This window comes from Xiphophorus maculatus, chromosome 20 (genome assembly GCF_002775205.1).
Source record: "Xiphophorus maculatus strain JP 163 A chromosome 20, X_maculatus-5.0-male, whole genome shotgun sequence".
Taxonomy (NCBI): domain Eukaryota; kingdom Metazoa; phylum Chordata; class Actinopteri; order Cyprinodontiformes; family Poeciliidae; genus Xiphophorus; species Xiphophorus maculatus.
In genome coordinates, this window is record NC_036462.1 from 24,414,031 (window position 1) to 24,702,388 (window position 288,358).

At 39.5% G+C, this 288,358-nt stretch overlaps 1 protein-coding gene across 4 annotated transcripts; it reads left to right on the forward strand.

The window, feature by feature from the left end:
• The first annotated feature begins 22,958 nt into the window (after positions 1 to 22,958).
• Positions 22,959 to 242,640, forward strand: plxna1 (plexin A1). Of its 4 annotated transcripts, none has more exons than XM_014468382.2 (32): positions 22,959 to 23,083; positions 59,824 to 61,259; positions 75,536 to 75,718; positions 114,776 to 114,916; positions 131,214 to 131,314; positions 135,774 to 135,897; positions 137,358 to 137,511; positions 138,696 to 138,795; positions 147,852 to 147,966; positions 165,876 to 166,076; positions 182,759 to 182,855; positions 184,466 to 184,656; positions 194,381 to 194,532; positions 200,280 to 200,409; positions 200,538 to 200,674; positions 204,333 to 204,500; positions 208,744 to 208,837; positions 211,802 to 212,032; positions 214,015 to 214,158; positions 216,027 to 216,261; positions 220,648 to 220,796; positions 222,217 to 222,473; positions 227,671 to 227,737; positions 231,029 to 231,175; positions 231,342 to 231,501; positions 231,854 to 231,957; positions 233,184 to 233,292; positions 234,365 to 234,555; positions 236,085 to 236,254; positions 236,415 to 236,627; positions 236,715 to 236,865; positions 238,194 to 242,640. In XM_014468382.2, the coding sequence occupies exons 2-32, from the start codon at positions 60,078 to 60,080 to the stop codon at positions 238,287 to 238,289; spliced, it is 5,694 nt and encodes a 1,897-aa protein (XP_014323868.1). In that variant the 5' UTR covers positions 22,959 to 23,083; positions 59,824 to 60,077; the 3' UTR covers positions 238,290 to 242,640. The 4 variants fall into 4 exon arrangements, with proteins under 4 accessions (XP_014323868.1, XP_023181543.1, XP_023181541.1 ...); XM_023325775.1 differs by having other exon boundaries at positions 233,184 to 233,280; XM_023325773.1 differs by having other exon boundaries at positions 220,648 to 220,790.
• The last annotated feature ends 45,718 nt before the right edge of the window (positions 242,641 to 288,358 follow it).

The window sequence follows — 288,358 nt, forward strand, 5'->3', positions numbered from 1 at the left end:
ATAAAAAATTTCTTTATCCAAATATCTTGCCTGTGACCCAGAATCTAAAACCTGATGCTGTGCTGGAAAAACTGAGCTGCAAGAGCTGAGGTTACTGTAGCACTCCCGAGTGAAACTGATTACATCAGCTTTAATTAGCACAATTAGAATTTTAAAGATCTGATGAGATTAAAAATGTGTTCCAACTCAGTAGGAATAAACAAAAAAACCGACTTTCATCTGCACAGTACACCTCCTGACACTAAATACTGACAGCTTGCAGCACAAAGCTTCCTCTGGGTCGTGTGAAGCTTGTTTATCATAATCTATTATTAACTTTCTCTCTGTCTGTTTTAGTTTTTTTCTGCTTCAGTTTACATTTAACAATTGGAGATCTCATTTTGCATTTTCTTATCATTCTGTCCGCCAACCGATGCATGACACGTTATGAGATTTTCATTTAAGAGAAATCAGAGTAAAAGAGTTTGCCATTCTGTTGCTCTCAGCTGAACATGTGAAAATAATTCTTAGACACTCAACAGGGAGATGTACTGTATGTCTACTTTAACTAAAATCAAGAAGATTCATTCATAAGATATCAGAAGACATGTAATATCAATGCAGCACTTACAGTATGTAATAGTGTAGAAACAAGAACCCAGTATCTATTCCACCTTCCTTGTCTTTGGAAGAGTGTTGTCACCTTTACTAGCTTGCTGACCGGCAGTGTGTAGCATGGTAATACGTTTCATGGATCTCGTTAAGAAAATATTGAATCATAAGAACGATGTGAGGGAAAAATGACCAATTTTGAAACCATGATTTTTGGTTTGCATTACACCTTGCTTTACTGAGTTTTCTCATCCCTCCCTTCATTTTCTTTCTGTCCTCCAAAGTGACTAATTCTAAATAAGTATTAGGACTCTTCCCACCTCAAATATCTCTAAAGTGAGTGAAAGAGGAGAGAACCCCAGTCAGATCGGCCACGAGGGGGTAGAACGATTGCCAATCTGCGCCGGCTGTGAGTTTAAATATTCTGCTTTGGTTTAGCCTCAGTGACAGCACTGTGAGGCAAGAGGTTGCCCACCACTTCAAAGACAATTTCCACTGGCTTTGAACGAGAGAATAGGAAGGTTGTCAGCTCAACTCCCTGTGGGAAAAGAGAGTATGGAGTGCACTCTCTCCTAACAGAGATATATGAGGTTTGTTCCATTTCTCCACTCTGGCGTAATGTCAGCTGTTTATCCACACAGAGCCACCAGATACCACATCTCTCTATCTTTCGATGTCGTCCATTTTTCCTTCTCGTTTCTTCTTCCTACCCCATTCTCCTTCTCGGATGCTCTCTGCTGTCCTCTGCCCACCATTGTGGTGGGTTCAGTTCCTGACAAGGCCCTACATCCAGCTAGATGCTAAATGAATAATACATGCATGTTCTAGTTCTAGCAAGACAGAGGCAGAGAGAAAAGAGACCAGGAGGGAGAGACAAAGGACACGCACAGAGGATGTTTGTTTTTGTGTGTGCCAGGGACAGCTTGGCGTTGAAGTCCCAGCATGGAAAGGCCAACGCTGTCAGAGAACTTTAGAGCCAGTCTATACACAGCCTGCACGAGTAGACATCTGCAGCGGACACTCAAATGCATTCTTTCTTTTAGTCCTTCTGCAGAATTAGGAGGTTGTCAGTGAGATTCCCACTTGAGTGAAATACGGGCTTTGCAGCCTGAAGCAGAACGATAGAAGACATTGTTTCAGTCAGATCTAGAGAGCTTTGATTTCCAAGACTCTCTTTGTGTGAGTGTGTAAGCATGTGTAGGCGTGGCCTTGTATTTGATAAATTGTAAGGACCATTTTCCTAACACACTACATTGTGGGGACCGACAGATCCTTATGTGGCCCAGAGCCTGGGCCCCAGAAGAGGTTCTGTTTTTGGGTTACGGGTTGGGTTTATAACCAAGGTTAGGGTGTGAGTTACATTTTAGATAGGGTTAGGCTTATGAATAGACTAGTAATGGTTAAGGTAAAGGAAATTGTCTGAGTTAGGCATAAATGTAGTTACTAAAATGAATGGAAGTCAACACAAAGTCCTAATACTAACTTGGGTCTGTGTGTGTAAGTTGCAACTGTGAGGTCCCACAATTTGTTTCAAGGATCACAAGTCTCCCTTTAACCCAGCAGAATGAGGACTGGCCTACATTTTATCAACTGCTTTAATTCAGTTTTGATGGGGATCAAAGCAGCACCACAGCAGCCAGCAGAGAATGCATGCATTATCAATCATGTCTGTGGCTTTTTGTTGTACAGGAAAATATATCGCAGAGATCAAAAGGAGAGGGTCATCAAAGGCGAAATCATCACAGACCCATGGCGCTTATTTATACGTAAGCCGGAAAACAAATAAATCCAAAAGCTGTGTTAATTGTATGCAAATGCTTCCAAGCATGTATGTTTGTAACAAAAAAAAAATTCTGCAATCTATCCTCCGGCTTCAGAATTAGGCATACATGTGCAGCTGTATGCTGTGCACTTCTGAGAGCGTTTTTGTTCGTCTACGCTTGCTCTTCCTTTCGGTTTCTTCCCTTCTAAAGACAAGAAATTCCTGGTATGAACATGGCGCCTTATCTCAAAGGACACATGCAGAGTGAAATGATTTGCCTCTGCCTCTGAACTGGCTTCACTTTTATTAGGAAAAAAAGAAACAAATGAATAGGAGCAGCAGGGGTCTAAGTTTGTAGAAATAAGTGAGTCAGCCTGGTTTTTAGAACATCTGTAGGGTTTTATAGTGGAACAAGTGGGGTCTTGGTTGTTGCTAATGACAGTTCAAAAACAGTTTACTCTGACAGAAGGTAAGGTTTTGCTCCCAGATTCTTTTACTATACTTTAGGCAGGTAAACATTTCCTTAGCCACTGTTTAACCTTGATACACACTAGAGCTGAGGCAGTGTGTCATTGCATTTTTCTCTCAACCATCACCAAAGCAACACAGCATACTTTATCACCTCATGGTGCCACTTTTTACATCCATTTAAATGTTGTTTAGTGTAGTCACGCCAAAAAGAAAGCAAAGATACTCATCCCTAATTGTATGGCTCCTATATATTGCATCACATCTGTAAACCCTCTGCGGTATCAACAATTTAAACTGCAGTTGTTGTTTTATTGCTGGGTTTCCCATCATAACTACTGGAATCAATACCTGTGAGCAATAGTTGGAAATGTAACACAGAGACTGCTTATAGCCTTCATTTATCTGGCCTTGTCCACTTGTTCACTTTTTGTAATGTCATAACTACAACTTCATTGTATTTAAGGAGGATTTATCTGGTTAAGCAACACAAAGTAACACATTATGGTGATGTGGGAGGAAAAGGATTGTGGCTTTCAGCTTTTTCTAAGTAAAAATCTGAAATGTAGTTTTATTTTATGCTCTTGATTCAATACTGTCTACGACTATGAATAGATGTTTTTAAAGTCTTGCAACAAGTTTTCAATGATCTAAATCCTGCATTTAGTTCCACCTCTCTTCACATACTCTGACCAGCTTCATCTGGCTCAGGGCTGAGATTCTCTCCAAGCTGAAGCAACTAAAGGAGCTATTTCTGCCATTAACTTTTTCTTTTCTTCAACAAAGAAAGCATCAGCATCAGTGTACGTATTTTCTTAGAGTATTTTTTTTTGTTTGCTCAACCCCGGGATGGAATAAGTTTCTGCAGGAGGTTTCCTCCAGCTAAAGACAAGTTTTCCTTTTCACTGTCACCACATGCATGCTCAACATGAGTTAACAATCAGCGGAGTTAACTATCTGGATTCTGTACTTCTGAATGTAAATTGGATCTGGTTGATTTGTGAAGTGCCTTTAGACACTTCACATTTACATTTGCCGTGTAATACAACTTGTGGGATTGTGTGTTCAGGGTGATTTTCCATGTTTTTGCAAGTAGGTCAAGAAGTTGAATCTTTCCTTTGGTGTAGAGCATTTCTTGCCTCTCTCTGTGTATAGGTTGGGCTCTGCTTAACACAGTTTCAAAACACATCATTATAAAAGTACCAGGATTTTTTTTTTTCAGCAATCCATGAAATCTAACATTTTTAACAAGTTGTGAAGAACATGATGCAGGAGTCAAGTGTATCCTAGCTAAAAAAAAAAAAAACTGCTGCTGCGCCTTTAGCCTGTTGGAGCTCTTACACACAGCATGGTGAGCAGAGGAAGACACAGCAGCGATGATATGCTGCTGGGCACTTGAAAGCAGCAGCATTCCTGCATATCGAACCCTGCTTAGTGAGAGCTGTGCTCCCAAGCAGTGAGCTGGTGTGAGGAGATGCTGAAATACTGCACCAGCAGGTATCTGGGTAAGTTCAGTCGGATCAGCCTGAAGGTAAACAATGAGCCAGACTGTGATTAGCAGAGAAATCAGCACTCTGAGGGAGTTATAGCGTAGAAGTTCAATGCAGATATGAATTGTCTGACAGGCTAAAGTGTGGCGACAAAGGTTGGTAGACGCTTCACTCAAAGTAATTCAACTTACAAGGGACACAAACAAGCCCAGTCCAAATTCTGTGAAGTGCAATCCACTTTTTTGTTTATCTGAAAAACCAAAGAGCTGTACAGGAATTGATCTGTTAAGTCAAATAAGTTTTAAAGATTTCTGTTGGTAAAATTTTCCTTCAACACAGTTTTACAATTGGATGTTTTCAGTATCAATGTAACAGTGTTGTAACAGTGGCAATGCGTTTTCCTTTCTAGATTATGGGAGATGGAACTATTCGCAGAGACATGCCTTCTATCTTATCTTGCTCATTTTTAAACTGTGAACAACACCCGTTGGACCCAGGCAAGGTAACTTACTATTTTATTCTGTATATATTTCTTAATTATGCTTCAGTATTACTATTAGAGCACACTGCGAGAGACTGGCGACCTGTCCGGGGTGTAACCCGCCTCTCGCCCGAAACGTTAGCTGGAGATAGGCACCAGCGCCCCTCCTGACCCCACTAGGGACAAGGGTGTTAGAAAATGGATGGATGGATGGATGGATAGATGGATATTACTATCAGAGCATGTGTCTATAGCAGAGGATTTCTCAGAGTACTACCTTTCATTGGAGCCCTCACTGATGACAGTATGTTGAAGCATAGAGGAGTTACATTTCAGATGTATAAACTGTGATCCATTTGGATAATGTCTGAACATCAACACAAAAAAAACATGTCCAGTAATGTCATTTTTGAGCAAATTTGAAATTCAGGTAGACGAGATTTCATTCTGCAGTTTTATTCTGTTTTCCAGTCCATACCTTTTATGTAACTACATTAAACAAACAAGTTAATCCAAGTAGTGCAAGCTTTTTGAAATTAGGTTGTGTCATGGACAGAATAACTACATACTCATTACAGGTACAATATATTTGACTGCACATATGAAATAATTAGATTATCTTCATAAAGAAATCATTTTGAATGTGCTCTGGAGGGGTTCAAGAACAACAGCTGACTTAATTTTGGTTGGCTTTTTCAGAGGTTTTTGGTGATTTTGCTGGCCATAATAAATTTCACAGAATTACATGTTATACTGTTTTGCTGAGAAGTTACTTTTAAACTAACCCTTTTCCCGTTCTGCTGCATTACAGCCAGAAAAATTAATGTGCTTTTTTGTGGTATTTTATCTGAGAGACCAACACAGAGCAGTGGATGATTGTGAAGTGGGATAAATATTTAATGGGATTTTTATTGTTTTAAAAATTTAATTCTGAAAAAGGTACTATTTTATTTAGTTCCTTTTAGTCTGATACTTCAAAATAGAATAAATTAACAAATTAAGTCACACACAGGTGAACTTTAACTCATTATCCTTGCTTTTCCGTGACAATGCCAGTGGTATATTGGAGAATATTAATTAGTTCTTTAGCTGAAAGAAAGCTATAAATATTAGATACACAGTTTTTGCTGTTTTACCACATAGGAGACAGAGCAAACATGTCTCTCTTACACATGTAGGACACACATCTATTCTTCTGTCGGTCTAACAAACTAAATAACAGTGCAATTTGTGGCTAATATTTGTCAGCATTTAAAAATATTAATACTTCTGAAGGGCATTATACTGTACCTACCTTTATCCTTCAATTCTCTTAAAAGACGGCGCATTTGGATTTTACTTTTTTAAATTTAGTGTTTGAGCTGTTAGATTCTGTGACTTCTGATCTTTTCAGTTTGAGTTAAAATGAGTTGACTTTATGCCTGTGATTTGGTTAAGCTTTGGTGAAAACTAGTTTCTTCACTGTGGAAGAGATCAGAACCCTTTTCTTGCATGCTGAATTTATTTTCCAACTTACTGCTGTTTCCTTCAGGGATTCTTCCTATTTTGATGAAACGAAGAAAGCGCTTTAATCTTAAGATGAAAGTCCTGTCATGTAAAACCAGACTCCGTACTCTGAAAGTAGCAGTGACACGGCTTTAGGCGCAATTTTCTCTGGTAGTTGTTGTGCCGGAGGTCTTTAAATTTGTGTTGTTTTATTAAAAAGATGTATCCAATAAGTCACACCTCAATTAACTGATGCAACTCCATCATTTTGAAGTGAACCGAGAGTGGGAAGACTGACAAATTCAGCAAGTCTGCCAAGGTTACAAAAGATATGTATGGCTGTATTTGTATAGCTGGACAAACATTGTTTCCATAACAACGTCAGTTGCAGATCAAAAGATTGTACCCGTCTACTGGTTTTGAAACCGTACAAAAATAAAAGTGTACAGAGTCACCATAAAAGGTGAGTACATGCTATTTTCCAGAGAAACTAATGGCCCGTGTCTTTATTTGTCGTGTGCATGCGCCTCCACGCAGCATTTCAACATTTAAAGTGGAGAATATTCTCTGATTACAGCCGGAAGGAGTCGAGCTTAAATCTGACAGCAGATGCCACAACACAACCCTTTATGTTGATGCTTCAGCTGGCACAGCAGTTCAGCATCAGCACAACAGGACAACACAGAAATATGCCTTTCTGTCTTTGCACACGAGGTGTGAAGCGCTGAAACCCTGTATGCACTCTCTCCTGCTTCTAGATCCCTGATTGTATCCACACTCTTGTTTGATTCTTACTCCTTTACACTACCCTTGTAATTTACCTCTTGCCCATCCCAAGTGTATCTTAATCACATCCCTCTTCTCTTTCTCCATCTCGCTGACTTGCTTTGTCTTCCTCTCCTCCTCCTTTCCCCAAAACTCCATTGAGGATTCGCAACAATGGAGTTGTTGACTGGATTAGGCAGTACGATGTCTGATCAAGGCGGCGGACGGGGTAAAATCAATGGACACATGTGATTTACTAAGCTGCTAAATATCCTCTGACATGTCGACCAATTAGCTTTGTAAAGTGGAGATATCTTTACTGCGTTTACAAGGTCATGAGATAAGTGCGTGTGAAGCAGAGGAACTTTCTGTGCTTGTATTTCTCTGCAAAGGCAAGACAAATGAATTATGAGACATTTAAAAGAAGAGACATATCTTGATTTATTGCCTGCTTTGCCTAAATAGGGTTGCATGGTTTGCAACTTGTGGTAGTCACTCCAGTTGAATTTGTTTTAGTTCAGATTAGTAGATGATGAATAAGAATGTACAAGTTGCCCTTCCAGATCTTTATTGGAATTGCTGAGAAGTGTGTGGTTGTTTCTTTGGTTGTTTGGTGTTTATAGCTCTGGAGAAGGTTTTTGATACTGTGCTTTGAGGTTTTTTGCAGGGAGAGTTGATGTAGTCTGAACTCTGGTATTGTGTGTTGTTTTTTTTTAATAGATCACAAATATTAACATTAGCTTGTTATTTAGCGTGTTATTTAGAGATTCTGTTGGTATTCAAGATAGCCAATCAACTATGTTAGAGGAAAACACCAAGTTACTGGTTCTGTGATGGTAAACTAGACACCTTAATACATGCCCTGTGGTCATGACCAAAGTTTTCAGCTATTTGGAAAAGGCTCCATGAAACCAACATCACAAACTGTTACTTTCCTGGATAGAAGCATGTGGGCAAGATTCAAGTTCATGGTTGAGCAGCTGTGAAAAGATGTAGTCTTGGATGATACATCTAGACGTGTTTGTTTCCACATCCTCCCATTGATAGAATTTGATTTATTGATTATAATACCTAAATATTTCCACTTTATCTTGGGGGGTTTTCCCGTTGTGCCTAAAAATGCACATATCAGCTAAATATGAATTATCCCAATTAATCATATTAAGCACTTAAAACAGCAACACCACTGGCAAAGATATCGAACTTGACAGTGTTACTTTAATGTTGCTTTAAATTTAAAAAAAAAATTCACTTCTCCACATCTCAGAGCCTGTGAACAGAACTGTCAGTACAACCTCACTGTTATTACAGTTAACTTTCATAAGTGATACTTGTGCTAGTTTGCTGTACCATTGAATGTTCGGCAAATTATAAAGCAAAAAGTTATAAAAGAAAACTTTCTAAAAGCCAATTTCCGCTTTATTGTTCATGATAAAGAAAATGCACTTTGCTACTTTCTGCTGAATGACTGTTAATCACAGCTTCAGTCTCGTAGGCTTTATGATTTGACACCAAGCCTCAGGACTTTTGTTCATTTCAACTGAAGCTTTATAAAAGTTCACTAAAAAAGGCAAACAAGAATGCTGATTAAAAGTTGCATAATCAGCTACATAACACCAAGTTATGCAGCTGGTTTCTCTTGTTCCCATGAATCAAACCAAATTGCATCAAATCAGTCAATTCTACTGCATTGAGTTAGTGGTATGAATCCGAATTTGCCTTACTGGTTTTTTTCTATTCAGATATCGAATCGATCAAATATTGGCCACTGCGATGCAGATCCCAACTAAACACAAACAATTTGGTCATTTTGGCTTTTTTGATACATGGATAGGATAGCATCATTTTTAAAGCACCAAAGTGCTTTAAAGTGCAAGTTTATAAAAACACCAATATATGATGGCAAATTTCTAGATGTGATTAATCAATGCTTTTTATTTATGATTAACTGACCCAACCTATTTCATCTAAAGACCAAACTAATTCTCCAAGGTTTGGATACTGAACAGCATATTAGCATTTTTAAAAAGTCAAGAGAAAAGCTAATTTTATAGTAGCTGCAACATCTGGAGGCATAAACTCATATTGGATAAATCAGAATATGCATGAGGCTCCTCTGTCACATTACAAGGACTTTTTTATGTGCTTTGATCAGGTACGGCACATACTTTTTGTGAAGTCCACATTTCAGAATTAAAAATGTTTACTTATTGGTCCTGTGTAATGTTCTAACATTAAATGTCCCATTTTCTTTTATTAAATATTATTGAAAATGTACTTTTTAATAATATTCTAACTTACTGAATATGACAATATATACAACTGGAATGAGGTTTTTACCATCCGACTCAAAATGTGGTTTAAAGAAATGTATTTTTGTCCGACAAATAGTTATCCAAACTTGTGATCATTTAAAAAATATGTTACATTTATTTGTGTTGTGGTGAAATATATATATGAAAGAAAGGCTTTAAAATTCCTCTAGTTATCTTTGATTTAGTTAGATGTTTTATTAGGACCTCATTGATTACTGTCTATTTGCTGGGGGAGAAATCTTTCCTTAAATGTATATTTTTTAAATCATTTCAACCTGATACTCAGAAACACTTCTACCTAAGATCTAGTGAGATTTTCATGTAAATTATTCACGTTCCTTAATTTTAGTTGAAGTCCTATTCCTTATGTGAAACTGAAATTCCACCTATGACATATTCAAAATCAAACTCCGGACAAGCCAATGTATTCTGTTTGAAAGCACTGAGGGATTATGGTTTTCAGCTCTCTTGTGTTACTGATCCAGCCAGGTAGTCACCAGGTTGCTGTGTTGTGTCACAGCAACAGGTCGTGTTGTTTTGCATTTAAATAGCCCCTGTAACTTCTGTCTAGTCCTGGAAGAAAATTACATTGTGGGATGCATCTTAGCATCCTAGCACATTGTGTTGTTTTGCAGAACCAGGGTGTGCTTGGCTGACTGAGTCCAGGACAGCTGTGAGTGAGGACCATTCACTGCTCTGTCGGGGTTGGAGATGGAGGCACTGAACTGAGGCCACCTATCCTGTGTTTCTCCTACATGTCACCTCTTCTCTCTCTAATAATTTCCTGAGTGGAAGACAGCTCGGAGTGAAAAGCAGAGAAGGAAAGATTGTTTGTGTGTGTCCGTGTGTGGTTCTGCGTGTAAAAAAAAAAAAAGTCTTCTGCTAAACAAAATACACCAAAACCCTTGAGCACCGTCCTTAACAGATTATGTAAGATCATTTGCTAGATTATGTAAGAAGTACTGAAAAATAAAAGCATGATTTAACATAATACGTGGCCTCAAATTTAGCTTTTGGGAATTTTAATTACATTCTTTTTACTATACCAAATTGGGTTTGGGTCTCATGAATAATTTGTCCATAAATTTCGTTTCTCGAACTATTCCACCCATGTAAAACATGGAACCACTTGTTAATTCAAGAAAGCAGTCACCTTTCAGCCAACATCTTAAAAGGGAGAGCCTTCACTCTGAACCGGCAGAAATCGAATAATAACTTGCATGCAGAGAATAGGAAGGATGAAGGACAGTGGTGTTTGAATTATAACCCCATGATGCCATGGTAACTAAGCAGTCCGGAGGTTGGCTGGGAACAGGAACAAGGTAAAAGGTTTTTCGCTGCAAACCATGAGTAATGAAATGCCTTTCATGAAGTACATTTAATTATTAAACAATTTTCTTTGCAGGAGGGTTTTATTCAGCCCAGAATTATTTTTGTCTTCATTTTTTCCCACAGGTTTGTCATGCAAGCCTCTGCAGGTTACCAAAAGGACAAATCCACTGCTTTCCAAGAGGCCACATTCTGTAGACTCTTAATGACCTTGTGGTTTTTTAATTTTTTTATGGAGAATTCCATAGCAAAAAGGCCCTCGTCTTTGCATTAAAGTTCAGAAATTTAGTTCACAAACTGTATCCATGTAGATTCATTACATACAGTGACATATATCATCCCTGCCAGGTTGTTATTGCAAATAAGAATTTGTTCTTAGTAACTCACCTAGTTAAATAAAGGTAAATTAAATAAATATCAAGTGTTTAGATGTATTAATTTTAAGTTTTCAAAAAATTAAATAAAAAAATGACAGTTTTATACATTACAAAAACATACAGTCTGGCACCCAGTGAAACTGACATAATTGGCCCTTTGCACGTCAGCTTCCGTGTTCGGGGAAAAGCGGCTCGGTCGATTCCGGTCTATTGAAAATGCCATTTTGCACTCAGTGCTTGCAGGACTTGCCCTATGTAACAATTAATGAGGTACCTCGATCCGAAGCACCAGCAAGTAAGCTGGAGAAAAGATGAAGGCCTCGTTATACATTCACAGATAATAAGGTGAGTTTTACTTTCTTTAAACTATGTGGCTAACATTAACTTTACCTTATGCTAGTATGCAATATTCTCTGATATTTTCATTATAAAAATATGCTATTTAAGTATCTAAACATTTTAATCCATTTTAATGGACAATGTTTTTACCTTATTTTGTACTTATTTTCAAGTATATTATGTGTGTTTATTGTCGTTAGTGTCAAACAGAGGAGATTACGGTTCAGGCTTTTTACTTCCGAAGCACAAGCCCCATAGCTTAAATGTAGGGCAGCACTGGTAACTGTCAGAGTTCTAGTTCAGCTGACTGTTCAGGTTCAAAGTTGTTGAATTTAGAAAAATATGGCCGTGTTTCTTAAGGTCTCCGTGTTATTTAGCTTTATTACTTTTGCATGCTTCTTGTGAAGAGTTCAAATAGGACGGTGTTTACAGCAGTGTGTACTGCAGTGTGTACAGGCAGTTCAGTCGCTCGGCTGTCTGGCTCTGGCCTGCTCACTCGTTCCTATAATAAGGAAGGAGTGAGTGAATACTTCTGTATTTGCTCTTTCAAGCTGAATACAGAAGTGATTCCATGGAAATAACTGGAAATAACACATCGTCTCTCCCCGGTAATTTTAGGCTGAATAAGCTGATCCAGAATGAAGTGAAGGCTGCAAACTTTGCTGTTCGGCGTTGGCTTTAACCTGTAGCGACAAATATTTACAAGTCACCGTCTTCTTAATTCAGGACCGCTTGGAAATCCATGAAAACTTAAAAGCCCATTATATTTGAAAAACAACAATGTTCATGGTATTGCTTTATTTGCTTCTGAAACTGGAAGCAAGAAAGCCGCATTTCGCTCACGCGGATATGATGTCAGCACCGTACGTGCAAAATGCCCCTAAAATGATGGCTTGCAGATTGGAAAGCATCACAGCAGGAATGCCCCAACTCTGAGAAAAGATGAACACAAAAAGTAGGAAAAGGAAGCGAAAAAACAAATGACACACACAAACAAACACTTTAGGATTTATGTTGGACCAAGGATATTTATTCCTCCCTATCCACTAAAGTTGCGTCATTCTGTTCGAATAATAGTGAGACTGTATTTCATCTTTTCAACTGTTGCCACCACCTTTCTGGGTTGGCAATGTTGTTCATGATGTTTCTTTAGACAAAATGAAGAAACGTGTCATTTTTAAAGATATGATAATAATAGTGTCTGACGAAGTCTCTTTGGACAAGAGTTTTATCTTACAAGATGGTAAAAACGATTCATGACAAATAAACAACTCAGAAATAAATCTGTGCAATAATAAAATATTAATTCACAACTCAAGCCTTGTCAGGTCACCGAAACTGCCTGCAAGTCAAAGGTTCAACAGTATCACGTGCGTGTCGTTTCTTTCTGCACAAAACAGTGTCCATTTTGGATTTTCACCCTAAGGCCACAGAAATGTGTCTCCCTACATAGGATCTTGTGTCCTCTCCACCTTCTCAATAATTCAATGGAAAGAGGAGATGTCAGCTCTGGTATAATTACTGTGTGAGGGTGACAAGCTCCTCTGTCAAGGGCAAGATGGGGAAACAAGCGTTACAGTGCTGAGAAAGCTAAAAGATCGAGCGGTAGTGTGTGTGCAACTGACACTGTTGATGGGAAATGCCTCGACTTCTACAAGGTGATGAAACTGGAAGTAATTTGGATGGGGAGCGGTGAGACAACAAGAGCTATTTAAAAAAAAGAAAGAAACTCAACTTATCTCCAGCTTTATAGAAGTAGCTCTAAAATAATGACAGTGGTTTCATACTCTGCACAAAAAGAATCATGTCCAGGTGCAACATCTCATTCATGAACTTCAGTATTAGTCATGGGATTCGTGATTGGTTTGCAAGTCTTCAGTGGTTGTGAAGCAATGCAATCCATCAACATTAGGCAGAGAGGTACAGTTCAGTGTGCAAGATCTGATTTCAGCTCTGGGCCCAGCAGAGATGACAGACTGTGTTAATTTAACACCAGGCGAACCCCAAACTTCCTGCTCAGAGAGAGCCTCAGCATGAGCAAAGCTGCCAAGATGTGACTAAAACTGTTAATGTCACAGAGACCTGAAATCCTGGAGCAGGCAAACGGTTTGGCACAAAGCCCCGGGTTTACAATGAGCTATACAGACCAGGTAGTCGTCTTTAGAACTGGGCATTTTTGACAGATGGGTACCCAGGAAACCATCCCCACTGAGATGTATCATCTCTGCTAGAGTAGTGATCTGGACTTGCCCCTCGCTGTCATACTCCACCTCATGTAAAAGGCTGATCTGATCTGAGAACAGCACTGTTCTTATTTCTTTGAAACAATACAGAGTGGCATACAAATTCAACTATTTACATGTATTCTGCTATATGTTTTCATAGTATTTGAGAGTAATTGAGTCTTATAAAATAAGTCTTCATTGAACTTTCACTGTGGCTCTGTCTATAGGTGTTTCAGCTGATTTGTGAAGGATTACTTTGGCATCAGATAACAGCATTTTGAATAGCCTGCCATAATGAAGTTTTCAGCATTCTTCACCAATTCTTCATTCCAACTAAGATATCAAAAAAATACGGCCTTAGGATTGATGGGATTCAGAGTTGCACCTTGCCCTCGACCGTTTCGTAAGGTCATCCAACCTTACGAAAACACAGACCCTAGCTCCCACAGAGTGAACTTTCATAATACGAGTTCATATTCACATTACAAGGCAAGACTGATATAAAGCATGACTCACACTGTCTTCACACTCCTCTCCTCTCCTTCTATTATGTTGACCCCAACATTAATGTGGGATATACATAGGGAAGTTTCATACTGTCATGTGGGGAGCTTGGCAAATAACAAATAAGGCATATGGCAATTCCCAGAGATTTTAACTTTCTGTAAAGGTATTTTTTTAATTCTTGACAGTTAGATGGAGTCTAGTGTAACCATTGCTGCTAAAGATTGTGTGTTTGAGATTTATAAGACGTATCTAAATTAAATCAGCCTATCGCGCTCAGTTAAATTAATGTAAAAATCACTCCTGAAACTCACCCAAAATAACATGTAGATTGTTTTATGAATAAATAATGACTGAAGATATCCTCTACTGACTGGTTTGAAAAAAAAATGTGAAGCTCAATTATGTGGAAGTCTGAAAGACCTGGTAAATAAGTAGAAAGACTAAGAACAAATTAACTTTTATTGCAGTGGCATGAAATCACACTCACAATGTCAAGGAAATCCAACCTATATTTAGTAAGGAAAATAGGAATCATAAATTATTATTATTACAAAGTCATTAGTGCTTTTCTATGTATATCGGATTCCTGATTCTTCTCTTGCTCTTTTCCAGGGGTCTTCAACTCCAGTCCTGCAAATTTTGGATGCGTATTTGATTCGACACACCTGCGTCAAATAATGAGGCAATTAGCAGGACTCTGGAGAACTTGACTGCATACTGAAGATGTAATCCAGCCTTTAGATTTAGGTTTCTTGGACCAGGAACACATCTAAAAGTTGCAGGACACTAGTCGTTGAGGCCTGGATTTGACAACCCTTGCTCTAGTCTCTTTAGCTCACCCCACAGCTCCTCTGTAGGACTGAAGTCTGAGGATTTTTTAAGGTTGATTTTAGAGTCCAGGGAGTCATTTCTGTGTTGTTTTTGACCATATGTTTTGGTTCATTAACCTGCCAGAAGACTTCCTGATGACCCATTTTTTAGTTTTCTGGTACCAAGTTAAAGAATATGTTGAAACTTTGGTATGCAGTTTTTGACTTGCATTTTACATTGCCAAATCAATTCAAATGCACAACATTCACTGTTGTGCTCATTTTTAACAGTAGATGTCCTTGCAAATACAATCTGTCAGTGCTGAAAATTGTGAAAATGTCTAGGAAGAATATTGTTCATATCTAACTCTAACTATACAGTTCGAAGTGATACATCTAGGCAGTTTTGAGTTAGTCTGTGGTTATAATTAAGCCTGTAAAAAGAAACATGCTTTCAGACTCTTACAATCGTGTCATTGTCAATGTTCTTATTCCTTCTAATGAGCCTTCATTTTATCCAGATGTGTTAAACCAGGAAGAGAACTAAAACACGTAGGATGCCGGCCCTTGAGGACCGACTTTGGACACCACTGTTTTAGACTAAAGTCAGGTGTTTGCTGTTTAAAAGCTAGATGTTAGTGTGTCTGATCAAAAGAAGTAGGTTTATTAAAAAGGTTATTGTCACATTTAGTAAACGTAGCATGTTTATTTTTGTGAATTTAGAGCAGGGAAGGCAATTTTTAAACTTTTAGCATGAGAATTTGTCAGTCCTTTAAAGTCTATTTTTTCCCTAAAAGGAGTTAGCGACAAGTATGTAGGGCACTGCAGAAGCAGCATGAAATGAACAAGTAGTTCTGTCTGAGATCAAGCAAAAAAACCAAAAAACAACCCTTCTCTACTTAGTGATTCACCAACGTTGAAAAGGACTTTATTAACTGAGAACGTCCTCTTCCTCTTGTAACTTGACTGTATTCTGACATATATTAGAATATCATAGAAGAAGCCATGAACTCACTTCACTGTTTAGCTTAAATGGTTTACATTGCAGCAAAAGCACAGATTCACACGATGATATCACCAGGGATATGCTCAAATATACAATAACAAGGAGCACAACTGCTGTACAAATATGCCTGACAGATGTTAAGAGCGTGGAAGCTATAAGCAATTATTGCACAAGGCACATTATGACACAAATGATTCCTATAGGCATGTAAAATGATCCTCGGATATCCTTCAGAGTAAAGCAAAACACCCACACATGATATAATGTTTCTTAGACACCGTAACTGTTTAGGTCACTGTTAGTTTTATTTATTTTGTTTGACTAAGTTCAGATTTTTTGTTTGATTTATCTTACAGGTTTCTCATGTGTGTGTGTAGGTGTGTGTGTTTATTGTAATTTTATATCCATAATTGTTTTGGACATTACATTTCTCATTTGTACTCCGTCAAGGATAGAGCCAAAGTGGAGTTATTTTATTTTTTATGTGTTTGTCTGTCTTAGCAAGCTAATCAAAAATTATCACGAAAAATAAAGTGGGCAGAATAAGGCTGAACAAAGGAATACTTCATTCAGTTTGACTGTAAATCAGAATGTATTTTGGTGTAAAGAAAATAGGAACACAACTTTACCCTTGATGTTTTCCCTGAATGCTCTGCTTTATACCTTATCTGTTAGCTTTGTACTCACTGAACGGGTCTCTGAGGTCAGTTTTACATCTAGTTTACGTCATTTCAAGATTCCAGTGTGGCTCGTTTTAGTTATATTGTGTTCTGTCATTTTATTCAATTTTCACAGCAATTTTCCTAATGTAAGTCCGAGAATTTAGCAGGAGAAAGTGACTGCACCTAGCAGAGCCGAACTCCTAGAGGACACATGAAAAGCTTAACAGCCTCAAAGCTTTCTTTTTCATCTGTTTACATTTGTCCTTACATTGTCCTGTATCTCTTGCACTGTAATGCTAAAGAGGAAGAAAAAAAGTCCAATATCAAAAGGGACTGCAGTTTTGATCGTGGGGGGAAGTGGCAGTGTTTAATCAAACGCCGTGTTTGCCATTCTCCCTGTACTGAACATCCCAAGGCGAGCACATCAGAAGCCGGTGGAGAAAGGCCATATTCTGTGTTTGAAGGCAGCTGAGCCATGGCACACAGAGGCTGTTTGTAACTAATTAGGTCTAGTTTGACTCACCTAGATTTTAATTATGATGACCTATCTTTCAAAATTCCTGCCCATTACACAGTGCCTTGAAAGGTAACCCTACACTCAAACTTTTTCTCACTTTACAAGTACAAACTCCTCTGTATTTTGTAGGGATTTTATTTGAGAGACCAACACAAAGTAGAGCATTGCTATGAGCTGGAAGTAAAATGAAACATAGGTTTGAACATTTTTCATCAATTAAAATATCACATAGTGGTATGTATAGACATTTCTCTCCCCCACCCCCCTTTATTTTAATGTTGCTAAATAAAATAATTTGCATCTAGCTTCCCTCAGGGTTACCTATAAGTAGTTATTGCCTTTTTGTAGTAGAAGGCATGATGTTTGTTAGACAACACTGACAAACAGGAAGGACCACAGTAGACAAGTCAGGGATATAGTTGCAGAGAAGATGAAACCTGAAGTAAAGAGCAATGCATTTAAAATGTGTTGCTTAAGATGTGCTTTTCTAATTATATGGCTCTATTATTGTATGATCAAAGCCCTTCTTGTTTTCTATTTCACTTATATTCTTCATAAAACCTTTCCCCCTAATTGACTTGATAGCAAATTGATTGCTATGTCAGATAGCGAATATCTGTTTTCCACAGACGTCCTGAGGTATTTTAAAGGTTACAGCAGACCGTTAGCTTATCAATTTACCACCTAATGAGGTCCATCAAAGGAAGGATCGCAAATCATTATCGTCACTTCAGGTTTCCTATATTTTCATGGTGGTCAAACTCTTCTGCAGCATTCCTAATTAGCGAAATCAGTCTTCAGGCTTAGCTCTCATTCACCATGAACTCAACTGTTAATCAGATTTGTGAAAGCCTAAAATGTTACGCAGCCAGCTGCAAATTATTAACTTACTAGTATTTTTCCTTCAGTGTATGACAGATTGCTGCCCAGAGGAGAACATTCAGCAGAAAAGCAGCACAGACAGGTGATTCATGGATAGATGTTAATGCGGCGGACATACGCGACTGAGGATATTCCCAGTGGTGTGCACTTACAGTTAATTGATAATGGAGGTCTATGAAAAGATGCACACTAAATCACAGCCAATGAGCTTGCCTATAAGGTTGCAGCAATTCAAAGAACAACTCTCCTGAGTCCCATAAGCTTTTCAACAAGTGAAAGCTCTCCTGAATGAATAATAATGGAGGAAATATGTTTAACTCATATTACATTAGAAAAGACATTGCGGTTTGAAATGGGGAACTTATGCATAATGCTGCAAAGAATAAATACACTAACCTCCACCTAATCCAGGTTACGCAATCTTCTAATGACATTATTGATGTCTCTTTTTGTAGCAGTTTGATTAGTGTCTGTACCAATACGCTCAAGCTTCTGAAAATGATTCAACATTTGAAGTAATATTTTGAATACAGAGCAAAAGTAATCATGTCTCTTGGTCTCCTTATAACCACAAACTTCAATGTATTGTATTGGATTTTTTTGCGATGTACTAGTTTTAAGTATACAATTGTGCAGTGAAAGGACAATGATGAAATTAAGTTAAGATGGACTTTATTTACTAATTACCTGCATTACTTTCCCATGTAAAACAGGCTTTTAGTGCTATATTTTACCACCAACATATATTTTTTAAAACCAGAACCTAGTAATTTGGTTCAGATACCATATCAAGAAGTTTTAATGCATTAATGGTGCAAGCAATGAAGCATTGTGAAAAGCAATCAAATAATTGGTCTCACTAAAAGATCTTTAAAAGGACACCACTGGTGTATCAAAACAAGATTTGAAAAATGGCAGCAATTTTGAGATTCAAACAATGATTTGTTTTGGGCACCTTTATCCATTGTAAATGAGTATTTGTTAAAATGAATAACACCCTATCATGGTGAATGGATTACCATGATAGGGTAATCCTATCATGGTAGGATAGGAACTTCCAATTACCTATCATGGTAGAAGTTGGAAGTTTGCTTCCAATTCCCAAATTTTAAGTTGGAAGCAAACTTAACATTTCTGAGCGAAACAATTGCTATATTAAGATGTGTGACCCTCGAAAATAAATGCTTTTGGTAAAATTAATTGGACTAGCCTTTAGGTGCAGCAAAAATGGAATTACTAGTTCAGTTTCTCCTAGTCTGATTTTGGCATATTCAAAAAATAAGGAGACTATGATCAAAAATGGGTTTAAAGCAACTGTATAAACAGATCAGAGAAATTTAGCCACATGATAACTTTACCACCTTCTGGTTGCCATTGTTAGCCTATTAATGGCTCATTACCTGTTTAGCTTGAGCTCTTGGACCTCAGGTTACAAAGCCAGCAAACATGCACTTCACCCGCCGGCTCACATCAGATTAGCTTCCCTTAATTGATGCAGATCAGATGTTTTCATGGCTTTTAAGGAAGAAAAATACAGTTTTGAGAGCAACTTCATTGAGTGCTTTAAAAATAACCCTGTCAAAAGAATAAGATTACAGTATGTTACTTTTTTGTCAGGAAAGACTGAGAACTCAAGGTACTGTCAGTTTATTCAGTTCTATTTCTGTATCTCTGATCACATAGTACTGTAAACACAGCCTATCTTAGCTGCATGTGTGCACAGAATTTTATGCACTCTTTCATACATATGGTGTCTTGCAAGGGCATTCACCAGTTGTCACATTACAACAGATCACTCAGGTCTTGACTAAGCGTTCAGGTGATGCTTAGTCAGTGTTTTGGACCAACAGTGCGTACTTCCTTGCGGCCTTACCCGGTTGCTCCTTAAAACTGTCCATTCTGGTATCTGGCTGAAAAATGTGCTTTTTTTCATTGGAGCTTTTTACTGATAAACATTCCCACAAAACTCTGACCACTCACACTGTGGTTTTGTATGCAGGGGAAATCAAAAAGTTCACCAATGAGGTTGTTAAAAGGAGGGGTAGAACACATGAGCCTGACAACAGAATTATGACATTTTTGCAACTGTGGCATTGGGAACTGATTTTAGCACTTCTGGCCAACCATGTAGGGACCTTTAAAGACTAAGGTTAGAGTTAGTGTTTAATCATACAGCATTTTGTATGTCAAGACATTCAGTTCTTTCCTCCACTTGACAGAGCACCTTCTACTTTCTGTTTGCCATGACGCTTTAATGCAGGGGTAAACTGCATTTAGGACTTATGCCATTCTTTCCACAACATTTTTCTTTTCTCATCTATACATTCCAGACTGTCACTTCAAATAACTGTATTTGAATCTGTGCTACTGCACTTCGGAGCATTGTTTGTGTACTTTCAAGGGCAAGGGCGACTCTCTCTCCCCACTCCATGATCAGTCAGCTCTTGTATCTTCTCCATTCCCTTAAAATGCTTGTTCTTCTTGCCAAACACAGACCCATTAATAGTGCATGGATTTTTTAAAAAAAAAAAAAAGCAAATTGAGAGCAAACAGCAGCAATGCATAAATTTATTTAATATTCTCATTGCTTTCAGCGCAAGCTGCTCAGCTTGTGCACTGCCTAGTGAAATCATGACAGCTAAGATTAATCTGGCTCATTTGGAAAAGCATCACTGAGCACTGTAGACAAAACAACTTTTGGTTTGCATGCTGTAGGTAAGAATACTGAAGCTGTACCTTCATTTGAACTGTTTTATCATTTGAGTTTTACATGTCTGAGCTATGAAAAGGAAGTGACAATTCATATTGCAGGCTGTCTTTTGATCCCAGTTTTCATAAGGGTAGCATTGTAATTCATAATTTATCAATTCTTCCCATGATAATGGTGCAAAGCCTGAAGTGAGCTGAAAGGATGTGAGTCGCAGTAACCCAAAGCTAATCAATGTGTTAGTGTTTAAGAGTTAGATGGAGGACGGTTTTGTCCAGGGGCCTTTCACGTGGTAAGTGAGACTAATCTTTTAGTATTACTATGACCAAACTAATCAATTCTAAAGACAGACAGTAGGCTTTAGGAAAGAGCTCAAAGTTGGGTTGTGGCACTCACCCAGGGGAAATTTTCTCAGAAGTGCTGAAATTCATCTGGTCTTTTATTCACGCAAAACACACAAATGTCCTTATCATTCTCAATCAAAAACTCACATTCCACCTACCTCTTTGAATCCATCTATTCTCTCTCTCTCTCTTTTTCTTTCTCTCTCTTTATTACACACACACTGAGCACATGAGGCCAGGTGGTGTGGTTAGTGCCAGATCTTGCTCTCTGCTCTCTTGAGTGCAATTGGTAACCCGAGCTGCCTGTTTGAATAACTCACTTATCCCAAAAGCTTCCTCACTGCAAAGACATACGTACACTAACATAGCAGTGCTCTATTCACAGAGCATTTAAACAGCTGAAATCTGCTGGTGATCAAAATCCAACGCGACGGAATCTAAATCACCTCTAAATAATGGCTCATCAGTTTATTATTGGTGTCAAGCAGAAAAGTGGTAACATGTTTTTACTTACACCATACACCAGAGATGTAACTATGCTTTTACAAATTGCCAGTTTTTAAAAAAAATGTATTTCATGAATCTTTAAGTCAGCACTATGTTTGCACTGGGAAGGGAGCGAGGAGGTGGTAATCCACTAATGATCTTTCTATGTGAAACAGTTACTGTAAACATATCATAATTGCCTCTGGCTGGAGTGAATATCTGATATGAAAAAGAAATTGCAAAAAAAAGAAAAACACAACATTGCAGTAGTTTATGTGAATGCTAGCTTATGATTCTCATTGTATAATGATCCTCATTAAACAAACCATTTAACATAAAAGCAATTAAAGGTCAAATAATCATCGAATTACTTTTATCTAAAACAGAAAAGCAATTCCCAACGCTGCTAAAAATCTCACATTTATCATTACAGTCCTAATGGTGTTGTCTAAACTGTTAGTTTGTTATTTTAATGCTAAACGATAGACAATATTAGCTACTCAACAGACATGGAGCTCATAGCTTCCCAACTGTGGCTTTGAAACAGTGTCAGCTCAATAATTGTGATGGGTTGCATCCCCTGTATGTACATGCATGTGTGCGTGCATGTGTGTGAGTATATGTGGTATGTCATTATCTCAATAAAAAGTTGAAAATAATTTCTGAAGTTGAAAGGAATAGGATTCCAAGAAGGTGACTATATACCTTTTGATCATGATGTTTGATAATTCACCAGAACTTGAGTGCAGAACGCCTATGAAATTTTCACAAGTCTGCCACTGCAGCACACCAGCTTCATTTCTCTCTGACGTCACACAGGAAAAAGTTCTGCCCCAGTTATGACAACAACAAGCTACAAGAACTCCAGAACCAGGGCTGCAGGAGGAGAATGATGTAATTGTGTTCTTGTAACTCTGGGAGAGAGAACACATTAATCTGGTCTTGTGGGGCATGTGGATAATAGGCCCCAAGTCCAGATTTCTGGAGTGCATGAGAAATAGTTGTAGAGTTAAGATAGATTATTATTTCTTTCAAACTTTCACCCTTTGTCTCTAATAAACCTAACCATGCTACACAGAATCGCTTTATTTATCCTAAGATTGAGATACACCTATTCATATATTGTCATTTTATTTAAGAATACAAGAGTAAAATGTTAATACAATTGCACAGTACGCATTTTAAATATTCACTTGTTATTGGCTACAATGTGTTGGCCTATCGCCCCAAATCCCATTAAAATACACTGTAGTTTGCGATTGTAGCATAAAGATCCTCTAAGTGTTGACAAGTTGTGCTGTGAAGCCCTCTAAAGGTTGTGTAGAGTACTGCAGCGGTAGGCAGTGCGCTTTCTCCTCCCTCCTCCCGGAGCACGGGCTGCATTCCTCTCCTCTCCGCTCCATTCACACGCAGGGGAGCCGTCGGACAGAGAGCACCGCCGCCGCCGCCAGTCCGTGTGACCAGCGTGGAAATGTGCCCAAGTTGTGGAATTTAAAACCATGGCGGGGATATCAGCCCTTAGGATCACTTGAACCCGTAAGTACCCGGCGCGAGGGGACCTATTCTCGCGTGGAACAAGCTCGAGTTCTAGGTGGAAATTTTGAGGTTATGATTTTCTTTCTTTTTCTTTTTTCCTACATTTTGCTGTTGATTCGTGTGGCGAGTTTTTGTCCCCGTGTTTCTCCCCGACTCTCGGGGACTGGCTCCCCGTGCGAGTTGGAGGAGAGCTGTGGGGAAACCGGGACCGGTGGAGGTGAAGAGAGTGTGTTCGGAGGTTTGTGCAGAACGTTTCGGATTGAATCCGCGCAGAAACAAGTTGTTTAGGCGTCTTGGTTGATTTGAACATTTTTAATGACCTCGGGTAAAACACCTGGCGCAGAAACTACTATCTGCTGGGTGTTTTTCTCCTTCGTACGCTCTGCTTTGGCGCAGTGGGCGCTAAGTTTCTGACCGTCTGCAGTTAAAATTAGATTTTTGTTTAAAACCTTTAAGAAATAAAACAAGCCTCGGAGATCGATGTTTTGGTAGCTCGGGGTGCGTCTTGCTGTGGCTTTTCCTCAGAGGAAGGAGGAGGAATGCCACCGCAACCACCCTTATGCATAATTACAGGTATTCATAGCTTGACACTTAAATGTTTCTTGGATACATATTCTCCTTATGCGTTACTATTTATTTCATTTATCCTAAACACTTGCTTTTTAAATAGACCTCTGGGAGGAGTTGGGTTAGATTCCTTAAGGGGAGGGACAGGGGGGGGGGGGGGAATCGATGCTCCTTATTAGCTTTGAAATAATTAGAAATTGTGTTTGTGCGATGTGAAAAGAGCGTTAATCTGCTAACGAATGAGAGGCAATTTGCGGGCTTTGTTATTCGACAGCAATTGAATCCCCCCCCTCTCCCACTCCACCCCCAATTTCTGAGCAGAGCAAGGATGGAGTGAGAGGCGAGGGCTGTCTGTGGGTGTGTTTGAGTGCGCATTGGTTGTCAGCTATTGAAAATGCTCTCATTGCTCTATCGGATTCTCCTCATTTATGCGTGTGTGTGTGTGTGTTTTAAAATCAAATACTTGTTAACCAAATTAGTCGTCACACCTCACCTCGACCCCCTGCACGCTGCTTGAATTAATCTGTTATATTACATTAGCAGATGCTTAAATATAAATGTGTCTCTTTTTGAGAGAGAGCGAGAAGAGAGACGGGAAGAGGTGGATGACTGGGGCCAGAGTGCAGCTTATCTACAGAAATCTCTGCAGCTTGCCTTAAAAATTAATGCACACGTCCTACAGTATATCAGGTCGTGATAAGAGGGTGATTTTCTCAATTGAGACCACAGTGTTTATATATTTTTTTTCCTTCCAGCATCGGTGGACAGGCAAATATAGCCGGCGTAAAGGGTTTATGGTTTCAGAATTTGCTCAGATTTTTTTTTCTTGAACCTGTTATGGTTTGAAATCCTTTTTGATGAGATTTTAAAACTTGTTAGTCACCTGAGCTTTCTCCTGCTGTCTGAGACATAGACTGGCGCAGTGCTGCCCCTCCTCCACCTGTTGCTGTGCACTGGCGATCAGCTGGTTGCAAGACAACTACTGCAATTCCCCCCTTTTTAAAAGACGTGGGAATATTTCCGGTCGCCACAGATATGTCACAATCCGCAAGCCAGCTGTTTTTGTTGCAGCATACCCAGGTGATGCAGCCTCTCTCCCAAAGGTTGCTGTGCATTGCTGGTCAGCTGGTTTAGGAAAATTTCCCACACATTTCAAATGCTACCCAGAAAGACAAGTTCAGGTGTCTGACAAATATTCCCTGCATTCCCCTCATCTTAAGCTACTACTGTTTTTGCAGGGCAGATAGCCAGACTAATAACCAGCTAGCATCAACTTGTCATACTTTCATACAAGCAAATTTAACTGGATTTATTCCATACTAAATCTGTGTATCAAAATCACTAATGACTATCAAATATAATTGATTATTACCGATATAATCTGTACAATCAAAGGTACCGTGATGATCGGAGAGGCCGAGCAATAGCCTCCCTCAGTTAAATTAAAAGGAGATGCATTCAAATGTAAATGTTTCGGGATTTGAACCGTGACTGGAGTGTTTGCTTAAGAGGTGGCGTCCAGCTGCAGGTAAAGAGACATTTCACCAGCCACACAACGGGACTGTGGTGAGCTTGTTTTGTCAAAACAAACAGCATTTCTATTAATGTTGGGCTGGTGGAAAAGAGAGGCAGTTATATAAACTTCAGATGCACCAGTGTTTTTGTTATGAAGCTTCAATTTGTAGATCTTGGTGTTTTGGTGAGTTAATTATTTATAGTGGGGCTGTATGTGATGTCACACTAGTTGTGTGAAGGAGAAGCCAGTTTGCTGTTTTGATAAAGGACAAATTATTTGAAGTTATTTTAATCTGCCTTCAGCGCTTGATGTAGGGAATCAGTGAGGCTGTTGCTAGCAAAACAGCAATCAGTCCATGTGTGTATTCTCAAGAGTATGTAGACATTTATATTAACTGTGAAATATCCAAGATAATTTTTGCAGTACATGAGTTGCACATTTTATGCAATTTCTTTAAGAATAACTTTTTTTCTTTCTTTTTTTTTGTCTAGCCTAAGTCTGCTTGAAATGAAGAATAACCTGTGATCAGTTGTTCTTGGAAAGAATGCCAGAGTAATTGTCAGGCTGTAATAGGATAATAATATGTGAACATGTTCAGGCTTGTCCACACAATCACATTGCTGCAGCCTAAATACCAGCATTCAAACTCTGTCCCAAACGCTCTGGGAGGTTAGTGTTGTTTGCTTAAAGATTGTGCAAAACGTTTCCTGTGCAAGTCAAAAGATGTTCGTAAATCATTTTTGCTTCCCTAAAGTGTCATCTCGCATGGCGTTTCTGCATAAAAGCTGGCAACCCAGCCAGAACATTACAAGCAATTTGCCTCAATCGTCCCTAATTATGATACAGATCTGCGCCACAAAGGGCTGTTGCTGTCAGGAGTTTTAGGAGGTAGCGCTATCCGGTCTGCCCAGCTGCAGTGTTGTTAAGACTGAATCGGTGATGTCCAAACTTTGGAATTTGAGCTGACGTGCACTTTGCACCCCTCTGGCCCTGCCTTTGTGTGGCTTCTCCCTGCGTTGCATTCCTATGGATCTTTCAGTCGGCAGGTCTGATTAGACTGTTGGTGGATGACTAGAGCAGCAAGGGGTTTGCTGAAGTGAAAAACGGAGTTGCACTCGGCACACAATCAAACTGGTCGTTAATATTTTCCCGTAGTGCTGCTAGTGCTTTTATTGATAAAGGATTTTGGCCAATGAGAATTTAAATGAATTTCCTGCAGGCACTAGGCAGATTTTTATAGCTTGATTGGAAAAATGTCCTTACAGACCTCTTTATGGAGTGGTACCACTTGCAGTGTGTAGTGTCTTCCTTGTGTGCTCATTTCTAGTTTGACATTTTGAACCAACCTCATCTTTAGGCATTTCCTCTTCTCGCCTTCTCTCTCATGCCTATGCTCTTCTGCTTCTCTTCCTGCTCACATTCTTTTTCCTTTCGTTTTTGCCTCACCCACTCCCGCTGTCAGTGTGGTCTACCTCTTCCCTCTTCATTTTACTCTCCTCCTGCCATCATGTTTAATTTTTCCAGTCTGTCTCTCTGTTTTTCAAATGCTAACCCACTCGAAAATGCACCCTTTTTCATTCGTCTTCCTTCCAGAGATATATCCACCCAGTACATGCAAGGCTTATACCTTCCTGCCTTTCATTTGCTCTCCAAGCACCTTGGCAGATTAAGGATCCTCCGTTTTTTTGTGTGTGTGTCTGTGTACAACCGGTTTTCCGGGATGTTCTTGCTGGGATAATTGGCCTTCGTAGTTTGCCAGCGTCTGTCCCATCCTTGCTTTTCAGATTGGTGCTCATTGAGGAAGCATTTATCATCCTGAAAGAGGATCTCCTCTCTGACAGACGTAGCGGTTGTGTCAGAGACGGCTTGGTATGCTGTAGACCTAAGACTCTCCGCCATGCGTGAGCACTTTCTTGGCTCACTGCTGCTGTAATGTAATATCTGTTGTCATATAATAGCCGGTGAGGATGGCTTGTTTTTATTACATAAGTTTTCATTTGTGTCAGTCATCCTAAAGAGGTTATAGCTAGAGTGGCATGTTGCTACGAGTTTACTTTTGTTGTGCATCACATTTTTCACGTTCAAATATGAGGACAAATCTTGACCTCTGTAGAAGTATTTGGCATAGATTGCTTTAAAATCACTAAAGTTACGTTGAGAGCTCTGGAAATTTGAGTCAGAGAAAGCATTACAATTATTATGTGGAAATCTGTGCAGAAGCCTGGTGCTTCTGACACCTGAGTCCCACCTCTTCCTCTGCAGTGTGATTTTTCAATCTTCTGTCTGAGCATTTCTCTTAGTCTCTCTGGGTTTTTGCTTGGAGCCCCGAGGCGAGGAGCCACACAACGGCAGGAATATTAAACGCTCTAAAGATGAAGAAGCAGTTAGAGCTCTATCTGAAAACCACGTTCTACACACGCCTCTTACGGTATCAACGCCCATCCAGCCGACGAGCACTAATATATAATAAACTCACTCACCAATACCTGGCGGGTCCGTCTTGACTGACTGCTCAAATTGGAATGACCTCCATTTGGCCCACATAAGAAGCTGGGATTGAGCGCCGGTAGGTGGTGTTGAACTGCAAAGTGCCGCTGCATTACTGATGATATTGAGAGGTGAATTCGCTGGTGAGACGGCAGCACAAACCCTCATCAGCACCAATCAGAGTCGAATTTAAAGGTAGACTCGGGGACTGGCAGCTTTATTTTGGTCCCTGGAAACTGTCTGTATTAAACCACGCACTCCGTGTAAATACAAGTGTGCAGAATTTAAAAACGAAAGCTCAGTGTGCATTGTTCAATGACCTCCTTTAAAAAAAGAGATTCTTGTTGCGTCCCTCCCTTCAGTTGTCGCCAAATTAATTTGACCAGAGCTTTGGCAGAGCTGAGCTGTCTTGCTGCTTTCTGTCTCTAAGGAAGGCAGCCTTAGTTTCTTTTTCTTTTTTTTGGTGCCTCTGTCGTGTGCTCATCCAAGTGAACTGTCTGTTATGTATAATTAATTTTCTCCTCTCTCCCAGTTTATTTTTATCGCCCACTTTTAACAGTTTCTTCAAAGGACCCCTCCCCCGCTTCCGTCCTCCTCGGTGCCTGCTGAAAGTGACAGCTGCTCGGGTATGGGAGACACTTTTTGAAGGAGGCACTAAAAAGGCCTCTCCGACAAGACGAATTGGAGTGAGAAATCTGACATTATCCAATAAATGTGGCTACAAATTGGAAATAAGTTTTTACCGCAGTCCCCATTTGTCTTTTGGAGAACCGAATTGAAGTTGTCCTTTTGTCTTAATTGTTGTTGATTAGCTTGGTGGCCGAGAATAAACCACATTTCATTTGTGGAATGGGCTCTGATCCAAACCAAAGAAACATTTTCGTCCGTTGTATCTGACCCTCAGCTCACCGCAGCTCGTATTGGGTTCTAGTGGCACTCATAAGATCTGGTTCCTCTCCTGACCCACTGGCCTTGTGTGGAAACCCCACAGCCGCTGCAGCTAGCGGGCACAGCCTCAGCATCTGTGGTTTCCTCCCCAGCATGCTAATACTCTTGTCAGCATTCCATCCATCTCCCTTCAGACACTGAGTCAGACAGGCGGCCAGGGTCTCTGATTTATGTGGACGTAAAAAAAAAAAAGTCCTCTCTTGTTGTGTTTCCTCTTTTGAAGAAGAGTCTGAATCTGCTATCGATTGAGAAGCCACAGTTCCTTCCTGTAACATTAGATGACACCTATACACTTATTTTATTCTGGTCTAATTTTACTCCAGAGCTCGGGAGTAAATCTTCACTCCCGAGCTAATCTACACTACATAACTCCCTCGTCCTGTCAATTCTTGTACAGTTTCAACTCCTTTTTCTTTGAGTTTTAAGAATTGGTCTTGAAAATTGAGAGACAAATCACTTTTTGTTCATAAGTCTGTACAAAGTAGCTGCATAGACCAGTATGAGATTCTCATGGTATGAAAATCTTGACTGACAAAACACAATTTAAGATTTTCTGCACAAAACATTTAAAACAAAATGCATAACATGACCTAATTGCTTTTATTTAATAGAGAAAGATACAGTCATACATGCTTCTGTTAAAATAACACAAAATATTGTTTATTAAAGGTAAAATTGTGTTATCGATAACATTTATTTCTCATTTTAATATTTAAAATGTGGGCCAAAGCAAAGTTATCAAGTGTTCATTGCACAGAATGAATACTGTCATCCTTTTCCATTATTTAACAGTAAAACAAGTTTATCAAGCTGCTAACTGATGTAATTAGTGGGGCTATCTGCTCAGAGTGTAAGCCAGCCCTCACTGGACACAGGGAAACACGTGGCTTTGAAAAGGGGTGGGAGTGCAGTGGTGTGTTACTCTATCCATTTTGCTTCAGCCACTTTCTTTGTATTTCATAAAAGTACTTCAAATTTCAGGAACTATTTGACAGAAATTTTTGTCATTAAAATAATAATGTGACACGGGCATGCCCAGTACCAAAGTTTTTACTTTCTACTAGTTGATGGAGTTGCATCAGTCTGCAGAAGACCACTGTCAGGTAGTTGGTATATTTTGTAATTGAATGTAATTCAGATGTAATTTGATGCATAAATGGAGATAATCTTATAATTATCTCTATCTGGTTTCTTTACAGCAAGTATTTTCAATCAATCTGGAAAAGTCAGTTTAGGATTAAGTGTTGGTCAGCTGTTTGAGAACTGGTTAATATAAGTGACATTACATGCAGCAAATGTCTCTCAACTAGTGTGTTTATTGGAAAAACTTAAAGATGCTCTGTCCAGTGATTCTACCTGTCCTGCTGAATACGCCGTTACGCAAGTCGCTCTACGTTATTTTTAAGCCTTTCTCAGCGATTCTCTGTCGGTCTTGCTCGCAGAGATAGTCTAAGTTTAGATGAGGAAGCCCGATGGTTGTTTACCGTGCTCGCTAGAGTCTGTCGGCGTCTTCAGGCATGTTTGGCTTGTTAATGAGAACCACTGTGTGAGAGATGAGGCAGCGTGCTGTGGGTGTCTGTCTTTGCATGTATTTGCATGGTGATAAGCCGAGCATCGTCCGTGCGCTTTCAGATGTGCACGGCCGTATATGGGATGTTGCTGCAGTGGATTTGTGGCAGAGTGGCGAAGTTTGTAACATAGCCCTCCCCAATGTGGAGGATGAAACAAAACTCCACATATGGGCATTTAATAGTTGTGATAAATGTTTATGGTGTTGCACCTCTTAATTGCCCCCTTTCTTTATTCTTCTCAATCTCCCTACCTCCTACATTTTTACTCTTTTCTTTCATCCTGCTCCTCCCTGGTCTTGCGTATGCATACCCTCCAGGTTCCTGTTGTGTTTACCAATGGGAACCTTAAATAATTCAGGCTGTCCGTACTTCCCAGCCCTGTAAATAAGACTAATAGAAGGCAGGCTTCTGAAGAGAGCCACTTGCCCAGGGAAAGCATTGCTGTGGGCTAGCCTATAAATCAGCTAGCTGCCTGTTTGGCCCCTTTACTGTGGCTGCGTTGTGGACTACAAAGCAGGAACATCCATGTTAGCGGAAGGAAGGGTGACTTAATGCAGAGAGGTCAGCAGCAGGGTGGCGTTGGCCCTGAGGCGGTGATTGGTATTGGGTGTTTGTGTGCAAATCCATGCAGGATGCTGTTCTTTTTCCTTTTTTAATTGGATTTTGAGTTGGATCTGTGTAACACATGCATACATGCACCATGGCTCATAAACTGTTCATCCTGATGTCAGCACAGGCATTTAGTGTACCAGATGGCAATAACTGTTCATTAATACCTTCTCAGAGTTAGCATTTCATTGGTTAGTTTTTTGGTAGACATTTTTATAGATGCAGCCTTGAAAAGAAAAAAAAATACATACTTTAGAGTATCTACCAAGTCTTTTTGTATCCATTTCAGAAGGCTGTGGTTTTTAAAATAGATCTTTGCTCTGAATTTCTTTGAAACGCATCCCGGCTTCTCACTTCTTCAGATTATAATTTCAAATTGCCTGTGTGTGTGTGTGTTTTTAAATAATTTTTTTTATGACTGAGTCAGGTAGGACCTGTCTGGGGAACATTTTCAGGGAGCACTTCAGAGTTTGAAATTAAACTGTTTCAGTATAGCTGAATCTTTAGACACTTTTTCACAGTTAGTCTGTCACAAAAGCACTTTTTCTCTTTTAGAACCTCAAAAGATACAGGAATATTTGACGGTTTTCAGTTCTGACCACAGCGCTTTATTCTTGTCAGATTTGTTTCCTCTTCCATCCTTACTTTCTTGGTTTCTTCCTTGTTTACATCTGTAATTTTGTTAAAAGTTGACAGTAAACTATTGCGTTTAGAATTGTACAATAAGCTAAAAATTGAACGAAGGACTTTGGACATCAAAACTGTGTTGTGGATCCCTTGTCATGCGAGTCATAGTTTCAGATTCTACTTTGTCTGTTCCCTCAAGCCAAATTAAAATATTGTCTGAAACTTTTAAATTGATGCTGAAACAGCATGAAATCTCCAACACCTCCTCCCTCTCCTGGCCCTTTCTCTTTCCTCAGCCAGTGTGTCAGCTCTCCTTTGTGCTCCTCTCAAAGGGTTAAAGAGGGAGAAGTGATGAGTGGCTCACCGTCTCTGGCTTTCATTGTGTGCTGGCATTGTGCCACTGCATAGCATGTCGACCACAGACATATGTACAAGGGACTTCGCTTTATTTCGCTGTGCTACACTGACACAGTAGTATCAGTGGCTGCAAACCAATGCAAACATTGTGAAAGCATGATTATTAGCATGACTGTTTTTTAAATTTCTGTAATTTAAATGAAATTAAATAGTTTATTTTGCCTTTTGCTGTTTCACTGTTTGCTTACACCTTCCTTGTGATTTTGTAACAATCCATAACTTTAGAAACAAGTTCAGTGATGCCTCAGAAAGATTCTGGTTTTCTTCTCCTGCCTCAGTGGAAACATGTGCTTGCGGACCATAAAACCCAGTTACCCTCTGTCTCCTCCCTTGCATAGCTTGTTAAGGGAAAAACCACTCGACAGCATGTTGTGCAGAACATTAGCTGCTGCATGGGATAATTCTTTTAGCAGACCTGGGCTACCTCCACTCTGCAACGGAACAAATCCTGGGGGTGCTCTTAAGTCGTCTCGCCCTTCTCGACCCCCTGCAGAGTGAAGGCAAGCAGAGAGAGGCGGCTTTGGGAGTAAGTGCTTTGGGACAGACAATGGTGGACTGGCCTCAGAAGCAGACTGGGGGGTGGGGAGGGGTGCAGCCAGAAATAGAAGAAGAGCACGAGAGGAGGTGGTGGGGGGCCTCAAACTGGAAGGAGGAGGAATGGGTTTAGGGAGGTCAGAGGTTAGACTGATCCCTACTTTAAAGGTGTAGTGGGGCAGCGGAGGTCTTATTGCCAGGGCTCTCTTGTTGCTTTTTACCCTGCCTGGGGTAACGGTCTGCTACTGCATCATGGGGGAGGGGTATTTAGGTGGGTGTGAGTGTGAGCTGCGCATTGCTGTCCCATGATGACTGCAGTTGTGCTCGCTGACCTCTGGCCCTGGCCTCTACTCTCCCTACCAGGAGCTGTCACAGAGGTCAGCAGCATGCCAGCTCCCACGTGAAGACACTGGGTAACTGAAGGGTATCTTTGCTACAGCAAGTCTTTCTGGGAGAAGATAAAGAAGCAGAACATGTGACGAAGCAGCCAGCAAACATGAAGGAATGTGTCTACGATGCCATTCAGCATTTTGAATGAAATGGGGTGTGTAACTTGTGACTGGTGTGTTGATGTGTGCGACCGGGGGGGGGGCGTGTCCTTTCTTATGCAAGTCCTTTTCTTTTAGAGTAGTCCTTCATTCCTCGCAGATATCCACTATTTCCTTGGTTCCCTTTGCATGTGAAGGAATGTGACTGTTCTGCATGATCAGCTCTGTTCTTCACTGTTATAGATTGTGATCTTAGTTGCTTCAGCTTGGCATAGCCTCAGATGCACCAATAGTTCCTCTATCCTCAGAAATGTGATGGATAGTACTGGCATTTGAAGCAATATAAAATGTGTTTAGCTTGTAGTGTTTTGAAGACTTCATTTCATTCATTCATATCTTTACAGTTGAAACTCGAGGAGTACATACAGTGTGGGGAAAACAAGACAAAACACACCTTTGTTTCACTGTCTGACAAAATTATTTTTATTTGCTAAATCACAGAGTGAGAGCACTATTTTTCAGACAATTTTTATTAGTTTCTTCATATTCAGAAGTGTACTACACTAATATTTGCATGGCTTAAAACTAATTGGAAAAGTTAAAGTAACCCTTAAAGGATGTGAGTTTTTTAGGTACAGCTGTGGATATATTTTAAGGCAACCCTCACATACCCTTCTTCCTTGTGCGTCATCCTGATTTAATCAAAAGCAATCAGCCAAGATCTAGGAAAGACCATCGCGAACCTCCACAAGTCTGGTTTATTTTGGCCTGCATACAATACAAACGCCTTTGGAAAGTCCAAGGTTTTTGTGCTAAATAACAATTTCAAGTCCTGAATAAAAGCTAAAGACCTTGTGAAGTTGCTGGTTGGTGCTTGTAAAAGCGTGTCATAATTTGCAGTGGAGTCCTGGACTGATGTGGTCTGAAAGCATAACGATAAACCAGATTAAATGTTGGAGTTGCCATCACAAAGCCCTGATCTCGGTCTCATCTGAGCTGAAAAGGCATGTAAGAGTGATTCGGCCTACAAATGTGACTCAGTTTCACCAGTTCAGTCAGGAGCCAGTGAGCCAAAATTCCAACAAACTATTGTGAGAAGGTTGTGGAAGGAAACCCAAAGTCTGATGTGTTTGACCGAATCCAGACAGTTTAAAAGGCAATTCTAACAAATACTTAAAAAATAAAGCAGATATAAAAATACTGATATTCCTAACTGACCTAAAACAGAAAGTCCCATTTAATGTCTGAAAATAAGGGTTCTTCAATACAGTGTGTGTAAAAACTAGTTTCAGCTGAATTCAGGCATTCTTGTGTAGGGCATTGCCATTTAGCATGGTTATAAAACACAGCTCTCGCTGGTTTTAGCCACACCTCGTCATTCAGACTTGGCCACCACACAGACACTTCCAAAAGCAGCCCATCTCCCTGTCTGCTTGTAGCTACATTAATATAAAAGCCCTTAGTGCTTAGAATTGGTAAAGGCGGGAAAAAGAAGGAATCTGAACAAAACGTTGCCAGAAACAGCGGAGGGAAAAGAATAAGACCGCCAAGAAACGAGGGAGGGAACTTGGCAGCACTTGCTAACTGAGAACAGCAACGAGGCAGCTCACACCAAAGAATAATAAATGCCGTTGCACAGAAAAGCGCTTATATGCAAGACACGGTGAGGTAGAGAGGAGTGGTGAAAGAGGAATGAGGGGAAAACTAAGTCACTCTGATTCAAAGTTTAATTAAGGTCTAAATGCAGCATTGGAACAGCTGCTGTTGCTTGCACCACCCTGCAGTACCCGAGTTACAGCTTTTTCTTATTTACTTGGAAGCTGAACAGATGTTATAAGGGGGTGGCAACTTTATCGGACGAGAGGTTTGGTTTCCGGGAAGAGGAGGAAATTAAACTCCTCACTTACTGTGGTGAGTTCAGTAAATTGCTGTCGCTGTGTGCTCATCCTAGCAACACGGAGTGAGACTCTGACTTCTTGTTAGTTTTCCGAGCTTTATGGATTCTTACTTAATCTCAGCCTGTAATTGTGTTGCTTCCCCGGAGGCAAGATAATAAACACAGGTTATTAAATTTTGAGCCAGACTAACTAAAACGCATTAACTCATAGTAACATTTTTATGCATGCACAGAAATATTTTCAGTCGGAGTGTAGCTACAGTATCCTGGGAGGATGAATGAACAGTTCTCTAACTGTACACTAAGCTGCAACAGTATTCACATACTTGGAACTTTTTCTGTGTTTTGCGTCAATATGTGTAATAAAATGCATTGAAATTGACATTGACTTCATTAGGTTTTGACAATTGCATTTTAATATGCATTTTAAGTTGAAATTCACACCAGGTTTCTCATCTTGCATTTCAGTCTCTTCCATCTTTTTACCCAAAAGTCTCTCATCATGAGGATGAAGGAATCCTGTTCTGTTGAGCTCGGTCACGTTCGTTGTCTGCGACTCTCTCTCTCCTTCTTGCTCTCCCTTGGAGGCCCTGATGAAAATGGCTGTTTAATCATGCAGAGAGGTCAACCAATCAAAGGGCACAGCCCGAGTGATTTAAAGGCCTGTTCGGAGCACAGCTGGAGGGGGAGAGAAAAGGGAGAGTGATTTGGACAGAAAGAGAGAGATGTGTTGGTGTTGATTGTTCTGTGGCACAGGTCACTTCTTGCAGCATACCTCTGGTCTCTTTTCACCCATAATTGATAGATTGATCTACAGGCAGGGAAATGTGCTGAAAATATGCAGAGGATGTTGGGCAAAGAATTGAGCATTTTAGTGAGCCGACATTCTCGGAATGAGGTGTATGCACACATTATTAGCATTAACCCACATTCTCCCCTTCAACTTTTTATTTTCCATGCTACCTTCCCAGTTCACAATGATGCATGAAGTGTATGGTCAAAGTTCTTGCCTGTATCATTATCTTCTTTCTCTGATCTATCTAAGACTTCGTAAAGAAATATATCTAACTTAATCTTGTTTGTAAAATATTATTTGTCTTTTTTAAAGTTCAGGCCATTGATATATCAGTGGATAAAACATCCGAGTGGTTTATGCAAAGGTGAATTTATAGGAGGAAATTTATGCACATTACATTAAACTCTCCAACCCCATGTTAAACATGGTGGTGGCAGCATCATGGTGTGGGAAGCCCTTTCTGCTTCACAAACCGGGAAGCTGGCTTGAAGAAATAGGAAAGCCAATGGATCTAAATTCAAAACAATCCTGGAATCCTGCTACAGACTGCAAACGACCTGATAACTGGGGCAGAGATTCGCCTTCCAGCAACCCCAATTATAAAGCCAGAGCTTGAATCAAAGCATAGCCATTATGCTATGTTGTCCATCTCAAGCTACTGTGGCCCAGTCAAACCCCAAGCCAAACTCAAATTGAAGAACTGGGGCAAGACTTCAACATCGCAAAGTACCTCAACCTCAGAGCTATATTGCATAAAGAGCATTTGTGCAAAGCAAAGAAAAATGGGCAGATTTCACTATCTGGACTCGGAGTAAAAACTCAAATAGACTAGCAGCAGTAATTGCTGCCAAAGAACGCCAACGTTTCAGACTTTTAAGCGTACACAATTCATAGTCAGGTTTTTGGTTGTAGCGTGGCAAAGTGTAATGTGCCCCACAAAAGTAGAGCACTGCACCACTCAATTTTGTTTTAAACTATTTTTGGAAGAACAAATACTACTCACCAATTATCACATTTATTAATTCTAAATCAGCATGTTTACCAAAAGAAGACTATTATGACTATTCATTACAATTGTTGTTAGTTTTTACTGTCAGCTTGCCAATTATATTTGGCTCTCAGCTGTGTCTTAAATATCTGCCTTTGCAGTTGCATCAGAAAAGGTCAATCATAGTTCAAGAATGCACTCCTTGAAAAGTATCTCCGTCTGCATCACATCTTCAGAATTCAGCCATTCAGATTGTTGCTCTAAGCGTACATCATCGCTTCGTGTGTTTCTGATACAGCCAACGAGTTAGTAGTTGTGGAGTACCACTCCAGCAGATAGCTGGCCTCTTCCTCTCTCTCACACTCTCGCTCTCTCTCCCTCCTATTCTCTATGACCTTGTGTCGGCGTGCGCTGATGAGCGCTGAGTGGATACACTCATGAGTGGTGTGTGCACGCATGTGTGTGAGGGCTAGAGAAACCGTGGGAGCTCCATTTGTTGTGTAAATGCGAGCTGCTAATTGACTGCCGGGCACGCATCCTCTCCTTCAGCGGCTGAACCCTGCCCTCCGCCGGGTCCCGGGGATCCTGCCAGGGGAATGTTTGCCCCTTCTCACACACAAACACATCCACGCACGCTCTCGGCAGCCTCCCTTTCTCTGTTTTTCCTCTGCTGGAGCAAGCCTGGCGCAGGGCCAGAGTGAGGATGGGCACAGTGATCGGCTTCTCTGTTCTCTTGCTGTGATGAGGTTTCATTATGAAAAGATACTCGACATTTACCCGGAGCAGCTCAGTGGTTTTGGTTGATCTCGCTAAGTTCTCACTAAGAGTTCTCAAGAACTCTCGTGTTAATGCTGTACATATTAACATGTCTATATTTGTAGATAAGTCCACAACTCTGTGATTTTCAAAACTGACAGAAAAAGAAGAATTTTAGCTCAAACTGCAGCTCGAGAAACAATGGTCACTACATCTGGTCATTTATCAAAACAAATTGCTTTACTGCAACTGTTGCTGTCTCACTGGAAGCTGCAAACTCCATCTCTTCCAGAAACATCACTGAGAATGAGGTTAATAATTTACATCATAATTTCTAAAGCGGTTTTACTCAAAGAAATATTTATGAGTAACACATCGGTTGCTTTGCTTTCAAACAGAAATAATACCACATAGACATAAAGAGATCCCTCAAGGCATTGAACATAGATTCATGTATAGCTGCTTGCTTTCAGAGCTAGATTTACATTTGTGGCTCAGTGATGGACAATACAAATGTTAGCCTCAGTTGGAAAGTCTGCATGAGACATGTAGCCCAACTGTTGGCTGGTGAGAGGCCCAGATCTTGCACCCACACACAGAGAGGCTGACACATGCTGCTCAGCTGGAAGAGTCATATTTTTCTCTTTCAGAAGCTATAGGTAAATACACTGTATAGCCACAAAGATGGTCAAATACACTCTTAGTAGTCAGAATGTAGTGAGAAATCCTATCTCTATATTATAAAGGTTTTCTGCTTGATGTTTTGGTTTCATAAAATATATTTAAGTCCAAATAGTTTATTTGTTTTTGGGCAACTAGATTTAATTGTTCTATTATTGCAAGAAATGAGAGTTAAAGTGCATAAACCACAAGATGTAGTTCATCTGAGCGTGTGGATGGGGTGTATTTTACAGACTACACTGCCTGCTATTTAGGGAACATAAAAATGAAATCATAAATACAATAGATGCAAGAACACGCACACAGCTATGATTTTCCGTGCTCAGGTTTTTCCCAGCCTACTCCATTGTTCTGTAGAGGTAAACATCCAGGAACACAGAGAGAGAGGGGAACAGACAAACAATAAACAGACTTACTCTCCCGTTCCACTCTGTTTAGACTGTAAACACAGAGGAGTAAAAGCGTTTGTGTGTATGTGAGTACATGTCTGTGTACAGGTCAGTAAACTCCAGTCCTGGGAGTTAGCAAAAAGTAAAATAGACAGCTTGAAAATTTTAGGTCCCTGACATTGTTAGATTGCATCCATATGTCATTTAAGCTTCCCTCTCAGTTGGCAAACTTTGAATTGTCGGTCCAAAAAGGAGTCTAATGTTGAGGCATGTTCATCTTGCATGATGTTAAATTTACTATGTACGCTCCAATATTTGTTTCCAACAGACCGGAAAAAGGTTCTCAACTTTCAAAGTTGGCCTACACGTAATTCAAAATATCATTTTTACATTATTTCAGCAAAACTAGGAAGCACACGGAAGAATTTTGCGTTAATCTCACTGCTAAGCATCCGGAGACAATAACAATGGAATCCTAGAAATCTCAGAAATTTCTAGTTTTCCAAAAAGAAGCATACTGTAACATGTAAAACAACACAACAAAGTTTCTGTATGATCATAAAAATAAAATAAGTCAGGAAAAACTTTGTTACCGTAATGCATGTTTAAGGTTGTAGTTTAACAGCATGTGCCATTTTAACACAGATGTTAGTTTTCAAAATGCAAGAAAATCAAAACCTAAACAAAGTTGTGCTTCACTAGCAAAGTGCACAGCTTAGCGGAGACGCATACAGTGTTCACGGTTGGGCTGAAAGGTAGATGGTCAGAGCTCGAGGAATGAGTCCACAGATGGGTGTTTGAAGTACGGGCTGCTGGAAGAGGCTCACCAATGGTGCAGTTACGTCTACACACCCTGGTAGTTGCTAAGGAGATGAATACAAATAACTTGACGTGGTCCTTTTTGGTGTTATTGCTTTGTGCAATGCAACCATCTCTCTAGCAGAGTGTGTTAGAAACTGCCTGCAAACTTTCAAACCCAGATTTTTTTCAGGTTCACTACTGAGAAACCAGATTGGTGAGTAAGAGTTTTTTTTTTAAGAGCTCTGACTCACCTGCTAAAAATAATTACATATGAAGTGCATCAAGGCCAGTTTGAGACCATTTAGCTGTCAGATGTGTTGTCATACAGAATGTGAATGCATGACCCTTGAAATTGATAGTCAACCGAATATTCTGTACTTGCAAGTGTTTAATACCAATATTAAGCTCTACAGACAACATTAGAATCTCTAATCACACTTGTTGCGCAGATTGAGAAACCTCGTCTAGCAAGTTAATATTGCATTCAGTGAGGCTTAGTAGTCTGAATTTGACGTCACACCTGAGGTAAACCTGTTTTAGTTGGATTAAGCAAAATGGCTGATTTGCAATTCGGCTTTTATAAATATAAAAGTCATTTAAAGTTTTGTTTTTACACTTCTTATTTACAATTTGAATGACTTATATTTGATGGGGACGTAGTTATTCAGTGGGGCTGTAGTTATTCCCACATCCAAGCTTCAACTTCAAAGACTAGTTGACATCATCATTAAAGCACACACTTCTCAGTGCTTAGTCATTTTACGACAGAGAGACAGTTCAAAGACAGTTAAATACAGGTTCTCAACTGTTTGAGATAAATGTTTTGATTATATCACAATGCATTGACACCTCTTCAGTCTCACCTTTCCATTGTGGTGAAAGAGGAACTGAACCAGAAGAGCTGTAAATCTGTAACTTGTCCATCAAGTTTAATTTATTAAAATTAGGGAGTTATGAATATCTAGTTTCAACATGTGGGAATCAAAATTGAAAGACTATCTAGGAAACTAATCAGTATTTAAATCAACTGTATTTCCTGCTCCACCCTTTTTTAATGCCCTGCTCTGCAAAAAAACATGACTGTAGATAACGTTTATTAAATCAAATGGTTCTAATGGAAGGGGAAGATGTTGGGAAATATTCTAATGGCTGAGCAGTGTGGCAAATTAGGGTAAAAGTGGAAGCAAAACCAAAAGATGCATACAAACTTTAGGCTTGTATGCAAAAGTTTGACAGTGAACAAGCAGTGAAATTGCTTCTCTTCCTCCCCTTCCGGCTGTGCCAGCAGGACTGCAGTCAGACAGGCACTGTTGAATCTGAGTCAGCAAGAGTTGAACTGGGACTTTACCCCAAAGCCTCGGGGCCGGTAGTAGCTCACATACGCTCCTATATTCACACACACACACACGCGTGCACACCCCGTCTCACACAGGCGCAGTGTCAGACCTGTCGCTGTGCTCCCCTCAGCCCTGCAGCTCCAGCCCTAACTATAGCTGTTCAGCCAGCGACTCTTAATTAGTAGCTGCTGCTGCTGCCGCATGCCCTGCCCCGGCGCCACCGTGGTGAAGCCCCAGCCCCACGTCTGTGCGTGTGTGGTAGGTTTCAGGACGTGTTTACTCAGAGCTTCTGCTGCAGCGACGTCCCTGTGCCCTCTCTGGCTGTGTGTTTGTGCGAGCCTTCTTGGTGATATTACAGGTGGAACAGGAAAAGTGAGGTGTACTTTGCAGATTGTTGTTTGCTCAGCAGACTCTGTGGTTATGTGCATCAGACCCCTCGAACCACAATGTTGTCTCTTAAATCTCTTTTTATGCTTCCCATCTATCTTAGCTGAGTGCTTAAAAAGTTCCTGCCTTAAAGCTACCGTAACGTCTTTTTGAGGAAACTGAAGAAATACAGCATGGTACATTTGCTTTGAGAGGTTAAATATTGTAAAATCACTTATCCGTGATGTTATAGTTGTAAACTTGCACCAACTGTTCACTTGGTAGTTCCAGATAAGGGAAAATAAGCTAAATGGGTGTATAATTATGGGTATATACCATCTGAACCCCAAACAGCAATTCAAGCAGATAGAGGAAAGAAAAATGCAGTGATAATCCATGTGTCCATGTTCAAACCCAATACATCTTCACTCTCTCTGCCTTTCATCGTTTTGTGTCGCGTTCCTGTGGGGGAAGTGGCAGTGAAGGTACTGTCTGTGCTTTGGATCAGGCTGACACATGTTTCCCAGAGGACCCACCCCAGTACAAACACATAACTGGAATAACTTGGTGAGCCAGACACCACCGCCACTGGCCTGTTAATCAGGACCATATTATGAATAAATGGAGGGAGGACTAGCTTAGTTTAGCACAGGAAATGCACACAGCTGAATAACAGACCATTGATGAAGTTTAACCAGTTCCGCATGTGCAATTTCCATGCATGTGCTGTACTTAAACAAAAGAATTTACTTCTTTTTTATATATATTATTATGTTACAACCACAAACCTCAGTGTATTTTATATGATTTAAAAAACACAATTGTGAAGTGGGAGAATGATGCATGGTTTTCATTTTCTTTGTAAATAAATATCTGAAAAGATTCCTGTGCATTTGTATTCACCCCTTTTGCTGTGGGACCCCTCAATAAAATTCACTGCAGCCAGTTGTCTAGAAGTTACTTAATTATTGAAAAGTTTGCCTCTGTATAATTATTTTTCTCAGTACAAATACAGTTCTGTCAAGGTTTTAGAGGTGTGTTGGAGAACATTAGCGAGCAAGCTAAAGGCACACATCTGATGTATACACTTAGTCATTTTGATAATAGGCTAATATAGCTAATGTAAACACTTAAAGCTTGTTTTGCCTTTATTATAAACCTTATATAAGGCTTTTAATTTTTTGCGGCTCCAGACAGATTTGTTTTTTTTTTTTTGGTCCAAAATGGCTCTTTCAAAATGTTGGGTTGCCGACCTCTGGACTATCACAATGTGAAATACATTGATGTTTGTGGATACTACACGACAAATGAGAAAACGTTTAAAATGCATGAACGCTTTTGTATGGTACAGTATGTTTATCCAAGCTTAAAGAAGCACAGAGCCTGGCCAGCCACACAGTGACCCACATTGGGTTTATATTAGCCCATTTCCCTCTCAGGCTGGTGCTGGGCCTCTCGTAGTCATCACGCTTACTTACAGAAGCACCTCAAGCATCGCCTGCCATTGCCATCCATTCACACGCAACCACTGCACTCCACACGTTGATGGATGACTTACAAATGAATGGTGAAGTGAGAGATTTAGTTGTGTGCTTTGCTGGGATCTTGTTAAATAAATGCTTACATCATAATGCCACAGTTGAGACTTTCCAGGAACACTCTTATTTGCTCTAACACCTTTAAGAAGTTCATATCAGAGAATAGCTTGGCTGCAGTAATTTTGAGTTCTAGTCCCTAGTTTTTCCCTGATTCTTCCATCTTCCTGTATGAATCCACAAAGGACTTTGGCTGGTTAGTGAGGGTTCATTTGTTTGGTAATTTTTTTGTCCATAGGAGCAAGTTGTCTATATTGCGGATACAATTTAAATTTTCATTTTAGATGCTAATGTAGCCTTTTAGGTGAGCAGAAATGGCACGAGTATGCCAGCGCTTTGTTTTGTCCCAATTACTCATTAGGCTTCAGTAATTACTGCCTTGCGTTTCATACAGAAACAGCCAAGAGAAATGGATTCACTTTGTCCTTTGCAGAAAGGTCAGTTCGTATTGTAAGACACTTCCTCAACAAACACATTCACAGTTTATTTGTCACCTCAGAGAACTTTCTCTCAGCATTCTTTCAGCCAATTGAACTGTAAAGCCGCCGTGTAAGAGTGTGTCTGTGAGACTTTAAGGCAATTGTTAAAATTCAAATGAGACGAATAGGTAGAGACTTGAGCTATTTCTCGAAAGAGAGAGACTGGGACCTTCTAAGAATGTCTCTGGCTGCATGGTCTTGGCAGGAAGAGGTCGTAGGCATCACCCTGGTGGCAAGTTCTCGTTGTTGAGTGAATGTTAACCTTTTCCACCTTTGAAATCACATGAGTTTTAACAAGATAAAATGGATCATACAAGCCATCCATGACCACATCAAGGGACTGGTCATATTACCCACAGAGGGAAGTAGGTGGTGACCGGCTTTTTCCTGAGTCTCATTATGAAACTGCATTTTTTAAACCATGGTTCAAGACCGGCTCATACCATTAGGCTGTGGGTTAATTCCCAAGTTGTTTGGAATTGATTTCCATCAAGAAAGATTGCCTTAAATTTGTTCAGATATTGATTTATAGGAAATCGTGATCTTATTTGCTTTGCAGAATAACCTTGTTATAACCCTAATAATATCTGAAAAGCCTTGATAAATATAGCTTAACACTGGGACCTCAGTTTTTATTAGTATTGATCATGTCTGGAGTTCTCCGGTGATGTGAAACGCTGAGTTAGTTTTCAACCCTCGGAGGCACTTCAGCATTGCTGTCATGATTCTGTCTTAACACTGTTGTTCACGTAAACGTTTGAGGCCCCCATGTCTGCGCTCCATCCTGTTTTGCACCCACCATGACAAACATCCATACCAGCATTCCTTGCATCATTACCAATGCCAACCACCTACCTTTGAAGCAGAGCAAACGGCCATGCATAAATATCCAAACAATGTCCGATGATGGCGATCAAGTAATGCCTCTGACATATTTTCAATCTGCAGGAAAAGTGGCGGTTGGCAGCAGAAATGAGCGAGGGATTTGGAAGTTATGAGTGGCAGTCGTTCCCCCGGGGGCCTGTGGAACATGGCAGGGCTGTTATGTGAACAATACTGGTGTGATATACTAGAACACTACAGTGGGATGCCTGGTGGAGGACGTCAAAGATGAACTGAAGGGGCGTTTGGGATATAAACAAATTGAAAACATGATCGTACTGCTCCAGATTGAAGCACATTAACCTCTCTCATTAAACCACACGGTACAGAATATTAATGTACTGAAAGATTTTAATTTAAAGGACTTTGGGTAGAGATGCAGAGATTTGTGGTGGATTCTTTTTTTTTAAACAAATGTATCTAAATTGCTACTATGTCTAGCTTCGTTAAACTTCAATCATCTAATCAATTGGTGAATTCCTAATGTGGGACTCACCAATAGTATCAGAATAGGGATTTTAGCATGAGCTCAACCCACATACTGAACTCTACTGCTCAACCCACAAATTGATTTTTCTTAATGATATGGCATCATTTAAAGGGGAATAAATTGGCTTTCCAAAATCACACTAATTATTTCCCAGAAGCATTTTTACAACCAAGATACATCTGACCAAGCAGAAATTGTCACTTTTTGTGCTAAATCTATAATAGGAGCAGTGACAACTTTCCACTGTGTGAATTTGAAAGAGTTGTAAAATGGGGTTTTACTCATTTAAAACACATTTAACATGATCTTTTGCATCTTGTGTTAGCATCATCCTTATATCTCCGTGTGTATTTGGTAGAGTATATGGATTCTAGAAATAATCTAAAATTACCACAATAGTAAAAAATCTTTCATTCCTACACTATGTTCCATAACATACAAAGGTTGAACGCTCAAATGAACCCAGCTACATAGCTGTAATTATTCAGCCTTCCTAGTGTCTGCTGAAGGTGATTCCTGGTCGACCTACTTTGGCGAGACGTCAATTACGCTTTGAGTCCCATGGCAGATGATCCCAGGACAGCAACACAACCACAACAAATAAGTACAAAATGCCAAAGAATGAGACCGGCTGCTGCTTAAAATCTCAGTGCTATTGAAATGATTTAGCTCTATATCATCTACACTCACTAATAATACCCATGTAGAAGAGTGTTGTACTTAAATGCTTATGAAAGTTTCAACAAAAGATGTGACTTTTGTCTTTCTGATTACAGCTTATGGATCTCCTGGGATTTCTTTGTAAGGTTCTTCTTTTTTTTCCCAAGAAAAGTCTGTCGTCTTTGTGAATCCACTTGTCAAGAAAACCCAGCCTAGGAAAAGAAAGTGCACTTGATCATCTAGAGGCCTCGGTCTTTCCAGACGCTGCTGTCGCGCCTCAGACTCTTCGTATCAAGCTCAGTGTCGTGTTGAGCAAGGCACTGATATATTTAGTTCTACCCTGTCTTCTTGCCACTTTGTCTCTGGCATTCCCCTCACTCATCACTCTTCCTCTCATCTTCCCCCGCTCACACCAGTCTCTGCTTATCTCCTTTCCTCTGCGTTCACATTTCTGTCTTTCCAACACATCTCCCACTGTGTTTTCTTTCGCTCTATGTCTGTTCTTATCCTCCTCCACGCTCTTCTCTTCCCCAGAGCTCTACCTTGTCCAGGGCTCTGTTCCTGCAACGATACTGACAAGCTCTTTAGACACAGTTGTGGCTCTTTGTCTCTCCGCCGCCTTGCTGTCTCTCGCTACATTTAGACATGGCGATAACTATAGCAAACTATGAAGGAAACAAAAGACGTTGATGACCCCCAGAATGTGGCCACACTCCCAGTTTATATTTGCTGCGACTTTATTAAATGTGCTCCCTGCCAAGTCTAAGGACAATCCCTTCAATTTGACCTAATGGAAACGATGTTGCCGTGTGTTTAAACTCTCCCTACATCGGCCTCGTGACTCTCACAGATGTTACTTGTCCTTCTGGACCGACCAGTAGGCCCGGCCCTTCCTTTTGGGAAGGCTCCAAGAACAGCTAGGCTCCTCACATGCTGTTCTGATCATGTTGGAGGGAAGAGTGGAATTCCACTTGGACTGTAATGCTGAACGTCTTAGCCTTGAGCTCTGTTCTTTCAGGAGATCTTAAGATGATTACTGCTGGACAAAAGCCATTAAAGAGAAAAGGCTTTGTGAAAATTTACACCTCAGCTTCACTGATAAGATTAAATTATTCGGGGTGCCTGCCTGACTTGGTTTAATTTACTTAGAAATGCAAATGATAATGAGGAAAAGATTAATTTCAAACATTTTTTTTCTTTGATGCTTTCAGAATAAGGAGGTATGCTTAAGTAGAAGCAGAAATAATGGCTGTAAGCCTATAAGTAACAATCTAAAGCACTTGATTAAACTCTTAAAAATCTGATCCTTAAGAAAGTTGCTTATTTTGAAGTACTTCGCTGGATTTGAAGTGGTGCTGCCTGTTATATGTCAGACACTCAGGTGCCCACTTGCTGAAAATAAAATCCCTTTTGGCTAAACATGTAAAGACAGATTGTTCTCCTCTTATCTCTCTCCATTCCTCTTCGTTACACCCCAGTGACTCTCTGTGAAGGTATCACCATCTTCTGTCATCCTGCTCCTCTATCACTCCCTTGTTTTTGTTCTGGTTTCACCACCACATTGTTTTTAACTTCTGCATTTTTCTCCTTCTTTACGGCGTCATTTATACACCTGGTTTCACTCAGGATATTTCTGCTCTCATTTTCTTTATTGTCCGTAGGAAATTTAATCTGTGCCAGGATAAATTAATAAATGCTGTACAATGACTTGCATACCCCTTAAAATATTTCACTTTTTTTTTTATGTTAATGGGATTCTATGTGACAGACCGGCAGAAAAATGACAGCTTTGCTCATCTACAGGCTGACATTTTTGGTTATTTTATGCAAAAAACATCAAGCTGAGCTGAACAGACAAAGTTTGTAAATGGTTCCTTTCAAGTATTAATACAGATTCTCAAATCAGTTTACGTCTGAGCTTTGACTGGACCATGACACATAATGATGCTTTGACCATTCCAGCATAGTTGTGGCTGTATGCTTGGGGTCATTTTCAGGATGGCAGGCAAATCTCCATCAAGTATTTGTTTTCTACCTGGTTTGTCCTGTTTTTAGCCTTATCTACCTGAATCAACTCTAACTACCTTCTGGCCCTGCTGCTGAAAAGTAACCCTGCAAATATGATGTTGCCTTCACTAATTTCACCTTGGAATCGTTGAAGGCTTTCTGCCAATTTCAGAATTGGCATTTTAGCTTTTCGCTAAATTGCCACTTCTGCTTGTAGCCTTTTTGCTTGGAGGCCAAACGGCTCAACTTTTGCAACCCTATTTATACCTCACTTCAACTTTTTTTCTGTCATTTTCCACTTTTATATCTGTTTTAGATTTATTTGTAAACAATCATATTTACTTATTTATGTTTTGTCATTAATTTTTACACTAGTTGTTCAAATTAAATATACATTTTAGTTTATTTAGTAGTTCTCTTATGAATAGTGTTCTATGAAGAAAGACGATTTATTTGATTGTTTAATCTGACCTGAGCCTGTTCTTCTGTTTCTCTGAGTCTCTTACAGAGCTTGAAGTAAACTTGGGGGGCGTCCGATACATTTTTATTTTCCTTTCTGCTCTTCCCAGATTTGTGGAGTGCCTGACTAATATTTTTTCCTGTCAACAGATTTTCTGCAACTCCTCCAGAGTTAACATTGCCTGCTGGCTGCTTCTCTCATTAACTTTACTTATGTGACGTCTGATAAGATTATTGTGCACGTTAATAATTGTGTGTTTGTTTCAAGAATCCTATCCTAGCCATTTGCACCCACACGTACATGTACACATTTGTCTTCCATGCATAGTGAATCGGTGATGCATGCAAAGCTGTGTTATTATGCGCCGACTGAAAACACGGACAGGACAGGAAATCTGCAAAACTCACAGGTTTGCTTTCCAACTTGCACCGTCTGCTGCCTGGAATAAAACGGGACTCCTGAGCTAAAAGCGGCAGGGGTAGATGGGCTTTCTTTGTTTCAGGTTCACAACGGTGCATCAGGAGATAATTGGAGTTGGCCTTGCATGACTCAGATGCGACTGTGCCAAACAAAATGAATGAATAGTCCCGTCCCACTGAGTTCCTGGACATGATTCTGCCTTTGTGTAGTGTTGACACTGTCGTGGATTTTCATGTTTATTGTAATGACTTGTGGTTTAGGCATAGTTTATTGCAATCACATAACAATTAACTTTCATTTTTGGGATATGCTTCCTTTGTTCTCTTTAGCTCTGATTTTCTATCGAGGAACTGTGCTCCCACTGCTTCAGATATCTGCGTTTACCCAGCTGTCTTTCGACCCACCAAGTGGACATAAATCTGCTAAATGCCATTTGACACAAGCCACACGCCCGTCTTAAAGCATTTAGAGCTGGGAGAGGGCCATGCCGTCATAACTATTGATATGGTTACTGATATTACTCAACAGCATGTATCCGGAAACAGTATGGCCTTTAATGGACAGAGATGGATAAGGCTGCTGTCCGAGACAGTTGTGAGCCAGTCCTGTCCCACTCTGTGTCTGTGTGCGATGAGACTTTTTGATTTTAGTGCTTTTATTAGAGCATAATATATTTTTTGGTATAAAAAAAATGCTCTGGATAATGTACATGTTACAGCAAAGAGTAGATCTGATTCCTATTATGTCTGTTTCAGTTTAAACAATTAAGTCTAGACAAAAATTTGCAACAGAAGTGATAACATTTTTAGAATCGCCTAGATTGTGTGCCAGCTTCTTTATCATGTAAGATCAAAGAGTCATCCTCTGTTATGCTCCTCCTGTCATCTTGTAATGCATTGATAGCAAGAATGCGGCAAGGCTGAAGCAATGGAGTGAGTTGTTCAACAGCACACAGTCAAAACATGTTTTGAACTCAACAGGGATGTGAAGATTAACCAATTACTGATGATTCACTGACATGCTCACATCTGATGTGAGTGCCTTTCCAGAGTATTGGTAGATTAATTTTTTGGATAAAATCTGTTAAATGTTTGTATGAATGAAATCAAATCTTTTCAGAGAAGAGATAAAAAGTACTCTTACATCTGTGTCATATTGGCCTCATACCATATACTGTATATTTTCTCCTCGATGCAACTCCTCTCCCTCTCATTACCACTCTGACCAGAACAATCCTCAGATCATTTGGGAGTCGATTTGCAGCGGCATGCATATTTTTACAGCAATCAACACTCGGTGGCAAGTTTTTACAAAGCAGTGCCCCAAGTGTCAGGGGTCAGACAAGCTCCTAGATGAAGGTTGTTCGGCAGGGAAAGTAAACAGGGAGTTTCAGTCCAGGACCGCAGTGTTTAGTAATAAGCTGTTTCGGCCTGAGCGGCCCGCATTCCTCTATAGTGAGCTCAGAGGTCCAATATAAGCAGCGCTACGGAGGAATGCACATGCTTTGTTTTAACAGTAAGAGCTGTTAACACAATTTTGTCTTTGTCCATGCATTATACAGTGGACTTCAGTCTGGGTTATGTTTCACGAACACACTCCATGGTGTTCTGTCATTTCACATTCATCATGTATGTCCTCATTTTTATCACAGCTGTGTCCCACTTCAACCAGTCTGCTGACTGGATCTCTCCTCGGCTGTGGTTTCATGATATCAGCACCTGCACAGCCAGCCTGGACAGCTAAAACCACAACTTTCTACACTCAAGGAGAAAGTTTTCACTAGAGAAACTGTGACCTTTTTGATTAAAGGACAGGAATCATTAGTTGTAATCAATAGTTTTTCTATGTAGGGGCCTGTAGGCCTGGTTCTATGGCTGTTCTGGTTGAGGCTGGATCAAAATATAGCTTAAACATATGTATTAATAATTATTTTGATCCCTAACAAATCTGTAATAATGGTTATATTGGGATGCTCATAAAAACAACTCAGTCTGAATGTTCAGTGACTTTACGTAAAACATTTATAGGTCGCCATTAGCAAGTTGATTCTACTAGTTTTATTTACATTTACCATAGGGATGGGGGATTAGAACTGAAAACATAACATTTTATCTGATATTTATTGAGACACAATAAATATTGTTAGAAAATATTGATAAGCTGTAAACTTCCTAACTTTTTGTCACTTTGAAACTATAAACTTTTAATGTGTTTCATTGTGTTTTCATGTCATAGAGTACAAGAACGTGGGACATGATTAAGAATAGGAAGAAAAATGGTTTAAACGTTTCCAAAATTAAACCCTAAAAACTTGGCATGCTTATGTCATGAAGTCTTTACTGTGATCCTAATCTAAACTTTTCTGGGTTCTCAAGAGATTTATTATCCCGCAACTTTTAGATGCATCCCTTCTACACGCCAGAATCAAATGAAAACCCCTGAGCTAAACTGTTCACACACAGAATGTAAACAATTAGACTAGAATGAAGAGTAATAGAGGCTTTTATATAGAAATAAAAACATATTTCATGCTACTTGAAACATAAGAATCTTTTTAATATCCCAGATAATCAGCATCCTGTTGCTTCCTGTCATCTGTACCGCTGATCATTCATCTGCCCTTGTTCAGTTAAAGCCTTATCAAACACGAAGAGCATTAGTGTAATGCTTCAGGCAGCAGCACACGACTCAGTGCGATCTTGCTTTACTGAGCTGGTGGTTAAATGGTGATTTTTTATTTATTTATTTATTTTTTTAACAAGGCACCTTTGACCTTGACCTACATGTTGCCTACCTCTCCCACCGCATCGCATGTACACACATACACTCCCACAGACACTGGGAGACACAGGATTTATCACAGAAAGAAAGAGCCAGTCGCCTAACACAGTCCAGAGATTAAGAATAAACCACTAATCTCGGTGTGTTTGTGTGTCTGTGTGCTCCTATTTAAAATGTGGGTTGATTTTAGCTGGTTCCTGGTTCATCAGTGCTTCCGTCTGTCATAGCAACTGGAACCATGGTCTTTGTGTTGTGTGGTTTTTCAACCCTGGCTGAAGAAGTCTGGAGGTGGAAATCTGCTTCTATGTTCACGCCTTAAATTTGGTTTGGGAGATGTGGTATTTAAGTTGGCCGTCTGCGTTGCATTAGAGCTAAGAAGACGCAGAACACGTGAAAAAATACTCCAATTTGAGCTTTTCAGCAGAACAGAAGAAAGAAATAAGGTGATTGTGGTGGGATTATTGGGATAGTTGCAAAGGAGGAGACAAATACAGTCTGTCTGCTCTTCATGTGTTATTTTAATGACAAGGGCTGCATGCCTGGGAGACAGCCTGGGGTGCTCAAGTCAGTGTTCGGCAGCCAAATTAGACACAATGCTCATAAACCATTCGGAGCACAAGGATGGTGGCGTTCACCATCCAGCTCAAACTGCTCAGAGAAGATTCCAAACGGCTGCTGAGTCTGAAGGCACAACGATAAGCTCGGGCACAACAGATGATTGCTTGGTTTGTGTGTTTTTGAAGAGGTGTGGAATTCCACACTGATAATTCCCTCTGATCCAGTTCAGAAGTGCCAGCTGTAAAAACTGGAAAGATAGAATTGATTAAAAGGTATATGCACCTATCTACAACTTTTGTTGATTTTACTTAGGGGTGTTGAAGTAAAGAGTGTTGAATACACTTTTATTTTAAAATTCTTGTGTAAACCGTGTGCGTGTTTTTCTCTTCCACTTTTATTTTAAGTCTTTCTAAAGTCTTAAAAGTCAGTAAAGTTGTTCACTGATACAGTGAACAACTTTACTGTATGGTGTAAAGGTGCCCATAACTTCACACTAAAGACTCTCCGCATCTATGCTGCTGACAACTTAGATTGCCAAAGTGTTTTATATATATAAAACACCATTTTGTAGACATAAAGGAGTTTGTCCCATAATTGTTGGGTTGCCAGTTCGAGCCTGCGCTTTGTACAACTGTCATGTCCTTGGGAAAGACAGTTCACCCACATTGCATACTGGTAGTGGTCAGAAAGGCTGGTGGTGCCGGTGTGTGGCAGCCTTGTTTCTGTCAGGCTACTCCAGGGCAGGTTTGGCTACACTCCAGTAGCTCACCACCATCAGCTTGTGGGAGTGTGCGTGGGTGGGAATGACTGATCTTATTGAGTGTCCAGAAAAACAGTATTTAAGTCATTTCATTAAAAAAAACCCACAAGATTTATCTCATTTATGTACACCTTTGTTCTGTGCAATTTCACAAATGAAGGTGTAACTTCAAAATGCATGGAGAGTGTGTGGTGTGTATAGTAACTCGGAAGTTATTACATTTTCAGATAATTTTTTCTTTATTGGTGTTGGTCTTAAAATGTATATCCTAATTATCATAAATGTAATGTAACCTTTCCTTGACTGCTTTGATTAATGCAGTTGGTGGACTGCCATGTCTCGAGAGGTTTACCGGTCAAGACTAAAGAGGGTTGAATCTGAATTCACACCACACGGTTTAGATTTTGATTTGTTAAAAATGTTCAAGTATGCACTTTTTCTGACATAAATTCTGAATAAAATACATTAAAGTTTGGGACATTGTTGTCAAACAAGCAAAAAAACTGTCATGACCTCAAATACTGCTGTTTTCGACACACTGTGGTTTCCAATCTTCATACTGCGCTTTAATCTCTCATAAGTGGTTTTGGATTTATGCAAACATGCCTGTGGTAACGACGGGCAATAAAACAATTAAAATATGTTATCCAAGAACAGAAAATGACAATAGCAATAAAAAAGGTGGTAATGTGTGACCCACATTATGTGCTTTTATAAGGGGCAGAAGAGATTTGCATCATTTTGCGACCTATTTCGTCTCTTAAATAGTACTGCATATTAATTCTGTATATCAACATATTGTGTATTTTTCTTTTACTTATCATCCAGAATGTCCCATAACAATTCAGAAAATTGTGCAGTTCATGGCAACTTTTGAATACACCTCATTCATTAAAAATGTTTTTTTTTCTTTCAGTTTGTTGTGAACCAGAGGCAGTCTTAGAAACTATATTGTTGATTTGAAACAGTCTTTGTTATTCACTGAAAAGTGCAACACAGAAAAAATATTTAGGAATATTTTGTTTATATCACCTAGCTCTACTTAAGTGACACTTGTTGTGCTTGCATCCTCAGACATCCTCATTATGTCTGAGGATCTAAGGATCCTTAGATCCTCAGACTGAATATATGTACAGCACATGATAATATGACTGAATATCATGTGCTCAAGGAAATAAAGTGCTGTTAATGCATGCGGCGGTCCAATCTGATGTGGTCAAGTAAGCCACCAAGCACAGGTGCATTTAAGTGCCACAGACATGCATACAAATGCAGCCATATATTTGTGTAATGCTGTCTGTCTGAATACGTTGGAGGGCAACCACATTTCCTATGGAAATACATGTGTGTGAGTGACTTTATAGTTGCAGTGAAAGAGGAAAGGAATAATTTGTGTGATGTAGTGCCCACAGTCTGTCTCCACTCTTGGAATGGCAGCTGTCACACATCTGTTACCCACACTGCACTCAGGTTTTCAGGGAAGTGGTTGTCCGCGTGATTAATAAGTCTTTAAGCCAACTTGTTAAAAGGCAGTCTTGCAATTTCTATCTTCAGACTAGTTCCGACCTTTTGATACAAGCCCCAACAAAATGAAGATTGGCTGTAAAAATGTGCTATATTTTGCTTTATTGCTCCATGTCTCATGATTCTGTCTTTAGGTGAAAATTAAAAAAAATATATATCTATATACAGTTTTGTGATTCCATTAATCCAGCTTGTAAAATGGTTGCTGTAAAACTTTTACTCTTGTCAAACATACTTGAACAAAATTAATGTAAAGCAAATCAAAGATGATGATTTGGCCTATTTTCCTCCCTTGCATTGATGGAAGAACTTTGACAGTGTTTTACAAGGTTCCATCTGTCCCTCTGGGCTGAAACAGCTGTCCATTATTAGGGAGAAATCATTACAAAAAGTATTCATGCTCTTTGAAGTTTTTCATTAAAGTTGAAGTGGTATTTTTGTATTTTGTATGAGGTATAACATCTCAGAGAAACATTTTCAGCACTTCTAACCCAAGGCGCTAGTTTCGTCTTCACAGATGTAAGCCAGGAAGGATGCATGCACTTGTTTCTAGAGCTGTCATAGGAGCTTTTAGTACTACTTATGATGTACTAGTTGGTCTGTTTCTTTAGCAAAGACAGGAAGGAAACAATAGAAGACACCACATAATGGAGTTCTGCTTTACTGCCGTTCAGTTTCTCCATCTGAAAGCTGTCAAGTCTTAATAGATGAATTGAATGCAACCCACTGGTATTTGTTTTTGGCACCTAAAAAGTGCCTGCTAATTTTCTTTTTCTTTTTTCTTTTCAGCACCAAATGTCTCTTTCGCGAATTTCAAGTGACAAAAAAAATAATTACTGGTATTACAGTACATGGCTATATTGACCTCAGATAACTCTAGAAATCAAGTGTTTAAAATCTTCTGCCAACCAGCTGGAAAAATGGGCCCTGTATGAAAAAATGTCCATGTATGGTGACAGATGGGTTTGGATATTTTTGAGAATATTCCAGTAATTCTCCAGAGAGGAGTGATTAGTTAGTTGCAGTGAGATTTGAGTTTGTGGTTTGGCACAGGCACTTTGTCAACCAGATTGGTTTAGGTGGTTAGGCCTAACTCCTGCTCCTATTGGTCTCAGCCGCATGGACACCCTCTGACTGGGACATATGCCAGACTGGTGGTGTAACCAGCCTGTGCATGACTAACCAACACCTTACCTACCGGCAGAAAGAGTGAAAGAGTACAAACCCAAGTGTATTTAAATTTTTTTTCAAAGCCCAAAAATAAGAAGAAGCCCAATTTCTGTCATCTCAACTAGATGTGTGTGTCTTCATTTTTGTTTTACATTTACAGCATATCCAGGGATCGTTACCCACTCTTTTGCCTATCCTATCTAACTCTCAGTGCATTGGGGGGGATGGTAATCCATTCTTCCCATATGTTCGATAGTGATGGCGGGATTAGGCAGACCCTGCAAGAGGATTAAGGCTTCAGGGTTTGGGTCCCCTTCTATCTGTCCTCTTCTCTAACCGTCCCACCCCCTCCACCTGCTTCTTGCTGTCTCCTCGTGCCGTTCAGCTCCTCTCCCACCCTTCTCGCGTCTCCCTTTCCTCCCCTGGGCAAATATCCAATCTCTGGAGTGTTTTAGCTGTTGAATAAGGAGGGAGAGGGCAGATCATCATGGAGGTCATTTCTTCTTTAATTTAACACGGTAATGGATATTTCTGCTGCCCGTGTGAATTATTGTTTGTCTTTGTGGGATTTAGTGTTGATATTTCAATGAATGTGACCCAGATTTTTCAATGAAAAGCCTCAGTCAGAGAATTTGTCCATGTGTTGTTTTTCTTCCTTACTCATCACCTCTCTCTTTTTCTCTCTTGATATCTTCTTCTTCTCCTCCTTCTTTCCTCCCAGTGTTGAGGGCTGTAATTGATATGCCAACGGCAATAAATCAGCCCGGCTTTACAGTGGGAACGTTATCTGAACGGACAGGTTCAGCCTCTTTGGAGGGGAGGCTGAGAGTGCAAGTTAGCCAGCTCAGCTTCACTAACGGCTTACCTCTTCCTCAGCCTCTGGATTTTTAACAACATGCAACCATCTCGCCTGTCTTTAAAATCAGACGGGGGTGGGAGGAGGAATCCCTTCCCTCCTTTACTTTCAATTTATTTCCCAGTTTCCAATTCCTACTGGAACAGTTTCCTGTCCTGTCAGTTGATAGGATGTGCCAATATTAAATCCAATCATCTCACCCCTTTACAGCCTAGTGTCTCTAATGCTTTCTCCTTAATTGATAAAGGCTTCGGCTCCCCCAATTCGTTGATTCCTCATTCCTGAGGCAGGAGACGGGCTCATGCCCAAATGATTGACATGTTTTCCCCTGATGGAGCCAAATATGATTCGCATCCTTCCTCCAGTGCTCTTCCCAGCATTTCGCTTAAGCTCTGGAGGAAAGTGAAATTGAAGAGGGTTTTCGAGGATAAGTGTGGGGAGAGAAAAGAGGAAAATTTTGAGTGAGAGGAATGTACGCAAGAAGTCGAGTCAAAACCTCCATTTACAATTTAACATTATTCCTGCACAGTATGGAAGGGACAGGAATTTGTTTCACAGATCTTGATTAAAGCATGGCAACCAAAGGTAGAGTGCAGAGTAATAGTTGTATATCCAAACTGTCTCATTAACAAGAGGCTCCATCCATTCATTCCTGTCCTAACCCATCCCTATGGTACCCAATGCTTATAAAAGATGTTCTTTTTCGTTTTGTAAATAAAAGAGGCAGAAAGGACTTGGACCTGGGTAACTGAGTCTGGACTCTTCACAGGCAAAACGTGTAGGAAACTTAAGTGTGTGAAGAAGGGGACTGAGGATTGAGGGTGAATGTTCCTCAGGGTCCATTAGTAAGGACATTATCAGCATGATTCCATTTTCCATCCCGTATCCATCATCCCCTCTAACTCTTAAAAGGTGTTTCATTATGCCTTATTGCCCAATAGATAAAAGCAGCCACAGACTCCAGATGCAATTTGTCGTTAGATTCACACTCTCTTACATCAAGCTATACCTGACCTAAATGAAGAGAAATTACAGGAGGGAAATTTTTTTTCCCAGGTTCTCTCGCGTTCTTTATCAGGCATTAGCTGGCGTTTTCTCTCTGCCTCATTGTGCCTTTGCCTCTCTTGGAAATGACAAAGGAAAATGAGGCAGCCGGCCTCCCCACGCGCTGCCACGCTTTAAATTGACATCTGCTCTCATCGCGCAGCGCGACTGTACTGTTGAACAAGAAATTAGTTTTTTTTTTCTGTTTTTTTTTTTTATAGGCCGGCTCGTCACTTTATTGCATCTGCCTGTGCCAAAGAGGCCACGATCCGCGTCAAGTCATTTTAATCTCACAGAGTGGAGAGTAGCGGTATATCTGATAATTGCAGCTCAGGCCCTTCTGTCTGCAGTTTTCTTGCTGAAGTGCCTCATTCTGCAGGGCTCCCCTGATGTTTATTTCAAGCAAAGGTGTAGTTGATTTAAAATGCTGTTGACATCCATTTTAGCCACTTTTACAGAGCGTGCCTTCAGCTTTCTACTGCTTTTTTCCCTGTCATCTAGTTTTTTCTGTTTCATACAAATGAGTGATTTTCAAGGTGAAGTGTAAGATGACAGAGCCTCTTCCTGAATCTGGCTAGCTTTGTGCCAGCTGAGTGTTGACTTACTGTTGCATGGACCAACCCTTCTGCTCTCTTCCACTCTCACCTGTTATTTACACTGTGCAGCAGAGTGACTAACGATAATGAGCATTTCAAAGATGGCTCTTACAGAGGTGTTTCGTTGCCTTAGTTATTACCGAACTGCTTCCTCAAAGTTGTCACAAAGTTGTTTTTTTTTTTTTTATTCAGCAGATTGAGGCCTCTCACCAGACTTTAACAGATCAGCCTTAGATCTGTGTGCTTAATGACTAATAGACAGTTTTCTTTGCTTCGTAAGTTAAGCTAATCAGTCAGTTACAGAACAGTAGCTTTGCTATGCTTTTCTAAGCATTCCTTTGCCTATCCGTCCACTTACTTTTTTCTGTTGTGCCTACAAATCAATTAATCAGAGATCTGAGATTCAGTTTTGACAATGCAGCTGACAAAGATTTTAGGTGGATCAAACAATTTTAAGACTCCAACAGCCTTCATAATATATGTTTCTATGTCCTGTTATTAATTAGTTATATTAAGGCCAGAGACAATGATGAGCAGTAGATGATGTGTAACAAAGAATAGCACAGTTAGCATGTGTGGCATTATAAATTGGATTGATTAGTCTCCTAGAACTGAGGTCTCCAAATGTTTTTGAGTCATTGACCAGCTTGATTTAGCAGAGAGTACATGGTGCAACATTGTAGGCCTGGAGCAAGAAGGCCATAGGTTCTAATCTCAGCCTGAGGTCTTTCTGCATAGTGTTTACAAGTTCTCCTTGTACATCCTTAGGTTCTCTCTGAGTAACTCAGCTTCCTTGCACAGCCCAGTAACATGATGTATTACTCTAAAGCAGTGGTCCCCAAACTACGGCCCGCGGGCCAGATGCGGCCCGCCTCCACATTTGTTCCGGCCCCCTGAACAATACCAGAGTATTTTCATATATGTGCATTTTTATTTGATAAGTTGGACTTTTGCAATAAAATAAATGTTCCTTAGTAATGAACTTTATTTATTATTAACTACTAGTTAATAACTATTTTATACATGCATATAATTGACCCTAACCCTTTTTTTTATGTGGAGAACCCAGTGTTATTTGGTTATTATTTATTTCATAAATAGTGTTATTTCCTAACTTTTGTTCTCTGAAGAATCCAGAAAAGGTTATTTGATTGTGCTTTCTGAAAAACAATACATTTTTATGTTTAGCACTCTTACAATCGTCACACTTTTTCTGTTACAAACTGACCCCGGCCCCCCATCAGAGAAGGGACAAGTTATGTGGCCCTCACAGGAGAAAGTTTGGGGACCCCTGCTCTAAAGTACCCTGAGTTTTCAATCTGTTTGCACATGGTTGTTTGTTCTGTGTGTGTCTGAATTTCCTTCGTGTGTGTGCTGCATAGAAAGGCCCAACGAGGGACTGGAGATGTGAATTAGCTTTAGCTATATACTCTTTGTGCATTGCATCAGCTATAGACACTGTTCTGTTGCTGTGTTGGACTGCATTGTCCCTGTGAAATAATACAAAGAAAAAATAAAATAAATACATGAACTGGTGACCTGTCCAGGTTGTACTCCAACTTCAAGGATAAGTGGGTTGAGGTGATGGGGTGAATTAACATTTACAAAATTACATAAAACATAATCACATCTGTCAGCGATTCCTATAATTTCTCTCTAACATTTTGATATCCAGGAAAAAATGTTTGTTGTTACCCTTTTGATATAGCACATTTTTTTTATCGGCACTGAGTGCTAACAATATGTTGGAGTGCGCCTTGAGTAAACTTTTAAGCAAAATAAATGTTTGCCAAACCCCCACTCTTCAGTTTTCCATTTGAGCTTTGTTGAGCAGAGAAGGGACTACAGTGGATAAGGGAACGGAGCCAGACGCATTACAGCATGGGCAGTTTTCAGACTGACTTTAAGTGTTTAAAGAAAAAAAGAAGAAGAACATTTGCGGAGTTATTGTAAGCACTTAAGATAATATGTATACATTAACGCCATGTTTAAAAGTTTATCACTTCCATAAGTGTGAGACACTGAAAAACACAATAAAACATTTGTCGCAGCAGTGAATAGTAAAACGATTCTATCATTTTTCAATTTGTATATGTACTTAATGTATTGGACTGGATTCTCTCAACCCAGGCAACACTACCAGATTACCCTGCATTGCTATGAAATTTTGGCTGCTACACAACTCTGATGCCCATTTCTAGCCCATCAGAGCTCCATGGGTAATTACAATATGGAAAAACTTGTTACAGTACAAACCATGACAGGAAAAGCTTTAAGCAGACCAAGCTGTAAATTGCTCGCAGTCAATGCTACAGTCCCCAGTAGCAGTTTTTCCAAGAACAAATCTCTAAAAGCAGCACTGTAACAGTGAAAGTTATGAAATATTAGTAGGTTCAATGTTGTGAGACCATAACTCATGGCTATACTTGAATTCTGTGTATAGAGCTTTTAATAATAGACTCCTGGCTCCCTTGCATTTTTGCCCATAATTCACTGCAGACACATTTGCCTTCCAGACCTGATTTGATATTATTTATATTTTACCAAGGCAGATGTCAACCTTGCTCTTTTCTCATTTATCTGTGTAATCTTTGTGATTTTTAAGCCTCTCTTCCTTCTTGATGCCTAATCAATAAGAAATATTTTTTAGACTCTAACATATTTTCTCTGTTTTGCCTTTCAGGTCTGCAACCTTGTGCCTCTTTGGATGATGTTCCTGATGACTGCTCACAGCGTTGAAAACAGGACAGTGGATCAATAGGAGTTTTGTTTCTCCTTCCCTGGTCCTTCTCCCTCCCTCAAGCTCTCCTTTCTCATTCCTTAGTAGCAGAGGAGGCAAAGAATAAAATCCTGACTTGGATCTAAGCAACAAAGATTGTTCTCCTTCTTCCTTTCTCCTCCCCCGCCCCCCAAGCCTCGCCGCTGGACACTTCAGATATGTGTCCTCTTTCTCGGACATTAGCCTTCCCTGGCCAGGGGAACTTGCTTTTCCTGTTGGGGGTTTTACTCCTTATGGTCCCATCCCTCTCTGGAGGTCAACCCCCACCCTTCAAAAGGTTTGCTCCTGCTGACCATTTTCTTACACATCTAGCCATCCACAACAAGACTGGAGAAGTCTATGTGGGAGCTGTCAATTGGATTTTCAAGCTGTCCAGCAACCTGACTAAACTGCGCAGCCACATGACTGGCCCAGTGGTGGACAATGAGAAATGTTACCCTCCACCCAGTGTCCAGTCCTGCCCTCACGACCTGGCCCAAACCCCCAACGTGAACAAGCTGCTCCTGATAGACTACCCACAGAACCGTCTCATCGCCTGTGGCAGCACCTCACAGGGCATCTGCCAGTTCTTGCGTTTGGATGATCTCTTTAAACTTGGCGAGCCTCACCACCGCAAGGAACACTACCTCTCCAGTGTGGCGGAGTCGGGCACAATGTCAGGGGTCATCATAAGCTCCCCTCAAAGTCCTACCAGCAAGTTATTCATTGGAACACCTATTGATGGAAAATCTGAGTACTTTCCTACCTTGTCCAGTCGCAAACTCATGGAGAATGAAGAAAATGCGGACATGTTTAGCTTCGTCTATCAGGATGAGTTTGTCTCCTCTCAGCTTAAGATCCCCTCAGACACTCTGTCCAAGTTCCCTGCCTTTGACATCTATTATGTGTACAGCTTCAGCAGTGAACAGTTTGTCTATTATCTGACAATGCAGCTAGATACCAAACTGACCTCACCTGATGCTAGTGGGGAGCAGTTCTTCACCTCCAAAATTGTTCGCCTCTGCATGGACGACCCAAAGTTTTACTCCTACGTGGAGTTCCCCATTGGCTGCACCAAAGACGGGATAGAGTACCGCCTGGTGCAGGACGCCTTCCTGGCCCGACCAGGCCGGCAGCTGGCCAACTCTTTGGGGATTTCTGAGAATGAAGACATCCTTTTCACGGTTTTCTCTCAGGGTCAGAAAAATCGGGCAAAGCCACCCAAAGAGTCTGCATTGTGCCTGTTCACCCTGAGGAAGATCAAGGAGAAGATTAAGGAACGAATTCAGTCCTGCTACAGGGGAGAAGGGAAACTCTCTTTACCCTGGCTGCTTAACAAGGAGCTCGACTGCATCAACTCGGTTAGCTCACATATTTGCTTTAACACATTTTGTTGACTACATTTGGCTTGAGATTTTGTTCTGACAATCCAGATAAAATTATTAGCACTGATAAACACAGATGTAGTAATTTAAGCCAATTTAAGCAATGAGAACAAATTGCTATTCTTGACGCTAAATCTGATTTGCAGTTGTGGAATATTAACAGTCTCTGGCTGTCTATCTCCTGCTGTTTCTCTTACTTTTTCTATTCTTTTTTTCTCCCTCTGTCCCCCAACAAACTCTTATAGTGTTGATTCACTCAGACAGGGGACATCATTAGCCCAGTCCCCTGGATTTGTGAACTGTCACTCAGAAGGAGCACCCAGGCACATCCACACTCCTGCACTCAGCATGATTCAGTGCTCTGCAGTGTTAGATCCTGGGATATAGTGCAACTTAGACTTGTTTTTCACCAACTAAGCCTCAAATCATGGCCTTGCATGCATTACAAAAACGCTGCTTAAACAGACACATACTAGCGACTTTACAACACTGCAGGGGAACAGATATACCTTTTAGACCTCACATTTATAAAGAAGTGTTTTAAAGTGTTTCCTATAAGTCAACATATTTCTGATTTCAGACGTTGTTATAACATGAAATGCACACAAAGCATTCAGCTTGTGTTGCATCTAATGGAATAGGATAATTTAGAGGAATGGGAATGTTTGCCTTTGTTAGTCTTCATTAGCATAAGGGTACAGATTTGTGATAAGTAACGAGAATTTCTGGAAGTGCTGCTTTTCATCTCCTTTACCTTTCTCTTGCTACGTTCTGTAGAATTACTGGAGATGGTGGTTTTTTCCTCTCTTTTTGTTGCTTTAATTTTCAGTTCCTAGTTTATAAGACTGTCTATGTTAAGGCTGTAAAACAGAGGATCTCATTTATTTTCATTTGATTAAACTGAACTGTTGGTGCACATTGCTGGATGACCTAGTTCTATGTCACACGGGTCAACTAACCTCACTATTTAGATATTCAAAGATCAGAATCATGTCTACTTTCTGGTTTTTGTAAAACATTTTCTTTTTAATGGTCATTTTACCCATTTCTGATTTCGTAAGAATGATGTAAAGCTATAAGAACAGTATTGAAAGCATTTTCTTCTAATCTTGCTGCCATTAGTGTTAAATATTTTACATATGAAATACTAACAAGTTGACCAATTCTTGCCTTTATTTAACACAAAGGAATACATTTAATATTGAACAATTCTCAGGCCATATGTTCTTACCAAATTTAGATGTGAAAGTCGAGCTTGATTTGGAAATTTCATCAAACCCTAATAAATCCTCGATCACATGCAGATCTATAGATATTTTATTGGATTTTCTTTCACTTCAAGAATTTCCTTGTTCACACATACCATGCCACCAAGATAACATTTAATGCTTTTACTGCTGCAACCTTCATGTTTTCTCCCTGCCACAGAATCATTGATCCATTTACTCATAAATTCACTGATATGCCTCACTCCATCCCTCCTTTATTCCTCCAATCCCGTTCTGTACGGCTTGTTACCATGGTTTCTGTGCTTTTGGTGAGGATTACGTCCACCAATAATTTGTCACTCAGACAACCTCTTAAAACCTGCTGTCCCTTGAAAACCGTCATCAATGACAATGTAATGGCTTCACAAAAGAGCTGACTAGCTGACCCCAAGACCAGCAGCAAGACCTAGGAGGTCAGCGTCAGGTTAATGATGTCTGCTCCAATGCCCCTTAAAACTGACCTAATTTCAGCTGCCCTAAACAGGCCTAGACCCCAGCTCCACAAAAGCTTGATTCCAAGATTTTTTTTCAGTATGGAAACAGGGACTGTGTGAAATAACTTAACCAGCCAACAGTAAAACAGAGACAATGGAACGAAACATCAAGATAACCAATCAGAGGAGATCTAAATATCCCATAATTTATTAAGGCAGAAACAGGCACATACTAGCTAATATAACCTGGTGAAAAAGCAACACTGTACATAATTCAGTAATGCATTAAATCTGGTTGTGTGGTCGAGTTGCTTCGTCTTTTAAAAATAAGTCTGAGTATAACATCTCTTTCTTTTAAACGCAGTGGTAAAATCTGATTATTTTTGCTATAATTATATTTCAGCTATCACTACAGTATATTTATAAAGGTCCTACAAGAATAAATAATTAAAATGGTTAAGAGAGCATAAGTTGAATTTGAATAAATTACTACTTACAGATGTTTGAGTTTCCTCCACAGATTTAATTAATCTTCATTACCTTGGTAATAACACTCTGAAATGCTGTGTGCACTGAGTTCAGCTTAACTCTGAATGCTTTTAGATGTTAGATGGGAAAACAACCTAAGCCAGAAGCACTACAGTGTTAGGAACTTACATGATCTCCAATGAAAGATCACTAATGACAGAGTATGTAGAGTGTACTTTCTGTATACCTTATGAAGTCATTCCTGCTGTCTAGTAATATTATGTTCCTGGCATGACTAAATGAAATGTACAGCTGCAGTTTCTTAAATTTAAGACATGTAGTAAAGTTCAGATTGCTGTTGAATAAATGTAAAATGGTGGTCAAACTACTCCCATTAGTACTTCGTATTGGGGGCAGAGGTGACGTCACACTGTGTGCCAGAAAAAAAGTTGCTGTAAAACATGGTTTTAGTTTTTACTGTTTTTAAACAAAGACAAAATTATTTTTAGGTCAGAATTTTAAGAAATGCTTTTAGTGTAATAAGTTACATGCCTAACACGCTTGGTATTAGCAGCTGCCAACATCAGCTTTATTATATATATGTTAGTGAATGCATACCCTTATCAGAACTCTCAGAGAAACCTGCAAACATTTCTATATCCAGTCCTGTTCCACAACAGACATGTTGAAAACTGAAAGGATAAAACCAGTAAATTTTGCTTCTTCTCTATTTAGTGTTTCCGGTATCTTCTGAAGTCGTCTCTTCCTCGGTTGGCTCCTTTTTTCATTTTGATGAAACAAGATCCCAGGAGAATTCACTGCCTTTGGAAAGCTAAACAGATTATTTGGGAAATAGTTGAAAACTGTTAAGGAATTGGCACCCTCTAGTTTTGTTGTAGAAGCATGACTAAACGGTCAACAAAGTAACGTAGAAAATACAATTTTCTTATGGTTAGCTTTTTGCAGATTTTGCTTTCTCTGGCTTTATTTGTAAAATACCCCACAAGTACTTAAAATAGTTACGTTTTCACTCTTTATGTATCTTTTGGATAGAAGAGTGAAAGTCTGGTAGTTGTTTCCTAATTAAAAAAAACAAAAGAGAACTTTTGAGTTTCCAAGCTGACAATAAGGTTTCCAGCACATGCCTTGATGCATGTCTAATATTTAGTCGAGTCACCATCAACTACACTTTGGTTCTGAAGAGACTTTTAGAGAATCATAGGATGTGTTGATTTGGACCCCCTATCACAACCTCCTCTGTTACTGAACATGTGCACTGCAATGGATTTAGGGGAATTTTTAGATGGAGTTATATTTTTTATATATTTACTTTTGAATACTTTAGTGTTAGTCTTATGCAAAAACTGTTTGAGCATAAATAAAAAGGCAACATCAAAATCTAATATTTACACCACAGTTGTGGTGTAAACTCTTAAAATTTTAAACTATTGCATGAAACGGAGTCCCAAAAGTTCCCGCTGAACAACCTGAGCAATTGAAATGCAGTCTTAGCAGTGTGGGAAACACTCCTTAATGCTGAGGGTGAATGTTCTCAGGTTGACCCTGCCATGGTGCAGAGCTGAGGGCAAGGCAGGGCTGGTTTGTGGGTGGTGGGCTGGACAGGCATGGACAGCTGTTAACCACAGAGCCATGATTGATCACCAAGAGCACCATCAGCCTCCCGTGTGAAGCTTAGATCAGCGTTGGATCATCATTTCTTGCCTGTGGCCATCATCAAGCTGGTGTGTTTTACTGTCGCATTTGCACGTCATCTGTTTTTGGTAAACACAAATCTTCAGGTGCATTAGATGCAGGTCTGGTAAAATATGTTTTCCTTGACAAAGCGTTGACGCTCACTGCATAGCGTTTAGCACCTCAGCTCTGCTACCAGGCTATATTTGTCTCCTGTTTGTGTGCAGTGCAGTGTTGGGGTGTTTGTGTGTGTGTGTAGGTCTTGTTTTGTCCCTGAGCTTTATTAGTGAACCCCTGACCTTCTTCCCAGTTTGAGAGTGGATCAATACAAACCATTTCCACAAAAGGAGAATGAGAGGGTGGAGGCGAGTCGCTAAGTTAGGAGTGAGCGAGGAGGAGAGATGACTGAAAATATGGGAGGGAGTGCTATGGGAAGGGAAGCAGGAGAGAAGAATCTGTGTAGAGGTGAGAGCATGAAAGGATGAACAGGAATGTTGCAGAAACGAAACAAGGGAGGCAGCCTGAACCAAAAGGAGAGAGAGGTGCAAGATGTAGGTGGAGATAAAAATGAAAGAACCAGAGGGAGTCCGAACCAGAGGAAGAGTTGGATGCCAAAGAAACCCGCATAAGAGAGCAGAGAAATTTGAAGTAAGGAGATAAGGATGTGAGGAAAACGAAGTGAAAAATGCAAGTGATCTTTTGGAGGCAACTAAAGAAAAACCCCAAAATCAGTTTGTGTTGAATTAAGTTGGTTATGTACAGTATTTGTCAGCAATGAGGCTCAATGTTTAAGTGTAGAAATCTCTGATTTGTAATTATGAGCAAGGAATTTTAATGTAATTGTACAGGGGCTTTAAGATTGTGGCATGGCAAACAGAGTGATGACCAGAGGTGACGTCACACAGTGTGTATGAGAGAGACAGCTGTGTGTATTACACAGCTGTGCAGTTCATTAGGATTTTAATGTTATTTCAAAACAAAGTGATTCGAAAGTTAATATTCAGTTCTGATCAAAATTGGTGTAATTTTGATCAGTCAAGCTCTGTGTAGAAGTAAGCTACACAGAGCTTATTTCTCTGTGTAGCTCTGTTTTACACAATCAGTCTAAGGCCTCAGAGATTGATATATGGGTATTCACACTGAACTGACTCATTATCAGTTTTGGCCACTGTCCCACACTGTTTTCAGTGAGTAATGAAATGACACATAGTAAATGTAATCAGTTGTCTTTTAAAACAAAAACACAGAATTTAATATTTCATATTTGAAACTTACTGGGAAATAATAAACACAGCACAGCAATCAGAATCATATCATAGTTTGACATTAATGTATTGACCATATATAACCCACACGTTTTGGATTTACCAAATTAGATCTGCTCTTCTGAGCCAACACTCTCAGCCCACTGGATCTTCTGGCTACTCTGTGTTACCACACTGCTGAATCACAGACTCTATGAAACATATACAGTAATTGATTAATTGGGGGGTTTACACTCGGAAAAATGGATAGATAAGACGGGCTTAATGAAAAATGAAGTCACGTTTCTCGTGATTTGGTTTGCTTCAGTCGGAGCAGGTTAACTTTGGATGCAATGTCAGATTTTTCACCATTTTGAGCTAAATTAAATTTAGAAATTAGTGGAAAGACTGATTATCTCTTCTTTGATTCAGATGTTTTTTTCTTTTATTTTGGGTTCTGCACAAATATATAAAAACAAAAAAAAAAGCCAAACCATAGCCAAACAAGGAGGGAAAAACTGGGCAAATAACAGAGATGGACACAAGAAATTAGGAATTAATGAAATGGACTAAGAGAATAAGCTTTGCAGTGGAGGAAAAGAGGAAACGACAAACAGCCAAGGAGGGAGCAGCAAGCCTTTTACAGCCAGTGTGCTCAGGAAGGAGAGAGGCAATGATTCACCGGCTGAGGGGAGAGCAGGGCCAGAGGAAGAGTGATGGCCTCAGAACTTTTTTTCACTGCCGCTGCCAAGAACAGCTTGAGAAAAGGGTGGATGACAGAAAGAGGGAAAGGAGAGAAGGAGAGCGTGATTGAACACTGACTGCCGCACGAATAATATCGGTGTCCCTCACCTGGCCAGCGCTCTGTCCTCTTCAGCCATATGTCTCGCCGTCATGTCAACCCTCAGAGTGTGTGTCGGAGCCCCTGTGACAGGGTGTGTGTGTTTCCAATGTAGGTGCCATACTAATGAGGGCTCTGAAGCACACATCTTTCTGTGTGTCTGTGAAATATTCTGGGTTGAGGCAGTCATAAAGCCTCTTTGCTCTGGGGCTTACTTTGTAGAAAATACATTTTTTACTCTTTAAGTAGTGTTTAATTTGGTAATGAAAAGTAACAAAAGACTTTTTTTATCAAGTTGTAAAAAGTTAAAGAAAAGTGTATCTAAATGAATCATTCTGGTGTTCCTTATTCTTGGTGAATTTACATTTTTCGTCTGAATGACTAAAGACGTCATGCAGACTGTCAAAATCCAGAGCTACCAATCACTTTCAGACCCCAATTGTAATATGTTCTAATGTCATGCTGACAGTAAGGCATTGTGCAGCTGGTCTTTCCCTCCTATGGCAGTTAATATATTCCCCGTTCTCATGGGAAGTGCCACTCTTTGCCATTTTTCTTCTTGTTCCAACGGATTACTCAAACTGTCACAGTGTTTTCTCTTGATTACAAGATGGATGGGAGAGTTCTGAACTTTGGCACAAGTCAGGGCATCAATCAGAGAATCAATCCTAGGAAACCAGTCGGTTTTAAGTAAACGTCTTTTAAGGCCGCGTGGACCAGCTGTTGTCTGGCCAGCGGTGTCAAAGGTGAGATTTTGAAACTAAACCTGAAATCAATGGTTAGGTTGTCTGTTTCTGTTTAAGATTAGATTTACTCATTAGTTTAGTGTCACATGCTATTTAAAATCTTATTTCTGCAATGATATTGTGACACGGCTTGTTAGATAATATGCCAAATACTTTTTAAAGAACTATTATTTTAAGAATACCATAAATTTAAGGCTTTGAAAGTGGAGATGTTTAGCTTATTTCACATGGACGGTGCACTGTTGTTCTTAGAAACAACAGTTCACAAAGAAACAGAAAGTACATTTACAAGAAAAAAAAAAGATTCAACACTAAAAACTAAAAGTGAAACTTTAATTTTCAAACACAATAAATCTTTAAAAGCTGCATCTAAGTTTAATTTTACTTTATTTTGAACCAGTGTCATTCTGGCACTGAAGATGGGCAATTACTAAAGTTTATTGTCCTAGGAGAGTGTTATTGTCATAATTAATGATGTTTGTAAGCCCCAAACATAAAGGATAACCTTGTAAATGCTGCTTTTTTCCACCTTCGGTTATATAGGAACATTAATAAATATCATTATTTTTGAATAAATGATTATGTGGAGTTGTTTTATTCAGTATCCCTTTTGGTAAGGGCCTTGAATTAGGTTAGCTTTACTTTCATGTGTGTTCTTAGGACTTTAATTGTCCAAGAACACACATGAGATATAGTCATAACCATGGAGTCTATTCACAAAAAAGACCACGTTGAATTTCTAAGACATTTTTGATGCTCATTATTTCTATAAATACTACAAAATATTGTGATAAAATTCTAAGTCCATATTGCCCAACACTTAATGGCACCAAATAACATACCAACTGGTCTGTAACTATAGGTAGAGAGATTATTAAAACCTTTTAAGAACCTGGCAATATTGAAAGATTTTCTTAATCTGTTGTCATAAATTTAAGCCATGAATATGTGAAGTTAAATTTCTTCTGTAAAGGCCACAGCTCCAGTTAAACCACAAGTTTTTCTTTTAGTTTGAGTTGCTTAGAAAAGCTGAGTTGAAAGCAAATTATCAGATCTGAATCTGGTCTCTGCTTGCAGCAGAATGGAAGATGCAAACACTGAAAGACATTCAAGGTGTAGCTGTCAAAAGTTTTCTAGAGGGCTTTCTGTACTTTGACATTTTTATTGAGGAACTTGTTTTAAAAAATTGCAAGTTAAAGTAGTATTTATTTTCTTGAAACGCATTGTGTTCTGTATTAAAAAGGGACAAAGAAACAAGTTGAGGTCGCTTTGGACATCTGGATTACCATTTCACAGCTAAGGCAAGTTGGAATTGACTGTGAGACCATCTTCTAACCCGATTAAATCCATCATTAAGGATATCATGTAATGAGTGTTACACTCTTGTGGTCTTTTGTAAGACACCATCTCATTTCTGTGGACCTAATCTAAAAGGATATGGCAGCAAATGTGTTTAAGTAATTAAACCTGATTAATTGAGCCAGAGTTGATGAAGAGATAATTGACAGACTAAATGAGTCTGGCAGGGAGACGTCAGTGGAGCGCCAACCTTTAAAAGTTATTTCAAACTAATGAGCTTGGATCATTTAATATCTGCCGATGTGATAGTTTTAAAGTAAGGAAAGAAATTCTGTGTTTCAGAAAGGAATTTTTTTTTTTCTGCTGATCTTGTCACATTTGAATATCCTTCTCATTCTGTCATTACAAAACAATAGGAAACCTTTGGAAAAGACCCCATAGAGACTGTGAGAGCTGCTTATTTTATTTTGACCTCTCTCGCTCTCTGAAGAGTGTTTAGCTCCACAAATTAGCAGCTATAGCACAACTCTAATGATACTAATCGTCAGTGTAATTATGTATTGATCGGTACTGTGTGTGGGTGGCGTGCTGCATGCATCATTATCAGATGTAATCAGGAAGTGAGGGGAAGTGATGTGCGTGTATTGCACGTGCTGGTGGTTTCTTTTTGAGCTGTTTTTATGTGGCTACAAATGTGCAGTTTGGAGATTTATGCAACGCTTTCTTTCCGTAATAATCTTAAATTCATAATGTTAATCTTAAATTCAGAATGTTCAATCATCTGCTCTGCCATATTTCATCTTGTTTAAACATTTGTTGCTGCTTGGACTCCATTTTTACCCTGCTTGAAACGGAGCTGCTCTGTTAGAGGTTAACTACTTTGCTTGAGGGCACCATTTAGTCCTCCTCTGGTTTCTAATTGATGCTGAGCTGTTGCAAATATTAATTTTACAATAATTGCTAGGATTTGTATGCATTTAGAAGGCATTGTTTCTTTCTTGCACAAACTGCATGCACTAGGCATGACATCTTTCAAAAGCATCCGCACTCCTGAAAACTTTAATAACTTCTTTTCATGCACTACAACAATAAATCTCATTGAATTTGTTGGAGGTTTCATGGGGCAAAGTAGAGCAGTGATGGAAATGGAAAATTATGCAGATATTTTTTTTAACTAGACAGAAATCTTGTGTGCATTTGTACTCGGGGCCCCATTTACTGTGAGGAGGCACTTGGATAACCATCACTAGATGTGTACATCTAGAACCACACCCCTAAAGAATTTGAGCTGCAAGTGTAGCAGAAGGTGATTCTAATCAGGGGGTAACTACAAATGTGAACCACATGTTCGGTTTATCATATGTAAAAACGGTTTAAAACCATGAGTAATTTCCCCTCCACATCTCAATTTACCCACTAACTTCATGTGGGTTAAGCACATAAATTTCCATTAAAAATGCTGAAGGTTGTGAAATAAAGAATGTAAAAGGTTCAAGGGATATTAATCCTTGTGCAATGCACTGCAATATTTCTATATCTCTCCATCAATTGTGACCTAAATACGTGGTGACAGATTTTGCAACCACTGCTCTGAAAACAAGCCAACTTCTCAAGATTTCCAAGGTCTGCATGTAGAGCATTCAGCACTGAACTTACCCCACTGCACCCAGGTTCAAATTTATTTTTTATCACTTTTTGCTAGCCAATCATTAATTAGTTAATCCAACGTATAGTCAACAGATCAGTCCTATTCACATGTTGATGTGAGAAATATTTTTTTCAACTGCAGATGAATTCTTCGCTACAAGCGAACATGGCAAATGCAATGTTGTTGCAGTTTAGACAACAAAATAATCTCTTTTCTTATTTAAAATAGTATTAATTGTGGCCATTTTCTTTATACGATGAATTGTCAGAATAATGGAAAGAATAAAAGTAGCAGTTACTTAATGGGTTAGTGGGTGCAACATGCATATGTATATGCATGTTGTTTGTTCTCTTCACTCATTTTGAACTTTCACTTCCTGATATTTCCCACACACATTCAAATGATGATGCTTGTGAAAGTATGATGGTGCCCGAGTGCTTGCAGAAAGGCACACACAGATGAACTACAATTGTAACCGTAATGTCCTGTCCACTCAATTTATCAGGCAGCTTTTCATGTTAGTATTTATTTCCCTGAGCTGTTATTTAAAGGGACACATGGCACCCGTGAGATGGAACAGGCTGTCCAGTTTATTTGCATGATGCTGAATGAGTGTTTTGTGTATTTTTTCATTTCTTTTCCTCCCACCTTATTAGCTGTAATCAAGAGCAGTGTGTCCCATCAGGATCTTCTATATAGTACTATTGTACTTTGCTGTTTCGGTATGTTTAACTGACACTAGGTGTCACATTGACAAATCCCAGTAGAGTATTGGGTGATGTCTGCCCAGGCATATCTATGTGACTCCTAATGTTAAAGAAGTGGCAATAACAGGGAAATGATTATTCAATCAGTTCCTTCAGCGCACTTCAGCCTCCCCACATGTGCAATCAGTCAGGGTTACTGTGTGCACACACGTGTTTGGTACCGCAGGAATGACGATACATCAGAGCTTTGCAGTACAAAATAGAGTACAAAAGCACCACCCATGCGGAAACAAACACCCCGCTGTCCACTAACACATGACCTGTTTTTCTAAAAGCTTAGCTTGTGTTAGTGTTAATGTGCTTCATATATTGTATTAGCTGTGTTTGAGTCACACATTTCTTTATGACCTTCAACATCAGCAATATCACATGAGCACTCTTTAAAAAATATTTCAATGTTATTTTGACTTTGGATACACAAACAAAAGCAAAACATAAATAAATAGACTTCACAGGAGAACATGAATACCCTACAGTTTGCTATGCATGTTTGCTATTTTTGCTCTTCGAAGACCAACACAGCGACAACACACTGATATGAGCTCACTAATAAGGCTTTCTGCACAGGTTGACAGCTTAATACACATAGTGCTTGTAGCTCTCCAATAGTAGTTTCAAAACACTGTTACTTTTTTATCAGTAGGGAAATACTTCAGTCACTCTAGCACTTTTTTTGCTACTTGATTACTTTTTAACACAAATTTATAATTGTAATAATATTACAAGCAACAAGCATTCTGCAAAGAATTCCCTGGTGTGCAGAAAATGTTACCCGATTAAGTACCATGCATTCAAGTTGTCAATGTAATGTTTGGGGACACTAGCTGTCATTTTAAAATAACTCTTTACTCTGCTGGCAAATTGAAAGCCCACATGAGCATGTTTTTAATGTTAGATGAAATAGACTGATAATAAAACCAAATTTGTAAAACATCATAAAATGTGATGGAAAAACATAGAAACCTCACTTGGAAAAAGTACAGAATCTTGAAATGGAAAATTTGCTGGAAAAGTTTTAGAAATTTAAATGAAAACACAACTTCTCTTTTGATGATACCCATCACTGGTGCGTGCAGCACATTAACTTAAAGAAGATAAAAACAGGAAACCTTCTTTTCCTCATTTCCATCTCTACTGCCAAAGTCAGATGAAGGTTTTACACTTTAAGTCTTTGCTTACTGGCTTTTTAAAAAAAAAAAAAACTGCAGAACTTTAAGTACAGTATCCAGCCAATAACCTTTAGAGACCACTGTGAGAAACACGTCTTCCACCATGGCTATTGGCCCAAAATCTCCTGGGAATTTATTGTTGCGTTAAATTGCATAATACTCAGAAAGTTGCCCTTGTAAAAGGCTGCCTATCCTCAAGGGAATCCGCTTTTATTCCTTGCTGATCTCGGCTGTTTAAAGCTTCCAGATTGTAGGAAAATTGAAGAACTTTTACCTTCATGTGCCCCAGGGAGATGGCTAGATAGGCTGTAGGGTATTCATGTTGATGTATAATGCATTGATGTAGAATGTTTTAACCCTTTTGGGGGTCTTGTGAAATCTGTACATAGTGATGTTAGGAGCTACAATGATGAATTAACCCTCTGTTTGTGTCCCTCAGGCACAATGTCATGTGATTGTGTTTGACTGACACAAACACATTTTCTTTCTTGCATTTATTTCTTACATGACTATAAAATTGTTGTCCCTAGTTGTAGCTCAGATGAGGATGGTAGTTATTTTGCTTGTGGCAAATCTGTTTATAAAGAATACTTTTGATTTAATGTGTTTGTCAGTTTTTTACATGGCAGGATTATTAGACCATATTGGTGTTGTAGTGAGTGCATTGTCGGCTATCTTTGAGAGAAGGAATTTACCCCTCAGGCGTCAGTGGTTACAAAACAATGTAGTTTTCAGTTATAGCTGTGTGTTTCTGTTACTTGAACACACCCTCAGTTATGAGCTGAAAATTATCCTTTTTAATTATTGTTAAAGAACTGCTTCAGAGGATGTAAGACAGCAGAAAGCCTCAACACTTCTCGGGGAACATATTTAGGTGTATGAAGGGTGACTTGAAGCAATTAGAGCAAAACAGTGCCATGCAAAAGAATCCAAACCCTATTTGTGGGATTTTATGTGAAACAGTGGGTTTTACTTTGGGATATGAATGTAAAAGGAGCTGCATATAAATGCTTACCACACTTCATATTTTCATGTGGACAGAACCCTTAAAGCCATGTCACATTTAGCTTCCAAGTCACAATTAAACACTACTTTGACATACAGTGACATTTGTGTTTGCAACATGACAAAATGGAAAAGTTCAGAAATGCAAACGGTTAGATTGTCTAGTCAGAGCTCCAGTGTTCCTATTGGTGCCAGAAACAGGCTTTAAAGGAGAACGAGAATGTCGAAAAACGCAGAAAAAGGCTTTATTGACGTGTTCTGAGCTGCAGGCAATTTAGGTAGATCATTTGGGAGAGAGTGTGTGGAGGAGGGAGGTGTTATCTTTTCTCCTGTGTGGATCAATCAGATGATGTAGTGATAAGTCTGTGGATTACACTGCTATTTACACACTCCCCCAAGTGCAGGCGTGTGTGTGTGTGTACTGGCTCTGAATAACTCACTGACGGCCATTTGGTTTTAGTGTTGTTCTTCTGGTCCAATATGCTGCTTGTCAGTAACACAAAGCAGCATCTGAAATGACTCAAACTGTGTCTGACTTTCACTCTCCGTCATAACCAGGATCCCTTTTCTTAGTCCGATGGAGTTATTTTGTTATAAATATCAATTTGCAGTAGACGAAGCTTAATATTGCTGCCAGTAATTAAATGAAGTCCAATCTGATCGCTAATCCAACAACAATAATAATGACGGCTTGATTCAAGGAAACCGTCTACAAAATTACAAAATGTGTTGGTTTAACATTGTCATTCATCATCAAGCAAAAGGTTTCATTCATTTTGGCACTTGAACCCTTTTTAATGCATTATAGGCTGAATGAGTGTGTGTGGTGACTGGTTAAGGGATCATATGGGTCAGTGATCCGCCTTGGGTGATGTGCCCCTCGTGATATCGGAATGCTCTCGATATTGTCACATGGTCGCGGTGTAACCGCCATGACTGAACGCAGCTGAGGAAAAAGATTTTTGCTGGGTGGGATTGTGCTTTATAGAATGCAGCTTGTCGGTATGAATGGCTCTTTATTTGAATAACCTATTTACTGTGTTAGCAACGGAATCAGAAGCATTAGAGACCAATGGGTTTCACTGCAATCCCCACTGGGCGATGAAAATGAGCTCCATGCGGACTTGAACACAGCTTGGGGGCTTTTAAGATCTGTTTTGAAAAGATTCTGGGGGTGCTTAGGATGGAGTGCTGCAAGTCCTGGGTCTGAGTGGACTTTCTGTTATCTTATCCTCAGCTCTCAATAAGGACTCAAAACATTAAAGGGATATTCTGATTTGTTTGAATTCTGGCAAATCTATGAGACGTACCTGTAACCATGTTTCAACATTTTCTTGAAAAAAGTTTCTTTTTAAATGGCTTTTTGCATCTTTTTTCCCCTTTTGATTATTTTATGGCTAACTTTGAGTTGCCATCACTTAGTAACAGTCCCCACACCAAAGAGTACCGTTGTACTGTTTCAGTTTTTTCTGTTCACTCATTGAAAAAAAGATTAACATATTGAATATCTGGATTGGTGCTAACTGTTTGTGTCAATAATCTCAGATCATTCTGGTCAGGAGATAATTTTTTGGGGAGTGGTGAATGCATCTTTAGACTATTATGCTTTATTGTGTTGGAAAAATGTCAGGTCTTTTGCCTCGTTACTAACTTTTTGTCTTCACTTTGCAGCCCCTGCAGATAGACGACAACTTCTGCGGACAAGACTTCAACCAGCCTCTTGGAGGAACTAGCACCATTGAGGGCACCCCACTCTTCATAGACAAAGATGATGGCATGACTTCGGTGGCTGCCTACGACTACCGTGGCAACACGGTGGCGTTTGTTGGTACACGCAATGGTAAACTGAAGAAGGTAGGATTGTTTGGATGTTTATTCTAATGATCTGATTTGCACAAGCTGAACGGATGTTCTTTGGTTTTGTTGTCTTAATTTACTTTTAGCTCAACTGGTTTTGGCTGCAAGCAACTGTTGTGCGTTTTAAATTCAAGCAGCGATTTACTGATCTTTAAACTGAGAGGGTTCAGTTTCTATTGAAGACATTTGATATAGCTTGTAAACAGTGTCTATTTAATACTCTTTAAATGACTGCCCCTCTGTGTCTGTGCATAAGTAAACCAAAAATGACTAAAAGACAAATATAGCAGCTGTTGGACAACGACCAGCTTTTGAGGACTTGAGCCGACAGCATAAGCGAGCTAAATATGCATGCTCTCTTTATGACTGGACAATTGTACACAGTGAAAGATACTGCACTGAGATGGTGTGTGATGACTCTGTTAGATGACATTTTGGTTGCATGCCAATTATTTATAAACATATCTGAATACACCAATTTTATATGTATTGATTTTTCTGACAACAGAAAAAGGTTGTTCTTTATTCTGTGCAATCATTCAAAGTTTTGAATGTGAATATCCTTTTCCTCGCTTTTCTCTCTTTGGTCATTGGCCTTTTCTTAACTGGACATTTCAGCAGACTCTTTCAAGGTTTAAATGAAGTAGTAGGCTTTGCTTTATTATTCCATCACATAAAAAGACACTGCATTGTCCCGGTGTCATGTGTATTCTCACCTTGGATATTTAAACTATATTTAACTTGGCCAAAAGAGGGCTTCTCTGCTGAGACCTCTAAGTAAAACCAGTTTTCTTTGCAAGAGTTTATTCCCACATTAGATACAATTTTCCCCCAGCGGTGAAACAAGTCCGTTCCTTTATTTTTTTTATATAGAGGAAGGATGATTATGACAACTGAATGTGTTCACTACGAATTTCGTTTTGTGAATGTATGGTAGGTAGACATGAACTAACAGTTTTTATGTTTATATAATTTGAACGTCTGAGACTTTCTCTGTGTATTCAGTTTATAAAGAAAAGGACTCTCATGTAAATGGCAACTCATTAGAATTCAACCCGCTCCCCTCCTCACTGCTCAAGACCTGTCATCCATTCAAAATTATGAATGTATAATCAGACTGTGTGTTTTTGTGCCTTTAATGCCTGTTTGCGTATGCATGTGGCGTTTGTGTGTTTGTCACTCACTGTATGTGCAATAATGCGTTCTCCTGTGATGGCGTGGGTTTGTATGTGCGTGTCTGTGTTTATGTTTATGAGGTAGAAGACAAACAATACAAGTTGACTAAGATTCAGTGCTTTGCATTTGTCAGCGTGACGCCCATTCACTTAGCTTGGCAACAACCGATTTATTTTCTCAGCTGTTCTCGCATGTCTCTCCCTCCGAGCTCCGAGTTATCCACTCCGGTTGAGGTATATTTGTTTGTGGAATCTCACTTGGGAAGTAGGTTGTTGTGTTGCTCTCGTGTGCATTAACAACAAAGACAAGGCGCTTGCAGTTCTTTTGGCTGCCTCTGAAAGTACAGGGAAAAAAAGGATATCGTCTCAGAAAAGACTGGATGTGCTGAGAGGGACCAGAATACAAAACCTTGAGCACACACATACTCGCACTCCGAGACTCCCGATAGCCATGAAGTCATAAAATGCTGGGATGAATTAATGGCTTTTTTAGTTGCACTTTTAGAGGAAAATAGATGGAAGGATTGATTGAAGGGCTGAGGTAAAAACAACCGGTGTGTGAAAAATGGATCTTTCTTCTAAGGATCCTAGAGCATCGTTCTTTTTTTAATAACCTTTCAAGTACACTACTTCATTTTCTCTTAGATTCATCTCCTGATTCATCATTTGGGCAGACGGGAGAGCTTTGATAGCTCGTGCCATCTCCTTTCAGTCTATTTTTAATTAACAATGATGTTCAAGGTTGTCCAGAGCAACAAAGCAGTGGCATAAACAACATGTTTAAAGTGAGCACTAATGAAGTCCCTTTGTGCTCTGCTTGACACACTCACTCTCAGGGACGTTCACATGGGAAGCTTTCACTAATGAGTCAGGGTTTGATGGGACACAGATTGAGGAGATGTAGGAGCAGGAAGGAAGATAGAACGGTAAGACAGATAAAGGAAGCAATAGGAGATGGAGGAAAGAAGGAAGTGATAAAAAGGGGTGATGCCCACTTAATTCTAGTGGTCATCCAGACACTGCTATGGATAAAGACTGTGCACTTCCTTAGTTAATTATTCACTTCCAACTTTGACTGTTATTGAAAAGTGGCAAAGCCATTATTAAAAGGTGCAATTTTTCTATGCAAATCACACTTTTCAGAATTTTATTCATAAAATGAGAAAATTGTCGTCTTCCAATTTTCTAGTTATGCACTTCTTCATGTTGACTTAACTTGCAAAAATCCTAATAAAATGTTCATGTTGCGTGGTCTAAAATGTGTTTTTAATTTTATGAGTTTGTAAATTTAGCAGGGCTCTGCTTTACTCAGCTCCTCAGCCTTTCTCCGGTTTTCCATCTCCCAACACTACATGAGCTCCATAGTCCCTGCTTTTCTGTCTGAATAAGTGATGCACCTGAGTCACTGCTGTACACATCAATTATTATTTAACTAAAGAAAGAGGTGACTGGCCACTTCTGCACCTCGGGGCTTTTTGAGCATTGACAATAAAAGGTCATTGACCATGACAGGGACACACTTCCATACATTTTCAAAGTCCCTATGGGTGGTCTGGGGGGGGGCAGAGACAAAAAGAGAGCCTTCCAGTCAATAATCCAATACCTAATTGTTCTTTTTTTTTTATTCTGTGCACACATTTACACACAGACAGGACTTAGGATTCCTCAGCTGCGCACACCATCGGGGGGCAATGTAAGCCATCTGTTATGTGCATGCAGCCTTTGTGCCAGGTGGTCAGAGCCCTGAGTGCCCGCTGGGTGTCTGTTGTGTCTGTGCCAGGCTCAGGTGGCCCGGTGTGGAGATGCTGCCTGATGCCCATTCAACAGTGGATCAGTGAGGATAACCCCCAGCTTCTGATGGCAGATAGCAGGAGCTCACTGTCGCCATATAAGGCTAGTTTTCCTTACAAGAAACAAAATGGTTCAGTAAGGTTGAAACCTTTTAGCCTACCTCAGATATGGTAAGGAAGACACTCAGTACCTGTACAACAGCACAGCTAACTGATAAGAATAGCATTACTAATATTTGTAAACTCAAATATTTGTCTATCTCCTCTCCTGGCCACATATTGCTTCGTCCATTGAAAAGTTTCCCTGGTTCTGCGTTTTTTGTTTTGTTTTTCAGAGACGAGCTTTAAGAAATGTTTTTTCTTAATCAGCTTATTTTCACAAGTTCTCCGTCATGTGACCACTCCGATGTCAGCATTGTTGGGAAATGTTTGGCATGTCAAGTGGCAAAGGTCCGATTAGTGATCTCATCAGCCCCATTAGTGTGACTGTTGCCTGCAGCTTATGCCTTTTGCATGACATTTTCAGTCATGCAAAAGGCATGACTTATGTTTCTTCTACAAGAAACAAAAGTAGAAGTCAATTTGCTTTCTCTTTAAGCACTTATTTAATCATGTACTAGACAAAGTATTGATAGATTGTTTCTCTGATTAGCTTAAGTATGATGTGCATCCGTGAAGGAAAATAAACACAAAAAATAACATCTAAAACAAAAAGGGGTTAAACTCCATGCACCATAATATGTTACAATGGTTGGGTTCTAATAACAGTGGTGAAGTTAGACAGCATAAGGTTTTGTTTTTGTTCATAGGTTGTTTAGTCAGGCTATGTGCAATTTGGACTTTTATGTGGTTTTCCAAAGCAAAGAGACCCATTTTGTGGGACTACTGCATACCAACTGTTCAAGGATCTCAGTGTAGCACACTATTTATTAACAGACAAATAATGGATTGTTTGCTTTAGCTGTTCCGTAGGTTCTAGTTGTTCCTGCCAGACCAGTGGTGGGACACAACCTGCATGGAGACTACACTGCCAAGAGAATTGTTGTTAGACAATTAATAATTATTAAAATACTTAACATACTACCAGTTCTGTGGCATGACACCAACATGTTCACTCCTTGAACGCCAGTCTATGCTGGTACCATGGATAAGAACCCAGAACCCTGACACGTTGCTGCCACAATAAGTAATCAATTACAATCTCACCACAGAGGTTTTGTGGATACTCAAATAATTTTAAACACTCTCACCCAATCATGTCTAAGAGTTTGATGTTGTTGATGTGCCCCTAAAGAATTCATTCACTGGCTTGCTCAAGTCCTCCAAATTCTGGCTCCAAATTTATGTTGGGTTGGGTTTTGACCCATTGTAAAGGAGACCATAATAGTCTTAGCTATTGCCAAAACTCCAAAATAAAGGAAGAAATGGCAGTTTTTATTTTACACTGTAATAGTATAATTTGGAACATGGTAGAGCAACACATTTTGTCAAATTATAATTTTCATTGTTGTTGCAAAATTGAACAATGAGTTTTTATTTGTGTTTCATGCAGCCCTAGAACTTAGTCAGACCATGATAATATAGTGCTGGTGTGATTTGTATGTCTTTCTATGAATGTAATGACTTGGATTCAGCTGTTTTGCTAAAGGGTTACATAATATTTCTGAGGTTAATAAAATCTGACAGTTTGTCACTTTTATGTGTATTTTTCTGTGTAAAGTCACTGACGTCCCTCTGAGACTGAGACTGGTGTGTCACCATTAAGAGACCATGTCATGGCCTAATTGACGGATGATTATGTTTCTTGCGGATAATGCTGTCTCGTCAAAATCCCCTCGTGTGCTTGCATGTGCAGGCTTGCACTTGTTTTTATGGTTTCCATTTAAATCCATGTTACCACCTCCCCTGTGCCGCATGTTCTCCTCCCAAATGAGAACCGAAACTTTTTGCGGGAACTCCCCAGTTTTCCACTTTTGACAGAGTTCGGAGAAATGATGACTTTGTTTGATCAGTTTGTTTTCTGGTGTAAAATGAGTCTGAAAAAACAATCATAATTAATTTTTCTGTTTAGCCCGAAGTGTAAACTTGACTTTTCTTCATTTTGTGTGAATGCGTTTCGTGCCGTTGTTCAACTGAACCATCCGAGCCACGAGTTGTTTGGCCCGGGCATGAGTACAGAGACTGGCTTTGTGCAGGCGTTTGGTAGCTCTCGGTCATTAGTTCACACAGCCGCACAAGGTCACACAAACACACACAAGCACACAAACGGAGCATGAGATAGAGATGTAGAGCGGGATGAAAGAAAGCAGGCGTGGCAGAAGCCAAGGAGGTTAAGACCAGGCGCTCAAAACAAAACTTATGATTTATTCTTGCATTTAATCCTGACATGTTCTGCTTGTTTGCTTTACAGTCAACCCTATCACGATGTTCCAAAATAAACACACTCAAAAATATATTTACTGTGTTCTCCATTTAACTTTATCCTACACTCTATCCACAATTTGCAAGAGTTTTAAATTTAACACAGTGAAGGGGCAAAAAACAAACAAAAAAAAACATTAAAAGCTTATTTACACAAGAGCCACCATAAAATAACAGATAAAAATCAGTGTTTGTCTAAATATTTACATTTTGTACCATCTGCTAATCTGCATCATAAGTGAGTGTGTGTGAGTGTGAACTGTGTTTGCATTGTCCACACACTGTCCCCTTTACACTACATCGCTGATCAGTCATGGATAAGAAGAGACAGTTGCTGAGGAAACTAAAGGCTTTACTTGTTTTTGATGATGCTTTAGGAGGATGAGACGGAGCAGTAAGAATGTCAAGTTATCTCTCCTACACATTCCAGAATATCTTCAGTACGTCTCAGTTCACAGTGACCCATTTTAAATCCAATAATGCACAAATAAAACATCAAATGCTTCAAAACAATTTATTGTTTGGTAATGCTGCTGTAGACACGTAACGAGAAATAGACTGAGGAGGTAAAGTCCGAGACACATTTCTGTCAGAAATGTCAGTTTAACATGTTGCTTACAACTTAGAGCAAAAAGAAAAAGAGAAAAATAATGGCACTTATTTAACTCAATGATTTTCAAAGCAATTGTAGTGGGATTAAAAGGAAAGAGAAATGACCAAAAATCTATTGATCATTGCCAACAACTTTTCAATTTTGGCAATGTTTTATTGTTTTGCATCTCAAACCATTGTTATGCAACTAAAGAAATGATTCTATGCAAACGAATAATTTCGCCTGTATTTTATTGTTTTACATCTCCAAGATGAAGTCAGCTGACAAAACTCAAACTTGTTGTTTGAGTCGGTGCTTTTGTTTGAGAGAGGGAGTACGCATCCGACTTTAATGACCGAATCTTTTTTTTTTATTTTTTTACATAAATAACAGACAACTTTATTTAATATAAACTGATATATCATCCTTCTCGAGACCAAATTTGCCTCCATATGTGTGTACATATGTGTATCCCACAGAAGCATGTGGATATCAATTATCTCTCATCATTGCCAGCCTGAGTCTTTCTCCCATCTGCTGGCATGTCCTCACATGTGGCTACAGTCAGCTTAGAGATGAGCACAATCTTCCTGTGAATGATGTCTCCAATTCATTCATCCAGAGGCACAGTCGAGGCTTTGGGTTGGCATTGTCAAATCTCACACATGGAACGCTCTGCACCACCTCTGGATGTGGGATCCCTGCATTTGGTCGGTGTTTAGCAGGTTGTTTTTTCAGTCCTGTCAAGCAATCAATATCAAACAAATTTAACCTGAGTAAGTACAAACTGCTATTTTCAAATGATGGTTTCAGTCATTAGGGTCTGAAAGCTCTCCAAACCAATTTTTTGCCGTTGCTGCATTTTGTTAGGCAGATTGTAAGGCCTGACATAAAAGATCAAGAAATCACTTTTTTTTTAAAGAGTTTGAGCCATAGACCACCTCTGAATGACAAAGATTCTAGTTTTCTAGTTAAAGTACAGATTTACATCCAATTGTGATGACTTTACACAGGTTCCCAATGTTGCTAAGTTCAAACAATTATGCACAGAATAGTGGGTCAGAATTTAACCACTGTGATTTTTAAAGACGTTCACTGGCATTTTTGCTTTGTTTCCTTCCCCTGATTTTCTTTTTGTTTTGTTTTTGCACCTTCATAAGCTCAAACAAAGCCCAATACACATCAGTTGCTTCTTTCTTTAACTGAATTGGCCACTATGTGCCACCCGTTTTATGAATTAGTAAAACGATTCTTTGCTTCTCTCTCTTTTTTTCCGTTTTATGTATTCCTGTTTCATGTGCTGCTCACATTTTCTCTTTCTACTCTTTCTCCGTCTCTGATCAAACATTCCACTCGCTGATAATAGTCGATCGAGGAATGCACTGATCCTGTTTTTCCTCTAATCATTTTCTCAAATTAAATAAAAAAAATAGTGCCTGTATAAATATATGTGTACATGTGGCAAGTTTGCATCTGCACAACATCAACACTTTCATTCATACACATACACGGATTGCAGCATTTATGTTGAAAGAGTAGACAGTAATGAGGGTCCTTTTAAAAGACTTTTATGTCATCAGATCTGCTTGAATCCACCCACACAGTCTCATTAAAACGCCGTCTCTATCTCTGCACCTTTGTCCTACAAAGTCGTATCTCCTCTGATAACTCATACTTCCAGACTCCCTAACAAGCATAGGTGACAAAAAAAAGAATGACTTGGCAGTCATTGTGGCTAATCTTCACATATATGTTGTAATCCGAGTGCCAATTATTAGAAGGAATTTAACAAGCACTGCGATGAATGTTCAAAGCTAATCACCTTTAAAAAGCAGGATAAGTTACAGTGAGCCACAATGTCACCTAATGTTACAGACGATAACAGTTTAGTCCTTTATAATCTCGGTGCTAAAGCAGTTTAGCTCGGTCCAACAGTGTGTCGCTGCACTCATTCACTTCTTGTATGTTCCCTACCCTGATTCGCTGCTGCCAGGGGTTAATGAGCCAAAGTGAGGAGCAGATCAGAGCAGGAAGGAAAGGGAGACTGTTGAAATGAGAGCAGAGGAGATGAATAATAAATGTATTACGCTTGAATCCATTTTTAAGCGAAGATTGGAGAAGTCAGGATGCAAGCTGGGATGCTCACGTGTACCAAGTGAGGGAGATTGTAGGTCATCTCCATTAGGTATCTCTGGATAGTGTGACAGACATCATTTTGTATGGGAATAATAGCCGTTTTAGAAAAGGGAAGTTGATCATAAGGAAAAGGAAATTCAATGTCCGGTTAGGTGCTTGTGCCCAATGTTACTGCAATCACACCAGGTGGATGGCAGAAAGCCAGACATCTGCCAAGACTAACAAAGTAGCAAGTCATAAACAAGTTTATTCTAGTTAACACTGTGGATGGGAGCAGGATGAGATTTTAAGCAAATATTACAGAAATATCTTAATTTAAATAATCTGACGGCTCATTTCTCATGATTGGAAAAAGTTTTTTTTCTACATACTTCAACTTCACAATCAAACTCTGAGGGCATTTCTGCCATTTTGTTTAAAATTGCCATCAATTTGGGGGCGTGCTGTGGTGGCGCAGGGGGTTAGCACGCCCCACGTTTGGAGGCCTTAGTCATCCGCGAACGTCGCGGGTTCGACTCCCAGTCCCGACGACCTTTGCCGCATGTCTTCCCCCTCTCCTCACCCTCCTTCCCGTCTGCCTACTGTTGAAAAAATACGAGCCACTAGCGCCGCAAAAACTCTTCGGAGAAAAAAAAAATTTGCCATCAATTTTAAAACTGCTGCATCAGAGGGGGCTCCATTTATTGCACAAATACACCATGAAATCAGCATGCGCAATATTAATAATGCAAAAGATATTTTGGGGATGCAATAGTTGTTTGCCTATTCATTCACCCTTTGCATCCTAATAAGATAGTCAACATATTAGATAGTCTCACTGTAAATGGAACAGGGAGAGCCACAGTTGACACAGGTTACATTACCCAAGATGCTAACGGGTAATGTCAAAGAGGGAGTTTAAGCATCCAAATGATTTTCACCACATTTTCACCAATCATATTCATAATGTCACCACCACTTGACTTTGTAACATTATCGGTCACTTTTAATTTGAAGCATTTCTATAGCGTTGCATTAAAAAGATTTTAAACAGTAGGAACGTGGTAGGATGGAAATATTTTGTAGTTTGGAAACTGTACCTTTAAAAAAAACCTTACACACAAGGTTGGATACGTCCTGATATTCAACTTGCTATTAGAGTGTTAGTTATCTTGAGGGACACAGCAGGCATAGCTTAGCTTTGATTGTTATCTCACATACAGGCCATTTAGCGTCTCTTACACACTCATTTGAACATCCAGGCTCAGCAGCACTCGGCAATATGCTTTAATTTAGAAGAGAGGCTGTGCGGCATTCTAGTAAGAATGCCGCACAGCTCTCCACTAATTTTCAAGAACCTCACATGTGGGCTGCTTAGCCCTTAACCCATAAAGCTTTTTACGAAAGAATAAAAACATCCAGAGGTAGGAAGCGTACTTCAACAAGACACAGCTCTCTGATGCTTCTTTAAATCTGTGCAAAATAGATGAATATGAGAAGCTTCTTCAGCTCCATTACATCAAATGATGAGTGTGAATATGAGTTACTATCAAATTAGCTAATCTACTGTGAAGAATGTAGACAGCGCTGCAGTTCAAACACACTCGCGCACACAGGGCCCTATGGGGAGTAACTGTAGGCGGCTTATCAGATTACTCATTGCAACCCTAATAGATTTTTAATAGATTGTTTTGATTAGTTCCTCTGCTTTAGTGATGCAAGATGCTTGCCACTTGTGCGTACTGAAGCGAAAACACACACCGTTTTATCCTCGCGTGAAGTCTGTTATTAGGTAACACCGAGGGAAATGCGTTTTACTTGAAGGGTTTCTTGCTGTTTCATCATATGCTTTGGGAGCATGAAAAGGTCAAAATAGATATTTTGCTATCAGTCTTTGCTTTCTTTTCCAGACTGAAGTAAATGCTCAAACTCCATTCATACATCCTGATGTCACCACCAGATCTTTTGACAAATTGGAATATGTTTCAACGTATATTGACTTGAAAATATATTCATACCACTTTTGTTACATTACACCAACTGACTTCAATGTAATTTGATATGGAGTGTGTCTAATAAACTTACAAAGTGCATAATTTTGTAGAAGTCAAATAATGCATGATTCCGAAAGGTAAAGCATTTTTACTCTAATAACTCCAAAAGGATTTTAACTTTCTAAAGCTGCTAAAGTTATCCCAAAGTCTTTTTACATCTCTTAAACATTTTATTGGTCCCAGCTAAATAAAATGATCACCACAGCATGATGCAGCCAATAACATGTTTCAAAGGTTGCACACAGTTTGGCCTCATCTGACCAGAGCGCCTTCTTCTACCTGTGCCTGAAGCAAATGTTTCAGGCTTTCAGAGAACAGCTGTATGTAAGCTGTGGTTAAGTTACAAGCAGGTAACTTAACTGTTGAGGGGCATCAGAGTAAAGGGGACTGAACACAAATCTCGCACATTTAAGATTCATTGGAATTTTAATAGTTTTGAAAACAATGTATTAGATTCCATCCACTTCCCAATTAGGCTCTACATTGTGTTGGTCTATTATGTATAATTACCTGAAACTATCTGGAAGAGTTCAAAGGGTATGAATACTTTTGTGAGGCGTTTTTAGTGCTATCTGATATGAACTTATTTCAGTTCACCAATCTCAAGCTCACACATTTTTAGTTCTGTGCAGGGCAACAAGTTCACTCTAATTAGAGGATTTTTATTTTGTTTATCATCGGTGAGGAGTGTAGCTGTTGTTCTAGTACCATAGAAGGCGCTTTGCACAGCACAGGTTGCAGAAAACGCAGTTAAGAGTTTGTACAGCTGACCCTGTGACAGTATAATTTCCATCTGCTACAGCCTTAAAAATGAAGAATTGAGCATTTAAGAGGGGCTCGCTGGGCCCGGTTTTATTCACTGTCTTGCAGAGTGTTATATCTTTTTCACTGCCTCTCTTTGTCCTTGCAGCCCTCTTTTCTTTTCTCTCCATCTGCATTCACTAATCACTGATTGTCTCTTCTTGGTAAAATATTTACCCATGCTTTTCTTTGGTTTAAATGTTTCAAACTGATTAATTAGTCATGTGTGCATCCATCTCTCTGCTCTGCCGTTTGTCTTTTGTCTTCCCCCCTCTCTGCTTTTTCTCTGTTTCACTCAGTTCCTCTGTTTCTTCCCTTCATTTCACTCAAACCATCAGTACTCTTTCTGCTCCTCTCTTTCCTCTCTGGATTTGGTCATTAGCTGACTGAGCGAGCTGATTGCATCTATTCCCAAGGCTAGTATTTGTTTATGCATCTTCTTTCGTTCGCCCTCACCCCCATCATCACTTCACACCCATCATCTCTTATTTGTATTCTTTTAACTTTTTCCCAGCTTTTTCTCAATTCATCTGCCTTCTTTACACCTGCGTTCCCCTCTGTCTTGCTCTCCTCCAATTCTGTGAAAATGTGCTGGCCCTTAAATACTGTTTTGAGCATCTAAATTAGCCCAGACATACACATCGAAGCTCCCAACAGTCTCCTCCACATTTACTCTGAAACAATAATTGCACACTGCCACTCTAAATTGGCTAACACCAATTAAGCCTTCACTATTATTTTTAATTGGTGATTTAGTCTGGCCACAGTTTGGATTCTTTGTCTCCCTGGATAAGGTTTAGTTGGCCACCAACAGCCCATGTGGCCATTTCGGAGACAGTTTCCTCCTCTCTATGGGTTTTACAGTGGCCTGGCCAGCTACTGACACTGCCAAGAGCCAACGTGGAGACCTGTGTGTGTGTGCGCATGTTGGCGTGTGTGTGTTTGCTTGTTGAAGGGAGAGTAACAAATGCTAGACAGAAATATTGTCCTCTATCTACCCTCCTACCTCTCTTTTCTGCCACCTCTCACACTCCAGCCATCCACACAGTCCTCTCCTCTTCTGTCCATGTGTTACTGTTGGATTAGGCTAATTAAAGTGCTACAAACAAGGTCCCCAAGGAGAGGCTGCAGTCAACCACACCATGCACGTTATTAAACGCATGCAGTTGTTAATGAAGGCAAGAGTGCAGGTATATCCAATGAATGGAGAGAGATAGAAAACAAGAATCAAGTGGACATACATCATTCTAAACATAGCTGCCGTTTCTCTGCAGCCACAAATGAGAAATCGTCTTGGTCATTATTTGTTTTTGAAAAAACATGCTTTATTAACATGATTTAATGCTTTATTTTCATTGTCATTTTAGCAAGTCCTAATGTAGTTCTTTGGGGATGTTTTCCCTACATCTATCTCATTTTGTCTAGACTTTATTTTTTTACATCAAACTAATAGTTGAAAGATAATCTAGAGTGATGTAGCTGTAGCATGCATTTGAGATGCTAAATTTTAAATGATAAAATGCAATCCAGACTAATTTGAAGTGTGAAATAGCCCTTTAGTGTAGCAGTTGTAAACAGATGCTAGCAGTTAGCTGCTAAAGTTAACCTGACACTGTATTATTAATGCTTAAGATCTTCTATATTTTGCCTGTCACTGTTTTTAACTTAATTTCTTATTTTAAAATAAGAGTCTTAAGTATATAAAAACAGCGTACCAAGCTTGAACAACTTACCTTTTTGAAATAACAGCTTATACTTACATTCCTATATAAAATAATATGCCAACTAGGCAGAGGTTTCCGAGACAGACTTCAAATTTAGGAGAAAATAATGCTTTCATATGTTTTAAGGGCGTGTCTTTGTGACGGATGGTTTGTCAGTTTTTTTAGCATGGCAGGGAAGGAGGTTTCAGGACACGATTTGCCTCCAGGCGTGGGAACTTTTTCGCTTTCCTGTCTGATTGTGAGGATTAACAGTTTGTTCTTGAAACACTATCCTGTCGTAGAGGAAGAAAGGAAGGGATGTGGAATGCTGTGTCACTCGGTAGAAATTCCTTCCGGATGTTTCCCGTATCAGGATATCGGCTCCGTCTCTAGAAAAGCGCCTGCTTCCAAGGACACCTATTGGATTACTGATAACCTTGGAATGGATATGACCAGCTCAGAGGGTGTGAAGGAGAAAATATGGGTGCACTGGATTTCTCCTGGATGTGTTGGACTCTTTCGTCTTCCTCAGTTTTCAATTCATTTTTAAATATATGTGGGTCTGAGTTGTGCTCACTGCATGCTCCGTCACCATCAACTGCCATGATGGTCTGGTTTGGCTTTTGACTGTTCTGATGTTCCCATGAGAACCGCGTTGTCTTGCTGCGCAGAAGATATAAACGTTTTTTGTTTTTTTTTACGATTTAACAGACGTACCACCCGAGCTCGACCAAGCAGACACACTGTAATAATTCTCCCCTAACATAGAGGTCTCTTCTTCAACTTGTCTCCAAACCCTCCTGTTTTTTGGGCCTGCTCCTCGGTTGCCAGGGCAACAGTAGTCAGGGCAGCCACGGCTGGTGATGTTGAGGAAGAGTAAGGGCTGATGAGGGGAAAAGAGGGGAGTCGCAGAGCATTGATGTTTTGCGATACAGTCATGGGAATTACAGCGCAGTCGCAGCGCCGAAACTGGGTTGCCGCTGCCGAACGTTATGAGCAAAGCAGGGATAGGAATGCAGTCTGTAACAGGGGGTGGAAAATAAATGGGCTTGTAGGTCATGTTTACCCTTGTGCACATCTGTGTGGGTGTGTATGTGTGTATGTTCTGGTTGACTGAGAGAGAAACTGCAGAGGCACCACACGTTTTCATGTGCTCTCCATTCATAGTGCTTTCATGGTTACTCTTTACAGATGAGCCATGTGTCTGCAGTCAGGAATGAGTCTGCTTTCATACATGTTCCCAGTTCAGGTTTGCAGAATATGTACACTAAAGTTTAATATTGAACTAAAGCAGGCTCCTAAACATACAAATGGTAGGTCAGGGTTTGGATCACGCTATCAAACTGAAACCCCATTGTGGAAAAGGTTTGCAAAATGCTCTTGTTAGAGGATATCTCTTCTCCACACGTAGGATACAGGCTGGAGACTGGATGCACGGCAAACAGGCAGTTAGTGTCAGCACCGCGATGGAAAATCCATAGTTTCATTACAGGCCCAGTGGTATGAATGTGGCCGGGAGGCGACCGGAGCTCCATCACGGGCCCTACGGGAGCCAAAATGGCTGCATTTAGTGATGCAGTGGAGTGAAGTGGAGGCAAGAGGGTCAAGGCTGCCGCTGGGAATAAACGCTTAGAGAGACGGAGAAAAGAAAGGCAGCTAAAGTTCATGTGCAGTAACTGGCAGAGCTGCTATTGTGTACTCACCTTTGACAGATCTTGCCGCGGACTGAAATGCTTTTATATGTGTGTGAGATCAGCTACATAAATCACAAAGTGGCTGGTAGATTTCAGACTAAGAATATTAATTTACTGTTGAATGCACAGCCCTTCAAATTAAATTGAGTTATGCTTTTAAGAGCCTCGGTGTGACTGTTTAGCACATTGCTTTACATTAGCTTCTTGGCCTTGGGGCTGGAAAATCAATCAAATTTTAATCTTGGTCATTATTTTGACCGTGCCCCATTAAATGAATGTGATCGATATAGAAAATGCATTCTCCACCAATGGCAAGCAAAGCACAGGCTGCTGTTGTACTGGAGACTTACAACTACCAGCAGCATCAAAGTCCCCAAACCTGAAAGCACTGGGTTTACATATAGAAAAGTGTGCATATGGAAATATAGATGCTGCTATCCTTTGAAATATTGCTATTCCACACACTGTTATTGCAATATGATGTTGTGCAACCCTATTGATATTATTAGTTTTATGTTAAGATCAGATCTAAGCTTTGTGGCCCATAGATTTAGTCTTGATGTCAGGACCGACAAAAATCCAGATTTCTTCAAGCGCCCTAGAAGTATATTAAAGACAAAAAGCCACTTGGTTATTAAGAAGGGCCTGAGGTGAGTTCATCTGGAAGGAGGTTACACCCAGAATCCCCCTCTAGCTATTGTTTGTCCCTCTGGGTAATTAGAGTAAAGAGACATGCTTTAAGGGAAATTAGCTTTCGATTGGCCCTTCTGATAAAGAGCTCGTATTGTAATTGACCTTCAGGACCAAAAAGCAAAGACCAGGTGAAATGTGTTGTCTGTGTTAATGTGGATTGATTTGGAGATGGTGCTGAAAGTTTCCAACCATGGAGCACTCAAGGAGAAGGGAAATGTTTGAATGCATAATGGGGAAATAAAACATGATTTAAAAGTTTTTCTACGGTTTAAGCGAGGCATGTTGTCGTGCATTTTTATGCTTTTAATCATATCTCTGCATAGGACTTTTGTTGACTGCACAGAGACGGTCTTACCCATTTCTCAGCTGAACTTTGTTGCATTGGTGATGTATGGAAACCTGTGTTTATTGTCACCCACTCACCATCAGGTGCACCTAACCAGATGATATAATGTCCAACCTCAGAAAAACAACCTAATTCCTCAGAGGAAGCAGCACATGAGGGATTACAGCAGGGAGCTTCAACAGCAGAGCACACACACTCTCTTAATCAGAGTGATTGCTTGCGGCTCTGACTCGTCTCGTTGCATCATTTCTCTAATGCATTGGTCCTACATCCCCCTCTCCTGCTGGGTTTGTCCATGTGAGGAGCAGTTTTGAGTTTGAGCAGTCCTCTTAAAAAAAAAGAGTCTAAAAACAGCAAAGGGCATGTCCTGATGATGTGAAATGTTGGGTTTTCACCAAAATGCATTTTTGTGTGCTTGTTCACAGCTCCCAAAAGGACTTTAACATTTCATCAGCAAGCCAAATCTGCACTACATGCTTCTCGGAAACACTGGAAAACATCAACTTGACCAGTGGAATCTCTCTCCCAGTAGATTGGAATAGAAGAATAAAAGACTAAACAGGACATTTTGCTGCAGTTATCCTAGTGATAACTACCTTGATTTACATGGTTTCCTCCAGCCCTTTAAGTTACGACACAATTGGAGATAAATACACATGAACGCACGCACGCTGAATTGTTCTTCTGTTCCTTCTTCTCTCCTCGGAGAGAGCGATGGAGCCAAGAGCGATGCAAATTGGGTAAAATGTTCCGGAAAGTGGATTTTCCCACCGGGACTTCTCAACTCCAGCTCTGAGTTAGCACTCTGCATGTTTGCTTGTGGGTGTGTGTGTCACAGTTCTTCTTTTTCATGCATTTGTAGGTGTGGGAATGCAAATTGCTCAGCATGTGTGCATTAAAAATTGCATTCATGAATGTATGTGTGAGCTCAGCCCCTACTTCTTTCGGCCTGCTGTGATTTTCTTTTTTTTTCTTCTTTAATATATATAAAATCACAAGTACAGATAAGAGGGACTCTATCGTTTTATTGCCAAAAAAGGCAAGCATTCATACATTGAGTAATTCTTTTTCCTTTTACCAATCAGACTTTCAGAAGTTTTAATTAAAAGCCAAAATAGTTCTTTAATGTCATGCCAAGTCCCTTCATTGTTGGACTGCAGCACATGTCCTTGTGCAACAATGAATCAAGTTTACCTCCGAATGAACCCTGGGATTTGGTATGTTTTTTTGGCATTAGCTGCTGCTCCCGCTATGTTTTTTTGCGGGGGTGGTGTTTTGCTGCTTCGGATTTATTACCCCCTGTCCATGTGCAACAGAGTTTATGTTTATGCACATGTGCCCCGCCCAAGTAGATAGTGAAACATTGCCCTGCATCTAATGGGCCGTACGAAGCCTACAGGTTGGACCATCTGGAGACTTTTGTCTGTTTTTGCAGGTATTGTCCGTTATTCATTTCTGATTCAGCTTAGGACAGTTTACACAAATATACATTTATAGATAGCAGGTTTACCTTGCTTTGCAAAAGTATTCATCTACTTTGAATACTTTGATGAATTCTTAGGTTTTTACATTTAAAGGCATAAATAAAATGTATTTTATTGGAGTTTTTATTTGACAGGCCAACACAAAATAGTGCTTGCGAAGTGGAAGAAAAGGATCATGGTTTATGATGTGCATCATGCATTTGTGTTCAGACCCTCCAAATCAATACCTTAATCCAAAATTAGGCAGCGGCATGGGCTTTTGGAGTGTCTCTTGTCAGATTTGGTAGTCTTTAGAGTGAAATATTTGGCCATTTTTTTCTGAGATGGATTGGATGGAGGGAGTTATACATTTTCAAGTCATTCTATAGATTCTCATTGGATTAGAGTTTAGACTTTGACTGGTTTGGTCTCCTTAGATCTAAATTATTTTATGGTACCTATATGGTAGCTATATGTTTAGCTGAACCTCTGCTCCAGTCTCATGCATTTTCTTTCAAGGTGTCTCTGTATTTAAATGGTAAATAAATGGTAAATGGCGCTTTTCCAGTTATTTTGACCACTCAAAGTGCTTTACACTAGAGTAACATTCACCCAGTCACACTCACAAACACACACACATTTATACACCGCAGATCGGTAGGCAATTTGGGGTTAAGTGCCTTGACATGTGAGATCGAACCTACAATCTTCCGATCACAAGATGACTACTCTACCAAAGAGCCACAGTCTCCATCCATCTTCCCAACTCTGACCAGCTTTTCCAGCTGAAGTAAAACTGCTGCAAACCATGATGTTGCCACTGCCATGTGTCACTGTGGGGTAGGCCTGTCACGATAAACAATAAATCAATTAATCGTACGATAAATTAAAACTATCTACCTCATTTTAATTATCGGCTTTATCATTTCTTCCGGCCTTTTTCCTCTTTCTGTTAATGACACTGAATGAAAAATGGCTCAACTCCGGTGCTCTCCACTGACCCTCCCTTCCTCATTTCCTTAGTGTAAAGCCCAGCGCACAGGACACTATCTTAGAGTTGTTGGCCGAGCGTCGGCCCATTTTCAAAACCTGAGAAACCACATTAGCTGACAGAAATCCTAGGTAAAACGGTTTGATCGGGTTCGTTCCTGCCGTGTGGTGTCCAACAATGGGCACAAAATAATGGCTACAAGTTCAGTTAACTAATTTTAAAACCAGGCATTAATCAATGCTTTACTACAATCTACCTGCAATGCATGTGACTAGTGTCAGTCCTGACTGAATGAAAATCATTATAACCTATTTATGTCACGTTAACAAAGAACAACTGAAAAGTTACGGGGTTTATCAACTGCGGTAGCAATTTCGCTCCAACTCCTCCCCTTGTCATTTCTATATTCTTTGCACGAAATGTTGAATAAACATTTATGTTGTTTCCACGTATCATCTCCAATGTCCGCTGGACTTCGGGTTGCGCTGTGTCAGCTGCTTGGGATTCCCCTCCGTAATTTCCCCTCAGAAAACACTGAGGAGAATCCGCGCTTTCTGATTGGCTACCTGTCACATTCAACAGACTGCTTAAGCTCCCAGTCGGGGAAAACCCCTGATTTAGATCAGAGCGGCTACGGTGATCTACCGTAACACACCAAACACTACAGGATGATCGGTTACGAATTTCAAGCGACAATCGACCAACTTTCTAAGATTGTCATAAGGGGAAAAATAGGGGCAAAAAAACCCATGTAGTGTGAACTATTGCATCAGGTAGTAGGATGCGCCCATCTTCTCTATTTAAATCTAATTATTACTGAAGGGCAACATAATATACAAACTTCATAATCTGCACTCTTTTGGTTGAATGCAGTATTTACTTCCACTTTGGCTTTGTGTTTAGTTTTTATTCAAGTGCGTTTTTTTGTTAATGGAGCCTGAGAATCCATTTTATTTTGGTTGTTTTGTTTATTTTGTTTATCAGTTCCAGTGTTTAGTGTTCTTTTGAAAATAATGTGTCTCTATCTTTGGCAGGAAATCGCATGGATTAATACGTCATTTCCATTAAATCAGTGTACAAAGGTCTTCAAACAATATTATCGTTTATCGCAATAATTTTTGAGACAATTAATCGCTCAGCAAAATTTGTTATCGTGACAGGCCTACTGTGGGGATGGTATGGTTCAGGGAGATGTGGTATGCAAATTTTCTGTCACAGATTGTGTTTTCATGTTCACTTTTTGTCTCATCTTAGCAGAGAAGCTTCCTTCACATGCTGGCTGTGTCTGCCAGGTTTGTTGGTCTGTTAGATGCTGTTTGTTGTTCTCTAACAAACCTCTGAGGCCTTCATGGAACAGCTGGAAAAGAAGTAACACATAGAGGTGGACTCTATTTACTAATTAGCTCTTCTGTTGACAATTATTTTCACAATTTTCTTATTTTTATTTATTAAAATTTATGCTCTACCTCATGTTGATTCCTTACCAAAAATACTAATTCTGAAGTACGTCGAAGATATGAACAGAATAGAAAGGCGGCGGGAGGGAGTTTTTAGGAAAAACACCCGGGAGAATGGTCAGCTTTGGATGACATATGGAAGTAGCTTTAGAGCATTGGGAGGAAACGATGGAGAAAGGAAATAAAACAAACACATGAATGTATTTGTGGAAAGGCACAAACAGTATCTATCAACAGCTGTAATCACATAGTGAGCAAACCTCACTGAAGGGATTTCGAACCCTCCAAGTGAATTGCCTTTTGAAAAGATGCAGTATTACATTAGTATTGGTGATATGGCTTTCTAAGGATGTGGGACATAACTTTCATCAGCTGCTTTTCTCCAGGCGGCGCCATTAGAGATATTTACATCCAATCCATCTCTCCCTTCCTCTCTTCACGTTTCCCTGCGCGCTCACTCCCAGGAGGAGACCGCCGGAGTGTGTTTTTAGATGCGAGGAGCTTGCCACGCCATCTGTAACACGCTCATTTGTAGAAATAAGAATATAAGTCTAATTGAGCTTTTTAATTGTCCCCTAAATCCTGCTGAGCGCCCATGCTGCTGCTTAATGTCGAATGCATGTGTTTTCTTTAATGCGTATCTGTGTCCAGGTCTGCAGGGATGTGAATGGAAAGAGTGAGTAAGCAAGTACAAAAGCTCCTTCTGTGTTTAATGAGCCGATGGTAATGCACAGCTACCCTTTGAGGAAATCTTCAGTGTGTGTTATGATTTTGGTGTTTATCAGAGGATTCCTATGCAGGGTGGAATTTGATTTTAGTATTGTCCACATCTGGATAAGTATGGAAGAATATTTGTATTTCCAGAAGTTTTTACTTACCCTCTTGCCTCAGTGTTATGTGCTTCCTCCCTCCCGTGTCCTTCATTCTTTCCTTCGGTACTGCTTTTCTTCCTTCCTCATGTCCTTCCTTACTTCTTCCTTTCTTCCTTTGTTCCTTCTTTCCTTGTGTTTTCCTTCCCTCCCAACCATGTCTTTCTTTTTGATTTGTGTATTTCTTTAAAACCTTCTTTTGCCTTCCTTGTCTCTTGTCCATGTCATTGATTTCTTCCTTCTTTCCTAATCTTTCCTAAATTTCCTTCTGTTGTCCAACACTTTTTTCCTGCCATCTGATTTCTCTCTTCTTAACTATTATATTCTTCTTTATTTTTGTTCTTGCTTCCCTCCCTTGTGTTTTTTAAAGTTTCATATATAAATTCTGCTCACTATAGACCATAAACTCATCTTCAACTTGAGTATTTTTTAATTTTTAAACAAAAGTAATATGTTAAAAACTCCGAAAAAGTTGAGTCTGGAAAAGTCAGATGTATTTGCATAAAAAATATGTCGAAACGCTGTTATTTCTGTGTAGGAAGAGAAGTTAACTAAAGGTAATCCATTCAAGCTTTGAGGTTTCATCTTAGCTTTTTCTCAGCCACTTTGTGTCTGCAAAAGTGTGCACAAAGTGTAATTTACTTTGATTCTGAGCTAATCTAATCACACAAGCTGCACATTGTACAGCTTCAACATGTGGAGCAGACGTTTAACTCCTCTGGCTTCCTGTCAAGTCAGCACAGCAGGAGCAGAATCATCGATACTGTGTGTCATTGTGCCATAATTAACACCACCTCCAATCAGCCCTCATCTCTTTCATTGTCTCTGTAATTGTCTCATCTTGTACATTTGCGTGTGTGTGTTTGTGCGCTCGTGGCTTCACATGTGTGAGATAAAGCAATCGAGCACGAAGGATTTCCTCTGTTTTCTATATGGACGGCTTCCTCTGCTCATACAAATTTCCTGTCTCTGTGTGTGGTGCAGTGGTGGGAGCAAGGAGGAGGAAAAAGGCCGAGATAAGGAGGCATATGTTTGTTTAAACGAGAGAGGGAGAGAGTGTGTGTGTGTTTGTGTGTGAGACCAACAGAGACACAATAAAAATCATTTCTATAAAAAGCGGCCTTGTGATGGTCCAGTGCCCTCAGCTGACTGGATGATAACTTTGCATGGCTTTTTTTCTTCTCTCCCACAACTTCATTGCTTCTCTTCAGCATCACGTCCTCTCTGTTTCAAGTTAATTTCTACTTTTTAGGTCCAACATTCTCTTTTTGTTTGAACTTACCAAATATACTTTAGCAGTCATTGTTTTTCCACAATGGACAATTATGGAAAGAGAATCAAGAAAAAAAAAAGAGTTGAAATGTTCAAAGTTTTTAGGAGCAGATCAAATCAAAGAGAACTAAATATACTGCACAAATTTGTTTGGTTTGGTAAAATATGGTGTGTTCAACAAGATTGTTGCAGAAGAATGTATTTTTTATTCTAAAAAATGACCTTATCTTTGGGCATGATTTTTAATATCGTCCTATGCAAACTGCACTGGTGACATGGTTAACATGAGTAAAGGTCAATTGAAAACCTGAAATAATTCGCCCCACCAGTAACCATAACTACATACACCACAGTATGCCAGCATTCACCCCAAAAAATAACAAAAATATACCCAATCTAGTGTCTTTTATTTAAAATGCAGAAACAACAATGCTCTCTTCTTCTGCTTAATACTACGACATGTTGATTATTACATCTATAATGTTATGCATCTTTTGCTATTTTGATTTCAGACTGTAGAAAAGTGTAGGCTCATTATTTCAGGCAGCTGACAAGCAGTGTCAGGCAACAGGTGGGGTAGAGGCAGCACTGCATCACTCCTATCAATCTGACATTTCTTCCTCATCTCAATTAAAAAATAAAGCAGTCAGACTGTTTTGAGATAGCCACGTTTTTTTTGTAAGCCTTTGCTTTCCGTTGATAGCGGCTACAGGCCTGTGCCTGTACGCCACACATGGATGAGGATGGTGGTTCTGAATGTGTGTGTTCACACACGGATTTTGAGCGATCTATTCAAGGAAGTAAAGTCCTTTTTTTTAAAAAAAAAATGATGCCAACACATTATTATGAAGTAATCCGGCTATTTGAAAAAGATTTGCTCTCTGGCAGCATAAACACAGATTTAGGTTATACCTCTACATGCCTTTCTGACATCCTAGCACCACATGAGAACAAGCAGGAGCCTTTAATTAGTCTGGGCATCCTGACAACTCATATCTGGTCAAAGGTGTTTAAGATCACAATGACTCTTTGCTTATTTAGGGAAGATAATGTTCTGAAAATCATTTCAGACATGGTTTGTGAATGTACATTCATACAAAGTTTGAATGTTTTGAAGGAGGAAAAGGGAGACAGCCATTTTTAGGGCTTTGTGATCAGGAAAGTGAATTTGTGATTTCGAACATATGACTTATAGGTTACAATTTTTAATTCTTCTGGTTTTGATGTATCCACCACTCTCAAAGCTTCATCACTAAAATCTACCAAAGTTCATCCAGCTCTGCAATAACATGTTTACCTTAGCCCAGCTAGAAATAAAAGCACAATGAGAGTTTATGATTAATGGAGACAGACGCAGGGACAAACACAAAAACAACCACTGGAGGTATTTCCTTAGATTAGATTATGATTGTGCCATTTCCTATCATGTCATCTCAAGTGTTTTTTCTTCTTTGCTTCTATCAATAGATAGTTTCTGTGCATCAGAAAACAAAGAGTACCTTGATGTAGGAAACCAGATGATGCCTTTCGTAAACATGTAAACCTGTATTGCTTTTATTGTTTCAGCCAGTTTCAGTTTATTCTTTAATCATTGGGTTGATTTTTTTTTTCCTGCTCTGCATGAAAAATAGAGAAAAATAAGGGAAGTGCTTCTGATATTCGTGTGAATGTTTATTCTACTTCTGTTATTTTGTGAATGAGTTGATGTAGCACATTTGAATGTATGGGAAATATACAGCTGACTTGGATTCAATTTATGTTCCTCTTTTTCTGTACTTTAGTACGTATGACTTTATCTTTCTATTTCCCTTCCTTTTCTTCATTCCGCTCCTCCTTGCTAACCACCAGGAATAAGAGTTGAGTCACCACCTCAGAGAAACTTTATTCTTTTTTTCAATTTCGTTCTTATTTCATTCAATCACACATACCGACATATGATCTCTAAGTTACCCGGTGATCTATCACTCATAAATCTATTGTGTTCTATATGTATTTGTGTTCTACTGTATATCCGCCATACTTCCTTGTTGTCTGCCATCTGAGACTGAACCAAAACTCTCTGCACATTACAAAATAATATTTTTACTTGTGGTTTTTGAGTAATATAAGTCACTTAAACACAGTTTGTTCTTGTGGGAAAGAAACGGTTGGAAACAAAAGGCTTTGTAAGACTGATACGTTTTTGTGGTTTGTAATGCCCCTGTGTGTCTTTGGGTGTTGCCAGATTTGCTCTCGCTAATTGTTGGACTAAAATCAGGCGCCAGCAGGAACATCCAACAAGTCACTCACAGCTTCTCATTATCATCATTTGGCAGGAATGTGGTTGAACGTGGGTGGGCTGTATCATCTGGACAGCTTTGGATGTCAAACACAGACTTCACCCCGAGTTGTCCTCCTGGGGCACAGCGGCCATTGGTCAGGCCCTGTTTTGTTACCATGGCTACCGTCCAAACCAGAGGCGGGGTCTCTGTCCTCCACCTGGTCACGCCAGCTGCTGCAGTGCTGCTGCTGTGGCATTCCTGGAGTGTACGTTTCTCTGTGTGTGTTCGTGCACCTGCTTGGGTCTGTTTTTAAATCCACTCAAGTGGAGGCGGAGTGCAGGGTGGAGGGGAATCCCCTTGTTGTCTGTCCATGCTGCAAACTTCTTTGGCTGAGGTCTGTGAACCCCTGTGAACTATACAGAGCTGTGTGAGGTATTAATAGATGTAATTTGAGAGTGACACACCAAGTGTAGAGCACACTTAGACTGTATGTTCATGTGAACAAAATCCCACAGGGAGCCATTCTGCTCTTCCCCTCTCCTGCAGCAGAGACTATTGAGTTTTCAAAGGAAAATGTAACATTGTTTTGTTGCAAAAAAGGACAATTTGAGCAATTTAGATAATTTGTTTTTAATTCAATCTTATAATAATTGAATTATATAATGTAGTTTTGTTGCCCTTTTAGTTTGCCTTTGCTATTTAATTACTAAACTGCTTATTTTGTTTTATTGCGGTGATTAATTATTTTGTGGATTTTAGTTTAACTCTATTTTATTTGTATTCTAATTAACTTTTTCTTTGTATTTCTTAGTTTTGTTTACATTTGTCGAATGTTGACTAAATTATTCAACAAGAAACACAAACGCCTGGACTATTCAATGCCTCCTTTTTCCATTTAATGCAAAGCACTTTGCTTTTCCCTTAATATGCGGATTCCCTTAATATACACTCTAAATATTGACAGATTATTAAAAGCACACAGTGAGTTCACAAAGCAAAGGCTGCAGGCTGCAGAGTTTCACCCACTTCCTGTTTCAGTGTACCAGTCACTGCTTCTTATGCAATGGAATGTTCTGGGAGAATAATTTATTACCTTGGAGCTCTTCTCATTGGCAGAAGCTCAACATCTGCTTTATTGTACATTTACCTTACTGGGAGGCAGAACAAACCTTTGCACTGTTATCAGCCCTCTGCCCTCTTCCACAAGCAATACTCTTTGTATCATAAACACTGTGGTTCAATTTCAGATTGAAACTTGGGAATTAGCAGTAAACTATGATCCCCTATTGGAAGGCTTCTGTCTTCAACTGGCATTTTAATTATTTTTGACAGTAATAACGTATCATAAGCCTGTCTTTGAAGACATGTAGTGAGCATAGCAATAAATATAAAAGACAAAGTAATTATTGTCTTAGGATTATTAGCGTCAGATTTTAAACTTATGAAAAAGGCCTGCTCTGTTGCACAAAGAGGAAGAACCCAGAAAAAAGAAACCAGTCATAGTGTGTTTACAGTTTACAGGTGCAGAACTGAACAGGGCGAACCACATTCCTGACGTTCCTCCTCCCAGTGAGTCCCAGCTGCTGAACTGCTCTGACTCACTCCCATGTTGGCACTAATCTGTGGTTGTCTTTTCATAAAAGGGGAGGAGTGAGATAAAAATCAATATCATGTTCTCAACGGCCCAGATGGAATGAAAGAATACCTGATAAACTCGGGACACAGCAGTCTTGCTTATGAATCACTGCAACACACCTGTCTTTGAACACATTCTAAGGAATTTGTCATCTCTATGTATTTATTTATTTTTTATTTTATTTCCATATATCGTTTCACAAAGACAACCTAAGTTTAAATCTCTTCTACCCTCATAACTCATCCTCCTGACTGACTGTGTTGAGTTTGCTCAAGACTAAGTAAAATTGTGAAATTCAGATGTTGAGCAATAAAACTTAAGCATTTTGCCATCTTTAAATGCACAAGGGTGGGGTGAAAGAAATGTCAAACACATGTCATCATCATTGTTTTTCCACTGGAGTCATTTCATGAGCTATGGAAATTATTAAAGCTTGTTTGTTGTAGAGCTGTAAAGAAATAGTCACCCCATGACACAACCCAATGTACTATACTGGTTTCAGGATGAAGATTTTTGTTTTTTGTGGCTTAATGAGAAATTGTCTTTATTGCATCACCTTTCAAAAAATAGAGACAGCTGTTAAACAGAGAAATCATAATCATTTCAAAGTATTTTGGAACATTTTCTATTGTCCTGTTGGCAACAAAAAATAAATAAATTTATTAAATATTTTTTTAGTAAGTATTAAAGTATTTTGAATTTTCAACAACAGGAGATCAAATACAACACAAATTCTCCAAATTTCTTAAATGGTAAAATTACTCTGTAGATTTGTCCCATTTGAAAGCTAGATAGGTTTAGCATCATTAGCGGCTAACCAGTTAGGAAGTCATGCTATTCTCATACAGCTCGGGTGTCATACTCATTTTAATTTTGGGCAAAATCAAGTTCATGAATGTCCTCAAAGGGACAATTAACAAACTGTTAAAATATAAATAAAAAAACTGAGTTTTACTTGATAGTGGAAAAGTTAAGCAGGTCACAATCCTGGTTTTAAAGAACCTGAAATCTACGTGACATGTTCTGGTCCAAGTTTGACCAGTTCATATTTTGCAGCTTTTATGTTTGTCTAACTGGAGATGTTGTTTTAATGCCGACATGTATTGAACATTTTCCTTTTTTGTGTTTTGTCCTAAATAAAATGAAGGCTGCATAACTTTCATAGTGTGTTAAAGAAATGCTGAAATGGCTTCAATGGGGTGTTGAACTTGGGGGCCCTTACACATCCAGGGCTCTTATGTATTTTCCTCTGTGCAGACATCAGACAACTCTGTACATTGTAATGTTGAAAGGTCTCATTACACTTGTCATTTGTGTGTAGGGGTGTGTGTGTGTGTGTGCATGGAGTATATCTTTTTACTTGCTCATTCTGCATTTTTTTTATCAGAAAACCTTGATGTTTTCACACGTAGGTTCAATTACAGCTGTTCTCTGTTTGTACCCAATATGTTTGTTCTGACATACTCATCTTATTCAGGTTTGAACTCGACTTCATGTAGTCTTTTTCTGTGTTTATCTTTATCTTTCATACACACACGTGATTTTTTTCCCCTCTGTCCGGCCTTTTGGTTCTTAAATCAGTTATTCTCCTTTTATTTGGAGGGCAGCAGCCAAGGCCTTCCCCGTGGACCATTACAGCACACTCAGAGAGCAGAATGACCTGGGAGGGAGCTGGAAGAGATGGAGAGATATAAACATATGAAGAGGAGATGATTGCAGAATGAACAACAAAGAGATAAAAAAAGCAGAGGACAAAGTGCTAAAAGAACACAAGAGTGGCATGAAAGCCAGCCTACTTTAACTTTTATCCAGAATCTACTTGCTCTGACATTTTTTCAGTTCCAGTTACAGATTAAACAAATCTGCTCAAACAGGGGTTAGCAATTTGGCCAGAAAAGTGGGTGGCCTCATTTGAGGAAGAGGCAGGGAAGGGTGTAGGAAAATGGTTAGCTTTTGTTTCGTCAGACCTCTGAGTCAGACATGCTTTTGGTTTCAGAAAGCAGCTGATGCTGTTTTTGCTTGAGTGGCAATGCTGAATAAGTAAAATCAGCTAAGAAGAGATGAAAAAAGAGCAAAATTCCTACATTGAATGTGTGCATGCAAAATTCATATAAAAAACCAGATAGAAAAAGTGGTTTCTTTGCCAGTCAACAAAAGGCGCCGTTGATTACTGTTAATATGCTCAGTTCTGTCATGTTGTTCATGACTGACAAGTAGGTGACTGATGGTATTTTAACCTGAAACACTTTTGACCACACTTTCCTCCACCCAGATGATTTTAACCATGTCCATGAGGACATCTCTCTCTGACTCCCAGCAGAAAGTAATGCATTAACCCCACGCCAAGAAAAACAGAGCTCTGCCTTACAGACAAACACAAATACACTCCAGCCGGGTTAAACTAACAGCAGAATCCCTTCCAGGCCTACAGGTCACATACCACATTTCAAATAAAAGTCAAAAGCAAAATGCATATTTATTGTTTTTGAGTTTTCCCCCATTGCTCCTGTGAAGTGTTGGACAGACAGGCAAACTCTCTGCTTTCACTTCCTCTGTAACTCTGTGCTGTAATTGTTTTGAGGTTACCATGCCAGTGTCTTCCATGTGAAGTGTGGGAATTTACGAAACCTATCTTGGTCCTTTTTCTTTTTTAATAGATTGACTCTGACAAAATGTAAATGAAGAAGCAGACACCCATACTGATGCATGCAATGGAGCAGTAGATGATTTTAATGGCAGGCAAAATTAATGCAGTCATGAAAGGAACACCGTTTCGTTTTCTACAGGGATAAAAAGCGGCACACAAATTTGATATGAAATGCAAATCATACAGCCTTTTCACCTTTGACCCAGTCATCCACTGAGAGGAAGGAAGATGGCACTTTTATCTCTATGAATAACCCTGTATGATAGTGACATGAACAGACAATTATCATTTCAAAAGACTGGTTGAATTGCACATTCAGGAAACCGCTGTCATTTTGTTTTATGTACAGTGTATTCACTCTTTAAACAAGGTTCAATTAGGAAACAGTATAGCAAGAAGAAAATGGGTGATATTTTAATTGGTTTATGATATTTGAAGATGAGTATTTAAATATCCATCACAGCATCTTGTGGTAATAGATTCTATGACTTTGACTCAATATTTCTGCAGACAGAGCCCTACAATCGCAAATATTCTTCTTAAAAGTAAAAAAAAAATGTTGAAATGAAGAACTCAATGATTATCAAGAAGACTACTAGAGGAATTCACTTGCATCAAGTTATCAATTGTCATTGACATAAAACAATATCTGCATTTCATAATTTTTAAAATAGATTTTGATATTCATTGCTGCTCTCCTGGAACCAAAACCAGTTGTTAAATGTAACATCTTAGGAGGATAAATAAAATAATTTCCCAAGACTTCGAACATCTCATTGAATATTGTTCAATCAGTCATTTGAAAATGGAACGAGTTGAAACACCAAAACTAATAAACCCAGCAATGAAAGTAACATCCAAAAGAGGAGCAGCCAAGAACTCCATCGTAACTTTGGAGGAGAATCTGTTAATGGTTAGTTTGCTTTTTTTAGTAGCGTGGCAAGGGAAAAAAAAAACATTGTTAAAGAAAGCCATAAGAAGCTCTATGTGGAGTTTGCCAGAAGCCATAAGCCATGTAGGCACCCAACAAACACGTGGAAGTCTGGCCAACCAGACTGAAACAGACATTTGGTAAGTTGGTCACAATCGATTAGAAGACGGATGGAGTGAAGCACATGGAAGAAATGACATTAAAAATCAAAGACGCTCAAGACTCTGGAGGATATTCACTATTAAGCAGGAGAACACGAACAATTACACACAGAGCTGCTTTGCAAGGGTCAGAGCTTATTCATGTGTTAAGTCAAAGTTCATACCTGACTCCAACTGAGAATGTGTGGCTTAAAAGTTGCCATTCAGATTCTCTCCATCCAATCTGACTGAGCCGAAGTCAATTTGCAAAGAAGAATGGGTAAAACTTTCTGTCACTGCATCGTACTAAGCTGGTACAGACATGCTAAAACATTTTCTGTGCCAAAAGCTACAAAATAGTGACACGTGGGGGTAAATCCAAAGGCATATTTACACGTACAGTTATAGGGCAGTTTGGGTTAGTTTACCTCCAAAAAATTCAGACGTCTGTGAATGTTATGTAACAAAACAGGCATGCCCTGGTTAACAGTTTCAGATCTAATATTAAGGAAGAAAAACAAAGATGCAGGAAAAGCACAAAAGCTTGTGTTCCTGTTTACTGCTTCTCCAAGATGAAGTACCGACTAGCCCGACCACAGCTATAAATCACTTTAACCCACACTATAAAAGCTCATTTTAAACTCCATCAACATTCCACTGGCTTTATAGCTGCCAAACTTTGTATGTTGTTGTGCATAAATGTTTAAAATTGCAAATTTAAGGTTCCTGTGCTAACTTTCTTCCACTTTGTGCTTGTTTGATTTTTCAGTTTTTCAGCCGGCTTACTTTATTCTATTGAGAACGTTTCCTTTTTGGCTGTGTTTTTGGAATAATAGAGGATGAAAATGCCGCTTAGAGATGGCACTTGAAGAAAAGAGGCAGATTAACAGAGGAAACAAAGTGTCAAAACAAATACAAAAATAAAAGGAAAGAGAGAAGATTGGCGTGACCGTGGTAGCTTTCCCAGAAGTCTGTTCAGGGGGAGGGCGAAGTATAAGGAGCAGAGCGGAGAATGCGGCTGGCAGTTTGCGGCCTGGAATGGTTTGGCACACGTCACTCCAAAATGTGGTTTCCACCATGCCTCCCCCATTAGAGTCTTGTGTTACATATATTGCAAACATCTGCACACACACTCGCAAAGCAGACAGCACAGTCAAAACAGCCCCTAGAATTTTCCCGTTCGTCCCCAAGAAAGATGGAAATCACTCATCTTACCCCCACCCGTCCTTTCTCCTTCTCCCCTCCCACTAAAAGATGTTATTAGAGGCACCAGTGGCCATGTAATCACTTTGGCTCTCCCATAGGAAGACACTCACGCACACACCTGCCTCGGTAATTACAGCTGAAGATGAGGTCCCACTCGCTATAATCCCAGTGAATGGCTGATGCAGTCTGTAAATGGCAGGTCAAGCCGCACTGCATAGTTTCACATTAACAGCAGGAGAGCGTGTGCATGTTCTTTGTTTCCTCTTTTTTATCGCTGACTTAATAATGTATTTACTGTACACAAGTACTTTTATTCTCATGCAAATGCTTACATAGAAAAGCAAGCACACACTTCAGCCTCCTCTACTCCTACTCACACTCAACGCAAACACTCCACTCCCTTTTTTGCTTTTGCAAACCTACACACCACACACACACACACACACACACACACACACAGGCATAGAGACCATGTGTATGGTTCCATCGGTCCCCCCTCATTGCATTAAGCTTTCTTTCCAATCTTTGTTTAGTTTTTCCACCTTCCTGTCTGCGATAATGCTGGCAGCAAGCATCTTGTTAGCAGAGCTTTCCCCTTTTTTTCCCCCCCTCGCTCGCTCAGATGATCTGCAGGCATCCAGAAATGCCTGCCTTACTGCAGGAGCAATGTGACAAGTTGCTCCGCTCATGTGCACATACACATATTAAATTTGAGGCGCATGTTACTTCTTTAACGCAAATTACACTCTCAGCAGCCTTTGATGTAAATGTGTAATATTGTTTCGGGTGAGATATCCCATAAGGGATTTGTGTTGCATCTCGGCGTAAGAGGAGGTCTTTTCTCATTTGAATTGCGACACTAAAAAGGCGTTCAATTGGATGTCTCTATCTTGCAGCCTCATCTTATTGTATATGATAATGTTGTGGTGCAATTTCTTCCCCCCGTTTGCAAGGCAGCTGATAAAATCAGTCATAGTAAAGCACCTCTCTAGACGTGGCGCTGCTCACACTCGCAGCTGTGTGTGTGTGTGTAGCTCCATGCTGATGATTGAGTTAGTGTGATTTAGTGATGGTCGGAAGATGAAATGCTGCCGCTGCGCCGTGTCTAGCAACTCGCTACATGCACTTATCTGACGACTGCTCGCTAAAGGCATTTAATTCTCAGGGAGAGACTCAGAGAGGGAGGAAAAGGGAGAGATGAAGTGATGCTGGGAATGCTCAGGTGAGAGAGGGAGATGAATTCATGAGCACGGAAGGAAAGAAGACAATGGAGCCGATAGAGAGGAACGACAGCGTCTTTTTAATTTTAGCGAGTGTGGGAATTAGAGTCCTTAACAGTGATGAATAGGTTTAATTTGCTGTGGGCGGCATACTCACTGTACATCGTATGCATTGATGCACGGCGACTGAATAATGCCACATGTAGCTCAGGCCTTTGTTCTTCCCCTCCAGCTATCCGCAGCCTGTTGCATGTTTCTGCAGCTGCATCTTGAGGAGGACTGTGACCTTTAGCATGCACTGTTGGTGAAAGGCCACAGGTTCGCACACACGCGAGTAATAGCAGTGCAGACATGTGGATGAATACCAAATCTAGCCAATGAGGATCAAGAGTGCAAGTAAAGTGATACAAAAGAGTTGGGCAGATTACCCAGATCTGATCTTGTCAGCTGATGGGATGTGTCAGGTGCAGCAAGGCCTGACACATCAGGGTTGCAATAAACTAAAATTATGAGGGAAACGTTCAAAAGAGTTTGCAGTTTGATTCCTGTATTATTCCAGTTTGGATAAGTAAGGAAGAAGATTAGAAGGAAAGTTTCGAAAAATATTTTCAGGCTTTATTTGCTAACCCACTGTCTTAAATGTATGTCCTTTGTTTGTTTGTTGCTTTTTTTCTTTATCTCTTTCCTGCTTTCGCAAAATGCTTAGAACTCTAATTTTATTTATGCATCCTCTGTGTTCTGTCTGCATTAATAAACATTTTTAAATTAGTGAAATGAAGAGGTGAGTGAAGCATTCCTCTTTCTTCTTTTTGTGTAATTGGAACAATTAATGAACATTTGAATTTGTTCTGGTGACATTGATTTGATTGTATTTTTCTACATAAAATTAGACTTGTTTGTGTAAAGTCGCTTGAGGTGACATTTGTTGTGAATCGGTTCTATAAGTGTAAACAGAACTGAATTGATGAATGAATTAACTTAGTAAGTTTTCAGAAAGATCAATAGTTTTTCCTTTCTTCTCATAGCGTTAAACAAACCAGTCCTGAAGTGTTTTGATAGCCGACTGCCTCACATTCCTGTGTTTGTGTGTGAGCAGATATGTTCTAGGGCATATCTCCTCCATCAATGTCACCATGCCTCTTAGTCTGTCATGGTCCTAATGAGGCAAAGGCTGCCTGGTATCCAAGTGTCTGACCTACATATGGTTAAGGTTTACTCTAAGCCCATCTATGTGTCGGGCCTGTGTGCTGAGAATGTGTGTGTATGTGGTGGTAGTGGGGGATTTGTCCCGTAGATGTATCATGGCAATCGCTCATGTGTGCTGGTCCATCTGCTTCCACCTTTAAAAGACAGCCAATCATGGATCAGGTGGACATATATGTGCACACATTCTGCTATACATGAAGAAGAATCTCCCTTGGCAACAGTTTATGTGCCTGTGTGTTTCTGCTATGTTTTTTTGGAGGGTCAAAAGTCTCACTTTGTAGTTAAAGGTTTAATAATTAGATAAAGGTGTCCATAAATAGTTAATATTGGATCGTTCTTTCAAAAAAGAAATTTTGGATCAAGGATTACAGGGGGAGCAACTCTGATGGTATATTTACAAACAGAATGCCAATCAACTAAGGAATAACTGTGTTATTAGCAAACATTACATATGGGACGCTATGAATTTCTCATTGAACTGAGTGAACATAGAATATTTGGATGGTATTTACACAGATATGGAGCAGAGGAACCAGGGATCTTTGTTTGAAACTGAGACACACACATATCTAGCAAGAAAAATGGGTGTTTTCCATAGCATCTGTTGCTGTTTAAGAGCAGCTGATAGATCTGTTTTTCTCACACAACCCAGATCCCGCCAAGCTTGTGATGCGATAAGACGAGAGTGATTCCAGTCTTCTACCCGAATACCACTGCTAGAGATAGAAAACTGCTAAGACGAGCAAAAAAAAAAAGATGGAATCAGAGAATTTCACAAGAAGCAAGCATTATCTAGGCTGTGTTTGCCTGATAGAAATGCCTCCTTGCTTTAGAAATAATGATGACATTTGGAATAAAGCCTTATTATCAAGAGATGTTCCTTTTTTTATCTATAATGATTTTAAATGCTAAGCTTAAAATTCCTCCTTAGAGGGGCATTTTATAGTTCTTCTGCAGCTTGAAATCATATTGTATGATTAAAAATGACAACACTGAGGCCTTGCTAATGTGCCAGGATGAGGTATCCAAGTCATTTCGCTATATCACTCTGTTTTCACTCCTTCCACCTTCTCATGACCACATCCTTTAGTTCAGTCGTTGTTGAACGCCGTTCCTCTCCTGGTCATCATCACCATAATGCTGCTCCTTTCATTTCCTTTTGTTCTGCAGAGCTTCATGTTAAACTCCCCACTTTACCGGGCCCTCTTTAAACACATGCACATTTACTATGGGGCCTCCTGTCACATCAAAGGCAGGAATGCAGAGGCCTGTTGCAATTATCCGCGACCGCACATAGTTATTGTCAGGTTTCTGCTGTGTACGTTCTTTATATTGTTCAGGCTGGTGGAGATCTGCGCATTTACGTTCACACTTTGCTGTGAAATGTCAAGTCCGTTATGTGCATTGTGTGCTGCTGCACCTCTCAGATCTACATGGCAAAACCTGGAATGTATTGCTCTGTTCAGTTCGATTTTAATTACGATGGACCGTTCCATCCTTTTCTTTACCTCCTCTTAATGCGTTTCATCCTTTGCTTTCAGTTCACACCCTAAAGCAACAATTTTCTGCTGGACTCCTTCTCGGCTTCCTCAGCCACTCCCCTGTATGAGCTCCTCCCTTCGTTCCCTCTCGCTTTCATCCCATAAAACGCATCCATGTTATAAAATCTAAAATTAACTCACGGCTACAACAGGCGTCATTTTTGTCGGTGTGCCACTGTCTTATCACCCACCTCTCTCAGCCTCACATTGCCAGGCGTCCCAATCAGCAAGCGAGCTATCCAGTATTTCTATCAGAGCTAACCAGGCCTGCCTGGCACAGATAAAACCCAACACCGGGGGCTTTTTGGTGGATCGGCAGGCAGAGGGGAGATGTTAATGCTAATAGTACAGATGAGAAATGAATGTTAGATGTTGTAGGAGGAGGATTATGGGTGGTATTCAGGAATGTTGCATTGTGGTGATTGTTTGTTGTTAGTTTATTTACTTGCAGTCGTATTTTCTCTCACAGGGATTATGCAGGGTTTCTGAATGTCTGGTAATAAAGTCCGTAGGGATGTCGAGGAAAGTTGGAAACGGTCACTTTTGTAGCCGAAGTTAGCCTTAAACAAACTTTCCTTTGTCATTGTATCAGATTTTGATTTCTGTGTGATGGGGGCAGGGTTCTCCAAGAGAGCAAGATGTTCCTCTTTTTCTCTGTTTGTTCCCTTTTACCAAAGATGGAATAAACAAGAATTTTATGTTTGGAGTTTCTAATCTTTAAGTGTCATGTTTGAGCACCTTCATTTTTGCCTTTTTGTCATGAAGTTTAATATTTGTTAGCAGGTTATCTTACCTGAACCCTGGATCTCTCCAGCTTCTCCAGAGTTAACATGGGTCTCTTAGCTGCTTTTCTAATTAGTGCTCCCCATGCCCTGCCTGTTATTTTACTTTAGATGAATGGTCATCTCTGATTTGTGCCACATTCTTTCAAATTTTTGTATGACGGTGCTGGGTAATATGTTCAAAGACTTGTATGTTGTGGTGATTGGTCTTCATGAAGCTCTGTATTCACAAATGTTTTCTAATAAACAGAACTGCTAGATTTATACAGAGATTAAATTACACAAAGTCGGACTTTATTTACTAATTTGGTGACTTCTTTATTCAGGTTATTGCACTGGATTTTATTTAGGAGTATGGGAATAAAGAGGTGTAACAACAGATTTACTACACATTTACAAACCTTTTTTGGTAAAACATTTGTTTTTGCACTCAACTTTGCATAGCTCAAACATGTAAAGTCCCACTATAAAACATTGAAGTTTGTGTTTGTAAAGAAAAAAAAAACACTTCAATGAATGTGAAGTTTTTTTTTTTTTTCAGGCATTGTGAGTTAACTCAGTGTTTTTTTTTCTGTAATCTCTCTACTTTATCCTTCCTGTTTTCCTTTCCCTTTACTTATAGCGATGCCTATAATGTGTTTAAAGTCTGTTAATGTTACATTATACATGTTGACAAGAGAATAGGATTGCAGCTTGTCTTGAAAGCACAAGCACAGCATCATTCTGTGAAGCCATCCATCAAGCACTTAGTGGAGAGCTAAGCAATACAGAGAAAACAATGAAACTAAGGCACCTTCTCCTGTCACTGCAGACTGTTGAATTGATTTCTCAGCTTGGTTTATGTGCGTTCACAATGCTCAGCATGCACACAGATGGGAGGGATACCCTCCTCATTTTGTAAATCAAGCTGACTTTTGCACGCTAATAATGCTCGCAGATGAATATGAAAACCAACACAAATGTGTGCGTGATGCCACCAAGCTTGCCAGCGCACACATTTGTTTAACCATACTAGCGTCTTTATGCGTCCGGTACACCCACTTTTTCATTCCTCCACCCGCCTGTTCACTTCTTGCATCCCTCACTCTTTTGTTGTCTGCCTGTTTCACCGGCCAGCCTTGGCTGCGGCACCCGTAGGACAAATTGATTGAAGCGATTTATTACCTATGTTTTTTTTTTTTCCACGTCACCTACCCACGCTCCCTCGCCATCCCGTGTTCCCGTCTCCCTCATCGTCATTCTTTCTCGAGAAGTGTCTGTAATGCGGATGAACTGCGTCTTTGGTGTCAGAGGCGCAGAACAAGGTGTGGGCAGAGGCAAAGATTGGATGATGAGATCAGTTTGTAATTTGGGGATTTTGCAAACCAATAGAAAGCACAGACCAACAAGCAGATGGACTCGAACAGAAAACAGGAAGGCTGACAGACTGCCTTTCATTCTCCATATTATCTCATCTTTCTGTGCGCAGAACCAGTCTGGGCTCGGACTGGTCATTAGCCAGTGAACTGGAAAAGTCTCATATTTTGTAGGATGCAGGGACCTCGGCGAACAAAAGCATTTCTTTTCCTCCCTCTGCATATCAGCCTCTTTGTGTGGACGTATAAACTGTGCAGCGGTGTGCGTTTGCAAGCCATCCCTGAATGAAATGTATCCTTTGTTTACGGCCCCATTATCTAGATAATAACATCCATATTTCCTCTCATCTCCAGTGCTTTATCACAGCCTTATGAGCTCTTTCACTCTATCTCTCTATCTCGCTCTGTTTCACAAACACACACACGCACACACCCTCACACAGAGACAGAGAGAGAGAGATAATGGGATTGTTGCCTCTGGTTTCTTTTGGTGAGATTGTAAATAAATTCTTCCATTATAAAGTGTGTGTTTTCAGCACCCAGCCATGTATTTCCCCCCCCACCCCCCCGCCTCCCCGTCTCTGCGTGTATGTACACATCAAAGCACAAACAGCATTACCATATGTATCCGTCTCTGTCTGTGTACGTCAGCTTTCATCTTACCGGTTTTTTTTCTTCCCATCTACCTGTATGTGAACCTATTTGTCTCCGTGTGTGTTCAGGATCATTTTCCAGCAACTCATCGCCTGCTGTCCTTCCCTTGTCACTGAGGGCTGATAGCTGCACCGGCCTACAAAGCTCGGTAATAGAGAGCCGACGCTCGTCTGAGCCCACCCCTCCACACCCCCGTCGCTCTGCACTTTTCATTTGCTGCTGAGATGGATTTGGCTCACAGCCATCTCGGCCAGCCAATCTCCTATCTTGTATCTGCACCATTACGCTCCAAATCTGGGCAAATTATTTGCGGAAGCTAAGAAATAAAATCTGAGTGTTTCCATACGGGCTGTTTTGTGAGCGTGCTGATGTTTGCTCCTGAGTAGTTAGGGTTGTTTACACGGCGGCTTTAGCTGGGCAGGTTTTCATCCAAATAAGTGCATTCTTACACACACACAAAAAAGGTGATTTATGATTCTTGTTTTATGCTCTGTATTGATGCTACAGTGCTCCACTTCCTGCTTTCTTTGGTTCTACAATGCAAGCCAGAGAGTATTTTAAAGCGGGATGTTGCAAGCTTTGATCAGTAGTTTATGAATGACCGAAGGCAGCTCAGAAAGGGGGTCTCGTCTTTGTAGGTTTATGACAGAAACTTAGAAAGAGGTTTTTGATTGTTGCGGGGAAAGCTGGAATATTTTTTTAGATTGATCAAAAATTATTTGCAAAGCTTGTGATGCAGTTTTGCAAACAATGTATGTCAAAATATTTAATTTTTCCTTTTAAATGTTAGCTCTGAAAGGCTCACTGGAGATCTGGCTGGTATAAAATTTCATATTTTACACTAAGGAGTTTAGTCGGGAACTCTGAGCCCTAGTCCATACGGAACCGGATATCTGAGAAACCACATACATTTTTATGTGTTTTGACCTTTCATCCACTTATAAACTCAATTTAATATCACTAAAAGTGATTATTAATAAACACTCAGACCAAGGTGGAGTTTTGGGAATTCTTCTTTCACGTGTTTGCATGTGCACATGGGAAACCAGAAATGTAGAGGTCTGTGCATTATAGTCAGTAACAAATAATGTTCTGGCATTACATATCTGACCATTATTGTTTAGGAATGCAGTGGAGGAAAAATGACTTTTTCAGAAAGGTGCTGATTTTTCTGTTTGCTCAGACACGTTTTCTTTGTTTCTTTACAAGCCCAGTTGCTCCAATACATTGAGTTATAAAGAAAAAAAAGTACTTCCCAATTTATTACTTGTGTTTTATTCATTAACTTTATATTCTAACACAGTATTTAAAAGTAGTTGGACCTCACTGTCTGTCCACACAAATTTAACCTCCTGGTGCCATGTTTCACTCCTAACAGGAAGTCATAGTTGTTTTGAAGAATTTTGATTGGCTGACATAGGTTTTAGGTTTACCCTGTACTGCCCCCTATGGGCTTGGCATGCTTAAAACACTGCCCATGGTGTAATTCAGCAGGTTCTTAAATCAAAACTGTGTGCAGAATATTTTTTTTTTCAAACAATGTTGAAGAGATTTGTTTTTATAAAGACCCAGCTACATGTATACAAGACCTCATACAAAAATGACTTGAGTGGGAAATCCCCACTCTTACCATCTTTTGACTGCTTAAGAATAAAGGGCTGCTTAAGACATTTCAAATTCCCAATAGAAAGAATAGTCATATAGGGATCTGGATCCCTATATGGTATGTTACTTGAGAACTGCAGTCCTCAGCTACATCAGTTCTCAAAGTGCGATTGTCATGCATATTGAAAGAACTGCGGAGAGAACTGCGATTTCACATTGCAGAGGTGAAAAAGTTACTGGCTGAATCGTACAAGTAAGTTTGATTCAGATGACACTTCATCTGGATCTGCACTGCCTGATCTCAGTGGGTTCTAATGAAGAAATAAGGATGGTATTTTTTGAAAACTTTGTGAAATAAAAAATTGAGGAATTGCCAGTAAAAAACCTTTTACCAGTTCCCGTCTAAAATGGTTTTCATGTGTATTTCCTCATAGATCTTGGTGAACTCTGTGAGCTCCAACCGTCCGACGGTGCTCTACGAGAAGGTGACCGTCAGCGAAGGAGGAAGTCCTTTACAGAGAGACATGCTGTTCAGCCCTGACCTGCAGCACATCTACACTCTGACTGACAGACAGGTGAGGTTATTGCTGCAAATGCTCTACAGATGTTACGTCCATCGCTTCTCCCTGTGCAGCTGCGATCCAGAAGTAGGTGTCTGAAATTCCTACATGTGTTAAACACAAACACACATATGTAGCTATCAACAGTGTGCCTCATTAAATTTCCCACCACAGGTGATTTACATTCACTCACAATTTAATTGGCCTGAAACATCCGCTCCCCCAAAGTAGCCTTATTACCAGCTGTCCAGAGCAGATCTCACCCCCATTAGCCATTATTTGTGTATATCTTAACCTTCCTCCCCACTGCACAATCACTGCACAGTGCATCCCCACTGGATTTAATTGCAAGGCAGCACGCATTCAGCCCCGCTACACATTACCCCTCTAACAGTTTGCTTATAATCAAGAAATTTCACACACTGAGATGTATAGGGAGTGTTACAGGTCACATGTGGTGTGTGTGTGTGTGTTTTCAAGTGGTCATTAGCAGCCCCCACCTCTGGTGAAGGTTGTTCTGTTTTAATGGTGAGCTAGATGGAGGAAGAGGCAGGGAAGTGAGGAGGAAGAGGAGAGCATGTCGCATCTCTGTCGCTCCCCAGGCCCAGCTGCTCCCCTCGTTTTTCTGTCTCATTAGTGCCGTGAGTGAAGGATGCTGAGATGGAGGGAAGAGAAAGGAAGGAAAGTGGGGTTCAGCATAATGGGAAGATATTTCTTGGTCTACAGAAAAATTGGTTGTTACTGGAGTAAAAGCTGTATGTGTAGGCATGAGTTGGTATGATTAAAAATACCAATTACGATAAATAATATTGTAATTTTGAGGCCATTTCAAGTAATACAATGGTAATGGCATAATAATGCAAGTTTACTCTCAAAAATCAATAAACTTCCTAAACCAGCTCCTTGTAATGACTAAACTTTTGATTAAAAGCAGAATACTACGACAACATTTTTAACTGAGGTCTGTTAATGTAAATTAACCTGTAAATTCCCGTGTTGCTGGTTGGATAGTTGTGTGAATCATGAACTGCTAGTGACTCCCACAAACATTTCACCTCATTAAGTTTGCACAGTACAAAATGCTAACAGCACATATTACTGTAAGACTCAAAATTACTACGGGCTGTGTACATATTGTGATATTTAAAAATCCCCCATTTTAGCCTTTTCTGGTTTAAAATAAGATAAGCTCAAACGACTGGGAACTTTATTAGAAATATTAGAGACCACATGACTTACATGAAACAACACAGGCTTTAATACAGCAGAACAAAATTGTTTTTACACAGCAGACAAACCGTTTACCACTTAACAGTAAAACTAAAAGTCTATCATGTGACAATAGGTACTTTATTCTGTTTATAGATGAAGACCAAATCTGTTGTTTTATTATGATGGTTAAATTGTCAAATTCTTTTTGTTGATTTTAACATTAGGAGAATCTTTGTCAGTTTTCTCCATTTAACCTGGATGCCAGATTAATTGATGCATCTTCAGTTGCTAATGCATTAATATACAAGCACCAGTGGGATTAAACACACTTTGTGGCAGCTGAGAGCCTGTGGGCCACATGGACAGATAATGTTGTGTATAGACCCAAACACAAAATGGGAATTTAAACTCAAACTCAAATGGTTTATTCATACACACACACACACCCTCTAGAACAGCCTCTCACACTCGAGGACATTCTGCCTCCAAACACCCAGCATGCCTTTTTCCCCACTCAAACACACACCATACATTCAATCTGTCACATACGTACCCACTTCTTCATCTCGCTGTGTTTGATCCCCATTAATGGTTAGCAGGCTTGGGTTAAGCAGAATGGGGTTCTACCATTGCCAGACCTCCAAGCTACACCCCACCCCTTTCCTCCTCAGCACTAATGACTCGAGGGGGCAATTCCCCTCGCTCGCCCTCCATCCTACCCTCATCTTTATCCTCTGCCCTCCATCTATTCTACCAATGCCCCCCATCCCTACTTTTTAAAATCCTCTCTTCAGCTGCTACACACACACACATGCGCACCCCTACACACTCTTAATGTTTCTGTCTAAGCCAAAATTGAGCCCTCCCCTCTCAAATGCATTCCACTGATCCCATTCCCATATTTTTAATGATCTCTTGATATTGCTGCAGCCCCCATACAACCACGTGCACATACACACATTAACAATTTTTTCCTTTGTAAATTTTAAACAGTAGTAGAATTGTCATAGATGTATCTTTAAACTATTTGTTGACCAGAATCGGATGGTTTTCAATCTTGATTGACTCAAAAAGCTGACGTTTCATTAATCAATAAATGCATTTTTGTATCCCTGGTACTGAGTGAGGAAGACTCACAGTTAGCTATTTTTATTACCAGTGAGGTATTTGAAATAAAATCAGATGAAGAACATAGATGTCAGAGGCTGTTTTAATTCAAATTTCATGCCAAAATATCTTTGCCATTCGTTCAGTCTGTGAGAGAGCAAGACTTTCAGCAGATAACAGGAAGGACAAACACTTTCTGTACCCTGTTAGACTGTGGAGCCAAAGTCAAATTCCTTGTTTATGTACTCAATTTTATCCAACAAAGATGATTCATCGTCATCCAGTGACTAAGTGACTCTGTGCGTATTCACTGGAAATAACTGCTTTCCCTCTCTGACTGTAAGATGCCATCTGTGGTCCCAAGCTTCTCTGATGTTTTTTTATTTTTTATCAATTCACATAATAGGCCTTAAAAAGAAAATGTAACCAACCAAAACCGGTGTTGGAAGATCAAAGCGTTGCAAACACTGATTACCAGAAATAGACCTCAAATTTCAAATGGGTGCATCTCTGAAAATCTTCGGTTCTAGAGAAATATGGGTGTGGAAAGACGGAATGGAAGAGTTTTTCTACTTATTTTTCTGGAAGAAGACACACACCTATGTATTTACCCTGTGTGTGTGCGTATGTGTGTGTGTAACTGGTTGCCTGTGGGGGTTCCTAAGACAAGCCAAGCACATTAAGGTGTCAGTGGACATATCCAGTGATGCGTAGCTTACAACAAGTCCCCCCCCTCATACACATACGCTGGTACACACACACACAAATGGAGGCGCAGGCGGTGAGTTAGAGATGGGGGGGCAAGGCCTAGTGATTTATGACTCACTCGGTCCCCGCTATATTCATCACTGTCGTTATTATCAATGGAGGATATGACAGCAGGAGCAGACGGCCCCGCTGTGTGTGTGTGTGTTTGATGAGATGGTGTGTTATTGCAGGAAATTTAGATCAGCTTACTTTTGACTGCAGTCACTCTGCTGGCTCTGTGTCCTTCACTGGAAAGCTTATTGTTTATCACCGTGGCAGATTTCACTTTGTGTCGGAGTCACCTGCTGCTGACATTTTTGAAATCTAAACGTCTTCAACAATGATCCATTCAGTAACCTCCAAATGTTCCACGCACACATCTTCTAACGGATGCAAATCTTTTTTTCTTTTTTTTTTCACCAGGTTAGCAGTGATGTTGTTGTTGTGCTTCTGCTTCGCTGGAGTTGTTTTATCTGCACGACGAGCTTCACTAAAAGCAATGTCACCCTTTGAGTCAAAACCAACTTTTTGAAGCATCTCTTGAGCAAAACTCTCGCCGTAAGAAATCATCTCATGGTGTCTTGGCTCAGTCAAGACTTTTCATCATCAAATCACTTCCCTTTCCATTTTATAGTCAAAGTTAGGAAGCTGTGACAGCGTTTGAAGCCTCAGTCAGAGTTTTTTTCCCCTCTCTCTCTGCTCGGCCTCAATGTCATCCACACATGGCCGCACACATCGTTGTTCCTTTCAAGACAGCTATTGAATATGGTAGTGCCTTAGTGTGCAACACTGGCTAATTGCTGGAAGCATGAATATTCATCTTTGGTGTGGGAAGGCGACTTGCATTTGGAGCAGAAGAGAGCAACTTGGAAACAGGAAACAGACCCCATATACTTGTGGAAAACTGTGTGTAAGGACAACCTTCATGTGTTAATGACGCAACATATTACACACAAAATGTTTTCAGACTCAAAACATGTTTTACATTTTAATTTAGAAACACAAACCTAAAAAATATTTTTGTGGCTAGAACAAAATGCTTCACATAAACATATGAACGATTTGATGTGTATTTTTATTCGGCCCTCTTTAATGAATTTCCTTTTATAAAATCCAGTAGCACTGGTTGCCTCCAGAGGTTGCATAATTAGTAAAAACAGTACAACTGTGTGCAATTCAATTTCTGTACAAATACAACTGTTATTGAGCAATGTTGAAAAACGGCATCACGAATAACCAGCAACACAGCAAGCAATTCAGAGAGACAGTTGCAGTGAAGCTTAAAGTCAAAGTTATAATCATGTGCACAAGTTTTGGCTATCAGAGTCCTAAGAAGACAGCCATAAGAAGTTCTGCTTACGGTCTATCCCAAGACCGTAAACAATAGTAGGTCTTGGGATAGGCAACAGTAAATGTATGGCAGTATGTGAAACATGAGATTAATTCTAAACTTTTTTACGAGCTCTTCCAAAGTCATATAAAGGAAAGGCATTTTAACCAATAGGAAAATTCAACCGCATTAGTCACCATTTAACTCAAGAAGGTTATGCTAAATATTGCAGAATTAAACAGGTTTACATGAAAATGGCACAATTTGCACAGGAAACTTAAGGACGATGCCTTTAAGGAACAATTTAAGCAGCAACAAAAGGGTTGATTTGGGGTTTAGTTACTCTTTCACAAATGTTTGCAGACTGTTTGCGTGGCAACCAACAGCATTGTCTCTTTCTTCATGCATTACGTAAAAAAAAAAGATAAATAAATTCCCCAAACAATGTTTCAACAAAATTCTTTCAAAAGAGGATGAAGCCTCAAGCCCCATACTATACACACACAGTTCTCGTGCCATTTACAAGCTACTGGTATGAGTCACTACAATCCCAAACAATGGTCTTCTTTGTGTTGTTGGGTTTCTGAACATGGCCTCATCAAGTAATATCCTCCCCAAAGGCCTTCGTCAGACACCAGTCCTCTGTGTGTGTTTGTGTGTGTTGATCTGTTTACATCCACATATTACTGGTTCACTGCCAATCTCGTTAGCAAACACATTAGCACAGGGTGACATCAACATACATAATAAGCAGCTGGTTGCATCAGTCTAGACTGCCATTTCACTGGGATAGATACAGCTAATCAGTCAGTTCTAAGTGGCTTCAAGATGAATTTCCCACAATTTATCAAACTCTGGTTGAATGAGGAAATCCTGAAGTTAACAAGCACATAATGTAGTGTTTAAGCATGGGCTACTGTTAGAAGCTGAGTAAGATAAAAGAGGAGGGACTATTTAAATTTATTATTTTTCTTGCTAATATTAATTACCCAAGCCCATTAGGCATTCCCGCTCTTCATTTAGATTTATAAGCACTCTGATTTTTTAGCTTTTATGTCTACTTGCTGCAAAGCTTCTGGGAGTGCTCATGTGTCCACACTCCAGACATGCAGACTTTTAACCAAGGAGATGGTCATTGTTATGGAAATGTTAATAGACCTGGTGCAGCGAGGCGGACACAGGAGTACAGTCACTGGGAGGGAGGGGCCGGGGTGAAATGGTGGAGGGGTATAGTCATGTAGGTATATGGCACTCAATTACAAGAGTTCAAACTATTAGAGCACCTTTTCTCAGCACAGGAATGAGCTCTCACAGCGTATGATTAACAATATGGCTCGTCATGCACTGCTGCGCGCTGTGTGTCGGTGGCCTCATTCACACACTGGTGCATTTTATGAAGAAAAAACTTCCAACAACTATCTGAGTACTTTTACCTGTATTTTTAGACAAATTCGAGCACCCCAGGAAAGACACGCGTTACTTTCAGCTGATAGTTTTTTAAAGTTTCACACGACCATTGTATGATTCAGGCAAAAAATATGTTCTCATGCTGCTTTTGTCATGGCTGTAATTTCTTGTAGGGAAAAGTGGGGATAAATACATTTTTAATGTCTTAGAGAGTTGATTTCAAATATGAGTATACTGAAATGTTTACCTTCAAAATGTTTTGGTTTGATGCTTTTGATTGTAGGGTTAGAGTTAAAACATAAACAAATCAGATGAACTGTCAGCTATATTTATGTAATTTTAAGATACCTTCAGCTGAATTAATATTTTCTTTATTGGTAATTACATAACTTCAGATGTTAATATTTAGAGTAAGCTGCAGAGCTTAGAAAATCACTTGATTTTAGTCCCTTTGTATGAGCATTTGTGCTGTTAACGGTTACAATGTTTAAGAAATATTGATGTCATGTGTATGTGTGAACAATTGAGAGCATAATCATCAAACAGCACAATAAAATAGTAGTTGTCTATTTATAGAAAAAAATGCTAGCATCGGGTTTGATACCCATGTTGTTGAATCAGAATGTTGCCAATTCTAGTTGAAATGAAGATTATATTACAGTATGCACTAATGGTCTTGTGTGATGTGAATGAAGTAGCTCAAGAGTTTCTAAATTTGACAGCAATTAAATAAATAAAAACATATGAATGCAGCTCCCCCTACACTTTAAATACTGCTTAAAGAATTTCTTATCTCCCTCTGCAACAATTCAGCAAGAATAATTTACTCTTATGTACATGTGTCTTGGTCAAAAATTACCCTTTTCAAGCCTCATCTTCTCTGTAATGTAATGAGTATTCTAATAATTCCTTCAGAACCATGATAGGAGATTCAGAAAGTCTCTGTCTTTACTCAAGGGAAAGCGTTTCACATTTTCCTTCCTCTTATTCTCTTAATTATGTTTCCTGCTTTTCCCTTCACTGCCCTTCTTTCCTTTCAAGTATCATTCTCTTGTGATTTTTCACATTTTCTTTAAATGCTTTGTGTGTTTATGCGCCTCGTCAGAGAAGTATGCTCAGACACTTGTCTTCTGCTTGATGCTATCGGCCTTAATGGAAGCCCAGCTGCCACTAGATAGCTCCGTCTTTCTCTCATCTTTCTGTTTTCACTCGACCGTCTTCTCCCAGAGGATGATGCGATAGAGCAGAATGATATGCTTAGGCAAGGAGGTGAGATGGATAGGGAGGTTAATGGTGTCTCTCTTTCCCCCACTCGCTTTTCTTCTCAATCACAATCAAGCGGACATACACTGTTCCTCCTGTTGCTCGACAGTGATTGGTGCGGAAGGATGTGGCTCTGACTGATGGCGGTGGAACAAGGCCAATCAAAGCTGGCATGGCCTGTGGAAATGCTCCAAATGGCACACAGTTTGGAGTCTCGTGCCTTAACCAGACACCATGCTGGGTAGAACAATTACCAGTTGGTCATGCATGGCGAAATGGGGACTTGTTTTGAATTTGGATCAAATTTGCTTTCAGATTCATACATGCTACTTCTCGTCGGATCCAGTTATGAAGTAGCAAATAGGAGAAAGTAGACAGGCAAATCTTCCTCCTGTGTTAAAGATTGAATTCAGCAGCAAATCATTTGCTGTCTTCTTTTGAGGCTTCACTCTTCATTCAGGCAATTCTAACAATCTGTTGGTCCTTAAGGGTTCTTCTGCATATCTCTTTTTATTTTGTGATTGTTTGCTGAAGGTTCACGCATTATTCATGCCTGTACATTTTACCCTATTTGGACAGAATTTTCTATGTAGACTTGAAGCATCATTGCGATCCTCTCCATGCATTTTTATTAGGGATGGGCTGATGACTGATAGCAATTCGTTTCAAGATTTTAAAGAAATAGCTTAAAAATGGCTAAAAACTGAAAACCACTGTTTCCACTGCCCTGAAGGAAAGTGACAAACATGTAGCCTGTTGTAAATTAAAGCCATTAGATCATGTCATAGTTGTTTTATAATTTTGTGTTAATTCCATAAATTCAGGATGGATTTCCTCAAGGAATATTGATTGTCTTTGGTTGCTATGGTGGTTTTGAGTGACACATGAAACATCAAGCTACGGTCTGTCAGTCACATCAGGTGTGTCTCTGTTACAGTTGCCTGTGAAAGTTAATCAGGAAAAGCAGGATCCACCTACTCTTTCCTCGATTCTTCTTCTACTCAGCTTACCTCAGCTGTTGTGTATCGTGGAGGCTCGCCTGGCAGTACTAATGGAAATGCCAGCTTTGTGGCTCCTCACTCCTCACCAGGTCCATTTACTAAAGTGACAGAGTCATTTACCAAGCAGACGGCTGCTCGCATTCTCACTTAATTAGAAGACCTCTAGGCCTAGATACCTCAGTTGACCACAGTTACCTTTTTCCTTATTTCCTCCCTTTTTACAGTCCCTCTATTCTAGTTCCTTGTTTTCTGTAGTTTTTTTCCCCAAACCTATATCATTCTTTGTCTTTGTCCAAGTTTTTCTCAGACAGATTATAATGAACAGTGGCTGCACATAGGCTGAGAGTATATTGACCTATAGCTGGAGATTAGTTTACTTTGGAGGAGGTAATAGAAAAGTCCATGCGAGGAGGATGGTGATGAAGAGGGATGAATTTTTGTAACCACTCTGTTGTTGTCTCTATTATTGCAAAGAATTTTAGCTTTGAACAATAAAAGCAAAAATGGCAAAGAGCATAATATTTGCTTAGTGTCATTTTATATATTAATAGCTGCAGCTTAATTTCTGAATGAGTTCAATGCTTTCCAAATGTTTTAATAAGAAGGAGGCACAGTCTAAAGTTGCATCCAGTCATGTGCTTGTTTTGATTGCACAATATGCATTTATACAATCTACATACACATGTTTTCTTGGAATGTTTTTGAGGTATCTGAATTATGTTTTTTCGTCCTTGAACTCACAATCTGCGCACACTCAGATATACACACTCAAACAAATGGGTTGCTTGATCCGCCTCTTATTTGTGTTGGAATTGTAATCAAAGCAGTATTTCAGATGAGAGCGACACAAAAGCAGCTGTTAAAAACTGAGCAAGATAATAAAGAGAGATGAATTATATAGAGAGAAAAACGTAGAAAAGAACTGAGCTCAAGCCGCGATATGAGACACATAAAGATAGCAAGGACAGGAGGAAGGCTGGTAGGTGCAAATACTGGAGGAAGGGAGTTGTCAGATATCACAGCTATCACAGAGGAGACTGTTTTGTTCCACTGTGAGACATAAAGGCCTAATTTGATAAAACAGGCCTGCAGAAAATGACAGTTGGATTGTAGTAGCAATCTTTCAGCAAGCTCAACATGACAGAAGGTGATTTTCAGTGGCACACCCAATAATGTCATGTTATTTTCTCTCATGTTTGTCCCACAGGTTCATTGTAGCCGTACCTTTGCCCTCTCTCCGTTTGGAGCAGTTGGGGCCGAATTCTGCCTGTTGTGTTTGCCTCCCAGCGTATCTGGAATCAGTCAACACATCAAGCCCAGTCTAGCCTACCATTGATCTCCTAAGCCCCTTACAATCCACTCATTGCACACATGCTAACCCAGTCTTCGATATGACCCCCCGCTTGGACGTATACGCTCAAACATGCGCGCTTGCTCTCAGCAGGTAGTCTGGTGCTGGTAGAAGTGTCTTGCTAATAACAGGGCTACCTTGTGTTCAGCCATGTTTTTTCATACCACACCTCAGGGGTAGCTGGGTGAATGTACCTCCGCTTAGTTGTAATGAACCGCTGTTGGCAAGAAGCACTAATGTCAAAGCATAAAGAACCACAGCTCCCATTGGCGCTACGTTTGCAGCCAAGGAAACGGTGTGATCTCAGCTCCTCTGTCATCCTGGGGCATTTAGTGGCTATATGGAAAGAAATTGATTTCTTTTTACTGTCTGCTTGAATTAATCCAGGAGAAGTTATAAACTGATTGATGGTTATTGAAATAATAAATGTGTGGTTAATGTAGCTTCACAGAATAGAGGCCACTGAGAAGCAATGATGATGCTTGTCGTTATGCTTGCCCTCTTTTTGCCCCACAAGCCGAGGCTTTAAAGCAATGACTCTCAGACATTTTCGAAAAAGTGCCAGCTCAGTAAATACAAAGTTTTTCCTAGTACCATCTCACTGGCTGACGCTTGAAACATGAGTTCATCAGGGTTACGAGAAACAAATGTGTTTATCCATTTGCACTGGTTATTTAGTTGAAGAACGGCACATAATTATGTGTTTCACAGTTACTCAAAAGAGATTTTCCAAGTTTGAAACTTCAAAATCTCCCAGAAAAGTCCTTTAAAGCTGAAATTTAGAGAGCGGAAAATTGGAGGCTTCTCACAAATTCTGAAATCACGGTCTCACATGCACAGCTTTCAAATATAACCTTCTGATAGTTTGGAAGAAAATATTTTGGCACTTCTGATGATATATATTTCATAAATCTTTTTGTTGCAGATTGTTTTATACCCTCCAAAAGGAAAATACTAACTTTTGCCATATGTCACCAAAGTTTTGTCCCATCCTGAGATACATTTTCATGATCCATTAAAAGTTTTGGGATGTGTTGCAAACATTTTGTTCTTGGAAGATTGTGAAACTGCAGACTGAGAGAAGGATCTAACTGGAAATATGAAGCTTCCACTTCTCCTACCAGAAGTGTGTAAAACTGGGTATCCTTTGCAGTTTCTTGTGTGTTTTGATGATTATTGAGTTGTCTAAATAAATGCAAAATGCACAAAATTTTAGAAAGAAAAACAAGTACTTTTATAATTTATGAAGCTGGCTAGACTTGGAATCCAAAAACTAAATGCATGTCATTTTGTTCAAAAAAATACATGAAAAAATCTGTATGTGAAATGAAATCATTAACATAATTGCGGGCCAACTTTTTGCAGGTTCTATATTTTAGAAGAGTGATTAAAATATTGCTGCAGGAGTAACTAGCAAATCATGCAGGTGTTGTAATGTTACTGTAAAATAATTTAGTTGGGTTCGATGTCGTTCCCAGATTCAGGTTCTGACTTTAGAGATAACCCAGCATTGATTATCACCAGTGGGCAGTCCTGCTTCACTGCTGTCCCCTGCATGATAACTAATTTTTTGGGTAACTGGAAATAATTGATGGCTCATTTTTGTCGTCGTATCACTAAAAGGAGCTGTAGCGTTACTGCCGTAAGGCTTAGTTTAGAGAAAGAAAGCAAAATGCTTAATGTTTAGAAATGAAAGGTGTTCACTTATGATAAAGCAGATAAAGCCGCCTTCTCTTTTTCTACTGTACTACGGACTCCCTCAGTGTTTGAATTAAAGGGGGGGAGAAAATGACCCTCCAACAAGGCTGATCCTTTTATGTCTTTAGATTTTACAACCAATGAAAAGCTGCGTTGAAAGCTTTACAGTTCCTCTGGGTCTTGGGAGGGGGGTGACCATTGCAAAGCCTTTTAGCTGAATGTTTAAAGGCAGGTGATGACGCTCTGTAAAAACAGATCGGAGAGGAAAGGTGGAAAGTTTATTGCGCATAGATGTTGTGGTTTAGCTATATGGTTAGGAGGAGGGGCAGGAAAGGAGAACCGAGTTCCAGCAGCGGCTGCTGTTGTAAATAAAGTCACTGCTAGAGAAGGGAGATGGTGGGTCTGGTTTATAAGGTCATTTAAAGGAGTAATGTGGCGCGCTGTCTGGAATTGGCTTTCATTAAAAGAGCCATCAGGAGACACGAGAAGTGGGGGGGAAAGTGAAAATTTGTGTGTGTCTGTGGTTAGACAACATTCCCTACACACACCCCCACACACATTCACATACGTACAAATTTTGTGCATCCTCTTACAGTTTGTGCTTCCCCAGCTCCCAGTATTTTATATCCTCGCTGGGAAAAGCAACAGTGATGGGTTTGCCCACCACATTAACAACTTTGTGGCACCACCACTAAATAGCACACCAAGTCTTCACCATTATGAGCTCAGGAACAATTGTGAATGACAGACAATCGCTATTACAACACAGGCCAGTGATAAGATTATGGCAGCCTTCCAAGGACTCATCCCGTTAGCATGATTTATGTAAACCATTGTCCTTAATAACAGACAAAATGATTTATGAGGAAGGAAGTGGGAATGGGATGATTCCATGGTGATATTGGGAACATACATTTTCACCCGGTCTCTCTGTTTTCTTTCTTTTTTTGTTAAATCATAAAGTAAATGAAAGGGGACCCGTGGGATGTCCTCTCGCTCTCAGCTTTCTATCCATCATCTGTTCGCTTGTGCAAGCTCCTTCTCCACCTCTGTCCTCCCTATGTAATCAAAGACACCCATGTACTTAATTCTGTCTCCCTTTTATCACCCCTTTAAGATGAGAACCTCACTCTGGTTCAGCTTGACAGTAACACATAGCCGGACGTCTGCCACCGTATTCCATCTACTCAGTGAAATGTCCTTGCCAATTCACCCTGTGTGTGTCTTCAATTACACTTTTCCTCCACTCATCCATCGCGCCTGCACTTCCAGGAGATGACCTCCTTCTTCTCTCTTCCCTTCCAGCTCCCTTCAATGCTCATTTGCATCATTTCATCTATCTTTTTCTCTGGGCTCAAAGCCAGCCAGAAAGCTACTGTAGTGGGTTCTACTTTATTGACTTGAAACTGAGGGAGTGGCTCCTTGTTTCTGGCTATATAATAAATAAATGGGATGGTCAGAGAGGGATGATGATGGTGGGAAAACAGACAGAGGATGGAGGGAAAAGAAGTGTCCTGATAAAAGGAATCTGGAAGCAATGGCCTCTAGACATGTGAAGCCTTGCTTGTGATGTGCAGAGGTGGAAATTCAGTTGTTCTTCTGGTCTTTTGATTTCATCGATTTTCACTCAAATAGTTTATAAGGCACTATTTTCTTCTGACCCACATTTGTGTAATACTTGTTCTTGGTTACAGAACCATTTTTACTTTGTATGGTTATTTTTCACTTAGTAAAAAAAAACTGTTATGTGAAGAAGATGTAACCACATACTAGATATTTTTACCAAAGGCCTCTCTGGGTCTGTTTGCCTCTTAGATGATTCATATCCTTGTTTCTCTCCAGAAATTTACCATTTATTTTCCTAGAAATGAGGAGTTGGTTGATTTCCTCTCTGTTTGGATCCGATCAATGATTGGCAAGGCAAATACAGAAATATTCTAGCTTTTTCATGTTGAATTTAACACGTAAAAATAAAGAACTCCAGAAATGCATTAAGCTACAGCATGTATTTTGATGCACTTCCTTTAATTCAACCAAGGTTACGAATCCTTTATTGCATAAATTTTAATATTTGTTTGCTATTCCTTCGTACAGTGTTGGATTCAAAACCAATACCGTTTGCCTTATGTTTTTTTATATATAGAAACAAAACTTTCAAGAAAATTCAAAATTTGCATTCGCCCAATAAAATCCTGATTGGTTCATCTTCTTTATTTTACCCATGTTGCCACGTTGTCCAGTTTCACTTAAATTTCTACCTGTAAACAAACATGTTTTAAACCCATGTCCTCACCATGGCATGCCTGTAGATTTCTTGTAGAATCACCAAGATAAACATTCTTAAAAAATGCTCATATACTGCAACACTTTATTTAATTGTGCATTTTTTACGAAGAGTTATAATTGCACCTTATTTCCATTGAATGTGGTTCCTGTTGGGGCCTTTATGACACATAATGATGCCTGATCAAACCAAAGTATCTCAGATTTACCTGCTGCTGACTGATAATTATCTTTATAAATTTACTGTCCAGTTCCATTTTCGAACCATGGCACTTAGTCCTTCAAGTTACAATCCAAACCAACAAACGAGTCTCATCATGTTTATGGAAAAGTCCTGGGGCCAGTTAAAGAGCTTGAAACTGCAATCCTTTGTCCACCAAGGTTCTGTCCTGCAGCTAATGACAAACCGGTTTCTCTTGATCTCTTCCATACATCCATCACTGTCTCTTTTCCTCATCACTGCTTCGTGGGAAAACCTGAAAACATAAACCCTTATGTTAATAACACTTTGATCATTATACCTACATGTGTGGAAAGGTTTTACAAAGTGGTGTTTGATTCTGCTAATCTCTAATCAGCTGTGGACTGTTATTGCAAGTTTATATGTACGAACAATTGGCACCTAATATTTACATATTTTTTTCCAAATTCACAAGTTTCATACAGTAACATTACTGTGCCTTTAAACAGTACCCAAACAAAAACACTGCTTCCTTGTGTCTGAACAAAGGGAAATTAAAAAAGAAATAAGCCAGAGTATTAGGAACAGAACTGACTCCAGGTATGACGTCTTCCAATAATTACATGTAACCATAAACGCCATTTAAATCTCCAACCATTTTATGTCCCAGAGATTAGCCTACGAAACATCTGTATCAACCCCAGACCAAAGGCAAAACAAAGGAAAAATAGTCTTTTACTTTTTATGCAACTCCTCAATATCTGGTTTCATCTGTGTGTGCTCTTTTACGGTGGCCGACAGGTGCAAATGCGCAGCAAAAGAGAAAACGTGCAAACAAAAAAGAAGACACCCCCGAATGAAATGCAGCAAATAAAAAGAGAGACGCAAACACCCCCGAATGAAATGCAGCAAATAAAAAGAGAGACGCAAACACCCCCGAATGAAATGCAGCAAATAAAAAGTGAGACGCAAACACCCCCGAATGAAATGCAGCAAATAAAAAGTGAGACGCAAACACCCCCGAATGAAATGCAGCAAATAAAAAGTGTTGAAAACGGAAGTGCTCCAGACCACTAGGGGGAGTCAAAGAAAATAGTATTCATTTCTATGGGACCAGATGCAAGATTCAGAGAAAGAAATTTGAAAGAAAGTAAAGGTATCTCTCTGAATCTTGCATCTGGAAAGTGTGATTATTGTGAGAAGTCTGAAACAATAGAGCATGTTATTTTAGAGTGTTGTAAGTATGAAGAAGAGAGAAGATGCATGCTGAGAGAGTGTGTAGGTATTAAAGAAAGGTTTAATTTAATAGAATTTTTGAGGAGAGATTTCGGGAGTAGACATATTCAAATAATTATTCGGTATCTTAAAAAAACAAAGCTATTTCATAGGATATGAGTAGAGCAAGTTGGGTGTGAGTGTGTAAAGAATATCAAAGAGGGGTATATAAAGCTATAAGCAAGTTGGATAATATAAGCAGGTGTGTATGTGTGGGGGTATGTTTAATCAGGAGTTAATGGAGGGAAAAGGTAGAAAGTGAAAGTTTATAGACCATCTCGAACCACACTCCATACTGGTAAGTGGCGGTAATGCTACTGTAAGTTTGTTGCCAACCGCCAATAAATACCAAGAAGAAGAAGAAGAAGAAGAAGAATCTTGCATCTGGTCCCATAGAAATGAATACTATTTTCTTTGACTCCCCCTAGTGGTCTGGAGCACTTCCGTTTTCAACACTTTTTATTTGCTGCATTTCATTCGGGGGTGTTTGCGTCTCTCTTTTTATTTGCTGCATTTCATTCGGGGGTGTTTGCGTCTCTCTTTTTATTTGCTGCATTTCATTCGGGGGTGTCTTCTTTTTTGTTTGCATGTTTTCTCTTTTGCTGCGCATTTGCACCTGTCGGCCACCGTACTCTTTCGCATGATGAAACGCGAGTCGGGCGGCATCTCGGAATTGGGTTCGTCAGTGAAGAAAAGTTAAATGCAGCGTTGACACTTGCAACACTTGTGTGCATTCCAGAACACATGGCCACTTTTTTTGCACACCGGCTCTGCGAACATATGCTAGCAATCTGTCCGTCACACGTTGAAACACACTCGATCTCCTGTGAATATCTTGAAACACACAAGCGCACTGTAAGGCCCGGTGGGGCGATGTTGTGAACCATCTGTCATCAGCTTTAACTGAAGTGGAGGGGCTAAACTCGCACACTTGATCTTGTTTCGTAGGTAACATCTGTAGCCTATCACCAGGCTGGTGCAACCAGGGTGGTGGTGATGTGTCGGGGTGATTACACACATGCTCACACACACAAAGTCATGTCACATTGATGCAACAAGGCCCTGCTGAGCAGGCTTTGCAGACCTGAGAGTCTACTCTCTGAAATGTCCTTCTCCTCCACCTCCTGTTGCTGTTCTGAGGTCAGCCGTCAATCAGCCGCTGTCACCACAGCCACCTGTCAGGTGTCCCAGCATGCTTTGCAAGTCTTACAGCCATTGCATGCTTGACTGAAGGCTGTCACACACGGCTGAACCTGGAGTCGCTGGCCAGAACACACACACGCACCGACTTCTCACAAGAAAAAACGCCTCGGCACAAACACACACTGACTATTGGCAGAGCAGATATTTGAAACTGAATGTGTGCAGCTTGACTTTTGCTGTATATTTTTCCTTTTATTATGGTGACACTGATCCTTTTCTTAAGATTTTTGTCTCTGGTTTTTGTTTCTCTGCAGGTGGTGAGAGTTCCAGTGGAGAGCTGCGAGCAGTACACTACTTGTGGGGAGTGTTTGGGCTCCAGAGACCCTCACTGTGGCTGGTGTGTTCTCCACAACGTGTAAGTTCTTCATGCTGAAGACGTGAACTTCCACATATTTCTGCAATATTATATTTTAGAATGGCACCATCTTTCCTGTAACTTGCATCAACAAAAGTAAGAATCAGAGGAACTCCTTTTTATGTCCCTCTACAACCTAAATGGTAATTAATTTTATCACACACAGAAGGAATGATTTATCTTTGAATAAACTGAGTTAGTTCTAAATAACTAGTCTCCCCTTTTCAACTTTATTCTACCTGGCATATTTCAGTCTTACTTTTAGTGATTAATTGTTTTTGTCATAGTTATCACTATAATTTACTTTTTATTTATTTTTACAATTTACAGTGTGTGTGTGTGTGTGTGTGTGTGTGTTTGTCAAAGCATCAGCTCTAGTCCTTTATTGGCATTCTGTAAATGTTCATTCTTGCACTTGACTTTATTCAGTCTCTTAGTAGATATCAGCTTACATTTGGTAGCTACTGCCTGCTCATGCATAGTCTTTGTGCTTATTAAGACCTTGTCTGTCAGACAGACTATTGTGTTTAATGTTAAACGTTATTTTACTTTATATGCACTTTGAAGCATTGTTTCCTGAAACAATTAAAATTTGGATACAACAACAAAAATTATATCTGGGAAATTTCAATTCATTGACTTGACCATGGGACACATATGTTAACAGAAATGCAGATGGAGGAGTTAGTATTTCAGTTTTAACGGTGACAGATGAGGGTGAAAAAGCAAAACCTGGTTAGGAACCTTAACAAGAGAAATATCTCTAACAAACTCAGCCACCTTCTCTAGTTTAAGTTGAACTAAACTTTTCTCATAATTTGGATAATCGGGTATATAAAGAAAAGTATAAATGTGATTATTATAGTGATGTTACTAGATTTCACATTTTTCATGGATCAGACAAATTTTCACTAGATTCCTAATTTGGATCTTTAGGCAGAATCTCGAATGCAGAAAATGTGCCTGTTTTCAGCATGTAAGACTGCATGTTGAACACATGACAGAACACATAGTGAGCCCAGAGACTTCGTCTCACTCCTTCATTTATTTCACCTGCTGATTACGCTGAGAAAGTTATATTTCAGCCAGAAGGAATATTTTTATGTTGTGATAATCCTGCGTTAATGTAGAAAATGTCTTAACACACAGGGATTTTTTCCTCAAGTTTTGTACAGGTTTTATGTTTTTGCTTGGTTAAACTCAGTTTTCCAGCTTCTGGTTCAAACACTGTTTGCCTTCATCTGCAATGAGTCTAATCAATAGCTAGTTAAACCTCCCAGCTTGACAGTGGTCTCCAACAGGTGGTCTACAGCTGCTTGTCACATTATGCCTGTGAAATAAATAACGTTGGAGTTCAAGATCCATGTGCTCCGACCTGTCAATATGACAAACGACTTGAAGACTTTACCCTGACTTCAAAAAGGTTAATGTGACCTCCTGTGAGAATCCTTAGCAGATCTCTGCAGATAATAAAAGTTCTGTTACACAAATTAGAAAAATCTGAGTTCAGACGAGTGGAAATTTTGAAAAAGCAATGGTGTCACTTTTTTTTAAATTTTTGAATCATTACTATTTAAAACAGTTTTTTCCTAAGATCCTGTGAAAGTGAACAAAAGTGGGAGCTTGTACTTTGAACACCCTGTTAAAGCTTTACTGAGGTGCCGCTAAGAGCATAAAACCTTGTAAATCTGCCAGCTGAATAAACCTGTTGTTGGAACACAAATAAAATCACAGCTTGGCCTCCTCTTTGACACCATTGTCTTTCTTTGCTGAATTTATTTTTGTTGGTGTGAACACAGTTTAGCACATCTGCACTGCTTCACCTTAAGTGCTGCTGTGGGATTTTGAGCTGGGTCCTGGTTGCTTTAAAGTTTCTGTACAAGATAGGAACTTTAATCTTTGGATGAATCAGCAGATTGGCTTAATAAACCCTAAGTCATTGATTAATATGAATAGAAAAAATGTTCACATGTACACATCGTTTTTCATTTACATAATGAAATAATGGCATTCCTGATACAAAACCGTATGGTTTGCAAGCTTTTCTCTTTGGTGATGGAAAAGCCGTCTCTCAGTGTAATTACAGCTGAAGTTCTTTTGGGAATGCCTTTACTAGCTTTGGACATCTACAGACTGAAATAGTTGTCCTTTCTTCCTTGAAAAATAGTTTGAGATCAGTGAGATCAGGTCTAAATATAATTTATTGTCGACTTTGACTGGACCAATATAAACCATTATATTGTAATCCTGGCTGTATGCTTAGGATAGCTGTCCTACATTTTGCAGGACTTTCCTGTAGTAGCTTCATTCATTTTCCCATCAACTCCCTGTCTACATTGTCTGGCGTCTTAAGGTTTGTGTTAGTTTTCCTCCTGGCAAAGCTTACGGTATGTAATCCAAAAAGTTTGACACCTTTTAGCATGTTTGCCTGTTGACAATCGCTGCAGCTCCTCCAGAGTGGCCATGGGCCTCTTCTTCTATGATTAATGTGCTCCCTGCTCCGTAGAGAGAGAATACATATGGATCAAATGTCAAAATAAGTTAAATAGGTGTGACTTGTTAGAGATTTTTTGGTATTATCATTTTATTATTCCTTTAGATTACATTCAGTCTAAAGAACATTGTGATTTTCTTTTAAAGTGATTCTCTTCCTTATGTGTGTATGAACTGACCTGGAAGTCACTACTGTCTGTTTATCTTCATGTGAAACAGTTAACAATGTGTTTCTCAGACCTTTGATTAGTTATCACACCTAGGAACTGGGTTGCTAGTTGATTGTATCAGAAGTTTTACGACCTTTGTTGTTTTTCCTGACTGTCCCCTAGGTAGAAATTCCTTAGTCGTAAAACTGTGTTTGATTGTGTTCGTTTCGGGGGCTTCTAATCTTATCAGCACCAGCCCCCTTTGCTTTTGTTTTGTGTTAATAAAAAGACAAGCTCTACTGCAGAGTTTCAGAACACATGGTGAACTGATCAGAGGAGCAGTTCTCTGTGTTTTCTCCTTTTGCAAAAGCTTGGCTATAAAATTCATAATACGTTGTCTGTGGTTCTTTATTTTATATAGGTTCGAAAGGAAAAATACCTATCATGACTACTTTAGCAAAATATGGTATATTAATTTCCCATCTGTGCTGTGTGTGCACCCAGGGGAGGTAGACTGGTTACATATTGTTAAAATCTGCCAGAATGTTAAACCCTATTTGGAGAGCCTCAAATGCTTGCCATAAAACCATCTCTCGTGTCATTAATTAAACTTACAGCACATATCACCACCTTTTTCTTTCCTCAAGGCACACACCACCTGAGTCCCAGTTTAATAGCTATAACCTTCTACTTTGGGCTCACGTTAACCTTGTGTCCTTTAGTCAGCTTGTTTATTTCCCACCTTAATATTGCCAAATCTGTGCGACGCTCTTAATATGGCAACATATTAATAGGTAAATTATTTATAAGCTTTTGTTTTAGCCCTCTGGTGCTTTCAGCCACATGTTATTAAAAGTCACAGTGTTCTCCATCAGCAGTGGAATTGAAGGGAAATTAAGACGTTGGCTCACAGATGCAGGTGTTTCCTGACAAAAGAGCAGACTTCATTTACGGCGTTACACAGTCACCATCACATGAGCAGTAAAAAGAAAAGAGGTTCATAATGAGAAAACCTGTCCATACCTTTGTACTGCTCTGCTGTCACCCCACTCTGTGTGTGTGTGTGTATGTCAGTGATTCCCTGGGGAGTGGTTGGCGACAGCGTTTTCCCTCCGAGCGAGAGTGAAAGCTAACCAAATGAGGGAACGTGGGGAGCTGCTGTACGGAGCAGGCAGTTAGCATTTTTTTCTGCCTCTGTCATGTTGTTAAAGCCTTGCGGAGTGCCACATCAGCACTTTCTTCTCACCACTGGGACCAGTTGTTGTTAGTGCATAGGTGAAGTAAATGCATTATGAATAGCTAATAGCGGGACGACCACAAAAATCCCGAGGCATATGCTGATTTTTAGCACGATCAGTCGGTTTGTAAGAAGGCGGGTAGAGGTAGAGCGCTGGTGATGTGGGGCAGGCTGGAATTGCATTTTATCGGTCCAAAGAAATGTTGGAGATTGCTTGTGTGTCTCCAGAGAAGTTTGATTAAGATGGACCTGCAACATAAAGAGATTCTGGGCGGGGGTGGTGAGGTAGTTGTCTTTGCACCTTAGGAATTTTTGCACAGATTACGCAAGAAATAAAATCATGATATAATGTCTTAAAATAGAGGAAGCTTTTGCCCTCTTTATATTTTAATATTTTTCTCTTTTCTTTGACACTTATAGCTGCATGTTTATCATATTGATATGGCTATTAATTAACATTCTGTTGTAACTTGTCTGTTTTCCTTCTTCTTCCCCCCTCATTTGTCTTCATCATCCTCCATATATTTTCCTTTGCCTTATTCCTTTTCCTTTGCACCCTCTCCTCCATGTCTCCTCCTAGATGTTCTCGTAAGGACCGCTGTGAACGAGCTTCAGAGCCTCAGAGGTTTGCCTCTGACCAGAGACAGTGCGTGGAGCTTACGGTTCAGCCAAGAAATATATCTGTCACCATGTCTGAAGTTCAGGTATGTATGCTTTCCATTGGCTCATATCCCAGCTGTGCCTATGTTTTAATCATCAGGCTAAAGAAAAGATGGCACAAGAAGCATTGGACTCATGCAGATGTTTGCTTTAAGAAGAGCATTTTCTTCCTACTCCAGATTCAGATGAACAAAGATGTTGGTTCTCATTGAAGGATTTTTTAATTCAGTAATTTCCCTTATATTTTCTAAATAATGCATTCTATTTATTTTTTTTAAATTAATGTAGATGTTAAGATCGGCACTGAAATTGAATATAGAAAAGTGATGCACCAGGCAGTTCCCTTATTTTAGCTGAAAGCTAAAAGACAAGAAAAGCAGCCAGAGTTGAGAAATCTGAGTCTTGTTTTGAACTTAGTAGTATAAACAAAAATACAAAACACGAGTTAGACTCCTACTCTGAAGACTTGAGATGTCAGCCAGGCTGAAGGTCTGATGTTTGAGTTTCATAAGCAAACTGTATCTCAGTTCAATCAGGGTGTCTAACTGAACCCTTATGGAAGACATAGCTCTGAGGAGCAGCTGCATTTCTTGCTGTTGAAAGGTGCATTTGATCACAAAGTATTGTGAGCCCTTACTAACTCATAACAATTTCTTTAAGTTAGCTGTAGCTCCATAATGATCTTCACTCTCTCTTCTCACAATGAAGTCTTGATTAAATGACTTTAAAGAAAGGAAATGACTTCATTTCCGAAATGTATTTCCATCACAAAATACAGAACATTTCTGTAATATTCATTCAGAAATTTAACTACATTGCGTCTCATTCTAAATTTTGTAAATTATCAGAACATTTTTTTCTGTTTAGACTTTAGTAACGTTAGTTTATATTCTTGAAAATATTTAGATTGGGAGTAAAAGGAAGCCTCCAAACACAATCTAGTTCATTATAAAATAAAGGAAGTGACAAATTCAAGCATGGAACGAAGTCTTTTCTAAGGCACCAACAATTCTTTAAAATAAAATCACTTTAAGTTTGTCTCAAATATTCTTAGCTACTAGAATATTTAATTTACGTAAAGAGAACCTGACTCTCCTATGGACCAAAACATCCAACAAGGACCACGTTTATAGCCAGCTAGATGAGTTCCTGACTTTTCACTGTCTCCATTGATTAAAACACTACAAACGCCTGTGTCTTTAACAGCCCCCATTCTGTCAAAGTCTCCTTAATGTGACCATGTAGGTTTGAGTGATTACTTTCCATCACTTTCCGTCTGCACGATACACATTAACCGCCCAGTATCTGCTACAGATGCGCACCCCCATTCACACAAGCTCTCGCTCCTTTATTCCTGTTCCTGTCATGCATACCCACACCCACGCCTCACTCCCCTTCTCCACAACTCCCATTAACCCCCATGTCATATCTTATAACAATCCATGTTACGCCATGTCCTTCCATTGATCTTGCACTGATCGTCTCGCTCATGCTCTCTCCATAGCTGGTCCTCCAGGCTCGCAATGTGCCCGATCTGTCAGCGGGGGTTAACTGCTCCTTTGAGGACTACGTGGAGACAGAGGGACGGATTCAGGGAGGACATATCTTTTGCTTGTCTCCTTCTGCAAGGGACATCGCCCCCATCACCAGGAACAAAGGTTAGGACTTGAAAAGTCGATGAGTGTGAAGTCATTGGGTAGTAAGGTCACTGGGGTAGCCAGGGTGTGGTCAGGGGTAGTTGGAGACACAGATATGTCTCGATGACATTTCTGCATGTTGATTTATGGATCATATTTCTTTTATGCCATTCTTTTACTAGACCTTCTACTACCATGATATGATGTGCATTAAGGCTGAACTGTCAGGAGGCAATAATCAGATTTTTTAAATTTTAGAACTAAACAATAAGAAGCTTTAAGAACAAGACTCTGAATATTTTTTCAGCCTCCCTGTGGGGAATGGGTTATGGGTGGGGGGGGGAGGAGTGGGTTCACTGTGAAAACATCAGATTAGTAAAAATTCTGACTTGCTGGTCACTGATGGAGGCCACCACCCAGTTTCTGGGTGCATCTCTGCTGATGCATCTTCTCGTGAATTTTTGTTATTTGCTTAATGGAGAGTGTTAAACTAACCCGAAAGGCTGTTACAATCGCTACTTTTTATTAGAAGTTCTTGTTACCACACAGATGCTATCCTTTTCCCTCAGAGAAGAATACACTATTCTACATTCATGTACTGAAAATAGAAATGCTTTTGAATTTCTTATGTCAGTCTCAATTTGGCCTTCTTTGTGTCTAACTGAATGCTTTTTCTTGGTAACTTCTTTTCAAAGCAGCAACTTCAGTGTGGTTATAAAAATATCCTCATCTTTATGTTTTTTTTTATTCATGGGAATTATGCACTGGTTTCATGTCCAATTTTGTCACACTAACAGAAGTTTAATCTTGCATCGTTTTCATATTCAAAGCACTAAAAACATGTCAGACTGTGTGCTTCGGGATTCTTGAAAGAGACAACTCAGAAGTTGTTCAGCCCATTATGTCCTGTTAGGAGCACTCATCATTACTGGCATCTGAATACAGATTGGAGCTATTTTTAAAGTCACCCTACTGCAGTGAAGTGTGTTGCTATGTTATAGTGTGTGTGTAATCTCTTCAGGTCAAACAATCTGAAATTAAAAAGTGTTCTACTGGAGCGGTGCTGAAGTTATATTAAAAAATGCCCTAACCTATTTTTGTTGTTATTGTGTAACTGTTTACCAAGAAAAGTTAAATACAGACAAAATCTTGAGAGACAACAGTGTAGATAGTTTCTAATATATTTACATTTGGATGCCATGCAGGTGACAAGCGGGTGGTAAAGCTCTTCCTCAAGTCCAAAGAGACGGGCAAAAAGTTTGCCAGTGTCGACTTTGTCTTCTACAACTGCAGCGTCCATCAATCGTAAGTGAGAATGTTTAAATCATCTTATCAAATATCAATGATGCTTCTCTTCTTTTTTTTTGCAAAAAGCTCGAGATCAGTCAGATTAGATAAAGTGTCAGAAGAACAATCATCCATCGTTCTCCTCTTTGACATACTTCCCTTTCTCTGATGGAGGAAAACAGTATATCCCCACACCATGATGCCTCCACTACTATGCGGTGGTGGCTGGTGTGAATTCTTAGTCTTCTAACACACATAGGTTTTGGCCTCATCTGACCAGAAGATCCTTATCACATATTTGCTGTGTTCCCTGCATGATTCACAGGAGACGACAATAAACGTCTGAGGCTTCTTAAAATAGTTTCACACAGGACCTTATTTACTAAATAGGCCACATAGGAAGGAAATTGGTTGCACTGAACTCCTACGAAATGTGGGAAAGTTTTTATGTTTTCTTTCTTTATTCTGAAAGTTGTCCTTTTGCCTTTGTGTACTTGTACTCCCTGTCTTGCCCTTCTTCCCTCTTTTCTTTCTCTATTCTTTTCTTCTTCACATGCAGCATTGCGTACTTGGTTTTAGTAACCTTTCCTCCTTTCTTTCTCACCTTCTTCTCTCCGTCATTTCGTTCTTGTACTTCCATTTGTCCTTGGTTGCTTTGCTCCTTTCTGGCTTGCATCCTTGCTTCCTTCATTATGTCCTTGCTTTCTTATTTCACTGTATCCATTTTTCTTTCCTTTCTTCTGTAAAAAGCTAAATTACATTAATATTAGTGCTTGTAATGTGAAAAAGAAAACAAGTGATTGCCTTGGCTTCTTTTCCTCCTGTTCTTCTTCTGTCTGCCTCTGAGTCGTCTCATGTCACACATCATGAGACACACACACACGCACACACACACACACAATTCCACCTTTTTCGACCCCCACTGGAGGCTAGTGTTACAGTTGAAGTGAAAAATCAAATGTGCCGTACATGTGAAACATTTTAGTTTCAAGATGGAAATTAAATGCTTTTTATCATAACCGACAACACTTTAATGATCAATTATTTATTTATTACACTGTGATCTATTGTAATTCCTCTCAGTTAACACACTCTGACTTTAATTTTAAAAAATAGACTGGACTTTTTGACTTTATAAATTTGCTGAATTGGACTTATTCACATTGAAAACAAAAATCGCTGCAACACTCAGTACTTGCAAATAAAACCTTGTGCCCTTTTAATAAACTTTACTAGCTTAACATGCCCCTAATTCTGTGCCTTTTTAAATCTACCACCCTTACAGCCACACCCTTGCGTCAGTCCCCACCATGGTAAACGAATCCTCCAGTTCCTCTACCCCAGCCCACACAATACTGTCCCTCCTGTCAATCCGTGGCTGATCCAGGGCAGGCAGAAACGTCTGGTGGGGTATTAGCCCTGGGGCAGCAGATGGCTCAGAGGCCCCTCGGGTGCAGGCAGGACTCCGCTCTAGCTCCCCCCCCCCTTTAGATACTGGATGAGCCTCCTTCGAGGATTGTCCACAAACACACAGCGGCATAGACACATGCATGCACAACCACACCTTTCCCCACTGTGTCACTTTGCGCTAACTGGTGCTGTGGATGTCTTAGACACCTAATCTGTTATTGTGACCTTTAACCCAGTCACCCCACTTCCCCACTCTTGTAGACAAATCCTTTGCCTCAGAAAGATGATTAGCTCAGCTGGTTAAGGGTGTGGTGGTTTATGGTGTCAGATCATCTTTAAATTATCTCCCATGAGGACCTCATTGTGTTTGCTCTACCTCCTGAATACTTTAAGTCATAATTTTAGAGTACCGCTCATATCTGATGGAAACCCTATGGTTGTATATTTCCAATTGATAGGAGAGAAATCATATAAAAGAAATAAAGTTGCGCTGGATATTTTCCCCAATTGCCTTAAATTCTCACTAACAATAAAGAAGCGTAGAGGAACTAATGCAGAAAAGAGAGTTGCCCATTAGAAGTTATTCCCCCAATGAACTCTGATAGTATCCGCTCTCTGTGCTGATCTAATACAACCTTTGAGTGATGTAATGGACGTGTTTAATGAAGTTACAGACAGGCCACGTCGCGTCTTCTCCAGTAACTCTGATGGTGAAGCGAGATGCAGCGATAAGAACCCCATTTGGAACTGGCACTCTGTCCTGTGTGCATGCAGAGGCTGGCAGGCCTTCGAAGTGTGGAGTCTGATGAGATCAGACTGGTAATGTTATTGCCATAATGGCTGCGTGGCCACATGCGCCGCTTTGTTTCTAGAATGCGGTTTTATTCCTGACAGAGCTAAGGTTACACTTAAAGCAATTATTCTCAAAAAACTGAAGACGTTTACTTTGTGAAGGAGAAGTCCTCATTGAAAGGTGTTAAAACACTAATTCTGAAAATGGGTCCGAAGATTTTATCAGGGATAGGAGAGTAGGAGTTTTCAGTAATAATCTGACCTTGAGTGACATCAGGTTATTAGCACAAAAATTTTAAACAAATGCACATCTACTTGCTTCTAATAAACGGATAACCAACAGTATCAATTGGTGCCTTTAACACACACTGTTCATATCGGTCTGAAGGGGGCACCAAATTAACCTACACACCTACAAAATTCCACTTGATTCTCATCTCCCTTTAGTGTTCTGTCTGGAATTTCTTTCATTGAGCTAGATTTCTTTGGTTGAATTTTATGAGGAGGAACGTGTAAGACAATTTATTGTTGGCAAAAATATTGTTTGGCTCAGCACTTCTTTCTTCACAGTGGAGGATAGTTGTTTACAGCACATTCAGCTGCAAACTTCATAGCTGACACATTATGTATATCATGACCAAACCTTAGTGATTTGTAATGTTAAATCCAATCATTTAAAACTTTAACATAGTCCATGCCTCCAGCCAGCAATAGTTTCTCAATAGTCAGGGGTCCAGACCTTTTGCATGAATCAAATTGTTTAAAACAGTTGGCTGGTTTGCACCAGGCTAGCTGTATCCAGGTACATCTCCAAAAATTCTGGAGATCTAAATGAGAAGTTTTAATATTTTTGTCACATGTTGTAGAAAGTGAAATCCCTATATTATGCTGATTAATTTCAGATGGAGTAAAACTATTTCAAGCCTTTATTTCTTGTAATTTGATGATTTTGATTTACCAATCATGAAAACCCAAAATTACAATATTTTAGAAAGTATTTAAAAAAAAAAAGAAAAATACTAGGAACTCATGGAGTCTCACCTTAATCACCAAATTAACTAAAACGCCTTCAAAAGTTTCCTGACCCTCTAAATGATCTCTCAGTCTGGGTCAGCAGGCTTCGCAATCAGAAGGAAGACTGCTGACTTGACAGATGTCAAGAAGACACTGACACCCTCCACGAGGGTGAGCCACAAAAGGCCAGGGCTTAAGCAGCTGGTTATTCGGAGTGCTGTGGTCAAGCATACTCATAGAAAGTTGAGTAGATGGAAAAAGTCTTAGGGATACTGACAGCAGAAACTGAGGCTGACGTTCAAGAACAACCACACACAGATGAATCCCACACATGAGCTACAAATGTTTTATTTCTCATGTCAAGCCACTTCTGAGCCAGAGAAAACATTGTTTTAGAGCACTTCATGCTTCCTTCTGCTGATGAGCTTTATGAGGATGTTGATTTAATTTTTCAGAGCTGACCTCTTAAGAAGTCAGCTTCTTAAGAGGTGCTAGTTTTAGTTTTAAAACATCTTTACATTAGTAGGAGAAATATGTGGGGCTTGTTTTGTTTTCACTTCAGGTGTGTCTCCATTTTTCTCTTCGGGACATGTTTCCAAACATTTGTTTTTTGATCATTTTTGACATCTTTATGTCTTCCAGTGCTGCACGATTATGTGAGCATTTGCTCTTGGACTTTAAATGGTCAGGATGGTAGAAACATTTATGCTGTTCTTCGAACTATAACTTTTTAAAGTTTTGGTATACCTCAAAACTGGAAAGCATCAATTCCCTGTGTATCATCAATCTTTAATGTTGAATACAGTGTAGATTTTTCTGATGCCCAATCCCTGGGTCCTCCTGAGCACACGCCCCTCCTCGTTATTTACTCAGTAGATTACATCGTGGCCCTGCTCCCTTAAAAATGCCATAAATTTGCATAGTTGTATTAATCTAATTAGATTCCCCAGAGTTTAAGTTTGAGGGTTGCTGAGATTGAAATAGAAAATCACCCACAGCCATGATTACTGCTTAATTAAATATTTCCATATGCTTTTTTCTTTTCATTCCACATCCCCGTGGTTAATAAAGACGGAGAGTCTGGAAATGATTTGAAGCTCAAGTGTATGCATGAGGTCATATGAACCACCTCCCCTCACTGTGGTCAGTTTGATTTGGTCAGAGATTAGATCATTTCTGAATCTGTCTGTTGTAGTGGACCCCAGAACAATTTAATTTAAAGATCAGCTTTTTAGAAGAAAGGTATTTGAAAAGATGAGCTTAAAAAAAGGCTTAAGAACTATTAATTTTCTTCCAAGCTAAACTCAGACATGCAGTAATACCATTTGTTTTGCATGAATATTGAGTCCAAGTTTTTTTTTCCTCCTTGTCAGTTTTTAAGAGATCTAGGAATCAAATTGATTGACAATTCCTTAGAGGAGTTAAATAATTCAACTCCTCGCCTTTGAAATGAAGAGCAGCCAATAAGCAGCTTGCCCAAGTGCAGGAGAGTCAGACATGCCTCATTGGAGGATGGCTTGTATTTAGCCTTTCAAACTGACCAAGCAGACACTCGAGCAGGGAATCAGTCTATTGTGTTGGCCTTGAAGAAACACTGCTAGTGTATCTTGATTAGCATCTGAATATGAAAGGCTTAAATTAGCAATGCGAGCGTGGGTATACAGGGAGCATGTCTCCAGCTGCTCAAAGCCTCAGACTGGCTGCAGGCAACGGTAAAGGACATGAAGGCGCAATAAGGCGTTGCTGGGGGGTCTGAAAAATAGAACCTGCCCTTGATAAAGAGAATCAAACACCCTCCAATGGCACTAGGTGGGCTTTTTCTGACGAGGGGGTGCACCCGGCCTGTAATAGAGACTTTGAGATCCAACAGCAGCTCGTGACAGGGAGCGCAGCAATCGAAGAGTGAGCTGCAGGGGGTTGCTGCCGCTGGCCTTGGATTGGACGCATAACAGAACCTTCTTTTATTTGAGAGTTCATGCTTATAAAAGTAGAAAGAAACACAGGCAGTTACCTGCTGATATTTTTCTCGTTATTTCAAAGTCGCTGCTAGACTAACAAGCTTGATTTGACATGAATAAAAGATGTAAGCTGGATGAAAATGGTTATTATTAGGGTAATGCGACAGATGTGATGACTGATGTGGGCCGCTAACTATACATTGTACTGTTCGCTGTTTGACTCAGGTTTCCTGCTGTGTTAAGGTGATGTTGAAGTGTATTTTGATGAACGTTGAACCGCTGAACCAAGCTCTTTGACATTCAAAATTGTGATTGTTTCTGTTTGAACAGACACTTACAAGCATTACAATGAGCCCAGCTAACTTAGCTGATGTTCATTTGTTTTGCCTCAGTAATATCTAAGGGTTTAACAATACATGTTCCTCAAGAGCAGTGTTGTCATTTTAGTGATGTTGTTGTCTTTCTTGGTGAATTTTCAAAAACGCAACTTCCAGCAAATCCAGAAATGTATTCAGGTGTTATTGGAGACTCTGACTAATAGCACATTGCACTAAGTGCTAAGGTAAAATACAAATAAAAAAATTAAGCATGTTCCTTTGGGGTAAGTTTATGGGGTATTTTTTAAAAATACTGTATAACGTCTTTGCAGATATACTATCCATTTTACTGTATTTTTTTGTGCGTTATTATTTGGACTTTCATGTTTTTATTAGTCTCTTAGTGTTATGAAGTTTTTAAAAGTAATTTTTTGTCATCACAAATTTATCTTTTTTTTGTTTGCTCTCTTAGTTTGGTTGCTTTTGAGGTATCTTCTGTGTCTGATTTTAATTAATGTAAAATACTTGATGTTTCACTCCTTAGTATGGAAATTGCTTTCTGAACATTTAATAGTATTTTCCAAAAAGCTAAGTATCCATTTTTTGTTACACCTAGTTCATTCTGATCACAATTTTACTGCAACTTGGGTTTTAGATGATATGTACATAATTTAGACGGGGTTTGGACTTGGACTAGATAATGCCAATGTTGTCAACTTTACCCTGTTGCTGCATTTAGACAGTTTTCTGACCCCATACTGACTATTTTTCAAAAAAGCAATGAGGGATTTCCTGTTGTTAATGGAGCCTCTCTGTGACGCTGACGTAAAAGAAAATATTGTTCTCTCAAGCAGCATCCACTGTAATCCTCTCTCAAAACACTCCCAGGCGGTCCACTCCTCCCAGCTGCAGGACGTGTTCATGCCCTCTACATTCAGACTGTATATAAATAATACATGCTTGAAGCCACTACTGACAGCCATTGTTATAACAATGCTACATCTATAGATGTTATAACAATGCTACATCTATAGATGTAAATACAAAACTGCCTTTGTCATAAATTCCTAAGCCCAAATATCCTTATTTTGTCAAAGCTTCATTGTGGTAGTTTGATCTACTTCTCTCCATCGTGATGGTAAAACAAATCGGTGCATTTCTATTGTCGCTTTTTGACATAGTTAAATTGTTAAAGTGCATATGGAAAAAAAGTCTGATCACAAACTTCCTTTGTGTTAGTTGGTGTGGATACGGTTCTTCTCACTTAAGGTGCAGATGACTTTTACTTTAATTATTTCAAATATGCAAATTACATTCTAATGCGTAGCAATTTGTAGGACAGCCAACTGTCTCTTTTTCTCTGCATAAGCAGTGTCCCACTACATGGATAGGATGCTGCAGGACAAATTTCACTTTGTCAAGAAATTCTGTATAGTTTGATTTTCTTGGGATCTCAGCACATCCCTAGTAATGTTCTGATTTGTCCTGTATCGACCAGCCATCTGCGGATTCTCATCTGTTCTTTCCAGGACAAATCACTGGACTAAAATCCCAGCTTTGACTTTAAATCTGCATGCTAGCCCAGCATAGCCTAATCGCTTTCCCTCCATTTGTTGGCAACGTTGACAAATCTCCTCTTTGCTCTTGTGTGGTATTAAGAGGCCTGTTATTTCCTTAGCTGCACATCTTTTATTCTAAATGGACAGCTTCTGTCAGCACAATGCTAAATTGGTCAATTAAAGCGGCAGTGGGATTGAATTAAGCTCCAGCCTCTGATCTCGTTCAAAAGGAGGGGGTTTCTGGGCTGGAAATGATCACTTAAAGTGTGCACCTAACAAACGAGCGGCCCTAATTGATCCAAATGAATCCACGTCAGGGTTTGATGGATTCATACGTGGGCTCCATCTCAGAGCTCAAGAGTTAAAGCCCTCATTTTTCATGCGGATAAGGAAAAGAGGAAAGCTGGCATTTTACATAGGGTTAAAACACACTCCAGAGCTTGTCAGGAGGGCGAGTGTGATTTTTGTCGCTCCAGACAGATCCACACAAATCTACACTTGACAGATGTGGTGAAATACAAAGCAACCTGCTTACTATCTTAGCTTTATTAAATGCAGTATTTCATTGTTTCCCAATAAACCATATGCTGACACAAATCCCTAGCTAAATAAGGCACAGAGATGAAACCCTAAAACTGCGCTTTAGTAAATTGCTCTTTAGTAAGCTTTGCAATGGCATGAGGCTGTTTTATTTGCTAACAAGTAATGATTTTATTAGAGTATGCTGCAAACTTTCTCTCCACTTATTTGAGAAGCTGCATACATAAACCTTTATGACTCTCCTCCTTGGGTTTTCTTTAGATATGAGAATGCAGATATAGAATCATAATCATCTTCAGATATCCAAGCTTATGTTTCATCTGTCTCCCATGAGACCGCCACCTCTCCACCTCCTCTCTCTCACGATACCTGGTATATACACCTCTGTAAGGGAAATCCACCTGCTTTTGATGTCTCTCTCTCTCTCTTTGCCCCTCTTCTTTCTCTCGTCTTTCTCTTTCTGCCGGTCTATCGGCACCTCGCCTCTGCCAAAGCAGGTGAATTAAAAACGGTGGAGGGCTCTTAGCCCCTTGGATGAAAGAGAGCTTTAGAGAAAGAACGGGGGGGGGGGGGGACAAAGCAAATGGAGAGGGGTATGTGAATAGAGAGCCTAGTAGAGATGGTGAAACATAAGGGAAGGTTCACCACTGAGCGGATAAAAAGAACATAACAAGAGCGTAACTGTATGCAGAGAGTCGGATGGTGGTTGGAGAGGTCTATGAATGTGCAGAAGGTGAAAGCAATGGGAAGTTCAAGCGAGCAGATGAATGAAAGGGATGTTAAGGCAGGCTTTAAGTCTAAAGATGGGGGGATGAAAGGTGAAAAGGACAAAACCATTTCACAGGTTGAACAAATGTCGAAAAAAGATGAGTAAAAAAGATATTTAGGAAGGTATTCTGTTGGGAGATGGTCGACGCAGCCAACCAGCTGGTAGGAGATTCCCACAGTAAAATAACCCTGAGTAGAAATAACACAGTTTCTACATTTTTGTTTGCACTTAAAAATGTGAAGTGTATAATGTGTCACATAGGTTGTCTAATGGCCAATTTCTCATCCGGTGTGGCTCTTTGCCTTTAAGAACTGTGGAAATGTGAATATTTACATATTTATCCTCTAAGTCTTCACAGTATGTTTTTGTGACCATGAATAGCTCAATGAAGCTCTGGTGACTCTGCTACTTTCCTTGGTATCATTTTTAAAAGAACCTCAGACTGTAAGAACAAATTTTAGTCATTTTAAAACTTTCTAGAACCTTCTACACCTTATTTGTCAATCCTATACTGATGGTTATGATTTTTAAAAACACAATTTGTTTATACTACCATTATTCCACCTGTCATAGTTTTAAGGATCTACAAATGTTTTGCAAAAAAAAAAAAAAAAAGATTTCTGTTTAGATTTAACATGAAGGTGCAATAAGCTGTCAAAAAAAGCATCAGACTTGGATAACTATCTTCATGGTCTCCTCCAATCTCCATTTTCAGCTGCCTTTCCTGTGTGAATGGCTCCTTCCCATGCCATTGGTGCAAGTACCGCCACATGTGCACCCAAAACGCCAACGATTGCTCTTTCCAGGAGGGACGTGTCAACGATTCTGAGGTAAGACCCCCCGATGCTTCGCCACAGTCAGCACGGCTGTCATTTCAGCAGCACACATTTGTTTTCTTTGCTACTTCTTTAGGAAATAAAAAACTGAAAAAATGGACCATTTACTTCAAAATGTAGAAGTATTAAATATATCAAATTCACATAACTGCCATATTTGTACACATGCGAACACACATAGCAACATGAGCTGAGATATTAGTTCATCTGCACCTCCATCCTGTGTGCCTTTTGCCTCTGGGGTTTCCTCCCCTCGTCCTGCTGTGTGTCTGCTGTCTGTATGTGTAATATTGGCTTTTGGCACAGTGACAACAGCTTGTGTACTGTGCAGCAATAATTCTGTCGTGGCCCATAAGGCCATAAACAGGCTGGGATGAATGACTTTCTATGGAAATACTGCCTTGTTCTTACAAAGCCAAATACTGCATTAGCATAAAAGCTAATATTAATCGTGCCAAGTGGCAGTGACTGCAGGCGTCATGTAAGGCATATCAAGCATTTGTCACGTCCTGTAGTACATGCAGGGCTGGACACCAACCTGCATGGGGTTTTATGCTGCTGTTCTTTATTGACACCCTCAGCAGAGGTGGATGCAAAGTTTAACACATGTTATGAAATTCATATCTCCAAAATGGACTTAAGGAATCAGTATTACTCCCCAGTGACTGACGGTTATACCAGTGCTGTATCTGTCCTAACACATAGTCCTAACACACAGTTAGCAAGGTAGCAAGGAGAGCAAGACAGGAGAGAAAGAAAAAAACACGAGGGAGGAAAGATGCAAGACAAAACAAAGGAAGGAAAAAAAGACAGAGGCCTGTGTTTATGTGTGTGTTGCTGTCCTGGACCCATTGTCTCGTCTATTACAGGGCACAGAAGCTGTGGTTTAGCAAGCTTGTCTTTAGGATTCAGCTACAGCTCCGGTTGGGAAAGCAGATAAAGAGGAAAGCAATAAGTTTTAAGGCAGAGCAATTAATAAAGGCCAGTTATTCAGACTCTGCTGACAAGTGACGGAGGGAGGCTTTAATCTGCATCTAGATAACATAGAGAGCTGGTCCAGAAACATAAAGAGTGAGGGATGAATAGTCCTAACTTACTTTTTGTTTTACGTCATCCCTTTATTGTTTTCTTGCCTTTTTGTTCCTCCCTCTCTTTGTTTTATTTTTTTTACATAAACATTTAGAAACTCTGTAAATAGAAAATATGCTATCATTGCTTTTCAGCTTTCTGTAATAATACCATCTCTGGTCATTTATCTGCAGGACTTCAGATTTGAGGGGTTTGGTGGGGGATAGGCTCACAACGTTCTAATGCACACATCAAAATTATTTTGTTGGTTTTTGATCCACAGTTTTTTATAAAGTGTCAGCTTGCCTGAACCAGTTTTAAGTTAAGAACTTCAGGCTTCCTGTTATCTACAGAAAGCCTCACTCTCTCTCACTGTGGAAAAAAAACACAGAGACATCAACAGGTAACATGCATTAAAACAAAATGTCTGTCATTCTTTAAAACGCAGCAATGTTTTCCAGGATATCAGGTATTCTAACGAAGATATTTCTTCTGCAGAAAAAGTATAAAGTCATTATATTAAAGCAGAGAAATTAATTAAGTTGAAGAGATTAAAGATCACAGACCACTGATCTGATAGTCCATTTCACATAAATACTATGCTTTGTGTTTTTCATGCAGAAAAGTGTAAACAATCTTACAGTAACTTGCATACACTCACACACACACCAGTCCATGCACCAAGTCATTTATCATCCTTCTCTTAGCTGCCATATCCATTAGTTCTGCCCTCAGTGCCCCAACAAGAAATACTATTCCTGAAGGCTTGGCTTATCCCCTTCCTCCTCCTGCTTCTCTCCAGCTCCTCTCCAGGGCAGGCCCCGTCTCTCCCCACCTCATCCTTCACCACTTTGATGCTCGGTCACCTCATCTTTTTCTCATTCGTTTTCGTCTTTGTGTCCCATTTTCTGTTTTTCTTTTATTTGTATTGTGAAGGAAAGGACAAATTGAACAGAAATGTGCCTTTGTTTTTAGCACCTTCTGGCTTTTCTTCCCCTCTATTGGCTGGTTGTAGAGAAGAAGCAAGAGGTCTTCTATTTGTACATCTCAAGTAGAGATTGACTCAGATAGATTGACTCATTAGACACAGAGGAATACCTTTCAAGTCTTTATTTTTGTTAATTTTATTGATTGCTGCTTACAGCTAATGAAAAAAGTCTGCTGAGGCGTTCAGAAAGCCATGATAGTGAAATATCAACCTTCAGCTCTTCTGTGTTGTTTTCTCTGGTTTTTCTCATCTTCCTTTGGACAATACTCGGGTCAGGCCGGTTTGGTGGAGATTCAAACCCAGTCATTCCATAATCTTTAAATGCAATATTGTTACTTTTAGTGGTGAGGTGTTAATTTGATTAGTTTGATTCAAGAGTGATTTAATTGAATAAATGTAAATTTTTTCACCTATGTCTGATCTCGAAGGAATACTGCTACAGTCCAGTATGTAAAGTCTGCTTTTAATTCTGTTGTTTCTTTCTATTTGTGCCACATATTTTTCTTCCACTTAACTTTCTAATTAAATGCTTAAACATACCAGCGGACTGGAGTACTTACCTAGTGGAGGCTGCCAAAGTCCGTCGGTTGAAAAACTGTCAAGTCCACAATCTTCAGACATGTTGGCTATGACACAACTTTTCTGGATTAAAAAAAAATCCAATATTCAGGTGATGGGAGAAACTGAATTTGAAGTTTTTACTAAGTGTAACTAGGGCTGGTGTAAGTTACTAAATATATTATCAAAGTGTCAGTCGTAAAGGTTGGTTACTTGAAACATCATTTCTATTAAAAATGGTATTCAAGGAGTTGTCCTTTTTTTGTTTTTGTTTTTTTTTTGGGGGGGGGTTGCGATTGCAACATTGCAGACACTGATACTGCAATTACTTTTTCAGTAAGCCTTAACCATCAAAACTACCAGAAAAATACTTTAAATGTACAGCTACGTGAAATTATTTTGTAGAATACGAGTTTTCCTTTTTCACTGCACTACAAAAATCTCACCAACTTATTTACCGAGATGCGCCCTTATGTGTACACGTTTGATTTTCTTCCTCAGATTATCCTTGTTTTTCCATCTTCTTTCTCAATGCAAACAGCAGTGAAAATCTCTCTCTCTCCTGAAAGCAGACGGTAAACTCAGACCTTTGCCGCTCTCATCCGCAGATGAAAACAGTCGATTGGGTGGGATGAGGTTCATTGTCAGACTGTGATCAAAGGCCAGATAGAGCGTTCACTGAGAGTTGAGGGATGAATGCTCCTCCCGTATCACTCTTTGGTCTGACTGGTGTTGGACCAACCAGACAGAACAGTTGAGATGAAAGAATGAAGCTAGCAGATGAATTATGAACGTGATCAGCCTTTGTTCTCTTTCTGCTTTGCTTTTATTCACACATTCGTTAACAAGCATTGTTGCTGGAAATAATACACGATTTTGGTGTAAATATCATAAATACAAAAGTAACACATCCAAAAGCTCTTTGTTGTGGCTGTTTTGTACCCTTAAATCATCTTTTTTTTATGTATGCTTTTTCAAAATTGTTTGTGTTGCTGATTTGCATCCCCCCACTCTGCCACTAGAACAGTAATAATAATAAAAAGGGGTTATTTGTGTTTTTGTAAATAGACTTTGTCTAAAGAGGGAGGGAAACAGTGGGAAAGTCATAGCTTGTCAGAGTAAGCAGAGAGAAAATATGTATAATGAGTGACATTTTCAAATCAAATATGCATGAATCAACAAAGCCTCCAAATGGCACAACAAACAAATTCTTGAATTAAGGAGCGACGAGGCGGAAAATTGCAAGAGAGGAATTAAAGTTACTTTTATCATAAAAACAAAAAAGCCGGAGGGAGACGTAAGGAAGAGAATGAAGCGCTGCAACCTGTTGATTTATTTCTTTCCTCCCATAGTTTCCTTTTCTTCTCTTTACCTTCTTTCTGCTTTTGCTCCTTGATTGCTATCTCGTATTCAACTTTTCCCCCCTTTACAGCCCTAGCGTTTTATCTGAGCCAACGTCTTGATGAGTGCCAGGCAAAGTTCAGCCTGGCTGGGCTCAGCTATCCTAAGACATGCTTACGTGTTAGTTTTGCTGAAATGCAAGGCTCAGTCTTACTTGAGCAATCAAGGCGCCGGATAACTTGATTGAGAATTGTAATGAAGGCAGCACTCTGTTTTTTTTCTTCTTCTCTCCTGCACCTCCATTGTCACTCCTCTGTGTTGTTACCATTAGAGTTTGGTTTAACACACAGAAAATACTTTTGGTTGTTTTTTTTCTTTTTACAGATTTTTATGGAAAATGTGATCGTCTTCCTACATTTTCCTTAAAACATATCCTCTTTATTCTACTATGTTGCATGGAAATAACCATATGACCTTTCGAAAAAAATGGTTGAATTTAAAAATTATTTTCTATTTTTCCCCCTATTTCACATTACATTTGAACTTATAAAGTAATTCGGGATTTTTTTTCATGCCCCTTTATTTTTGGCCTTCTTCCCTTTTCCTTTTTCCTCTTTTAAGTCACCACATTGTGACAACTCATCTAATAACTCTTTGGTACCCATCTGCCCAGTTCAGTCAGAGTGTGAACAAACTAAAAAACACCCCAGGTATGCAGGAAAAGCCATATCTGAGGACTTTTAGATGCCAGGTAACTTATTTTTGTACTTTGAGTTTTTCCAAAACACACTTTCCCTGTCTCGCTCTTGCCTCCAAAACTTTTTGGTAAATATTCTGTAGACTGACAACAGAAAACTACAACATATTTACAGTAGAACATGTTGGTAGTGGTTTAAAGGACTGGAAATTTTTTGCTGCTTCAGGGCCGTGCTGTTATTGATGATCCATGAATTCTGCAGAAATTCCTAAATTAGAAGGTCTGGCCAATCACTAGTTCATCTGGGTTACACAGCAAGACAATGACCTAAAGCACACCAGCAAGTCTACCTTAAAACAGTAATAAATATATATGCATATAAATTAAGGTTTTGGAGTGGTCTAATGAAAGGCCAGACTTAAATCTTATTGAGGTGCTTTGACATGACTTTAATTGGGCCAATAAAAAGCCAAGTTCATCCACAGGGATGTAGAAGACTCATTGCAAGTTATCTCTGCTACCAAATGGCAGATTTTACCACAAAGCACGAGGAGTTTGTAGGTTTTTTTTTACTCTTTTCTTTACATATGGCCTAATCTGTTTGGATAGTTTGTTTTAAGCTCTATTTTATTTGTCACACAACAATGTATTCTTTTTTATTACTGCTTTTTTGTTTTTTTGCCTACACCAGTAAAACAGCCACAAAAAAAAAAGAATCTAACAACTTTATTAAGCCTTGGCTCTAGGCTTTTGGAAAACAACCAGAAGAAAGTCAGAGGAGCAAAAGAACTTCAAAAATTAGACCCAGTTTATCACTTCTTTGGGCTCCATGGTTACTCTTGGGAAGAAATTCAGTGTATTTCCAATTTTGATATATGGTTTTTTTAAATCCTCAAAGAACCTGTTGACTGCAGAGAGTTTGTACAGATAAGAGTGCAATATGAATCATCTCTGTGGTTTTTCCAACAGCCTCATCCACACTCTGTCCCTTGACACTACATTAACAAGAGAGGCTCCATATAGACTGCAGTCTGAACAAAGCGTTGCAGTGCACTGGCTCATTTTCTCACGCACTGTCTTCCTCTCACACACTGTTAGCCATGCAATTACACTTATCGCATGCAGCCTACCTCCTCTTTCTCCAAACAGTCACAGAAACACACGGTCAGTGTTTCCGACTCTCGCTGCCTTTCACCGGCGCACACAATCCACGGCTGACTGGGTTATTTGTGACGGAGGTGTGAAGGCCCCGAACCGTGACATTCTGGCACACTGTGTTTACCCTGGCTGGTACTCAGACACTGAGCAGAACACACTCGCACACATTCTTTATAGAAAGAGACCGTCTCACAGACTGCAGGCCAAGGCTGCTTGAGGGGCCCTTCTTTGAGTGCGGATATTCGTATGTGTTTGACTGTACTCTTTCAGTGTGTGTTTGTGTGACTGTCACTGGTTCTTATCAGGACAAAGCACAACCAGCAGTGCAGGGCTGCAGGGGGCACAGGGGTGAGGGGGAGGCAGGAGTGTGTGGGTACTCGAATGAAATTCACTGTTTCCCATTTTCTCTTTCCTCTTTTTCTTTCAGATCTCTGTACCTGTTGATGTTTGTCTTCACTCACTTTTCACCTTTTCTGTTTCAGCTGTTGAGCTGAAAATAGTTTGATTTGGTCAACAGATGGTTTCTTGGTGCATCACTTGTATTTTTTTTCACTCATCTTCTTCTATTCGTCTCAACTTAATGTTCATCCCCATTTCCTTGATTTTTATTTGTCTATTAAACATAAATCTTTTAAATGTGCTTCTCTTAACTTGTAACAAAACCACTTGTCTCCACCCATTACTTGCATGTGCTGCATTTAAAATAACCAGCTGTGTTGTAAAGAGGCCACAAATAAATAAGAAAATCACTGGAGGTATGATGAATTATCCCACATACAGTTTGCCTAAACAATAAACTCCTTCCAGTTAAGTACATAATATACTAGGAGCAAACCAAAAGATTTGTATAAAATGCTTTAATTAGGAGCAGATGTCACAAAACAGTGGAGAAAAACACTGTAAAATAACAAAGGTGACATCAGAAAGGCAAATAAAAAAAAAACAGACCATGACAAGCTACAGATAAAACTGAGAGAAATGCAATTTTCTTTTTTTTTTTTTTTTCAAAAAAATGCTCTAAAGTTGGAGATCAGAGAGCAAGAGAGAGAAGACAACAACATAAAATAAAGTGGAGGCAACAGGATGAAGTAACTTCTTGCCTTCTTTGCCAGACAGCTCTAATTTAAACCGTGACTTAAACTGAACCAGGGGTTCCGTTTGCTCATGTGACGCTTTATCTTTTTGAACCATTTCAACCCTGGAAACTTTGCAAATTTTTGGGAACAGAAAACTTCAGACATGTTTCTGATGCATAAATCACATTTCCACCTGTATGTGATTGTTGCAGGTGTTTTGGGCAAACCTGTAAAAAGTTCTGTTTTGTCAAAAATCAGCAATGAATTAAGTGAATGAAAGTACAAGGTCTTGGAGAACAGATATAGAAATGTGGCCATTTGTTAACATTGTAGAAATGAAGTGGTGTGTACGCCTTAGATTTTTCTGTATATTTCTATGCCTTAATTGTATAGAAGGATATGGAACCATTATTTTCCATAGACATTTAAATAATTTAAATAGCCTCTTTAACCCACATACAAAAGTAAAATCCAAACTCTCTGTATGGGAAACTAACTTAGCTTAGCCCAGTATTGCAAAACCAACAATACGTTTGCAGATTGATGCATGTCTGATTCTTTGAACAGCGTAACCTGCTGCTGTAATGGTAGCTTAAATACTAAACTGTGACTGGAGAAAATGTAAGACTAAGATAAATGTTAGCTTTTTCGGGGAAAGAAAATGTTCTGGAAAATGTTTCTAGTGAGAACATGGTTTGCCTCGTCTGGGACACCGTGGCAAGACTCTGATCATAAAAAACTTTGCTTAGTAGACAAGGACAGCAGATTGATATTTATGGAAGAGGCTGAGATTTAGCAACCTCAGCATGCATAATATATTGACTTCATGCAGATGTGAAGGCCACTTTCTTGGCTAAATCAGTTAAAGTGCTTTGATTAGACATTAAAACTTCAGTTCAGTCTGGTGTGCAGCATTGCTGCTGGGTTATTCTCTTCTCCATATATAATCCAAGCCCCATTAGTGCAGCATGTTTCACCCCAGTCATGCCAACACACTGACTGCACCATTGAATCCGGCATCAGCAAAGGTTTAATGAACAGCTCATTTGTAGCAAAGATGTCACTGATGGACACACAGGCCGTTGCTGCAGGCTGTGCACATGGACACGTCAGTGTTTGTGTGCATGCTGGTTTGTGTCTGTGTTTGTCACAGTTCCCAGTGGTTTAATTATTCAGGCCGCTTTAAATCTTCATCTCCACAGCCCTCACAGCCAGCCCGCCTAATGGTGAACACAGATGAATATTGCATTTTTACCATCAGACTGCCTGTGTGTCAGGGATGGGAAGAAATAACTGCCAAGTCACTGAGAGAAAGAGCAGGGTAGTTAGAAAATAATTCAGCAGAATGGGCTAAAGGAAAAACAAACTCCAAAGTGCAGGCAGATCACAGAAGCAAAGACTGTGATTGAGAAACAGCAACTGCCTGCTGAGATGGAGAGCCAGTGGACAATCTCACAAGACCAGCTAAGTGAGTTTGTCATGTCTTGCTTTTCACCATGCTGTTTTCAGAAAGTAGCCCTCACTGATTCTTATTTCAGCCTCCATTTTACAACACCTCAGTGCTCCCTAGGAAAATCCAAGATGGCAAACTTGGACTGTAACCACATGCTTCAAGCTGAACTGGTCAGGTGATCTGCTGAGGACGCTGAACTGAGGCAGGGAGACTTTAAAAAGAATTAGAATGATCGGAAGAAGCTTAAAAACTCAGTAGAAGCACACAGAATGCCAAAAGCTGAAATGAATCACAAAAATAGCAGAAGCTGAAATCAGAGTAAGATCTCTACCCGATCTGTGTGAAAAAGTTTCTATATTAAAACTGTTTCTTTATGCTGCGATATCAAACTGTTACTTTGTCTAATTAAAAGCTGAACCAAAGGAAGGAAGCATTTTTGTCAAGACTTGGAGTAAGATCAAGTAGAACCTCAATCTAATAAAAATATTTTGACTCTCACATGTAGATTTCTTAGTTTTGTTTGACCTGCCTATTAAGGGGAAAGAATGTAACAGCACAGAGATGAGCATCACTAAAAGGTTTGCTGTGGAGTAACAATAGTTTGCTGTCTCTCATCTTCCTGTCATTTATTTTAACATCACCCACACAGGGTTTAAGTTTTGAAATGTATTACTTTAAAAAAGTTTTTTTTTTTTTTTTAAATTGAAAAATTTAATCTGACACGTTTACAGTGACCTAATCAGGTGGTTCCAAGTTGGCTCTATTGTAAATAAAGATGGTTATTAGAAACCTGCTGTATGTATGCACTGGAACCGATATGGATCTGAATGAACGTTTTTGGTTAAGTGTCTGAAGCAGCAAAGTAGGTAGATGGATGCCTTGACTTCAGAAATAATTTATGCTTGTAAATAGATTAATGCTCTATTCTATTTATCTTAAAAACATCAGTAATCTTATAAATCTGAGTTTAATAGTAACTAATCACTGTAGTAATAACTGGGTATAAAAGCATTAATATTTATTATTTACGTGAAATCCAGCTATCTCTTAGTGGTGAAATTCTGGTTTCACTCCAGACTTTCTGAAGTGTTGTGCCGTCTGTAGAGAAGAGCCATGGGCAGCAGATAGAAGAGCATATCTACCTCTGAAATCAAAGCTCGTCTTTGAAAAGCTGAAAAGCACAGAGTTTGATTGCTGCTGACATATCTGGGTTAGAATGAAACGGGGTGCCAGGCACCCGCACCCTTCCCCCTCTACACTATGAAAACCCATAAGGAGGAAAAATGAAGAGCTCCGTCAAAAAGAAGAAGAAAAAAATCCCACGTTCTTGTTTTATTTTTATTGTCTTATAGCGCACGGCATCATGTGTGTCAAGGGGATAAACTGTGTACGGTTGCCGGCTTGCTTGTAAATCAAAGATAAGGGATTATGAGATGAAATCAGAAATGTATGTTTCTACAGTTGATGTATCAAAGGCCAGAGTTTGAAGCAGTTTGTGGGCACATGGAGTAAAGAGAGTAGATGTATGCTAGATTCAGGCAAGCTCCAGGTCTGGAAGGTGTTAATAGCACAAACAATCAAAACTGAATAACAGGTACTCAAGTCATGCATTCCTTCATTCATCTGCACTCAGAGTTCACCGTATTTCTCTCTCATCCTCTCTTTCTACATCACCAGTCTGCTCAGAAAGAAGGTTGTGGGCAGACAATCTCACAGTCCCTTTCAAGCTTCAAAGTCCCCTTTCTTCCTCTGCATCCTTTTGCTCCTGCACTGTTCTACATGTTGCTGCCTTATTAACTTGTTCCTCACTCTATCGCTCCTTTCATCCCCTGTAGTAAGTATTCGGTCACAAAACATATTTCTGGCTTTTGCGTCCTAATGAGCCGCCTTTACATGTACACACATGTTTTTACCCTGCTTCTGTGTAAAATATGCAATGTACAGCTTCCATACTAATGTACCTTTAGCTAATTTTACCACCGTGTTGTTTTTTCTTCTGTATATCTATAAATAGCTGTTATGGTGCTAATTTAGCTAATAGATGACTTTGTAGAGTCTTAAGCACACGTAGTGTAGACGATTAAAAAAAGCTGCCTGCCTTTCTGTCATGATTTATTTCATCTATGATATGGTTAAAAAGCTTTGACCAAAAATTTTTTATATTATAAACCTTCTTATTATTTTTTTTATAGCCATTTCATAGTTCATTATTTGTTGTGGACTCTAGTCAGGCTAATCCTAAAAAAAATTAGCTAAATTGTTGGATCAAAACAAAAAATAAAAAATAATTGGATACCCAAGTCACACTCCATCTGCAGAAAGACTTTATGGTCAGATGAGACATGGGTTTGAGCAATTTGACGAGAAAAACTGTCAAATGTGATGGTATTATGCCGAATGTCTTCGTCACACTTTGTTTCCACAAAATGGCTGGAATGCCTAAAATCAACAGGTTACAACATGGACTCAATTATGTGTTGCAACAGGATAAAGATCCCAAACGTACAACTAATCAATAAATTGAAACTTGTGCAGACAAAAGTTTGAACACTTTGCATTTTTAAAATCATTATTGTATGCTTTATCAACCTGGTTTGCAAAAGAAAAATAGTGTTTTTCTGTGATTCATTTATAAAAAACTCCTAAACAGAACTGTCAGTTATCTTTCTGGTAATTTGTCAATTAGATAATTTAAATACCTAAAATTGTTTATATTAATAGCAAGATTTAGCACAGTCCTGACAGTCTTTATTTGACTTTGTAAAACAGTTATTGTACTTTTTTTCACTGTGAAGAACAAAACACCCAACATATTTAATAGTAAATCTTTGTGGATGCATCTAAACCTGCATATTTTATAGTTGTCACTAGCACTGCTTTGGTGCATAAATCTTCATGGATTCTGAATTTTGCTAGATCTTGTTTTTTGCCACCTAATTTTTAGAACCATTAAGTTAAATTAGAGTTTGAATAGCTGAATTATGTATTTAATCGTGCTACTTTTATTACAGAGCAATTTTTTATTTTTTTTTAGCAAAAAAGTGTATCAGCCCCATTATGTACGGCCCTCCTTGTTATATAGAATAAAAATGACACCTTATGTTTTGGCTGTAGCAGCCTATATGCTATAACTTGTGTAAAATCTTTATCAGAGAACCTAAGAGACGACATCTACAGACAGTAGGATGTGTTCGGCATTCTTTATGTACCTCTATTGTGAGCTCTTTGTGACACACACACACACACACACAATGTTCCCCTTATTTGTACCATTGTGTCCCCTTTGCTCCTCTGTGACCATCGCTGCCATCTCATCTCTCCCCCAGGCTCCCCATATCGCTTTACTTCATTATTTAGCATGTTATTTTTTCTCATCCCTGATCTATAGTCTGCACATCACAGAAGCAGCTAATTAATTATGGATGGAGGGGTGTGTGTGTGTGTGTGTGAATTGGAGAGATGAGGGGCTCTTTTAAAAAAAAGAAAAAGCAACGACCAGACATCTGCCTCATTACGAATGCGCAGTGTTTTTGGAACTTTATTAATTTATATCTTGTCAGGCTATGCCAAACCTTCAGAACTCTTTTAGCTCTTTTATTCCATTTATTTATTAATAAAGCATCCCACATTTGCTTTCTGCTTTTATCCCTCTCTTACTCCCACACTTGTGTCCCAATCCACCCCCAAACCCATCACCACCTAATGTCTTGATTTTAATCTCTCACCTTTCTACATATCTGCACGAACACACACATACATACACATGCCTACTGACACACACACTGGCACATCTTCCCGCTGACTGTCTCATTATCTGCTCTTGGCGGATGTTAAAAGGTGTTTGGCCCACCTGCAACGTAGAGATTACCTCTTCCCAACAAACATTGGTTTATTAATGTCTGCCTTTATTTATAAAGTGTAATAGTGGAAGAGGAATAGTACACATCTGAGCACATTGACGAAAGGAAAATGTATTAAACCTGCCTTAATGTGGAGTGACAGCTGATCTCCTGTAAGAAGATTCATGGTGGCATCTAATCTAATTTGGTATCCGGGCATTTATACACACACGGTTTCTAAGCAGTCCTGAAAACTCTGGAATTTGATTTTACTGTTTTCCTAGATCTGATTGAATATAGAAACGTTCGATGTTTTCTACATTTTAACTTTTTGACAAGTATTTAAAATTCCCAGAATGAGTTGATAAAAACCATTTCTGAATGCCTTAAATGTTTACTTCCACCTCAGATATGACAGATTTTTTTTTAGGGTCAGCAACCTTTGAAAGCAATAAGTTTCATTAACAGAGTTTCATCAGGGTTTGGACCAAATGAAGTCTAATCTTTAAGACATTTAGAGTATAAGCAAAAAAATAACAGCAGATAGGTGTTGATCCTTGTGTATCTCCTAATGTACTGTACAGTTCACTATGAAAAAGTATGTAATTTCAAATTGAAAAACAGATGGGAACCCAGTGATTTAAAAAAATACTTCTTAGGATGCAAAATGTCTCACCTTTCCGAGAAGGAAAATTTGGGAAACATTTAGAGGCAAAATTCTGAATTTGTAAGTAACAAAATAAATGTGTACCAGGTAAACTGTATCTGGAAGATAAGTTCGCAAAGCTATCAAATACTCCATGACTTGACTTATTGTCTTGTCTCTAAAAGGAAATAAAATAAATATCTGGATCACTGTGGGGCATCTTGTCAATGAACGCTCATCAATTACCCTCATTGAACTTCTTGAGGCAAACTGAGGCAGAAAATATTGCTGGAATCTTGCATTGCTTTGACAGACATGGCAATCTTGAGTGTTTTGAAAGGCATTAACAAATTAAATGCATTATTATTATTATTATTATTATTATTATTATTATTATTATTAATGATTCTGCAAAGATTTGATTTGAGAAGGATCACTGGCTTCCCTCTGAATTGGCTGTCTGCCATAGTTGGTTGTTTGATGGAAAATAACAGAGGTGTATTTCATGATGTGCATCTGATGTCATAGTTGCTCCTAATGATAGCTCCCAGCTAACCTACAGATAATGCTAATTTCAGCTGTTTGTATCTGGGATTTTCTTACCTCCTCTCCCATCCAATTGTCATTCCTGACCCATCACCTTCAGGAGGGAACATTGAGTTTGGGCCCAATATGAACTCATAATAAATTTATTTAAGTTGCAGCTTCATTCAACAACTTAGCTTTTTAGCAGAAAATAAGAAATCAGGGGGATCTGAAGGAATGTTTACATTTTCTCTTCATAATCTATATATTTATACATGTCATTAGAACATGGAAATTGCAGCACTAGCCTCAAGCAGCCTTGGAGGTAGAGCAAATATGCAGAGCTAAGAGACCCCTCTGGCTACTTGGATATCCGCCATCACAAACACACTTCTGCACACATCCAGGTACCCATACATACTGTTTAGTGTTTTTGTGATTAGTAAATGAACTTTAAAGCTACCATTGAATTTTTAGTTGCTTGTGCAAAATGGTGGTTTTCTATTTTGGCTTTTGCATGTGTTGACAGTTAAGTTTATGAAGATGTTTGAATGCAAAGACAGTGATGAGAATCCAAAACTGAGCAGATGTTTTTGTGCCGCATTCTCTTGAAGACAAAGCCATCTGTGTCATGCATTCTTTCACGCATCTCCTGCACATCCCAGATACACACACAGCTTCACTAAAAGCGCCTGTTACCTGTTACAGTGGAGCAAGATGAAGTGACCCTTATGAAGCGAGCTGCTGGTCTGTGTAAACAGTTCATGGTCTGGAGAATCTGTTTGTCAAGAAAAGCTTAAATTGCAATTTGCTTTTTTATTGATCTTCTGTGAGACTTTTGACTCAGTATAATACCTTTAAGTGCTCCTGAGGCATTTATTACACACACTGTGTCTGGCAGTAAGCCCACATGGTTGGAGTCGCACACTCAAAAAAAAAAAAAAAGTAAAAAATACACATGCTCTTCCTTCCTGTTGGTCATTCCTATATCCGCCAGATGCTGTGTCACATCTGGCAAAGCAAACCAAAGCATCCGTCTTCACAGATGAATTGAAAACTGAGAAGTCGGGAAAAGGAAGGAAATAAAAAAGAAGAAAAACTCTCCTCTAGCTTCAAAGTATTCCCTTCGGTAAAATATTGTTTCAGTGTATTCTGTGCTCTGTAGCCCTAATGCAGGCTTTGAACTGTTTTGGCACCTGTCACAAAGACTGATGAAATTGTTTCTCCCTGCACAATGGTGTTCTGTTCACCTCTCTCCCTCAGTATCCTCCTTTTTTGATTTCTTTTGCCTCATGTTCCCCTTTAAATCCTCTTTGTTTCAAATGCATCATTGCTGAAACAGGGGCAATGATGAAGTAGCATACTTAAATGCTAGTTAAATGTTCCGTGTAAATGAATGTAATGCTGTAAATATTGAGAAGCCTGACTTTATATGCACATTATCTCTTATTTTATTGTTACTATTACATAAGCTTTGCACTGAGTTGCCCACTTTATATAGCTCTAACTCCAACTCTCTCTGCACAAGGTTTATTAGTGTTTATTTAGGAGTTTTGTCAGGATGGCATTTGCAAGGTCAGGCACTGATGTTGGATGCGAAGAGAGTTCATTTGGCTAGAACTAAGGGACCAAGCCTAAACCATAAAAACCGCCTCAAAATCAAACCCCCTCTGTACCAGACCAATTGTCAGATGGCGAAGCAATGGCAATCCAGACAACATGTCTCCATTTGGTTGATTTGTTCCTGACTTTTTTGGTTTGAAACTGTGTGGTCCACCCAGGAGGTTTCATAAACAGTTTAGCAGTTTGTGCCTGCCATGAGAAAGTTTCATATCTGCTTAGATAAAAGCAATGTCAAAACATCTTCTCAGTCTACTGTAAAGAAAATATCGCTCCAATAAATAACTTTGATGGTGGTTTCATCAGGGGTCATAATGTCATATTTTATTAATTTCATAGGTCTCAAAGGAGACTATAAATACGAAGTAACTCATTTGAGCATTTTCTATAATTTTTTTTTCATTATATGTATTATATAAAATAAAGAGTTTCCTTTTGTAATTTTTATATGGCATTTTAGTTTTGTGTATGCATTAGAAGTGAGAAGTGATTCAATTGAAAAGATACTATAAGGAAATATAACTGGCCAAGAAGCGACAAGTAGACCGCGGAGCTGACACAAAGCCGATAGACGGATGAATAAAACATCAGTTAGCAGCAGCTTATGCTACAGGCAGTGCTAGCTTGCAATTCAGAGGCTTTCTTGACATAGCAGCAGGGTGTTCAAACCCCCCCAACCCCCCACCCTCCTCCACCCAGGGTGATGCAAGTCTGCCGCTTTTGACTTGAGCTTACAGTACTTCTCTGTGACTCGACTTCAAAAGCCACAAGTGCAAATCAATCTCTGTTTCCTCTTCTGTCGCAGTCTCCTGCCTCTCCCTCCATCTCTGGTCCCTTCCATCAATTTTCTAGAGCTGTCTGAGACTCCAGGCAGTTAATTAAGTAGGACATTGTCGGGGACTCTGTACACGATGTGGCTGGAGATGGATGGATGGATAAATAGATTAAAAAGATGTAGGGGATACGGACGTCCCACTTTGCCATTTTTTTAATTTAAAGTATAATTTTATTGTACTTTTTTTTCTGCTCAACATCCATTTGATTATGGTCCTTTTTTAAGTTGTTCACTTGCTGATATTAACATCTCTGTTTCATTTTTTTTCTCTCTCCAATTAAACTACCATCTCACATTTCTTTCCTTTCATTTCCTCACCCTCTCCTCCCTCCTCCACTCCCTACCTTCCTCCTTCCTTCTTAACCATCCATTTTCCTGCTGCTCTCTTCCTCTGCTCACCCCGCCTCCCTCCTAGTTGATTATACGTCTGGTCCTCTGTACTCTGCTTCGTCTTCCTCCTGTAGTATTCCCCTCCCTCATTATGTGTTGGGGAGGGAGGGCGCGTGTTTGTGTGTGATCCGAAACACCAAGCCAGGGCTAAGCAGGCTAATGAACAAACTCCGGCATTGTGTTCGGGCCCCGGGGACGCACTGAAGCTTCTAATGTACAGCTGCTACAGCTGGAAAAAGGGTAAAGGAAAATTTTACAGACCAGGAGTCAGATATGTGCTTAAAGAGAGAGGTGAGCGAGTGTGAGCTGATGTATCTGGAGTGAATATTAAACGAGGATCTGGTCAAAGATCTTTTTTTTTAAGTTCTAATAAGAGTGTGTTACCTAGTGCAGCTGGGACTTGTTTTTAAAATAGATACTGCAGTAGTTTAGGGGGAATAATCTATCTGAAACCAAATGCATTGTTTGAGGTCCCTTCTTCCTATATGAACGGCTGAATGTGAATTTCCTAGCTCTGCATATTTCCTATCATGCAAGTCATTTGTCTCCATGTTGTAAATTGTGTGATATGTATGACAACGTACAGGCTGGGATCTTTAACTCATTTTGTTGAAATTGTATCACCCACACCCTTGTGGTCTTTCTCTTCCTTCCATTCTGTGTTGATGAGATGTGCGTCCCTCTGCCAAATTGCAACATGGTCACTGTAATGACTTAATTTCTTCCAGCACATGCACAAATTCACTTCTCGGAAAGTTTATGCTCTGAGCGTTTTGCCCCGTCTTATTCTTGTCCTAAAAATGCTTAATTAATCCAATTGCACATGGAGGGAGCTGTTTGTCTCTAACACATCTGTACAAGGGTATATGCTCAAACACACACCCTGCTCCTGCAGTTGACGGGTGGTTTCCAGATGATCATAACAAGTGTTTTGGATCTTCCCAGAATCCCAAGCTTGCACGCATATGCTCGAAAATGTGCAACAATTATAGAGCTTGTTATTTTATTTCACACATGGTACTTCAATGCCGTAACACCAGCACAAATTCTTAATGGGTAAAAAGAATACCCTTTATATCTTGTATAAAGACATACAGCATGAGTTTCAACCTGGTGTAAGGCCAGAGGGAGTTTGACCTTACATTGCATTGCAAAGTGTTCATATCCCTCGAACCATCATGTTTTTCCCCCACTATTTATAACCTAACCATTGGTTATAAGGCTCCTCCAAGCTTTCAACATCCCCACAACTTTAACTCTGACCAGTCTGCTGTTCCTCCGTCTTTATGATGCTGTCTGTTCACTAATTATCTAAAAAACAAAAAACCTTAAGATCTCCACAAAACAACTCCATTTAAGAGTCAGTTACACACAGATGGACTCTGTTGTACAACTAGGGAACTACTGTTAGAAAACCATATAAAATATTCCTTCTACCTCACAGTGCTGTGCTTCTTTGTGTTGGTCTGCTACTTAAAATCTCAATGAAATCCATTGAGATTTGTGTCAGAACGTGACAAAATTTGGAATAATTGAACAGGGTGTCCATATTTTTGCAAGGCATATGTTGCTACTGCATCACAGATATTAGAAGGTTTTGTGGCAACAAATTTGATTTTATTGCATATTTTCTTGCTACTTTGTTACTTTTCTTTGTTGTTTCTTTTAGAAATAGAATGTAAGTATCTCTTTATTCATATGATTTCCAGGATTGCCCCCAGATTCTGCCATCAACCCAGATTTACATGCCAGCGGGAGTCACCAAGCCGATCACCTTGGCAGCCAGGAACCTTCCCCAACCACAGTCCGCACAGAGGAACTATGAGTGCGTCTTCGACATTCAGGGTCTGACCAAAAGTGTTCCTGCGCTGCGCTTCAACAGCTCCTCCATCCAGTGCCAGAAAACCGAGGTGAGCAACATTGGAAAGATTATGGGAATTCTGGGTAAATTGTGAATTAAGGAAATGCGGGTTTTTTTGCACAGTTAATGTTGGAGAACACAGGAGGTGACATGTTCTTTATTCAACATTTCAGAGAAAAATCTGAAGTGTAAAACATAAGAATGCCAGATCATATTTTAACATACAAAGCTAAAGTAAAAAAAAAAAAAACTAAAAAAAAACTACTATTTAATGAACTGCAGTGCAAATGATGTGGTGCATTAGGTTCAAACAGAAAACATTCTCATTACTTTGTTATAATCAATACAGCTGGGTAACTAAATCATGATCCCAGAGAAGGCATTGACTTGGTCAAGGTTAAATAATTGCCTCCAACAGCTAATGACCATTCTGGACATAAATGTGCTCACCATCATGATGAATCACTATGCACTCATTGCATACTGGCTTGCTGACAGTCTAGATATATGACCCTATCCTTATACGCTGCATTGAACCGCTAGTTGGCAAATAAATATTGTTGTCAAGTACTAAACTTATGATTAAGATGCATGTATACATAATGAGGATTTTCCCAGTCTTTTTATTAGTCCAAATCATAAGTGATTACATTGGATTTCCTAGAACGTGATTTAAAATATTGATCAACCATGAGTAAGGCTGAGGAGTGGATGTTCATAGCTTGGTTTTACGATGCTGGCAAAAGTGTTCATAAGGTTACATGAAAACAAAAAACATATTTAGTTGATGTAACAGACCAAAATGAAGTAGTTCATTCTCAAGTGAATTTCCTGGGCAAATAAAAATCAAAAAAAGTGTTTCATGCATTTGTTGTCGGCCACTTTACTTTGATATTTCTCAATAAACGCCAGTTCAACCAATTGCTTTCACAAGTCACCCAATTTATGGATGACATACAAAATGCCATGTGTGGCAGAAAGCAAAGTCCTTCGCATCACCCTGATCTTTTAATCCACTTCAAATTTGACAGATTTTACTTGCAAATACATTTTAAAGATCTTTACATCCTGCTCTGTGTAGGTCTATCACAGAATCCCAGTGAAAGCACATTGATGGTTGTGATGCTGACATGACAAAACGTGACAAAGTTCCAGGGGTATAAACACCACTGCAAGGCTCTGTATGTGCTCATGACTTTAACAGGAAGTGGTGCATATTAACTGGATTTAGTGCTCCCACATAGGGCTTTTTTTTTCTGCACACTGTCTAGTAAGAACCCGTTTTGTTTGTACGTGTGCAGAGGATTTGCAGGTAGGTCCATGGCAGTTTGATGTTGGAATATGGCTGTTTTTGCACGCGCATGTGTGGCTTCAAAATAGCATGACAGATAAGAGGTAGCTAGCGTCGCGCTTCATTGAGGCTGAAAATGTGCAGAGGAAGTCTCTCTCTGAACCTAGTTTGGAGCGGATTGATCATGTTTACACCTCCACTCTATACCTCTCCCTCTATTTTCCTCCATCCTCCTGCAGAGTTCATCTTTTTCTCTCTGCCTTCCTGCTGCTCCCTGGTTTCAGCGCTCAATCTTCCGCACATGTTCACCTGCACTCTGCACCAGAGTGTTTTCTATTTTTGGAAAAGAGATGATAGATAATGCTTTTAATTTAGTTTTTCATGCAGGATCATGAGGTGTCACTGCAACAGAGAATAGTGGATTTGATAAATTAGAACCACTTAGATGTCATTTTTTTCGTTGCGGAGCTCTTTCACTTGATAATACTCTGAGGTTTTGTCATTTACATATATGAGCAGCGGTCCGTACTTAACCGTAGATCTTGACGACTACCCACTGTGACAGTATTCTGTCCATATTGACGGATAGTCTACAGGTGTTGGCACACACTTGACAGGGAAGGCAGGGATAATTATCCTGCTACAGGGTTGTCTCTCCACAGAGATGTCTGTTTATTGACTCTTTATTGTAGCTGGAAGCCTGGTGTTAATAAGCAACAAAGTCCAGCTCTGGCCAAAAGTTAAATATCTCTATTTGATGTCCACCAACCAGACATGCTAGCAGTAATTAGCCTCAGGCTGTCAACACTTGGTCCTTGTTTAGCAATTTGCTGCGGCAACTTGACTGCAACACCACATATCGATGTAGCACATGCATAGAGTACTCATGCACCCGTATTTAGATTCAGGAGATGAAAAAGGTGCCAGCTGCATGAACTTGCTATTAAGGCATAATTCATGCAGACTTGAGCTTATGAGTTTAATTATGTGTCATGAATTATTAGGATGAGGATCTTATTTTAGCAGAGGAGCAATATTTCACAAGAATAGGGTCTTAAATATTAGTTTATCCATTTATAGACCTTCATATCTCTAGTTTTCACACAGGCTCCTCTCTGTTTGCTCATGCTGTGACAGCGTTCAGCACGGAGTCTATGAATCATGCATGACTGCGGTGGAAATAGACTTCATCTCCTATGCTGTGTACACATTGCTGCATCTGTTTGTATACACACACGCGCACATACACACCTATGGCGAGAGGGGTTAATCACTGTCTGTAGGCACGTTGACATGTGCATCTCTCAACATGGCTTACTGCGAGTCTCCCATGATAGCCCTGTATGCATCTTTGGATTTTCACTTCCCTCAGACCACTGCAACAACACTGCTTTATGGCTAGTCAATGGGATGCTAAACCAGTGGTTTGTCTTTGTGTTTGAGTGACTCAAATGTTTATCTAAAACTCATGGGTCAAACTAACACAGCTGAAGAAAGGAGCACAAGCAGAGAAACTAGAGTTGTGTTGAGTTATGGATACAGTGATGCATACAGCTGACAGGACGATGCAGAATATTGGGCTCATAAAAATAAGATTGTGGTAATATTTTGTGGAAATCTATCTATATATATATATATATATTTTTTTTTTTACAAATATATTTTCATAAATCACAAATTGTGCTTTATAGAAGCTTTATTCAGTGTGAAATTATCTAGTTCAGATTTGGGTATAAGTTCTGAGGTAGAGATTATCAAATGATGTTCAGACTCATTAAGAAACCGTGAAATAACCCTTTAAGTCAGCATGACTAGAAGCGCTACAAGATATGCCAACTTTGTGCTGCTTTTGATTTGATCTGAGACAAACATCTTTCCAGAGTGGAGAACATTCTAGTTGGTGTTCAGGAAACTAGTGAGATTTGCTAATTGGTTTTCTCGGCGATTGATTACTAGCCCATAATAATGTATTTCTCTTCATTGTATGGTTGCAAACAGTAAAGGAACGAGCTCGGTAACATAAGTCATATAGTACAGTGGGCCCTGCTACGTTAATTTAAGAAGAACAAATAAGGAGCTTATTTCACCACGTGCAGCATCCATTTTGAATATGGGTTAATGGATTACCAAGGAGCTTCAGCTAGGTGTTCTGTGAGATTTTTGCCATATTTGACTCAGGTGAGAAAATTGTGTTCAGAGCTCAAACCAAGCGTGTGACTAATGTATTGAACAACAGCTGTATGTTGCTAGTTCACACAATAGGTGTGGTCAAAATCTACTCTCACAAGAGTTAGACCAGTGTTTTGTTTCTTGTCATAGATGTGAAAGCTGACTTACGTTGTCTTGAGGTCATTAATGGTGTTTTGTTTTTTTTAACACCTCTGGCCTCCAGCTATTGTTAGTAGTTAACAGTTAGCTAGTGGCTTGGTGTCTTGTCTGTCACTTTGTAGAAAAACAGACAAGACACTTTCATTGCCAGTACACTTTTGTGCTGGCAATGAAGTACAAAAGATTCAACCAGATAATTGCTCTAAAAGTGGTGGAGTTTTCTTTCACGTTTTAGTAATGGAGTAGTGTTGGCTAGTCCAACAATAAAACTTTAATCTGTGGTTTTCCAAAGAGACGAGCGCTGAGCTTCCCGCGGGAGTCTGTAGGAACTCCTGTGGGACTAAACTGAAAACTATACCGATAACATTGTTTTCTGTTCATCCTTAATGCAATACACACAAAAGGGACAAGTTTCAAAGGAAGAACGAGATAATGGATATTAAAAGCTGCAACACTTCAGCGATGGTGATGTTGCCTTTTCCTCATTTGAACTTGGTGCAGTACAGCTGATCTTCTCTAAACTCTGTTTTCACACTGACCGGCTCCATTGTGTGTAATAAGGATCAATTATATTCAGTTTATGTCGACTACAAGAGTACGCATCACAGCGCACAGAAGTCAGAGTTCAACATATTTCAACGTTGACAGTTCAATTTCCCTCTGCCACACAGACCTCCACACCGAGGTAGGCGCTGTTTCATCAGCACTTTTTCCAATCTAGGACAAAATCCTTGTTTTACACCCAGTGCCAAACATCCGGTGATGCTTCTTGCCCCTTTAAGGCCAAACTTAGCAAACTTTAGCAAACTTTGTCAGCATAACATGGCAGCTAAAACCTACTTCCTTATTATTTCAAAATAAAAGTATAAAATAATGATAGCTGTAATTTACTTCGCCAGTCAAAATCACATGCTGACAACAACTGAATTGCACGGTGCAGGACACGTTTCACTTTGACAAGACAAATGCTTTCATTTTTCTATTTCCTTAAACCCCTGGTGTTGAGAGCTAAATGTTGAAAGAATTGGGGATCGGAAGTAGACAAAAGAAGATGAGGAGGACAAATGTTGTAAAGAAAAAAAAAGCAGAGAACCAGAGGAAAGAGAGACTGATTGAGCAAGAACAAAAAAAGATGTAATGCCTGAGAGAGATAGTGACTAGAAAAAATGAAGATGAGAGGGTGTTAGATGGACTAGGGAAATTGGAGCTTAATAGACAATTTCAGGTTACATGAATGGAGGAAAGTGGAAGAGGGAGAGAGATGTCGAAAAGAACATAAGGGAAGGAGCGGGGGATCGAGATGAGAGCATGTGAGAGAAGAAAATCTTCTCCAAAGTCTCTCCTGAGGCCAGAACTCTTTCTCCTCTCTTTCATACAATATCACACCATCCCAGAGTAGACAACTTCACCACAGGATATTCAGAACATCCAGAGTCAGATCAGGTTTAAACTCTAGTTTCCCATATTTTGCTGTTTCTACGGTGACTATGATAACATAATACTCTTATGGAGGATCCCCTGGGAGGAGACTGTCAATAACCCACTGTATATGTGGTACACAGGATATATGATAGTGCAACTCCAGCTCTATATTACCCATGTTAGGTATTGGCTATCCATATGTGCTCTTGGGAGAATTCAGTGTTTTTGTATTAAGTTCCTGCACACACCAGCTGATCCCAACGGGGAAAAAAGACCAAGTGGATTATAGATCTTAGGAGAAAGAAGGCAGGACTGTAAAAGGCTTGCTTTCGCAAGCACACATAAAACAAGTAGGCCATATTTAAGGTGTTGAGACTTTGAAGATTCCTACGTTATAAAAACTGCTCAAAGCTCTAAATTTTGCTGTGTTGAGCCTTCATTGGGTTTGTATTGCACAAGTAATAATTCATAGCAGTTTGCATATCTGGCTTTTGAAGTTGGGAATTTTGCAAAAAGTAAAATTTTTTATACCCTGGTAAAGTTAATAAAATAACTCGCTGTCCAACGTCCACTAGCAAATAAATTGTAGAAGCGCTCTGATCATTTTGGAGGAGATGAGGAGGAAAAGCGTGTCCTCTTTGCTTCCTTCTTATTTCTTTTTGCCAGAAAAAGCCCACATTGATACTGACAAATTCACAACCATCAGCCAGACCTTATGGTGGAAATAAACTCTGGTCAGCAGCCACCAAAACAACAAGCTGGTGTCTGCATCAGAGCTGTCCGATTTTCTGACCTGGAAAAGACAGCTTCCCGGTGTGTGTCGACCAATCAGAGGCAGCGCTTCGGGTGAAAGGGCCAATAGGATGCTGAGCTGGGGGTTGTGAAGGCTGCGGTTGCACTGCCAAAGGGGTCACCGGCGTAAACAAGCACTTGTACACGCCCACACGCACAGCCCTGTAAAAGTATTCACAGCCCTAACATTTTTTCTAATTTTATTTTCAGACGGCCACAAATTTCAGGGTATGTTGCAGGGTTTTATGAGGTGAAGAACTGTGAGATGGAAGGAAAGGGAAATGTAGTTTTCAAAATATTTTTACAAATAAAAAGTTGAGAAATCTCTTCTAATAGCCCTAAATAACATTTTGTGCAAATCTTTCCTCTAGGAGTCACCTAAGTTTTAAATTCAATGTGTGTGCCTCAGAGGTTTGCTAGAGAACATTAGTTAACATTTTTACTATCAGTTTTACACATTTAGAAACTCAAATTTGTGCCCATTGTTCAAAGTATTTTACTGTCAGGCTAATTGGATAACTACAATTATCAATTTCAGGTTTTGTAAGAGAGTATCTGTTAGAGTTGGTCCTGAACTTTATAATTATTTCTGTGACTATGTTTAGTCTAGCTGTCCTACATTAACTCACATTAAGTCTCCGAGGTTTTTTTTTTCTGTAGAATTGCTTTTAGTGGCATTTAGTTATTTCTGAAGCCTTCCCGTTGGATGATACTGCCACTATCATGTTTCTGTTTGTTAGTTTTGTTTGGGTGTGTCATGATAAAGGGGGCAGAACTGAAATGCTCACTTCTTAATTTGCAATTTAAATTGTTTAATTTTCCTTTCACCTTTCACATTGATGCACTACTGTGTGTTCTGTTGAGGAAAAATCCCAATAAAACACCTGGAAATCTCTTGTAGAAAACATGACATGGAAAAAAATCCAGTACTTTCAGAACCAAAGAGTCTGGGGAAGATCATCTGGAGATCTCTTTAACACTAAGACTGAATGAAATGGCTCAACCTGTTGTAGACTCTACTTTTCTTAGCATTATGGCCCTAAGTGTTGTTAGCTTTTACTTCAGTTGCACGTCTCCACTCTCCTCCCTTTTCCTCCCTCTTTAACCTTCTTTCCTTGTTTCTCCCTGGAGGGCAGGAATGAGAGGACAGATGATATCAGCTCAAGCCGTACACCATTACCTCAACGTCTGATAAACCAGTCGGCCACTCCATCACCCTCCTTTTTTCTCTCGGCTCTTCACCAGTGAGGAAAAAGCAGACGTGGGGTCAGGAGGAGAAAATCTAGTTTGGATATAAGATGTGTGTCTGTGTGTGTTTTCTCAGCGTGCGTAGAGAGCAGCTGTTTGTTGAAGAAGAGATGTGACGTTTTAGAGGTCCTGATGGCATCCAATTAAGGGAGATAAAATGATGATGAATTGCAGTCTGGCTGCGGAGATCAACACCATTGTGTGTGTGTGTGGGTGTGTTTGAGAGCGCACCCATGCGCGCGCACCCTCGTACAGCAAGACAGCCAACTACAAAAGCAACAGATTTGGAGAAAATTGTGGTATGTGAAGGAAAGATGGGAAAGGTGGAAAAATACAAAAGCAAGAAAGTTCTGATGCAGCGATTTGAGAAGGAATCTGAAAAATAGATTAGGAGAAAAGGTGAAAGATAAGTACAGCTGTAGAGGAGAGAACAAATAACTTCCAATGGGAAATGAGAAGGAAAAATGGCAAACCAAAAAAATGAACTAACAGATAAATGAATGGATGCAGAGAGCAAACCGAGGTCTGGAGAAGGGGCCAAACATGTCTGCAGGGAGAGAGGACAGTCCAGTGATAGTCTGTCACACATCCTTACAGTGTGTGTGTGTATGTGAAAGAAATGAGTCAGGGTGCTGACGCAAGCTTCACTCCTATGACTTTATGAGATTTGTTAATATAACTAACCGACTGCAATAACCGGAGGCCGTAAACCTTTTTATTTTCAATACATCAAAGCGTGCACATATTTTCAGACATTCGCGCCGTTAAAAGTGTCGGGAAAGAGGCTAATGAGGGCCTTAGTGCTGCTCTGTGTAGGGTAGGTGCGGTGGGGCATGGTAAAGTCTGGCCTGGCATGGCCTTACACAGCTTAATGAGATATAAACAGTGGACCTGCCACCTCTTTCAGCCATACCACACACTGACTCTGTTTTAATTGGCCTGCAGACTGCCTGTGTGTTTAAGTGTGTGTGTGCAACATGTGGGGGCAGTGGCTGGAATCTACTGTGAGCTGCTGCAAATTAAAGACTGCCATGTGATCGCTCAGATGACACTAATCAGATTTTGATTTCAGGGGAGTGCAGTGTTTTTACAGTTGCAATTTTTTTGTTTTGTATTTCCTTTAAAAAAAAAAAAATTGGTACTTTATTCAAAAACATATTTTTTTTACTATGTCAGTTAGAAAGCCTTTGAGTCATTTAATGCTGAAGTTGGTGCTTTTTATTTATGCATTTATTTGCACTGGGCGCTTATCTTCCACTGATTCCACTGAGTTTGATATCTAAAAGTCCTTCATTGTCTTGTCTTTTTCCTTCCTTTCAAATCAAAATGCTTGGTCTCTGAGAATGTTACTGGCCCACTTCAGGATGAATTTATCGGATTGTCCACTCCTGGGCAGCTCCTGTCCACTCCTGCCCTAAATGATGATGACCTCAAATTATTTGTAAATGTCCCTTTAATGTTCCCCAGATTGATGAGAAGCAGCAGTTACTGCTTTAAGATGATTGTTGATATCTTTCCGCCTTGGAATTTTATCAGCACACATCTTCACCAGACCAATGATCCATTATCCATATGATTTTATTTAGTAGCACCAGGCTGCTGAAAGAGTACATTGTTTTTTTGCACATATTAGATTCAGCTTTGGTAAATAAACAACAATAGTGTAGAATCTTTTGTGTATTTGTCCAGATAAGAGTAGATTTAAATTATTATAGGGAAAAATCATTTTGTGAAACCATAAAAAAAAAAACTTTCTCTCCTTATTTGTTTTAAGCATCTGACTTCCTTTCTTTGTCCGTCCTATCTTCAGCTTTCTGTCTCTCCTCCAGGTGACGATCAGAACGCCCACGCTCCCTTCTAGGATAAATAAGAATTAATTGCTGCACAGCTATCATCATATGCCAAATGCTCCACCCGTCCTCCACCCCACTTTAATTATCTATTTTTCATTTCTACCTCTCCCCCACATCCATTCAATTTGTAACCTTTACTCTACACACGCTCTGGATTTTACCAGTTCAATTTCTTCATGATTATCAGGAGATTAGCAAGAACAAAATTTGCCTTCAGGGTCTAACAGAGCTACCCGATTTATTTTGTCATTTTGAGCAGATGTGGTTGCATTTGGGTGGGGAAGACACACTCCATATGAAGGGTTTTCTGCCAGAAGATGGCATCAACTCGTTTTCTCAAATGCCACTGTCAATGAGACACTTCGATAGCAGGGTTTCTGTAGAGTACATGAAACGTCTAGTATTGAAGCCATGAAAAGTTGATGGTACTTCTGAGATCTAAAGAAGTAGGACTAAAGAAAAAGCTTGAAGAAATGTTTCTATTTCCAAACTTTATTCCAAGTTTCAGTTATTCATGTTTGTCCATCCATCTTTTTATATTTCATTAGAGGCACAAAAACGCATTTGTTCTTTTAAATTGAGCAAATGTATTGAGAACTGTGGAGTTTTAAGTCTGGAAAAATCTAAAATTTTAACATAAAAATGTGCAAAAACTTTTTACCAACTATAAGTTCTCATCTACAGCTATCTTTCTCTTGATATGTAAAGGCTACTTTATTAAAGTGCTGTTCTTTTGATGAATGAATGCCACAAAACTCTGGGTTTTTTTAATACATGTGCTTATTTAAGCCTACTGGCGAGTTGGTGAGGGGAGAAAGGCTGCCAGATGAATGGCACAAAGTTGACAGAGAAGCAAAAGGGTGACACTGAAAATATGGACATTTCTGCAAAGTACCACATATCAGATTTTTTCCCTCTGTAAGAAGTCTTGTAGCTTACACTAGCTTAATGTGTTGGCTGAAAAATAAGAAACATTGACTATGACAGCATTATTTTTCTCTCAAGCCAGCATTTTTTTCTCCCGCTCCCTTCTTTCTGTGTTTCTTTCTATTAGTGTAGAAAGTATTAGTCCAAGCCTGTGCATGTGTGTGGGCGTGTGTGCGTGTGTGTGTGTGTGTGTATATGGGTCTCTGTGCAAGAGATAAGCTGGCTAACTGGGTCCGGCCATGCTCCAATCCTGTTAGCATTAGCGATTAGCACTGGCTAACAGTCTCCTATTATGAGCAGGGAGTGATTCCAAGTTGCCTGACCTCACACATAGTGTACACACATTCACACTCCCTAAGCAGTGAGAAGGATTACCACTTGAGCCTTGATTAGGAGGCCATATCTGCCTGGAAGTTGACTGCATGTGTATGTGTTGTGCATAAATGAGTATAGCGATGTGTAAATCTTGACTTGGACAGACACTATGTGTCGGACCTAATCTAGTCGGGTAAAGACTATTTTAGATGGACCAACTTTGCGTCAGTGTCCTCTGTTTGTTTCATCGCCTCTCCTTTTGTGAGATATCTTATAGCTGGAAGGATCTGCAGTTGATTGAAGGATGTGTTCGGTCAGGTCTGACTTTCCTGTCATCACCTCTGGAAAACTGTCAAGAGATGGAGAAAAGCCTGTCTTGTCATCGGTATAGACTTGCCCGGGGCAAGTTTGATATTTTTAGGTGTCCGGCTTCAGAATGACTAATTATATGACTGTGACCCTCAGAAAGTAGCAGTTGTTATACTTTTAGCTTCCTTCAACCATAGTTCCTGCTGGTTCTCATATTCATTCTCCGTTTGTTTGTTCTGTCTCTTGTTAGTCTCTCTCAGGAATATGCTGACAACAACACGTCAGATGCAAATAAACTCACACTTATTTCTCCAGGGTCACTGATTGCCCCACTGATCTCTCTAGCTACATTCAAACATTGACTTTGTCTACAGCTCATCTCTGTTAGATTAAAGGATGGGTAATTGCAATTCTACAAACATTCTGAAGAAAACATTTTCTGTTAATTGGCAAATATCAATAAATTTACCCCCCAAAAAACCCTGTTTAAATGTTGGTAGTGGCTTGATAAACCAACAACATGCTCTCAATGTTGTTTGATATTAAACACTGAGGAGTATACAATCATATGTTTGTACTTAATGCTACAAACAATTTTTTTGTTTTTATTTTGTTGTATTGTATTTATTCTATTGTGAGATTATAAGAGACTTATATGAATATAAATGTTTAGTGAGATTTCGAAAGGGAACTCTAAGATCCCATGACTATTGATTCGTGCCCCTTGTCAGGCTCCCAACGGCTACTTTGGGAACCACTGCATCACACAGTTGTTACATTTCAGGGGGAAAAAATGTCTGTATTTAATAGTGGGAATGGAGACATGTCTGGAAAGGCAGAAGGGTTTTCTCTTTGCGTCTGTCCTAATTGTGGATTTAGCTTTTTAGAATCATGCTAGCTTCAGTTATTCAACAACTGAAGACATTTATTGAATAAAATGTCTTTTTTTTATTCAATAATCTAGCTTCAGTTATACAATAGCTGAAGCTAGAAATTATATAATTATACTAATATGAATATTCTGTTAATACATTTTATTTCAACAAATTTATCTCTTTCATCATGTTTTTAAATAATAATTGGTTGACATAAAGAATAATGCTTTATTTTTTACATTTTGTGGTTAGTCTGTATTGTGTCTTGCAAACAGTGAGTGGGGTTTTTTTTTAGTTGTGTTTTTCCTGCTGTCGCTTAAATATGCATTGTGCCACTGTGCTGATTTACTATAAAACTTTAATAAGCTTTTGGTTCAGTGACAGAAGATGAGCTCTAGATCATAACCTAACAATCCCAACCCTGTGTTACCCATTATATGCATGTACATGCCCAGCCACACCTTCTCCCTTACTAATTATTTATGCTTTTTGAATGAAGACCCCACAAACCCTCATTTCTCCATACTCTGCGCACGAATCCTCACCTCTTTGTTGATGGATGTACGAACACAGACACCTTTACCACCGACTAAAATGGAGAGTAAAGGCTAAGTAGTGATGTTCCCAGCTGTCAGCGAATGCCTTCAACATAGGGGTGTGTGTGGTGTAGATTTTGAAAGAGACTACTCGTCTGGCTGTAAAGCAGGGTTAAGGGGAACACCTACATCAGTCATCTATTAGGTTATCCAGTGGAGTTGGCTGTCTGATTCAGGGGGAAGCAGGGCATGTTCTCATTCACTGCTCAGCAGAAAAGCGGCAGTGACAGTGAACGGTGCCTTGACCTCCTGGTCAAGGCACCTCCAACAGGTCATCTGTCCTGAGGGGATACGGCACAGCAGCACAAAGACACAGTTAATGACTTTGAAATATAGAAATGGATTCAGCATAGAGCCATAGAACACATATGACATTATATTACCGGAGGGAAACCATTCCCTCAGCCCTGCTGTTTGGTGTTTCTGGGTTCGCTGAAAATGTGCTGACATATATCCTTCACTACAACATTAATCAAAGATATTATTCATCATCCTTCTTTTTTCGAGTTAAACACCTCAGCTTGTCTTGTCCCAATTACAAACTTTTCCTTGTCTCTTTGAGTCTGTTTTAATGAAGATTAATTAGATTTTTAATATTCTGCTTTTAGTAGCCACCTAGTTTCCAACTAGACTGTTACTTCTTGAAAGACAAATGTGTGAATGTGAGATACACACCTGATGGTGGTCGCTGTAAAAGTTAATGAATCTCAAACACCTGTATCAGCTTTAGCATGTGCCACATGCAGTCTGTAAATGTTCTGCATTTCATAGAAACTTATGAATGTATTGCCCCTCAATATTTTTTCTTTTACACATTTTTAACATTACAAACACAAGTTTTAAGTTAAGATCTTAATCTGATCTAGAATAAGTGACATGACCATGACTTGATGCTTTACTTTCCAGTTTACTTTGCTAGTAAAAACATGAAAAATGTCAGTCTCTAGATTTGCAAACCTGCTGATTCTGCAAAGTTCTGATTTGTCTGTTGCATTTCGTTATCCAAACCTACAGCAGCGATGTGTCCCTGAGTATCTTTCTTACCCCACTTTCTCTTCTGTCTTTTTGTCTTGAACACTCTCACACACTCAAACATACTATTTCATTCTCTTCACCCCTTGCAGAAAACGTCTTGCTCTCAGGCACTCTGGGTGGTCTCTTGGTGATGAGGACTGGGAGGAATGGATGGGGGAGGGAATGCTGAAGAAATCCGTATGTTTGGACCGGACAAAAATAATAACTAACGTTCAGAACGCGGTGTTGGTGTGGCGGTTCCTCTTCCTGTGTTTGCATGTCTTTCTATATTTCATTTATGGTTCCTGTACATGAGCCTTTGATGAAATTTCCAACAACCTTCTCCAGAAACTGCCCCACGTGCGGGATGCGTATTTATAGCACTGCGCCTGAGATGTTTGTTATATGCGATAAAGAAATCTGCTTCATATTTCCTTGTTTGACTGCAGGTGTTTTGGGGGCATGGAGGTAGACGAGAGAAAGTCAGGCCGAGATTGATAGCAGGAGAGGATCATGCAGAGGTGTGGGGAAGGAATAATAAGAGGCAAAGGAAGAAGAGGGGAAGAGGCGGGAGTCAGGAGGAGGATAGGGAGAGAAGGAGGCGCAGAGGAATGTGTGAATAGACCAAGGCAGACGTGTCAGAGAACAAATTGAAAATGCCAATTTCACTTTAGCCCCCACCAGTTCAAGCGCTTATAGCCCAGCCATGGCCTCTTATTCCGTGTGTAAATGAATGGTGTCCACGGAATAACACACAATCACCTCCCTCTATCCATCTTGGCCTCGCTATTTCTCCTTCACCCCTGCTGCTGAATAATCTGCTCTCTGCTCTTTTTCCCTTATTGCTGGATCAGGCTTCTTCTCCACAGCTTTTCTTGAATTTCACCTCATCTCTGGACTTTCTATCACACATTACAAGCATGTTCTTGTACACTAATCGTTATTTGCCTCATGTTGGGTTTAATTCACCTCGATGATTTGGTAAATATGACATCTAAACTTAGTGTATATACTTTGGCATTAACTATCTTTCAGTTAACATCCCAGGTTTGTAGTACACCACTGCCTGCCAAAATCAGAGCTAAAGTGGGCTTGATATCCCACTTTGACAGGACTTCCTATTTAAAATTAGAAACTACACTTTTAATCTGAGCTGCATGCAGACATGTTTCTTTATTCATTTCCACCTTCAGGGCACACTAAATGCAAATCATCCAATCACAGAGGCAAAGAAAGAATTAATCAGCTATTCAGAAATTGTGACATTGCTATGTCCTTTCTTTTTCTTATCTTGTCTATGCACATTTCTTCACCTCCTCCCTTGCTAAAACACATTTAAAATCACTATTATTACGGACGCTCAGATAAATCTCACAGTATCGCTCTGAAGTGGGAGATATCGCATAGTGGTAGCAAGTTGTAGCTTGATTCAATCTGCGAGGACCCTGTAGCCTCAGGACGGGGGCTTTCACATTAGATTTTATCACCACTTCACCACAAGAGAAGAGGCCTGCTATCTCTGCCCCCTGAAGCTACTGAAGATGGTGACCATAGCAGAGGAGGGGAAAGCTATTGGGCACCTTCTGAGTGACTATGGTATTAGGTCGTATCTCCATTCCTGCAGGCCATCATCCCTACATCAGGGAATATGGCAGGCAATATGGTACATATCATCAGCATTACGTGCAGTGGCTGCAATAAATTCCTGTTTTTGTTTGTTTTGGAGTAGCATTATCCTGCACTGACAAGTTTTAGAAAAAGTTTACATTTAAACCCAGTACTTTTAGTCAGCTTTTGAGGGGGAAGTGGTTCAGTAAGAAATTTTGAACAAAGTCACCTTGTGTTGCACAGCCCTTTTTATTGTTTCAAAAGGACAGTTCCAAACTTCTCCCATAACATTTCGCAATGTTTGAGCAAACAGAGATAAGGGCTTGTCCAAACTACTTGGTCCTCTTAGTCTTTTGTTTCCTCAGTTAGTGCCAAAGTTTTATGTGTATTTAGGTCGATGTTCAGCTACTCTACAGGATATTTTAATCTAAATCTATATGGTCTGTTAGATTTTGATTATAAATGCTGTACTACCAATTTTCCATCAGTAAATACTCATGTTGATATTAACTAGCTAAAATTTCAAAAGAAGAACATCTTAAGTATCACTAAAACAACTGTGGGTCACATTTTCTTTGAAGCAAATCTTCAATTGCTCATGTTACATCTGAGGTTGTTCAAAGTGAGGGTATATGGCATTGCTCTGGTTATGTCCAAATGACCATTTCACACAAATACACAGCAAACATTCATAGTTCTCATTGAGAACTATTGTTCTCTTTGAAAATGTTGTTTTTTTGTCACTAAGCACACCTGGTGGACAAGAAGTAGAAATGGTGCAGATGTTCCCAATTTGTTTGAAAATGCCCAGGTTAATGTAGACAGTGTCCATTGAGGAAGGTTGTGTGTTTAGAGAACCATTCCTCTTTTGACGTACCACACATTTTGCATAACTATCAGGCTGAAAGTTTACTAGTTGGATTCACCAGATTTTTTGAATGAAGTCTCCTGTTTTTTTAAAAGCTTCATTCAAATGAGTGGCATAATGACAAAAAAAAGGTTCCCAGCATTATCGACTCTCCACTGACCTTAACAGTGGGCTTGAGGTGGTTTTCTGAACATTTTATCCTTCGTTTCATCCCAACCTGATGTGAAATGCTTGTGGTAAAAAAAAAACTTGCTCTTATTGTAATCAGAAGAAAGCACACAGTTCCCGTTAAAGTGCAAGTAGAGTTAAGCAAACCTCACTTCTGATGGTCAGACAGAAGAATCTTCTTTTGGTATTACTCCAAATGAGTCGGTGGGCATGTAAATGATTTTGGAAACTTGATGACCCTAAGAGGTCACTCATTGCTGCAGTTCAACAACAGTTATCTTTGGGATGTTATCTTCAGTTTATTCTCCTTACTGCTTCTGGTGACAAGATGGATGTAAACATGCTTCTCCAAATCTAGTAAAGCTAAGGCTACATCTTGCTTAAGGAGACTGTTAGCTTAAACGTGCTTGGCACTGTGAGAAGAGAGAAGGTGATGACGCAGCTTGTGCTTTCAGCACCGCTCCTGGGTATCTTTTGAGAAGATAGTTTACGTCTGTGTGACTCAGGGGAGGAGGTGTACCCTCTGAAGCTGCATTTTATTTGGTGGTGATAATTGTTATTTATTTGTTAGGAGAGGTCTCAAGGGAGCTTTTTTCTATGTCATCCCTTCAGTTCACACACCGCCATCAGATTACCGCTTCTAAGACTTGTTGTCTCATTTAAAGCAAATCCATAAAACTGATTATGCCGATGAGGAGTCAATTACGTTTCATTTCTTATTAGTTCAGGATGCAAAAATGAAATTAGATGAGAATATTATTGTTGGAGATATATTAGGCTTTTCATTCATCACTGGGATGGAATGAGTCATGCAGTGATGGGGATCCCAATTTCTTAATCAACTCCGCGCTCTGCTAGGGAGCCGTGGATGTGCCATGTGTGAAAATCACAATATAGCCTGTCTCTCATACTTCATTTTTATGGCCCCTTTGACTGTGTGAGCGCCGTAGCATATCACATTACTAGCAGCTAGTCGCTGAACTCAGTTTCTTCTTTCTTATTTTTCTCCTACATTCTCCTTCTTTTATTGAACTAATGCAAGTTTTACTATTGTAAAAAAAAGTTTAGATGAGCAACTTTGTACTAATCTTGTGCTTAATGTTGTTCTCTGTTTCAGTATACTTACGAAGGGGATGAAATCAGCGACTTGCCAGTGGATCTGTCTGTAGTTTGGAATGGAAACTTTGTCATCGACAACCCCTACAACATTAAAGGTAAGTTAGTTGTATGTCATTCACTTAACACTGTATTTACACTGTTTAGCTTTGAGTTTTACTGTTCCTAATAGTACCATCTGTATGTTTCATATTTTTTGCTCATTAGTACTGTGCTTAAGCTGGTCTCAACACATGGGCATATTGCTGCTTTAATTTTTTTCTTAACACTTTTATGTAAAATGAAATTAAATGTATTTTTTTTCTTACACTGATATGATCCGTCTGCTCTAAGGACAGGCTGGGATGAGATTCTTAGCGTATAAGCATGAACAAAAGTACTCATTTTTAACCAAATTTACACTTTTACATAAAAAACAACTGAAGCACTTTCTAATTATACTGAAATTTAGCAATCAGAAAAAATTGTGGTGACCTAACACAGGAAGAGGTTTGTTTGATTTAGTGCCAGCCAGTGAGGAAAAGAAAGGTGAGATGTTAAACAGGTTACTATACAATTAGGCATACAACGTTTGTGTAAACTCTAATCTGCATATATATGTTATGTTCTGGTTTATAACCCCAAATTGCTCTCCAAACAAAGAGCTATGCGGGTAGTGATTAAACTCATACATGCTCTATGCAACACTGTGGGACAAGACAATGAGATCATGTCTGTTGGATATAATTACTGGTAAAACACTCTTTGTAGGGCTGTCTTTATAATTATTGTGGCTTATGCAGCACAGCAGGGGGACTATAACATTATCCCCCTGCTGTGAGCTAAAATAACCTCATCACCAGTGTTCGATACGTCCTGTGGATGTACACAGGGTGGATGCACACACATTCAGAGGGAGTGTCATTGTCTGGTTCTGGTTGTTGCTCTTTGAGGGTTGCAGACACAAGCGAGACGCTGAGGGATTCTGGCTTGACATATTCTATATGCTCAAGCTGTTTCATCTTTAATGCTGGTAAAATGGTGATTGCTGCCATTTGGTAGTAATATAAGTCACTTCATGTATTGATCAATCCCTGTTGTCTAAATGTGCCAGCCAAGCTGTTGTTGTCTCACATTTCACATGTTTCTCGAGCTGCTGAGCTGCATCTGATGTCATACGAGTGTGTCTGTAACGTATACCGCGTGTCTGCACAAACAAATTCAGACAGTATCAGCATCAGGCATCAGTGGCTCTGCATTGTGTGTTATCGCTAATATGAATCTCCTGAGTGCATCCAGAGGGCATCTGCAGGACAAAGATGTTCCCCTACCATCAGGGTTAACATCTGGTGGAGTGTTAGCGATCCTTCTCTATCATAAATACGGTTAGGATCGTGTAATTACAGGGAAATCGTTTAGCTGCCAGTAATTGGAACACGTTTTTTAAAAGCTGCTGCATTACCAGTGGGATTTGGAGTTAAAATTGGGATGAGAGTGAGGTGATCTTTAAGTGAAGGAGTCTTAGCTTTGTCTTATGAAATACATTTTCATGGAGATCTTGGAATGGTGAAAGTAGTTTGTTTCAAAACACAACCCCCTGTGTTGTTTCTCTTTGCTGTCTTGGCTCATAAAAATTTGAAGAAATTGTTGACAGCGATGTTTTCTCTTGCTCTTGTAGTAGCGGAAAACAATTCAATCGCAACATTTTTCCCGTTCTTCTCATCTTCAGCTCACCTGTATAAGTGCTTTGCGCTACGAGGCAGCTGCGGCAAGTGTTTGAAGGCAAACCCTAGGTTCGAGTGTGGCTGGTGCGTAGGAGATAAGAAGTGCTCCCTCAGACAGGAGTGCACTCCCCCCGAGAACACCTGGATGCACGCTACCACTGGAAACAGCCGCTGCACACACCCAAAGATCACAAAGGTAAGCCCCAATTTCAATAATGCATAATAAGATGTTGAAAAGGTGTGTATGAAAGATAAATTATATCTGTGATGTTACAGTAACATGGTATTTATTCTTAACATGTAGTCACATTATAAAACAAACAAAAGAAAACAACAGAAGGCAGGTATTTGTTGTCCTTTTATCAAACCTTTTTCTTGCAATGACAGTAATGCCCAGAATTTTTTTTTTCTTCTCAGCGAGCTTCATAATTGCAAAAACAAAATCAAATGGGAAAGATTTTCACTGTCACCTGACACCATAACATCACAGCAGGCATGAATACTTCTGTATAAGCTCCTAATTATATAAACCTGAAGTTGAAGGGAATGTATAATCCTTTTACAACTTGTCTTTTTCAATTCTGTTTTGAGTTGTAGCTCACGAGAGGACAGAATACAGCCAAAAGTTGTTGACGAGTGATGACGTTTCACTTGGAGCAGAAAACTTGATTATCAGTGCATAAAACAATGTCAACCCAAGACCAGACGAAGTGACAGCAGTGTCTCCTGCTTTAATGTGGCATCATAAGGATGTGGAATTTTATGCTGATTTATCCAGTGACAAAGAGGAAGTTCAGAGAAACGTTGCCATCTGCTGCCACCAGAGACTGTCCAACTGTCTGAATATTACATTAGCATTTAAAATGCAAGTTCATAATAATTTGAATATATAGGCCAGCAATTATTTCACTCTCAACAGTCCTTTGCGATATGAATATTGCTCACACTGATATTGCAATTTATTGTGCAGCCCTAGTTACCAGTCCAATGGCTCTGTAAACGTTATAAGTGGATGGAAGCAGATGAACATCCCACATTTCTACATATTATCAGCCCTTGTATTACTGTCTGCTGTTTCTTATATTTTGTTTCACCTCAAAAAGTCTCTTCATGCTAATGTTTCCGTGTGGTAGATGGAAGAAAAATGTAAATGCTGAAACACAGTTTGTCTTTCACTTAACTGAGAAACTGAAACACCAAAAAAAAAAAGTTCATGCTGACATTCAACACTTATGGTGACATTATTGGTCAGAATAGGTACTTGCTTGGATCCATTTGTTTTCCGGTTGAATGAACTGTAATGTTGTCACCCCTCAGGTTTACTTTGTTGAATCCCTTGAAGCCAAGTTTTCAATGTTGTTATAATCCTGGGGCAAAATGTGTTCTCTTCACCTATTTCACAAAGCTGACCCACATTTCTTGCAACAAGGATCTTTGCGAAAGGAGGTCACTCTGTCCTCTTTCTTCTGCTGCCCATAAAGTAGCCATTTTTCTATTGTTATATTCTTGCTAGGTCATTTTTGACAGACATCAGTGTGAAGAAACTTTCTCCCAACCACTCACTTTCAGCTCTCAGATGTTGATCAAGTCACCCAAATATTTGATTTGACCAAAAGGAGTTGAAGTAAGCTTCAACTCTGCCCAGATTTTTCAGTCTCTTAGTTGTCAGTCAGTCCTTGATAGACTTACTAGTATGTTGTGAGTCGTCATGTTTTAGGCTCCACTTTTTCTTGAGCTTTGATTTTTTTTTTTATCACATACTTTGTTTTTTTCGGACAATGGTGTCTGAAAGCCATAATTTGCTTTAAAAAGAAAAAAACAATGAATAATTTAAGTTTTATACTTTATTTATACTACACAATATGTGGTTCAGACCAGCACAGACGGGCGAGCATGGAGGGGGTAGTCGACACACACTGACGCTGCGCACACTGACCAGATTATAGATGAGGCACAAAGAGGCAGAAACAGTGGTGATGCTGAAGAGGAAGACGGGAGCAAACCTAAGATGTGTGTTTCTGCTTATTGTTTCCCACTGCGGGTAGCCTGCATGGTTGTATGCTCTTTTGCACACTTGTGCATGATAGGCTGGGGGAGCTGAGGCGTCTAAACACTACAGTGTAACCATCTGTTGCCATCAGCAACCATGGCGGTGGTCCTCGTCTGACTGTGACCTGGGTCACGATGCCCACAGTGCTCACCACTGGTATGGACACACACACACAGCCCAGTGTGAAACTAACTCACTGGTCTGTGAGACATGTCTTGACATTCAGCCCTTTTAGCTACTGTCACTTTTTCCTGTTTTATTTACCTATTATGTTCTTATTTTAATCAAAACATATTTATAGAACTGAAAAATCAACACATTAGCTGAAATAGATGTTATGTTTAACAGCTGAAAGAAGTGAGAAATGCATAGGTAATATACATAATTTTAGATGCTTTCTCCTTTCATTAATGGAGACTTGTACTATTATACCCCTTAGAACTTTTGTTGTGCGACAGGCTGTGTTGCTTCGAATCCTTAATGGAGATATTGGATAATTGGAGCAGTGGCACATAGATAAATCCCTGAACCCTTGCGCCTTCTCTCTTCATCCTCGCTTCAGTTATCTCTTAGAAACAAGCATACAGAGACGAGGGGCTGTGTCTGTAAGAGAGAGGTGAGGGGGTGGTGGCAGGCAGGCAAGCAAACATGTGCTCCTGCATGCATATGTAGGGCTAAATTTTACCCTCTGGGCAAGATGTTGGTGGCAGTCAAAAAGCTGGCATAGACGAGCTCCAGAATCAGCAGGAGAGAGTCGCTGCTGGTTTCGGAGGGCAGGAGGAGAGACAAAGACAAGCCGAGCTGGGGGAGACACCGGGAAGAGGCATTATCGCCTCACTCCGCCATCGTCCTCTCCACCTATGACATTTACAGTCTGACATTTAATGCCAAAAGAACATCCGCAGGTGACAATCTCTCTCTCTTTTCATTCGCTGTTTTATTCCGTCAGCCAAAGAGCATCACATCGGCCACAAAAATTCAATACAATTTTGCTTCCTACCAGTCACTTGGCCAAGTCCGTTCTCCCCGCCCCCTTTTTTAAGCCTCCTCTTTATTTACTTCTGGCAGCTTTGTTTCGTGTTGCACTATGGAAGCTGCTCTGTGGCCTCTAATTTCACTTGGATTGGAGGTTTGCTCGGCACTTGATCCAGGAAGGAAACGCCACAGAACGTTGAACAACTGTCGACACAGTTGGCCAGAGACTTGAAAACAGCAAGTAGTGCCTCTGTTTGTTGTGCAACTTCCCATTTGATGTGGCTTGATTGTGGTCAGCTGGGCACCGTTTCCATAACAGCTCCAGCACCTGAGCAGCAGTAAATGTTGGGTGTTAAACTCTGATTTTAGAAATGGCAAAAATTAGGACCGTAAGCTGCTGAAGTCCTGATTTAATTTTTGCAGTGTTTCTCTGGCTTTACTCTTTCCACCGAATTCAGACTTGTGTGTGCATTTACATATGCATGTACAGTTTTTTATTTTTTTATTTTTACATATTGTCACTTTTAGAGCATAACCTCAAGTGTACTTCAATGGATTTTTCTTTTACTGACCAACAAAAAGTAGTTTATGATTAAGTAGGTATGTTAGTATTTTTGCAATTAGAAATTTGAAAGTGTGCTTTTTTATACAGTTAGGGCCAGAAATATTTGGACAGTGACACAAGTTTTGTTATTCTAGCTGTTTACAAAAACATGTTCAGAAATACAATTATATATATAATATGGGCTGAAAGTGCACACTCCCAGCTGCAATATGAGAGTTTCCACATCCAAATCGGAGAAAGGGTTTAGGAATCATAGCTCTGTAATGCATAGCCTCCTCTTTTTCAAGGGACCAAAAGTAATTGGACAATGGACTCTAAGGGCTGCAATTAACTCAGAAGGCGTCTCCCTCGTTAACCTGTAATCAATTAAGTAGTTAAAAGGTCTGGGGTTGATTCCAGGTGTGTGGTTTTGCATTTGGAAGCTGTTGCTGTGACCAGACAACATGCGGTCAAAGGAACTCTCAATTGAGGTGAAGCAGAACATCCTGAGGCTGAAAAAAAAGAAAAAATCCATCAGAGAGATAGCAGACATGCTTGGAGTAGCAAAATCAACAGTCGGGTACATTCTGAGAAAAAAGGAATTCACTGGTGAGCTTGGGAACTCAAAAAGGCCTGGGCGTCCACGGAAGACAACGGTGGTGGATGATCGCCGCATACTTTCTTTGGTGAAGAAGAACCCGTTCACAACATCAACTGAAGTCCAGAACACTCTCAGGGAAGTAGGTGTATCTGTCTCTAAGTCAACAGTAAAGAGAAGACTCCATGAAAGTAAATACAAAGGGTTCACATCTAGATGCAAACCATTCATCAATTCCAAAAATAGACAGGCCAGAGTTAAATTTGCCGAAAAACACCTCAAGAAGCCAGCCCAGTTCTGGAAAAGTATTCTATGGACAGATGAGACAAAGATCAACCTGTACCAGAATGATGGGAAGAAAAAAGTTTGGAGAAGAAAGGGAACGGCACATGATCCAAAGCACACCACATCCTCTGTAAAACATGGTGGAGGCAACGTGATGGCATGGGCATGCATGGCTTTCAATGGCACTGGGTCACTTGTGTTTATTGATGACATAACAGCAGACAAGAGTAGCCGGATGAATTCTGAAGTGTACCGGGATATACTTTCAGCCCAGATTCAGCCAAATGCTGCAAAGTTGATCGGACGGCGCTTCACAGTACAGATGGACAATGACCCCAAGCATACAGCCAAAGCTACCCAGGAGTTCATGAGTGCAAAAAAGTGGAACATTCTGCAATGGCCAAATCAATCACCAGATCTTAACCCAATTGAGCATGCATTTCACTTGCTCAAATCCAGACTTCGGACGAAAAGACCCACAAACAAGCAAGACCTGAAGGGTGCGGCTGTAAAGGCCTGGCAAAGCATTAAGAAGGAGGAAACCCAGCGTTTGGTGATGTCCATGGGTTCCAGACTTAAGGCAGTGATTGCCTCCAAAGGATTCGCAACAAAATATTGAAAAAAAACTATTTTGTTTGGGTTATGTTTATTTGTCCAATTACTTTTGAGCTCCTAAAATGTGGAGTGTTTGTAAAGAAATGTGTACAATTCCTACATTTTCTATCAGATATTTTTGTTCAACCCTTTAAATTAAACATTACAATCTGCACTTGAATTCTGTTGTAGAGGTTTCATTTCAAATTCAATGCGGTGGCATGCAGAGCCCAACTCGCGAAAATTGTGTTACTGTCCAAATATTTCTGGCCCTAACTGTATAATCCCCTCCATTCTGATATTAGAAGAATAAGAAGAATTGCAACAGATTGGCTTCAGATATGTCCTAAATAGTAAATGGAATCCACTTTTTTATATTTGAATCTAATGTTAAATTCAGCTTACTTGTGAAGACCTCAGTGAATAAACAGCTCCAAAAAGGCAAAATAACACAGCAGATAGGCCAGAGGTGTGAAGAAAGGGTTGGCTATAAAACAATGCCCTGGGCTTTTTAAGTCTTTCAAGGCACTGTTCAGTCCATCATCTTAAAAAAAAGGGTAAAACTACAAAAAATATAAATCCACATATATTTTTGTTGGCATCTTATAATAAAATAGACAGAGGTCTGTGTCTGTCAAGTGATAAAATGCGAAAATGTCGAATACTTTTGCATGGCCCTATACGTAACAAAACCCCTCTAACTCACAAGTCGACATTTGGAGCAATAAAACAATCTCCAGCTGGTGTGACCTGTATAAATGTCCTCAAGACCATGTTCAAAGTCGCACACTGTGCCTCTGTGTCCCAGTATTGAGCGGAAATGTCCCCTTACTGGTCCTGGATGCTACCTGGCCCACCATCATCCATCATTTCCTGCTTGCTCCCTCCTTTGGGACAGAAAGAGTATCACAGTGAGCCCTAGGAAACCAATTAAAACGGAGCCGGCCGTGCCAGCGTGGGGGCGGTAATGGTGCATTTTTAGTGCTTCTGCATGTGGCACAGTTTTTTTGCATTCTGTCAGCTTTTGAAAATAAGAAAGTGGATTACGTAAATGATCAGCTTTTTCTGCGGAGAAGTGCAAATGTCATTTATGTGCACATGAAAAAGCCAGTGATTTCTCTACACTGGGCTATTTAGCTCCAAGATTTTCAGCCTTCTCCTCTAATTGTTCTCCTCTGTGCATCTGTACCCCCTCAAGTTTTCCTTTTTTTCCCATGTTTTTCCTCTACAAGTCCAATGCTCTTGTCATTTTCCCATCTTTATAGCGACCTCTGTCAACACAGAGATAGTTTCTGCTCCTTTTAGAGGCTTTTATCGACTGGACCGCTTTGATTTGCTGATCGAGTTTTAGTGCTGAGCTTCATTGTTACTGCACAAGCAGACATAAAATGGGCTAGTGGCGGTGTAAATGCTTGCAATTCCTGTCCATAAAGGAACAATTACGGCAAGATGTCAGCTGTTTACTTTTTTACGATTCTTTCTGGGTCCTCAGAGTTGAGCTAGAATGTTCTAATTGGCCCCGAATGGATTTTGACTTCTGACATAATGTTCTTCACACATCTTCATTGATTATCTTATTAATAATTCACTTAGCCAGCTTGTAAAGGCTGTTATATGTATGTCAGTACCATCATCAGTTTGTTTGTGACTTTTTGTTTTTGTGAGAGGCTTTCACACTGCAGATAACTTCAGAGGCCTTACGCAGCGTGCATATCATCTCTCCGTGCCCCCTGCTTTCTTCTCCTGTTCTCCTCCCCCTCCTATAATGAGCAGATGCTATCTGTGCTCTGCTGCTTAGTCAGACACAATGGGCCTGACACAAAGCCTTCAACACAACAGGACAAGGATGCTACAAAGAAGAAAAAAAAGAGACTCTGAATGGGCGTAAAGCGTTGTGATGGCAAGCGGAGAATAGAGCGAGTGTTTAGGCTGGCGGCTTTTATCAAAAAGGCCTTTTTGTTTCTGCTGTTTAGCTGTTGATGTAGCAGCTCGTGTGTATGTGTGTTTGATAAGCTGCCACTTATTGAGAAAGAGAAGTTGATTAACATATCTGAAGATTCTGGCTGGGGAACTACTCCGGAGCCTTTAAAAATGCACATTTAGAGCAGAGCAAAAGCTGCAAGTTGGAGGAAAGTTGAAAAGGTTCGAGAGGGAGAAGAAAAGAGATGCTCATCAGCGTCTGAGCTGGTGCAAGATGGGAAGCAGTTTATTTTTATCTCTGTGGCATTTCAGCTCTGGCCTTCATGACACTGCGCTTCTATCAGCAGCGTTTGGAGCAGCTGCGTCTTACACTAACCAGCCACAGTTTCCGTAGTTCTATTTCACCGAAGTTTTTTCGTGGAAGGTATCGCACTGAAAAACATTTCCTTGAAGGACCAGTCTCATTATTATCCAGAAGGGCTCAAACACCTCCAGGAAGTGTTGTTATTAACAGATGTCCACACTATGGTCCAGTTTTACTTTCATCAAGTTTGATTTATTAAATTAATTTCCTATTGTTTAAAAGTATAAGATCCTGAGAATATGACTAGCCTGAGTAAAAATTCCAGAAAATTCACTGTATGTCAAAGTTATCATAAAAATGTAAATAAAACATTATCCAACTGATTCAAATTAAGTTTTTTAGTTATTTCACATATTGGCAGGTTAATTTTTTGTGTTATCTTTTCGGGTTGCCAGCCTGTAGTGGACGATTTAATAGACACACCTTCCAGCTGTAGGTTTAAAAATCTTACCCTTATAAGATTGAGGGGTGGTGTTCCTCTAGGACCCACTACATGACGGGTGGTATTTTTTGTTTGTTTGTTTGTAAAGATTTCCAAACAACCAATTTGTCCTTGTTACAAGCGAGGGGGGAAGTATATTAGCTTTATTTCAACAGCTGACAAGCAGTATGCAGCACTGTGAAAGGACTTTTGAAAGGATTTTAAAATAATTTTATGAGAGCTAACGAGATGCATACATTAGCTAGGATATATAGAAATAAATATTTTATTATAAGATATTTAACAAATCTTGTTTATGGCAGGGCTTGGAACTTTAAGTTCTACTTTAAGCAAAGTTCACTCCAAAGGTGGAGCTCAGTCAGTGTGGTGTTGTTGTTGACACGTCTGCATCGACGTACTGGTAATCTAAAAATAACAACAAGTGCTGTAGTGAAATAAAAGGTATGATGAAGGCTACTTAAGACATGCATAGAGGAAACAAATCTTAACAAAAACTAAAAATTTAATCTGTTGGGTTGTAAGAACAAGTTAATGAAAATAATGGCTACTTTCCCTGAAAAACAGTTACCAAACATCAGAACATGGTTAATCTCACCACTGTAATTACAGAACAAACACATTTATTATTATAAGTTTTTGATATGATGCAAGATTTTTTAAATTGTAAGTTTCACATCTAACATTTAACCGACTAACATCATGACACCCAACCGGCAGATTCTCCCACATTCCTCGTCCAGCCCCATTCTCCCCCCTCTGTGTTGCTTCAAATGATCCCTCTGCCCTGCCATGCTCTAATCCAATTAGCTTTAGGCCTAATTATGGTAGAAGTGACTGATTACTATTGTCTGCATATAGGGCTGGATGAATAGGAAGTGATTAGCGACCAGGCTGGCGCTTGGTAGCTATTAGCACCTCTGCTCACCTCTCACAGACCTTGAGGGGAAAGAAAGGGGATCCCTAGTTAAAGACTTTGTGAGTGTTAAATGTACAGATCAATCATTTCTGGTTGAGCGAGAGATAGGAGTGAGTCTTAGAGGGATGGGTCCAATATGAGAACTGGCATACTGGGATTGTTTAACTGAACAGAGATGTACTTAATAGGACTGATAAAGTAGCACTTCTCGCACAACACACTGACCATATCAACATTCATCACGCAGCTTAGTAGAGCGATTTGAAAAGCTGTTAAAATCCCTTGAACTTTTTCACATTTTGTGACTTCACAAACCAAATCTTGATCTATTATTATATTAGGATTTTAAAAAAGAACAACACAAAGTGCCCCATCCCCATGCCGCATGTTTTGTACAAACACGTTTTGATGTAATTACAGCATCCCAGTCTTTTACTGCCTGAAACCTTCTTCCAGGATTTTTACTTTGTTTTTCAAAAGGATGGACGGAGCTGAAGGCCAACTGCACCCCCATCTTTATGTTGTTAATGTATTGCTTTCATGTTCAGAAGTATTTTGGAACCTTTGCAATGATTTTTTTCTCCCATCATCTAACTTAATGTTGTCATTGTCATCTAACGAAAGGGCAGCTTCAGACCCGTCTACCCATGTCCGTTATGTTTGCTGGTTTGTTGTTCTTTGGATGGGCTGTACGTAAATGTGAATTTCCCCTCTAAGGATTAATAAAGTATTATCCATTCGTTCATTGATCCATCAACTCTGACCAGACATCAGTCATTGTTGAAGAAATTAAATCCCAACAGCATCATGCTACCACCACCATGTTTTATAGGGAGGATTATCAGTTCAGACTGATATTCCATACATGTCTTCTCTGGTGTATTTTTACTGTGCTTATTGTAAACACAGAGCCTCTTCATTAAGTATGTTGACTTTTTTAGGGGTGTCAGAGTAAAGGAAATAGTTATTCTTATAAAGGCCCCGAAGGCCTTATCAGTTTTTTTCCACTTCTCAATTATATATTACTTTGTGTTGCTCTGTGTTATAAAAATGTCCAAATATTTTAGAAAATCAAAAATGTGTATGAGAAAATTTAAAAAGCATAAATACTTTTGCAAGAAACTGTTCTGTTTTTGCATTGAGTCATTTAGTCCTTTAAAACAAATTACATGTGTTACACATTAAGTTTCTATGAATTTACTAAATGTCTTATTGTTTTGCCTTTCCGCCAGCTGTACCCGGAGACGGGGCCCAGACAGGGAGGGACCATGCTGACCATCACCGGTGAGAACCTGGGTCTGCAGTTCAAAGACATCATAGGCGGAGTCCGCATTGGGAAGGTGCAGTGCATCCCTCAGGAGGACCAGTTCATCAGCGCTGAGCAGTACGTTGACACCGTCAGATGTCTTCCCATCCATTCACATTACGTCTAAAACGCTTTACTTCCCCTGCTTGTTCTAGTCCCATATCGATGTGACACCGGGCGTTAAGCACAGCAGTCTCTCTCTCTCAGACACCGTTTCATAAAACCTGTAAAGGTTAAAAGCTGTTTCCTCCTCTCTAACAGAACCAATTCCTTTCAAAGCGCCCCGAGCTGTGCATGGTGCCGCCGCCGCGCTGCAGACGTGCAGTCCATGTGGATGTGACGGCAGATAACAATGAACTTTCATTCCGCAAATAATGACAACGAATCAACTGAGTCATGTTGCCTCCTACGCCGGATTATTATTTTTTTCAACTCTTCTGATTTTAAGATTCACCAAATTAATAGTATTTTAAAATTGGAAGTGGGTGGTTTTCATCCTATGAAATTGTTTTGTAGCTAAACGGTTGGCATGTGAACGCCTCCTCTCATTAAGTTATATTTACTGCTTTCTTGGAAATTCTGAATCACAGCGGGCGTCGAAGATTTAATTTAACTCTCATTTAATAACTGCAGCAGTACATTCTGGGAAGCGAATTATTTGCAACAGCCAGAAAAGTCCCTTCGCTTTATGTTTCGGCACAGTCTGTTTTAATATGACTGAGGTCTTTGTTTTAACTGCGAAAGGTCATTTCATTGGTACAGAGCTTTTTTTTATTTCAGATATAAGTAATATCATGCGAGTCATGCATTACACTACAGTTGCCATCAGAAAGGTAAACGGTGCCCTGTTGTAGCTTCTCAGAAATAGCTTGAGCTTCACTGTGTTTTGGAAAATTATTAATAGCCCTTGATTATTGTTCACATGCTGTCACCTTGAAACCACAGGCTTTTATCTGTTAAGTCTGATTTTTTGGGTGGGGGATTTTAGACCAACACAAAGGAGGACAGTCACAACAGCAGTGCTGTTAGGTCACTAATGGGGTAATTAAGGTTTAGTGTTATTGTTCTGACTACACTTTATAAGTGTGATGCTTTCAACCAATGTTCACAACTGAAGAAGCCTCTTGAATGAGAGATGAAATGTCTTCTACCATCTAAATAAGTCCAGTTGCCTTTTAGAACCACCCTTCACTGCATTTATCCATCATCCAGCTTTGTAAAGTTAGAGACTATACTGTGTTTCTGTTACTTTTCTGCTAATACGTAGCTAAAACTGAGTATGATTAGATGGAGAGGGTGTACATTTTTGGGGGTTGTTTTCTTCTGGACTATCTGGGTTTGATCCAGGATTGCCCTGTATTTATTTTGATCCATCTTCTCATCAATTTTGACCAGCATCTCTTTCCCCTACTGACGAAAAGCTTATCTGCAGCATGATTCTGCCACCAACCAACTTTCACTATGAAGATGGTGCTGTTAAGTGTGACGCAAAGTTTTACCTTATCTCCACACTTAGCATTTTGCTTCTCGTGTAACCAGAGCAATTTCTTTGCAAGCTTGTTTGTCTTCCACCAGTAGTTCTTCAAATGTTTATTCTATAATAATATTGAATTACACACAGATGGATTTTATTTAATAAGTTTTGAATCCATTTAAAATTTTTGTGACTCGGGTTGGTTATAAACATTGCTATTTGCAAACAATCTGGATTAGTTGTCCTTAGACTTCCATTTTACAATTAAACATTACTCTATGTTGGTCTGTCACATAAAAATAAAACACAAGTTTGTGGTTTTATGTGACAAATTGAGAAAAGATTAATGAGTATGAAAAGTTTGCAAGGATCCCAACAGGAGTTGCAGTCTATCTTATATTGAATTCATTTTTCTTGAAGCAGAGAATAAAAAAATTTGGGACAAGGAAGAAATTTGGGACACTCGTGACAGCTTGAGACGTCTTCGGTATTCACGTCCTTACTATGTAGTTGTCAGCTGACACAAATGTTTCATTTGCTGAGTTTTGCTGCACAGCCCCAGCTGACTTAGTTTTCTGTCTGCCTCCTCACTTTGAAGGAAAGGCAAGAAATGTGACTTTGATGGTTTGACAGTAAAAACAACAGAACGCAGCGCTGCTCTCCCCAGTGACGACAGGTGTCGCCAAAATGGGTAGTGACATGTCAATTGTGATCTATAATTTACGAACTCTGATTTTGTTTTTCCGTTTATAGCAGTAGATTCAAGAGGAATAAGGGTGAGTTTTTCTCACAGACTGTCTCATTGAAGCTTCATTTAGCCATTAGATCCACCCGATCAGAACGATCTCTGGACTGATCAAGGATTTGGGGAGGGAGGATTTTTGTAAAACTGTCCTCATGACACAAAAATAATTCCTAATTCCTTTGTTTTTTAATCAAATGTTTGACATAAAATGTAAAAAAAAAAACAAAAAAAAAACGTAGAGTTAGCTACGGAGCTGCCTGTTTCTGTATGGAGTTAAAGTGTTTGTAAAATAAAACCAAAAATAACAAGGCCATGACCTTGTGTTACTTTTTAGATTATTAAATAAATGATAGCAATCAGTATTTCTAACTATAAATTAGGCTGAGCAGTCTACGCCTTGAATCATTATTAGTTATTTATATAACTAATGTAAATAATGCGGCAAAATAAATTTTATTTAGTTCTTCAGTTAATAAAGTATTGACGATGTTTAAAAAAATAAAAACATGACCGACAGGTTAAACTATTCTTAACATATATTTGAAATTGTCATGTTTAATTTGCTAGCTGTGACCATCAGTTTCTTTATGTTTTCTCTATAAAGATGCATTTTTTTGTGCTCAGAAGTAGAATTTTCTGAGTTTCCAGTCGAAAATATGACAAAATCCTAATTCCAACTGGGAAGCTCCGAGCTTGTAGACTAACCCTAAGTTTATTTTCTAATATGCCTGCCAAACATGATGATGGTCGATATACATTGTTTAGTAGTGCTTGTGTATGGACCTCTGCTCCTGTATAAAGCTCTGTCAGACATATCTAAAATATCTTTAACATCTTCTTTTTGTACATTAGTGCATAAAACAGAGAAAAACATTATTTCGTCCAGGAGGCATGAATGCCGCAAGTCAATGATTCGATGCAATTTGCCGCGTTTTCTCAAAGTACTCTTTGAACTAATTTGAATAATTGAGTTTAATGTACTGTTTGATAACTAGGATTACTTGGATTGCATGTGTGATTGAATTGACTTTTTTTTTGTAAAGTACCTTGAACCGACATTTATTGTGAACAGGCGCTATACAAATAAACCAAACTGAATTATTTTTGGCTTGTAATATTAATAGTAGTGTCTCAATGATTGGCTAATTCCACTGTTTTCCATCTTGCAACCAGTTAATAATTGAGTTAATAATTGAGGTTTGATGCACTTCTCTGCTCTGAGCTTTGTTTTCCAAGTCGAATCAAAGGAAAATACAAGATAAGACCAACTATTAATCTCATTCAAAGGAAAGTCCCTAGTCAAATTATCTCAGAAAAACAATACAAAGTGCAAAACAATTAAACAGGCTATGGAAAATAGACTAGAAATACAAAAAGACAAGAATAGACTATGTGCATAACTGCATTTTAATACCGGAGGTGATTGTAATAAATATCAGAGGTTATTTCACAGATCCTTCTTACAGAAGGATAACAGAATATACCTAACAGTTTTTGAATAGTATATATATGCTTAATGTCTTGTTTAAAATTAGCCAAAAGTAAATTTTGCAACTTTTGTGGTTCCATCTCAACTTTTACTACTTTCACTTATAATAATACTCGCAAAATTAGTATTATTTCCTCAGTAACAGCATCTATGTCGAAGAGTGTTGTCAGAGTGATGAGCTAGCGGTTAGGTCTAATGTCTCTACTGATCTTAAAATAGAAGATTTTTTTTTTTACCAATTAGGGTTCACAAAGCATAAAATGATCCAATTTCAGTCACCAGCTGATTACTGGGTACATTTGTAGTTTAACCTTTTCAGCTCTGTGATGCTGCAAATCTGTTACAGCGCTACGCTAAAGACGAGGAGGGCGTGGTAGGCAGTTAGGCTGTCATCCTAATTATAAGTGATGTTAGCCATATGGAGCCATTAGTGGCCTGATTTCACTCGATGTTCCTGTAACCCCATCAGATCTGGAGAGGAGTGTTTAGGACTGACAGCACAGGTCAAAGGTCAGTGTCTTGAAAAAGAGGGGCGGATTAGGTCCTCTGACAGCTTGGTAAAAATGTGAACACATTGTTCTCACTACCGCTCTTCATCCCTTTTGTTCTACCGACACTTGTTATCCACCTTTCACCTGGTCTCTGTTTCTTTGATTGAATTGAAGGAATTGAAGGAATTGACTTCACTTTGGGAAAAGCCTGTAGTGAGGAAAAAAGCTATTGGTTTATTAATAGTAATGTGTCACAATATGATAGGTTTCACTCTCTACTATTTTACATTTCAACATAATAATTTAAATGAGGTACCTTTTAAGTACTTAAGTGCCAGCTCGGTGTAGCCAGCCATCTTCTGTTGCAGCTGAAGCCGCATTTCTAACTGAGAGATGTCCAGCATTTTAATCGCGGCCCCCTGTCATACCAGGAGACCTGGGAATAAATGAAAGGGAAAGTAAAAACAATTGATGCGCGCGGCATCGGAATGTGAAATGCATTGTCGCCGCCGCTCTGTGGTTGCTATGGCCACCTGCAGGGAAAGAAGGAAGCAGCAGAGTTAACAACTTATCCCAGGGTGAGGAAGCTGAGGAGATGTGTAAGATATGAGCACGTTCAATTAATCAGCCTCTCTCTCTTTAATGTCCTTTCTCCTCCTTTTCTGAGCTCTCTCTTCCTCTCTCTCTGGTCTGCACTCTCGCCCTTTCTCTCTGTCTCATTCGTTCGCTCTGGCTAATTAACAGTCAACTGTGTCTCCAGTGGCTGAAACATGGAAGTTTGTGTGTTTGTGCATATGGGGTGTGCGTGCGTGTGTGTGTGTCCCTGCAGGCTGCACCACCACTCTTCTCGTCGCTCGATAATTTCTCCAGTGGATTTTCATTTGGCCAGCCAGCGCCCAGGGCCATGTGCTCTGCTTACGGTTCTACAGTATGAGCTAATGCAGGCTTAGTGTACACAGGAGCAGAGAAATCTCTTCCATTTCAGATGAGATTTTTTTTTTTTTTCTTCTGAACATTTGTTGTTTTATGAAGGACACACTGTAGCTACAGGACAGACAGATTTTAGACTCACATCGACGGATTAGGAAAAACAGTTTTTCTGTTCAGAACATCATGAAGTTCGCTTGAGCGTCTCTTTGTATCTTTCTTCCCCAACATCTTTTTTTGTTGTAAGTTTTTGTAAAGCGGGGTGTCAGCTAAAGCAGTTTCCGTCATGGAAAACTTTCACCTTTCGCTGCTGTCCTTTGCTCCTTATATGTCAAGCCCTGTAACATGCTGCTGTGAAATAGGTAACCCTAAGTAGGAAAGACACTTTTATGTGAAAATAAATAATGTGATTAATCTGAATTATGTTAGAGAACCTACTCTGCCCCTCTTGCATTTCTTTACCGGCCTCTAAGAGTGCTATTTAAAAGTGATGAGTCATTTATTCACTTTTATATATTAGTTATGGTTGCAAATGTTCTTATCAAAATGGACTAACAACAACATACACTGCTGTTCTTTAAGTTTATGAATACTAATTTTACACATATCTCTGCATTTCACTTCCACCGACTCTCCACAAACAAAATTGCAGCCTTTAAGAAACCACTTTAACGCCGCTGTGTTTTTTGTCTCTTCTAGGATAGTGTGTCGACTGCTTGATGCAACGGGTTACAGAGTGCAGGAGGCTCAGGTGGAGGTCTGCGTGGGGGAACAACCCTGCATCAACCCTGACTACAAAACTGTTTCATCAAAGGCCTTCACCTTTGTGGCAAGTGTTTCTAATTTAAAATACACCTATGACAACAGTTTCTACGCTGATTTTGTAACTGCATTTGACAGCCATGTTAAAAGCACAGAGTTATTCCTGACCTGTCTACCCTCCGTCCCCTTCATTAGTCTCCATATTTTTCCCGTGTCCACCCCTCCGCCGGTCCTCTGTCTGGTGGAACAAGGATCACCATCGAAGGCAGCCATCTTAATGCAGGCAGCGCTGTAATTGTGAGGATCGGCCTTCACCAATGCACCTTTGAAAGGTAAAAATAATTATATTTAAAATGCATTTGTTGAGATTTTGTTTTTGAATTGTTGCCAATTGTTGTTTGTTTCACATTACACATTTTGAGATGCTTTACTTTTAGTTGACTTAATATTGTTGCATTTCTAAAGAGAATGTAGTCTATCAATTAAACCTCTTTTTTATCAACAGTGTTGTACACATATCTTGACAGTTGCAAGATTTTGAAATCAAAAGTAGCTAAAGTTACTGCTGAAACAGGTTTCGGTGTTTTCAAATTGCTTTGGTTGGAGTTAGAGATGCAAGCTGAATTCAACATGTCTCAGCTTTACTTGCTCTGACCAACGACCTTCTGGTTGAAATTTCAATAATCCAAATAGGGAACCGTGTCTAGGCATTAGCAGTTCATGCCAAAAGTAATTTATATATTTATTAGTATCAGCAAAGTGTTTAAAATGACATCTGAGAAACCACAAAGTTGTAAAAACCTATTTTTAAAATTTAAATGTATTTGACTACAATGTGTCTGCTATTCATTCTGGCTCCCAGCGAGAGCAAAATCTTAAGTAGACAACAGAAATTTCGAACGTAGAATAGCAAAGTTGCTATTTCTTTTCTTTTCAGGCTTTCTATCCCTCTCTGTCATCACACATGATGGATTTGGAAATGCTGACGTTCTTTTGGAAATCTTAATTAAAAGACTTGCATTTTCTCAGGAATACACACGCACACTGCTGTTTTAATAATTGTAGCTCTTAGCTGCACTAACTGCTCTAATAGCTCATGTGACATGCTCTCTCACACATGCAGTACATTGTGAGGTCACCTCTACTACTAATTCAAAGGGTTAATCATTTCTTATAGCTCATACAGAGAAATTAAAATTGGCTGAGATTGATACCTGCAAATCAATCGTTTTACCAAAAAATAAATGAAAACTGCTGTCAGATAGTGACCACAAAATTCTGATCAGCAATCTCTAGTTTTTTTTTTTTTCATGTTTCTTCATATCCAATAACTAAAGTGTTTGCTTCATCTCTATTGGTTAGATTCAATCCAGCTTCCATTCTCTCCCTTTATTTGAAGTGTGCCATAATTATGTATTGGCAGTTTCTGGTTACTGTTTGTGATTTGCGGCAGGTCTGAGGAATGCAGCGCCTAAGATGATGACCTGCAGGACTGTAATTCACAGCAATTTTGAGAATGATAGTGCAGCATTTTCAGAGGAAACTGATATCACTGTTCAGCTATGTTGTGAAAGGCTTAAGTGCGAAACCCTCGTTTTGTCAGAAATATGACTATAATTTCAAAGGAATGATGTGGTTGCGAATGATTGCAGTAACAAATGTAACTTGTGCTGAACCCTAGTCCTTACATATATATATATTTTAGAAATAGTTGTTTTGATTATTTAGTTGACTGCTTTAGTTTCATATTTATATTTTTGTGCTTGGCTAAGATGTGCCAGGGTTACACAACAAGATGTAAATTCAGTTATGTGTTACCCATATTTCACAATTTCTTTTTTATTATTTGGCATACCGGTAAGAGAATGTAGTTATACATTTGAAAAAAACTTTTAATCACTCAGAAAATTATTCCTACTGTCTATTTTTAGAGCCAGTTCTTTTTCACATGTGTTTTGAAAGTTGCTTCCTTCTCTGATGCAACAAGTGACGGGTTGAATTAATGAGCTTGGATCCTTCAAGATTTTTTAAGCACATCAAAAGAAAAAGTGGAAGCCAATTTAAAGCTCTGTAGCACATCACCAGAAAGGTGAATATAATAGTCTTGGCCTTTCATTCACTGAGCAGCAATAACCTTTATGGCCAAAGTAATGACCTGGTTGAGTCTATCTTTTTAATGCGTCTTTGTATTCAGTGGGGCCTTTGCTTTAATCAAAGCCTATTTACCCCGAGTCACTCATCCTCTTATCTCCCCGTGCAACCCCCGTTTTCTTTCCTCCTCCTTTTTTCTTCCCATATCCTCTCTTGGCTTCTTTTGTGTGGCAGCAACCTTGTCAAAAAATACGTTCGCTGCACCACAGGCGCTCTCGACTTCGACGATGTTGTGAAAGTGGTTGTCATGGAAACACAGCACCAGAGGAATGTGGAAAATCTTTTCCATTTCGTCTTCTTCTTCTTTCTTTTTTTTTTTTAATTGTCCTTCAATTTCATCCCCTGCTCTGTCTCCTCTCGGTCTGAGGACGTCGTCGTTGTTGGAACTGGTCCCTCCCCCGGGAGGCAGCAGCAACATGTTCAACAAAGCCGCCCGATAACCCAGATTTTTGGTCAGTTGCCCAAATCTCGCCCTCGAAAACTGCAAGTTGCCAAGAACGGGCTCCAGGAAATTGTTTTCACACCTCTTCTCCTCCATCTTGCATCTTCATTTTACTTTCACAGCGGATCTTGAAGGAAGAGTTGTGTATAGATCGGCTTGCTCCCTTCGTGATCAGATTGCTCCAGAACATTGTACAAGCATCTGCAGGAAAACTGAAGGACTTAAAAAGATGATTGAGTCACTTACAGGGCCTTACAAAAGTATTCATACCCTACTTATACACAAATGCATTCACGCAACTTTTCCATATTTTGTCTTGTTACTATCATAAACTTAAGTGAGTTTTATTTGACCAAATAGTGCATAATTATAATAATTTCAAATTTGCAGAATGAAAAGGATGATTCGACATGATTTTCTAAATTTCAGAAGCAAAAATGAAAATTGCGCAGCATTCATTCAGCATTCTGATTCAATAAATATTAGGGCTACTTTTCACTTCAATCACAGTAGCAGTACGTTTCAGCTGTGCCTCTACTAGCTTTGCACATATACAAACTGAAAAATGTGCATATTCTTCATAGCAAAACAACTCAGGCTCTATTAGACTGGATGGGGAGATATTTTCAAGTTTTATTACAAATTCTCATTTGGCGTAAGACGTAGTTTTTGTCTGAGTCGTTGTAACATATGAATATGCTTTGGTCTGAACTACCAGAACTGGATTACGCTGGATTTTATTAACAGGTTTTAATGAAATGGGTCTGATTAATTTAGACGCTGTACCTTTTTAATAAATAAGCCGTGTGTCATTTTCTTTTCTCTGTAATACTGTTAACTCCTTTGTTGGTCTATAGCCAAAGAATTCTCATAAAGTGAAGTGGAGCTTATGGTTATGATGTGGTAAAATGTGTGAAAGTGTTAAAATGCTCTCACAGTAAAGATGTGCAGAATTTTATTCTAGAAGCATATATTCAAGCTCTCATAAAGCCTTTCCCAATGATGCCCAAACTTACTGTTACAAAGTCGTTGCATGAAGTTGCTCAGCTGGCTGTCGCTGGTTGTGTCCATCAGGGAGAGGGTTACATCACTCTAGGAGACGACCAACTACATCAGCTTTTTCTGATCTGTTAGCCAGAAGAAGCACAGGAGGGGAGGGAGAGACAACTAAGAACTTCACCACATTGTGGTTTTAGCTCTCAATCAAAGATATTTGCCTTGTGGATCAGTAATTCCCAGCAAGAAGTTGCACGTGCAACTCTGCTATTTTTTTGTGTTTCATAAATAATTTATGAGCTATTTTAAAGATACGTTATTTCTTTCCAGTCTGAGTTCTTGGAGCAAAAGGTTGAACCTTCATCTCGTCTCTCCATCCTGTCCTACTTCTTCTCATCCAGGCGGAGCAACAAGGAGATTGTGTGTGTGACGCCGGCGGGTCAGTCCCCGACCCCCACTCCGGTCATGGTGGACATCAACTCTGCAGAGCTGAGGAACCCAGAGGTCAAGTTCAACTACACGGACGATCCCACCATCCTCAAGATCGAGCCTGACTGGAGTATCGCCAGGTACGGCAGCCGCCGCAGCCTTTCTGCAACTCTCCTGGAAATGATTGCCACAGTTTAGAGGAAATTTAAAACAGGTTTGATTGTCGTTAGTAAATGCTGCGATTCAAATGACCCTCTCCAGTTTCCATATGGCTGATATTGAATAAATTTGCATATTATTTGATATTTTGTTATCTATAATTCACATCTGTACAGTGTTTTCATCTCTGATTCCTCTTGATGTGGTGTCCGTCTGCAGAACACACACAAAAGCCTCAATACATTATTAATCCTTTGAGGTGGTTAGACCTCCGGTTCAAACTCTTCTTTTAAAGGAGCGCAGCCATCCTAACTCAAACACGAACTCTCCGTGAAGCGTGATGAATGTTTTATTTTGCCTGCACATTCCCTGTCTGGTTCTCAAAGAAAAGCAAAGTTTCCCTCTCCATCGTCACCGTCATTTCTCTTTCTTAAAGTATGTTATTTATTCTGTTTATGTTTCTAAAGTAAACCTTTAAGAGCAGAACAGGGGTAAAAAGAGGCTCCTGAAGCAGTGCACTGATGAGCTGAAACAGAGATGTGTCTGTAAATATTTCTTGACTTATTGAAATCAGCCTGCATAGCCACAGGAAGATTTCCTCTGCAAACTCAAGCTGCCATGGAGAGGGGAAGAAAACCAAAGCTGGAAGCTTTCACATCCTAATGGGCTCTCAAGCATGACCTAGAAACTCCTCTGCTGTTCGGTTCTGAAGGGACACCAACACACTTTCAACTCTCTAGTTATTTTTAAAGTGCTGTGTAGTTCCAGGAAGTTCTGCATTTTCTTTAATTCCTTTTAGACTTTCAAAATATTGCAATTGCAGAAGTAAGTATTCAGAGATGTTAAGCAAAAGATAGAAATGTTTATGTTAGTTTCAGAGAGAAACTAATTGGTATCTTGTTGAATAAAGTCCAGATTTGGTGCCGTTCAAAATAGTTCATGTATCTAGAAGTTTTCCCATTTTATTTAGTTGTATTAAAAAAACTTCAATTTATTTTATTGGTATTTTATATAATAGACAAACCATCGGGAAGTAGTGAAGAATTGTAACTTTGAGGGAAAGGGATATGCGAGTTTCAAAATCTTTCCATCAAATGTGCATTACTGTCTCTACAGAAGAAAAGCATCCAGGCACATGATGTCTAGTATGGTTTACCATTTGTATGGTGTGTTAGTGTGATATGCAATGTTGGTTTTCTGCTATGTAAATAATTTGGTATGTAGGCTAAAGAGATTCATTTTTGTTTTCATCTGACCAGAGCTCATTTTTTATGCATTTACTTTGTAATTTAGGTGGCTTGTAGCAAAACTCAAATGAGACTTTCTTATGAAAACTCATAAATTATGCGCTTTTCTTATGAAAAGTGTTTTTTCTTTAAAAAACACTTTTTGTCATCACAGTTGTCCTGCCAACATATTGTCACACCTGAGCTGTGGATCTCTGCAGCACCTCCAGAGTTACCATAGGCCTCTTGGCTGCTTCTCTGGTTAATGTTGTCTTTGCTCGTTTTGTCATTTTCAATGTCTTAGTAGGTTTGCAGTTGTGCTATGCTTCTTCCATTTTCAGGTGTTGGATTAAACGGTGTTCTGTGAGGCATTCAAAGCTTGGTGTTTTGTTGCATGAACCAAGCATGCTCTAAATGTATCCATAGCTGACCTGTCTGTTATGTTCCTGGGTCTCTAACAAATCTCCGAATGCAAAGGCATGCCACAGTTTTTTCTTTTTTTGTTGTTTTTTTTTTTTTTTAAGTAACTTTAAGTCTGTGTAAAATGTGGACAAATTCAATTAATTCCAATCCTTTTGCAAGGCACTTTAGTATTTATCTCAACCCTGACTGCTGTACCAAGTCCCATTTTTCTCACTTCAAACATTGTGTCAAGTGTAGCACTCATCGGCTGCGTTGACACAGGGGGCTGAGGTGAAAATAAAAGCGTTTAAAAACTCTGCAGGGAAACAAACTCTCACATCACAAGAAATGGGTGTGAAAGGATGAGGAATCTTAAAAGGAGGGAACTGAGGATTGAGAGTTAGAAAGAAGAATAAAGCAAAAGCTACAACCTTGAGGGAAATGACCTCAGTGCTTGATTTGAGTTTGTTGGGTTTTTTTCTTTTACTTTGTGCACCCAGGAGAGGAGGTACATGGTTCACCTGACCAGTCAGGCTTTTTTTTCAGAATGCTGTTTTTGTCACAGTTTCTCCTTTTGGCCACTGTGTATTCCTGGGGAGATGCACTGGCATTTTTTCTTCAGGAAGAAGCACCCTTCAACTGAAAGCACTGACACATGGCTCTGTAGTCATTACACATCATAATGGTGTCTTACTAAAAATTGCTTAAAGGTGCGGTTTGTAACATTTATACAAGCATGTTACTTACATATCTGTTAAAACTGTCACTATGTCTTTACAGTGACATTTTTTCCCATATAATCTGTGGGAAAAAAACCTTCTCCCGGTGCTCTTTTTGCCATCTGCAGAAACACTAAATAGAGGTCAGAAATAACCAATCAGAGCCAGGAGGAGGGACTTGGGGCTGTCAATCATGCGCTAAAACCCTCCTCCGCACAGCGCATAAAAGCTTAAGATTGCTGTTTACAACAACCTTACTGGAAAATTGTTTATCTATCTTCATCGGTGGCCTGTGCATTCATGACAAGTTTCAGTGTGGGGGAGGAGCTGCAGTGGAGCAGAGATCAAGGAGAAGGCTGTGAGCAGCAGGTACACCAGAGTGATTAACACTGCTAAGCCCTCCACCTGACTTTGATGTATTTCTGCAGTTGGCTGTGGAACCAAAGAGAGAAGGCAGAGGAACTTGATTACAACTTTAAAGTAATGCCTACAGGCCTGCACATTCTGGAAGCATCTGGCATTTGTTGCAGGTATTTTCCAGATGTTTGAAAGCCCCTTTTGAAAAATCTGTCATCGATTCTTAGTGAAATATAAACTTTAAAGGGAAGTATAGAATTTTGACAAGTGTTGCCTGTCAGAGTTTTGTTATATTGATACATGTGTGTCTACCTTGCTGTTGTACAGCTGTGGTTTCTATTCTTCCACCAACAAAGCATATAACCACATGTGAAGCGATCTTATGTGTTCCCTTTCCACCCCAGAAACCACACCGTGTGGCCTCCTGGAAGCCTCTCAGCCTTTTCTTGGCTCAGGTGACGTTCCCGTCCTGCTTGGTCTCGGTCCATTTCAAGGCCAATTTTACTAAAAGCTGTGCAATTTAAATCTCCCCCCCCCTAATAACAGCTTTGTTTGGCACAAACTCAACACAGCCAACTCGGAAATTGAGAATAGGCTTGTTGTATGTCTTTATTTTATAATGCTAAGCTATATGGCTTAAGGGTCTTTATGTGGCGCTGCTGAGAACAGACGAACATGATTAGTGTAAGGGTCAAAAACCTTCTTTCACACAGCTTAGATACAGAACATCTTTTTTTTTTTTTTTACGACAGTACTTTGCCTTGTTCGGGAATTGTTTGAGCCAAAGGATCTTCAGCCATTGCATCATTTTTATGCTGGGGGTGACTTGAATTAGCTCTGGACTTGCATAAGTTGTGAGCTAACTTAAACAGAATCTGTCAGGATGCCTCGCGTCAGATAAAGTTCACCCTCATGGGCCAGCAGAGGCTGTCGACGAGGCCGTGTGGAGATACGGGCGTCTCGCCCACATTATCCCATGTCCCCGCCGGTCATCATCATATATTCCCATAAAGGTCAAAACTGTGTGTCTTGACACCTGTGCTTATGTACATTTCCTATTAAAAATACCAGAATGCAGCGATATTACGCTGGTTGTATGTCCTCTGACTGCTGAGATGTAGTGAAAAGAGGCCAGAGGCTTCTGCGGTCTGAAATAACTACATATTCACCTCGTTTTCACCCCTACCTACATTTGGGTTTAAACAAGCTTTTAACATTCAGATGACGGTTGTAGCATCACACTCATTACAGCAAAAATGGTTTTCATGAATAAGCAGGTGAAAGGCTGCACATTATTGGTGAATTGCCATCTGAAGGGTCTTGCTGAATCCCACAGAGAACAGATTTAGTCACTTTTATCTCTGCATAAAAGCAGCAGGAAAACACAGTGGGAAGTATAAGAGCTTATAAAAATCGTGCTTTTCTTTTACTGTTGCATAATTGTCATTTAGATTTTTTTTTTTTTTTTGCTTTTAATAAGCTGTTTGTTTGTTTTTTTTCTCTACATGTATTTCTTATAGTGGAGGCACGATGCTGACCATAACTGGAACCAACTTGGCCACCATCAAAGAGCCCAAAATGAGAGCCAAGTACGGAGCGGGACAGTCAGAAAATGTGAGTTCAGAGTCTGCACCTGCACTTTTTATTTTCTTTATTATTATTATGAATATTATTGACGGCACAAAACAGACACTGATTGGATTTGGTAAGTGAGAGGAAAAATTACATATATTACACATATTTTTAATGGCACAATAACAGTCTTCATATCAGTTGTGATGGCTTTAACATGTTTGGTTCAACTTAAAAAACATGTATTTGAATTTAAATTATTGCAACATGAAAATAAAAATTAGACTGTCATCTTTTAACATATCTTTGCATGTGGTTTAATATTATATTAATATTATAATATTTTATATTATGCACTTTGTTGAACTGGGTTCATGTTAATCTCCTCATTCAACACATCTCAAAGTTGCTGTCCTGGTTTGAGATTTCCTGACTTGAGGCCATTGGAGTGCAGTGAACTCAATGCTTTGTTCAAGAATCCAGTTTGAGTTGGTTTGAGCTGTATGACATGGTGCAACACCTACCAACATGTGGTCATAGTGGTTGGACATGTTGGCAGCAGTATGTGGGGTGTGATGGTTAAACATTTCTCAGTTGGAGCCTAAAGTCTCCTCCTCCCCCATTTGATTATACAAGCACCGCCAGCAGCATGAACATTTTAAACAAAGAATGATAAATCCTTGCTTTCATGTTGTCTATGGCAACTTCTGAGCCCCCTTATTTCAACATTGCTGCTGAAATCAAGTCTTCTCAGACATCTTCAGTCTAGTGTTTGAACTTTTAATGTTGATAAGGGAAATTCTAGCCTCAGTTTCCTGTTCTTGGCTGACAGGAGTTTCATTTGATGCCGTCCTCTGCTGTTGTAGCCTGTCAGTTCAAGGTTGGACTTGATGTGGCTCTGACACAATTTTCCACATATCTTGAATGTAACAAGTGTATTGGAGTTATTATCTAGATTCTGGATACCATTTTTTTTTCCAGAAGATATCAGATGTTTGTTTTATACTATAGACAGCCATTCCAAATCCTTTAGTCTTTTTTTTTTTCTCTCCATTTTGATGCTTGGTGTGAACTTCTGCAAGTCGCCATGTCTAGAAGACTAAATGTACTTCTGCCATGTCATTGAGCAGTTAACAGGTGTACTTAATAAACTGGTCAGTGAGCATACTTTTCACTTCTGATTAATATGTGAATGAAAAAGGGGGGAAAAAGTAAGTTTCTTTTTAAAATGTGCAGTAACCAGAGCAAAAGTCTTATAAACTATATAACACATTTTCTATAAAGCTTTAGTTCATCCTCAGTGAGCAACAAAATTACTGTATTCAACATTACTTTACAATTAATGTACTTTTTTTTTAAATTAAGAAATTGAACTGATATTTTTATCAGCTTCTTCAAAGAGTGTCACATTCCTCAGTGGAATATTTGAACCCCAACTTGATTAAGTGCCAACATGGAGGGGGAGGACTGTGGGTAACCCTAGGAAACGGGATTCAGCCTTCATCTCTCCCATTCTGTGGACAATCTAACTGGTAGATTATACATACTCAGTATACACACACTCATAGTCTTGACCTGTCGGTCAAGTTGCCCATTTTCTGTTTGTTTTTGATGTTGAATTTTCTTTTAGCAGTTTAACCTTTGAAATGTCAACTAGCAATAAAGCTGCTCTTGCAAATCCCCCTCTCCTCAACCTTCACCACGGGGCTCAACTAACCTTTTTTTCCCTCTCTCACTTCGAGCTAAAAGTAAAAAAAAAAAAAAATATCCCACACTTTCCTTTTGTCCCTCCTACATAACTGCAGAGAGGTTTATTTATTGACCTATAAACACCATTCGTCCAAGGTGTTTGTACAAACACAGATGTTTCACTTTGTGACACATGTAATACAATGTGTGGCGCCTGGCAGACGTTTTCATACCTTTGACTTCCTTTAGTTTGATACCCTTAAATAAAGTCCAATTTTCTTTCAAAAGTATCAAAATTGGATCATAGAGTCCACCTGTGTGTAACTTAATCTGAATTTAGATACAGCTGTCAACATTTTCAACGGGTTTGAAAACTTTTTCAAGGCGTTTTAACAATGGAGGACAATCTATCCAAGGTCACTTCTGCTATCCTGTGTTGCCGTTAGCAGCCATGAGTGGACCACTTCAGTTTCTCTCCGTCATTAGGGGCTAATTTGTTCTAAGTTTCGAAACCCACGGGATATATCCAGATGATATCAACACTGATTACAGCACTGATGTTATTAGGCCGCCTTTTCCTCATTATGTCGTTACAGACACATTTAATCAGTTGCATCACATAACCCTGTTTAAGCCCTTATAACAGAGCTCATGCTTGAGTTAACCTTTTTATTCCCTACTCCAGTGAAACTGCCTCAGAGTAGGAAGTAGGATTTCTACTTTATCTTGAAAAGTCTGGATTTTTGTTGCATTATTATATGCCAAGTCTGAATAGGTACAGACAAGACAGCTGAATATGAATAAAAATAAAAAAGGGACTTCTTGCTTTCATATTGGTTCATATGTAGATTATGCTCACTTTTGTTTATTTTTAACATTTAAACACTATTCTTTTGCCAGCCCATTGGTTATTTTGGCTTAAAGTTTTTTGACAGAAGCTAAAAATAAATTCACACCCGTTCAACAATACGAAATTATTATCTCATTGCTTTTTTTTTTTCTTTTGCATCTAGACCCTTGTAGACCAGGGTTTTAAACTAAATCCACTATTTTTTTAACTCTGTCTCAGTTATCATACAGATAATACAATCTAACTGAGAAGGTTTTTAGATTTAAATGTTCAGAATTATTTAAAACTGTTGAAATTTGTTCCTTACCATTGCTAGAATAATAATCATAATGAAAAATGTAATTCTCTGTGATCCATAATATGTTACAAATAACTAAAATTTAAAAAGAATGAAATGCTGACATGAAATGGCTAGTGCCTGCTCAAGACATATCTTTATTGTATTGCTGTTTCTCCCTGTATTTTAGAACTGCACTGTTCTCAACAACACAGTCATGGTTTGTCTGGCGCCCTCTGTGGCCAAATCTGGCAAAAGCTTCTCTGAGATGGGCACCAGTCCTGATGAGATTGGATTCGTCATGGATGGCGTGCGCTCTGTGCTGGTGATAAACGAGACTTTCAGCTACTACCCAGACCCAGAGTTTGAAAGTCTCGGTCCCAAAATGGAGCTGAAGCCCAGCTCACCACTCATACTCAAGGTAAGTTGCTTTGTGTTCATGGCACTTATCTGTTACAACCTTCTCTCTGCCAAACTCTTCTTTTTTTTTTATTCTTCTGCTAAATGATGTGTTTAATGTTTTCCTCCATCTTTCCTCTCTGTGTCCCTTCCCAGTCAACGTGTCTGTGTGTTTTTTCCCTCCTTCATGCCTCATCTTTCCCGTTTTATGTCAGCTTTCAGTGTTTACCTGGAATGTGTGAGAGGAGTCTGAATGTATGGGCTGAGTTTGTTGTGGTTTTACATGAAAGCTGTTTTATATTGAAGGTTGCTCTCTGAAGCTGAGGCAGAAATGTCTCCACACCCCAGGAGTTCAGGACAAAAGAAGGTTAGCTGAGTGTTAGCACTAAGTCGGTGCACAGGAAGGGCTGCATTAGTAGATTGCAGGATTCCTGTAATGTGCGTACTTGTCAAGTGTTTAACAATTAATCTCGCAAATGGGCTGAAATTTTTTTTTACTATTTCTTCAATGGAGCTAATAAGCTGCTGATAATTGTTTGAAATCATTTGCTTTTCGCCATCTGTCTTTCAGCACGGCTCACTTTTAAATGTGGCTCAATCTTGAAGGATATTTCTCCACCTGTTTTTCTCCAGTGGGTGTTGAAGACCTTTAAGGGAAAAAAAAATATGTTTAAACCGTTCCTTTCAAATCAGGTGCAAAGCAAGTCATGTTTTTAAAGTGGGTCCATGTGTTGCTAAGGCACCTGCTCAGATTTTTATCTAAGAACATCTGAAGAGAGACTTCACAGCCGTGTTTACTATGAACCGCAGAGTGCGTTTGTATACTGTGTGCATTTGTCCCACCCACCCACTCTGTCTAATGACACCCCCCCCCCCACTTCCTCACCCCTGAACTTCAAAGCCTTTGAGGAGCGAGAGGGAAATTATCATGCAATTTCATGGGAAACCAAAGCCTCTTTTTTCCTTCAAATCAGGGAGGGGCTTAGGAAATGAAGACTAGCAACGCTCTCCTATACATCTTTAAATATTATACCATGGTGACAAATTTTGATTGTGGTAAGAATTTTCAGAAATGCACCAAAAATTTAACCCAGTAAATATTTTCTGGGAAAGCTTCTGTGTTTTTTTCTTTTTTGTCTTTTGGAAGGAGGGAAATTATTTCTCTCTCTGCAAAACAAATTCAATTGTATATATGAAAAAAAAATGACTTAAGGTGGAAAGAAAGCAATCTGCATTAAGTAAATTTCACCAACAGTTCTTTAAATGCAATACCTGACTGGATTCCCCTTCCCCATATAATTATTATATGTAGTAATGTATTTAAAGCATTTATTTCTGTTAATGTAGGTGATTATAGCTTATGGCTGATGGAAACACTAATTTCTCTCTCTCGTAAAAGGTGAATATTGTATAAAATCCATAAAAAACATGTTTAATAGGAAAATATTCTGGCTCCAGTGACCATGTACTCTCCATGGTCAGTTGGGAAACTACAATCTCTGACACCCTCCACAAGAGGGCGTAGGTATTTCTGCAGAGATTGGTTGTTCACAGAGCATTGTATCTGAGAGTAAAAGTTTAGTGGAAGCAAAACGTAACTTGCTCTTGAGATCAGCGTGAAGAAAAGTCCATTCAAGAGTTTGGAAAGGATCCACCAGGTGATGACTTCATCCAGAGTCTGAACTTGGCACCAACACATATTGTCAAAAGTACAAATACCTGCTTTTATGATTATAGCGCAAGTGCTGGTTATTCAGTAAGCTCATCTGACATAAATCGCATAGCGAACCTGGAAGATCTAAACTCAACAATGCAGATAAACTCAAGGCTACTTTTAAAGTAAATTCAGCTTTTTTGAATTCTCAGAACTATAATAATTCATATAGTCCTAAAAGCTCTCAAAATGTCTTAATTTTAACATGCTAGAAATTGCAGAGAATCTGTTTATGACTGCTGTTACCCCCACTCTCTGAGCTGATGAGCTACCTGTGTGTCTGTTTCCAGGGCCGCAACCTAATTCCTGCAGCCCCAGGAAATTCTAAGCTAAACTACACGGTGCTGATCGGAGAAATGCCCTGCGTCCTCACCGTGTCTGAGAGTCAGCTGCTGTGTGAATCACCTAATCTGACCGGAGAGCATAAAGTCACAGTAAGTAAACTTTTTAAATGTATTTGGTTTTCCTTACTGTGCTAAAGTCACAGTAAGTAAGCTTTTTAAATCGATTTGTTTTTCCTTTTTTCTTATTTTGACCTTATTTGAGCAAAGTATAGTGAGCAACAGATTTTACATATGCAACTGGAAAACAAGCTTTATCCAATCCTGACTTATATTTTCCTCCTGATTAGCAGCGGATATTTCCTATTCCACTATTATGAGTTTGGTTTAACTGATGGAGCATTCACGTTTCTTTTTGTCGCTTTTATCTGACATCCTCTGCTCAATATGCTGTTTTCTCAATTCATCCCCCTCTGATGCGTCAATCCACTTCCTCCCTTTTCATTCATTCATCTCATTCTCTTCTCCCCCATCTATTCGACCCAAATACCTCCAATTACTCTACATTTTATCCTATTCAGATAGCTGCGAGTGCACGAACACACACATCCCCTCTCCTGTAATGTTGGCAGCGCTTGTGACTGTATTTGTGTCTTAGAGGCTTTTGATCAGTCTGGTTTGGCTGGCATCCTCCCTGGCATTTGGAGAGTGTTGGTATTCAGTGGATACCAAAAAATGGCTAGCGGGCATGAGAGGTCTTGTGTCTATTTTTACCCTCCTTCATTTCCTATTTCATAGACTTAAGCCTGTTAAAAGGGGGTATTGAGTGGGGGTGGGGGGGTTAAAAGAACATGTTTTGGAGGGAGTGTTTCTCAGGATTTGTTTCATTTTATGTTTGCAATTTACAGCTGTTTAAGGTATGGTCCAAAATCTGTAGAGTGCAGATATTTTCTCTTCTGGCAGAAATGAAAATATTTTAGTGGAGTTTGCATCTGTTCTTAGCTTGACCAGGCACAGCTTTGTTTTCATGTTAGATGCTTAAAGGTTTCCCTGCCTGGAAAAAAATAAATAAATCTGGAATACTTTCCTAGAGACGTATTTTCCAGGATGCAACATTATTTGAATTTCTGGACTATCTTTGTTTCAGATTCTGTTGTCTCAGTGCCGTATCCACCTATACATACTTCCTTACTTCCTTTTTACTCTACAACCTTCCTTTCTCCCTTCCTCCTTTAATTTATTTTTTCATTCTTTTTTCCCTTTTGACTTTTTTCCTTCCTTTTCCATTCCTTCCATCTTTGTCAGAATTTTAAAGGAAAGAAAGAAAAAGACTCCTTTCTTCCTTCTTATTCCTGTCTCCCTTTGCTTCTTTTTCTAAATGCTGCTTTATTCCTTTCGTTCTTTCCTTTCTTCCTCCCTTTTCATTCCTTTCCTGTTCTTTTTCTTCTCCTTCTGTCTTCATAACTCATTTATTTATGTCCTTTATTTTTTACTCCTTATTCCACCTTGATTTTTTTCCCTAGACTCCATCACTGCATATGTTCTTCTATCCTGACTTCCTACCTATTTTTTACAGGGTTTCTAATTAAAGCGTGACCTTGAGAAATATTTCCACAGTAAATTCATGGTTAACATTTGTGTTTTTTACTTTAAAGATAGATGAGAATTTTGTTGTTTTGAGTCTGTAGTTTGGTCCTGAAAATGTATAGGAAACTTAGTGATTTGTTATTTTTTGTTTTGCAAAAATATGGTTTGTGTCTCTTTATTTTCAATTTTGTTGGATTTATATTCCTTGTGCAGGTGTTGCCTTTTGAATAAGTTGCTTTCATCCTGAGTCCATGTGAGGTTCTTAAATGTTGCAGGATAGAGAGCAATAAAAATGCCAATGGCATTTTTTTAAAAAAGTTTTTTTTAAAGGTTTCTCATGTCGCTGAATACAGGACACTATTATTATTCTATCTCCCCCTTTTTTCAGTCTTTCATGAACTTCCAAAATTTCATTGCCTTAATGTCGTTGCCAGGTCCGCGTCGGAGGCTTTGAGGCTTCACCTGGGACGCTGCAGATCTACTCCGACAGTCTGCTCACTCTGCCTGCCATCATTGGCATTGGGATAGGTGGCGGCCTGCTTCTGTTTGTCATCATTGCGGTTCTGATCGCTTACAAGAGGAAGTCCCGGGATGCCGACCGCACCCTGAAACGATTGCAGCTGCAGATGGATAATCTAGAGTCTAGGGTCGCCCTGGAGTGCAAAGAAGGTGAGTGGTGGGTAAGAGGTGCTTCCCTAAGCCAACTTACTCAATTCTCAACAAACTCGACAACACTGTTGATGCTGCTGTTCCTCTACTGTGTTCCATCCTTCGAACTTTCCATCAAAGCTGCACAACATACTATTAACAGTCCTATCAAGTTGTTTGTCTGCTCTTTCTCCCTTGGTCTCCTGCTTTGCTCTCCAAGTCGATGCCAACACTCCCCTGCTGTTCGGTTGCAGCAGTGTGTGTGTGTGTATGTTTGCGTGGGTGTTGGTGCGTTTCCAGAGGAGCACTTTGATCTGAGCCAGCCACCAGATGTTGTCTCTCCTCCCCATGAGGGAGCAGGCTGGCTGGCCTTACCATCATCTACACCAAGAAGTGTTGGGAGGGTAGAGAGGGATGGAAAGAGATGGGGCATGGAGGTGGGAAAGTAAGGGGTTATAGGGAAGGAGTGGCTTGGCAACAGCTGAAGCCCAGGGAGGGATTGAATGAAACTTACACACCAGTGCTTTAGCATATATTCATTTGGCAAGAAGCAGCATGGATCCAGGGAGAGGCTGCTGATGCTGGGCTGCTGGCAGAGCAGTGAGAGAAGCAGATGGGGTGAAGGAAAAGGAGAATACTGATAACATGATCATCCTAATATCACCTAAAAGAAATCACTCCATTTGTTCCATTGTTTTGAGAGGCTTGAATAAATTCGCATCATAAATGTACAGTTTAGTCTGCACTGGTTTTTAGCTAGTTGTTCAAGTTTAAGTCAGGAAACTGTCCTGATGTTCTTATCAGAATAAAAAAAGACACATCCAGAAAAACACCATTGCAGTTTAATAAAATCTAGCAGATTTATTGCGACGCACTACTAAATTTCTGTTTTTATGGAATTACTTTTATGTTCTTATAGGTCCTGTTATTTTCTGTAATTACCTCCTGTATTCAGCAAAATGAAATACCAACTTGTTTCTGTTTCAGAAATCACAAAACTTTACAAACAGAGCAAAGTACTCAGATATTCAGAGATATTTGTTGGCATCCCTGATAAAGATGTTTCAAACGTCTTAAAATCATTGTTTATTTCAGTTGCATAAGCTCACATAGAATTTTTTTTTTTTATCTCACCCTAATTTTGAATACACTGAATTAAGAATATTAAATGTGTCCAACCCAAAGAACTAAGAGGTTTAGAAGTTAATTGCATCACATTTTAGTATCAGATTGTGGAGTCTGGATCTTTGTCTTGATCAGTACAGGTATCAACTGATTCCAGTAATAAAAATGACATTGTCAGCAGAGGCCGACAATATTGCAATGGTGAGTTTCTAACTCCAAATAGGAGCATTAATTGAGTCATAGACATCAAATATTCTTCTGTGCTATGCCGTCTGATAAATGGCTAGGGAAACCGGTAACCAAGACAGTCGTAGACATGATATGACAACAGAATATATTTATAGGACCAGGAAAGTACTGCTGTATATTTTGAAAAACTGCCTGGAGGAAGTTGAAACATCAGATTGAGCTTCTCACACTGCATTAAAAGTGTTTGCTTGGGCTGAAGCAGCTCGAGGCTACATGAGCTGATGCATAACACACCTGCAACCTCTGAACAAACTGCCTCAAGACAAGTTGCTAGTGTGGGATTTAAGTAGCAGATTGTGATATTTCTTTTACATTCATCAGCCAGGCTGGTTTTTAAATACAGTAAAAACATCAGGCTTAATTTAAAATGCTGTATTAAAATTATCTTGTGATGTTGTGAGGCTTCAGCATTTCATACCCAGAGATTTTAGATGGCCTTTAAAGCAGAGGCCCTCAGATAAAGACATCAACACTTTTGTTTTTTCTTTGTAGCCACTTCACACCTCTCCCCCTGTCTTGTATTCATTTCCTGCCCTTTAGAAACTACCTGCAATCCCACACACATATACACTCACACAGCGGGTCACGCTGCGATTGGCTGGGGTGTGCCAACAGTAAGTCTACATTCCCCGACCCCGTCTTTTCCCAGCTGTCACTATTGTCTGCGAGAAGAAAGGTAGATGAACATGAACAAAGTGATGGATTGAAACGGGGAGCCAGATAAGGGAAAAAATCCCAGAGGAGGTTATGAAAAATGTGTGGAATGGAAGAGGTGTTTATAAAGAAAGAGGTTAAATTGGAGATAAAAACGATATGAGAAGAGGCAAATGCAGTGAAGAACTTTTTTTTTCTTATTTTACAACCACTGAGATTTTGAGTGATGAACCATCACAAAATAGTTAATTGTGAAGTTGAAGAAAAAATACATTTCCATTTCTTTTTTTCCAAATGAAAATCTTATTCAGATAAGTCAAATTGAATTCATTAAATTAATATGCTGGCGTTAGCATTAGCTGCCTATGCTGATCACCTGCGACTCGTACTTTTATCTTTAAAGAAAACTCGGTAACACTTTATTTGACGGGTTGTGAATAAGACTGTCATGACACTGTCATAAACATGACATAACACCTGTCATGAACATGAATGAGTCTTCATGAATATTTATGACTGTTATCATAAAGTGTCATTCGGTAAATCATGACACTTTTAATACAAAGTTGACGTCATTCAAAGTTATGACAACTTGACATTAACCAAGAAATCATGATCTGACATAAATTTATTATAAAAGTATTACTGATTAAACTTTAAAAATTATGTAGCTTTATGTTATTAAAGCATTTTGAATAATGTCAACTTTGAATTAAAAGTGTCAGGATTTACCGAATGACACTTTATGACAACAGTCATAAATATTCATGAAGACATATTCATGTTCATGACAGGTGTTATGTCATGTTTATGACAGTGTTATGACAGTCTTATTCACAACCCGTCAAATAAAGTGTTACCGAAAACTCTATCAAGAAAAGTTGTTGGCATGCAAAATATGTAAACACAATACATTAGATGCATTGTTGTGTTGTTTTGACAGTTAGCTTTTTTTATGTACTATAAACATGTTTTCAGAAACATCAAAATAGGTACCATGAAGTATACATTAAAAGTTCAAACTACAGATTTAAGCAAAGTAAAATCTAACAAAGAAATTATTTAAAACTTTGTAGATCCTTATATATACAAGGGCAATAAATTAAAGTGCAAATGTTTTCAGAAAGGATATCAACTTAATTGGTTTAGGTAAAAGTGCCAGTCTGTCATTAATCGGATCAGACGCTGGCTTCAGAATGGATATAGCCTCCTGCGACAAGGAAGAATCCACCACTGTGTGGGCACTAAAACCACACCAAATCTATTTGGCCCTACTCCATAAAGGCTAGATTGGTGGAGTGCACAACTAATAGTTTTCTTGTTGACAAATTCTCCCATTTGAGTTGTGGATTTTTGTGGCTCCTCTTGAGTTATAACCTCAATGCAGCTTCTCAGAAAAATGCTCTCCTTGCAAAACTCTGTGCCTGAAAATGATTTCACCACCAAACCAATCATTAGTGCACTTGTCCATTATATTCTGCCCGGTGTTGGTATGTCATATAAAATAGCAAAAAATATATATTGAAGTTTTTTGTCAAGGGACAAAATGTGAAAAAGTTCAAGGGGCCATGCATGAGAGACCATGTATTTTACCACAAAGTGAAGTGGGTGTAAAGTAGAGAGAGAAGTGGAGTACATGGGGAATCTGAAGGGAGGAAAGAAAGGAAGATTAAGAGGTAGAAATGTGACTTTAAAGATGTCACATTGATAGCAGGAGAGAGGGAGAAAGAGAGATGGGGAGGGAAGACAGGGTGACACGAGCCATCTGTTAGTCTGGGCTTTGGTTTATTTGTTTGGATTACGTATCAATGTGTGTGCCGTATTTCAGATGAGGCAACAGAGCACACAGACACACAGTTGTCCTAATGCCAGAGTTCCATATTTTGTCCTCAAGGAGTTTTCTATATAAAACACATTTGAGACAGTTTAACAAAAGTTAGGATATGTTTGAGAGTTTTTTTCCCCTATTAAAAGTAGTCGAGTTCAATGAATGGGGTCAGAACACATGCTGTCCGGGAGCTGAGAATGTGTACAAACACTGACATGCTTTCACATAAATCATCTGGGCGCAAGGGTGTGTGTTTAGCTGTGGGCCAAAGCAGAACAAATGTGTGTGTGTGTGTGTGTAACAGGAGTTTGTGAGGTGGCAGCATGTAATGTGTGGGTTCTAACACTCTGCACTCCCCTCCAGCTTCCCAGATCCAAACGCCTTTCCTCTATTCCACCTTTTAGTTTCTCTTTTTCTTCCTACTAGCCTCATATTTTGAGCTTTTTTGTCTTTGAAACATGAAAGATTTCAAAGTGCAATTACTTTTTTCTTGAGGATGGTTTATAAGCTCATTTGACATGTCTAAGCAATGTTCCTTGCCATTTTCGCAGCCTTTGCAGAGTTGCAGACAGACATCCATGAACTGACCCAGGAGCTGGATGGTGCAGGAATCCCCTTCCTGGACTACCGAACATATGCCATGAGGGTCCTCTTTCCTGGTATTGAGGACCATCCTGTGCTCAAGGAGATGGAGGTACGGGTCAGTAAAGAGCGCTCTGCACTCATGCACACCCACATACAAAATAAGCCTTATTTAACAAGTTTATATAGCAGTCACTTATATCCTTGTGACTTTGAAATAGTTAATTGGAATTAGTAAATTAGAGGTGGATTAGCCTGGCTACTGCCTTCACATGTAATTCCGCTTAAAAAAAAGTTCTTGCTTCCAGCTCAGTCTGGGCTTTGTCCCTTTCTCCTCTCCGGTTGGTTTTTGAGCGGAACAATCAGTGGTCAGAAAGAGAGGTTGTGAACGATGGCAATGACTGATGGTTCTCCAGCTGTTTACAAATCGTTTATATCTCGTCTGTAACTCTGTTACTGTTATCTGTTCAGTACCCAAAATGCATGATAACACAGGAACTGCTTCATTTCTTTCTTCAAAATAAGAGTCTTAAACATAAATAGAGGCTGTAGAGGTTTAAGCACATGTATTTTTATCTGGGAGTCATGATAATAACTTATACTCATTGCACCAGATGCTAATAGGAACGGTCCGGAAATATTGTATTAATATCCTGAGATAACGCTAGACCTCTTTAATTGACCACTTTGAGAATTAGCACAAATCTGAGGTGAGGTGTGTACAAGAAAAAAACCCTGGTTGGAATTTGAACCCATGACCTTCCTGCAATCTTGCAACAGTATTGCAAACCGCATCACCGTCCAGCCCGAAATGTTTACACCCTTTGGAAAATGCAGAGTTGTATTCCTCTGTCATGGCTGCAGGAGCAGGCCTTGGAGACATTCTCTATGTGCTTGTGCTATCAACTGTATTCCAAAGGGATAGTGTAACACAGCATTGGATTTTCATTTGTATGGCCCAGGCAATCACAGGCCACAGTGGTGCGCTAGCAGGCAGATCAATTTCTTATTACAGCATGAAGTTCACATTCTTTCTTCAAATCTGTGTTTGTGGCTCTCACAAGGGGAGGCCTGGCCATTGCTTTAAGATAGAAGAGAAAATGGCAAAGGGAGGCTTGCACCTGATGGTATAGAAAAAGAGGGTTGTGAGGAAAATGAGCAAGGCACTTTGTTCCGGAGATATTTACATACATGCGTGTAAAGGAACAAATTGAAGATTTATTTGTAGATGTACCCGAATTTTCACACGCACCTCATTTCACAACTATGCTTCACAATCAGTTCTGTTCTCTCAGTCGACTCTTGTTGTTCTTTTTCTATTTTTGTCTGTGACCTTTTCCAATTACTCCACACCTTTACCCACCCGCCTTCTTAGTTTCATATCCTTCATTTTTTTTCACATACTTCTCTTCTTCTCACCAAAAACCTGCTTCAGTTACACCGCCTTCATCTTTTTTTATTCTAACAATTGCCTTTTTGTCTCGTATTCTCCCCACTCTTCTCTATTTTCACTCTTTCTGTCTTCCCTTTTCCACCAGGTCCAAGCAAATGTGGAGAAGGCCCTGACATTGTTCGGCCAGCTGCTGACCAAAAAGCACTTCTTGCTGACATTCATCCGCACGCTGGAAGCTCAGAGGTCCTTCTCCATGCGAGACAGAGGCAACGTGGCTTCTCTCATCATGACAGCATTGCAGGGGGAGATGGAGTACGCCACGGGTGTCCTCAAACAGCTCCTGTCTGACCTTATCGACAAAAACCTGGAGAGCAAGAACCACCCGAAGCTGCTGCTCAGGCGGTAAGAAAAGGAGGGATGAACAGAGGGTGGGAGAGCAGCTAAAACGGCACCAAAACATGTCGGTTCTTCCAGAGCAGCTTCAAGTTAATGCCCTATGGACTGTGCCTGTGTGCGGGTTCAAATCTTTGTTTAGTCAACTCTTCACACATTCAGAGGGTCTTTTAGGAGAGTTTTTTTTTAGTGTAAGTTATCACTAATTGGCTAAATAAAAATATTTAGCTATTTGCTTTATTACTAAATTGATAACAGAGTAGCAAGCTGTTCAAAGGATACTTTAGAAATCCTGTTTGCATTTTGCCACGAGGCATAGCAGTGACACTTTGTACTTGTGGAAGAAGGGGCTCGGATAGGATGATGCCAAAACTAAACTTTATGGTGAATATCGCCAAACCAACACTGCAGTTCCCTGAACACAAAAATCACCAAGATAAAAGTTAGTGATGGCAGCATGATGCTGAAAACAAGGAAGCTGTCAAAATTGATGGGAACATTGTTGGAGCTAAATATAGACTAGGCAAACTGTAAAAACCTTAAAATCAAGATTTCTCTTCCAGCAGGACAACAACCTTAAAGATTCAGCTGGAGCGACAGTGGAAAGATTTTGATCAAAACATATTCAATCGTTAGAATGGTCCAGTTAAAGTTCAGAGCAAAACAACTGAGAATCTGTGGCAAGCCTTAACTCGAGTTATTTTTACAAAGTATTGTCAATATTGTCAGACTTTAGATGTTCAAAGAGGCCTGAGACATAAACCGTACACACTGCAGCTGTAATGTTGTTCAAAGTATTCACTCGTGTGGGCTAAATACAAATGCATGTCACACTTTTCAAATCTTAAATTTAAAAAACGCAAGCATTCATCCTTTTCCTTCTTCTTTAATGATGTTTTAGTTTTAGTCTATCACAAGAAATCCAAATTGAATACGCTGAAGTTTGTGGTTGTAGTGTGGCAAAATGGGGAAAACAAATTTAAGGGGTGTAAGTAGTTTTGCAAGGATCTGTGTTTGGGTTTTCTTAAGATGATAAAATCAAATGAAAAGAATATTGTCAAAAGCGGAGGACAGTGCGCTGTGAGATTGTCAGGCCAGTGATTTTTCCTGTCCTGATGGCCTGTGCTAAGAGAAGTGAATGCGAGGGACGGTGACTACGGCTTCTGAGGCGTTTGTGACTATACCTTGTCTCTATCTCTCGGCCCTGTCCCTGTCAGAGAGGATTACACCCCTGAGCACACATGCACTCCCACCGGAGCTGCTGCGAGACAGGCCGCCGTATCCCCTCTTCTTGCACTCTCAGCGAGAGACGTAGTTAGGGGAGGAAGTATGAGGAACAGAGCAGGTGTGAAGAACAGAGAGAGAGGAGGGCTTTGCTGGGGAAAGGAGAGAGATGAGCAATGGAGGAGAAAAAATTATGAGAGGTGAAAGAGGAAGAGGCAGCACGAGAAAGGTGGATGGAGCTCCAGGGACGCAGGGAAGTGGTGATTGACAGAAACAGAAGGCAAAATGTCTACAGGGAGATTTAGGCTTGAGGGAAATTGATGGGGGAGAAACATATAGAGGGAGAAGAGTACGGCTGTTGCACAGTAGAGCCGTCCAATATGGTGAGAGAGCCTAAAAGTAGGGAGAGAAAAGGAAGCTGCGACAGACAGCCATGAAAAGATACACATAGTTAAGGAAAGACACAATTAAAGAAATGGTCTGTCTCCAAATAAATTGGAATTAGACATTTAATGATAAAAAGCTACTTTTTTCCCCTCTCTTCCTCCACTCCTCGGGAAGATATTTAATTAAAAATCTAATCAAGAAATGACTCCGAGTCCGTGTGAAGCCTTTTTCCAATCTGCTCCTGGGGCATATAGTCACAACACACTGTCCCTGCTATTTGCAGCGGCGTCAGGAGCGGCGCTCATTAAGCTTATTAAAATTAATGCTAGACATTCTAACAGATATATAATGATTTTATTCATAGGAAACTGTTTTCTGTGTTAATTCTACTTCTCTTGCTGAAATATTCTCTTGCTTTGGACATATTTGTGTCTTCATTAAAAGTTGAGACCTGTGGGCATACGACCAGGAAAACATCACCTGCTGCTCTGTGTAAAGTCTATCAACCCAGTTTGTGGGTATTCAAGCTTCTCGATGCGAAAGTATACCCCAGCAGCATTTTCTGTCCCTGTTCACTGTCCTCTTTCATTCCTAGCACTTTCATTCCCCATTGCATCTCCTTTCATCTAATAGGTTTCTGACAGATGAATTAAAAAAAAGAGTGACATTCATCAAATAACACTTACCTGTCCAACCGGGAGGTTCCCAGAAATGCAAGAGTTCATCTCCCATCTTTGTCCATAGGCTCACACTGATTTCCCTCAAATAGTGGCCTACTTTTTCCTTTGTTCCATCGTTTTTTTTTCTGTTCTTCAGTTATCATGAAAAGCTTTTAACATTAGTGGAAGATTGACCAGAAAACAGCATATTTTGGACTGCATATTGACAGAGAATACATGACATTAAAAATTAATTGTTGTATGTTGAGAGGATGGTCCTGATAGCAATTAACCTACTTTGCATTACATTAAAAATGTAATCAAAATGTTAGAAAAATAAATAGCATAGTAATTTTCTAACAGTAGCACATCAGGGGAATGACGGGTCCCCATGTTGGACAACCCGTCTATCACTTCTGTCGCGTCCAAACTGGACAAAAACACAGTTGGAGATCTATTGGAAGTTCTTCATGATGATATGTATGTTCATATATGCACACTTCTGAACGAGATACTGTCCAGGAAAATGAAAAATATAAACCGGTTAACCAACATTTTTGTCCAAGATCTTAGCAGAATAGATGTCTATATACCTAAAATATAACCTGGTTAGGATAAAATTAGTTCCTATCTGAAGCTCAAGTTTAAAAACTACGAATATGGTTTCTTAATTAAAATACCTTCGTCTGGGCGTGCTGTGGTGGCGTAGGGGATACAGCGACCCACGTTTGGAGGCCTTGAGTCCTCCAAACGACTCAAGGCCGTTTGGAGGACTCGTGGCCGTCGTGGGTTTGATTCCCGGACCCGGTGACATTTACCGCATGTCTTCTCCCCTTCCCTTCCCCCTTTCCTGTCAGACTACTTTCATATAAGGGACACTAGAGCCCACTAAAGACCCCCTGGAGGGAGAAAAAATATATATATAAAAAATACCTTCGTCTGAAAAAATACACTGATACTGAAATGTCTGACCATATCGTACTCTCCAAGCATCCATACGCAAATTGATGGATGCATTTTACTGTCAAGAAAAGGACATTTTAAATGTTTAAAATTACAAACCGTCCACAAAATGTTTAATGTGACATATGTACTCTGAATGGCAGCAAATTAACAGCCTGCAAGAGATTAAGACTGACACTTTGTCTGATGTCCAATTGGTGACACATGCAGAGTTAAACACATCATTTTCAATGACAAGACGCTATTTTTAATCATGCCTTACTAATTCAGCTGCCAGATTAATAAATAGATACATTTGCTCATTTCCTGGCTTTTTCTTTTCCTTTTAGCATATGTTGGTTGGTCCATTAATTCTAGCTCCACTTGCTTTACATGAACAAGTCCTGAGAGAGTTACTGTCATAATTGTTAATGTTACAGGTTAGTTAAGCCGATTCCCTTATATAAGAAAATCTGACTTTGCTGAAACTGTTCTCAGGTGTTCAGAAAGTTGAACAGAATGCATCTGCTAAGAACTGTCCTTTTAATTGTTTTCTTTTTATTTCATTTAGTTGATGCTTCTGTTGTTTACGAAATAAGTAAATGAGCAGATGTTCCCCTCATAGCATTGCAAATTTATGATTAACAAGAGAGGTGATTGAATTACACTAATTGTTGTTTTTATAAGTGGGTTTGCTTATGGGAAGCAAGCCCACTTAGAAAAACAAAGGGAAAGCGAGAAGGGGCTTTAGCAATAAATGAAATGCAGGCATTTGTTCTGCAAAGCAATTTGGTTTTTAAAGGAGACCAGAGATTTACTGCATGGAGACTGATCGTGTCCTGCTGTATCTGATCGAAGCGTTGTTCAATGGGAACCAATTGTAGCTACAATACATGTGCATGTAAACATTAAAACGTAGAAATTATTCAAAAGATAATTCATTTGTGTAATTCAGTTTAAATAGTAAATCTATTTTATTGCATAGATTCATGTCACACAGAGTGCATATTTCAAGCTTTAGTTCCATTGTTTTTCATTTGAATTTTTCAGAGAATTAAAACATTGCATAGGACCAATAAAAAATACTTTTGATACAGATCATTGCTAAAGGAGTTAGCTATACACTGGTTTCTGCATCCAGGCATATTACTGGGAATGTAAGTGGAAAAAAACACTGGGGGAAAATGTACAACAGGGTAACATTACAGGCTTTTGCTAGAGGAGATTCACAGGAGCACAGACGGATCATAGACATGGGCTACAATAGTTGCATTCCTTGTGTTAAATCTCTCCTAAATTAGCCAAAACAAGAAAGGTGTCGTACCTTACCTTTAAGGTATACTCACAAAGGTACCAAGAAGCAGAGAGATACCAGAAGCAATGATGCAGATGCTGCTAAAGCATGACCACCCTCATGCCAAGCTGGACTGATGCAATAACTCATGCAAAAGGAGGCCAGAACATGTAAGATTTCATTTACTCTATACAGTGGATTTACTCTTCAGTACGCTGATATTTCAACATTAGAATCCTTACATTTATTGGTCTTATGTAATATTTTAAAATTTTTTGAAAATCAAATGTTTTGGGTTTTACTAGCTGTAGACCAAGATCATGAAATAAACTAAAATGAACAATGTAAATATATCTCTCTTTGTGTAACGAATCAATAAAATAAATGTTTTAATTTTGTAATCGAATTTTGGAAAGACATTCACTTTTGAATGCTATTCTAATTTATTGAGGTCTACCTGTATGAGCCGAGGATGTGTGTGTGGGTGTGTGTGTGTGTGTGTGTGTGTGTGTGTGTGTGTGTGTGTGTGTGTGTGTGTGTGTGTGCGTGCGTGCGTGCGTGCGTGCGTGCGTGCGTGTGTGTGTGTGTGCGTGTGTGTGTGTGTGGAGGGATATAAACATCTTTTGTCTCAGTCTCTTTACATTATTCTGTTGCTCAGACTCCAACCAATCAGATTAATCATTGTTTCCTTCTCTCGCAGGACTGAGTCGGTAGCGGAGAAGATGCTCACCAACTGGTTCACTTTCCTGCTTTACAAGTTCCTCAAGGTAAAACTGTCACAAGGATAAACACCGAACTTCTGGAGCGGTAGCAGCTCTGACACCCACTCACACACAGCTGCAGTATAAGAAAAGACAGCAGAGCCACACCTTGGCCTTTCATTTGAAAGACTCCCATTTCCTAACTGCATCTGCAGAAACTGAAGCCTCTTCAGACCCAGTCGGTGATATTGGTGTCTCTATAAGCCGTTCTCTCTTAGGATGTAGAATCGTATGTCTTTTTCTTGCTTCTTTCAATCTGTGTGTGTGTTTTTGCATCTTTGAATAATTCCGTCTGATTTCATATGAGAGGGAATCACTAAATGCTGCTAAATTCATGCGCTGCCTCCACTCAAATGTTGCTGGAGCTAATCAGTTAGCATTGGGGCTTTAAACACCCTGTCAGAACAGCAAGTCTGCTGGACAGCAAACCGGCCAAGCCCCAAGGGGTCCCAGTTAGCATCTGTGTATGAGAGTGTGTCGGGCTTGGATCTTGTGCTCATGTGTGTGAATTGGCTTCAAATGCGAGACTGGACAGCCGGAGTGGAGTTCAGTAAAAGGAGAGTGGGTTATGAGAGAAGCTGTTGGGGATTTATTCAGCAGCTGTGTTTATGAACTTTAGACCGGCCTAAGACAACAGAGGCAAAACATGAAAAAGGTGGAAAGTGTTTAGAGAAAGGCGAAGAAGAGGTGAAATTTATTCAGAAGAAGACGTTTTAGAAGCTGTAAAGGAAAAAAAAATAGAAACGCGGAGAAGGGGAGGGGGACGGAAATTGGAATGGAGAAAACACGACGGCTTTTATCCAACCTTTGCGACTCTGCTTTCTCCTGAGTTTTCAAGGGTCACAGAGAAGAAAGGCCCGGAACAATTTCAAGATTCAGCCAGGTGTGAACAGAGATGGGTAAAGGTCAAGTAGTGTTTCGGTGGGGCAGACGAGATGGAGCTTTTATCCATAAAAGGAAACATAGAGCAGAAGAACAAAAAAGAAATCTTCAATCCATTACCCTGTTCTTAAAGTTCACCTGTCCTCTTTTCTCTGGCCTGTTCGGGAGGGTCAGGGACCTCATGTTTTTGTTCTGTTTCTAAACCTGGAATTTCTGGTTGTTGCTTTTGGTGAAATCACACATAATTGCATAAAATTGGTTTTGTTTTGTTATTGCAAAAGAAAAAATGTCAACAAGGGAGAGGTAGCACTAAAGCCTGCACAGAGTCAGAGCTGCCGATTTGTACACTGGCAACATTTGAAGGAGACAGAAGGGCTGAGATTCGTATGCTGCTAGAAAGAGAGGACGTCTGCTGGTCTGCTGTGTTTTCACCGTTGGAGGCAGGCGGAGCTAGATGATCCCACAGAGTTCGTCTTCTAGCTCGCCAACATGGCTGTGTCCTGTTGATGTGCGAACCTGGTTGAAGGATGCAGAACAGGGAAATACTGTGCCATGCAAACATATTCACATTTCTTGAACTTTTCTGCATTTTGCGACATCGCAGTAACAGATTGTGTATTGTGGGTCTGCACAGTATTAGGTAAAAGTGAAATTTTATATAGTTGGCTAATGTCACATTAATGTGAACACGTATATTTAGATAAATACTTGTCCAAACTGTGGTAATGTCCTCATGTTGATGTTCATAGCAAACACTTACACCCCATAAGGAAAGACTTGTTGCTGTTTTGACCATGTAGCAACATAGACATATTTTATTAATAACTTGCACAAATATCTTAATATTCTCCTTAAGCTCTCATGCTTTTCTGCTGCTTAAAGTTTCACCAAATACATTACTGGCATGGTAAAGCTATTTTTTTTCATTTTAATTTGGGGAGTAGGAGAAATGAGAACGCAATGACTTTGTATTGCTTTTTAACCCCCATTAACTCTAATACCCCAAAATAGATTCCAGTACGATCAATCGAGACAATGGAAAACCAATATTACATATCACTCTGAAGACATGACTCATTGTGAAACATGGTGGTGGCAGCATCGTGATGTGGGGATGTTTTCATCGAGGACAAAAAAGTTGGTCAAAAGTGATGGGAGGTCATCTGGAGCTGAAGACAGAACATTCCTGCAGCCAAAATTGTTACAACTGCAAAACGAATGAGAATTAAGTTGATGGTTTGCTTTCTAGAAAAGGATTTCAAAATTTAAGTCCCTACATTTTATAAAACTGGTAGTTTCATCCCTCTGAAGGCTTTGAGCTGGTAGTGGTGCTACATTGTCTTTAGTTTATTTAGGGTTGTTGGAGTAACAGGGGTCAGATATTTTATATCAATCTTCACAATTATGTTCTTTCCTTGTGTCGATAAATTACTTACAGCCATTAAAAGACTGTGTAGTTTTTGGTTGTAACTTGACAAAATGAGAAAATTTATGAATGATTCTGCAAAAACCTAAGATGCATTTAATTCATCCATTTAAGTTGACATAGTTGGAAAGCATTTCACACTAATCATTCGAAGATCATCTGTAAATACACAAATTCATGCACATAGATGGTTTGAATCTATGTGATTTGAACGTAAATTTGATGTATGCAATTTAAGACAAAACCCATCTTAACAGAGAAGTGAAGTTTCCTTTTAGAGTGTCTTCAGATCTGAAATGATTCTGTATTTTATGAAACTGTACGTGGTGTGGTTATGGTTCCGTCTCCGTTTCTGAATGGCATTATTATATAAATAAGAAAGACGGCTAACGCTGCAAGAAACAGTGCCTGACTTCAAGAAGTGGTGTCGCAGGCAGTGCTTAGATGGCAGGGTCAGCTGAACAACTGGATGAAAAGGAGGGGAAAGTGAGCAGGGAGAGAGATGGAGCAACAGACAGGGGACCCCCACATCCCAGCGCTTGTTGCCTGGCTGACACGTCTCGCACACCAAAGTGCTTCTCCAAGCGTTTTCCAGCCCTCAGTCATTAACCTTCTATTAACTCCTCCATCAATTGCCACTCAGTCTCACTCACACTTTCTCTGATTCTTTTCCTCCTCCCCGCCCATTCAGTCGGTCCCTCGCACACAAATAGAGATTTTCACAGCGTGGTTTTTTTCTCGTTTTTTTCCCCCTCAGAGACGGGACTCTGGGGAGAGTTGTTCTGTCTGTTCTGTGCTGTTTGCCAACATTGGTCATGGCCTTGTCCTTTCCTGCTCTTCTTCTGCTGCCCTCAGAGAAGATTATAAATATAACTAGTAGAATGCTCAACAAAATTATCCATGTACCTTTTTTGCTAAAATGTTTTTGTAAAATTGCATTTATACAAAAGTCACATCAGATTCTATGTTTTTTTGGGGGGGGTTTTCAGGAATGTGCTGGTGAGCCTCTCTTCATGCTTTACTGTGCTATGAAGCAGCAAATGGAAAAAGGGCCAATAGATGCAATCACAGGCGAAGCCCGCTATTCCCTCAGTGAGGATAAACTCATCAGACAACAAATTGACTACAAAACTTTGGTCAGTACTCATGCAGTCTCGTAAACCCATTCTTATGCATGTAATCAATATAAATGTCTTATTTTTGTTTGGGTTTTTTTTTTTGCCTGAAACATAATTTATTCCTCTAAATTAGCCATTCCCACCTCCTACTCCATACGTAAAGCATTTTATTTTTTTCATGTAGACGCTGCACTGTGTGAACCCAGAGAATGAAAATGCCCCCGAGGTGACCGTGAAGACCCTTAACTGTGACACAGTGACTCAGGTGAAGGAAAAGCTGCTGGACGCTGTGTACAAGGGGACCCCGTACTCCCAGAGACCGAAGGCTTCAGATATGGATCTGGGTGAGGACTTGGCTAGAATAAAATGCTGCAAACACTTCGAGTTATCGCACTTGACAAAGGCGTGTTTCAGTGCGCGGGGGTGGGGGGTGGGGGGGGGGGGGGGGGGGGTGAAGAAGGAATCTTTTCAAGCGCTCTTTGAAGCTGTAGGGTGCCCTTCAGAAAAGAGAAGAGAATGCACACCTGGAAGAAAAGGAGAATAAAAGAAACATTTCAAGAGTTCTTAAAATTGCTCCTTTTCTTCAACAAAAATATCAAATTTCCTTGCATGCATTGTTGTTCTGAAGTGGTAAATTGGTGCAAACGTGTCCTTGCCTTGTTTGATTCCTTTTATCTGTTTTCTGCTTTCTGACAGAGTGGCGGCAAGGCAGGATGGCACGGATCATCCTTCAGGACGAGGACGTCACCACAAAGATCGATAACGATTGGAAGAGACTAAACACCCTCGCTCACTACCAGGTATCCAGCTGCAGAGATCTTCCATATATACAGTTCTATACGTCTTATTTCATCTGAAATAATTAGTCTAGTTAAAGTGCAATAGAGTGCAAAAGACTTAATCCAGCCCTAATTTTCTTACAGATTTAAACCATGAAATCAAACTTAATTGTAATGTGTTAAAGTTCTTTTTAGCTCATTTGCACTCCAGATTCTGGTCATTTTCAAAGTAGTGCATTTTGTCGTCATGTTAGTCTTAGCTATAAGTTATTCAGATATGAATAGCTCTTCAACTCAAAGAATAAATATGCGTTAAGTTTACTTGTCACTAGGACAAAGGTGAGATATGAGTATTTAACCATCATTCCTTGAGCTGAAATACCACAGTTATACAATTTACCGAGGGCTTTAAAACTAAAATTGCTTTTATTTTGAACAGAAAAGCAATATTTATTCCTCTTCTTCTGAAATAATGTAACAGATTTATGTTTTCTATAACATTATTTGTTAGTTTGATACTAAAACTTAGGAAAAAGTACCTACTAAATGTATTAATAGTTTACGGCCTTTGTAGTGTTACACAAATATAAGGGACTGATATTTATTGGTTAATAAGTTGTACTGTCTGCTGAGGTTACTAGCCTCCAATTAGCTGCAGTTTTCCCAACTGTAGTTTTTTACCTCAAAAAGTGTGATGTTCAATCCTGGTATTTTTACCCCAGGAAATGAAAACATGTAGCATTAGATTTTCTTCAACCAGGTGATTAGTGCTGAAGAGCAACAGGTGAAGAAGGGACATTATTGCATTACGCCATACTTAATGAAGCTGGAGAAAACTCTGACATTGTGACGCTTTTCTGGCATCTCACTAAAAGCATATCAGGCATGTTATTATATATATATTTTTTTGCTATTCTAAATTTGTAAATTTAAAACGTTTGCTATATGGTCATACGAGTAGCCTGGCCATACCATTAATCTACAAGCTGAGTCCCAAGGACCCAATAGCTGCTTGGTTTTTCATGCTCCAGTTGTTCAACCTGCTTTTATGGCCAAAAAAGGAGAAGCAAGAATGAAAAAGCAGCAGATGCCAATAAACACCTAAACCGGATCAGAAAGTCAATCGATTAAGGCCACTTTAAATCTGCCGAATTGGAAACAGATTCTAGAAAACATTTGGGGCGGTAAAGTCCTGTTGGTGGCCGTTCTGCTGTGCTGTAAAACTCAACTTGGAAATTGTGTTGCAGGTGACAGATGGCTCTGTGATTGCCCTGGTGCCCAAACAGAACTCGGCCTACAACATCTCCAACTCCTCCACATTCACCAAGTCCCTCAGCAGATATGGTACGAGAGAAGGTGTGTGTGTGTGTGTTATGTGTGTCTGTGTATATATTTGTCTGCGTGCACTACTGTCTGTGGGTTTGTTGTTTGTCACTGTCATTTGTGTGAACAGTGTTAAATGTATGAACTGCACCTCTCCACTGTAGAAAGAATGCTTGATCCATTTGTGGAACGGCAACAAGATATAAAATGATCAAAAGTGTTGGAGAAAGTATGTAAACAGTTTGCAGACAATTACAGAAATGCACCTTATTTCTTAGTTTTTGCTTTTTAGCAGTCTAATACTTGCTGCAGATATCTACTCGCACATACCCTGTTACCTTTACTCCGCCTGTCCCTGGTCCACATTCCCGCCTGTCGTCTCAAACCTCTCAATCCTTTCCTGCTTTGTCACACAAGTGACAAGCATTCGGAGTGAAAGTATAATGCTCTGTGTCACAAATATGGGATCATTGTTCGATAAATGGGGAGAGGAGGGAGGTGGAGGATGACAGACATTTTTATTCAGGAATGAAAGACTGACACAGCTGTCACCTTTCTAAAAGCTTTTAACTGAAGTGAGGGACACCCCACGGATGTGCTGGAAAGGTGCAGTGCAGATCTAAAGTTGACTTTTTAATTCAATGGAAAGGCTTGAACTGACTGGACCTGAGTTATTTTACAAATAATAATTGACAAATGTTTTAGTCTCTAGATGTGCAAAGCTGGTGGAACTACTAATGAAAGGACTTGTAGCTGTCATTGCTAGGATAATAAATACAAATGCAAACTAAAAACAAGAAGGTTTCTTTCTACTTTGCAATTACGCACTATTTTGTTTTGGCTTGTGACTAAAAATCCCTATGAAAAACATTATCGTTTTGGTATATTGCAAACATTTATTCTTTCAGTAAATGTACTCTAAACAGTGCTGCCCTCTCCACTAGAGGACGCTGTTTTCTGCACATATAGATTTACTCCAGTTGAAGTGATTATTTGAAATTCTCTCTCTGTCTTAATGATTCACTAAACACAACAAAAAAAAATCCAAGTGAAACTCCTAATTTCTCTCTATACATCTCACTGACCTTCCTTTAATCGTCTCCAGAGAGCATGCTGAGGACTGCCAGCAGTCCGGACAGCTTGCGCTCCCGAACGCCTATGATCACCCCTGATCTCGAGAGCGGCACCAAGCTGTGGCATCTGGTGAAGAACCACGACCACTCGGACCAGAGGGAGGGAGACAGGGGGAGCAAGATGGTCTCAGAGATCTACCTGACCAGACTGCTTGCCACTAAGGTAACAAGAAACCAATCCTCCCCCTTCGACACGGACCGTGTCATGTAGTCCATTTAAACCTGCAGTCTCTGTTGACCTTTGTTTGGCGGTGGTCTCAAAGCTCATTAACATTTTTCATAACCTTTTCCACAAAGACACACATATGTACAGTCTTAATTAGGAGGTTGACCTTTGACTATTGAGTTGTTAGCTTGGTGGTACTGGGCCCTCTGTTGGCGGCCTCTGAGCTTCTAGATCCAGGTCATTACGCACCATATTTCACCGTGTCCTCCAAAACACACAGATGTGAGAGCTGGTTGTTTTTATGCAGCAAGTTTTGTTCAGGTGGTAAACAAAGTGTTAAAAGTTATGTTTTGGGGTAAAAAAACCCAAAAAAAACCATTGATTAACCACTCAGCCCTACCTGAAGGGACAGTGAATACTTTTTTTTGACTCAATAAAACCCCTAATCTCATATATAAAATTAACTTTTTTGGGTCTCAACTTCTTCTAAAAACAGCCTGGGAGCTCAACAAATCCACACAACTGTTTTCTGGCAATAACTTTGTGTTTTCTGTGTCGTATTTACAATGAAAGCAATGAGAAGATCCATAGCCTCATTGTTCCTCTCCTCCTGATGGCTCCAGGAAGAATAGCTGTATTACCACAACCTCAATGAGGAAATGATTGAGGAGGAACAAAATGTGGGCAGCATGGAGCTCTGCAGTTTGCTTCTACTTATTACATCCCCCTCAGCCTTGTGTGTTTAGGAGGCAGATTTGTTAATGTGTTGGTACAAAACTGCAACTTGAATTTTCTGTCTGGTTTAAATGAAGTTTTTCAGAAAGTGGCCAGGTTGCTCGAAGGAAAGGCCTGTAGAAAATATAAAACAGTTTCAACTTCAAACAACTTTGTAAGGATTCAGTCTCTCCAGAGTTGTGTTATGTGGTAAAAAAAAAAAAAAAGAAACATGGCAGAGGAGCCTTAGGCTGAACTCCCATTGAGCCCCTTCCTGAGTACAGTAAAGACTACTGAGCACTCTCCATCATCACAAACTCTCAGGAAGCTGGAGCACTGAAAGCAAAACACTGTCATTCTTAAAAACCTTTTCCTGGCAGGTTGCGCCTGCAGCTAGATGGTGGAAGCCAATTCAGCTGCAACACAATAGGTCAAAGTGGGATACTCGTTTTGGGTTAGGACCGACTTCTTAATTATTAATTAAGCATAACCCAACAGATCACTCCCGGAAAGGGATAGAATGGTATGAAAAAATTGTATTATAGTTGATGTGTGCACATTTACCAGGTTTATCAATGTTTAGAAGGTTCCTACAGTCTGTAAAGTCTGGAAACATTCAGAAGTTGATTTGAGCGTTTTAAACATTTGAATAAGAAGAAGCTTCCTTCTTTATTCAGACTTTATTCCGAATGTTGTCGTTTGTTAGAAGTTGCCTGTCCATTTAGAGTCGAATTACCGTCTGTATCAGTTTTTAATCATAACATTCTGTCTGGTATTGTCTCACGACTGCTTCCCAACCTTCTCTTGTTCAGGGTACCCTCCAAAAGTTTGTGGATGACTTGTTTGAAACCATCTTCAGCACAGCACACCGGGGCAGCGCCCTGCCGCTCGCCATCAAATACATGTTTGACTTCCTGGACGAGCAGGCGGACAAACACTCCATAACAGACCCTGACGTACGGCACACTTGGAAGAGCAACTGGTGAGGGAAAATGCAGCAGCATTGACTGTCGTCTTCGTCTCTTTGCCCTTTCTCAGTCTTAGTGTGGATGCTCTCTCTGAAATACGCCACCTGGTTCTAACACCACACGTCTTTCTCTCCATTCCTCCACCTCCACCTCGTTTCCCCTCCATCCCTGTAGTCTTCCACTAAGGTTTTGGGTGAATGTGATCAAGAACCCGCAGTTTGTCTTTGACATCCACAAGAACAGCATCACAGACGCTTGCTTGTCTGTGGTGGCTCAGACATTCATGGACTCATGTTCAACATCAGAGCACAAACTGGGGAAGGACTCTCCTTCCAACAAGCTGCTTTATGCTAAAGACATCCCCAACTACAAGAACTGGGTTGAAAGGTGAGTCAGTTTGATGGAATTTATGGCGAATACTTCAAGATTATTTCCAGCACTTCAGGCTGTAAGCTCCTGTTCGGGTTTTCCCAGGTACTACTCGGACATCTCCAGGATGCCCGTCATCAGTGACCAGGACATGAGTGCCTACCTGGCAGAGCAGTCCCGGCTGCATGCCAACCAGTTCAACAGCATGTCAGCTCTACACGAGATCTACTCCTACATTGTCAAGTACAAAGATGAGGTCAGATTAGATGTTTTTCCTATTAAACAGTTCCGAAATTTGATAACCAGCAAATCAGGAAACAATTTTAGATTGACAACCAAGATAACGATATTGGTTGCGATCACCTACTTTTTCCTCACTCTTCTTTATTTTGTTGTTGTTGTCGTTATGTCAACTCTTTCAAATCTTTCTCTTTCAATAAGCTCTCCATTGTTTAATGTCAGGTATGGATGTTAAAAGCAGTAAAAGTACATCCAACCTACTATATGGTTTCTGCAAGATCTTAAAAAGGCCATAAGACATTCTGCAATTGCCCAGATTTATTTTTAGATAAGAATAAATTTCTACATGTATTGTATCATTGCTTCTATTATTTTTTTTAATGTGTTACTGGGATTTCTTTGTTGTGCGATTTTTTGCTCTAGCTGAGGAATTTAGCTGTTTTTGGGTGATTTGGAGAAGTTTAGGCAATTAAAATCCAACACAGAGATTTTAATGATTTGCTTGTTGACTCGTTATGAAGCTCATCCTATAATTAATCTATCAAAGTTAAGAAATGTAGGTGTGAAAGCACTCAAGTTAAATTCCAAAAAACACAGATTAACTTTAAGTTGTCAAGTGAGTTAGAAATTGCAATTTTCATAACTTAAAATTTTTCAAAAGAAAATGGTAACCTTCACAGGAAAAGAGGAAGAAAAGTAAACCACCACAGGTAGCAAGGTGGAAATAAAACATTAATTGAGGACAAAACAGTGCCCTGGAGGTCAGAACGTTGTATTAAGTCCAAGATTGACCGGTATCTTTCTTGTGAAAACAACACAAAAACTCCTTGTTTTAAATAACTTGGCTTTATTTGTTTAGACTGTTTATGTCACAAAGACAGGAAGGAATCCCACCCTAAGCTGCTGGAACGCTGTTCTGTGTCAAAAGTGAAGTCGATACTGCAATGGTTTATATTAGTTTATATTAGCTTGTGTTGTGACAGTCTGGCGACCTGTCCAGGGCGAACGCCGCCTCTCACCCCAAACGTTCCCTGAGGATAGGCACCAGCACCCCTCCCGACTATAGTAGGGACAAGGGGGTACAGAAAATGGATGGATTAGCTTGTGTTTCATCAGTGCTGAAACAACATTTTAAAGGCATTTGGTCTTCTTATGAATATGGCTCTAAAGTAGTTGAAGGCTTGCTGGTTCAGTTTTCTTCTACGATAAAATGAGAAAAATTCAGCGGCTTACTTGAAAACAAGAGTTTATTCAACGCCAGCCTTCAAAAGACCACGCATGCTGTGAAAACCGAGGCTGATGCATGTTTGACATTGGCTGACTTGCTCTCCTTTCTATTTTCAGATCTTGTCAGCTTTGGAGCGGGACGAGCAGGCGAGGAGACAGAGACTGAGGAGCAAGCTGGAGCAGGTCATCGACACAATGGCCCTGGCCAGCTGAGGACAATCCACCTGCTCCTTCTGCTCACTACTCGTCTCCATCTGTTGCTCTGTCTCCCTTCGCTCTTCTCAGACAACAAACAAACAAACAAACGAACAGAAAGAATCCAAACCCCAGAAACACGAACTGCAAAAGGACCGAAGCAGTATACTCCGGACTCGGGCCGGGGTTCGGCGGAGATGGACGGGCCTGTGTACGCTTACATGTGTATGTTTGTGTTCGTCTGCAGCCCCGGCGCGGCGCGGCGCAGCGCGGCTCATGGGCTTGTGTCTGTGTGAGAGACACTTGGACTCCAGACAACTTCACACACTCTCATACGTGGAGAACAAGTCCTTGACAGCATTTGATTATCGTGGATGTTGGTGTTTGTGGTTTGCTTGAGTTTTTTTTTTTTTTTTTTCCTTTTGGATTTCAGAAGAATTAGTCATTATGACACCGATGATGATCAGGAAAAACGACAGAAGCTCAGACTCTCTACACATGGTGTCATGAACAGAGCGGAGCAATCTGTTGGAGCCAGTGAAGAGTGGCTTGGAAGGTCATGTGACTCAGTCGTCACGCTTTAAATTTTTTTTTTTGTATAAATGTAATCAACTGCCCACTCTTTGATCTCTCGCCACTTGTATTACTGCTGAATTTGCACAATTTACAGAAAGGTTACAAAGCAAGACTTATATAGATATTATATATAAATACAGTTTTTAATGAAAGATTAGGGAGAAAACATTTTTGTTGTTCTTTTTCATTTAAACCGACAAATACAATAAAAACAAACCAGTCAAACACGATTTGCTACTTGAAGTACAGAAGAAAAGACTCAAAAGTAGGCAGAAAATGAATGAAAAAAAAAGCAAAAATAAAAAAATTTGTACTGTGCCATGTTTTCTTTGAATGTTGTTTAGTGCAGAGACATTTTGTTAGATGGAATGTGATACAGTCTGACTTATAAATATGAAAATTGCCTAGTGACTGAAAAGAGCTGATCGAGATCATCGTTTGAATGTGGAAGTAAACATAGCGACAGACAAAAGCTTCATTAAGATGCTGTTTGGATTCAGGCGGTGCAATTTGTTGGTTTTCAAAAGCCAAATATCACACAGTAGCTAGTTAATCGTTAGCTTCCAGCTCCTCAGCAGCTTTTGTCTAAGCTGATTGATCTGTCATTTACTGACTGAGCAACGAAGCGGCTACGTTGCACTACCTAAAATATTTTACCGTAGTTTTCCCCGATGCTTCGCAAACATCACACGGCTGCATCTCAGTCATTTAAAGCATTTTTGAGTAACGATAATCAGTAACTTAAGCTCATATTTTATACAGATTTATTGTACACGGAGAAATGTTTTTCAATTTATTTCTGTTACCTTTGATGACTGTGGTTTACAGCTTATGAAAACCTCAAATTCTGCAAAACAAATATGTCCATGTGAGTCAGAATTTGGCTGGAATTACTACATCAGTGCATCGGGGCATGGAGCAACACTCCTATCCTTTAGGTGATTTTGACATAATCTGTGATTCAGGACTGAAATGTACTGTTGTAGCCCAAGTCCTAGAAGCATGTGTGTGAAGGCTCATGAAGAATTTGAAGTCCAAACCCAAAACGCTCTTTCCTTCGCCATCTTTTGTCCACCTTTTTCTGTCATTTTTTTTCTTCCTTCCACTCAGTTTTCCCTCAGTAGGTTTGAACGCAGCACTCTGATCGTATCGTTCCTTTAACAATGACCTTGTGTGGCGTTCTTCCCCCATGCAGTGTGTAAATGTCAGCATCTCAACAGTCTTCCCCATGACTAATGAGTCTACAAAATTACATTTCTGTTTTAAAAACTATTTTTATTTGATTATATGTAATATTATTTTATAACAACCTGAATGGCTGGTTTTCATTCTCTGTAACCTCCGATTGTCAAAATGAACAGAAACAAACTGTTTTAATCTATCACTCTGCATATGGTGAATCTTTATGAGTTTCACTTTTTGTCTTGAAATATTGAAGCAAATGAAGTTTTCAAGTCTTCTTATTTACTGAGATGCAGCAGCAATCAAGACTCCACCGCTTGCTACTTTCTGTTTACCCTTACTGAGAGAGTTATTCGTTTTCCCAAACTCTTGGTGCTTACAGACTACTACTATGAGTTCAGGTAGCATTTAGCTTTGCCCCTTAAAAAGTAAAACTAAGTCAGAAAAGCTGTTTTCATCCTCCAGCCATTATTCCCCAGCATTCCTCTGTGTTAATACCCCCCTAAAACGGGGCATGGAAAAGATCAACTGAGCATTTCTCTCCACCTCTAAACTTCTGAATTTGAGATATGGGTTTTAGCTTTTTATCCACACTGAGGTTGTAGAAGCAGCTCTGTTCATTAGCCACATCAGGCTGGGTAATCCTCTCTTCAGCCTGCAGCTCTTGTTTTAAAACTAGCCTATTGCCACGTGTGGCTTAAGCTTTTTTATATTGCTTCTCTCTTAAGAGGATTTCTGTTTCCCTTTATTTTTTTTTTTTTTTTTAGGCCTTGACGTCATAGTTTTTGACCTTGTGGTGAGAATTTTGCTTTTTTATTTCTGCTTGCCGAGAAACCAAACTGTGGTCTGTATAATGTTTTTGTTAATGTTTTCATTTGTAAATTGTATACTTTTTCATAATGAACAAAAGCGGTTCACCATTTTTTTTCTTATTTTGTTTTTTTGGTTTTGGTTTTGGTTCTGTTTCGACATGTAAATTGTACATTTTTACGGTACATGGAAGAGAAAAAAAAAATTTCTTCAGCTTGCCGGAAGTTGAAGTACTTGACTGAACTCCAGGTTTTGTTTTCCCTGATCTGAAGGATCGGAGTGAAACGGTTCCTCGGGTCAGATGAGCCTCTGTGTCGTCGTGATGGAAATGTGACTTGCTGCTTTAACTCTTGTACCTTTGTTTTTCTATCCAACATTAGGGCTGTCATCATGAATGCTGTCGCTGTTCAACCCAACCACTTTGTTTACCATACATGTCTGAGAACTGACATGCGTCACAACCTGTTTTTAACTGGAAACTTGTTTGAATTTGACTGTTTACCCTGTAGACTGTAAGCAAACAAGCCTACCCATGCAATAATGGAAAATTGTCTGTTTTAGATCCAAACATTGGCTTTTATGTCACTCCTGTTAGATGGAATATGGGACAAAACACTCCACAATAATCTGATTTGTTAAATATAGCTTTCTTTGTGCTGTCAGCAGTTGGTGCTTTGTATATGAACAATATGGCTGACTGCCCAGGACGCCCTTACTCTAGGGGGCGGCACAAGCTATCCCCATCCCATGAAATGCCCTCAATAAGTTTTCTTTAGCCTTTTTCCATGTTCAGTGTGTAGGAAGTGTGTGAAAAAGTTTGTGGACAGTGTAAACACTGTACTGAAATATAGTGCCACCTTGTGGCATGTTAACTAGGTTAAACTTGATTATTAATTTTTTAAATAAATAACTTCCTCTACACTTTGAATTCGAGTCTTTTAAGGATTCTGGGATGCATTTGGTCATATCTAGTTCAAAATCTAAAATCACAAAGTCTAGGGTTATTGTGGTTAATTTACCCATGAACATTCACTGTCTCTTTCCTCTGACTTTTTGCTGCATTCTAACATTTTTGGTGCTCTTATTGTATAAATAACATGGCATGAAAATAGATTGCTGAAGCTCAGATGTGCAGCAAAGGGCCCTCTGTTGACTGATGTGTCTAAGTGCAGGGGACAGAATCAGCACACTGCTCAGTATCCAGCTGGCGATCTGTCGGACTCGTTAAAAATAGTTCAACCTTCTCAGCTTTCTTTATTTTTGATTCTGTTCGTGTCATCCTGACTGAATACGGAGGTCAGATTCATTTATCACTTTTTCATGGTTACTTGCTTTTTTAAATTGACCTGCTTTGCAAGTCTAAACCATTTTGCCGGCTCCTCCATCTCTCATCTTGCGTTGGTTAATATGGCCGATGATTTGCATTTACTGTAACTGAGGTGGTGGAATGTCTAAAAGTGTGTGTCATCTGAAGCACCGCCATCAACAACCAAGTTGCAGCTCTTCACAAGAAACTCTTTTTTTGTTTTTTGCTGGATTTCATGCCTCAAAACTTAGAAATATGTCAGATTTTACAGTTCCACTTTCAGGTTGGGTGGACTCAGCACACAGTGGTGTATAATTCTTTACTCTTTTGGTCGTTTTTGGCCCTTTTTTTAAAGAAAAAAAAAATGCTGAATCAAAGTAAGACCTGGTTTCCAGTTGGTTTTCCTGCTTTCCTTTCCATCTGGAAAATACCTTTTTTTTCCCCCCTTAGTTTTGTCCCAGAGTGGTTGTTCCTTAGGATCCATGGAAACACAAAGCAAATGAATTTCAGATAGTCGGCAAGAGAATTTTAATACTTCAATTACTGATGCTTTTTTAGAGTTTCAGACTTGAAGCGACTGTCACGAGTTTGCAGGTTAACACTCATTGTGTAAATATTATGTTATTTCCTATTTTGCAGATTTACTACTTGTAAATAAACACGCATCAAGAAGAGATTAAACATTTTTTGCTAAAAAAAAAAAAGTTGTGGCTTGACGTTTTTATTTTGAGGTAAGCTTACACAATTTCCGTAGAAAGTTGTAATTGTTGTTTTAGGTGTGAAGAAACCCAAATGCATTCCAGCGACTCATCTGTTCAACCAAACAACCACCTGGCATAATTAGACACATGTCCACGGGGGAACAAGACTAGGTGGAGTTTGTTGAACTCTGCATGGACTTTTGTGTTTTGGTCACAGTCCTCCATGAAATTAAATATGAACATGTGGAAAGAGCTGAAATCTTGTAAGTATGACAAAGGAGCTGTGATGCTATTGGCCTGGGAAGCTTGTTAGAGTGCATAGCAACATGAAGACTACAGCAATAAACTCACTGATATCTGTCGGTCTGCAACGGGTTACAAAACCTCTCACAACTTTGGGCAGCCAATGAGTCTGCTGCAAACCAATAGTCTTCATGATCACCATATCGCAATCCAATGGACCTCCTTTGGATTCTGGTGGAAAAATCTGAAAAGTGTGGTCTACATTTATTTTCTGCCCACGTTACTTAGTCTTTTGGTGCCTGCCTCTAGTTTGGCACATCTAGAAACTAGGCTCTTTGCTCGTCATTCTTTGCAAAACAGGTCAGGCGAAATCTTGATTGGATGGAAAGAGTCTCTGAACATACATTCTCATGTCACAAATTCTCAATTAGATTTTTTTTTTTTATGTTACGCTGGTTTAAAAAAAGAAAACATTCTAAGTGCTACACGTCTTGCCTCTTTATGGAATGTGTCATTCTCCATCATCTGTTTAATGTTGAATATTTCCAATCAAGAGGAACCCTCTTGTCAGGCAGCAGCGAAGACAGCGGTCTCGTTTCACAACCCGATCGGCGTCATTAATCATTTTCACAGAAATGTACTCGGCTGGCTGCTGGGGGGTTTGTTCTCCAGCCGAGGTAATACTAACACGTTTAGCTCGTAGCCATACATCACGCTTGCACTGCCCTCAGCTTACGTGAGCACTTGCATGGAAGAGCAGCTCTGTGTGAGGAACACAGCAGAGTGTCAGTCGGCTCAGATGGGCCAGGCTGCTGACTTTTATAGCACGTATTGTTGCTGAACAAGAGGAAGAGATGGAGCAGAGAGACGGAGGGAAGAAAGACCAAGAAGAAATGGCTGGAGTACACTACTTTTAATTCCTCCTCTCCCTCCGTATCCTGCCTTAAAACGTCAGCACTCATCTCAATGGACTCCATGAGTCTGGATAGACAGAAAATGTTATCGTTCACACCATGTGTAACCAGCCTGGCTAATTCAATTAAAATTCCATCCAAGGAAGAACGCTGAAATTGCATAATGGTCGTGGGAGCGCTGATTCTCGTAATGATCCTGTCAAGAGGCAAATGATCTCACGGCTCAAACATTATGATGAATTCCTTGCAAAGAGCACACAACGCTCGTTCCTCTGCCCTCCCACCCCTCTACCTCTTCTTTGCACGTTAGTTTCCGTCGCCATAGTTAAAAAAGCGACCATCTAAATTTGTCCCCTTTCTTCTCTTTCCTTTTTTAATCTCGTTTAGTCACAATTGGAGAGCTCTCTGTTTTATCGCAGCGAGTGAAATTGAAATTCTATTTCAGCCCGTTTGGTGTATGTCAAAGTGTTTTACATCAAGTGTGTGGCGTATCCGAAACCCTGTGACTGGCAACGGTATCCATAGGGCCACTAAATCCGGTGTGTGGTTCAGTCGCTCTTAGCAAGAGAAAGGTGACAGGCGTGACTCGTTGAGGGAAGCTACAAGTTGGATTACTGTCACCTTTTTAACTTGTGCTGCTAAAAAAAACAACCCTGTTTGGAAAACAAGCAGTGGGTGTTAAGTACCGGTGTTTGCCAACGTTCAGCCTACTACTGACATAAACACCCATATTGGAGCGCTGCTGCAATTTAGAAGCCTCAGCTGAAGAAGAATACAATGATGTTGGTTCAATTCATGGCCAATTTATTCTCTGCGTAGTAAATCCAGGCATGGTTAAAGTGAGAAAAATGACATGAAGCAGTTCTCTGCACAGCTTTTCTTCGCCTTAAAGGGACAATTCAGGAGTTTTGAGTTGATGCTCTGCTAAAAGGTTGGAAGCTCTTAATTCCTTAGATGCAGAAGAAAACTCTACAAACATTTATCTTGCTTGATGGTCCAGCTGAACCCCATAATAGTTTATGCATCTGCTATTTTACTTATCTTTATGTCTGCATTATGCTGTAATTTACTGGGAAGTTGTTTATTTACATAAAAAGTGAAAAAGTTTTTCCAGTCAGACTGACGAGGTATTGTAAAAATCAATAAAATGTTATTAATTTGCGCAGTTAGCATATACTAATTTAATTTTAAATGAGACAGTTATGCTGACCAGAAATGCTTTAAAATAAATTTGATGGTTTAAGCATTTATGAAATATCATTTGCAGATTCTGTGGCTGCAGATCAGCTCAGATCTTCTTTCCACCCTCCCATGTGCAAAAACCAGCAAGTTATGTGTGTGCTGATATGCTGTGTTTGATTTTCACCAGATATATTTCTGCGTATTTGGTCTCCTCTGTCCAAAGAAAAAATATTGTTCCAGAAGATTTGTGGTTCTGGTTCTGCTTTGCATACTCGAGTCAGAAACTTGGACCTGAAAACTCTTCTAAACAAGCTGTTGAATCTTTTATGTCATTTGATTATCACGGACTGTGTGAGCTGAAATTCTAACCGAGCCCTTTGCTTTTATAGAGGTGATCACTCATTTTATTAATTAGCTAAACAGTTACATTCGACTGACTATACCTAAACTCTTAGTTTTTCACAAACAGCCTCTCGATTATGGCTCGGTATTAATATTTCTGCTGTAATTTAGCACACTCTGTCAGATTTAAATTAATTTAACACCAGATTGTGCAAAACCTTGGAATTGAAAAAGGTTGTGCTTTCTGTTCCCCATAACTTTATCTGCAACAGACATTTGGTTCAGGGGTCACATCTCTACTAACTGTTCATACTTGTCATGAAAGCTTTCTAAATATCAACTCAGGAAGAATGTAAAAGGATGCGTTCACTTCATATCAGTCTCAGGGAATTGAGCTTCACTATTTCAGATGGGATGTTTCTCTGCTCTGACTGGCTTGTTAATTTCTCCACAGGTAGAAGCCATTATGCACTCCAGCTCTCTGTCAGAGCCAGTGAAAATCCATTCCTTGCTCCACTGACCTAAAGCGTCCTGATGTCTGATTAACACACATGGGATAACAATCTATATAGAGCTTTCCAGACCTCTTAAAGACCCCATCTATAGTCTCCTCTGGTTCTAATCTTCTGAACACGGACTCTGGATTGATGGGGGTTTGTGATTTAATGGTTTTTCTTAAATCGCTCGACACATATTCCCTCCAATTTCTTTGGAATCAAAAAGCTGAAAACTTTTAACCGTCACCTCCTCCACCTTTGATCGAGCCTCTCTGTCTTCCAGGTGTGCACTCGCTTCAAGAATACTCCTGAGAACCCCCGCCGCCACCCCTGCTGTGAATGGTAAGAGGTCTGTCTTGATTTTGCTCCCCCTCCCAGGTTGGGGGTCACACACCCCAGGGATTCAGAGCAGCATGTCCGATTAGTGCAGCCAAGCCTTATGCCCTCGCTCAGAAGTGAGGCAGCTTGCATGAACGCAAAATGCCTCCGCATGCAGATGTTTTATCCTTCGGCCTACATGAATGGCTCACATGCAGTCATGCGATCGCTGAGGTAAACTGCACACATCCCACACAGGAGGCCGTCGGTCAACTCAATCACCACTCAACAAGCTGAGTGTGTGCAGTAAATTGATAAAAATGGTTTTTAATGGCTGCAGTCCATTGTCTTTCCCACACACGTGCTGACATACAAATATACACCCCGTCCAGCCTGCTGTTTTGATCTTCAAATATGCATTTCTGGCTGCAGGATTGTTTTTTTTTGTTTTGTTTATTTCCTCTTTCCTTTCACTTGCAGCTTCAGTGAAACATGAAAGGCATTGCGTTTCCTCAGAGAGAAGACTGACATTCTTTCGGCCTATTGTGGTGTGAAGCTTAGACTGGGAGCGACAGAAAAGACAAATAGTTGTGCATACATTTTTCACTAGTCTATTTGAATAATTCTTTAAAGGTGAATTCCTTAGACAGAGAATAATTCTCTGTCTTGCTTCCCTTACTAAGCAATTAGCCACAATGTGTGGCAGTCACATATAAAAGATCCAGCAGGTTTCATAAAGGTTTTCTACAAGCTATTTTTTTTTCTCCACTACATTACAAATGAAAATGAACGGGAACAGATTAAAGAATCGCATATCTAAAAGTTTGAGTTTGGACAAAGATAACTAATGTATTAATTTCATTTTGTGCCTCAAGGTGAAAATTGGCATTCTCGGTGTAAATGGAAAACAATGCAGCAAAATTTAAGTATCCACTTTGCTAGTGACATGGCATAATCTTCTCTGTTAGCATCCTCAAAACCCCAAACTTTGTTTGATTACTTAATTATTTGTTACACTCCTGGTGTTGAAACAGATCCTCTTTACTTTAAGCATTATTCCTGGTTTTAGCCTAAAAATGTGCCATAAGTCAGGCAAACATAATCCTTCCAGTTAACCTTGAAAATAAAAACAGTAAGTAAAAAAAAAGGGACAGAAAACTGAGTTGGTATGGAGCTGCATTAGTGGGAAAAGAATTGCTGTCATTTTGTAATTGCAATTTTCTCCTTAAATTTGTTTACAATCACTTCATTCAATCTTACTGCAATGAGCTGCTATAGACAATAATCATTCTGATCCAGTTCCAGTCATTTGCAGTCATAAAGGACAGAGTTTAGGAGCAGGTTGTCGGCACCAGGTGCCCTCAGGTTGTTTGTTTACATGATCATCTCGTGTTAATTCCTTTTGATGGCTGTTTCCCCTTGAAGAACAAAATTATCACTGGGAACTGCTTTTTGTATTTACTCAATTCACTGCTCTCTGTACGCTTGATTCCTTACAGCTTTGACTCTTTTTGTCACTGACTGTAGGACTGTGTAGAATCTTTTTGGATTTTTGAGAACAGAAGATCTGGCCTCAGTCTTCTAAATGTACGTTGCAGCAATGCAAACTTAGTTCAGCACTTTTTAAAAAACATATTGCCTTGACATTAGATACTTACAGATTTTTGCGAGTATATATTTTTCTTAGTGTGTATTCACACCTGACACATTTTGTCCACTTAAAATGGACCAGAGTTTGTTTTCCCCCTTGGTCATTTTGTGGAGGTGTAAATACACTCATGTGGACCAAACGAATGGACTGAGACCCACTTTTTGAGGTGGCCTTGGTCTGCTCTCGAACAAACTTTGGGTCTCTTCTGATGTGAATACTGAGCAGCCTCAATCCAAACCAACTACAGGAAATGTATGTCTTTCTAAACTTCATGAGCCACAGTTGCTAGGCGGTATGCTAAAAACGAGCCCTGTTGCTAAGTGCTACTGTTTCATCAAACTGAAGTGCTGAGAGAAGAGCATCAGTTTTTTTAACCCTTCTCTTCTTCTAACTCATCTCAAATAGTAAACAGAAGGTAATGAGTCACGTTCTCATCCGCCTTTTTGACCAGACAGGAAGAACAAGTTTGACAACTCACAATAGAGAAATGTGTGGATGTGCCAAAACTTTCTCCAGCTGCACAGAAACAAAACTGAAGTTATTATTTTTGGACCTAAAGAGGAACGATCTAGAGTCAGTGCACAGCTTCAGTTATTACAACTGAAAACCAGCGATCAGCCCGAAACCTGGGAGTAGTGATGGACTCTGACCTGAACCTCCAGAGCCACATAAAGACAGTCACAAAGTCGGCCTTCTATCACCTGAAGAACATTTCCAGGATTAAAGGACTAATGTCTCAGCCAGATCTAGAGAAACTCATCCATGCGTTCATCTTCAGTCGTATTGATTATTGCAACGGGTCTCTCCAACAAATCAATCAAACAGCTGCAGCTGATCCAGAATGCTGCTGCTCGCGTTCTCACTAAAACCAGGAAGATAGAGCACATAACACCAGTTTTAAAGTCCCTACACTGGCTCCCTGTAGCTCAAAGAATAGACTTTAAAATACTGTTGTTAGTTTACAAATCACTGAACGGCTCAGCACCACAATACATCAAAGATCTGCTGTTGTTGTATCAACCTTCCAGACCTCTCAGGTCTTCCGGTTCTGGTCTGCTCTGCATCCCCAGAACCAGAACCAAATGAGGAGAAGCAGCTTTCAGCATCTATGCACCACAAATTTGGAACAAACTTCCAGAAAACTGTAAAACAGCTGAAACACTGACTTCTTTTAAATCTCAACTGAAAACCCACCTGTTTAGAATTGTATTTGAAATGTAATCAATTACAAATTTATTGATGTAACTTGACTTAATGATTGATTCTATATTGCATTGTGATTCTGTGTTTGTAATGATGTAAAGCACTTTGAAATGTCTTGCTGCTGAAATGTGCTATACAAATAAAATTTGATTGATTGATTGATTGATTGAATTTGCAGCTTGGTTACCGTATTTTTATAAGAGAAGTGCAGTTCTGTTGTGGCCTGACTAAACTCTGATCTAGAGATGCTTCATGAGGAAGAGTTACACCTGGGCATTGTTGATCTCAAAGCCAAAAAAAAAAAAAACTACTTTAAGAAAAACATAATGAGACAAAAATTGTGTGGGAATGGAGAGCAAATGAAGATAACAAAACCTGTCACATGCCAAAATATAGATGGCACACAGAAATGCAAGCCAGAGAATCAAAGTGAAAACTACAGAAACAGCTGGTCAAAGAAGCCAATGACATTTCTTCACCTGGATATGAAGAAAGAAAGAAGATCATTCAACCTTTAGGATGCTTGAAACTCTGAGGATTTTTGTGGCTCTTGTACTAATATGATCACAACACAGTTGCATAAAGTCAACCAACTTTTAAGAAAAGAATATGACATGTTCAAAATATGGCAGAACGCGTGTGGCAAGGATAAGGTAATTGAACAGATATCCAGAATTGCAAAGGATTGTGGGATCTTTGTATAAGAATTAGACCTACAAACATTCCTGGAGGACTGCAAAGAATTCAGGTTAAGAACAGGATATGGAGAAAAGTCTGAGACATGAGGAGATCAAATACAGAAAAAAAAGTATCCTTTCCTCTTTAATGGGGAGACAAATGTGATGCTGGCTTTTCGTTGGTATCAAGATTGATAACTTGTTCACTCAAAGATTAAGCTTCTTGGAGATTATTTCCAAGTTTGTGCTATACTCTGTATTTCTGAATTGTTCAGCTTTCGTTGTCAACAGCAAAGGAAGATATGTCATGTATAAAGTTATTTTATAGTGTAGGCCTATATGTCAATAAACAAATTTTCCTCCAACTTCCTGTTAGTCACTAACAGAGTCAGTTTATCAGATAAAGTCGCAGTGAAATACATTGAAGCATGAGGTCAACAAAGTGTGACAGTTTGTGGTCTGAATACTTCACACAAGTACCTCTAGTGCTGATAAGTTGCATTAGAGGTTGATACGTGTATCCTAAATCCCTCCTTCTTTTTCCTTAGTTTTGCCCTTTGACCCCACACATTCAGCTTGTCAGCTTGTCTCAAACATGAGATAAACAATAAAAGGCACTAAGCTGCTGTTTTTAAGCTCTCCTTTTGCTCCCTTTCTCTTTGCACACTTTGATGTTGGAGGGACGCAGGGTGTTTTAACAGCCGATTTCTCATGAATTAACGAATCGCTCCCCTTGGAATGTTTCGAACACTGCCGCTTCTGATCTAGTGCATTGTGGGATTGAGATAAGAAGCTGACATTCCCTGGCAGGGAAACTAACAACAAGGGCCTTAATTAGCTCAATTTATTAACCAGGAAGCTGAGGGCTTGGAGGGTTGGGGGTCGAATTTAAACCACTAGTGCACAGTCCATCATGAGGCCACTGAGCGAAGACGAAAGAATCGAACGATGTTTCTGAGTACTGATGTGCTCCACGGCGTTCCCTTACCTCCTGACTAAAGCAGATAAGATTTCTTATTGACCTTTTAGTTTAATAACTATAGATGCCACATGGGATGGTGTGAGACAACGCTCAAACCACGGCATGTGAACTTGAGTAATGACCTGGGTCTCCTGTGTGAGCCGTAACCTGTAAACATTTGACAAGTTTGGTCAACAGTCCTGGCTTTAAATATAATGATTCCAGGCAGTCAGTCTGTCCAGAAATACCTGAGAATGGAGAGACACTTAGCTTAGTTATTAAGTCTTGAGTGAGGAGAGTTAGTTCCCCCTCAATTATTCATGATCATGGTTGTTGTTGTTATTACTGTTTAACAAAAAAATACAAAAAAACAGTGCACTTCATCTCCAGTGGCACTGTTAATAAATACAGTATATGCTGTGAATTGTCTTACACTGGAAAAATGACCACATATTGCCATCTTAAAGGGCAACCGTATGGTCGTGATGGCTGAATGACTTGATGAGTTTGCAAAGTCTTGCCCCTTTTATGAAATATTTCAAGAAAGGATTAAGGTGTCGCCTATATGTGTTGTGAAAGAAGTACAGCAAGGAGGCCAAAAATCAGCCAAAGGCTGCGTCATTAACTGAAGTAGTCAGACCTGAATTGACTGACTAAAATAGGAAATGATGTGGTGATGACATAGTTTGGGTGACCAGCAAGCAACTGATTTACAATCACAAACACAAGACTCAGGAATCATGTTCTACCAGAAAAAGCAAAAACGGTGATGCGTTTCATTTAACTTTGCATCGTTCAGCCAACAACATGGTTGCTACAGTGAGTTTGTTTCTTAAAAAAACAATGATACGAGGAGACTTCCGACAGATGGTACCAAGTAGGGCTTTCGTCGATGCTGCATGGCGCCTCACAGCAAGCAATAATTTTTTCTCACAGCTGTGTGGAATAAAACCATCACCTGTGATCTATGAATGGTCAGAGGGAGCTCAGAGGACACACGTCTTTGTTGGTTTATGACAGGAATGTTCCGTGAGAGAAGCTGCCGCAAAAACAGATGCATGGAGCTATAAAATCAAAAAACGCCACCAAAATTACATATGGCGAAAGATAATAAGGCTGACAAGTTGGAGATTAGAAAAACAGCAAATTAATCAAATTTATTGCAAATAGTAGCATAGTTTAATCTTCCAGATTCCTTTCTGTAATCTCATTCTTAAAATTTATTTGGATATCCTAATATATTGATGACATTTAAAACGACAATTTTTGTTTTGCCTTTAAGCAACTCAAATTTTAATAAAAAATGACCAATTTCAACCAATCGACTGTAATGTTGATGTTGTGATTCTTCTTTCGTTTTCTAGACCCAATATTGTTGTTGGTGGTTTGAAATCTGTCAAACTTCTTTCAGACCTAAAAATTGCAGCAAAACCATGCCCACCAAATATGCAAGAACCAGACAGGATTCAAAAATTTTGCTCTTTTTTTATATATGCACTTCTTCAAAAACACTTTGTCACAGTTTCACAGCAAAACGTGATTTCAAAGAGAGTCACCCTCTTCTCTGAGCCGCCCGGCTTTTAAATCATCAGGCCTAATTAAGGGGTGGAGTCAGCATTTACATTTTCAGATAGAAAATACACATGTATACTGAACGGTATTTCTACAAAAAACATTTACATAATTATAATTAACTTTAACAACTTCAAAACTAAAACAAAATCTGGGCCCAAGCAAAATCTAAAACATCTCCCCTCCCTCTCAAACAATGTAGATTTTTCCAGGGAGGCTGATTGAAAACATCAGGTCCTTGAACCGGAACCAGGTCCAGGTTCCATGGCAACACATGACCAGGTGAACTCAAAGAGAAGAAGGGAATGATTAGAACAAACTCTCAAATAAATCAGGTTTAAACTTTCCCCCAAACAAAAACAATATGTTTACCAGTTAGATTAGTTAGAATATAGAAAGTACAAAATACAGCACCTGTTAGTGAGAGGGTAAATCCCTCACAACTGTTTAAACCAGACATCGGCTGAAATGTACTTTCCCGGCCTCCATATTATTTACAAACACACACAAGAAGACCGACCGTCTCTTGAAATCTCCACTTTGAATATCTGGATATAAAGGAAAGACACCCTTGCACACTTTTGCTGAAGGGGGACGCAATTCAGCAGTCCACAAATCATTAAAGTGTGACACCCTTTATTCATGCTGCTACTTACTTCACGCTGCAAACTGCTGCTTGAATTACTGCCTGATATGAAAATTCTGCTGCTTCTGCTCTTCCGCCAACCGAGCAGGCTGCCGAATGGTCAGATACGCTTTTATGGTGCAGCAGCAAGGATATCACAGCACATACATCAGCTCGAGCAGTGGACACATAAAAATGACCACTGTGAGAGACATCTTGCTGCGTTGTTCATCTTCTTTGCAATTAGTAAGAAGGGATGAGTGTGTTGGCTCAGATGCAGAGAGCATTTGCTTGCATGACGACACTGCAGAGAAAAGTGAGAATTCAAGCCGGATCGATATGTACCTGTATGTGTGTGTGTTTGTGTTTTTAACAAGATGTGCATTGCTTCCAATTGTCTCACGTCCAGTAAAATTCTGAGAAATGAAAACGGTCCGGACTTGAAGTTTTCAGTGCATAGTTCACACGTCTCAGCCTCACAGGGAGTTTATATCGACTATAAATCATTTATAGCTCTGGTTGCTTGTTGCTGCCTCTCTACTGCCTTTGTGGACTGATTTCGGTTCTTCTGGTGGCAGAGCTTTCAAAAAGCCAGCAGCCTCGACCTTATCTTCCCCTCTCTGAATTAATGGCACTTGTATTGCAGGGGGTTTGGAGGTGAGGGGGGAGAAAAATGATGGAAGGCACAGAGGCAAGGTTAGTGCTTGCCATGGTGGAAGCGATTGCTACTGCACAGATGGATGAAGAGGTCCATTCGGTGTCAGGTAGTCATGGTAACCTATCAGACAAGCATCCTCACAGTTAGGAGAGAGTTCTCAGCGACAAAAAGCACCAGTTTAACCAATTTCACCTTAGTTTTTACCTAAGGGTTCTAAATAAAAATGGAACTTTGTGCGAGACACAAAAAAAGTTGATTCAAGTAATAAAAAAAAAAAAAGAAAGAGAGAGAAGTCCATCCTATTGGAGGAAAATAAGAAACTAAGCCAGGTGAGAGACGGGAGAAAATGAGTCCAAAATGGCAGCAGGTGTGTGTCTCGTAATGACCAGGTGGAGATAGCTCGGCTCTGTTTCCTCCATCACTCCAGTGTGTCCTCGAGGGCAAAAGAGGCGACAGTGGAGGAAAGAGAGGTGGAAGGAAGACAAGAGGATCCGAGAGCTGGGAAAAGTGTTTCTGAGATGGCACGTCTTCTCCATCTCTGCTGCACCTTCCAACGTTTCCCTCCACCTGGGTTCTTAATGACTTCAGGCCCTTCAGCCAGATCGCTGATTGGACAGCTGGGGAGTAGACAAGGGGACTAGCCTGCAACTTAGCGCTGCACTTAACCATTGTCATCAGAATCAGTAAAAGTTTTCCATCATGACCCAAGGGCCTCTTTTATGTTACATATTCCTTGTAAATATTCTTTGTGTATGTATTCAGTCCCCTTTACACCGATTTCTCTTATTAAAATTTGTTCCCAAAATCTTTAGAATTCACCTAATTAGTAGAAATTGATTCCACCTGTGTGTAATTTATTCCCAACATAAGTACCATTCTACTTCACATTCACAGGACAATTATGTGTCGTTCCCTCCATTAATTTATTGAGGAGTGTTAAGAAAAGAAACATTATTAATGGATAAGAACTCACAGCAACACAGCAGATATGTGGAAGAATGTAGTTCAGTTAGATGAGACCAATTTTAACCATAATATGGAAAATAAAATGCACTGTGGTGGGAAAACTAACATAAAACACCAATAAAAAAGAAAACAAACAAAAAAACGTAATAAAGAACATTATAATTTGTGATTCTAACCCAAAAAGTATGACGTTCAACGGGTGAGAAAACATTTCTGAAAGACAAATGCAGTCATTACGACCCAGTTTTACCCACCTGTGCTACACGAGCTGCAGTGTCCATCATGGATTTATCCTGTATTGACGACAAACTCTCCACCTGTTAACGGTGCCCTGGACAGACTAGCGACCTGTAGAGGGTGATCTTGCCTCTTGCCCAAAACGTCAGCTGGAGATAGGCACCAGCACCTCCCGAACACCCTAGGTACAAGGGTGTTAGAAAATGGATGGATGGATGGATGGATGGATAGAAATCCTCATCCTCTGCTTATTCTGTCTTACTGCATTGACATCTTCTGCTTGACAAACTCTCAATGAGGATCCAGTTAACACAGTGTACTTCTACGGTTTTCTAAAGAGGAAAAAAACGATCCAAATCCTTTGCAAAGCACTTCAGATGTTGCAGCTCTGTCATGAGAACTAAGCTCAAAAAACGGCTATTAAAAACAGCAGACCAAGGTTTTACAAATGAAACATTATTTTGGGCTTCATTGACTGAAAATGATGTGTAAATTACATCCTTTTCACACATTTGTGTAGCAGCAGAGGTGATGACGGAAGACCTTGAAGGTTCAGCTTTGCTGTCATAGATTACATGCTATTTCAGTTTGTCAAATTCTCCTAATGATGATATCTGTTCCGATGTGCATCAGCATGTGAAATGAGTTTTTAGTGGATCTGTGAGAGTCTTCAATTATCGACTTAACATGCTGTGATCTGATTTCACATTGTGAACAGTAAATGGAGAAAGGCTTTTTATTATGAGACTTTCTGCAGAGTTGCATATAGGCATTGATCATTTTCTACTCTGTTATTTAGATACCATCTCAGCTTTAATTAGCTGTACCAGTGGCGCCATGTTATGCTGTAACTGTGGGATTTTGTGGCGAGGACCAGAGAGGTTGGGGCTTAATTAATAATTTGGCATTAATCTGTCTGTCATCAAGTGGTTATTAATTATTGCCTCACAATGACCACTTGTTTTGTGGTTCCTGCAGTTTTAGTTGTTTTTTTTTTTTCTTTTTACATAATAGGTTTTAACCTTTTTTGGATAAAGTGAGCTATGTGCCTTTTTCACTTACTAACCTGAAGTTGTCACAAAAAAAAAAAAAATCAGGTGGCGTTTTATTAAACTACATCCATTATTTTTGATCAAAACGCTCTAAAAATGATCAGTGACTGAATCCTAACCACCTGCCGCCGTGATCAGTGTCATTGAATAGTTATTTGTCAGTGAGAAGTACCCTGGCAACATGATAAAAATGCCCTCCAACTACAAATCAGAACATGAATGGCTGAGTAAATTGTCTACATGCTATCAGTTAGTTTAATAGTCAGGAAATTACAATGAATATCTGAATATCTGTTGCTCCCAAACTGAGTCCAGTAAGGTTTATGCCGTCATGTTATAAGGAGGTATCACTTTGATCATTTTAATTTTTTCATTAAAAAAATTTTTCTTTTTAGGGCCTTTCCTAAAAAATGAATTGGCTCCCCCAGAGAAGCAAAAAAAAATCTTCCTTTTCCTTTTTGGTTTCAGAGAATTTGCTCAAAGTGTTTTCTGTAACTCACATCAAGACATGAATACATTGATATTTTTAAATCACACCCCCTTCATTTGTCTTTTAATTGATGCCTGGGTGCTTACACAAGGTATTGTATCTGTGGTGTTAGTTAATGTGAAAGAGCTATATGTACCAAGCGTATCCGACTTCCAGACTATTCATGCTTTTAGTGTGATGAGAGTATATTTAATGCAGCCTAGCAACAAAAGAGATTCAGCAGTGCGAAACATGTGAGCTTAAATTTTACAAATTACAAGAAACCAGCTGAACTCATTTATATTCTTGTCAAATCGCCATTCAAGTATCTTTGTGTGCTTTTTTTTATTTCTCTCTATATATGTAGCTGGCAGTCGACAGTTCAGTTCGCTTGTCAGAAAGCTCCTCTGAGGCTCCTCAACACTTTTGCTAACGACTCATGTTTCCTAAATATGTTTGAGACAAAACTGCAAAATTTCTCACTGCTGTCATAAATCTCAAAAGATGTGGCATTAAAAAATCGAAACGAACAAATGACAGTGAAGACTGTGTCACAAATCTTAGGAGAAAACATATAACGAATCCAAATTCTGACCCTTTGCTACTTTTTACCCACACAGTCACATTTTGTCTCTTCTTTTACGAGTTTCTACCCATTCAGCCACTATCCATCAGTTGTGCTTGTTTTTAACTATTCATTATTCTTTTGATGAATTCTACTGATAAAAAAATCATATTGAAAAAATCTTTTCTTTTCCTTATGAACAGATTTGTTTTTTACTTATTCTGTATGAAAAATTGATTGTGGCTCTAATCCCCACATAGGCCAGTTAACTCCTACAAAATGACAGATTTTACTCTGTAAATCAACCCAAAGTAACCCTGAGGATTTTTTTTGGAGTTGTATAAACTTGCCTTAAAGAAGACAAAGCGGATTATCACAAGTTACTTTAAAATTTCAGTTAAAACGGGGATGAAATGTCATCTTGGCCTGCAAAAAACTGAGGCAAATTTAGAATAGCCCTTTGATAATTTTATGATTCTTGATTTATCAATTATTCCTGCATGTGTTGCCATGGTTACAATGGTTATTTGTTCTTTAAAGTGACCGGAGAGTATTTTTGTGGTAATGTAAAAACCCTTCATGTGATTTGTGGTTAATAGCTGGCAAAACCCTGTCCTAATTTATTACTCCAAAACAGTCAAACGTAGGATAATAAAGTTATAAAGAGTTATAAAGGTTCTTTAATTTATTGATTCTTGGACATAAGAGTTACATTTTACCACAGTTGTGAACAATTTACTGAATGGTCTGGATGATTTGTTGGTAAATAATTATCTTTGCTTTTTTACTGTAATGTAACTCTTGACTTGAACCATCTGAAGGTGTTGAAACACTGCAAGTCACTTTGACAATCCAAGAAAATTCCTGAGGAAAGTTTATGTAAGCTGGGAAAATAAAAGCAGAACCACTGTGTGAGAAGATGAGTGAAAAAAACACTCAGTTTATAGAGAAGGCTTTGTTTTGTGTCATTGCGATGTTTTTCATTTTCCCAGGATGGGATCTGGTGGTGTCACACTTGTTGACAACTCAATGTTGTCTGCCTTTATTGTTTTGGTGCTTGGCAGATATGATGTTTCTTCCTCCCCTTATGTCCCCCTCCCAAAAATCACACACACACACACCCGCACACACCCACACACACACACACCCACACACACACACACACACACTCATAAAACCTTCCTCTATAAAGTTTGCTATGCATGCTTTCATTCAATGTGGAAACAAACCAAGAAAAAAAAAGAAAACACTTGCAAGACTTATTCTCAAAAAAAAAAAAAGTTTATTTTGCTTTCAGCCAAAGACAGGAACAAGTTTGTGACTGAAGAGAGTGAAAAAAAGAATAACAGCACTGTGATGGATGGTACCAGACAGGCAGTTACAGGCAACATACCAGACACATCTGAAATCTCACACCACATCTGCACACACAGTTGAAAATTTACAGTCGAGGCAAAAACCAACGCGTCCCTGCTAAAATGCCAGGTTTGTAAGGTCTAAAACCAAAAATAAACATTTTACGAACATGTTCCACATTTAAATTGATCTATAACCTTTACAAATCAACTGAAAAACAAGCTAAAATATGTAAGAGAGATATAAAAACTAAAATATTGTTGCATAAGTGAGCACACTCTCTCATGTGGTGGCTCATTTCAACCACTATGTTCAAACTCATTTTAGAGGAGCATTATGCCAACGAATACAGGAAATAAAAGATGCTGCAAGATTGAGCTCTGGGCTCTTTGGGTCCTGGAGAACCTGAACCACAACCACATTTGAGTAGTTTATGCATCAGAATAAAATCCAAATGTTTCCCAGACATCATTGTAACAAGATTTCATATGTTCCTGGTTTTAATGTTTTGGCTGATGAAAGTAAAAAAAATAAAAATTTCCCAAGCATCTTTCAGATGAAGAGAAAATTGAAGTCCCCATTTATCCTGATTTCAGAAATGGGTGTGACCGCTGCTTCATGAATTATGTGCCAGCAAAGTACAATCTCTTGTCATTACACAAGGCTATTTTGTTAAATGATTTAAGACATTCGTGAGTTCTGTATATCAAGTGTGGTGCCGTATGACAGCATGTTCTCTCCCCTCCCATCTGCATCACCTTCCAAAGCTTTTTCTATTCCCTCGCATTCCTCATTCAATAGTAATTCTCTTTTTCTCTCTGACTCTTCCCCTCCCTATGTAGTCATCTTTTCACTTGTCACTTTCCTTTTATGTCAATTACCATCTCCCTGCTCTTTCTCCTCTCTTCCTGGCCCTCTCATGCACCTTCTCCATTTGTATCCCACAAGCCCTCCCTTCTCAATTGCCTTATACTGTATTTTTCTTTTTATTCTGCATGCACAGCTTCCACATTCTCAGCCACATAGATTTTCTTGCAGGACTTGTGACACTCCTTCCATCTCGGTTTCTCGCTCTCTCCCTCCTCGTCCTCTTCCACCTACTCTCCTCCACCACTTCAACACGCACTTCTTTCTTCTCTTCTTTCAACCCAGCTGTGTGTGAGTGACCTGAATACGTCTCTTTGCATTATAGCCTTTCCCTTCTGCGGTTCAGGAACACCTTCAAAAACCAATAGCGCAGGTGCCACATTTCCTTGGACGCCCTCATTTGTGTGTCTAAGCATGAGTGTGAGTAATCGAACCTGGAACGATAAGGCAGCAGGTCTTTGTACGATGAGGCAACAAGTTCTTCTTATTTGGCTGTAGCTTGCTTGAGCTGCACCCTGGAAGTCAATTTATAAGAAGTGTTGTCTGTGCAGAACATTTATCAGTAAGCCAAGCTTGCAATTTTCAGAAAATAACTCAAGATTATCTCATGTTGTCAGTGTCTTAATTTGGGCTGTGAACAGAGATGTTGGGGGCTGGTGCTCAGTGCGTCTGGCTTAGTGGCATATATCAGTGGTGAGCCGTTTCTACTGGCATAAATACTACCAACGTATATCTACCACCTGATTTCTAATGTTTTTCAATAAAATTTCACTTCCAAAGGTCTTTTCTTTTATTTTATTATGTTTCTCCTGGCTGCGCTACTTCCCGTTATCATTGTTTCAGTAAAGCAGACCTGCTACGTTAAACAGATGATATAACTGTGGAGCCGTGTTTTTTTTTCTTCTAACCAATCAGATTTCAGCATAGAAAGCTCACAATGTTGCCAGACGTTTTCCACCCTGATGCGATGGTCAGAGCGAATCTATTACTGCAAATTTTTTAAGCACGTTCCAAGCAGTCTGCACTGTGCACATTAATGTTTGTGAATTTTTTCTTTTATACCTTCGATAAATCTATAAAACGAATTTATTTTTGTAGCACATTTCAGCAACAAGGCGGTACAAAGGTGTTGTACATCATAAAAACACAAAAATAACTCATAAAAGCAACATGCAGTCAACAACTGAGAAACCAGTGACGTTACATTTTGACGAGTGCCATCATCAAAGATCATAAATACACATCAAATATTTGGGTCAATGTTCCATTTGTTATGGTTCACCAGCAACTCTAAACAGGTGGGTTTGTAGTCTTGATTTAAAGGAACTCAGTGTTCTCTGAAAATGAAAGTCTTTTGCCTCAAACAGATGAGGTCGAACCCCCTTGCAACTCGAACGCTTCAGAATCCGCCAAAAGTTGTTCATTGGCAATATTGTTGACTAATGTCAGCCGATCAGCTCTGGTCTTGTGCCACTTGTGATGTCATCAACCCCAATTCACGCAACCCAGAACGAGCAGTTAGTGTGCTTAAAAAAATGAAATCCTCCAAAGAAATCCCACACTTGAACACCTGTAGGTAAATTTCTGTTCTACCAAAATCACCAAAACAAACACGTATGCTTGCTGTGATGAGGCACTTTTCTCAGACACATACCGCGACATGTTCCTTTGTGTGTGTCCCTGTCTGTCTGGGAGTAGCTGTGACCTCTGGCTCTTCTGCAGAAAGAATGGAGAATCAAGGAAAAAGGGACAGAGAGATGGATATGGGGTTTGATGAATAGAGTGGTGCTGAGGAAAGTGTCGTGGCAAAAAGAGAAGAGGAATGAGGTCATTAGCTCTGTACTCACCTGTGGCCTCAAGTCTACACACACAAAGACGATCACATACCACATTTCATCAACAACAGCAGCCCCTCTTCCCCCCACCTCCCTGCTTTTTCTCCACAAACCACTTTTCTCTGGCTGAACTCATCCCCATTTCCTGACGGCTTCTATGATGATTTTCTTGAAACTTCCTCCTTTCTGAGTCATCTTTGTCTCTCAACTCCAAATAGTGATTTATTTGTTTCCCCATATTGCTATTACAGCTGCTTACCCCATTACAGGCCAACTTTCCCTCCCTCCCATGCTTTTGGAGCACAGTGGCCTGTAAACACACCCAGTGAACCATGATCACCCCTTTCCTCCTCTTCCTCTTCTTCCTTCTTCTTTGTCTTCCCTCCTCTTCCCTCCATTCGCTCACTTTTTGCGAGGCGGGTCATGCCTCTTGAGGCAGCGGAGCAGAGAAATTGCCTGTTATCGAGGGTCGATTTTTCATGCGCTTGTAAATTGCTTTGTATTGACACTCTGTCAGAGCGGGGTCGTCACACCGGCTCGGGCCACACGCCACCCGGAGGTCGCGCTGCTGATCTCGGGGTGCTTCCACTGGGGCTGGGGGCGTACAGGAGGGGTGCGAGGGTGTAATATTTTTCCCTGCATGTCGAGAGAGATTTATGTAGAGGAGTTGTGGAGAGATTTTTAGCGTCTGCTAATAGGAACTGTCTTGATATTTTATTGATATTGTGCCTCACTTTGAAGACTTTTGCCAAATTATTTGTTAAATTTATCAAAACATCTCGGTATTCTGAAAATAGCATGTTCTACATCTTTTCCCCAGCCCTGCATTAGTTTTGTTTTATCTTGGATTGTCTTGATGCCTTCATACTTCAGTGTTTATTGTCACAATGTTTTCCTTCAGAACTTCAAAGAGTCATTGAGTCCGTGGTGACCCGTCCTCATATCTGAGAAAACATTACATCTTCCAGGGCCTGTTCCTAATTTAGCAGGTTAGTGCATTAATAATAGAAATGTTTGAGCTGTGTTTACCTGCTGAATACATTAATGCTAGTAAGTAAATTCAAAAAAAGTAAATTCAGGACACACAGACTGGTATTTAGATAATTTAGACAATTATGCCTTACAGCTAATGGAGAACTCAAAATTCAGTTTCTCAGAAACTTAGAATGTTGAATATTACTTACAAAAGTGTCTGAAATACATATTTAATACAGAAATGTGGGCCTATTGCTCTAACCTTTTGATTAAGGGTCCTTTTGCATGAACAACTGAATTACCTGTATTGCTGGGTCTGGTGTCTATCATGCTTCTTCTGACAAACCTCCATAGATTTTTAATGGTGTTTAGTTTAGGCCAGGCTGCCTGTCAGTCAACCACAGTAATGCCTTGGTCATTTGTCAGTGGCAGCAAAACTTGTAAACCTTTCTCAAATTATTGAATTGGGTAGTAGTTATCTGGACTTTGTTTGCTACCACACTTTTTCCTTCCACTCAGTTTTCCATATTTCTGCTTGTTTTGAACAGTCATGTTTTCAAATGTTCAATAATGTTTGGAATCTATTGAGATGCACCACATCATTTTACCTCAACCATCATTTTCGGTTCTGTGTTCTAATTGTCTCTGTGTATATCTCTGCACAGAGCTTTTCCATTTTGTCTCCTAATCTTTCCTTTCTGTCTTGTTATTCACTCTTTCACAAATTCTTATATATATATATATATATATATATATATATATATGTATATATATATATATATATATATATATATATATATATATATGTGTGTGTGTGTGTGTGTGTGTGTGTGAAATAAACAACTTAGTAAGATACAACACAATACTTGCTGTTGACTGTTTGAAAGGTGTTGTTAGACTTGCTCCCTGATAAGGTAAAGTTAAATTATGTTTTCACTTTGAGTTACCTGAAGGGAGCTCTGCGGTTCTGCTGATTTATGAGGCTCGAAGTGGAATCAAAACGCAAGCTATGAATAAAACTCTTTAGAAAAACGTCGCTGTACCACGTCAGACTCTGAGCAGAGCTACTGGAGACGTCTTTTGAATATTTCACCAAAATTTGTCTTTCAATTATAAACTACTTGCTGTGAGTTTCAAGAAGTTCCTGTGAAATGGTTTGCAATAGAAACTCACAGCAGGAAAAAGAGCAGCGACCCAAAAAAACATGGCAGACATAGCTGGATTTATTGTTTTTTATGTGCTGTCAATGTATAAATGGCAATGCTCAATTAGTGCCTTTGGCTTTTATGTATAGCCAAAGACACGGTACAGTCTATGGGGACATTTTCAATGTCCAATGTTACATACCTAATTAAAACAAATGTGCATGCAAGAGACTTCTGAAATGAACTTGGTTTCTCTTTTTAAATGCCTGATATAAATATAAAAATCAGCAAAAAATATAACTGTTGTGCTGAAGAGAGTGAAATGTAAGCACACTTTTTTTTATTGTTATACTTATTGACTCTTTTATGAAATTCTTTAGTTTACTTCCTTGACTCGCTTTCAACAAATGCTTGAAAAAACTAAATTCAGCTGATGGGGAATTTCAATGTGTCGGGCTGTAGCTTAGCGATCTCTCCGATCTGGTAGAGACTGCAAGTGTTAATCTGCATGACGCAGAACTAAGCAAGCCAACAGCAGCATTTCCAGACAGCCTTCCAGAGTATTTTTATGACAGCACACAGCATTTCACAGTGTATCGACACTTGCATTAGAGGCCTGTACTGAGGATGACTGTCAGAGGGACAGACTGTGTGTAATCCCTCACAGCTGGCACAAGGATGGGAGAACTGGGCTGCCCTGCTGGCCCGCCACACACGCTTTGAGACGGGGATTTAAATTCAACACTTAAATATAGTTTTCACTATTCTGACCAACGTTCCACAAAATGTAAATGTTATATGTTGATTTAGCAAGTTACGTTTTTTCCTTTTTTTTTAATGAGATAGCTTATTTGCTTTTTTTTTCTTTTAAATATTTATTTCTGATAAATACTTTCTTACTGGGAAAGCACCAAGAATTTACTCATTTAACAAAATGTACCAATAAGGTGTGTTTTCTTAGGAAAAGATTAGGACATCCTTTCCCCTTTGGCTGAATTAGGTTCAAAGAGATATGTCTTGTAGCAATCTGGCATAACATCTGAGTAAAGTTTGACTCACTTTTCTTCTTCACCTGTGAGATGTCGGATCGGTTTCTTGCATGTAAAGGCAGTTCCAGGTCCCTCCACAGCATTTCAATGAGATCAGGGCCTGAGCATCGACTCTACGCAGTCAGTCCTCAGGGGATTTACTGCTACGTTATGGGTCATTTTTATGTTTCAGGATACAGTTCTGCTTTGGCGTTAATGTTTCTTTATTTCTTTTTATTTTTTATTTTTTTTATGGGTGGTCTCACTTGTTCTTGAGTTGAACTGAGTTGATGGAAAGATGGATGGCGTTAAAAATGGGACAATCCTTAAACGCCATAGCGTATTTGTTTGTTAGAAGGTCCGGTCAAAGTCCAGACCTCGATGCAATTAAGAATCTTTGACAAGACTTGAAAACGATGCCTAAAGATGTTTTCTATCCAGATTATTTGAAAAGTAATTTGTAAAGCGGTTTCACTTTCCTTCCACTTCACAATTACAGCAGTCTGTGATGGAGCTGCAAATAAAATCCCAGCAGAATGCACTGAGATTTGTGACGGCAACAAATGTAAACAAGTTCTGGATGCATTAGGACACTGCATTTGACCGACTGCAGCGCCATTCTGGCAAGACTAAGGACAGAACATCAGGAACCTCGTTTGTGTAAAAGTGAACCAAATACATGCTCTTGTGTGAGTGGGTGGAAGCAGACATATATTCATGTTTCTCTGCAGCCATCGGCATCAGTGTGGTGCCATCTCTTTGGCAGGCTGCGCCGATGTCTGTGTTTAACACCCACTCTCTTGGTAGGGTGGTGCAATCTCGACTGCACCAGCACAGATCCCGAGCCAATCTTTTCTTCCCTGTTTGAATTTATGGAGCAATGAGGAGATCTTTAAAATAAAGACAGACACAAGCAAAAAGAAGGTGGCGAGGAGCGATAGAGGGCTGTGAAATGAAATGAAAGAAGAGCAACGATGAAAAGAGTCGGGGACACATAACGCCTGGTCAGGAAGGAGAAACAGAGGCAATGTGAGGAATCCAACAGAGCTGAAAAGGGAAAAAAAAAAGTGAGTCCAGATGCTGTGTGAAAAAGGGGTGGAGAAGGTGGAGAGTGAAAAGCCAGAGATTGATAAATGGGTAAAGAAAATTGCAGAATGCCTCAGAGACTTTTTCTTCTTCCTTCTGTTCTCTCCGATGTAGAGCCAAGCCAGCTCCCCCCCCCCGGCAGATGCCTTTACCTCCCCACCCAGTCCACCCCACCTGCCTTCCCTCCTTTTATCCTCTTGCTGTCCTCCTCTTCTGTCCTGCATGCCGCACGGCTGCAAAGCCACTCCCTGTGTGTTACAACTCCTCTGCCTTGAGTGTGTCCCAGAAGAGCCCTTCAATCTGCATCTAGCTTGTCTCAAAGCACATTAAAATTGCCCGGTGTATGAAAATCTGCAATTTATCAATCTAACTGGAGCTGCTGCTGAGCTGAGATTCCCATCCCAACTAAATGACACTGAAAAGTACACTGTTTACCATTGCTTCACTCAAAAGGAAACTTATCAACTTCACCGATAAGAAATAAAAGTATAAAAAAGTTTTTAGGATTAGTAGGTATTCAACAGGTCTGATGTTAGGAGGAGCATGAGTTTAATTTTACATGCAAATACAGGTTGAGGCCAGAATTGAAAATTTCTTCCAGGTTCCAAATACTAAACTTTATAAATCTGATCTAAATCTGTGTCTAACACCTATGTGTCTGAGAGGGCAGAGTTAAGTATATCAAATAAAAATAATGGGCCGCTAATCAGGCCTTGGAGAAGAACCACAGGTCCAAGAACCTTTCACCAGTAGCTTTTCCAGACTGGCCCATAAAATTTTGAATTGATCTTCTACCACTTATAGCTTTGTAACTGGCTAATAGGAAGTAAACTGGCGTTCAAGTTGTTATTTATTAATGCAGGGATGACTTCTGCATGCTAAGCAACAGGGGACAAAACCTTCCAGAAGAAACGATTAGGATGGTAAGCAGCAAAAGATAAAAACTGGAGGAGGCTCCAAGTAAGAGCGACGGTAGAGGAATCTCTAATGAAGAAAATTAGGGTATTATCCTAACTGTGATTTAAAATAGGTGTTGAAGGATTACTGAAGGAGAAAAAGAATCTGATATTATGATTATATGATCATCTGCAAGATAGTTCAAACCAATTTTGTGGTTAGACATCCCTTAAGTTTAAGGACATTTTTAAAACAGAAAAAAAAACTTTTAATCAATGGCTACTGGACTGAAAATGAGCAAAAGAGCCTCCAAGAATATGAGACAGACCTAGAAAGTTTGTACAAAGAAAAAAAATAGGATAAAATAAAGTTTGAGGTTAATGAGAGTAAAGCATGGAGCAGGGCAGATGGACTGGACCTTTAAAATTTAAAACTTTGAAATGGAACAACAGCTATTAAAATATAATGATGCAGTCTGAAGTATGAATTTGGCTTTGTGCTACTGAAAAACACAGATCCTCCCCTTATAGCTGCAATAAAGCCAATTATTAGAACAACACAACTTATATAACTTTCCCCTACATTTTAGTCGGAGCACACTGTCTGTAGAGAGCCGGATTTACAAATAGCTGAGAATGCTGCCTTGGAGATTACTTCTCAGCCCACATTAAGAGACTAAAAATGAATGAATTATATCTGGAAGTTTAACAATAACACATTACACCATTTTGCAGTAATGAGGCTATTCTAAGTTTTGTGAATTCCTGGCTGTTATCTCTTGCTGACTGGGGACTGCAGAATTGCAAGCTCAGCTTGAGGGGTTTTAAAATGTACAAAAGTCACATTTGTTTCTGTAATTCCCTTAATATACAGGTTGCTGTGCTGAGATAAGGAACATTAAGCTACTCTGGGACTGAGAAGTGATGTATAGTTCAGATTCAGTCGAATGGAAGCAGCGTAGTGACCAAAATCAATCTGCAACTCTGGTGATGTGATGCTGAGAGACAAAAAACTGTATAGCTACAGCTTTTGTAGTTATACAGTTCACTGTTGTGTTTGAGGCTGCTGCAATACATTTCAGCATATGAAATATGCTTCTCACAGTTAATATAAGATTCATATGACAAATAAAAGAAACACACAGCAGAAATTATTATCTTCTGCTGTAGTACTACAACCAAACAGGTTGCTGTCCGTCTTCTCCATCCAGCATTAAATCTTCTTTGTACTTATTTAGTACTAAGTGTTACTAAATATGAATGCAATATTTCAGACGTTTGACGACTGAAACCAGAAATCATAGCAGGGTGAATTCAGCAGTAGGGAGTTGAGCATATGCAAAGTTTATTTGAAACATGAAAGGTCCAGAGACATCTTTGAGATGAAATATGTTCAATAGCAGGACGCCATCCATTAACCTGAAGTTTTGGTCACCTATAACTTCCCTTTTTACATTTTAAAACCTATTTTGTAAGAATTCTTCTGCTGTAGTACTACAATCCAAAACATCATAAAGTCCTGGTTATTCTTAGATTTTATCATTTTAATTATCTTAACCATTCTTTTCCCATTCATAACAATTACCCTTTAGTTACTAGTTTTTGAATAAAACTATCTTTGTTTGTAATCATTTATTAGCCTTTACATTTGTGACTTCTCGTCCGACCAGAAACTGCTCAGTCGCTGCCTGCATGTCAGGCTCCCCAGCAGAGAAGCAGACTAGTCTAGTACACCACTCTGTTGCGAAATTCTTTGAAACAGCCTTCGGGGTCACTTCACAGATTGCGTGTTGCTGTTGCTCTCACCATGCATGTCAGACAGTTTGGATTGTTTAGGACACAGTGAGGAAGCAGCAAAGTCTCACAGTAAAAAGGCAAAGGCAGTCAAATTCTGATGTAGTTTGCAGGAACAACCAGTGCAGCAGTGCTGACAAAAATTATTTCTGGATGTTTGGACAACTGATCAGCCTGAACTCTGCTCGAAACATCCAGTCTTGCTTGGTTGGGGGGGAGAAAAGCTTCACTGACATGTCAGGGACGCGGTCAGCAACAAGAACCTCTCTCACTGCCGTGAGTTACAGAATGAAACGAACTTGTCGTTCTTTTTCATATTAACTCTTAAGTGAAATAACCAAGGCACAAATGTATTGAAATTAGATTTCTCTGTCAGTGTTAGAAAAGTCTGGAATACCTAAGGTCTTGCGTTCTTACAAATTGAAGCTAGGAACCGTTCAGACTGAAATCAAAATGTAAATGATGGCATTTTGAACATGACTCCGGGAAATTATTTAACAGATTAAATGTCATGTCTTAAGAGGTCGATACAAGAATAAAGCAAACTGTATAAGAGTATTACATCTGCGGCCTACAGTCACTTATTCTGATAAGCATAGTTGTATATATACATATATATGTTTTTGTGGCCTTGAGTGCTTTAGTGAGCTCTTTGGCAACCAAAGTAATGACTTGGAAAGATAAAAAAATAATATTTGATTTGAGTCTGACAACATAAAGTAACCTGAAGAGGATGCATTATCACAAAAACCAAAAGAAAAAAACAAAACACCCAGCAAAGTTTCTGATTCTAAAACGCAACTTAGATTTCATGTCAGAGTTACAGAGTTCATCCACACATAGCTAATTCAAATGATAAATTCAACTTTGAATCAGAAAGTGTGCACATAATCGCCCTTTGATTAAGTGCACACTTTGATTGCCTTGTTAACATGCACAACAAAGGAGGTATTGATCATATGGACAATTTTACGCATGGACGCATATACACAAAGGCAGCAGCAATGAAAACAAGCTGAACTCTGCAGGGAGAAGAGAAACACCTTGTGCAACTTCTGATGAGCTGGCTCATGTGCTGCAAGCACCCTGCTAGGAACAGCAGGAGAGCCTCTGGTAGTCTACAAGGATGTTCCCACTTGATAGAGGTTGGTTCATTATCCTGTTCACATAAATATACAGAGGAGTCCTCCAGTCAGATATGGGACTGACCATCTGCTCTGCAAGTGTCAGACAACACAGTGGAGGTGCTCCCCTGTGAGTGGTTAAAAAAAAAAAAAAAACTACTCTCAGTCAAATCAGGTAAAGTTTCCAGCATGCTCCAATTATGTCTTTTCTCACAGTGAACTGAAATTAATGCCAGTCTGCTTGGTTTCATATGGCTTCTCCATACGTCTACAAGAAGAGGAGCAGAAACATTTCCATCTTAATATTTTGCATCAATTTACTGTAAACACAACAAGTAAACGTTTATTTTACCCTTCGAAGTCTGGTGGGGATTTCCACTGCTGCTCTGCTTGATTTTCTGCCCCCCGAAAAAACACTCACTTAGCTTTGTAATGCAGCCAACAAATAGATACAAAAATCTATAATTCATGGTGTTTGCTGACAACATGAACCCAGAATTCCTTAAAATTCTCCGCCACTCCTGCATGGTCTGTTGTTTTATGCAGCCGCTCGGAGCTTAGGGCGAGAAGGAGAGTTTGTCACAGAGTTTTAAAGTTGATTCAGTTTCAGCCTATTGTGTTTGGACTACATAACAGTAATGTTTATGTTCTTAAGCATTACTTCACACCCTTCATTTATTAAATTCAACAGAGATTTGCTATCACTGAGCCAAGAAACACAGTTACAGTTCTTGTGTTTTAAACATTTGTGCAAGTCTCTGGCAGTATTGAGTTGTGTATATCAACTAGCAAGTGATGTAAAAAAAAAAATCTTGCAATTTATTTAGTCAACAACGTATAGCAGCAGTCTCAACTCTGGATAAGCCTGCATGTTGCAGGTAAAGCTGAAATATTTCCAAATATATCCAGTTTTGAACATTAATGCCATTTAATTGCCATTATTTACGGCTGAGCAAAAACAAACTGAATCTCAAAATGCTTTTTGTGTAAAACCACCAACACAGCACAAGGCATAAAAGTTATATTCAAAAATGTATTTTTTCTTCTTACATTTTCCAGCTTTTGTGCACTAAAACACAACTTTAGTTTGACCTTCAAGTTTCCTTCACTTGTTTTTAATAATAGTACAAAATCATCTCCATGTCAGTTCAATCAGCCAGTGAACATGTTGAAACTCAGCGTACAGAAACTGAGAAGAGAACGCACAAACACACAAACTCAAACTTCATAACATGTTATTTATTTATGTTTTCATTTCTTATGAATGCAGAGTGAAGGGTGCAGAGGGAGCATGAGAGGTGGCAGGGAACTATGTTTTTGAACAGGTTGCCGATGATCACAGAGTCTGAGGGGCCAATGTTAATGACTTATTCATGGACCCTTCTGGCCCCTCGTTGCCCCTGGGAATACACCAAACAGATGCAAGAGGGAAACAGAGAAGGAGGAGGAAGGGGAAGAAGGATGCAGGTGAAACAAGGACTGATGCGAGACAAAGAGGAGGCGGGATGTGTTAGGATGGAGTGAGAATCGAGGTGTAAGGAAAAAGAAAGAAAGTGTTTTCAAAAATGAATAAGATAGGAAGTTTCAGGAACAGTTTGATTAGCCATAATCTTAATATCATACCTGGGTGATGACAAAGTAGGAAGGAAGGAGCTAGCTGGATGAATTGGAAACAAAACTGTGGGACTTGAAGATTTTGGTCATCTCAGTTTTTGTGTGAATCCAATGGAATTAAGTGAAAGAGAGTCTCGTGAATGCATCCTACTGGAAGTTCCTGAGTGCAAAATATCCATTGACCTTCAAAAATATATATATACCTTATTTTGAAAAAGAAAGTCCATCCATCCATCTTATTCAGATCCTGCATGACAAGCCAACACAAAGTAGTGCAAAACTATGATGTGGAAGGATAAGAGATGTTCAAAACTGGATTTGAATTCTTCTGGCAAATGAAAACCAGAAAAAGTATCAAATCTGTATGCATCCACCCCACTTTACTCTGATATCACTAAATAAAATCCAGTGCACCCTATTGCCTTCACAATCACCTAACTGTTTAACTATAAATGTGTTGATACTGTGAAGGCTTGTTAATGCAAATGAATGCCAAACTTCTCAGTGAATTTGCTTTTTAGCCTACTTGTCATTAAAATATATGAAAGTTGGTGGTTGTAACCTGACAAATGAGTAAACTTAAAGGGATCTTAAAGATTTGAAAGGCTATGGCAGACCTAAGGGTCTGTTCAGAACTGCCGTCTAATGAATGCTAGAAAACTGGCATTGCAAAGCACTCAGCAGCAGAAATGCTTCTTAATACAGAGAAAACAGTTGCACATGAGGGTCTATGCCAAAGATTACAGAACAATAGAAACAAATGTGTCTAATCATTGCTGTCTTGCACTTTGCCTCATTAAAACCCAACTCTAAAATAGCTACTACCTGTCTCGTTAATCCTTTCAGACAGGGATGGATGCATTTGAAATATTGATCAAAAACACTTCCTATTCTTTTTTCTCTTCCCCTGACTCACAGCAATGACAGCGGTGATTATCAAAAAAAGGCTCGTGAAATTTTTGAAGCTTGGTTGATGTTTTGACTTCTCTGTAGAAATGGAGACCTTGTGATGTTTCTGCGTTTTCAGTTCAGACGCTTGTTTATGAAGCTCCCTCTCCACATTACCTCCGGTTGTTTATCCAAGGCATCTGAAATCTCTGTGCTAATCAGAGTTCTGTTCAAAGGTAAGATAAGAACTTGCCAAATCCTTCCAAGCGAGACACTTCACAGTGATTTGCCACGTGTCTTGTGCGGCTCATAAAAAGATGAATGTCGCGGGCTTGTTGTGATAGAGTGGCAGATATCCACAAAGAATTGCAGGTTTTGTTTGGTACAGGAAGATGAGATGTCAAAAGTGTTTGAAGCGTGTGGCAAAATTAGAATCCCTGGGATCTTTGTTGAGCGATGAAGAAGAAAAAAGTCAGATGAATTATTTGGGCTTGAAAAATGGCCCAGAATCTGAATAATATAGGACAATGTTGCCCTAGTTTTTGCAAACTCTGGTTTTGACCTCGAGTTAAATCAGATGTAATGGCTGGTAGAAATGTGACTTCCTCTTCTGGACATAATAATTCTTTAAATTTCATCCCTGTTTTTCTTTAAGTATATATTAGTGTGTAGAGTTCCTCTGTACAATGTCAAATTAATTATTTCTTAAAGAGAAAAACAATTATTAGGGGAATCAGACTTGACACACCGGTCCATAGCTCTCCTTATCTGCAGCGACTTTGATACAAATTCCTTAAAAGAGCACAAGTGGCGGTAAGCTGTGCATCACCATAGCAATACAGACCGCGAGAAATCCATTTTCATAGACAGGCATTTAGTCTTGGCCAATGCAGGCGATGTGAAGAGAGGGGGAGCCAATGGGAGAACCAAACACACTCAAATGGGCAAAAATCTGATAGATAAAGCTCCAACTGTCAGCTGCCTGATTTGGCTGGCTGCTCTGGGTGTTGCAGCCGATGATGAGTGGAGACGTGCATGGGCTCAGTCACATTTTAGGACACTGAGGTCTTTAAAATCAATTAGTCCTCATCTGGTCTTAGAATGAGGCAAATACCACCTCAACAACGACATAAATTAATGTGTTAAATATTGAAATTGGAAAGCAGTGTATCAAAACTGCTAACCATTTTGAATTTCGAGATCATGACATCTGATTTAAAGTTTTAAAATATCAAAGTGCTTTTTAACACACCTGGAATTTTGTGAACTATAAGCTAGAAATATAGAGGAAAAGTTTTTTTTATTTTGCAATTAAATTTAAAACCAGTGTGTGAAATGGTAAAACTACAACATCCATAGGATTTATTTCCACAAGCATACACAAATCTTTAGATCAGTAATGGCAAAGTTGAGTTTATTGTTTTTACCCAAGGGAACTTTCTATGATTCTCGAGAAGAATTCCTTCAAGATTATATTTCCACCAAGTAATTTATTGCCATGTTGGGTAATTTTTCAAGGGCATCTCCTATTCGTCACAAACTTGCTTAATCTAGGAATTGTTAAAATAGTTTGATTTGTAACAACGTTTTACTGTATGACAGATAAAATCGGTTGAATGCTGTGTTCAGATTTGGTTTTCAGAGTTCATAAATGGATGAAGAATTGACATGAATTTTCTTTTTAAAAAAACACACAATTAAACACATACTCAAAATGTTTACAGGCAGTTGGGCCACATTTTTATTTCCTTTCATACTATGAGCAGTTTCTTTCAAGATCCTTTAAAACATTCATAAATACTGAATATAGTCCAAATGCAAACACACACACACCCACACACGTAGCTTTTAACACCAACTTATAGACACATTAGTTTTGCATGGGTACCTGTGCAATGAGTGTAATCCATCATGGGTTGTGCCCACCCTGATATCGCGGCAGCGCTACTACACAGGCCTGCAGATGTTGGGCGCGCTGCCAGGCAGAAACCATCCGAACAATCTCCCCCCACTGCTAAACAAATGCTGCCTCCTCCTTGCTCTGTTACGCACACAACTGAACATTTACAGGCAGACGCAAATTACACACACCTACAAGCATAAAAGCACCTATAGTGGATACACATGCACATACTGTACACCCATTCGGCTTGTCCTCTAAGTGTGTGAGCCTGGAACAACAGATGGGCCTTTATTTGTTACTGTTAGTTTGTCCCTGTGAAAATGCAGGATCACTTTCTAACTTGACCATGTTTCAAACTCTTTCATAGCTTTCTGTCTGACCTCTCGGGTTTTTTCAGAGCAGCTGTATTTATATAAAGGACAGAATTTATATTAGACAGTATTTAAATTAGACAGAATTTACTTATTTAAGTAGGTGACTTGTAAAGGTAATTGGTTTCACTGGGTTTTATTTAGGGGCATCTGAGTAAGAGAGGTTAAATTGAATATATTTGAGAAATAATTTGAAAAAATGTTACATTTTCCGTGGACTTAATTATACGCAACTTTGCAATACTCTGTCTCATAAAGTCCCAATAAAATCGTTGAAATTTGAATCTCATGCGTAAAGGAGCATGACATTTTTTAAAGGCCCTGTCCAATCCTGCACTGCACTTATAATGTGTTTCCTCTATCATCAAAGGGTGAGTAAAATTTAATTAGTGTCTGTCTTAGTCTTTTTTTTCTGCTCTTCCCTCTTCTCCCATCACATTCACATGTGTGCAAGTGAGAACACGCTGACACACAACTAAATTTGCAGCGCCACCCACCAGCACATTGGCACCATCTCTTCCCATGCATACGAACACGAATGCATGTCTTCCTCTGGGCATAATCATTTGTATGCAAAGTGTCTGGCTGCGAAGGGTTGCTATGGCTCCTGTTACTAGGTTATGCGACAGAAACCGGCAGGTTTCTTTACTTTACTTGTGCATGCTGGAGTAAAGGGGTGAGAAAGCACTGTGCTGATCTAAACACTTAACAATACAACAGTAGTTGGTTAACAGTGAGGGAAAAATGAAGGGTGAAGGGGAAACGGCGCTGAACATAAGGAACACATTAAAGGAAATTATGAGTATCAAAAGAGTCAGAATGATCTTAAATCCCCAGAATAACAGAAATAAATCAAACAATGATCAAAGTGTTGGAGCTTTGTCAGCCAGTTTTGAAGGCTTAGAATACAGAGCTATGAGTGTTACAAACTAAAAGCGCCGTACGAGAAAGGAGGATTTATTTGCTTTTAAAGCAACATGAAAGGCTCAGGTCTTTAATTGCCTCCATGAGGTTTGTTACAATTCATATGTGCGTGTGGGTGTGTATTGAGGCAAAGTGAGTTTGTGTGTATGCATTCAGCATGTTTGCATGTGCCTGGAGCAGGTAACACTGACAGCTTAAGGTCATGAAGAAGGGAGGAGCACATCTGAAGGCAGGGGATCTTTGACATGTGTGTGTGTGCATGCAGGGGTGTGTGTGCATCATACGTGAAGGAAATAGATGGAAGAATCAGCTCTCTGTTTGTGTTTATGTGGTTTGTCATGCATGCTTGTGCATGTTTAATGCATGAAAAAGTTGCCGTTATGCGCCCGTGAGTGTGAAAAAAGGAAACAGTATCTGAACTCCAAGCTTTTCTCAGCTTTTTGGAAGATGTCTGAGCATGCAGTTGTGCAGTCAATGCTGATTTAAGTTGCAAGGTTACATATTCCTTTGGATTAATTCCTGCCTACTCAGTTTTTTTTACACTGTCTATTTGGGATGACTGACTCCGGTACTGCTCATCAGTTTTACATACAATACTATGATGGAAAACTTTTGATTTGTGGGTAAAAGAAAGCAATCACAACTTTGTGTGTGAGTGTGTCTCTGTGGCACTGGTCCTAATGGAAAATTTGACTAATTGGATGAATCTTTCCATTAACTGCCTTGGTCCTCCCCAGCTTCTCCGTCACTCCTTAATTGGCCATTGTCGTGTTATTACCAGCTCTCTGAGGCTCCACCATCTGCCAGCTCCAACAGGTGAGTTGCAAGAGGTTCATGTCTACTTACCAGCATCTTTCTAAAGATTTGTACATCTACTTGTGCCACAAATAGGTCAGGATGCATTTGACAAGCTGCATTAGAATCATTAGGTGCAGTTTGCAGATATCAGAAGCGGCTGCACTGGGCAGAGAGGAAAAAGGGAAGAAAAGCGAGAGGAGGAGAGTCATTCATCTCCAATGCAACAGTGCATGAAGCATTCTGACTACGGCATTGTCGTAACTCTCCCTTTCATTTACCTTATTAGCTCCTTATCTTTCCGCATCATTATGGCGGATATAACCTGTGTGATGAATAGTCTTTTTGATTAAGGCTGCATGCTTCCTTTTGGCTAACATATGGACTTAGTTTAGTCTGTGCAGCTGCACTAAAGTCTGTATTGTGTTATAATGGTGTACTGTCCGGCACTAGTTTTTTTTTGTTTTTTAATTTGGAGGCTTGTCATGTTGTGCATAGGACTTATGAAAAATACTCTTGAGGAAATGTTGTATAATACATTTATATTTCAAATAAGCCTGTTTAGCTTTGTCATTTCATTTGCTGTTTTCTTTCATCCTATTTATAGTTGATGTTCAGCACTTTGCTTCGCTTCAGCTGTGGCTGGTGTGAAACCAGTGATAATGATAATAATAGTAATGAAGATGCATGGAGTTTGCAAGTTTTCCTCTGAGTTCCCAATCCAAAAATATGACTGGTATTGGTCTTTCTAAATTGTGTGTGCATGGTTATTTGTCCTGTGTGTGTCTATGTTGCCCTGATGAACTCCCATCCTGTCCAGGTTGTATTGCCCAATGATTGCTGAAGTACGGCACCAGTCCCCCACATCATTAGTTTGCTATGATGTGGTCCACATCTGATGACATCATAATGGTGTGACATTCATGAGCCGTTAGTGCCGATTCAGAGAAATTGCAAGTTATTATTTTTCTCAAACAGAATTTTTTATAAAGGCAAAAAATTTCCATATTTAGTTAATTTGATCAGAGCACCTTTTTCCACATGTTTTGATGCTGCATAGCCTTTTTAAATCTGAAAATGGTTTTCTTTCTATAATAAGTTTCTTTTTGCCACACTTCTCTAAAGGCCAGATTTATGGAGTATACCAATAGTTGTCATATCAATTTTTTTTTCTCATCTGAGCTCTTGATCTCTGCGGCTCCATGGGCCTCTTGGCTGCTTCTCTAATTAATGTTCTTATTGCCAGACTTGTCATATTATGTCCACATCAAGGTCTTGTTGGTTTTGCTAACTGGAACTGAACATTCAACAATGACATGATAACATATCTGGATATTGTTTATACCCTAACATTGCTTGAAATTTCACCACAACTTTTTCCCTAACATGTCTGCTGTGTTTATTGATCTGTACAATGTTCTCTGTTGTTTTCTAACAGACCTTTGAAGCCCTCACTGAAGAGTTGGACGATAGTCACTGATTGGAGCAGCTTGTGGCACTAAATTTTAACAAGATAAACAAAAAATTATGTGGCCTGACACTTGGTAAACCACAGATTTTTCCATTCACTTTACAATTATGTACTACTTTGTGACGGTCTGTGAAATGGAATCTGAATAAAATACAAGGACGATAGTGGTTGGAATGTGGCAAATATGGAAAAGTTTGAGCGGCACGACAACTTTTCCAAAGGCACAGTAATTGTGCCGAGCCATGGTGCGAGTGTGGTGGGAAGAACAGGTTGTTTAGAAAAACCTTTTCCATTCTTTCTTCCTGTGCGAGGCGCAGCCAAAACATTACATGCTGCTTCTTTGACAGGTTACAGATGATGAGCTGGAGAGGAACTGCGCTCACTAGCCTTACTGTAATGAGTGCTAGCCGCTAATTAGCTTGTTGCTGGATGCCAGATATGGTTGGAACCAAAGCCCTGTCACTGGAGCAGAGCAACGAGAAGCAGGAAGAGCTACTCTAATGAGCCCTCAGCGGTGTGTTTACTGTTAACCAGTCATGGCTTTACTCTCGACGTGTCATCTCTCTCTCTCCTTGCAGCGTTCACGCAAACATACACAAGATACTGACGGTTATTTGGCAAAATGTCGATGGGCTATTTTATAACTCAAGTGCAAACACATATGGGATATTAAGACATAAAGGTAGGCATGAAGAGACAGCAGCTAACGCTTATTCAGTCGGCTGTGCTTCCCTTTGATGGGGATATAATTAATGCAGTTATGCTGCAACTCTCTGCTGTATCTTTAACAAGCAATCTCCGCACTGATATAAGCTTCTATCATACGGTGTTAAGCTGTGGTTAGTTGATACTCATTAAAAAAAAAAAAAGACAGATTTTGCTCTCAGTCTGTAAGAATCAATTTTGCATGTCAATTGTGTCTTTGTTTCTTCTTTAGAGGAGCTGCACCTCTTAACAAGGGCAGACAGACTAACTTAAAGGACATCGCCACGGCATTGTTTACCTTTTTCTTTAAGATTGATCACCGCAGGAGTGAGGGATACCAGTGTCACCAGCTGGCAGGCAATTACACTTTCTCTGTGTTAGATGGTATACATGTGCGTCCACCTGCTTCCATCCACCTGGTCCTCTGCAGTCTTGTAGCAGATGCACAGACACTCCCCATCTACAGCGGGCTTCAGCCAGTTAGTGTTGGGTTTTGCCTCGAGTCATTTGCTGCAGCCACTAGAGGACGTTTGCACAGGTTGACTGGAGAGTGAGTGAGTGCTAGCAGTGTTATCCCCCCTAGGTTCATTAAGAATACAGACCTGTCCGCTTGAAGTCTGCCAGGATGGATGAGCTTAACATGTTCACACTTCATACTTCACACAAGATACTCAGATATTCACCATGACTATTGATTTTTTTCTTCTTTTTTTAATGTTTTACAGTCAGCAGAGATTCTTTAATGAAAGACTAGAGCTTTAAACTGTAAACTGAGCAGGTGACCCATGCTCAGTTTACAGAGCAGGGATCACCAACCTTTTTGCAACTGAGAACTACTTCATGGGTACTTGAGTATTTTGAAGAGACACCAGTTTCATACACACTGATATTTTATCAATTAATGATTTATAATTGTTCAGTTTTTGGAACGGTTTTGAGAGCAACTTGTATAGTTTTTGGAAGCAGTTTGTTCAGGCTTAAAACTATAAGAAGTTTGCATGTACAGTAAAATTTGCAGTAATGTTTCTCGGTACATAATTATTGTGAGATTGAAGTATAATAAAATTGGTGTGACAAATAATGAAAAAATGCACTTTAAAGTCTGCTTCAAATACTCAACACAAACTAAAAAAAAGATCACCATAATTGAACAAAGCCTTTATCCTACTTAATGTTATGTACTTCAATATTGCCTTTTTATTTTTCAAGCATGTCTCTACTACTGCCATGCAATAAAACCATAACAAGATGAGATTGTCTGGCATTTGTTGCATGGTTAATATTTATTTAATGGACTGTGGAAGTTTGAATTCTCTTAGGTTTAAAGTTTAGTTATTTAACTAAAATAAAACAAGAAAAACAAAACTACATGCTAAACAGCTTTCAGGTTTTTTATGGTAGCAAATTTGTATGGATACTGCCAATAAACTTTTAATGATACAAGCAGGCCACTACTATTGATAACTAAGTCTATAGTTTTTCCAATATTCTTTTAAAGAGAATATACATGTAAGTAGCTAATAAATATTTCAAAGCAAGCAGTTGTAGAGACGTGTTGTAAATATTGCAAAAACATTAGTGTAACATTCAGCATGTCCCAGTGAACCTACACCTCCTTCATTTAGTGCATGATATGATGTAGTTGTACTGTGTGAAATTAAGTGCTACAGAAAAATTATTTGCCCCCTTTTAGATTTCTTCTGTTTTGGATTCTTTCATACTTAAATGTTTCACCTCATCAAACTAATTTTAATATCAGTTTTCAGTCGGGACAACTGGTTCCATTAAAGACAATATTTAATGTAACCAGAGATGGTTCTGGGAAAATGTGCAGAAGGCCTTAGTAATATTTCGGTCACTGTACTGCTGCAAGAAAAAAGAAAAAGTAGAAATTAATTAATAAAGAAATTCCAGTACATACACATACAGAACAAAGTAATCAATAGTTCTGGGTCTTGCGCTGATTAAAAGCGAACTAACAATAAGATGAGCATTAGCAGCGGTTTGTTTATTAATACGAGATCCCTCTTTATGTGTCATGAAATTTATTCACAGCATGAGATAAAAGCTCAAATGTAAAATTTTCTCATGGAGCAATATAATTAGCCTCAAGTTTTTCCTCCCGTAAGTTTAAGTGCTAAAAAATCCCAAATTACCCCCTCTGCCACCAAAAGTCCACCACATTTTTGGCAGTATTGATCCTCGCTGGGTTTCACATTTGTTTCCTCCCTGCTATGTCCCCAGGTGGGTCAGGACAGATAAGCGTGCTCGGTTATTCATGAAGCTGTCGAACACAGTGACTTGTAAGAGCCACAGGCAGTTATCGAAAATGAAAACAATATTTATGGAGCAGAAGATAAGCCAGACAAAAACAAGAAATCTCCAACACCATCAAAAGGTTCATCTTATAACAAACCACTGCTTCATTATTATTTTTTGCTTTATTACTCTCCATCCATTATCTCACATGCTTATCCCTAGTGGAGTTGCGAGGGGTGCTGGTGCACATCTCCAGTGGTCATTGGGTGAGAGGTGAGGTACATCTGGACAGATAATTGTTGATTTATGGTAAAAGGTTGTTTTCCACTTATTGGAATATTCAAAAATAAGCATCACTTCTGTATCTAATCTTATTGGAATGTTTGCAACAATAATGCAGTGAAGGTCCTGAGAGAGCTCTTTGCTCTTCCTTTCTCAATATGCGTCTTCTTCTGTACCTGAAAATGAAAAACATTTTCATAGTTGGGCCGTAACATGACTTTAACATTTTGCCCTCTCTAAATACTGACAAATGTGTTTATATGATCTATACTTATTCCCTTTGTCATTATTCTGAATCACATAAACCCAAATTTAAGGACTTATTTGTATTGATTGTTTGATTTTGATTTAGGTTACATTTGTGGATCATCTGAAATGTCACCGACATCTGGTATGCATTTCATATCAAAAGTCACATTAGAAATACATTATTAAAGCATTCAGTGCTCTCTGCTGCTATGCATGATCCCCTCACACCTTTTAGCAGTGCTCTCTAGCATCTTACATGCAAGTGGTAAGAATCAAAAAGACTAAAGATACACAACTTGTTTTAGTTGTTAAAGATGCGACTCTAATGCGTTTCTGTGTGAAGTATGCACATGCTACGCATATCTCCGTTTCATCTCTGGACCAGAAGCTGCTTCTTGCTGGTTTAATTCTGCACTCACAGAATGTTTGTGCGAGTTTCCCTCCAACTTGATGTGCATCCTGCTCTTCAGCTGGCAGTCTTGGACCTCCTACGTTTCAGGCCAGGTGTTTGTGTGTGTTTGCATTTGTATATATGTGTGTGTGCTTTTGTAAGACAGACAGACAGCACTGTACTTTGGGCTCCTTGCTGTCATTGAGGAAAGCCGATTATGGGACTTGCCAGGGTGTCAGGAACACCCCCTACCAATATTATACAGACTCACAGTTTTCCACTCATCTGTATGGATGCTTCTGCAAAGCTCCATCTCTTCTGCTTCCTGATGCCATCTGGGGATTGAGCCAAGTGTTTGCTCAACAGCTTGATATGAAATTATGTAGTCACTGCCTTCGTACTATATCTGTAGATTGGTTAAATTTATGTTCGCCTGGCACCTCCACATTTTAAATAGGGTCCGTTATCAAGGCTTAGTTTTCTTGGTCCAAAAAAGATTCTTAGTGTTTAATACAAATTCAATCTAGACCTGTTGTATGTCTTCAGAATGAATTAATTAATCGGAAGTGAATACTAGTAGCTAATCAGTATACTATAATAATGAAAGCTCATGTAACATGTTAAAGGAAACATATTTGTCCAACTTGGATCAGATCTATAGATGCAGAGTCATCTGTGTTGCCAGGGACATTTGGTGGCAACGTGACCAGGCTCCCGAGAGTATCCAGTCCACCCAGTACTCCTCAGTACTTGCTAATTATTCTTCACACCTAATCTGAGAAAGAGGAGGAAGAACAGCAAAGAGTGGGTGAAGAGGAAGAAAGAGGAAATAAATAAGGAGAAGGAGGAGTGTTTGAGGACCAAGGGGACTTGTTGTGTTTTCTTACAGGAACAATGATTCACATGTAGCCACCACCTGTCCCGTGTTGTCCCTTCTGCTGCTCTCGGCGTTGGTGACAGGATGACTGTGTTTGTACAGTATCAGGCCAGCTGGGTTGGGAGTGGCTAGGATGCCTCAACATGATAACAGATTGGATTACCATCAGCAGGGCAATGCAAGGAATAATTCTTCATTTTCGGGATTTCTTTCGCCACTGGGTTTATTTTGTTGAGTTTGATAATAACATTGTTTCAATCCAGAGGAGTGAAATAACGTTACATAGTACTTCTCTGGCAAAGTTCTGGAACTGGAGGCACTTATTTGATTATTTGTTATTGCTTCAATTCTGAGAAAATTAAATTTCCAATTCTGAATTTTAAATTTGTTTCATTTTTCAAATAACATACATTATATTGTTTGTATACTTAAAGTAAAATTATTCATTTTTAAAATTTTCCTATATATGTTGTGGTGTAGATTCATTATACAAAGCAGCTAATCAGCACAATTTGTGTTTTTAACTGTTAGGATGTATAGCTCTATATTCTTGTCATACAAATGTTATTGGATGAATTATGTTTCACTGATTTCAGCTGCATTAAACAGTATGATGTCAATGTCATTTATCGTGAAAAAAAGAAAATCCTCCCAGCAGCCTTTTTTTTTTCTTTGGGTGGTTCATTAAAATATCCTTCTTCTGTTTTTTTTTTTTTACTCTTCCAGAAAACAACAGACACCCACAAACTCTCTTCCTCTCTATCCCTCTGAGACTCTGTTTTGGTCGGCTCAACTTTGGACCGATCCTGAGGCTGTGTGGAGACTTGGCCCAGGTGAAATCTCCTTTCAGAGACTTCCTCCATCCCAGCAGCATATGGGCACATGCTTACTCTCCGCCTCTCCTGTCATTCCTCATTCTACTTCATCGTCAGTCAAACCACCATCAGTCCTCCTACTTCTACCCCATGACTCCTGAGCAACCCATAGAACATGATTGCAATTACAATCAAGCATGCAGGCCTACTCTGCCATATCCTGTTCAACAACAGCACACTGTTGTCTCCATTACTTCCCCTGCTGTCTGTGTGACGTTACCCATTATTCAATCGGGTTTGTTTCCTTTTGCTAGGGAGATTTTCTCAAAGTTGCTGAATTACATTTTATTGACATAAAAAAGTTGTAACCTAATTGAAAACAATACTTTGAAACACTTACACAGGTTGTGTAGGCTTTATAGTTTTCACAAAAAAAAACTATAAAGAGTGCATGAAGTTATGCAGATTCAAGTCAAATTGAAGATTTGATTTTATTGATTCATTCCAGAATCAATCAATTATTGATTCATTCCAGAATCAATAAAATCATTCCAGGTAATTGATCATTTCATCATCACAATTGCCATGATTTCCCTGTTCTTATAGCAGGATAGTTATCAAGAATGACTTTGTGTTTAATTACACTGTAGTGATAAGGATGTACATAAGATGAATAGGATGTTGAGCAGACAATTATAAGGACAATATAACTTCACAATCAATAGCAGGCAAAATGGTCAATTGTACAAACGTTGACTTCACATAAAATAAAAGCTGAATGTGTTTCTATCATGAAGTCCAGAGCTTCAACTTTATAGAAATTAACAAATCTGCCACATACGATTTATTTCTGCATATTATTACAGCAACATCATCGCTAGAACAGTAAAAACTTTATTTTTTACTAAATCAAACTAATCTCTCTCTTGAGACTATTTTTGGGGCTTTCTGGTATTTTATTGTGTGGTATACATTCTGTTTTGTAATCCTTACCAAGTTTTAAATGTTTGTGTTTGTATATACTGTATGTCTCAAGTTTGGGCCTCTTTTAGACACAGTAGGTTTTCTTTACTTGAAAGGGGATGACATGTTTATGAATAAAGCAGGTCTACTCATAGACTTAACATTCCCTCATGTAAAAATGAGGTATTTGCTGAACCTTATAATTAAAATCAGATCTAATCCTCAGTGGGATCTATTTCAACCCTCAAGAAAATCTGTAAAACCACCAAAATCATGTTTGGGAATAACCATAAAGCTATCTGTAAGATATTTAATAATAATCAACTGATCAAAAGCATGCAAGGCTTTAGCCAAATCCAAAAACATTGAGACAGAACAGCATGTCATTTCTTATGATCCTTACAGAAGCCGTTATTGTGCTATAATTTTTAAGAAAACCTGACTGATACGGTGGGAGAATCAAATGAGAAGCTACATTATTTCACCTGTTCATAAATCCATATATCCAAGAACTTTTGCCTAAGCAAAGTTGAGAGAAATGTGTATAACTATTTAAAACTCCATGATCACATCCTTTCAAGAGGAAAAGCAGCTTTTACTGAATCCAAGACTATTTTTTATCAGCTGAAAAAAGCTGTGGGGTTAAGACAGCAGAGAAACCAGAAGAGGAAAGAAGGGCTGCTCAGGATGCCTGGGTGGGCTGCTCTAGTATTAATTAAATTGGAACGGGTTCTGTCGTCTCTGGACAGCGGCTAGCACTCATGTCTCTGCAAGCTGCTGCTGGCCGTGGTTGGGGTACACAAGCAGCTGATGCCTGCGTGGCGCTGGGTGGCCAGGGCTGTGCGGTTCTGATACTACTTGCATCATGTGACGTGGGACTCAATGTCAAGATGAGGCAAGCTGCCACAAAACAAAAGAAAATGAATGCGATTAGATGTGGGGTTAAAATTTTGAGCAACATGACAAAGCGAAAGTAAATCGACAGCAGACTATAATGTCTCCGTTCCTGAAGTCACACATAAATCTGAAGTCATTTGTTTCCTAAACGCAGCCAGATGGTGGGTATTCAAGCTGCTTTTTTTTTTTTAACTCTATGATGCTCTTTGTAAGCTTGTTGTTGTTGTGTTGGAGTGTAAGTATGCAAGTCTCTTTTATGTTATAAGCTTCTGTTATGTACTGCTCCTTTTCTTGCTACTCTGATTGTGTGCCACAGTTATCTGCAGACTCCCAAAATATTTGGGATTCTCAGGCTTTGGCTGTATCTGTGTCTTTATATTTAGGGTAAAAACAACCCAACCATGCTGTGAAAGTACAAGGCACCAGTGAACACAGAACATAAATCCGCTCCAGCACCAGTAAAGTTATTCGCTACTGTATACAGAGACTTCTGTTTTTCTGCAAGGGGGAAGAAAAACACTTTGGTTTATGCTGACCCAGGTCTGATCAGAAATGATGTATAGTGTGCAGAAGTAGCAGAGAACTATAATCGCCTGCCCCGGGCTTTTAATACGATTTCTCCCTTTCAATTTGGAGGTCAATTACCGGCAGGTTAAAGACATCATTAAACTGGTGTTTCCTGAAGTGCCTCTTGCTCCCTGTCAAAGTAACTTATGATGCATTGACAGGATTGATTTTAAATGGAGACCAACAACGTGCCCAGAATGCCTTGGTACAGGCATCTATTTTCATTATGCATCATGTTGCGTCTCCAACAAATCTTTCTCTCTCTGGAACGAGCGTTGGTGATTTGTCATTGTGGCTTTTTTTCGCCCCTCTTCCCCCCATCCTGTTTTCAGTCTTACATTTTTCACAATCTGGAGACTCATTGGTGGACCAGGCAGGAATTCAGCTGGCACAGAAGTTTTTGATCTAGAGGAAGGTTTCCTGTCCAATTATCTGGCGGTGGTGTGTGTCTCTGAGTTCACTTCTGCGTGTGTCTTTCTGTGAGTCACAGAGTGTTTATCTATGCCTCTGTGTAAAAACAACCCAAAGCATTAGAGGCCTATCTACATGAACCTTGTCAGTGCAATGGTGACAAGATATTCCACCAACACGCTAAACCGTGCCAGCTGTACGTTTTAAGTAATAAAGTAAAATAATATAGTAAAATAATAATGATGGGTGGGTGGGACTACTAGAGCAGTGTTTCTCAACCCTGGTCCTCAAGGCACACTGTCCTACATGATTTAGAGGTGTCCCTGCTTTAATGTACCTGATTCAACTGATTGCAGTTCAACAAACGCCTGCTAATCAGTCATCAATTGAAATCAGCTGGACTGAAGCAAGGAAATACCTAAAACATGCAGAGCAGTGTGCCTTGAGGACCAGGGTTGGGAAACTCTGTACTAGAGTTTCCTTGCCATCAGTGTCTTTTGTGAATAGAAATATGCCCAAACACACAAATTTGTTTTTCCTTGCAAGGAAAACGTGTCGGGACCTTCAGTCAGTCAGCTGTGCACAGAAACAAGACTGGGAGGGGAAGTGTAGTGCTACCTCAGGCTTCATACACACAGAGAAAACTTAGGTAACTGAGACTTTATCTGGCATCTCATTAAAAGCCTCAAAGCTGCAGGAATGTTAGGACCTAAAAGGTTGTGCTATTGTTCTGTTACATTTTGGTGGAGTCTTGATGCACCAAAGCTCTATGTAAAGTGACTCCAACACCAGACAACATGAAGCAAATGCTAATCAACAGAAAACTTATTTATGGTATTAAATGCAATTCATTACAACTGCAGACCCACAAAGGATCATTAGCATTACCACCTCTGCATGAATTTAAAACAGAAAATTTAATCTTTTTCCCTATGTGGAGAAGATGGAAGCGTGCCTCATTAAAAATGGCCATGCGTGGCAGCGTATGCGGGGAGCTTTTCCGATGGCAGCCATTGATCCTTGACTCTGGCAATAAAGAGCAAAGCTTAATGAATTCACAGAACAAAGTGATTGTGATAAGGGAGCAAAGGAGAGAGAAACATAAACAGAAAAAAAGAGATTCTAAAAAAATGGAGAGAGAGAGAATAGGAAAGCAGACAGGATGGGGCTATACAACAGAGGGATGACATGGTATTGTTCCTCTTTTTCCTTCTGGGAGTTTTAGTATCTTTGTGAAGCTATGCCAGATCACTGAGCCCAAACAGAGTGTGTGTGTGTGCATGTTTATGTGTGTAGAAAACAAGCAACACAGAGAGTCTATGCTAAAAGACAGAATGCAAAGATTTTTGACAGCAGAATAATTCCCTTTGTGTGTGTCAGAGGACAACCTTAATTATAATTGCATAGCAGCTCAAAGACGGGAGCCAAGCCAAGCCCAAACCAAGCCATGCTGAACTAGCCTAAACCGGGCTTGGACCTCCTCCACTCAACATGCTTTGAGCTTTAAGCTCTGACTAATTGGGCCAAAGGCAAGCAAAAACCCCTTCCCAGCTGTGACGGGCACTGGACTGGGAATAGAGAAGAATAGAGGAATAAAGAGCAACAGAGGAAGAGAGAATTTCTTTGCTTATTTATTAATTTATCTAAACTGTAACTGGATCAATACCACTCTGTATTCTTTGCCTTTTTCTGAAAAGTCTCTGTTCTGTATGCACAACTCCACTGACTACAAACCTCAAATGTTGCATTTGCCCAATTGCTCTCCTTGAGTTAAAAGGGATGTAAAGATGCCATCAACAACCGAGCAATTTGGCCAGCTGAATAGGAGGACCATGTTGAGAGGCCTTCACAGGTTATTGCAGTGTGTATTTCTGTCAGTCTGTCAATTTAAAGACAGAGATTGAATGTCTCAAGTCCACCTACCAGCTGCTTGTAGCAGCAGGGGCCCCGGTAGTCTCGCCACAAGTCTAGCAGATGAAGTATCAGATGTAAAATAATTGCTTGTCTGCCCTGCAGTGCCTTGATTTCCATCTTCCCGATTGCTGCTTGTGGCTCCAGTTTTTATCCCCTGTTTTGACCTAATTTGTGATCTTCCTACTACAGGAAGACACTCGCATCTAATGCGGCATAACCATATTCAATACTTGCATTGTTAGTTAATGAGACTGGAGTCAATCCAACATATGTGGTTGCATAATGAAGAAGCACTGTAACTAATTCTGACATTTTGGATTTAAAAGGCCGCGAACGCGATACTCTCAGCAGGCAGGGGTTTTACAGCTGAGTGCATGTTCTCTGTGTGTCCGAATGGGTGCGTGTGTGGGGGTGTGTGGGCGTGGGCGTGCACATGCGTGTGTGTGTGTGTGTGTGTGTGCATATGCGGGGCTGTGGAGTTGAGGAGGGGATCCCCTCAAGGCTAATCGTCAGTATGCAGCCTGATGAACACACACCAGACGCACATATGTATTCACTGCAGGCACCCTGCTTCTTGCTGGCTGATTGACAGCACGAGTACTGCATGCAGCTTCTCTATTATTCACCAGCAATGGAGCAAATGAGAAAACACAGATTAGATGTAACAGAAAAAAAGAAGAAAAATTAAGGGACAGGAAATAAAATAGGTTATGTTGGACTACTGAGACTGTTTTGTAAATAATTAAAGAACTTGTCTGCGTGTGGTGGTAATGCATCTGATCTCTGAAAAGCATAAAAAAATGAAGCACAATGTATGAATAGAAAACATAGAAAAATAGGGAAATGGCAAAACTGTTATGATCCTCAGGTTGTTTGGACTTTCAGTTTCAGTTATTTTCTCTTTTGATTTCTGTTTTGTTTTTTTCTTATATCTTCCCAATTTAGTGTGTTGCTTGTGTTAATTCAGCTAAACCCATT

What these genes read in the sequence shown, in the direction of transcription:
- plxna1 (XM_014468382.2), top strand. Translation starts at nt 60,078, where the DNA reads ATGTGTCCTCTTTCTCGGACATTAGCCTTCCCTGGCCAGGGGAACTTG. An exon ending in ACACTCTGACTGACAGACAG is followed by an intron (nt 114,917 to 131,213) that starts GTGAGGTTATTG and finishes GTTTCTCTGCAG; the next exon opens with GTGGTGAGAGTTCCAGTGGA. An exon ending in CACCAATGCACCTTTGAAAG is followed by an intron (nt 200,675 to 204,332) that starts GTAAAAATAATT and finishes CTTCTCATCCAG; the next exon opens with GCGGAGCAACAAGGAGATTG.